Genomic DNA, 266,833 nt, shown 5'->3' with positions numbered 1-266,833 from the left:
GGATCGTTGGAATTGTATCCAAAGAGCCCAGAGCAACCTCCAAAGAAATTAAAGGTGAACTCCAAGGCCAAGGTACATCAGTGTCAGATGGCACCATTCGTCGTTGTTTGAGCCAAAGTGGACTTCATGGGAGACGACCAAGGAGGACACCACTGCTGAAAAAAACTCATAAAAAAGCCAGACTGGAATTTGCAAAAATGCATGTTGACAAGCCACAAAGCTTCTGAGAGAATGTCCTTTGGACAGATGAGACCAAACTGGAGCTTTTTGGTAAGGCACATCAACTCTATGTTCATAGACTCAAAAACCAAGCATACGAAGAAAAGAACACTGTCCCTACGGTGAAACATGGAGGAGGCTCAGTAATGTTTTGGGGCTGCTTTGCTGCATCTGGCACAGGGTGTCTTGAAAGTGTGCAAGGTACGATGAAATCTGGAGACTATCAAGGCATTCTGGAGAGAAATGTGCTGCCTTGTGTCAGAAAGCTTGGTCTCAGTCGCAGGTCATGGGTCTTCCAACAGGACAACGATCCAAAACACACAGCCAAAAACACCCAAGAATGGCTGAGAGAAAAGCGTTGGACTATTCTAAAGTGGCCTTCTATGAGCCCAGATCTGAATCCCATTGAACATATGTGGAAGGAGCTGAAACATGCCATTTGGAGAAGACACCCATCAAACCTGAGACAACTGGAGCTGTTTGCTCATGAGGAGTGGGCCAAAATACCTGTTGACAGCTGCAGAACGCTCATTGACAAATACAGAAATCGTTTAATTGCAGTGATTGCCTCAAAAGGTTGTGCAACAAAATATTAAGTTATGGGTACCATCATTTTTGTCCAGCCCTATTTCATTAGTTTGTTTTTTTAAATAATTATGTTAATCAACAATTCAAAAGTGATGGCTGATTTTGATTATTTAATTTTCAATAAATTTTTATTTATTGTTACTTTTGTGAGTTTCAAGTGATTTCAGTGAGAATTGTGGGTTTTTCCTTCTTTAACTGAGGGGTACCAACAATTTTGTCCACGTGTGTATCTTTTCCCATGCTCTCTCAGGCACTGCATGTGACATGAGTGGCTCTTTAGGATTCTCATTTTTGTGTGCATTGCATACAGTACACTGAGATACAACTTCCTCTATCTGTTTTGCCATACCTGGCCAGTACAGTATGTCATGGGCTCTCTCTTTACACTTAACTATACCCATGTGTGACTCGTGGATTTTTCTGAGCATTTCACTTCTCAGTGTGTTTGGAACGGCTAACCTTGAGTTCTTGAATATTAGTCCATCAGTATAACACAGTTCTTCTCTGAATGTCCAGTATTGTTTGATTTTGTCTGGAAGCAGTCTCTGTTTATCCGGCCATCCTTTCAGAATTGCATTCGCGACCAGTCCCAACTCTGCATCTTCTTCCGTGGCCTTTCTGAATTCCTGCAACTTTTCCTCTGATACTGGAAGTTGCTGGCTGACAAAGTTAACTTCCAGCTCGTCATCAAGAAGTTTCTCATTTTGTTCTTTCAGAAACTCTCTGCTTAGAGCATCAGCGATATGCATTTCCTTGCCTGGTTTGTATTTGACTTCAAGACTGTACTTTTGAAGCCTCAAGAGCATTCTTTGCAACCTGGCTGGGGCGCTGAGAAGTGACTTTTTAAATATCACTTCCAGTGGTTTATGATCACTTTCTACATGTACATGTCTTCCATATAGATACTGGTGAAACTTCTCACAGCCAAATACAATTGCAAGCAGCTCTTTCTCAATTTGTGCATAACGTTTTTGACAGTCGGTTAACGCTCTGGAGCCATATGCCACTGGATGTCCCTCTTGAAGTAGCACAGCTCCCAAACCCTCAGAACTCGCATCAACAGACAATGTTACTGGCTTGTCGACATCATAGTACTTGAGTACTGGTGCTCGCCTTACAAGAACTTTTAGTTTGTCAAAACTTTGTTGTTGTTCTGTCCCCCAGTGCCATTCTGCTTTTCCTTCCAGCTTCCTCAGAGGGGCACTGATATCCGAGAGGTTAGGGATGAACTTGGAGAGGTATTGAAGTAACCCAGTGAACCTCTGGAGCACAGCTTTATCTTCTGGTGCAGGCATGTCTTGAATCGCTCTGATCTTTTCAGGATCAGGCTTGAGTCCTTCCTCACTGAGCACATGTCCAATGTAAGCGATTTCAGTCATTCTTATTTTACACTTACTTTTGTTCAGTTTCAGATTAATGCTTCTGAGGCGATCTAGCAGTTGCCTCAAACAAATGTCATGCTGCTCTATGCTCTCTCCCCAAACTAGAATATCATCCATTACATTGACTACACCTTCTAGCCCTTCTAGGTGTCTGGCCATGCACCTCTGGAACACCTCTGGTGCTGATGATATACCAAATGGAAGCCTTTTAAATCGATATCTCCCAAACGGTGTATTGAAGGTACACAGTTGAGAGCTTTGTTCATCAAGTTGGATTTGCCAAAATCCATGATTTGCATCCAAAACTGAAAAGCATTTGGCATTTCAGCTACCACTTCTTCTATTGTACGTAGTGGGTGGTGTTCTCTCTTAATGGCTTTATTGAGGTCTTGTGGGTCAATACAGATCCGGACTTTGTTAGGTTTTGTTACAGTCACCATACTGTTTACCCAATCTGTAGGTTCAGTTTGTTTGGTTATCACCCCTAAACTTTCCATTCTCTTCAGTTCTGTCTCAATCTTGTCTTTTAGTGCGACAGGAACTTTCCTGGGTGCATGAACAACTGGAGTAACATCTGGATTCGTCTTGATGTGGTGCACTCCTGGTATGCAGCCTAATCCAGAGAACAAGTCCTCATATTCACTAAGAATGTCACTCTCTGTTTTAAGTACATGTAGTCTTTTGACAAGACCCATTTCTTCACATGACTGTCCTCCCAGGATTGCAGGTGCCTTGTTCTTTATTACTTCAAATTCCACATCATACTTGTTATCTTTGTACTGACAGGTCAGCATGATTCTTCCTTTAGCTTGAATTTTGTGACCTGCATATGCAACAAGCTTGGAATGTGATTTGCTCATCTTTTTGTCCAATCTCAGCTTTCTGAGGTCACTCACAGAAATGACGTTACAGTCAGGTCCTGTATCCAGCCTGAATTTCAAAACTTTCTGGTTGACAATCAGATTTTCTTGCCACTTTTCTTTCTTTGTATCCACAGTATTGATCTGTGAGACTGGGTTGTCATGTTTTTCTGCTCGGATTGAGCCAATAAAGAGTTCATCATCGGCCTCTGCTTTGTTTATCTGTTGCACTTTATGGTTATCTATGTGTCTTCTTGAATTACACATTTTTGCATAGTGATTCTTTCTGTGGCAGGCTTTGCACACTTGTCCGTAGGCAGGACATTTCCTTGGCTCATGTCTGTATCCACATCTGGTGCAGTTTCCTTGATTTCTCAAGGAAATTTCTTTCTTTGTACTCTGTGATGTGGCACCTTTAGCTTGCTGTCTGTCATGCTGTTTTTGCTTGGAGACTTTGTGAACCGGAACTTCAACCTCTTCATGTAGACTTTTGAGCTGAGTCTCAGATAGCTCACTGACTCTACAAATATCTATTGCTTTTTTCAGCGTGAGGTCAGGTTCTCTTAGAAGTCGTCCTCTAACTTGATCATTTGTGATGCCACACACGATCCGTTCCCGAATCAGGGAGTCTGCGAGATGCTCAAACTCACAGTCTCTTGCCTTATTCTTCAAATCTGTCACATATGCATCAATACCTTCAGACTTTCCTTATACTCGTGTGAAGAATAAATGTCTTAAATATGTTACATTTTTCCGTGGCTCACAATGTCGGCGAAACAGCTCTTTCAAAACGTCGTAGTCATCCACGTCTTCATCGAAGTCAAGCGTATTAAAAACTTTAATTGCTTCGTCCCCGGCCACGTGCAGAAATGTGGCTCTTTTCACTTTTCATTAACTCCACTGGCAACAAGAAAAAGTTCAAACCTCTGGATCCAGATCCTCCAATTTTCCGCTAGATTTCCTTCTAGACTTAGTGAGGTCGGGGGTTTCATCTGCTCCATGTCCTTTTCTCTGCCTCAACTTCTAGATTCATTCTGACACCATGTAGTATACGTTGTGTACGACGCCATGTCAGGTGATCAACAGGTCTCCTTTTATTCTGTGGTCTCACAACACAGTAACAACATGAACAAGCTACAGTGTCATCTAGGGGACAAACCGAATATTGCAGCTCTTATAATGAATACACTACAAAAACTATCCATAAATCATATTAAATACAGTTTAAATGAGGATATTAGACATACCAAACACACACAGCCTACAAATTCCTGTAGCTTTGCTCTGTAATCATCGTAAATACGTGCCTGATTGCATTACAAACTGCAAATATTGGCTCAGTCACAATTACTTGGTTGCAAGACATCCCCGAAGACAAACACTTCTTATCACCACAGACCCAAAGGTCATGTGTGCTTACACATCCTGACTCTTTAAAGCAGATATAAGTAGCTCTAGCAATTTTAACATCAGTCTTTGGCAGATTATTTTGGCTAAAGAGTTTTTAAAAATATTAAATTTTGATTAATTATGTTTCTAATGCAAGCTACATACACATCTGTGTTACTAACAGACTCTCAAAAGTTGCTTCTTGGTAGTACTTTTCTTGTGCAATTTCCCTGAAAGTAGCAGAACTACAATGTCACAACTTACCTCAGGGGCAGGATTCATTCTCACAGAGACAATTTTTTTGTTTGTTTGTCATGTGCTCGTACAGTATGTGTATTAAACGTAAAGTGGGCTGTGCAATAACAACAATACATGATACAAAAAGCTCCTTAAAACTAAAAAAAAGTCTTAAATAATGAGGAAGGAGACTGTGAAACTAAAGTACATCCTGTATTGTGCATGAGTTGTTTATGTTTATGCATACATCTATCGCACCTAACCCCGATTTCCTGCCCGGTGGATGGTGAGCCCACCGGGTGGCGACCCCGTGTTACTTTTTCAGGCTGTGCCCGACCAAGCCCCACGGGGCCCAAAGTCTCGGCCACCAGGTGCTCTGTGACGAGCTCCCCTCCAGACCAGGCTCCAGGGAGAGGCCTCGATTTCCCTAGTCTGGAAGAGGTAGCGGCTTTCGTCTCTGTCGTCAGGGTTTTCACAATCGCTCTTTGTCTGCTCCCTCACCTAGAACCAATTTCCCTTGGGAGACCCTACCAGAGGCTATTGCCCCGGACAACATAGTTAGGGTCCGAGCACCGAGGGTGCGAAGGACAGGCGGTGCCAGGGCACCGACTGTCCAAGGCACCAGCGGTGCCAAGGACCCTATTGAAACCCTAGGGTTTATTATTATTATTATTATTAGGGTCCGAGCACCGAGGGTGCGAAGGACAGGCGGTGCCAGGGCACCGACTGTCCAAGGCACCAGCGGTGCCAAGGACCCTATTGAAACCCTAGGGTTTATTATTAGGGTCCGAGCACCGAGGGTGCGAAGGACAGGCGGTGCCAGGGCACCGACTGTCCAAGGCACCAGCGGTGCCAAGGACCCTATTGAAACCCTAGGGTTTATTATTATTATTATTATTTTTTTTTTTTTTTTTTTTTTTTTTTTTTTCTCCCGTAAAGTAAATTGGCTTTTTGGCGGCCTTATCATACTCCAAAACGCGTGAAATTTGGCATGCACATCAGGACTGGCGAAAAATTTGATATTTTATGGGAGTTGCGCATGTGCGTGGCAAAATGGCTCTATAGCGCCACCTGCAAAGTTGAAAAAGTAGTCATTAGGCCAACTGCCACAATGTTTCATGTACAGCTACAATATTTGGTGGGCATATGCAGAACATCTGGACACACCAAAAAGTCAATTACAGCCACGCCCTAAACCCAACAGGAAGTCGGCCATCTTCAATTTGCTGTAAATTTTTCAAACTTAATCGCTCCTCGGGAAATGACTTGCCTTTTTGGCGGCCTTATCATGAACCAAAACGCGTGAAATTTGGCGTGCACATCAGGACTGGCGAAAAATTTGATATTTTATGGGAGTTGCGCATATGTGTGGAAAAATGGCTCTATAGCGCCACCTGCAAAATTGAAACAGTGGTCATTAGGCCAACTTCCACAATGTTTTATTTACAGCTACAATATTTGGTGGGCATATGCACCACATCAGGACACACCAAAAAGTCAATCACAGCCACACCCTAAACCCAACAGGAAGTCGGCCATCTTGAATTTGCTGTACATTTGTCAAAATTTATAGCTCCTAGTGGATAAGTCTGAGAGAACTGAAATTTGGCCAGTACATGCACCAGACCTTTCTGATGAAAAGTTATCAAAAACTCAACCAGAAGCCAAAAGGTGTGGCCATGGCGGAGCCTCAAACAACTGATCCTTCGCCATGAAACAGGAATTGGTGTCTAATTCTTCTCAACATGCTCCAATCTGCCTGAAACTTTACATGTATGATGACAGTCCTGTCCTGATGTCATCCACATAGGGATATTCATTGACAGTCATAGCGCCACCTTGTGGTTTCAGGAAATAGACATCTTTTACACTTTCATGCCCTATTGTTACCCGGTTGATCATATTCACTTCAAATGCAGTGACAACAGCCTAAACACATTGATGATGCATCCCAGTGAAAATGGTGACTTGTCATCAAAGGGCGTGTCTGTGGCGGCCAAACCAATTTCGATGTTTCGCCATGAAAATTTAACGATTCATATCTCAGCTGAACAACATCCTATCTGCCTCAGACTTCACATGCTGGATACCAGGTCCAGTCTGAACACATCCACACTCATAAATTTTGAAAAAGTCATAGCGCCACCTGTTGGTAATAGTAAGTTTAAGGCCTTATATTTTCAGGTGCAATGGCCCCAAACTTGGTGATATCATGCTGGAAATTGGTCAGTCGAGTCTTCACCTCTTGACAATCACACACTGTGAAGGGTGTGACAGTTCATGCAACGCTGTTGCCGTAGCAACCAAATATCGCCATGAAAAACAAAGCCCTTTCTGACAGGTTAGGAATACTCCAATGCTCACAAAAATTACCACACACATCACCATTGACCCAAGGAACAACACTGTATGCATCTCGGCACTGCACATGCTATAGCGCCCCCTACAGTATTTTTAACAAACAGCCCCCCCAGCACGTTTCACCTACATCCATGAAATTTGGGAGGCTTATAGAGCACATCAGGACGCACAAAAAAGCCTCTTGGAGCCATGTCCTAAACCCAACAGGAAGTCGGCCATCTTGGATTAATTGTGAGATTTTTGATGATTTTTCTCATTTTTGAGAGTTAATACCTCCTAGGGGATAATTCCAGGAGACCTGAAATTTTGTCAGTCCACACAGCAGGACTTGGTTTGGAAAAGTTATCAAAAGTTTAACCAGAAGCCAAATGGCGTGGCCATGGCGACCATTAGAGTTTTGATGCTTCGCCATGAAACAACAACTGCTGTATAACTCTCCTCTGCATGCTCCAATCTGCCTCAAACTTTCCATGTGTGATCACAATCCAATCCTGATCACATCTACAGGCCAACAGACACTCTCAGTTGCAGCGCCACCTTTTGGAGGGACAATAAATGCTGTATAACTGGCCTCTACATGATCAAATCAGCCTGAAACTTTTCATGAGTGATCAGAGTCCAGCCCTCATCACATCCACTGTTTGAAATACACTCTGAGTTACAGCGCCACCTGGTGGTGGATGGGCAGGAAATGCTGTATAACTAGTCTGAACATGCTCCAATCTGGCTGAAATTTTACGTGTGATTAAACTCTGGTCCAGATGTGATTCAGAGGCCAGCACACACTCTCAGTCACAGTGCCACCTGGTGGACGTGCATGGATTCGCCGACCAGCGTGGATGCGAGGACCCGTCCATCGCTGCTTGCAGCTTTAATTATTATTATTATTTTTTTTTTTTCTCCCGTAAAGTAAATTGGCTTTTTGGCGGCCTTATCATACTCCAAAACGCGTGAAATTTGGCATGCACATCAGGACTGGCGAAAAATTTGATATTTTATGGGAGTTGCGCATGTGTGTGGCAAAATGGCTCTATAGCGCCACCTGCAAACTTGAAAAAGTAGTCATTAGGCCAACTGCCACAATGTTTCATGTACAGCTACAATATTTGGTGGGCATATGCAGAACATCTGGACACACCAAAAAGTCAATTACAGCCACGCCCTAAACCCAACAGGAAGTCGGCCATCTTCAATTTGCTGTAAATTTTTCAAACTTAATCGCTCCTCGGGAAATGACTTGCCTTTTTGGCGGCCTTATCATGAACCAAAACGCGTGAAATTTGGCGTGCACATCAGGACTGGCGAAAAATTTGATATTTTATGGGAGTTGCGCATATGTGTGAAAAAATGGCTCTATAGCGCCACCTGCAAAATTGAAAAAGTGGTCATTAGGCCAACTTCCACAATGTTTTATTTACAGCTACAATATTTGGTGGGCATATGCACCACATCAGGACACACCAAAAAGTCAATCACAGCCACACCCTAAACCCAACAGGAAGTCGGCCATCTTGAATTTGCTGTACATTTGTCAAAATTTATAGCTCCTAGTGGATAAGTCTGAGAGAACTGAAATTTGGCCAGTACATGCACCAGACCTTTCTGATGAAAAGTTATCAAAAACTCAACCAGAAGCCAAAAGGTGTGGCCATGGCGGAGCCTCAAACAACTGATCCTTCGCCATGAAACAGGAAGTGGTGTCTAATTCTTCTCAACATGCTCCAATCTGCCTGAAACTTTACATGTATGATGACAGTCCTGTCCTGATGTCATCCACATAGGGATATTCATTGACAGTCATAGCGCCACCTTGTGGTTTCAGGAAATAGACATCTTTTACACTTTCATGCCCTATTGTTACCCGGTTGATCATATTCACTTCAAATGCAGTGACAACAGCCTAAACACATTGATGATGCATCCCAGTGAAAATGGTGACTTGTCATCAAAGGGCGTGTCTGTGGCGGCCAAACCAATTTCGATGTTTCGCCATGAAAATTTAACGATTCATATCTCAGCTGAACAACATCCTATCTGCCTCAGACTTCACATGCTGGATACCAGGTCCAGTCTGAACACATCCACACTCATAAATTTTGAAAAAGTCATAGCGCCACCTGTTGGTAATAGTAAGTTTAAGGCCTTATATTTTCAGGTACAATGGCCCCAAACTTGGTGATATCATGCTGGAAATTGGTCAGTCGAGTCTTCACCTCTCGACAATCACACACTGTGAAGGGTGTGACATTTCATGCAACGCTGTTGCCGTAGCAACCAAATATCGCCATGAAAAACAAAGCCCTTTCTGACAGGTTAGGAATACTCCAATGCTCACAAAAATTACCACACACATCACCATTGACCCAAGGAATGACACCGTATGCATCTCGGCACTGCACATGCTATAGCGCCCCCTACAGTATTTTTAACAAACAGCCCCCCCAGCACGTTTCACCTACATCCATGAAATTTGGGAGGCTTATAGAGCACATCAGGACGCACAAAAAAGCCTCTTGGAGCCATGTCCTAAACCCAACAGGAAGTCGGCCATCTTGGATTAATTGTGAGATTTTTGATGATTTTTCTCATTTTTGAGAGTTAATACCTCCTAGGGGAAAATTCCAGGAGACCTGAAATTTTGTCAGTCCACACAGCAGGACTTGGTGATGAAAAGTTATCAAAAGTTTAACCAGAAGCCAAATGGCGTGGCCATGGCGACCATTAGAGTTTCGATGCTTCGCCATGAAACAACAACTGCTGTATAACTCTCCTCTGCATGATCCAATCTGCCTCAAACTTTCCATGTGTGATCACAATCCAATCCTGATCACATCTACAGGCCAACAGACACTCTCAGTTGCAGCGCCACCTGTTGGAGGGACAATAAATGCTGTATAACTGGCCTCTACATGATCAAATCAGCCTGAAACTTTTCATGAGTGATCAGAGTCCAGCCCTCATCACATCCACTGTTTGAAATACACTCTGAGTTACAGCGCCACCTGGTGGTGGATGGGCAGGAAATGCTGTATAACTAGTCTGAACATGCTCCAATCTGGCTGAAATTTTACGCGTGATTAAACTCTGGTCCAGATGTGATTCAGAGGCCAGCACACACTCTCAGTCACAGCGCCACCTGGTGGACGTGCATGGATTCGCCGACCAGCGTGGATGCGAGGACCCGTCCATCGCTGCTTGCAGCTTTAATTATTATTATTTTTTTATTTATTTTTTTTTCTCCCGTAAAGTAAATTGGCTTTTTGGCGGCCTTATCATACTCCAAAACGCGTGAAATTTGGCGTGCACATCAGGACTGGCGAAAAATTTGATATTTTATGGGAGTTGCGCATGTGCGTGCCAAAATGGCTCTATAGCGCCACCTGCAAAGTTGAAAAAGTAGTCATTAGGCCAACTGCCACAATGTTTCATGTACAGCTACAATATTTGGTGGGCATATGCAGAACATCCGGACACACCAAAAAGTCAATTACAGCCACGCCCTAAACCCAACAGGAAGTCGGCCATCTTCAATTTGCTGTAAATTTTTCAAACTTAATCGCTCCTCGGGAAATGACTTGCCTTTTTGGCGGCCTTATCATGAACCAAAACGCGTGAAATTTGGCGTGCACATCAGGACTGGCGAAAAATTTGATATTTTATGGGAGTTGCGCATATGTGTGAAAAAATGGCTCTATAGCGCCACCTGCAAAATTGAAAAAGTGGTCATTAGGCCAACTTCCACAATGTTTTATTTACAGCTACAATATTTGGTGGGCATATGCACCACATCAGGACACACCAAAAAGTCAATCACAGCCACACCCTAAACCCAACAGGAAGTCGGCCATCTTGAATTTGCTGTACATTTGTCAAAATTTATAGCTCCTAGTGGATAAGTCTGAGAGAACTGAAATTTGGCCAGTACATGCACCAGACCTTTCTGATGAAAAGTTATCAAAAACTCAACCAGAAGCCAAAAGGTGTGGCCATGGCGGAGCCTCAAACAACTGATCCTTCGCCATGAAACAGGAAGTGGTGTCTAATTCTTCTCAACATGCTCCAATCTGCCTGAAACTTTACATGTATGATGACAGTCCTGTCCTGATGTCATCCACATAGGGATATTCATTGACAGTCATAGCGCCACCTTGTGGTTTCAGGAAATAGACATCTTTTACACTTTCATGCCCTATTGTTACCCGGTTGATCATATTCACTTCAAATGCAGTGACAACAGCCTAAACACATTGATGATGCATCCCAGTGAAAATGGTGGCTTGTCATCAAAGGGCGTGTCTGTGGCGGCCAAACCAATTTCGATGTTTCGCCATGAAAATTTAACGATTCATATCTCAGCTGAACAACATCCTATCTGCCTCAGACTTCACATGCTGGATACCAGGTCCAGTCTGAACACATCCACACTCATAAATTTTGGAAAAGTCATAGCGCCACCTGTTGGTAATAGTAAGTTTAAGGCCTTATATTTTCAGGTACAATGGCCCCAAACTTGGTGATATCATGCTGGAAATTGGTCAGTCGAGTCTTCACCTCTTGACAATCACACACTGTGAAGGGTGTGACATTTCATGCAACGCTGTTGCCGTAGCAACCAAATATCGCCATGAAAAACAAAGCCCTTTCTGACAGGTTAGGAATACTCCAATGCTCACAAAAATTACCACACACATCACCATTGACCCAAGGAACAACACTGTATGCATCTTGGCACTGCACATGCTATAGCGCCCCCTACAGTATTTTTAACAAACAGCCCCCCCAGCACGTTTCACCTACATCCATGAAATTTGGGAGGCTTGTGGAGCACATCAGGACGCACAAAAAGCCTCTTGGAGCCATGTCCTAAACCCAACAGGAAGTCGGCCATCTTGGATTAATTGTGAGATTTTTGATGATTTTTCTCATTTTTGAGAGTTAATACCTCCTTGGGGATAATTCCAGGAGACCTGAAATTTTGTCAGTCCACACAGCAGGACTTGGTGATGAAAAGTTATCAAAAGTTCAACCAGAAGCCAAATGGCGTGGCCATGGCGACCATTAGAGTTTTGATGCTTCGCCATGAAACAACAACTGCTGTATAACTCTCCTCTGCATGCTCCAATCTGCCTCAAACTTTCCATGTGTGATCAAAATCCAATCCTGATCACATCTACAGGCCAACAGACACTCTCAGTCGCAGCGCCACCTGTTGGACGGACAGTAAATGCTGTATAACTGGCCTCTACATGATCAAATCAGCCTGAAACTTTTCATGAGTGATCAGAGTCCAGCCCTCATCACATCCACTGTTTGAAATACACTCTGAGTTACAGCGCCACCTGGTGGATAGACAGGAAATGCTCTATAACTGCTCTGAACATGCTACAGTCTGGCTGAAATTTTACATGTATGATTGGACTCTGGTCCAGATGCGATTCAGAGGCCGACATACACTCTCAGTCGCAGCGCCACCTGGTGGTCGTGCGTGGATTCACCGACCAGCGTGGATGCGAGGACCCGTCCATCGCTGCTTGCAGCTTTAATTATTATTAGGGTCCGAGCACCGAGGGTGCGAAGGACAGGCGGTGCCAGGGCACCGACTGTCCAAGGCACCAGCGGTGCCAAGGACCCTATTGAAACCCTAGGGTTTATTATTATTATTATTATTAGGGTCCGAGCACCAACGGTGCCGAAGGACCCTATTGGAACCTTAGGGTTTTTTATTATTAGGGTCCGAGCACCGAGGTGCCGAGGACAGGCGGTGCAAGGGCACCGGCTGTCCAAGGCACCAACGGTGCCGTAGGACCCTATTGAAACCCTACGGTTTATTATTATTATTATTAGGGTCCGAGCACCAACGGTGCCGAAGGACCCTATTGGAACCTTAGGGTTTTTTATTATTATTATTATTATTATTATTATTCTGCCAAAACAACTGCATTTTTCAGGGCCTGAACATGCTCGAAAAGTCATGAAAATTTGCACACACATCAGAACTGGCGAAAAATTTCTTATTTTTTAGGGCATGTGGAGGTGTGTGGTAAAATGGCTCCATAGCGCCCCCTACAAAATTTTAAAAAGTGGTATTAGGCCAACTCGGAGGGAATTTGGCCGAGAGCTAAAAAATTTGGGAGGCATATGCAGCACATCAGGAAACACAAAAAAGTCAATCACAGCCATGCTCTACACCCAACAGGAAGTGCGCCATCATGCGTTAACTGTACAAAATCTGTCATGAACTCCTCCTAGGGGGAAAGTCTTAGCGATCTGAAATTTTGCCAGTACATACAGCCGGCCTTCCTGAGAAAAAGTTATTAAAATCTTCCTCCATAGTCAAAGGGTGTGGTCGTGGCGGCCTGTCGAAATTTGATCCTTCGCCATGAAACAGGAAATGCTGTGTAACTCTCCTGAACATGCTCCAATCTGAATGAAACTTTACATGTATGATCACAGACCTGCCTCGATGACATCCATACAGCAAGATTCATTCACAGTCACAGCGCCACCTTGTGGTATCAAGAATTTGACATTTTTTAGACTTTCATGTACTATTCTTAGCCTGTTGCTCAGATTCACCTCAGATGTTGTGACATTAGCCTGAACACATTGATGATGAAGCACAGAAAAAATGGTGACGTGTGATGAAAAGGCGTGTCTGTGGCGGGACGGCAAAGTTTGATGTTTCGCCATGAAAATTGAAGTGTTCATATCTCAGCTGCAAAGGATCCTATCTGCCCCAAACTTCATGTGCTGGACACCAGAACCAGTTTGAGGACATCCACACTGAAAAATTTAGAAAAAGTCATAGCGCCACCTCTTGGTAACAAGCAGTTTAGAAATTACATTTGCACACATCATTGCTCCAAACTTTGTCATATCATTCTGAAAATTGGTCAGCTGATTCTTCACCCCCAGACAATACCACAGTGTGAAGATTTTGATATTTGATAAAATGCTGTTGCCGTGGCAACGCGTTGTTTTTGTGACAAACAAAGTACTTTTTGACAGGCTTAGAATGTTCAACAGCTCACCAAAATTTACACACACATCACAGTCGTCTCAAGGAATAACACTGTATGCATCTCGACAGGGCATGTGCTATAGCGCCCCCTGCAGTATGTTTAATAAACAGCCCCGGCAGAATGTTTCACCGACATCCACAAAATTCGGGAGGCCTATAGAGCACACCAGGACACACAAAAAAGCCTCTTGGAGCCATCCCCTAAACTCAACAGGAAGTCCGCCATTTTGAATTAAGTGGATAAAATTTCTGTATTTTTTTCATTTTTGAGAGCGAACTCCTCCTCGGGGTTAAGGTCCAGAGAGCTGAAATTTTGCCAGGATATACAACACGAAGTTATGATCAAAAGTTATTAAAAGATTCTTGCAGAGTCAAAGGGTGTGGACATGGCGACCTCCAGAATTTTGATGGTTCGCCATGAAACATAAGTGCTACCTAACTATCCTCTGCATGCTCCAATCTACCTCAGAACTCACATGATTAAACACAGTCCTGTCCTGATCACATTTATTGGCCAAAATACATTCACAGCATGTTCCATAGCGCCCCCTACAGCATTTTTAAGAATAGCCTCCCCAGAGACTTTCACCAATGACTATGAAATTTGGCATGCATATGTAGCACATCCGTGCAAGCAAAAAAGTCTCTTGGAGTCATTCTCTAAACACAACAGAAAGTCAGCCATTTTGAATTAAATGTCAGATTTTTGGTGTTTTTGATCATTTTCAACAATTCATTTGTCACTGGCAATAACTCCAAAACACCTGAATTTGGGAAAATATATAAGAAACGCCTTCAGGTTGCATATTTGCGAAAATTGTTCACAAAACTCAAAGGGCATGGCCATGGCGGCCAACTGAACTTTAATGTTACGCCATGAAGCACGACGTCTTGTGTAAATCGCCTGTACATGCTGTAATCTACCTCAAACTTTACATGTTTGATCAGAGTCCAGTCCTGATGAGTTTCATAGACCACTATACAGTCACAGACATAGTGCCACCTGGTGGATGGACACAAAGTGCTGCAACAATAGTCTGTACATGCTCCAATCTGTCTGAAATTTGACCTGAGTGCTCAGAATCCAGTCCTCGTTACATCCATGAGCCTAAATACACTTTGTCGCAGCATTGCCTGGTGGACATGCCTGGGGTCGCCGACCAGCAAGGATGCGAGGACCCGTCCAACGCTGCTCGCAGCTTTAATTATTATTATTATTTGTCTCTCAGAACAATTGCATTTTTGAGGGCCTAAACATGCTCAAAAACTCATGAAAATTTGTACACACATCAGGACTGGTGAAAAATTTCATATTTTAAAGAAATTGTAGAGGTGTGTGGCAAAATGGCTCCATAGCGCCCCCGACACTTTCCCACGGCCATCATGTTTCACCTGCAGCTACCAAATTTGGTACACATATGCAGCACATCAGACTGAACAAAAAAGTCAGTGACAGCCATCTTCCAAACCCAACAGGAAGTGAGCTATTTTAAGTTGAATGTGAGATTTTGCCCATTTTTCATTTTTTTCCAGAGCGAACTCCTCCCAGGGGGAAACTCCAATTCGCCTCAAATTCAACCAGTACATACAGGAGGCCTTAATGAGCAAAAGTTATTAAAATCTTTTTCAAAAGTCAAAGGGCGTGTCCGTGGCGGTCTGTGGAATTTTGATCCTTCGCCATGAAATTTCAAGTTGTGTGTAAATGCCCTGAACATGCTCCAATCTGCCTGAAACTTTATATGTATGATCAGATTCCTGCCCTGATCACATCCATATGATGAAATCCATTCACAGTCAGAGCGCCACCTGCTGGCAACAGAAAATGTCATTTTTTACACTTTGATGTATTATTCTTTGTCTCTTGCTCAGATTCACCTCAAATGTGGTGAAATAAACCTTAACATGTTGATGATTATTCACAGTGAAAATGGTGACGTGTCATAAAAAGGTGTGTCTGTGGCGGCGCGGCGAATTTAGATGTCTCGCCATGACGACTAAAATGTTTATATCTCAGCAAATCCTAATCGTATCTGCCCCAAACTTCATGTGCTGGACACCATTCCCAGTGTGAGGTCATCCACGGTGAAAATTTTGGAAAAAGTCATAGCGCCACCTATTGGTAACAAGAAGTTTAGAAATTACATTTGCACACACCATTGCTCCAAACTTTTTCATATCATTCTGAAAATTGGTCAGCTGATTCTTCACCCCCAGACAATACTACAGTGTGAAGATTTTGATATTTGATGAAATGCTGTTGCCGTGCCAACGCGTTGTTTTTGTGACAAACAAAGTACTTTTTGACAGGCTTAGAATGTTCAACAGCTCACTAAAATTTACACACACATCACTGTCCCCTCAAGGAATAACACTGTATGCATCTCTGCAGGGCATGTGCTATAGCGCCCCCTACAGTATGTTAAATAAACAGCCCCGGCAGCATGTTTCACCTCCATCCACAAAATTTGGGAGGCCGATAGAGCACATCACGATGCACAAAAAAGCCTCTTGGAGCCATCCCCTAAACTCAACAGGAAGTCCGCCATTTTGAATTATGTGGATAAATTTTCTCTATTTTTTTCATTTTTGAGAGCGAACTCCTCCTAGGGGTTAACTCCCAGAGACCTCAAATTTTACCAGGGTATACAACACGATGTTATGATCAAAAGTTATTAAAAGATTCTTCCAGAGTCAAAGGGTGTGGACATGGCGACCTCCAGAATTTTGATGGTTCGCCATGAAACATCAAGTGGTATCTTACTATCCTCTGCATGCTCCAATCTACCTCAGACCTCACATGATTAAACACAGTCCTGTCCTGATCACATTTACAGGCCAAAATACATTCACAGCATGTGCCATAGCGCCCCCTAAAGCATTTAAAAATAGCCTCCACACAGACTTTCACCGATGACGATGAAATTTGGCATGCATATGTAGCACGTCAGTGCAAACAAAAATGTCTCTTGGAGTCATTCTCTAAACCCAACAGGAAGTTGGCCATTTTGAATTAAATGTCAGATTTTTGGTGTTTTTGATCATATTCAACAATTGATTTCTCACAGGCAATAGCTCCAAAACACATGAAATTGATACAATATATATTACACGCCTTCAGGTTGCATATTTGTGAAACTTGTTCACAAAACTCAAAGGGCGTGGCCATGGCGGCCAACTGAACTTTAATGTTATGACATGAAGCAGGACGTCTTGTGTAAATCCCCTGTACACGCTGCAATCCGCCTCAAACTTTACATGTTTGATCAGAGTCCAGTCCTGATGAGTTTCATAGACCAACATACAGTCACAGAGATAGCGCCACCTGGTGGATGGACACAAAGTGCTGCATAAATAACCTATACATGCTCAAATCTGCCTGAAATTTGACCTGTGTGCTCAGAATCCAGCCTTTGTGACATTCATGGGCCGAAATACACTCTCAGTCGTAGCATTGCCTGGTGGAAATGCTTGGGGTCGCCGACCAGCAAGTATGCGAGGACCCGTTCAACGCTGCTCGCAGCTTTAATTATTATTATTATTATTATTATTATTCTGCCAAAACAACTGCATTTTTCAGGGCCTGAACATGCTCGAAAAGTCACGAAAATTTGCACACACATCAGAACTGGCGAAAAATTTCATATTTTTTAGGGCATGTGGAGGTGTGTGGCAAAATGGCTCCATAGCGCCCCCTACAAAATTTTAAAAAGTGGTATTAGGCCAACTCGGAGGGAATTTGGCCGAGAGCTAAAAAATTTGGGAGGCATATGCAGCACATCAGGAAACACAAAAAAGTCAATCACAGCCATGCTCTACACCCAACAGGAAGTGCATCATCATGCGTTAACTGTACAAAATCTATGATGAACTCCTCCTAGGGGAAAAGTCTGAGCGATCTGAAATTTTGCCAGTACATTCAGCAGACCTTCCTGAGAAAAAGTTATTAAAATCTTCCTCCATAGTTAAAGGGTGTGGTCGTGGCGGCCTGTCGAAATTTGATCCTTCGCCATGAAACAGGAAATGCTGTCTAACTCTCCTGAACATGCTCCGATCTGAATGAAACTTTACATGTATGATCACAGACCTGCCTCGATGACATCCATACAGCAAGATTCATTCACAGTCACAGCGCCACCTTGTGGTATCAAGAATTTGACATTTTTTACACTTTCATGTACTATTCTTAGCCTGTTGCTCAGATTCACCTCAGATGTTGTGACATAAGCCTGAACACATTGATGATGAAGCACAGAAAAAATGGTGACGTGTGATGAAAAGGCGTGTCTGTGGCGGGACGGCAAAGTTTGATGTTTCGCCATGAAAATTGAAGTGTTCATATCTCAGCTGCAAAGGATCCTATCTGCCCCAAACTTCATGTGCTGGACACCAGAACCAGTTTGAGGACATCCACACTGAAAAATTTAGAAAAAGTCATAGCGCCACCTCTTGGTAACCAGAGGTTTAGAAATTACATTTGCACACATCATTGCTCCAAACTTTGTCATATCATTCTGAAAATTGGTCAGCTGATTCTTCACCCCCAGACAATACCACAGTGTGAAGATTTTGATATTTGATGAAATGCTGTTGCCGTGGCAACGCGTTGTTTTTGTGACAAACAAAGTACTTTTTGACAGGCTTAGAATGTTCAACAGCTCACCAAAATTTACACACACATCACAGTCGTCTCAAGGAATAACACTGTATGCATCTCTGCAGGGCATGTGCTATAGCGCCCCCTGCAGTATGTTTAATAAACAGCCCCGGCAGCATGTTTCACCTGCATCCACAAAATTTGGGAGGCCTATAGAGCACACCAGGACACACAAAAAAGCCTCTTGGAGCCATCCCCTAAACTCAACAGGAAGTCCGCCATTTTGAATTAAGTGGATAAAATTTCTGTATTTTTTTCATTTTTGAGAGCGAACTCCTCCTCGGGGTTAAGGTCTAGAGAGCTGAAATTTTGCCAGGATATACAACACGATGTTATGATCAAAAGTTATTAAAAGATTCTTGCAGAGTCAAAGGGTGTGGACATGGCGACCTCCAGAATTTTGATGGTTCGCCATGAAACATCAAGTGCTACCTAACTATCCTCTGCATGCTCCAATCTACCTCAGACCTCACATGATTAAACACAGTCCTGTCCTGATCACATTTATTGGCCAAAATACATTCACAGCATCTACCATAGCGCCCCCTAAAAGAATTTAAAAAATAGCCTCCACACAGACTTTCACCTATGACTATGAAATTTGGCATGCATATGTAGCACATCAGTGCAAGCAAAAAAGTCTCTTGGAGTCATTCTCTAAACACAACAGAAAGTCAGCCATTTTGAATTAAATGTCAGATTTTTGGTGTTTTTGGTCATTTTCAACAATTCATTTGTCACTGGCAATAACTCCAAAACACCTGAATTTGGGAAAATATATAAGAAACGCCTTCAGGTTGCATATTTGCGAAAATTGTTCACAAAACTCAAAGGGCGTGGCCATGGCGGGCAGCTGAACTTTAATGTTACGCCATGAAGCAGGACGTCTTGTGTAAATCCCCTGTACACGCTGCAATCCGCCTCAAACTTTACATGTTTGATCAGAGTCCAGTCCTGATGAGTTTCATAGACCAACATTCAGTCACAGAGATAGCGCCACCTGGTGGATGGACAGAAAGTGCTGCATAAATAGCCTGCACATGCTCCGATCTGCCTGAAATTTGACCTGTGTGCTCAGAATCCAGCCTTTGTGACATTTGTGGGCCTACATATACTCTCAGTCGTAGCATTGCCTGGTGGAAAGGCTTGGGGTCGCCGACCAGCAAGGATGCGAGGACCCGTTCAACGCTGCTCGCAGCTTTAATTTACTTTTTTTTTTCTTTTTTCTTTTTGTCTGCATATCCGTTCACAAATGACACCAACCACCCATGGTGTCATTGCTTAAGCTTCATGCAATTTTTTTTTCTTATTTGTGACTGTGACCATCACCTGCCCTCATGGCAAATTAACCTATCATGTTTATTTCAAGCTGTTTCCTACATTATGCCATTGAGGGCTGTGCACACCCAAGTGAAACATAAAGTAAACAGGACAGACAGAAAGGTGAGGCATAGACAGTGTTCTGAGAGAAAAGGTGCATTCTATTTATTTGTGCTCTTTAATTCACACCTTGAAACCAGTTACAAATCTAAGACCCTTCACAAACACCAGGTACGACAGAATCCCAACAGGCTCAATCATGAAGATATCAGGAGGCCACAGGAAGGATAGATGAAGCAGGGTGAGATCCACAGACACTAACCCAGCAGCCTCCACTGACTCAGCGACCGGAGGAACAAATTCTATTGAGTTTTGGTAGATGCCGGTGTGGTGGGTCTGGCATGCATGAAAACCTCCATCAAAAGGAGGGAACTGTCTCCTCCAGCCCAAAGAGGCCCACACCGCCCCCCTGCAGGTGCTACCGAGCGGAGAGCCAGCCCAGGAGCTCGGAGCGACCCCCCCCCCCCCCCCCGACACAGCCAGAGCCCCAAGGCCCGCAGCAGAACGGGCCATAGCAGACCCCCACGGCGCCCCACCGGCCCACAGCCCCACCTCCCCCATGACCACACAAAGCGGCCGCCCCCACGAAGAAAACACGACAGGCGGCCCAGCCCGACCGGGCGCCCAACCCAGACGGCTGCCAGGCCACCACCCGCGACGTTTTTAGTCGCAAATGGCGACCCTTCGACCGTCCAAACCGAGTGCCCGACCGAGCCGAACTGCCCACCACGCCCCCCCCCCACGGAAGCAGCCACCCCACACGACGCCACCAACAACCCCCCATGACCCCCGGCGCCCGCGGCCACCCGGCGACTGCCCAAACCGAGCGCCACCCGGGGGGCAAGGCCAACCACGTCGAGCCACAGGGGACAGCACCTAGAAAGTTAACCAAGCATGCAGTGACACCAAGCTAGCCATTCATGCATATAGACAGAGGATCCTAAGGAGTTGATGGCTGTAAGGTGTCCTTAATAACACAAAAAGTTTACAACAACATAACATGTGAGGGGGTTAACAGCAAAAGGGTGTTAGTAAAATAAAATACATAAACAGAACTAAAAGTGAACTTCATGTTGACATTGATGGTCATTCCAACCAGGAACAAAATAAAAGATAACCAATATGAAAAAAAACTTCCTGTTCACCTCTTAAAACCCAAAAACACACCACAGTAGCACCCTAAACTAAAACTACCAGTGGGTTCCCTGTTTTCCTTTCTGAGCAATTCAAAGGTCCCTCTCTATCTCCCCACACATCCACCAACCACTGGCTGAGAAATAACCACTTAAAGATGAAAAAAAAAACAACAAAAAACGCTGGCGAGGCTTTTTATAGCTCAAATTCTGAAAATTTCAGACCCCCACAACTCAAACTATTTGAGCTACAGGCCTACAATTTTGCATAGAAAGTACTTTTGTGACTATCTAATGGCATGCAAATTTAGGACTAATTTGAAAATGGTGCAGCAACACCCCCAAGGAATATCTGGTCATTTCACCTGGAATGACCCAGCTGCTGGTAAAGCTTTATACTACTGAGAAAGCAGTTTGGATCAAAGTTACATTACCGTTAATTAGTCATCAGAAAGCTTGCAGCTGAAGTGGGGCCTTTCTTTTATCTAATGGAAAAGAATCAAGCATCATACATTCCATAATGGTACGTACATAAACTTTAAAGGACCAGTGTGTAGGATTTACTGGCATCTTGTGGTGATGTTGCAGATTGCAAGCAACTAGACACCTGTCCCTTTCCAAGCCTGGCAGCTCAGCCCTGACTTCTTAAAGTTATGCTCCGATACACTGTATTCACAATTACTATTACTATTACTATTATTGTTTAACTGGCGTTTTCCGCTCTGTCACAGGCCTTTATTTTGAAATTGCGCTGTGCTTTTATTTTGAAAGGCAGAGACAGGAAGATCTCACCTGGTCAAAATTTCAATTGGAGTTATTCTAAAGGCTGTGTGAAGCTGAGAGGTTTAACTGATTTTCAGGCTGACATGCAGCCTGTGGAGGTATTGGGTGAGCGTTTCATTACAATAGGTGCCCTAATTAATCAAATAGGACAGTGTCTCTGTCTTTCTACATAAGCAAAGAAGTATAATGTTACATTTTTGGCAAAAACACAGATACACACGTGGACAAAATTGTTGGTACCCCTCAGTTAAAGAAGGAAAAACCCACAATTCTCACTGAAATCACTTGAAACTCACAAAAGTAACAATAAACAAAAATTTATTGAAAATTAAATAATCAAAATCAGCCATCACTTTTGAATTGTTGATTAACATAATTATTTAAAAAAACAAACTAATGAAATAGGGCTGGACAAAAATGATGGTACCCATAACTTAATATTTTGTTGCACAACCTTTTGAGGCAATCACTGCAATTAAACGATTTCTGTATTTGTCAATGAGCGTTCTGCAGCTGTCAACAGGTATTTTGGCCCACTCCTCATGAGCAAACAGCTCCAGTTGTCTCAGGTTTGATGGGTGTCTTCTCCAAATGGCATGTTTCAGCTCCTTCCACATATGTTCAATGGGATTCAGATCTGGGCTCATAGAAGGCCACTTTAGAATAGTCCAACGCTTTTCTCTCAGCCATTCTTGGGTGTTTTTGGCTGTGTGTTTTGGATCGTTGTCCTGTTGGAAGACCCATGACCTGCGACTGAGACCAAGCTTTCTGACACTAGGCAGCACATTTCTCTCCAGAATGCCTTGATAGTCTTCAGATTTCATCGTACCTTGCACACTTTCAAGACACCCTGTGCCAGATGCAGCAAAGCAGCCCCAAAACATTACTGAGCCTCCTCCATGTTTCACCGTAGGGACAGTGTTCTTTTCTTCGTATGCTTGGTTTTTGAGTCTATGAACATAGAGTTGATGTGCCTTACCAAAAAGCTCCAGTTTGGTCTCATCTGTCCAAAGGACATTCTCCCAGAAGCTTTGTGGCTTGTCAACATGCATTTTTGCAAATTCCAGTCTGGCTTTTTTATGAGTTTTTTTCAGCAGTGGTGTCCTCCTTGGTCGTCTCCCATGAAGTCCACTTTGGCTCAAACAACGACGAATGGTGCCATCTGACACTGATGTACCTTGGCCTTGGAGTTCACCTTTGATTTCTTTGGAGGTTGCTCTGGGCTCTTTGGATACAATTCCAACGATCCGTCTCTTCAATTTGTCATCAATTTTCCTCTTGCGGACACGTCCAGGGAGGTTGGCTACTGTCCCGTGGGTCTTGAACTTCTGAATAATATGAGCCACTGTTGTCACAGGAACTTCAAGCTGTTTAGAGATGGTCTTATAGCCTTTACCTTTAAGATGTTTGTCTAGAATTTTTTTTTCGGATGTCCTGGGACAATTCTCTCCTTCGCTTTCTGTTGTCCATGTTCAGTGTGGTACACACCTTTTCACCAAACAGCAGGGTGACTACTTGTCTCCCTTTAAATAGGCAGACTGACTGATTATGAGTTTGGAAACACCTGTGATGTCAATTAAATGACACACCTGAGTTAATCATGTCACTCTGGTCAAATAGTTTTCAATCTTTTATAGAGGTACCATCATTTTTGTCCAGGCCTGTTTCATTAGTTTTTTTAAATAATTATGTTAATCAACAATTCAAAAGTAATGGCTGTTTTTGATTATTTAATTTTCAATAAATTTTTATTGATTGTTACTTTTGTGAGTTTCAAGTGATTTCAGTGAGAATTGTGGGTTTTTCCTTCTTTAACTGAGGGGTACCAACAATTTTGTCCACGTGTGTACAATTTTGTTATTTTTGAAAATTTTACAATCAGTCATGAGCGTAGATTAAATTTGGCCCTTGTGAATTTTAAAGCACCAACTGGAGCCTTTTTGTCATCAATCTATTGTGGAAATATCTTTATTTCTGTAAAGGAAATGTACAATTATGATAACAGGTGACAGTTTAAAAAATAATGGAACTTACTGCAATATAAATGTCATTAAAATATATTTTTACAAGCTTATTAATATTTATCCACTTAAGACTGATATATTTCATGTTAATGAAGTCTCATCTTGCACACTCCTCACAGATCGACATCTACCAAATCCAAATTAGTCACCACACACCTGAATAATCACTTGCACTTACTGCTGTTAATGCAATGTGGATTTTTCAACTAGAGCAATTTTGATAATGAACAAACTGAGAAGTTTTAGCCCATCCATCTGTTTTCCTGTGTCACTATGACTCCAAGACAGTGGAAGTTTATGAACTCCTCTGGGATGCAAAGGTTGGAGATTGGTTGTGGAAACATTGCTTAGCAAATTTTAATTATTTGGGTTACAGTGACAAAGTTTAACTGGGAGGTTTTACAAAATTTTAGGTGTTGTAACAGTGAAACTACACCTTTCAGTCTCATGTTCATTTATTCTTTGGGTGCAATGTTCTGGTGCCATTCAGTCTGATCATTATTGTCAAGATTTGCCAAAAACTAAATAATCTACAAGTTTAAAGTTAATTGTAACAGTAACAATGCTTGGCTTTGCTCTTGCAAAGCAAAGCAGATGTTGTGACAGAGACATAGAATTAGGAATAAAGTGCAAACTGAATTTAGGGGAATTAAGACATGTCCAGTTTGCAAATATTCCAAAATGGAAATGAATGGAAAATAATAAATCACATCAGGTATCAGCAACAATATGACATTATAGATGGACAACAGAGCGTAAGAACTGGCAATGGACAAAAACATGATTTGTTTTTGACATTTTATACTGTATTTTCCATATTCTAATGTCATTTACAAATACTATACTTTAACAAATGTCTGTAACATTACAAATATGCAAAATTGCCATTCAAATCTGTAGATCTGAGTTTCCCATCGCTCCAGTAATGCAGCTTCAGTGAAAGTCTTTCTAAAAATTCTACTTTCCAGTGCATGTATTCAAAACACGTGATAATATATTCTGTTCATAATCAAAACTTCACGTTTTTGTCAACTCATTTTATTTTTTCCTCACAAAGTTTTTAGCAGCTTGCAACTCAACAGCTCATTCAACATCGTAACACTTTACAGACACATAAAACTGTGCTGGTTCATTTTTATCTCTGTATGTACACAAATCTATATCCATGTGCATATGACAGCGTATTTGTTCGGTCGTGTGCGTACAAGCTGCTGAGGAAGACATGCAGGATCGATCTGTGGGTGTGCAAAGTTCATCGCTGTGCAGTTCAGGGTTTTGTGATGTGGACTTCACTGGTGCCGCTGCCGTTGGTGGTCGTGGTGATGATGTACTGCGTGGTGGCTTGCTGATTGGCCGGCTGCTGCTCCAGATGTTCAGTGTGGGTCTGGGCTGTGCTCTGAGGAACAGCTTGCTTTGTCTCCAGCTCGCTCTGACCCTCGGAGATCACGTAGTGTGTCTGCACGGATGACAATGAGTCACACAATAAAAGCTTGTCATTTGTTGTTGTTTTTAAACTCTCTAGAATGTAACTCCCATCTGGCATCAATACGAGCAGGTTTGTGAAAGATGTGCATGCAGAGGAACAATAATTTATTTCTAAATTTTTACAAGTATGGGAAGAGCCGAAAACACATTTCACATGTGCTCGATGAGGCTCACGCGACGATTATTGTTCCCAAGTGGAAAGTTGTCTTGTACCTCACACAGCTGCGTATGTAGGTAAAGAATGCCGACAGATAGATGACGTAGAACAGACACATACACAGGATACAGAGAGATATGAAGGTAAAACACATTTAAAAGAATTTAGCAACACAAGATGAAAAGCCAAACCTGCAAAGGAAGCAACACCCACGCAGAAATTATCAAACAAGATTAGTAGTATTGCACTCTTCAACAGTTAGTGAGATAAAATAAACACCTGTATAGTATCATACAGTATTTTTAAAAACTGAACATCAGGTGATCAAAAGCGACAAACTTCTTAATTTGGCAAAAACTTAAAAGTTCGAGTTAGTATCCAGCTGGTACAAAATCAAAGAATTTAATAATTAAAAAATGCCGATCTTAATAAAGATGTTTGCTTTTATACTTGTCTCCTTGTTTTGTGTAAACACAGCCTGCAATTCCACCGTAAAGTCTCTGGATTTGCTCATGTGACCGTTGGTCATAGCTAAGTTAGTCATGGCTTCTTATTTACAGTAAAGAGCAGTTTTTTTTTTGTTTTTGGCAGAACCTTCTTGGTGCAAAGGGTTTATTTGTGGCAAACATTTTACCACAGCTTACAGAACATAGTAATTTCCATAAAATGTCTGGATTTTAAGCTTAGATTTGGTTAGGTTTCTTAACAGGACTGCGCTTCCTGGTTTCAGATGGTTCAAGGACCATCTGAAAGCTGAAAAGCGATTGATTCTTTCTGATAAATGGTGCAAGATGACATGTCTTTCAAACCCGCTACCAGGTTTTGTTATTCACAGTTTTAAAAACCTTCTGGTGTGCAGTAAGCCCTTTCCTTGATTATGAACTATTCAACGGAAAATGTATTTGCTGCAACAGGAACCAGACAAAATGTATTCCATGCAATATGTATGTAATCAAGCTGTTTATACGGAGATGTGGTGAGTAGCCATGTTTAGATTTTTTAAAACGTCTATGATCTTGGATCTGTAACAGGTTCCAGCTTAAGCCTCGACTGCAAGAACATGGGTGAAAAGCATGCATCAGACTGCATTCACTCACCGTTTTCACCTGGTTGCTGTTGACTCCAGATACAGGGGTGCTCGCTTCAGCTATCACATACTGTGCATGAGGTAGAGCCATCATCTGGATCTCAGATGCTGCAACAGTAGGAAGTTAAGCTTTGGACTGGTAATCGTGCATAATAAAGCCATCAAAACACTGGATAGTATGGGACTCACAGTAGCCTCGGTAGTTCCAGTTTCCAGGTATGTATGCGTGCTGCACGGTGCCCTGCGGCTGGGTGCTGCTCGTCTGGAGGGTGTGGCTCTGAGCTAAAGTGACGGGGGTCAGCTGGGCAGGACTCAGCTCCTGATTTGCCTGCTGCGATGTGGGGCTCAGAGGCTGACCGGTGACCTGAAAGATAAAGACAGGATGGTGGTCATCTTCTTCTTCTTCTTTTCCTTTCGGCTTTTCCCTTCAGGGGTCGCCACAGCAAATCAGTTGCCTCCATCTAACCCTGTCTTCTGCATCCTCTTCTCTCACACCAACTACCTTCATGTCCTCTTTAACCACAAAGGGTGGTTGTCATCTATTATCCCAGTTCATGTTTTGAAGGTTGGAGGAAATGTCTGACTTCCCGAACACACAATGAAATTTCTAAACTATTAACAGGTTCTTGAGATTCTTTGGACATAGAATAACATGACTTCTAAATTCCTAATCAACCCTCCTCAGAGTCTGCGTGCAAAGTGGGCTTACCTGGGCGGCTCCTTGTCCAGTGCCTGAGGGCTCGGAGACTTGGATGTGTTGTACCTGGATGGAGTGTTGACTGTAGCCATGGGGGTCATGCAGCTGACTCACATCTACGCTGGGGTGCTGGGAATGCGGGGAGGAAGCCTATGAAAGATGGAGAAAACATATAAGATCAATTATAAGCATTGTACTTGCCTAATTAATTTTCAAAATACAGCAGGAAATAAAGCACCGTGTACCTGCAGACAAACCCTCCAACCCAAAGCAGTAGTTTGCTAAAATGATCATAGCGGCTGCTCATTATTTTCAGTTCGAACTATAATCTCAAACACACATGAGCCTTGATTGCCAGTTTAAATGGACCAAGGGAAATTTAATTAGCAAATGAGAAGAAAAAACTTCTTCTTTCTTTTTACTACTATGGTTTATATGCCCATATGTTGAGTCCTGATGGGTGCACAGACTAGATTTGTGCTTGTATCCGGAAGCTCCCAGTCGCCAGGGTGTACGACTGTGACTGTGAAGGAGGATGTTTTTGCAGTCATTTTTTTAAACCCGCATAAACTAGACGACATGTTTAATCTTACCGGAGCTACCTGGACGACCTGCAGCTGGATGTGTTGTGGCTGGGACAGGGTGCCTCCTGCCTGAGAGACGGGGATGTACTGGATCCTCTGGTAGTCTCCCTGAGCTGTTCGGTAGTCTGTGGTCAGTGTTTGAGAGAGTTCCGTCATGGCCTGAGTCAGTAGATCAGTAGTCTGTGGAGAAAATAAATCACATGGTTAATTTAATTTACTGAAGTCGGAGTCACTTCTTTAAAAAAAAGATCCATTTAAGGTGTAGTCAAACTGCAGCACAAGCTTGTTTCTGCTACTACTGTATCCAGTTTTTCTGTAACATATTGACACCAATTTAATATTTTTTTGTTGTTATTCACTCACATTTACAAGAGATAGAGATAATGCCGAGGATGAGGTATTTTGTAATTACTATGAGGCGTTATTTCTAGGCATTTTCACTCTTTTTACGTGAAAAGGATGTCAAAATAGAGACGACAGGTGTCAGTTTATTGAAATATATTCTTTGCTATTACTGATTTTCCCTGACAGTAGTAATACATTTTGAAAAATCTGCGCTTTTTTCTTTTCTTACCACTACAGCCTCAGCCGTTGAACCGTCTGAACTGATGACTGCAGGAGCACTACTGATTACAGCCGTTGTCAGAGGAGTCTGGATGGTGTTGGCCATCTGGGCAAACTCTGGATGCTTCTTCCTGATGTGCTGCACCATTTTAGTCTGAGAATCAAGCACACAGAAAGTTTTTTATTGTAAATTGCTGCAAAAATGGTACTACAATCAATCTCTCGAAAAACCTTGGTTAATGGAGCTTCCTACTAACCTTGCTGCTGTACTGTTTGGCGCAGTGTGGGCAGCAGACTGGTGCAGTGGCGATGGTACCGGTCAGCTGGGTGTGTGTGCTCAACATGGGGTCGGGCTCACCAGGAGCAGCCGGACGCAACTTCCGGATGCTGGGAGGTAATTCTGCCCCGGGATGGTTCTTCAGTATGTGAGCTTTCCTCTTACTGGCGCTCTTATACACCTGCAGAGAGATCAGTTATTAGTTACTGTCGAACTGAACGCTCAGATCAGATGTTGCACAGTTGATTGGATTACAAATAAACAAATTAGTCTCGCCCAAAGCTCAGTGTGGGCAGACTGGGGAAGAACTAACCTTGTCACAGTACTGGCAGAAGTAGTCCCTGTTGGGTTTGATAATTGGCAGCGTGAGCTCAGGCACGTCATCGATACGCATCTCTGGATGACGCTTGGACAGATGGTTCACCTGTAACCACACAAATCAAGCTAAGTGTGCTGGAGTTCAATATCAAACTAAAAATCTGTCTGTGAGTTGCAGCTCACCAGCATTCCTCTGCGTCTGAATCCCATCATGCAAACTCTGCATTTGAACATGAAGCTCTCGAAGTCGGTGGTGGGGACCTTCAGTTTGAGTGTTTTGGAGCGGTGGATGCGGTCGGCCTTCTTGGCCTCTCTGTCGGGGTTGTGCATGCGCTGCATGTGCTCTCGCAGCTTATCTTTTCTCTGGATGTCACAGGAAAAGAAATGTCACATTTGAACGAACATATCTATAAACTAACACTGTAACCCAGTGCTCTCCCTGTTCATCTTACCTTGAATTGCTTGCCACACGTTGAACACAGGAAGTCCTTACGATCAGAGTGGCGCAACATGTGCAAACGAAGCTTGTCTGGTCGGCAAAAGGCCTTTTCACAGTCTGGGCACTGAAAGATCTTCTCTGAATGGAAGCACCGGACATGCTTCTTTACCTAAGGAAGAGAACATTTTGTATTTAGGAACTGAGGCTGTGGAGGAACTGCTTGGAGGTGGCCTTACAGCCTCTACCTTGTACATGTTTAATATACACACGTGGACAAAATTGTTGGTACCCCTCAGTTAAAGAAGGAAAAACCCACAATTATCACTGAAATCACTTGAAACTCACAAAAGTAACAATAAATAAAAATTTATTGAAAATTAAATAATCAAAAACAGCCATTACTTTTGAATTGTTGATTAACATAATTATTTAAAAAAACAAACTAATGAAACAGGCCTGGACAAAAATGATGGTACCTCTATAAAAGATTGAAAACTATTTGACCAGAGTGACATGATTAACTCAGGTGTGTCATTTAATTGACATCACAGGTGTTTCCAAACTCATAATCAGTCAGTCTGCCTATTTAAAGGGAGACAAGTAGTCACCCTGCTGTTTGGTGAAAAGGTGTGTACCACACTGAACATGGACAACAGAAAGCGAAGGAGAGAATTGTCCCAGGACATCCGAAAAAAAAATGATAGACAAACATCTTAAAGGTAAAGGCTATAAGACCATCTCTAAACAGCTTGAAGTTCCTGTGACAACAGTGGCTCATATTATTCAGAAGTTCAAGACCCACGGGACAGTAGCCAACCTCCCTGGACGTGGCCGCAAGAGGAAAATTGATGACAAATTGAAGAGACGGATCGTTGGAATTGTATCCAAAGAGCCCAGAGCAACCTCCAAAGAAATTAAAGGTGAACTCCAAGGCCAAGGTACATCAGTGTCAGATCGCACCATTCGTCGTTGTTTGAGCCAAAGTGGACTTCATGGGAGACGACCAAGGAGGACACCACTGCTGAAAAAACTCATAAAAAAGCCAGACTGGAATTTGCAAAAATGCATGTTGACAAGCCACAAAGCTTCTGGGAGAATGTCCTTTGGACAGATGAGACCAAACTGGAGCTTTTTGGTAAGGCACATCAACTCTATGTTGATAGACTCAAAAACCAAGCATACGAAGAAAAGAACACTGTCCCTACGGTGAAACATGGAGGAGGCTCAGTAATGTTTTGGGGCTGCTTTGCTGCATCTGGCACAGGGTGTCTTGAAAGTGTGCAAGGTACGATGAAATCTGAAGACTATCAAGGCATTCTGGAGAGAAATGTGCTGCCTAGTGTCAGAAAGCTTGGTCTCAGTCGCAGGTCATGGGTCTTCCAACAGGACAACGATCCAAAACACACAGCCAAAAACACCCAAGAATGGCTGAGAGAAAAGCGTTGGACTATTCTAAAGTGGCCTTCTATGAGCCCAGATCTGAATCCCATTGAACATATGTGGAAGGAGCTGAAACATGCCATTTGGAGAAGACACCCATCAAACCTGAGACAACTGGAGCTGTTTGCTCATGAGGAGTGGGCCAAAATACCTGTTGACAGCTGCAGAACGCTCATTGACAAATACAGAAATCGTTTAATTGCAGTGATTGCCTCAAAAGGTTGTGCAACAAAATATTAAGTTATGGGTACCATCATTTTTGTCCAGCCCTATTTCATTAGTTTGTTTTTTTAAATAATTATGTTAATCAACAATTCAAAAGTGATGGCTGATTTTGATTATTTAATTTTCAATAAATTTTTATTTATTGTTACTTTTGTGAGTTTCAAGTGATTTCAGTGAGAATTGTGGGTTTTTCCTTCTTTAACTGAGGGGTACCAACAATTTTGTCCACGTGTGTATATTTTTATTCTTGTCACCTTAGACACCTTTGGTTTTCAACAGGTTGAATGACTGACAGTAAGACCGAAGACACCTGAATATCAATTGAAGAAAATATCTGCAAATTAAATTTGTTAACTTCACCTCTAAGGAGTGCAAATTATTGTATTCAGACCTTTTGGATGATAATTGTACTAAAAGCATATATTTAAAGGCAAGTAGGCAAGTCTGCATGAGAAAAAATTTAAAGTTCACATTTATATCTACAAACTTTAAAGGAGCCACATGGGAAAGAAGAAAGTAGTCTAACCTGTCTGAAACCTAAACAGTGTGTAGCTGTCTCACAATGGACTATTTTTTTTAGCTGCAATATAAAATCCTGCACTTCTATGGAAAAAACACAACCATCGCTAGAAGAATTTTGGCTTTTTTTTTAAATGAGACATGAATTGATTTTAAAATTTCACTGCTTGTTTTTAAAGCCTTGAAGGGTCCATCCATCCATCCATTCTCTATACACCGCTTTATCCTCACTTGGGTCGCGGGGGGTGCTGGAGCCTATTCCAGCTGACTCGGGCGAAGGCAGGGGACACCCTGGACAGGTCGCCAGTCTGTCACAGGGCTACATATACAGACAAACAATCACACTCACATTCACACCTACGGGCAATTTAGAGTTATCAATTAACCTCAGCATATTTTTGGACTGTGGGAGGAAGCCGGAGTACCCAGAGAAAACCCACGCATGCACAGGGAGAACATGTAAACTCCATGCAGAAAGATCCCAGACCCAGGCCGGGACTTGAACCGGGGATCTTCTTGCTGCAAGGCGAAAGTGCTAACCACTACGACACTGTGCAGCCCGCCTTGAAGGGTTCCTCATGAAAATAAATGTATCCTGAGATCCACCCGCTGATCCATTCTGAAGGTTCCCAAGTCCTGTTGGGTCAGTATAGCTGACCAAACCTCCTCAGTTCAGGCTCCGAAACATCTTCAGTGTCCTCTTTTAAATCTCTTCTTAAAACTTAACTTTCTTGAAAAAGGTTGGCGAGGTTTACCTTTCATTCCTGCAGACATGTTTTGGGATTCACAGGAGTGAGGTGTCAAGGTGCAAACACTTTGTTTAATGTCAGAACTGTGTGACTGTGTGTTTGCTATCTAACTTGGAATTACAGTTTTTAAACAGCTTAAAGATTATCCACATTTCACAATTCCTCTAGTCTCTAACAAGCCTAGTTTAGCCTTTCTAAGATGGAAACTGTATTTGTTCTGCTAACCTGGATGAAGTCAGTGAACGTCTTCTTGCAGGACGGACAGGTGAAGCAACCGTCAATAGCGTGAACTCCCACGTGGTCTTTGAGCAGGTCCAGCCGTTCAAAGGTTTCTGGGCACAGGAGACAGGAGTAGGAGCGGTTCTCTGTGTGGAGCAGCAGATGGTCCTCCAGGGCGGAGTCACTCATGAAGCTCTTGCTGCAAATGTGGCAGGAGAAGGCGTAGGCGTCCCGACCGTGGACACGCAGGTGCTGTTCCAGCTTGTCTTTGTCCCGGAAGGCCTTTCCACAGTGGGTGCATTTAAAAGGACGGAAGCTCTTCCTGATGAAAAGATGCTGCAGTGCTGCATTCTGGGATGGAGAGAGAACAAGACAGATCTAATAGCAGAAAACCTCAACAATATTCTCTGACATGGATCTGCTGAGAAACACAGAAAGAGGCTGATTGATGCAACGGAGTGTGCAGGAGGGGAAATATTCTGAGATGTCACATGAACATTAGCACCATGGAAAATGACAAAGGGAATCTTTGAACCTCATGTTTTGTCTGCATTCCTTCAGATTCCACTTACCTGCACATCCATCTGCGAGGGAAGCACGTATTGAGGAAGAGAGACACACGCTTGTAAAGCAAAGTACGGCCACAGTGACACCAGATAAACTGAATCAAAGTGCTGCATTTCAGTAGACAGGAAGTCTCCAGTATTACCCGTATTCTTTTGGCACGGCGCATGTCCTGCGATGTGAGGTGGGCGTCTGATTGGCTGCTCTGTGCCGGGTCCTCCTTCAGTGGAGCAGGCAGGTCCGTGTTGGAGGGCGGCGTGACCGACTCTGGGACCGGCTCTCCAGCAGGAGGTATGAGCTGACCCTCTGGCTCGGTAATAGCCTCCCCCTCCACCTCCATCTCCACCACCTTCAGCCCGTTCTGAGCTGCCTCCACTCGCTCCTCCAGCGGCTTCTCCGTCAACTCCAGCATTTCCTGATTAAAAACATAATTGAAGATATTATATTGAGTGTTTTTTGTTGCTCTTTTATTAACATTAACCTTTTTCTATCATTAATTTGCTCTAAGATAACTACAGAAGTGCATTTTATATTTATTGTGTTGTCATTTTAGTGTTTCATTAATTTCATTATAGATTATTCTTACAGTTTGGTCTTAAAAGGTCTCAATCTCTTATTTCACTGCCTCTTAATGGATTAATCATCGTAGTGTGTATTGATGTGTCTCTTACTGTTGTTTTGTCTCCACTGGAGTCTACTGGTGGATCCAAACGTATGAATTTAGGAGGTCGTCCAGGTCTCCTTCCTGTACCGAATCGCTTCCTGCCTCTTCCTCGCCCCCGACCTCTGGATCTGGGTGAGGAGGGTCACAGTGAACAGGTCATATGAGCCACAATCTTAGAGAAATTATAGTAAAATTGTAGAGAAAAATGGTTTTACCTGGAAACAGAGTTTAACTTGTCGTCGTGCATGTTGAGATGTTGCTGCAGTTGTTCGGAGCTCACAAAGCGCCGGTTGCACTCATAACAGGGCCAGTTCTTCTCTTGTTCCCGGAGAACTAGAGAGGCAAAAGAAAGTCAGGACCAGGAAGTGTCAACACAGCAGTTTGTGATAGGACACACATGCCAACATAATCGGCAGGGCTGAGACGACACGTTTACAGTTTTTTTTTTAAAAACTCACCTTTTCTCTCTTCATCTGTAACATCGTGGATCTTTTGGTTTACAAACTCTGCATATGAAGCTGCGTACCAAACCTGCAAAAGGAAATTGCATCAAAAACACAAACCCCATTGGCTTTTTGTGACATCCTCTATTTTTGTAGCTCTAAATTGTACTCGAAAACACAAAACTACACCACACTTCACTGACCTTCAGCTCTTGCTTGGGCTGGATGTTCTTGATGGTTGTGTAGAATATCTCTGAGCCGTACTGATAGGCCACCAGGTTCTGCTCCAGGTGATTCTGAGCAGGTCTCACGAACATCATCCAGTTACAGCTGTCCTCGTCAGAAAGGTCGAACCACATGTCGTTGGACTTCTCTACATCCTTCTCTGTATCCAGCATGCACAGCTAAGAGAGAAGGAAAAAACAAACCAGGAATCCACTTAAAAAAAACAGCAGATGAGCTGCTCGTAGAAACATAAAAACCCCCTCATTACTTCATTCACAGTAATATATTGCCTTTGCTTGCTTCGTGACACCACTGCAACTGTTTGTAAAGTATCAGGTAACAGTTATGTGATTTCTGTCTTCCCTACAAAGCAGAAATGACAACAGAGACAGTTCGGATTCTGAGATTTCAGGTTTTTACATTCTATCACCAAGAAATATTCCCATCCAATATTCTGATTTTTTATTTAACTGACAGACGAAGATACAAAGTTTCATCCAAACTGGAACTTTCTGTGCTAAACAGAAGAAAATGGCAGAAGACGGTGCATTTTCCATCTTCTGCTATTCAGCATCAATGACATATTGTGGCTTTAAATTAAAATAAAAACTGCTTTAAAAACGCTCAAGTGAGAAAACAGATTAGTCCTGCACACTGTCGGCTTACTTTCAAATGGATGTAGTGGTCCTGCAGTTCACTCTGTGGAACCAGCGGCCCTTCCACAGGACCAAACTGTGTTCGCTTCGGGATGCGTCTCTTGGAGAAAACTCCACCCAGGAAGCGATCGATGTAGAGGACCAGAGGCAGACTGGCCCTCGCTTTGGACAACACCGGCCGGTTGGGGATGGGGTGCAGGAGGCCGTGTTTCAGACAGACTGAGGGGTTTGCGGCATTACACTCCTCGCACCCTGAGAGGCCACAAAAAGGACAAAGTTGTAAGTTGAAATCATCATTATAGATAAACAAAGCTATAAATGCTTCCACTGCTGCTTAGCTGTCAGTTTAGCTATACAGACAATATTTATGCCATGTGTTGTGTTCAACTTGACAATGGGACATTACGACTGTGATTTCCATGAGAAAGACTCTTTGCTTGGCACCCTGCTCTACATGAGTGACAGAATGTTGACAGGCGACTGTGGATTTCACTCACAGAGGCTGTGAGGGTTGAATGATTGAGGCTGACGTGGCTCCCAGTCATCCATCTCGGAGTCCTCATCCTCATCTTCATCTGAATCGTCGGTGGAGTCCGTGGCCCCGAGGGGACTGGTGGGAGGGTCGGCGATGTCAGCCATGGACGTGAGCGAGTTGGACACAGACAGCTGCTCCTGTTTGTGATGATGAGTCGGTGTTACCTCAGCTGCTCTCTTTATCTTAATGCAGACAACACTGACTAACTGACATCTTCACATGAGGCCTGTTCACACGTAGCAATGTAGGAAATATCAATATAAAGGAAAATTAATTATTGGACATCTTTAATCATTTATTTGGAATTTTAACAAATTCATTTTAGCTCTTTGGTGCACATAAAAACTGATTTTGCAGCTGTCTGAGCACAAATCTGACATGTTAATAAGCTGCGTTTCTGAGGGAGATTTGGTAATATCATGTTCCACATCCTATTACATGAACACTGTAAATATCTTGATGTAAATCTAATAAAGGCTGCCCCTTGTTAGACTACTAAGGTGCACAAAAAACTAAGTAAAAATGCTTTTGCTGGTGTGCTAATTAAAAAAGAAGGCACATAATTGTGTAAATAGCCATTTGTGCTTGTGTTTCCCTACTCTGTGCTAAAGTGTTAGAATAGAGAGCACAGAGATGCTGTTTACTTGTTTGGGAAGAGCTGCACACAAACACTGTGTCCTCACCTGGGGGACTGGCTCCAGGATCGCCTGCGGAGCGTCTGCCACATTACTGAGAACATGCAGGTTGGCAGCGTTCATGTTTTGCCCACTGGGCAGCAGAACTGTGACCTACAAAAGAGATTCAGTTGCTTCATGGTTCAGTAAAAACAGTGCGGCACACAGTGAGCTAGAGATGTGACAGTGCCTGGGAAACGTACCTGCTGAGTTGTACCGTCCTGCTGAATGTACGCCACTTGTGGCTGATCAGCAAACACAGTCTGAAATAAAAATGAAAACACTGTTGTTAGCATGTTTATTTTGTAGATAAGAAGCAAGAAAGTATTAAAGACAAAGATAAAGAGACTTTATTGTCATTGTGCAGAAACACAATGAAATTTGTCTGGAAGGACACAACAATTAGCAGCAGTCCAAATACGAATTAAAATAGATGAAAAATACTCTTACAAAATAAAAAGAAGAATCAAAGTACTATGTACAAACAAAGTAAAGTGGTCAGTGCTGATAAATTGGTCCAGTTTGGAAAGAATGACTCACTTAAAACAGTTTGTTTGCTGCCTGTATTTAACACTAAACCCCACCTGTCCATCAGGGCTCGTTGATCTAAGTATGAATGACATCTTAAAATGTCTGCTAACAATATCTCCCCTGTAAGTAGGACCCCTTCTTACCTGAGTGCCATCTGCAGGGTGTATGTAGACTAGTGTGTGCTCTGCAGACTCCACCGAGGTATACGAGTTCCCATCTGCTGTATAAACCACCTGCTGCTGTGCCCTGTCCGCCTGATCCCCACTGTACACTATCTGGGCCACAGTGCCGCCTTCAAAATGCACCTGCAACACAGAATGCAAAGCCTTTGAAACACCTGCAGAGTCATTAAGTACAATAACTTTTGTGGTTGAAGGCAGCAACCCTCTACCACCTAGGGTCAATGGACAGGAGTGAGCTTCCTGAGTGTGCACAAAAGACATTATTTCACGTTTCATCTCGTCTAGCAGCTCAGAGACAGTTTAAACAGGATGGTGGACCTGTGTGGCGTTGCTTGAATCATTGTTAACAGTCTGACTCCACACAGCAGAGGGTTCCTGCTTGGTCTCCATGGCAGCACAGTGCAGGCCTGTCGCCCACCACGTCACTGATCACTTCTCTCCTGAGACAACCAGGGAGCCTGCAATGCACACAGATAACAGGATTTGTGTTATTTTAATGATAACATGACGATGACAGCTCATACAAAAAGGGAAATTCAAAGGGCTGGATTTAGATTTTAACAGGATTTTGAGGCTGGAACTTGGCAGGTGGTTTGATGCATCATATTGAGAGCAACAATGAGAGTTTAAACAGATATTTTGTTGGAAATGTTTGAAGAAACTTATGAATGGATGCCTCTACTCTCACAGCTTTGTTAAATACTGGACTGGATGTGTAGAGGAGGCTGTTTAGCTGCAACAGTGAGGCACTGCAGCAGCCATATCTCAGCTTAGAGGCTCTGAATTCAACCCCATATGCCACCTGAGACACACATTTCGGATCTCCGGACAGCAGTTTCTCTTGGCTGACGGAACATGCAAGCCAAAATAAAGCAGCATGTCTCCGGGTGTGCAGAGCGGTCACACAAGACTCGCAGCGGGGGTACGAGGGAAAAGGCGCCTTGCTCCGGAGGCCGCCCCAGAAAACGGCGTCAATATACAACCGCATGTCGGTACAAAAGCCACGGTGAAAAATCACGACTCCGTGAACTCATTCAGAAATCTAGTTGGTATAATCAATAATAAATTTATTTCCCCCCCTATTTTAACCCCGCAGGTTCTCGGTCCCAACCGGACCATACCACAAAAACCAGCGCCGTAGAAACCCGGGCATTTACTGCACCGCAACATTAGCATTACGGACATATAGTCCCAAAGAGAGGCCGCACAGAGAGACAAACATAACTTGTCAGGCCGCATTACATGGACCGCATTTTGCTATTTTTAACAATAGTGGTTTTGAAGCGCTAAAGGCCCGAATTATTTGGGTAGACCCACCCGTCCCCCATTTCTAGTTGAGCCCAGCCCTTCAAGTCTACTGTGAACAAGGAAGAACGGGCTCCATTTTGGGTGGGACTAACAACAACGGCTACATCCGAAGAGACTTACTGAAAAACGTATATTTTTTACCGGTGCAAATGCGCTAAAACAACCCACACACTTAATTCACGTCAACAGAAAGACTTCGGAGCTGTCGAGCTTCAAAGCGGGTCGACTTTTAATGTCTGGTTTTCTTACATTTTGTGGAAAACGTACAAGTTGTTCTTACCTCAGAATGGTAGCTGCAGAGATGGCCGCATTGCATATATTTACATAATCTGCCTAGCGACACGCCAGAGCGTGGCCTCTGATTGGCTGTTACTTTCTTTTGAGTAGAAACAGCGATGGGTATTTTAAAACATTTTAACAAAACATTTAAAGTATTGGAAGGATTTCTACATCTTTGTGTAACGGCAAATATTTATTTTCTTATTATCAGTATTTATTTCTATATCTAACTTTTCAGTTTTAGCTTCTACAATTTCAGCCAATCACAAAAAAATGTAACCCGAGGTCATCCAATCAAATTAAACCTGTTGCTGAAAGAGTTTTTTCTAATCTAATTTGGGTATACTTCCTTCTACTTTGCAACAGCATTTTTACCACAAGTTTAGTTATTATATGCTGTAAAATATTTGATTTTAAAAAAATATGTATTTTATTTGCATAACTGAGTAAGTCTTGTAATGTATACTGCAAGCGCATATATGTACCTGCATACAAAAACTGTTAATAAATATATTGTTCAAAAAAAATTATTTATTCTACATAAATGGAAAAGGTAGTTTTACTGAAAAAATTGAGACCGTGCAGAAATATAATCTCAATTGTAGGTAGTTACTGCCCCCTGGTGGCTGTATAAAAAACTGCAACATGAAATTGGCTTTCAAAGCAGAAATTACAATTTTCTAATACTATTTACAGTGAGTAAATTCAAGCATCTAAACACAAATAATGAGGTAAAAATCGAAGTAAACTGTATAGTTGTTTCTGAAGGTGATTACTGTCTGTATTGATAAAGTTTTGATAAATGTGTTACGACATTTCCTCAATATGGCCACTAGAGGGAGCTAAACACCAATCATTCTACAGACAAGGTGGGTCAAAAGTCTTTAATTTACAGCACAAAATTCAGGTTAGAGCTTTTAATTTGTGTTTTTAACTATTAATGCTACAAGTAATCAAGAGCCAAAACTTTAATTAAAAGGCAATATAATGAATTTAAAAATTAATCTTAAGAAGATATTAAAATGGACATACTGGGTTCTCCAGGAAGAGTTCCAAATCTGAGTCAAGACATTGGAGCTGTTTATAAGACCCTGCTGGAAGATCTGACACTGTGATGAGGCGCACATGGAGTTAGAAAATCACAGATACTGTCAGGAGCCTGACAATCCAGTGCTTCAAAAACACGCAATAAAATGTTAAAATCAATTACCAGTGGAGTGCAGCCCAGATTGGGGTAGTATTGTCGCCTCTGGTGGAGCCTGTTCAAAGTCTGGCAGCAGTGTTTTGTATTAACTGCTGTCTCTGGAAGTTTTTACTCACTGATAGCAGAATAAAGTGCATGACAATGGTCAAATCAGGAGGAGATGAAAATACAGGTAAGCTTTTTGAAGTCTGCACACAAGATGAAGAACCTGATGCTAGTTAGCTCTGTCAACATGATGAAACATAGATTTTATGGTATTGTAGTTTTAATATTAGATGCTTCTTCAGTGTGCCCTCAATTCATAATGACGACGTGAAAGCATTTTTAGTTTGCAAAGTTATTAAAATCTTGAAAACTGAATTCTTTAATTCATAAAAATATTCAGAACCTTTTTGCTGTGGCACTTCAGGTGGTGATCAGGTGCATCTTATTTGCTTAAATTACCCTTGAAATGCGACTAGAACTTGACTGGATTCCAAATGTGACTAATTGAATTGGTTGGATCGCGTTCAGAAAGGCAAACATCTGTTTACATAAGCGCCCACCATCCACACTGCGTGCCAAGACTAAAAATACGCCATTAAGTCCAAGGATCTCTTTGCAGGGAAAGCTCTGAGTGTTCTTAGGAATACGGTGGGAAATAGTTTGGAACCATCTGGACTCTTTCTTCAGTTGGCTTTGCAGACAGACTTAGTAACCAATCAAGAGGACCTTTATTCAAGGAGGTGACCAAGAATCCAACAGTTCCTTTTACAGTTACACTTTGGCAGTCCATTTTGTCGAACATATTACTCCTACAGAATTTCAGAAGTCTTCTGCAGAGATGGAGAATCTGCTAAAAGTTAAACCATGTCAGTTTCGCCTCATCAATCAGGCCTTATTAGTAGAGCAGCTAGACCGAAGCACTCTCAGTGAAAGACTCATGACAGGCTGCTTTGGAAAGTGTCAAACTGAATTTGTGGGAAAAGATTCTCTGATTTCTGGAAACAAAATGGCTCTGTTCAGACAGAACTGCAAGAACTAGGTCTTTTTATCACCAAGCACTGCCCGTCTTTGGGCTAATACCATCCCAGGGTTCGGTGCATGGTGGTGGTATCATCATGCTATGGGGGTGTTTGTCAGCCGCAGGGAAAAAGACACTGTTCAACGATGAAAGAAAGGATGAATTCAGCAAAACACACAGAGTTTCAGTGAACCGAGACCTCAACAACAGTTCACCTTGAAGCACAACAATGAACTGAAGCTTCAGGACAAGTCTTTGACCGTCCTTGAGCAGCTCAGTCAAAGCTCAGAGTTAAAGCCACACAACATCTGTGGACAAACCTGAAGATTCCCAGCAGGGCTGAGAGGATCTGAAAAGGAAGAATTGGATAAACTGCCCAAGACCTGGTGTGAAAATCTTATAGAGATTCACACAAAAAGACTCTGAGCTGTAACTCCTGCAAAACTGGCTTCCACTAAGGACTGAATTAGGGGCCTGGAAACTTTAAAAATGACAAATTTCAGCTGTTTTTCAATACATTTCAATGAATTTGCACACATTTCTTAAAACAGATTGTTTAATTCATAGCTTAGAAAACTGAGAAACTGCTGCCAAACTTTTACAAAGTACTGAATTAAAGGCCTGGAAACCTTAAAATAAAAGATTTAATTAAGATTTAATTTCATTTTTAAATGAATTTGCACACATTTCCAGTAGCAGGTCTTTAATTATGTCATTAAGGGTGACAAAAATACAATTTTTTTTAAAATGTGAAATGTTGTTGACCTATATTGTGTCAAAGTGACTTCAAATTACTTACCTGTGAGTGAGTAGTTTCAGTGTTTTGGACTGTGTGATGAGGATGATTTTACAGCTACACAAAACTCTTTTGGGAGAAAAGTGAAACTGGTTACCTTGACATGAATTAAGTAATTAAAAATGAGCACCACATTCAGTCTAGTCAAAGAAAACTTTGACCGATTCTCAGTGGACTGCCGTTACCTGGGGAACTGGAAGAGAAATTAATTTCATGCTTTTTTTTCTTGAGGTGTCTTAACTGAGGTGTCCAGGGAACCAAACTGACACATCCCAAGATTAATCTAAACATATGCAAATCCAACTCATTCTAACAGCTTATGTTTACGAAATTAATACCCAGCCTGAGTATCCCGCCCGAAGCAAAAATCAAATTTACATGATTTTTTTTTTCAATAAGCCATCAGAGAGTAATTTGAATGATACTCTAAGAATAAAAAATCTAATCAGAAAAGGCTAATGATGTTTGTGTGTGTGGATAATTACCTAATTTATACAAGCAATTTAACCAAGAAATAGATTTTTTTTTCTTTAGTCCATCACATCCTTTGGAGACTTATAGAATACCCAACATCCATCTAGGATATATTTATGTAAATACAATAAAAGTGGATGGATTTCCATATATTTGCTTTTAAAAAGGGATTTTTTATATTCCGAATACTCTTTTCTTAATTAATACACAAAACAAGCAAGTTTATACTCTTTGGAAGCATTTGAACAGAGACTCTCAGTCAGAAACATAAAAATCTAGAGCCACATGTTGGCGTTTTACTTGTAATTTCTATATTTTTATATCATAATATTACAACTTTTTCATTCAAACTAACATTTATCACTACCTGTACATGTATCTATCTTTATATTTACATTTCTAGCTTTAATATTTCTATATTTAGTGTGTTTATGCCACTAATTCTGTTTATACTGTGACATACTTTATACACCACAATACATTTTTACTGCTTCTTTTGCACTTCTGGTTACATGTTAAACTGCATTTTGTACTTTAATAATTGCACTGTGTGCCAAAAATAACATTAAAACTGCCTCTAATAAGAATCAGAATGCTTGTCTTCATTCATACTCCTATTTTGTGTTGCTTTTGTCAAGCGTTGCACAACACAGGTGTCATTAATAAACGGAAATATTTCAAATACAGCCTGAAATGAATCACAGTGACACAAAGTGAGGCGTTAATCCTGCAGAAAAGTCACAAACAGGATCTCTCATTTATACGTTCACAGTTAAAGTCATAATAAGCAGCGAGGATTCACAGCTTTAAGCCGGTTGTATACCAATAAAACTAATTGGAATATAATGAGCCTGTCTGTGTGGCAGTGATTAAAGGCTCAGTATGCTGAGGAGCAGCTCAGCGCTACTGGAACGAGTATTCAGGTCCTTCACTGAAGTAAAAGTCGCAGTATCACACAGTAAAAGTGTACAGTCCTGGCATTTATACTTCATCTGTGGTGATTAGAAAGTTACGGAATATATGTAAAGGTGTTATGTTGATTAGGACTAAACAAAAGTTAACTGTACAGAGAAAAAAAGATTAGAAAGTAATGCGATTACTGACAAATTTAGTAAAAAATAGGTTGATTAGCATGATTTTAATAGATATTTTAAACCATAAGTGAATTCACTTAAGTTGTTTTGTTAAAATGTATTTTTTCTCAAGTGTATTTACATATTTCTAATTCAGATAATCAAAAAGTAATAAAATTACGCTAACATTATGATACTTAAATTAGGGAACTAACTTCATTTATCAACAAGTCATTAGTAATTGTATTAAAATACACATTTAAAATACCACTTTCTGCGTACTTCATGACAATTTTGATCTACCTCAGCTATAATATGTAAACTTCAGGGGAATACTGTACTTTTTACTTCACCACATTTATTTATTATATCAGCTAAACCTTCTAATTTTGCAGCTATTCCTAGAAAACACACAATAACATTAAATAATGAGATGCATTGTGATCAGCAAATGTGCTGAAAAGCTTCAAACTAACAATACCAGCTATATATGTGTGTTTTCTTTACACCTTACTGCACCAGTAGCAATAATAAAATAGTGAAATGTGATTATGTACCACAGAATATAGCAAATATTTCAAATTTTGATAGCATTTTCCCGCTTTTGGAACAGAAGTTTTACCTGGCAATTAGTATTTTTTCTCTGTTGCATCAAGGATTTAAATGTTTCTTTCACCACTGTGCTGGATTTAAAAAAGCATTAGTGCATGCTTGTATTCAGATTAAACACTCATATTAAGGCTACAAATCATGAGTAATGCTCAACTCATGCATGAGTCATGGTGTTTTTTTCCATGAATTAATTCAGGATGCATCATGAAGTCCTGTTGCTCAACATCAACACAGATCAAGTCACTTGATGTGATGAATTCACACTTAATACATCAATAGTTGAGTAATTGATAATTCACAGTCACTTCACACACGAGCTGATAACATAGGCGTAGTGGAAGGAACACAGAGGTTATGACACATTTCCAGCATAAAATAATGAAAAACTGCACCTTTCAAGAATGGCCTTTTATTGTGGGCAGTCTAAGGCACACCTGTGCACTAATCATGGTGTCTAATCAGCATCTTGATATGGCACACCTGTGAGGTGGGATGGATTATCTCAGCAAAGGAGAAGTGCTCACTATCACAGATTTAGACAGATTTGTGAACAATATTTGAGAGAAATGGTGATATTGTGTATGTGGAAAAAGTTTTAGATCTTTGAGTTCATCTCATCAAAAATGGGAGCAAAAACAAAAGTGTTGCATTTATATTTTTGCTGAGTGTAAATGCTAGATTAAGTGCCCGAGAGTTGTGCGTCAGTGTGTTTTTGGCCGCAGCGGGCCGCCTGGAGGCGCACTGCGCTGCGCTGCGCTCTGCCGTGGATCAGACCAACCAGAGGAGGGAGGAGGCAGCAGAGGCAGAGCAGCCACAGACACACAATCCACATTTCCAGAGGAGAGACCGACACTCTCAGTCCCTCCAACATTTTCTGTCGAGCTCGGGTAGCCAAACAAGCGGAGCAGGACGCGCTCTCCTCCCGGACAGATCCGAAGCGAAGACCCCCAGGACTTGTTTTGCTCTTCGTTCTCCCGGAGGTCACCTTACAAATATAGCTCACAGGATACAAGTTATTTACAGTAGCATAACCGGAGCTCCCTGGAAGATGGGTTCAGTCCCAGCGATATCTGTCCTCTTTTTGGGCATTGTGGTTCCTGCGCTGGCCGGCTACATTGAGGTATGTGTGTGTGTTTTTCTGATTTATTGTGCGCTATGTTGCTTGTGAGTCGGATCCAGTCAGGTTTTCTCATGCAGGAGAAAATCTTTTCGGCCCCATTATTGTGTCCTCTGTTCGCATGAGGCTCTCATGGCTGATCCTGACAGCGAATCCACTGTTTTATGGTAAAAATATTGATTGATATTTACACTTGTGCCAAGCAAGATCCCCACAAATGCTGATCAGTGCAGTTAAAACGCAAAAACACTTACGGGATTAGTGTTTTTGTATGTATTTTTTTATTATTATAGTTGGGACTGTGTTTCTTACATATTAGACCTGGTTAACTATTAATCAGCTGGCTTCCAGGTCAGTCTGCACCTCCTTCCACTGCACTGATTGCAGTTTGCTGGTGAGTTGAACAATGTGGAGCCAGATTGTCCTGGAAGGAGAATTATAGCAGGTTGTTTTTTTTTCTGCTGCAGAGATCAAACCAAAGACAACTGGCGCTTAGTCAGGCCTTTGGGGACACACAGGACCTCTGCAATGGATCACAAACAGTATGCACATCATTTATTCTAGCGCAGGACGAGGAAATCCTTTTAGGTGTTTCAGTCTTGTAGCTGTTCCCGTGTCAACAGGATGGACCCCCTGTTACAGTTGCTGCTGGCTGGACTCTTTAGGTGTCCTATTTTGTCTGCAAATCCACTTTTCAGTTGATTTCTTGGAGCCAAATGTAGGTCCAAACACACCCACTCACACACGTGCACGTTTAATACCTGCCTGATGTCCTATTTTCCTGCTGGCTCACCACTTATTGTCTCCGATGCCTGCAGTGTCAGACATGTGTGTCATCGGATAACAATGCACCCATTTTTTTTTCCAGAGCAAACACCAACCAGCCAACCAACCCACAACCCCCCTCAGAGGGTAAACACAAGTGTTCCTGCTCACCGCCATGACAAAACATTTTAACAAGACGTCTCCTCCTGGCACTGTTGTGTGAAAACTACTTATCAGGGAATGGGTTTTTCCTTCGCTTGCATTTGCGACACACACACACAAAAAGAGAAAAAAATCTCGGCCATTTTGAGGCAGTATTGGCTGGCATTGTGTTGGGGGGGAGAAATAATGGTTATTGTGTCCCCAACAGAAATCATTGCTGCTGCACCGTCCACAAAGACCCCGTTCCCCCCCCCCCCCTTCGGCAATGATTGCCTTCCCAACCGCACAGACGCACCGCTCGATACTGTACAGACTCTCCTGAGATGATAAATGGATGAAATCAATGAATTTTCCTGATCAGTCACCCAGGTTAAATTGAGAAATTCATGGCGGGCGCTTGCGCATCTTGACTGTAGGGGCGACCGCTGAGGATTCCTGGGGTTTGATCAATGGAGGCATCTCTCTTTGTTGGCTGCTTGTTCTGGATATTCATATCCAGACACACTGAGAGCAACATTACCTGCAGGTGAAATGGGAACACGATAAGAGCAGACCTGTCTTTGTTCAAAAACAGCGTCAGGTTACATTTTTAGGTAAAATACTACAGGTCCACGCTGGTTTATTGTGTCCAAGCACCAAATTCAACAGAAAACTGACCCAAACCTGAGCTGTTTGGCCTTTTCCTACATAATTGTGAATTTAAAAACCGACTGCCTGCTCTTGACCCTTGTGGTTGTTTGTCAGTGATGAGCAGCTTGAGGTGGATTCTGCTGACAGGGCGATTGATCTCAGAGCTTGAGTTTGAGTTTATGATCCAGTGAGAGCTTCGCAGAGAACTTCTCACCGTTGGATGGTTTGTTTCCTGTCGCCTTGCATTGTTCCTCATTTTCTGTTTGTTTGCCATCACCGAGGTGTCGCTGGAATAAAGCAGCTCTCTTGTTTTGTAGTTCCTCTTTTTTTTTTTTTTTTTTTAAAGCGTTTCGGGATTATCCAGCTACTTCAGCTGTGTAAACACTTTTGTTTTGTCAGATACCTGTGAGAGTGCCAGATTGTGAGCTTTTTGTTTCTTCAGCTGTGTTTCCCCCCCTCTGCTCTGTGTCACAGGCTTTACAGTTTGCACCGGCTTCAAAGGAGGTTTTGTCCCGCTGATTTCATATCCAGAAAACGACGACTTCGGGTTTATTCCGATTCCCCTCGCTCGTGGAGAATCTGGAGTGAGCAGCTGTGTCTTTTCTGGAGCTAATTTGGAAACGAGGCTAGAACCGCAGAGCAGGTTCACCCAGAGAATTGCATCACGCTGAGGCATTCGCTGATATGGCTCCCACTGGATTAATGGAATACAGAATATCTGGAACACTTGATGCATTCGGTACATTTTATTCTTTGCTGACTTAAGCAAGCAGAGATTATCACCACCATGACACACGGTGTAAAGTAACGGCGTTATGCAACACCACATGACATTTTTGTGCTCGTCATAAAATCCCCCCAAAAATGTTGGTGTTTTCCTTCCAGTTGGCCCGTAGCATTGAATATATCAGCATGTGTCTAAACTCAAGGCAAGACCCAGCTTGTGCAGCGTTAACGCATGCTGCTGGAGCTTCTTCGGCTTTATAGGCGAAGATGAAATGTCCAGGCGGGATCCAATCAAGAGAAGTGCACAAACAGACTGGATACTCGTGTACAGGGAGCAGATCTTTTCAGCATAACCAGAAAAAAAATAGAAAAATGGCTGTAGTGCTGTGCTTATTGCTCTGTGGTTGCAGTCCTCTTGCAGCAGCAGATTTCCTCTTATCATCCACAGTGTGTGTGCGTGCTTTAAGGCGGGCGTTGATGTTAAAGCGAGCTCCTGTGTGCTTTCATGTGTGTGTTTGTTCGGGGTTTGGGCTGATAGCGAACAATCGCATGTGAATGGCTTTTCCCCCCGCTCGGTTGTGATTGTCGAGGCGGGAAATGTGGACCCGTCCGTTAGCGGGGCTCAACCGTTCTCCATGAGGGCCTTTTGTGTGAGCCTGAATAGACGACTCAGGGCAGCCGTTGGCACACAGAAGTGATCGAGATACGGAGCTGTTGGTGAAAAGGAAGAAAAACAAACCAACAATCAGCAGCTCTTGCATTTGATAGGGATCTCTGAACACGTCGTTGCGGGTGGCAGCTAAAGCCTCCTGAAAGCTGTTTCCTTTCTCTCCTCTAAGCTGCACAGATCGCCTCCTTGACCTCCACGTTCTGCCATGTCAGTCAAGTTGAAGGCAGCTGAAGGCATGTGCGCCATCAGCAGAGTACCGGGCTCGCTCGCCCTTGAATTTGTAGATTAGTGCCTAAAACCTTTTGCTTTCAATTGTTGGGATGGCCCCGTATCCTGTGAATCCTCTTAGCGACAAGAAATACTGGGTGCTTATAGATCTGCAAAGGGAAAGGTACTAATCCCAGAGCCCTGCCCCAACACACTCTCACCCACTCACTCATTTCCACTCCCCTGCAGAGGCACACTAACTTCAAAGTGGCACTGAGCACAGTGAGTCACCTGTGTAATATCGGCGGTGTTCGCCCAACACTGAAGTCTGATCTGTGCTCTATGACTAACAGTAGGAAGGGATGTCTGATTGAATCTAAGCCTTTAATCTCAGTCCTTTCATTTCCTCAAAGATGCCTTCCTGCCACTCGTCTTCGTCTACAGTTTTTCTGTCTGCGTCTGTCTTTCCTTTCACCACCTTGGCTGTTTCTTCCTCCGAGCTCGTGCACGTCTCCTGGAGCGATTCCATCGACAGACACACTCTTGGCTCATCCCGAGGATTTAAATAGAGAGGCCTCATCAGGCGAGCCTTGTTCTCACGATGCCGGGCTTTGTCTCCCAGGCTCTGCGTGCGCTCTAATTATCCCAAGCAAGCCGAGTTGCCTCCTTTCTTATTTTATTTTTTAGCAACTGGAAGTGTGTGGTTTTGTGTGTGTGTGTTTGTGAATCCTCCTGCAGCTCGGCTCATCACATATTTAGTCAGTTCTTCTCGGTGAGATCCTGGAGCGGCAGGGACTTGGCACGGAGTGAGTGAGTTCAAATCGACACACCCATGACTGCACATCGCTTAAGTTGCATCAGGCCTCCCGCCATATGTAGGCCAATCTGCACAGCGGCGACAATCCCTCCTCATGTGCTCTTCTGCCAAGGTGAAACACACCTGAGCCTGCGCGAGTGTGTTTTTCGACGGCAGCTCGGCTCCGGCGCAGATGCACGAGGATTCCTTTTGTCGGTTCATATGCCAGAGTGCTCAGGAATGCATAGCCTGAAGTGCAGGAGCCTGGCTTTATTGTGCTGTGAGCGGCTCTCTTCCTGTGATAACGCTGGAAGTAACCGCACAGTGGCGAGTTTGGCACACAAACACGTCCCCTTTAATCCCGCTTCTTTAAAAGGGACGTTATATTTTAATGTATTTTTTGACAAAGAGAAGGCAGCCGACGTAGGTGGGTTAAACCCCGTCAACCCCCTTCTTGCGCTGAGTTTTGTGTGTCCCTGTGGCTCTGTGAGTCACTCTTTGCTGCTTGAGATTTTCTCCCCATGAATAAAATATCTGGTGTGCTATCTATGAGTTACAGTGCACTTGTATCTCTGCCTATGGCCCCGCCTGCCTCGTCCTCAACGTGAGGAGGACTCGGCCTGCTGTCCCCTCCTGGTCTTATTCAGGTGTGCAGCTCCTGTTTTATAAGATCAGTGAGTCATGCGCAGGCTTGGGTGAGGCCTTTGCACTGATTTGTCTGCTTTTCTTCTTTGCACAAAGTGGAATAAGATGGTGGCAGGCAGCTAAGAATCAAAGAGCCAGTTTAACTATGAGCCAGGCATTGTTTCCTGCTGTGTGCACCAGAAAATGTAAGAGCTTAAATCACACAAGGGATGCTGTCTTTTTCTGTTTTTTTTTAAACTCTTGTTTGAACCCATCTTCAACTGAATTTTGTAGTATTCAAATCAGACCCAGTTTTCCAAACTTCAGTTATAATTGATGTCTTTGTTTATTTGCTTCTTTATCTCTTTGTGAGCTTCAGTTTGTGCGGGGGTGTGACTGTCTGTCTCTTTGTGGGAATATTTGTGTCTCTTTCTGGATTATGTGTCTCCATCCTTATTTTCCCCAGGATGCTGCACACTGGGAGGCCGTATTTTGATGTTTTGTATCTTGGCGTCACATTGGGCACGCTTTGGGATGTTATTCAGGGCGAGCGCTGCCACTGTGCCTGCTCTTTTGTTGTTTTGCAGGGATTTGAAGCCCTGTTTGATCAGCTTCTTCTCTTAACTTATCTGCATGACCAGGTAGAAACGCAAATATAGCTGAAGGAGAATGGGGAAGGAGGTGGTGCTCTCGTCTTGATAAGCCGCCTGAATGACTGGCAGCCTGCCTCGCTGCCACAGTGCTCCGTTTTTGCTGCACATCCGCTGCCAGGGAAAACCGAACATGTTAGTTCCAGCTCCCTTCCTGGCTGTCTTCCTGCTCGCTGAGTTTCCCGTCTTTACCCCCGTTCCTCTAATGGAAATGGTATCATCCAGAATGGAACCAAGGGCAGCGTGGACTTAATCCTGTTTCTTTTTTTTCTTCCTTCATTTTTTAAAAGTTTATCCTCTTCTTCCCTCAGGAGAGTGGGGGAGGAGGAGGGGGGTGAAAATGTCAGGACGGTAAGAGATAGAAGCATTGCAGTGTAACTGTATACCCCCAGAGAGAGGCCTGTGCTGCTGCCGCCACCGCTGGTGCTCAAGTATGTGACGGCCCTGTTAGCAGCCTGTCTGATACAGCATTTTCTCAAGGAGAAGGTGGCCAAGGACAAACAGCAGCCCTGTAGGAGGATCCACATGGGAGACAGACAGAACGAGGGGAGGTTTCAGCCACAAAGGAGGGAACGGGAGAACCGAAAAAGCTGACATTCTGAAGCAGTTACAGAAAATGGATGAAAATTCCTCCTTTGAGTTTCCCCCCCTAATTATCTTTAAGCCTCTACCTTAGCGCACCGTAATTAATTCAATAAGAGGTGTTCATGCATGATGACGAGCTAAAGCCCGCAGCTCTTCTCGCTGCAGTCACAGTGGCAATAAAAGGAGGATGTTTGTGTGTTGTATAATTTAAGGAGCGGGCAGGACGTAAATGAGAGTTACCTCAGTCTAAAATAGAAAAGCCCAGGCGACAGAGAGGGGAAATTAATGTAGCGTGAATGCAAGCAGGAAATCTTGGGAAGTATAGGATACCGATAGACACACAAACAGAGGGAGACGTATATAATTTCGCCGAGAACATGTGACGCAACTCCCCATCCTGCCTCAGTCTGCTTTTCCCTTTATTTCCCCTGCATCAGCTTCCACAGTAGTTTTCAGGAGTACAGGTTTATTATGCAGAAACAATAACTGCAAGACTCCAGAGGACACAGCAGAGTTGTAGGGCTGCAAGGAAGGATTATTTTTACTATTGATTCATTTGTGCAATTATTTTTTTAATGAATTGATAGCTTCGCTATAACATCTTAAGCGTTTATCACAAAGACTTAGCGGCCAAAAGGATTTCTCCAGGCCGCTTGTTTTGCCAACTCAATCAGTTTACGATGACAGAAAACACAGAAAAGCAACAAATTCTCATATTTCTTTCTGAACCCCAAGTTTATTTTGCTCCTGTCACATTTTCCTCCACTGTGGGCTCCTTTATGAAGTTCTGCACCTATATGGAAACAGAACAACCATGATTATAATGTCGGAAACTCACAAATGTCTTTGGTGCAGTATGACAGTTTTGGCGCCATAAATCACGATCAAACAAGCAAATGGAAGTTGAATTTCTTTGATTATTGTACAAAAAATTAAAAAATATCAAATCAATGCATCCAACATTTTACAACAACCACAGCTGTTACCAGCAGTGAAAAAAATAGTAACTATATATACTACAGATATTTTGCTATTTGTACTCCTGTCTCCATGCTGCTCTTTGTAAACACATCATCCAAAAAATAACAGAATTTTTGTCACATGACTGCTGATCACAGCTGAGTCTCTAAATACTTCACCTTTGCACAGACAAGTGAAGAATTTTTTTTTTTTTTTTTACACAATCTGAATTGTGCATGCGGTTTAATTTTGGCAATTTTTAAAATTTAAAACGTGCAGAATAAGACAATTTAAACATCCTGATTTTAAATTTAGATTTGGTTAAAGTGACTGAATAGCTCGTCACAGATGAGTAGTTCAAGAAAGATCACAAATTGTGCTAGTTTTCTCTATTTTACAGTTTCTGGCTCTGATAAATGGTGTAATTTTTGCTGTTTTTACAATAAATTCAGGGTCTTTGAAGCCCACCAGCTGGTTTTGGGGTTCGGAGGGTTTTGTAGCTAAAAGCGCCAGATGTTGTCGTATTTTTCTTTGTTAAATGACCCATTTTCCAAAATGAACTACTAAATGGTAAAAGGTTGTATTTATATAGTGTTTTTTTTTTTTTATCCAAAGCGCTTTACATGATGCATCACATTCACCCATTCACACACACATTCACAGACTGATGGCGGGAGCTGCCATGCAAGGCGCTAACCACGACCCACCAGGAGCAATTAGGGGTTAGGTGTCTTGCTCAGGGACACCTCGACATGAGCACAACGGGCCAGGGGATCGAACCGCAACCCTCCGGTTGTGAGACGGCCACTCTACCCACTGAGCCATGCCACCCCCTACTAACTAACTACTAATTTTCTGTTGATCGACTAATCGGCAAATAGTTTCTGCGCTGGACAGTATTTTGTTTGTGTTGCTGCGTGCTCAAGGCCGGTTTTGTCGACAACATATTTGGCATTCTGCACCAGGCCTCCCTCCACCAGATCTGGCAGCAGCTGAGCTATGACCCTGATCGTATCCTTGTAGTATTTCTCTTATTAATTCTCTAACTAATGACCAGTAGAGGTTTCCATTATCTATCACAAGAAGTTATTATAAGCCTATTCTCACTTGAGCATTCACGGGAAATGACTCCTATAGCAACAATGACTGTGCTTCAAACCATGAGTTCAGAGTGCTGCTGCTGGATCACGAGATGAAGGACTGTGGTTTGACAGCACATGTAACTTTTTTTAATGTTACAGCCATTTCCATTTTACATAATAGTGCCCTGAAATGACACTTTTTTCATTACGGCTCTGCAGCTAATGAATGCTGCCGCCGCACACCTCTATCAGCCATTTTGATCTGAGATAAAAACCAATCAAGCACTCCAGAGAATTCCATTAGTTTGATGAGATATGAATATAGCTCAGAGCGCAAATCTGAAATAGTCTGCTGTTTTCAGACAAACCCATTAAAAGTCATTTGATCTTCCGTGGCTAATTATAGCGCCTTCTCAGCAGCTCGGACTCCACCTCTTCCATTCCCCACCTTCCCTCCAACCACTCCCTTTGTCACATCTCGTCCTCATGCTTCACACTCGCCGTCGCTGTTATCGAGGGAGCTTTGTCAGCCTCATGGTCGCTTGTCACTGCCCAGGAGCAGGAAGCCACCGAGGGGTCTGACCCGAGCTGTGCACCGCGGGGAGGAAACAGTAGGTGGTGGGAGCAAGGTCAGACAATTGACGAAATGCAAGTGTTAGAAGACGGGCTTAGAGATGGATGCTCCTGCTGTGAAGCCTGCGTCTTCTCCATAGAGACGTGACTGATTAGCTGTTGGCCTCAGCATGTCTCACTAGAGTTATATTCCTCTCTTGTCTGATTGAAATCCCTCCGCCCTCCACCCCTGCTGAGAGGCTGAGGGAGGGCAGAGTAGGGCTTAATGAAAGATAAGCATATCTACATTACATCCATCATGCTCCCCCTGGTAAAGATGGCCTCCTCTCGCATCGCCCCGAGCGTGGCAGGCTAATGCAGACATGTGGGCCGAGTCTCTGCTCCGCTGCTCGGCGTCTGCAGGGGAGGCGAAGGAGCACCGCAATCAGAGCGCAGATTCATTTTCAAATCAGCTTGGGTGGTCATGGGAGAGTGGCACCGCACGGCGGGGTGAGTCGAACCCCAACCTCAACTCGCTTCCAAAGAGGCAATCAGAGTCCAGAAAAAGATTGTAACACAACTTCAGTGAGATGGTGATGAAAAATGATTCCAATATGAAGATTTTAAACATTTAATATGGTTCCAAAAATGTGTTGGGCAAGTTGAAAATCCATTTTAACAAGACCTCCACTGGGCTTATAGTACATGTGCATTTGGAGAATGATGAAGGCTGACTCACAGCTAGCACCTCATTGAAGAAAGTGTTCCTGCGAGCAACATTCAGACTCACAACATTTTTGTGTTTTGCCCGATAATTGATGTAATGAGCAAAATTGTGACCGTGTTTTCTGCCCATTAGTTGGTTTTTTGTTGCAGTGAGACAAATGTGCTTTTTAATTTGTTAAACAACAAATGCGCAGAAGAAATACAAGTTTCTTGCCAAAAGCCCCAGGAAGATTTAGCAGATCAGTCTGCTGACGCATCAAAATTGCAACACTCTCAAATTCCCCCTGAATATTCTCGTCAGTGACATTCGGTGCTGCACTCTTATTGTTCATGAACCTTCAGAAAGTACAGCTGGGAATATTTTCAGGGGAAAACTACCTCTAAGAAACTTAATTTATACTGTGGTTCCTCAGGTGGAAAAGGATGCAAAAACATTAACTATGTATATGCAAATTATTGAAGATGAAATGCACCATGTTTGCACTGTTTGTAATGTGAACCTGAACATGCTAAGACATCCAGTGTGGCTTCGTGTTGTCGGATATTTTGGAAACGCTGCTCCATTGCCCTTGATCTCCTCCCTCCTCCTGCAGTTCTCTGGCTGCTCTCCTGCTCCGGCTCGGCCTCACCACAACTCATAGCTGCTTTGTAGCGACTCGATGTGATATTTCCATGTTGTCCTTGAAGCGGCTCGCTCTCAATGTCACCTCCCAGTGAGCACCATTTCCCCCCACAGGTCCGTCTGATTTAGACACACCGTTCTTCCTCCTGCACCTCACATTTTAAGGACAAATTGGCTATTTTATGTCTTACTTTTGCACACCGGAACAGTTTGTCCTTCCCTCACCTCCCTCTCCTCTCCGTTGTGCTACCTTTGCTATTACACCTCTCACCTCACGGCTGCTTTTTTCCTTCCTTTCTTTTTTCGCTGCCTCAGTTGCCCAATTTCTCTTCTGCTTGCTCAACAATTACGTGCTCATTAACTGAGGGAGTTCAGGCGGCTGAGAGAGACGTCAGTGACAGGGCTGGAGGCCTCGCCGAGGTGCCCTGTTACTGTGGTTCCTTTATTGACAAGCCTGCCTGTCTGCCAGCCCTGCCTGGTCCTGAAGCAGCCGTGTGGCGCTGCATGCTGATGAGCACCGAGTCATCCAGCAGGAAAATGAGAAAAAGCACGAGTGGGAGTGACGGGAAGGAAGGAAGGATGCAGCACTGTGTTTTCACTCAACTCGGAGGATATGAGAAGCAAGAGGGAGTGAAGTGAGCACAGGTCATTTCTCCCAAATCCCCTCTCCTCAGCATGAGAGATTAGGCGACTGTGCTCTCCGGCAGACGAGAGAGAGGCACACTCCTGTGTCTAATCCGCCTCTTTTAAACTGCTGAGAGTGCAGTACAAAGTGTTTGAGGGTGGGAGGAAGAGTCTGCCTCCACAAAAAGTGGCCTGTGAAAAACACAGGCACATAGTTCAAAACAAACTGATCCCGGTCTAACAATCTCCTAAGCTCCTAAATCTACCGTGCAGCCAGATATCGCTTCCTCTCCGGGGCTCCCTGTCTCAATCACATCACCTGAAATCCCACACGGCACCGAAATCAGAAACAACCCCCCCAAAACCCTCATTAACGCCTCTAATTTGGTGCACACGTGTCGCACAGACCTCCCACCCGGCACGGAGAGGCCTGTAATAAATAGGAAGGCAATGGCCAATTTAATCATGCTAATGTGTATGTTACGGCAGGAGCTGCATCGGCTATTTGATCTCTCACCGGAGAGCCGAATCTGCAAGAAGCGGAGAAACGAGGAAGGTAGTCAATTTTGTACAAAGTGATAAAGGCAGCAGCTCTGATTCCAATTGAAGAAGGAAACAGTGGAGATCATTAGGTGGTGTTGTGTTTTTTTGTTCCCTCTATAAAGGAAACTACAAAACAAGGTGTCAAGGCTAAGTGCATTGTTTGACTTAACGGTGAGGCTAGTTGTTCCGTCTATTTCGGTCGTAAACATCTGGCGCAGTGATGTCAAGAATGTAATCCGCTCCCGGCCACGTGGACCTTAAGCCCGGATAGAGAGGGCTGAGAGGGTCGACGGCTCACATGGCCACGAGAGCCAAGTGAGGCCGACCGCGAGAGACCAGGGCCAGGTGGGAGAGATCGATGTATATAGGTGGCCAAGGGGAGGAAGGTTCACAAAGAGTCATCCAGGGCGCTCAAAGGGAACCGAGATGAAAGGATTGAGGAGGGATTGCTCGCGCTGAGAGCTTTTAGTGGCCGAGAACAGGTGATTGAAGTGACAGGAAGGAACGCGCATGCTCACAAAACTCACCTGAAAATGGACCTCAATCATCACAGTCCTTGAGTCATTAAGAAAAAAAAAATGAAGCAATTATCGTCTTCCTGGTTGAAATAGCTTAAACCCCATCTCCTTATTTATGCAATCATGCACCTGCTTAGCTCTGCAACTAAACAACAAGCTGTGGGTAAAGCCCTCAGTGTAATTATCTCTTTATCGCTGCAGCGCACACTTATCACTTATTTCTCTTGCTGACTGGCTCTAATACCTGCCTCTCTGCACACAACGGCTCACACCACGCTTAGTATTTTGGGCTTGTTTTGTCCAATTTGCATGTGACACATTTGATGATAAACTCTCAAATTCAATTAGCCTTCTAATAAACCCCCTCCGTCAGAACTGCAGCTGTTGAATAGCAGCCAACAATTTATAGAGCCTATTTTTATTCCTCTTTTCAAAGCCGTGGTGACAGCTCATTGCCGTTTCTTTACGAGGCCACACAACAGATCAATTTTTCATGATGGACGATTATTAAGATAGTTCAGCGAGAGATGGATAGCAGAGTCCCATGCTCTAGTGCCTAATAGTGCCCTGAATCTGCCCTTCTTTGCCGCCATATTCTCTCCATGTATCTCCTGACAGCAGAGGCCTAACGAGGAAGCTGCACTTCCGCTCCCAAATTAGACCTCCCCGAGCAGAATCGAAACAAATTTGCTCTTTTGCCCTCCCATTTCTCCTGCTCCTTCCCAGTGAGAAACCAATCTGCTCCACATCTGCCTAATCTAAGCAGGTAGGCAGAGGGAAAACCAAAATGCAATATTATGATGGCTGTGGGTGACCCCTCAAGGCTGAGTGCGATAAGGCTGTAGAGGTGGAGTAATATTCCAGGGAGACGCACGCTGCCTGAAATCTGTGTCAAGAGGGGCCGCGGGGTGGGTAAGGAGGGAGAAAAGATGGCTCTTCAGTTCCCCTCCTGCTCTACGCTGGCAGCCGCTGCCCTCACAATAAAAGAATAATAAAGCAGGATGCAGAATGTCGACCGTCAGGCTCCGAGTCTGAACAGCAGCTCCGTGTCTGACGCCACGCTGATAGCAGCTGAGAGAAGGATGGCGAGACCGCATGTTGTTGACAGCGACGGGCGTCTGAGACAGAGTGTCAGAGGAAAGACTGAAGATTTAGATGTGCGGAAGCAAAGACCTTTGTCCTGTCATGTGAGAGGAGCTGCTTAGATATTCAGGTTGTTTTTCTTTCCTTGTGACTGACTTTGACCAACATTATGAACACACGACGAGCACTTCGCGTGAGCTTCTTTCTGCAAAAAACAGACACTCGCTTTTGAAAGTCATGTGAATATGAATCTCTGTGACGACTCCCAGAAAGATAAGATAAACTTTGTTTTTCCCCCAGCAGTTAGATACAGAGGAGGCTTGAGAAAAGCAGCACAAGAATTAGAAAAGTAGGTTCAAGGTACAGATTTAATAGACTGTTTGCACCTTTCACATGTGCTAATGAGGCATAGCACATATAAATATGGGTTAATTTACATATGAATATGTACTGGTGTGAAATGATGGATAATGTACTCAGTTGAAGGTGTATAGAATTGTACTTTCCTTGTCTAAAAAAATTCTAAAATTCAACAAAAAAATTCCCCAAATTTCTGAAAATTTGCATAATTTTCAGGAAGAAAATTCCAATAATTTCTTAAAAGTTTTATTTTTTAAAAATCCCCCAAATGTGGCAAGAAAATTCTTGTAAATATTTTCAAAAAATTAGTAAAAATCTTTCAAAAAAATCTTAAAAATATCTAAAGTGATTACATATATATCAGTAAAACTTCTAATATTTTCTTAAAGAACATTCACATAAAAATCAACCAAAATCCAGCAAATTTCGCTGGATCTTGGTTTTTTGTTTTTTTGTCAAAGTTCTTAAACATTTTTTAACATTTTTTTTCCACCAAAAAATTTTATAAATTTCCCAAAAAATGTTGAAAATGTGGACATCAGAAATTTTACTGTGAAAATATTTTTTTTTCTCACATTTTCAAACTTTAAAACGGGTCAATTTTAACCCATAGGACAACAGGAGGGTTAATGCAGAATGGCAGTGCTACATTTCAGTTATTGCAGTTTTAGAGCAAAATAGACCAGCGTTAACACAAAGAGTTTCACTTATTAGCTTAACAGTGCATCCATAGCGTGCAAAGACAAATTCTTTCTTTGTTTTAGAGCTCAAGAAATTATGGGTCACGTGTCATTTTTCAACTCGTGATCTTTTCTTAGACATCAGCTACAGTTATGTCTCCTTTTGGTTGTTTACTCCTACAGACTGATTTTGTCGATCGTGTTTTTGGGTGGGAAGCAAAGTGAGCTTTTTTTTGCTTCTGCACAACTTTTAGGGAGCCTGACTTTACTCCTGCATGAATAAATGCAGCCCAGTCGTTCATCTGAATGAGCTCAGTCCAGCGCGGCTCTTGCAAAAATAACACGAGAGTCACCGCGCGACTGCACGTCATGTGACCAGTGTGCAAAATAAGGTCACATTACTTTCTGCCAGCGACTTGCAAAATAGCACAAAGAATGATTAAAAATAATTGAAGCTCATAGTTGAATATTTTCACTTCTCAAACTTACAAATTGGATTTTATTTTAACACAGAACGCCCACTAGTTGATAAATGTGCCTTCAGACAACCGAGAAAGACCCTGATGGGCTACATTTCACAGCCAAAATCAAGTTTCTTGCCATAGATTTTTAATAAATCAAGCTACTCCCCGTATGAACACACTGTTCCAGTGACCCACTGCACATCAGAATCACTTTGAATACTTAATTTGCCCGTGAAAATAAATTAAATGCCACTCAGACAGGTTATTACAGTTTGTAATCTGTCTTCTGATAGAATTCTTCATTAAAGAGAATGGAGTACACTACCTTTAGATCTATTTTGCCGGTAAAATCCCCTCTGAGCTCTCAATGATAAAACCTCTTAAGATGAAATATGGTTCTAATTAGGATGGCAGCACTTGACAAAAAGATGAGCAAAAAAATAAAATAAATAATAGCGCGGCATTATCCTCGCTCGGTTTTTCAAGTGTTTATTTCCCTTCAGTGTGAATGAGCTCTATTGGATGGGGTTGAATCTGCAAGACAAGACCCCACCGGCCCACCAACTGGAGCCGCTTATAAATAGCCCAGACACACCTTCTCCCCAGTGAAAAGACCAGAAGAAAAAAGAAGTACTTTGCTCTAATTAACTGTGTTTTTCTCCTTTCTTGGCCCAGTATCGCTCCACTTGCCTGCATTTACATTTACATTTTACGTGGCAGGCTTTTAGCTGGATCTTGTGTCCACCCCCATTTAAAATAGCACACAGAATAATTACTAGGTGACTGTTTTGAGCAGCCTGCAGTGAGGTGACGGCGACAGAGGCCCAGCTTTATTCTTGTGATTATGCAGTGAACCAGGGGAGAGATGAAAGAAAATACAAGCTAAGGAGATGTCAGAGTTTTGTTTTTTGTTTTTTTGCGGGAGAGCAGTTTATAGCAAGCAGGGGAGGACAAAAAGGAGGCTGGACGGATATGATTGAGCAGAGAGACGCCGACATGAGGTCCATCTTGAAGGGATGCGTTTGCAGGCTTTAACGGAGGACGTGAAGTGACTGCGGAGGCCCGCTAACAGAGTCCCCGCTGCCCGACGGAGCTACACTCGCAAACGACGTTTTGCAATTTGACAATATGAATCAGGGAGCTGCAAAAAGGATGACAATGCCAAGTAAATCTTTGGAAGCGGCTGCTAAACACGCCGCCTGTGAGGGAATGAATGTGGCGCTGCATTCTGTGAAAAGTCAGACCGCCTGAGATCTCTGCGTGAAAAGTTGAATTCCAAAAGCAGACGGTGTTCACACACAATGGGAATCTGAGTACACAGTTGTGCAGTCGGTGACCACAAAAAGCAACAGGACAAATGCTTTGACTGACAGAACATACAGCGACTATAAAAAGGGTTCATCCGCCTGAGAAGCTTTCCCCTTTTACTGTTTTTCAATTTTGAATCATAGTCAATTTCATTTGGCTTTTTTGACAAGAAAACACAAACAAGGAATAGAAATTAATTCAAGTGAATGATTGCACTTTTTGTTTGCATTCATGTCGCCTCTGAATGCTGTTTGAAGTTAGATCAGCACATCCGAGTGTCTTTTCCCATAATAAAGATGAGGATGCTGCTTTAAAGCAAATTTATTTATTAACTAGCATTTACACTAGCAACTGTATTTAAAAAAGGAGCAACACATGCAGTAGTTCAAGACTCTGCCTGGTGAAAATGAAGTTAATATGTGCTTTTGGTTTTTTTTTTTTGTGCTCGAAGAGATATAATACATCAATTATAATATGGGTGTTCATTTCCACCACTGCAGTGCACCAATGCCAGTCTTAAAGTCACAGATTCAGACTTCTGGGACTTCATATGTAGCAAAAATAAGGAATCCAACTCGCGTGGACCTGTGTGATTGGATTATTCCACTATCAGAGTAGTTTGCAGTGTTTGAGTAGAGTCGTAGGTGAGCTGGTGTGTCCGAGCTGCACCTTCTAAAGAAAGCAACAGTGTAGAGTTCCGTCTGAAATGTTTTAATGCCGAAAAGGGCTATTTTCATGGGGGGAAAAAGTCTTAATATGTACTTTGATTCACAGAGGTGAGTTTTTAGGAGTTAAATCAGTAACCAGACTTTATTTATCAGTCAAAATTTGATTGTGTTGCTCTCAGTCCTTTCCCTTTTAACCGGCTTGTATAAAATTTCAGAAAGTGCAGCATTGTACACTGACTGTCCTGCAGATGCTGCTGTCAAATCTAGAGTTTTACTTGTGTAGAAATAGTAATTGGATGCTTTTATGCGAAGAGTCATGTAAGGCCACATGATTTTGGGTTTGAATGCAGGCAGCAACTTCCAGTTCTAAAAAATAAAAAGTAAAAACTGCAGTTCCTCCAATGGCCACTTGAGGCTGGTTGCAAAAACAAATCGATCCCCATAGACGTTCGTGTTAAAGTGGACAAATTTACAGCAGGAATAAACATGTTTACAGATTGGGAAAACAAATAGGTTTGGTCTCTGTGGCTGATTCACAGATTCATGATAGCTGCAAAGGGGGTGAATTTTTATTTATCTCACCTGTTTTAATTATATTAAGATTTAAAGTCAAGCATGGCTACCATCCACTCACCTCTGGCTCATTTTTGAACTAATCAAGATGGCGACAGTCGAAGCCACTAGACTGAGCTTCAGAACCGCTGCTCAGGAAACCTCTGGGCGACATCTTGGCAGATCTTTTCATCCTGTCAGAGCTTCAACGTGTGGACAGGAGCAGCTGTGGTTTGTGATTAGCAGATGACCTCTTCTACCTCGCGAAACTTGTCCCAGCACATCCTGTAAATGCTACCACGGGCTAGTGTTCACCCTCCCCGATCAGGACTCCTCCTCGGCTCCAGCTGTGACTTACTGTCTGGTAAATATTTCAGAAGAAAGCAGCAGCGGTTGGTGCAGTGTCTGCCTGTAATGGGGAGTGACATTGCTGAACACACTGATGCACACTGCCATGGCAATGGGGACAGTGGGTTGTGTTTTTTTTTTTTTTGTGGTTCAGGAGATACAGACATGGCTTTGTGTGCTGTATGTCTGCTATGTAAGTGAGCGTCGGGGGAAATGTGTGCAGACCTATAGAGCCGAGGGTCATTTTGCACACAAGGACACAGTGTTGCTGAATGCAGCAAACCGGGTCGAGCAGCTGTTATTGCGAGTATCGTCCTCTGAGCCTTCATCAGTATCGTCTCCGCCACACTGTCTCCTGCATACGACAGTCTCTCACAACCTCATTCCCTCTTTCTCCATTATTGTATTTCCCCTTCTTCTCTTTCCAACACCCCTCTCTTTTTTGATTTCCTCTCCTTCCTGTCCTGACAATCCATCTTCCTGCTTTCATCCCTGCTCCAAATCTGCCTCTTCCCCCTCTTCTTCTTTCTCTCTTTCTTTCTCTTTCCCTCTTTTCCCCCTCTGCTTCCCTTTTCTTCTGCAGCCTCAGTGTTCCTCTGTGTGAATAGCTGGGATGCTTTTGTAGATGGTTTCCATAGTGATGGGCCATTTGAACAAGTCGTCATTCACGTCTGTTTGCTGTAAGCTGGAGAGAGGCCATGTTATCTCCCCCCGACACACAGGCAGACCTGCGCAACTCAATCACCACAACATGTTAGCCTGCAGCCGACCGGAGTGCGCGTCTTTTTCAGACTTAATTACAAACATCTTCTCATCTCCCTCCACCGAGCATATCATCGGCCAGCGACGCTCGGCGAGATCAAGTCGCGGCTCAATAATAGCTGAAGTTCATTTCAAGGTGGAACATGTAGAATATTAACAGCGGTGCATAATTAGCACCAAACAGGATGTGGTTTAATTTGCAGCTGAAACAGAGCTCAGTCGGATTTACATTTACCTTTTTTACCGTTTCTAAAAGGCTCATTCTTGCTTAAGGACAAATAAACACATCAAAGTGCACACAAACATGGATTTAAACACAATCACAGGGGATGGTTTGTATATTTTGAGGTACATTATATTTTCCTTACCATTTTAAATGAATTTTTACATTCATGTTTATTATTATTTTGTATGTGTCAACATGGAGTTATGATCCCAGTAATTTCTCTTAATTTAATAACTCATAGAGATAGCTGAAGCGGCAATTAGCACATAAGCGTTAAGACTTTAACTGTCTGAAACTCAGCAGTTTCTGAGTGTTATTTTTTCACCTCTGGCATGTTTATACTGGCTGCGAGTTAATTTTTCACTGCAATATAAAGTCCTTCACCTTTACAGAAACTAGACTGGCTAAAAGCAGCAATAACTCAAAATATTTTAGTGAAATGTAGCAACTTTGCAGTGTCATATAGCGATCATAAAAACAAAAGATCAAAGTTACTTTTTTTGATTGTTTATTTTACAAAAAGAAATCAAAAACTGGAATCAATGTGTACAATATTTTTCCAGGTTCCTACAAGTGTTACTAATGCTAATCAAAAATATTTTGACTCTACATACTATAGAGATTTTGCTACTTACGATTTTGCTACTTACGGGCTGCGGTTCAGCTGAGTTCAGGTAAAAAAATAGCAGAATTTTTACAACTTGACTGTTAGTTGTAGCAAAGTCAGTCAAGGTTTATTGTTACGCTCAGGAGTGCCAAATTCTTTTGTTTTTTAAAGAATCTGATTAATGCAAACGGTTTATTTTTGACTAATTTTTGAATGACGCGTGAGATAAATAGATTTTGATGAATCACAATTATGAGCTCAGATTTGGCTTATTTTTGTCACCGATACATGCTTCAAAGACTGTCCGAATGTTGAAAATTTAATATTTTTTATGTTGTTGTAGTTTCTGCCTCAGATAACTGATGTAATTTTGGTGATTTTTTTTTTAAAAGAAAGATAACATGCCTAATGAACATGCAGGCTGGTTTTGTGGCTCAGAGGCTTAAAGTTAATGTCTCTAAGATGCACTCGCTCACTGATACTGACAGAAACGCTGCAGAAAATGCAGTTAAAATCAAATAATACCAAACTCAAAGTGAGTTATTGAAAAGGCGGCAGGCTAATCTAATAGCAGAGCACTGGCTTCATGAGTCAAACAGGTAGAAGTTTCCTTATTGAGTTTCGCTCAGATCCTGCATCACTCTGAACTCTCCTCAGTCAATCAAACTCCTTGTCCCTTCTGGATCGTTTTTCTTGGCTCGAGACATTAAAGGAAATATGGGGCACGGCTACGTTATGGTATTTCCAGCGTTCTGCACTTTGGAGCAGCTCCGCACAGTCTCCATAACAAAGGCATGTTCGATCAAGTAGAGGTTGGGCAGAAAAGGATTACGAAGAGGCTTACTGTCTGAAGCGGGGCTGGTACCACTGTCTCGTGCTGTGGGTGTTTCTGGGAGGTGTGACGGTGTTTTTCCGCTCCAATGTGACACCGTGGTGCAGGACGAACCCGGTCCAGTCCGGCTGTGAGTGACGGGAGGTTAATGAGCCATGCAGGGGTGACCGCTAGCGAACAGAAACATTATGTTCAGCTCTCTGCAGAGCATCTCACTGTAACCTCCAAGGCTCACAAACACTGACAGACACTCACAGGAACATAAAAACAATATTTAATACATGCTATTATTATTTTGTAAACATAAACATTGACTTACAATCCGAAAGAATTCTCCTATTTGATGCACTTCAATGTTAGTAGTAGTGGCAAAAACACAAACAGGAAATAGCACATTCAAATCCTTGAGACTTTCACCTGTTTCTGGCTGTTTTTATTCACTGTGGGCTCATTTTTCACTGCAATATAAAGCCCTGCACTTCTATGGAAACAGAACAAAAATAGCTTGAATTAGAGAAAGTTTAGAAATGTCTTCTTTGCAGTAGGACACAATTTTCAAACCATAAATCACAAGTAAGGGGAAAATTAAAGTTGAATTTATTTTATTATTTCGCAAAAATTATTGTGCGTGCCCACAGGTGTTACCAATACTGGCAAAAAAAAAAAGGTGACTCTACATACTATAGATATTTTACTACTTAGATTTTTAATTAGTTCCATGCTGCTTTGTGTGGACACAGTCATGACACTAAGGAATGCAGAATTTTTCGTCTTTTACAGAATCTGGTTACAGCAAATGGCTTATTTTTGTTTGTTTTTTTGAAGTGAAACATGCAGAAAAGGCTTCTGATAAAATACTACACTCAAGGACTGTCAAAAAGTAGAAAATCTGACATTTTAAAAATTTGTTCTATGATGTTTTGTGTAAACTCAGCCTGCAGTTCAGCCAAAATTAGTTTAAAAATGCCAAAATTTTTGTCATGTGACTGTTGGTCACACCTGAATCAGTTGTAGTTTTGTAGTTTCGCGAAGGAACGCAGAATTTTTAGTTTTTATAGAATCTGGTTACTGCAAATGACTTGTTTTCTGTCCATTTTTAAATATGAAACATGCTGAAAGAAGGGTTTCTGATAAAATACCACACTCAAGGACCATCAGAAAGTAGAAAATCTGACATTTAAAAAAACTGTTCCGTACTACTCTGTGTAAACTTAGCTTGCAGTTCTGCCGCATTCGCTTAAAAATACCAGAAATTTTGTCGTATTATTGTTGGTCACAGTTTGGTCAGTCACAGTGTTGTAGTCAGGCTAAAAAATGCTGAATTTTTGTTGTTTTTTTTTACAAAATGTGGTTACAGCAAATGGCTTATTTTTGTCCATTTTTGAGTGGATCATGCAGAAAAAAGTGTTTTATTGAGCTTAGATTTGATTATTTTTTTTCTGACATAATGGTATGTCACAGATGAATAGTTCAAGGAATATCAGAAACTAGAAAATCTGACATTTTAAAAAAGTTCTTTACTGCTCTGGACTAATGGTCGCAGACTAGTCAGTCAAGGCTTTGTAGTTACACTAAGAAATGGTGAACTGTTGTGTGTGTGTGTTTTTACAGAATCTGCTTGCTGCAAATGGTTTCTTTTTCCTCAAAATTTTAAAGATACACTCAGAATGAAATGATTTTGATAAAATATAACAATCCTAAGCCTATATTTGGGTCATAAATGCGAATTCATGACATGTTTTGTGCTGTTTATACATGTAAAAGCTGCATTCAAGAGAGAGCGAATGAATAGATTTACAAGAAACACATACGCACTTTCACCCAGATTTATCACTTTTACATGGAGGACTGACTGTCTAAGAGGAAGTTTCTAAGGGTGAGTGATGGTTCTTTTTTTGTAAGAGGAAGAGCACACAGAGTTTACATGGAACTGTAAATTTTTTGACTTCGGTTTTTGTCTGCAGGGGAGGGCAAGTGGCACTAACTGGAATCCAAACTGTGGGAACATTTTTTTGTGTTTTTTTTTTTTTTTTCTCACCGTGTGTTCGGAGCAGTGACTCATAGGGCAATTCCACAGTAGTCTCTGGACACTTCAGATGGTGAAGACAAAAGGCCATTTCACTCAGACAGAGGAGCTCATTTGCATTGCAGTGAGGGGTTGCCCTTTTGGATTCAGAGTCGAAGAACATGACACCTTTTTTTTTCTCTTGCATTATTCTGTTTTTACTGGCTACCCTTTTCCACGGTGGGCGGCGGTGGCGGAGGCGTTTGGTCGGTAGGAAAATGTCAGTGTCACTGTGTCGCTGAACGTCCTCCTTCCTCCTCATCGGTTATCTGCTGTTGCTGCTGAGCTGTTTGTGTTGTGATGGAGACTCGGTGGCTCGAGCTTCGGCCTTCCCACGGGCTTCCTGACAGCAGCATTTAGCTTGTATGTGCATATGGGCAGACTAATGGCATGTTGTGGCATGCAGTGGACAGAACAATAAAAATGGTGTTCTGAAAATTAGACATAAGCTTGTTTATATGGATCATAGATACAGCATAAGCATTGAGTGACCAGTAGGTTTCATTTTCTTGGCTATTTGTTCGGTTTTCTCTGATTCTGCTGAGACAATTAGTCTTTTATGATAAGTCACTACAAATAAAAGCGTATCAGTCTTGTAATCTATTATTTTAAAACATTTGTACTACCCCAAGGAACGGCAGAGTTATGTGACGATTGGCGTATGGTTGTCTGTCCATCTGTGCACAACATTATTCAAAAATGGACCAACAGATTTTGATGAAATGTTCAGTGAAGGTCAGAAATGACAAAAGGACCAAGTGATTAGATTTTACAGTGATGCAGCTTATAGTCTGGACACACAGATTTGTTAAGGATTTCTGTATCATGGCGAGATAGCAACACAGCGTCACTGTAACCATGACAACAAGTGAACACTGCATCATCTGCCTGCTGATGATCACATGATTGTGATCCTACTACAAAACCCCCGCTGCAGACTTATCAGGACTTATCTGTCAGAAAGGATAGATAGATAGATACTTTGTTAATCTCGTAGGAAATTCGATAAAAATTGTGAGGGTGTTTCTGAGTCCCATCAATTCTCACTGCTATGTATTTAGGTCACGCGATTCGGTATCCACACATAACATACACATGCATAACGCACACTTCGCTCAATGTAAGGTCATTTTGTTTGTTTGAAATGATACGACTGAGGAGCCTTGGCGGAGTACTGCGCTCTCTAAGTGCTTTTCTTGTTTGCCATTCTCTGGTTGCAGCCTCTCAAATAAGATGTTTTTTCTGCTTCTCTGAATGTTTAGCTGTTGATTAGGTGACGCAAGATATTAAGATGTAGAGCTGCGCAATATGTTAGTTTAGCATCGTGATGTGCACACGTGCAGTATTAACTCCAACACATCATGCTACAGCTTGATACAACAAGAAAACCTGCACGGTTCTCATTTTCCAATCACAAATCTGTCGGTTTGCAATAATTTACACCAATTTAGAAGTTTTTGGCTTCATGGAGTTTTTAAAACTTTTTTTGTGGAGTTTGTTGACATCCAAGGTCCACGTGTGCACAACAAAATGAGCGAGAAATACGCAAAAAAAACACAGAAAAAGTAGATTTAATTGCAAAAAGAAGTGTATGTTCATTTTTTAGCCACAGAAAGAAAAGGAAAATTGTTGCTAATAATTAGTTTGATCATTTAAACCAATACTGGATTCCACAATAAATAGATTTATTCAAGTCGCCTGCAAAAAATAATGCAGAAAAGCAAACATATAAGCTTTTTCTAGTATTGTGTAATCATAATAAGATGTTTCCTTCCACTAAGGGATAAATTTTGCCAATTCACACACTAAGCAATTATTCATTTCATTAAAAAGTAAATCGACACCGAAGATAATTGGTTCTCAAGTTGTTCCTACCTTCTTTTCTTAATCTCTGCCTTTTCTTGTGCACACATTTCCAGCTGTAATTCCCATAGCATGCGTCATTATGTCTTTTTCCTGTGATTCCCATCCAGCACCACTGCAGTCAGCTCACGTAAACATCGAAATCCGCCTGAATCTCAATAAGCAAAAACACAAAAAGAGGTTAAACGCTGATCCGTGTTTGAAATCGCTCTTGTCATAAAATACATCTTTGTCTACCGTGTGGATTCTTGTCCCGTCTGTTCCACTAGTGACACAGAATGAACCTGATGAAATGCTGCGTTCAGGAAAGTGGCTGTTTTTTCTTTAAGGTCACAGCTAAAATCGGGGTCTTTTCATGTCTTCTGAGCAAATATTTGCTGATCAGGGACTTAAAATGCTGCGTGCGTATGATTTAAAGGGGATTAAATATTATACATATGCCGTCCTACAGGGAGCAACAAACAAAAGCTGCAGTAAACAATGCAACACTAAGAGCTGCTCTCTAATGGCTTTAATAGAAACTAATGCAGAAATATAAATGCTTTGATTCCTCCCCTCCTCATATTAGCACAATAATTGCCGCTAGCCCTCCTCCTCGTAAACATCAACACTTTTTATTGCAAGCAATCAGAGACGGAAATCAATATTCACTTCATGTCCCGGTGCATCGTACATGCAGATCAGACTCCTGTACATGTGTGTGCGGCTTTCCCACCGCTGCATATCTTGTTTAAGTATTAAGTCACCACAGGGAAGGATTAGGTGGATTAATGATGCCGGGCATTTCTCTGCACGGTCACATGGACACTAAGCATTCTGGGAACCTACCTCAGTCTGCTTTTAAAAAAAGGGCCAGACAGCGAGGATGGCTTCACCATGCCGCTGCCAAAATTAGACCGGTTGCCACCGCTCAGATAGGCCTGCAAAGTTTATAGACTCTGTTGACACTGGAGCTGGATGCAGTGTGGCTGTTTTTATATGCAACCAGGACAGTGTTTGTCAGAAATGTCAGCCAGGCACCGCGTTTGTGAGACTTGTCTGGCCTCGGAGGGGTTTTGGGTTTGTTTTTGTGGCGAATTCAAAAATCTCCCACCTGTGTGTTTGTGTTGGAGGATCATCACCGAGGCTCTTGTGTATTCGTTTCCACTTTTCTCAGCGTCCTCTCGGTGTGTGTCCTGAGCTCACACACTGCCCCGAGTGGTCAACCTGAGACCACACACACACAGATTGGATTAGCTTCCCTGGATGCTGCCCAGATGCTGTGTGGTGGGTCATGTAATAACTGACCCAAACTGGTCCAGGAGGCTTTTTCTAAAACCTCATTAAGGAATACTAGCTTTTTTTTCTTTTCCTCTTTTTTTTTACAGCTAGTCTTAATTGGACTCTCCTCTGCTTCCTGCTGGTGTCTGCATACAATCAGTATTCTCCCTGCTTCATTTCCTGCCTTTCAGAATTTTCATAGGGAAAACCCATTTTCTGCCTTTTATTCTCAAAAATAAATGTGTTGCACCGACTCTAAAATTGCCCGAGCTACATAATCTATCGGGTGTTAATTTGGTTTCTGTGAATTGTGGTTATTTCATCGCACCTACGTTCTGCATTTTCATGGGGATGCATCCATTTCTCCTTGTTGTTGATCACCCAGAGCGAGAAATGCAAGTCCCAGCACAATAACGCTGCAAAAAAATGAGAATTTATTCGTCCATCTGTATCTTTTTAATTATTTTTTGGACGTATATAGCACTATAAAGCTTGTTAGAATGAAAAATAAGGGACATTTATAGAGCATGCATCACAAATAATGCATTGATGGACTAAATAAAGTAGATATGCACTCTAAAAGTAAACCTATTCTCAGGATTATTTAAAATTTAATGATTTAGATTAACCTTTTGCAAACATGTTGATAATTGATATTATCTTGTCTCAACTTAATATTGCATGTGATTTAAACTCAAAGTTGATTTAAAACTAAATTTAAGTAACTTAATGAAATTGGCTTGATAGTTTCATTTTTCTTCACCAGTCGCCTCCTCTGTCTCAACATGTCTGGACAATTTTAGATTAAGACTAGAAATTAAGAATACATTTCATTGTAGTTGAATAGCTAGTTCCTGTAACTCAAAACAGCTTGTTGGTTGAACATAATTTCATTAGAAATCATCATAGCTCCAAAAGATTGATGGAAATTATTGCATTATTTTGGCCTGTTAAGCCTAAACATTGTTTTCTTTAGAGTGTAGACAGTAAATTAAACCAGATACAGTAAATATTCTGTAACGTCACAAAATAACACTTTTTCAGTTTTTTCATCAAAATTATTGCATTAGATTTGTTTGTTGAGCTTAATTGGTTGTTTAGTATGTAGACGGTAAATTAAACCGTATATAGACAGTAAATGCTCTGTAACATTGCAAAATAGCGCAATTTTTCTGCTTTTTCCACCCCAAATGTTTCATTATTTTGACTTATTGAGCCCAAACATTGTATTTTTTTAGAGTGTAGACAGTAGCTTAAACTAGATATGGAGAGTAAATGCTCTATAATGTCACAAAACAATACAAATTTTTATTGTTTTCCACCACAAATGTTGGGTTAGTTTGTTGAGCCTAAACATTGGTTTTTAGTGTGTAGATGGTAACTTAAACCAGATATAGACAGTAAACGCTCTGTAACGGCACAAAGTCAAACAAATTTTCTGCTTTTTCCACCACAGATATTGTGTTGTTTTGGCCTGCTGAGCCCAAACATTGTTTTTAGAACGTAGATAGAAACTAGATATTGACAGTAAACACTACAAAATAAAACAAATTTTCAGCTTTTTCCTTCACAACTGTTGCGTTAGTTTTGTTTGCTGAGCCTAAACATTGATTTTTAGAGTCTTGACAGAAACTTAAACTGCATATAGAGAGTAAATGCTGTGTCACATCACAAAATAAGACAGTTATTCTACTTTTTCCACTACAGAGGCGAATAGATTCACCACTAATGTGTGCGCTCATCAGAAAACCACACTGATGGTATTTTCATCTGTTAGGAGGAATTAAAAAGGAGCGTTTGTTTGTGTGCGTGTCTGATGTTCCATGCGTTATTTCCCAACAAGTGCTGTCATGTCTTAGCTTGTTTTATGCGAATCTTGGCTCGGCGCACAGAGCAGGCCAATAAAACATGTTTGTGTGCTGGAGGCAGACTGGGAAGGCGGCAGCAGTGGCAGCATACTGGTGTGTGTTTGCAGCGAGGAGTGAAAACGAGCTAAACGATCCTCAGCCCACACAGCTTTTTCTTTCTTTTTTTTCATTATTTATTTTGACGAGCGTCTGTGGTGGCAGGCCTGTCTCTGCAGCCTCCATGCCGCCTCTCGCCTCGTTTCTTTATTGCATTAAAGCCTGCGTTCATTTGAGAAGGATACTTCCAAACCAGGACCGAAGCCAACCAGTGCACGTTTCCCGTCACTCCTGTCAATTTAACGTATTTGCCTGAGCTTTCGTCTGTCTCGCCCTCTTCCCAACTTCCACTCCTTCTCTCCTTCCCTTCTTTTGTCTCTGCCTACTCACCGCAGCAGGTGTTCACACTTACACATGAGATAACATCTCACGGTGAGTCAGTAACGAGAGATGAGGAGGCTCAGTGGCTTGTTAGGTGTGGCGGCTTGTCGTTATTTTCCAGAAAGTGAGCGTGTTATCGCAGCAACAGTCAACACCAGAATCAGAAATGATTCAATCTGGATCAAAATGAATCACCCAAAGGTTTATTTTAGTAGAAAAAAGCTTAATTACGCGTACAAATGCTCCAAAAAAGTCCGGCTTTCACCGATTTCTCTTCCCGTAACTCGTCAAGATGTTGTTGATGACTCAACCAAAAGTAAAAAATGTGATTACAGGTGTCGAAGCTAAACCAACCAGCCCATTCCTGCCTCATAAAACTGTTAATCGAAGTGTCGGTTTGCAACCACCATCATCAAACTCATCAAGCTGGTGACCCTCAGGGGGCTGCTGCCGCTGCCAATTTTGCGATCTTTGATTCATTCTGCTTTTGAACTTTAAAACAAAGTCGCTCTTGTCCCGGAATGAACTTCTGCCTCATGCGGAAGAAAATTACAGTCGATGTTATTTCATGTGACCTTTAAGCAGGAGTCAGATTACATTAAATCAAAGCAGAAATACAAACTCAAGTGGCCAGTGGTTCATCCGCAGCCAAGACTTACTTTTATTATTTCTCTTTTTTCTTCTTCTGATTCCATTTTGCTGCTCGACAGAACAAATCCATTTCAGGTGATGTAAAAAGAAGTCGCATCCACGTCAGATGTTGGCTCAATAAACATTCTGAATACCACAAAAAACTTAATTTTTGTGCTGCATATTTTAAGAACTGACATAATTATGTTGCATCAACTAAATGTTATGTGTGATTTCAACTCACTTTTTTGCACTAGTTGATTTAAAACTAGATTCAAGCAGAGGTAACTGAACTTTTCTTTTCCAGTTGTCTCTATCCTAACAAATCTGGACAATTGTAGATGGTTTAGACTAGAAATTGAAAATGTATTCATTAGTAGTTGAAAAGCTAATTCCTGTAACTTAAAATAACTTGTTAGCTGAACATATCACTAGAAATTGTCGTGACTCAAAAATATTGATGAAAATTGTTGCGTTATTTTGGCTTGTTAAGCCTAAAACATTGATTTATAAAGTGTAGATGGTAACATAATCCAGATATAGACAATAAATGATCTGTAACATCACAAAATAACACAATTTTTCCACTTTTTCAACCTCAACTGTTGCTTTAGTTACGTTTGTGGAGGCCAAACATTGCTTTTTTAGAAAGGCAGTAATTGAAACTAGATATGGAGAGTAAACACCACAAAATAACACACTTTTTCAGGTTTTGTACTATGAAGGCGGACAAATTTGCCTCCAATTTGTGTGTTTGCTCGTTAGAAAACCAGATTAATGGTGTATTCATGTGTTACGAGGGTAAAAAAGAGCTTCCATGAATCATTTTAGAAATACAAACTAAACTGGTCAGTTGTTTGAATTCATCCGCAGCCAATAGTTGCTTCTATTATTTCTCATTTTTCTTCTTCTGATTCCATTTTTCCGGCTGACGGAGCAAATCGATCGTAAAAAAAAAAAGAAAAAAAAAAAAGAAACTGAGACATCGACACTGCAGTTCTGTGGCGTCCAAGGCTGAGTCACATCCACGATAAAAATTCTGTCACTTTCGAGATGTTGTCTGGAGAACAAAGGCGACTTTTGTCTCCCGCGCTCGTGTGCACCTCCTGCTGAGGATGTCACCGTCAGCAGAACTCGCTGTCGGCTCCGTTTTCTCGTCCTTCTGCTTCAGGTAACGCTGACGAACAGACAGGGAGCACAAACAAGACAATCTTCCCCTGACCCGCTGCCCTTCCCTCCCTCAGGCCCTCTGCAGCTCCTCGTGCTCTCCGATGCCCCCTGTAGCATTTCTCTTTGTGCATGTCTGGCCCACAGCAGCTCTTTTCTCAACCAGTAAACAGGCATGACTGCAGATCAGCCGGTGTTACCCAGCTCCACTCTGCCTCGTAGAAGTTAAAAACAAAAAGAGGAGTCAAACGGGTGTCGGGACGCCCTGAACGCTTGTTTTTGCGGTCAGACCGTCATCGCCTCCCTAATGTGCTTCTTCTTCTCTCCGTTTCCTCCGAACCTCTGTGGAGATCTAACAAAGCAGCGAGAGGGAGGAGAGCAAACAGGAATGTTTGTCTGTGTGGAACCCATTAGCTGCTGCCTTTTCAGCCTGCATTCTCCCTGCAGTTCATCTCACAATAAGATGTTTGTATTTACACAACATATAGTAAATAATATACTTGTAACATAGCTAACAGAAGGACTCCATGAAGACTATTAAAAAAAACCCACCCAAAACAGAACAATTTGTCTGTACATCTCAAGTCAAAGTCAGCTTTATCGGTAACCCCGGTGCAAACATGCAAGGCACAGTAGAAAAAACAAAATGCAGTGCAGTAGATAGTACAGTAAAATACTGCCTGTCTGGTGTGCCAGGAGACAGATATTTACAGATAAGAGTACATTGTATTTACAGATGTAAAAGCAGTGCAGTATATTGTAATTGGTGCAAATCTGTGATAATAATGACACTTACAAGGTGCTTTTCAAGACACTCAGATGTCTTACGAAGCAGACAAGAACCATAAATAAAGCGGAACAAGCAGCATTTAAAAACATCTAACATCTAAACATCTAAAGAAATAATACTATAAAAATCCAGCTTATTTATTTTGCAGGATGGTCATAGGGAGTAGGGGTTGACTGATTATTGGAACCGTTATTCAGCATTTTTTTTAATTTATTTTTTTTACAGATGAATTTGATTTACAAATTTCCTACTTTGGCTCCGATGCAGCCATCTCACAGCCTGTATTCTCCCTCTTTTCACAATAAGATGTTTGCATTTACACAATATATAGTAAAAAATATAGTAAGACTGTATGAAGGCTAAACAAAGCAATTTGTCAATACAGCTATAATCCTAGTAATAGTAGCACTTATATAGTGCTTTCTAAGATGCTTCACAAAGAAGGCAAAAGTACAAAAACAAAAGATAAAGTGGAGAAAGAAGCATAAAGAAAACATTTAAATATCTAGAGAAGTAAAAAGAATAATGCAAAAATTCAGCTTATTTATTTTGTCTTTTTGTATCTTTAGGATTAGGGTTTGACTGATTAGCAATTTGACTGATTATAAAATCCAATATTCAGCATTTTTGTTCGTTTTCTTAACCGATTTCAGATAAAATAAGTAAACTTACAACAGTGTTGGCTCTGATACAACCATCTCTGTCAGTCTGTAGTCCCTGGCTGTGTTCCAGATCACTTTCTTTCTGCTTCAAGTTCATCCTCCAGCCGCCCTCACAAAGTACGGAGAGTTATTTGCAGTATTTATACAACTGACATGTACTACTTCATCATAATGTTGGGCTTTAAACTTTGTCTGTCACACTCGATAGTGCAAAACTAGCTGTCAACTGTTTTGCAATCCTGGCTGCTAAAACTTGTTTATTTTTATGCGAAATACCACAATATATTTGACATAACTGTGCAAAGGATTGTAGTTTAAAGTACTGCAAAACTTGACTACATGCAGTACAACATCCAGGTATTTTTGGAATACTGCATTCAACATACGATGTATTAAAACAAATAGAACTGAGTGTAATTCCTACGTGCATGCTAATGCATTTTGTGTTTATTTATGCACTGTACCATTATTGATTGCGCAAAAACAACAAATAAGTTCCATTTTGTTCTATTGAAACATGCCGAATCTTTATTCTCGCATATTATATAGTGTGTTAGCAGGAATATTGGAACGTAGTCCTGAAAGATGCCCCGCCCACAGTGCTGTCTGATTGGGTGCTCGTTGTCAACAGTATTAGCTAAATGTCAAAAAGTTCTCTTGTACTAAAACAAGTTTTGCGATAATATTTGTGCTATTCTGCACTTTGACACCAGTTTTTTCTCCAAATTGATATCACTTCTAATCATCAGTTCTCCATTTTTTTCCTTTATTACGAATAATCGCGACTGATATCGGCCCTAAAGAAACTATATTGGTCGACCCCCAGCATAAGAATAACTTCGTCTTCCTCCTGAAGCCTTTTTTTGTGTATTTTTTAAAATATAAAGCGAGTCAAACTGACTGTTTCAGTGAGAGATACTGTAGTTCTCTGCTGTCCTGTATATGCCTCAGTTGCTGCACCATTAAATTCCCACTCTTTGCTTTCTTTCCTTCTTTGATAACTGTGTTAATAACCTGAAATCTCGGCATCCAGCTTCCACCCATTCGAGATCAGCGTGCATTGTATTCTTTTATTGCTTTATGCCTGTGGTAGTGGTGCAGAGATGAGGACTGGAGCAGGACAAAGAGCTCATCCAGGACTCGGTAACGACGATCCAGGGTGCGCTTTCTCGTCTCTGTGAATGAACACTCGTCTGTGAGGTTCTCTGTATGCTTTATGATTATGCTCTCGTGCTGCTGAATGTATATATGCAAGCGTGGGTGGATTCAGTTTGTGCGTGTGTGTGTGCAGACTCAGCTCTGGCTGGCCCTACAGCTCATCACACGCTACAGCCAACTGCTGATTACACAGCACTTGTTTTGTCCTCGCTCTACTCTGTTCTGCAGCTATTGTCAGCCTGCACACGATTAGACCGAGAGCTTTGTCCGACACTCTGTTACTCAAGTCTTCCCTTTTCGGCCGTTTTGTCCCGCAAGAAAACACCTCTGTCCACGTCGCCTGAAGGTTTTCAGACACAGAAGACGGTTTGTCCGGCTCGCTCCCCAGATCCAAGGCCTGTTTACTCGGCCCGATGATGTTGTGACAATCAGGAGGGGATCAGTTCCGTTCCACTTCCCGTCAGGAGGCTCCCTGGTGTGTGCTTTGGGACGGTTTGGCATGCAGAGCTGCAACACCTCACTGATTAATTAGTCCCGCACAGTGACACCCCGAGCATCAGTCGAGCGTTAGCAGCCTGTGACTTACAGTCATTTGAAAGCCAACCATGTGAAAGCAGTGGTTTTGAATGTGTCCATTTTCTAAAGAGAGTGTTGTTTGGAGTGAAGTTGGGGCAGGGCCGGGCGCTGAAGCTTCCTGCTTGCATAGTTCAGTAAATACTGACAGAGAAGACGCAGATAACAGATTTCCTCTCGTGTTGGGATGGCGAGGAGGCAAACAAAGATGGGAAGAAAGAAATCCTACAGAAGTACTCAACAAATCCTGTGCTAACACTTGTTTCCACTACATTATACCTGATGTTGCTGCTGCTAGAAGGAATGCCGATTGTTTGCTTTGAGGAATAAATGATCTATCCGTTGTGGAAAGACTTTGGTCACAGGAGGTTCAGAAATCTGTGCCCTCCTCAGCAAGGAATGTCCTGCTTAGTGAGCCACGAGGGACTCCATTTTTTTTAAAAACTTTTTTCTCATGGAGCAAAACCTTGTACACTAATCCAATCAAACTTCTACTTATTTAACCCTGGTGTCGTCCTGCGGGTCAAAATGGACCCGTTTTAAAGTTTGAAAATGTGGGGGGGGGAAAAGATATTTTCACATTAAAACTTGTGGTGTCCATTTTTTCAACATTTTTGGGAAGTATTTGAAGGTTTCTTGGTGGGGAAAAAAAGAAATGTTAAAAATGTTTCTTTAAGAACCGAAGTCCAGCGAAATTCGCTGGACTTTGGTTGATTTTTATGTGAATGTTCTTAAAGAAAATATTAGAAGTTTTACTGATATATGTGTAATCACTTTAGATATTTTTGGGATTTTTTTGGAAGATTTTTATTCATTTCTTTTAAATATTTACAAGAATGTTCTTGCCACATTTGGGGGATTTTTGTTTTTTCAGTAAAACTTTTCAGGGAAACTTTTAAGGAATTATCGGAATTTTCCTATTGAAGGTTTGCAAATTTTCAGAAATTTGGGGAATTTTTTTGGATGAATTCTTAGATTTTTTTCAGACGAGGAAGCAATATTTTTCTCTGCCTTTAAATGAGGACAACAGGAGGCTTAAGCATTAACTCAGCCAAACATTCCTGAGGTGCCTTTAATTCGCCTCCAGTCCAAACTCCTCTGCTCCGAGTGCTGCAGCATCACCACATCTCTTATCTACTGCAGCACAAGCCGCTTTATGTGGTCAGACTTCTGAGTACAGAACTGTTTTTATGAGAAGGGCAAGCGATGCCGACAGTTTCTCAAGTCTGTCAGCCGGAATATTCCCTGGCTTTTACGAGCTCTGTAATAATCGAGTGCATCAACCCACGTTTCTGTCTCCTCCTCTGTCCTCCTGCAGGCGCTAGCAGCCAACGCCGGCACTGGGTTCGCCGTGGCCGAGCCGCAGGTGGCCATGTTCTGCGGAAAGCTCAACATGCACGTCAACATCCAGACCGGCCGCTGGGAGCCCGACCCATCCGGAACCAAGAGCTGCGTAGGAACCAAAGAGGGCGTGCTGCAGTACTGCCAGGAGGTAAGCCAATGAGACACAGATGGACTTCCATCCAGTCAGTCTAGAAGTGATGCAATTCAGGCCAAAAGGTCAGTCAGAAAAGAGCAGAGCTTGGTTTAGTTTTAACGCTCCGAGCCACAAAATCCACCCGCAGGATTGAAAGGCGTGTTGTCTTTTAAAAATTGGTAAATTTAAACCATTTATCAGAGCCAGAAACCGTAAAAATAGAGCGATTCTTGAGAGAAATTAACCAAATTTATGAGTACAATCGCAATATCTCATCACAGTCACTTTATTCTCTCTCTATATGTCATATAAAAATCTGCTAAAAATAAAACATTTGCTTTAACTAGATTCTATAAAAAGCAAATAATTCTGTATTCCTTGGCACAACTGAGAAGCCAGGAGTGACTCAGCTACTATCAACAATCAGCTGAGATATATTCATAGTGTTTTTAGTTAAGCTAGGTTAAATTGCAGGCAAGAGATGGAAAAAGAGGCCATTTTATAAAAAGTAAGTAAAATATCTAGAATATATAAAGCTACCGTGTTTTTTTAGTGTTAGAAAAATACTAGAAATACTGGAAAAAATTCTGATTCTTGTGGTTTTCAAATTTTGTAACACAAATAGTCAAAGAAATTAAACTTTTGTTTGTCTTTGTTTAATTATTTATGGTATTGTAGCATGTCATTTTACACAAAAGGCATTTCTGTGTTCTCACTACCTACAGTCATGGTCGTTTTGTTTCCATAGAAGTGCAGGACTTTATAATGCAGTGAGAAATGAGTCCAGACTGAGGAAAAACTGCTTGATGTTCAGAAAGTTAAAAGTAGATATGAATGTGCAACTTTATTTTTTTTTTGAAAATCATAATTTTATGGCATCTAGTTGAGTCTTATAGTTGAATTTCATTTTAGTCGCACTACTTTTCGAGTTAAACATGCTGATAGGAAGAATTAGAAATGTCATTTACTGAGAATTCAAAGAAGAGTTTGACATTTTCTGGAATCACACACGTTTACTGCCTTGCTGAAAGATGAGAAAATCCGAACCAATCTCATGTCGGTGCAATAAACAAAAAGCAATAAACTCAACAAGCATGATGTGATGTGTTGATTAGAGAACTTTAGCTTCAGCTGATGGGAATATTTTCCAGTCCGGTTGTTTATTTCCAATACAGAGCTTTCCAAAGTAAGCTCTGTATTTATCAGGTAGGCATTATAATTCTCATCTGACTTGTGGCAAGAAAATAAATCCGTTTAGTAGTAAGTTCAAAGTAAATCAATACAATAAAGTTATATTTGAAGCTTTGCAGAGGTATGTAGAGCCACAACAAATGAACTATTGAATAGCATCGGTCTGTTTGGAGTGATTGTTTGGAATCCCCACAATTCAAGGAGCAGTTTAAAGATACTAATACAAGGACAACAACGGCAGCAGCAGCCATTCTGCACGACACAACTTTAATTTATTGCCTTTTCTGTCGTCTTTATGGGCTCACGTTGAGTGCTGCAAAATATTTTCACAAACAAAATTCTTCCAGGCGTTTAGCCAAGGAGTCCTGCTCTTCAAATTTGAATATTTTTGTTTTTCTTTCCTCTTTTATGACACTAAATTGAATTTCTTCTGGGTTGTGGCCAAAACTAAGCATTTGAGGACACAATCATGAGCTTCAGGAAACTTTAATGGACATTTTTAACCATTTTTGTGCATTTTATAGACTGAAAAACTAAAAAGGAAAGCAATTAACAGATTGAAATATGTCAATATTTACTCTTGCAGAACTATTAGTTGGTGAAATTTAGTGTTAAGGACAGTTTTCTAGCTCTGTAGGCTGTGTAGCTGTGGGTTGTATTAAAGGGAGCTGGCTAGCAAGGTGGAAAAAGGCAATTTTCATTTCACTGTGATTTGTCATTAGAGAGGCTTTTGAGCTCGTCCTAACAGACACATATTATTTACAGTATAGTGGGTGGCATTTCAATTACCAGGCCCTGTGACTGTCATTTTCTCTGGCTGCCTTCTGAAATTAAGGACATGTTTTTTTTCCATGGCATGGATATCCTTGCTCTTATTTACTCGTTCCTCCTACTGTGTCTCCAAACCCAGGAGGCTGCTGGTAACACAGTCATGGTTTATTATGCAGCCGTCCAAAAGTGGGGGGAAAAGTAATTTAAAAAACAAAAGCAGGGCTGTAGGTTTTCAGTCTGCTATCCTCAAAAGCTTCAGTTGCATTTTTTTCCTGACATTTTGATGACATTTTGGGAAAAGAGTTGAGCAGATGGCATCTAGAGAGTATAAAGCGTGGATTAAAGCGATCCATTGAAGCTCCTCTTATCGCACCTTCTCGCACGCACAAAACTCCTCTCTCATTATTTGCATCTTCTTCTTCCCCCCCTCCTGTAGATGTACCCGGAGCTCCAAATCACCAACGTGGTGGAGGCCAATCAGCCGATTCGCATCGAGAACTGGTGCAAGAAGGAGAAGAAGGTGTGCAAAGGCCACGCACACATCGTGGTGCCTTACAAATGCTTAGGTAAGCTCTGAGTGGTTCAAGGTCCAGGGGAATCTACACGCGCACACTTAGATGGTTGTAAATGGCCCTTTGCGTCAGGTGATCCGCCAGTGCCAGAGAATGACTGGATTATGATGCATGAGCGCCACAGGCTGAGGTGACGTGGAGCGATATTGGAGTCTGATTCAGTTGACTAATTCTGGCCTTGAGCTGCAGATTGAGCAGATCCAGGCTGGATGGGGAGCTAATGTCTCTGAGAACGGATGGCTAAAGGAGAAGGGGGGGAGGCTATTATTGCTGGGGAGGCTTGTTGAGCAATAAAGCACAATCTTATTTCCCCCCTCAGACAGTGGCTATAAACTCACACAGACACACAGGGTCAGCAGGAGAGGGGGGTTCTTACGAGGAGGCCTCTGCTTTATTACTCCCCGTTTCTCCATCCGCCTGCGCTGTCATACACAACCCTCCGCCTCCTCCGTCTCCTGCAGCATCAGTGTAATCAGCAGTGGCAACATGGCTGTATTCTGCTTTATTAAATGTCAGATATAGCCTGGGAGTTTGTGGGCCACATGCCTCTCAGTCTGCGACTTACAGAGAAGAAAAACCTCAGCCGCTGCCTCTGAGGATTGCAGTAGCGGAGAGTCCCGAAACAAGGCTTCTCCCCGTGTTTGTCGGGGGGGGAAACATCTTCCTCCGTGCTGCAAGACACTTTCCGGCACCCTTCCTCTGTCCAAAAGCCTCTTGCTGATTGAGTTGTGCCGCTTTTTCTGGGATGAAAAAGCCATTAGCAGTTGCACTGGACTGTGAAATGGGCTACAATTCAAGAGCATTTTTGGCAGAGAGGAGGTTTGGAGGGGGGGAAATTCATGGGACGGCAAACACACAACAAGAGTGGCTACTTCTTGGTGGCTGAGATGGGAATACGGATGAGCGCAGGGTCTCCAATATCCCCCTCGATTCGCTCTCAACTTCCATCCAGGAGCCGTTTCTCTCTGCTGCCGTTTCCTCGCTGTGTGTCCAGCTGTTGCACCGATCAACAACCAAAACCGTCTCGTTACGATTCATTTGCACGGCCGCCGTGTAATTAAAACGGTCCCATTAGCTCTTTTTGGAATAATTAAGCAGCTTCGTTGCCTGTTCTTGCAGGTTTCATGTCTTGTGCCCCCCCCGTCAAATTACAGAGGCCTTCTCTGCCGCTCTGCTGGGTTTTGAACCGACAGACCAGAGGAGACAGATGGAGAACGAGAGGTAGACATAAGGAGCTGGCGAGTCACTGGGTTTCTGCTTAATTATGTAATGGAGCATGTTAGGGGGCTTCGTCGGAGGCCTCTGATCAGATGCTACACGCCTCTTTCGCCTCACCTCTCCGGTCCATTATTTGTCGGGTCTTTCTATCAGATCAGATACGATAACGAGCTCCTCTGAATTATTCATTGTTTGTGATGTTCGCGTAATGTTCCAGAGAAATGAACATCAGAGGTTCGGCCTCATATTCGTCAGCGTACTTTAATTATAGCTGAATCAAAAAAAAAATGAAATACTCCAAAGGGAGGTGGGCTATAGCTTGAAGGATATGATTAAAAGGACCAGACCAGCACCCATGTCAAGTTAATAGGTTTATATGAATAATGCAAGTGTGCTAAGGATGGATCTGGTTGTAAAAAGAAGGAGATGGGTTCTGCTGTATCCCATCTCGCCATGCGAAGGCTCACAGCCACAATCCCTCCATGTTTCCTGTCCCCAAACAATGGCTCCGCAAATGAATGAGATTTTTGTTCCATGGCACTCTAATCCCTGCAGCATGATGTCTTTGTCAAATAGCACAGGATTATTTTGGAGACTTTTTTTTTTCGTTATTATGTCTGGATCGGTGAGAACAGTCGGTGGCAGATGTGTGGCTGGAGCGTCTCTTACACAATCATTAAATTGTTGGGGGACAATTTGCTGGGACAACACGGGCTGCTGCAGCTTTCTGCAGAAACACGGCATGTGTGCAAAGACGGTGTTTTGTGCCGCGGGTAAACACGGATTTCACGAGGAGCTTTCAAACGACAAATTTGCATTTCACTCCTCGTTTATGAAACCCAAAACTTCTTTAACCACCTAAACTGCGAGCAGTTCCTGGGTATGTTTCATGCAACTCGACGCATTTTTCCCTCACTGTGGGCTAATTTTTTCACTGAAATATTAAATCCTGCGCTTTTATGGAGACAGAACAATCTCGGCTAGAAGTAGAGAGCACTCAGAAATGTCTTCTGTGCAGTATGACACAGTTAAAAAGGTGTAAATCTTAACATTGTGAATATTAATGATTTTGTTTTAGAAAAAAAACTCAAAAGTGGAATCAACAAGTGCATTAATTCTTTCGTGTTACCAATACTATAAAAAGCAGTGGCTCTGCGTACTATAGATGTTTTACTTTGTACTTGTTTCCTCTCTGCACTGCCTGCAGCTCAGCCGAGAGGTTTCTGAATTTTTAAGTTATTAATTATTTCATGGGTGCACAACTGAGAATTTTTTTTCAACAGAATCTAAATAGTCAGTGATATTTGTTTTGTGATTTATTTAAATTTTTTTGTGAAACGTAAGGGAATGAAGAGAATTTTGATGAAATATCACAATTTTAAATTTAGATTTGTTCGTTTTTTGACAAAACTGCAAGTCACAGATTGGTAGTTGGTTGGTATGTGGCCTCTACATAATAAAGATATTTTACTAGTTAGATTTTTAATTTATTTCTCCTCTCTGCTGTGTGAAAACACATCCTGCAGTTCAGCTGAAAAGTCTGTGACGAAGTCTTTGTCACGCCACTGCTGATCAAGCAGAGTCATTAAAGAGAGAATTGTTTTTTTCTAGAATGTTGTCAGAGCAAGTAGTATATTTTGGCAAATTTTTGAGCGTGACATGCAGAATACATTTTTTAAAATTAAATATCCTAATTTTAAACTTAAATTTGGTTAGGTTTTCTGACAAAACAGCATGTTACAGATGTTTCACCAAAGCACTGTTGAAACGTGGAAAATCGGATGATTCTGACTGTGATAAATGGTGTCATTTTGATGATATTTTTCAAGAAAACTTGCCAGATAGTTCAGATGGTTAAACTCTGTTGCTGTTTCTCATAATCTGCAGTGCACCTCATGGCTTACATGTTTTTCAGGATCATTAAGAGCTTCTCCTCTTTGACCTTTTACTTTATACATCATAGCCTTTTCAGGAACAAAGCATTTTAAGGTCCTCTTTTGGTGGGAAGGTAGATTTCCATAATTGCCCCCAATCATTTGTGGACGTGACACATGCTGAGCTCTTCCTGTTGACCAAGAACAAACAGTGACTCCTCCTCGTATCACCACAGTGATTGTAAATACACTGATAATGGTACAAACTCAGGCTTGTTTCAGAGCGCCACGCCTCTGGCTGTTTGCATTCCTTCACTTCTCCAGAAATGTTTTGCAATGACACATAAAATCTAAAAAAAAAAGAATGACGGCACTCCTTCCTCATGTGTGTGACAGTATTACAAGTTTAGCTCATGTGAAATGTTAAGTAATGGGAACACTTGAGCAACAACACAGTTTTGGTTTAGCCTCTGGTGGAAAACCAGGAACTTTTTCTGGATAAGTTCTGTGTGGAAAATCGGGAGCTAAATGCAAACGCTCTTTCCATTATGCAACATGAACCTCCAGTTATCTCCTGGCTTCAGACGTTTAATCTCGGTGGCAGATCAGGTTTCCTCCACTTCAAACGCACAATCCATGACGGAAATGAAAACAAAATGTTAGCCACGCTGCCAAAAATCAGAGCACAGGACTGGAACTGGGTAGAATATATCACACAATACAACAGCATGTGTGGTGTTAATGTTTTGTTTATTTTTACTCAAAGCAGGAAAAATTCACTGTTTTTAATCATTATCCCAGAAATGCTGATTCTCTACGTACAACCAATAATTTTCATCCATATGCTATTATATGTGTCTCATAATAACATATTAAAAGTGTACAAAACATGTTAATCTCTGTTTTCCGATATTATACTGATTACAAAAGAAATCCAAATAAATTGAGTGCATTGGTGTAGTAAAGTTGAGTGGACAAAACCGTTGTTCATGTTCTAGGTTTTGGGAGATTTTAGGCTCAGATTTAGTTTATTTTGCTGCCTGAATTGTGCGTCTTCGATGTCAGGCTAAAGCACTGTTGAAAAGTTGAAAATCTGATAAATTCTGTCTGTTTTTATAATTTCAGGATCTGATAAATTGTGTCGTTTTGGCTCTTTTTTTCCAAAAGAAAACATGTATTTTAACATTTTAGTGTGCTTTCGATTATATTTTCAGACATTCTATTCACTCCAAGACACTTGGAATGCCATAAATCCAAAAAAAGTGAATTTCTTTCATAAATTTTTCAAATTTCCAAATGCCCACAGCTGTTGCCAACACTGGAAATATGCCCAAAATATGTTAATCATGTATTTTCAGATATTAGACTGACTTAAAATAAAATCGAATTAAATTAAGTGTATCTATATAGCAAGTCGTAAATGACCAGAGTTCACCAAACTGCTGCTCCTGTTATAATTTTTTGGAGATTCAGCATAGTTTTCAGTCTGAATGGCACATAATAGAAGTTAGGCTAAAGCACAGTTGAAAAGTTGAAAATCCGACAAACTCTCTCCGTTTTTACAGTTTCTGACTACTATTTAAAAAAAACATGCATTTTAATCTTTTAGTGAGTTCTGGGTTGCATTGTCAGATATTATATTTACTTCAACAAAGTTGGAAAGCCATAAAATCATAAAAAAAAGTGGAATTTGTTTCATTCATTTTTAAATTTTTCCAAATGCCCACACCTGTTACTGACACTGAAAATCAAAATGGAGGCTCTAGATACTCTAGAAAGATAAAACCATATCCAACAAGAAAATCACTCAGAGCGCAGTACTCCAAGACTGCTCAGTCATATCAGATCCAACAGATGAAATCTTGAAAAAAATTGTGGCAGTAATCACATCACTATAGAATGTGGCCATTTAATATCGATGTACCCACAAACTAAATGACATGGGCTGAGCCCAGGTGTGTGTTATGTATGTGTACGTTATGTACGGACACTGAATCGCCTGACCTAAATATGTAGTGGACTGTGGGGATTGATGGGACTCTGAAACACCACAACAATTTAATCAATTGTTTCTTGCGTCATTTCTGATCAATAAGTCCTGATAAGTCCACCGTGGTCGTTTTGTAGTAAAATCACAATCATGTGATCATCAGCAGGCAGCTGACGTAGTGTTCACTTGTTGCCATAGTGACAAGTGCTGCGACCTTGCAATGATACAGAAATCTTTAACAAATCCACATCGCTGCCAAAATCTTATCAGTTAGTCCTTGTGTCATTTCTGACCTTCCCTGAAAATTTAATCCAAATCCATATGTTCGTTTTTGAGTAGTGTTGTGCACAGACAGACGGACAAATAAATGTATACTGATCGTCACATAACTCTGCTCTTCCTTTGTGGTGTAAAAAGCAAGACAGATGTGTAAAATGAGTATGTTTAAACTAAATAATGACATTAAAACACTAAAAAGCAAGACAAAACACAATAAGAACTTGTCCGCCTAAATTTTAAAATCTAATATTCAAATATTTAGACTATTAAGAGGCCTTATTTCAATTAATTCCTGCAGACTTCATCTGAAGAGCCCTTTAAACCAGATATTTGAAACTCTATTTACCATCTTCTGGTACTAAAGCTTCGTGGTTCTTTGCTTGCACAGTTTTCTACCCTTCATGTGCCTCACACGCCTGTGGTGTCTCCTCTCCAAGGATTCGACAGCGTTAGCGGGACAATCTGATAGAGGGAAGGTTAGAGGGAAGGTGGGGATGAATAGAGCAGGTGGAGGGGAGGTCACCGGCTACACAAACCGGTCTACACAACAGCACACAGAGCGGCGAGTGTGGCGCAGCTGCTCTCCAAACACCACCATCCATCACCCGCCGCAGGCTGCGTGAAACCCATTCCACCGGAGAAACCTCTGAGAGCAAGAGGACGAGACGGATAGAAATGAAATGAACAGAAAGTGAGTGGATGGCATCCGGTGTGCAGGATGTGGAGCTCATGTTGCTTTTTCTCGCTCACTTCCTGTTTTCCTGCATGCTGAGAGGAGGGAGGAGTCAGCAGAGTGTTAAAATAAATACATAGAGAAGCAATAAAACCGTGCAGAATGACGGTAAAGTGAGCAAATGTCACACATTCAGAAAAATATTATCAGCAACATCCACTCGAATACGAGACATAAAGGCACTCAACATGCAGAATGGCCACTTTCTGGTTTTATTATTATATGTTAAAGCATCATCTCGTCAAAATGAAGCTAATTTTAACTGCTTAATCGTATATTTATATGCGTGTGTGCTCAGAAACAACAGCTGTGAGATACATAAATAAAAGCTGCTCTGCAAAATGTGGTGCATTGGAGGTAGCAGAAGAAGTGTTTAGTCTTAAATCTGATGAATCCTGAGCAGTTTCTGGGTGTTTTTCCTCACCGTGGATTCATTTTTCACTGCAATATAAAGTCCTGCACCTCTACGGAAACACAACAACCAAGATTAGAAGGAGAGAGAACTCGGAAGTGTATTCAGTGCAGTTTGACACTGTTATAAATCATTAAATTAAAAAAAAAAACCAAAAGCTGCATTTGTTTACTTATTTCACCAAAACTGTATAAATGTGAAGTTTACATGTATACGTGTTTACAAATATACACAGCCTGCAGTTCAACCGAACTCAGTTTTTATATAAATCCAACGTTTTTCGTATGTGCTTGTTGGTCACAGCAAAGTTAGTAAAGATTTTTTTATTTATTGAATTATTATTATTATTATTATTATTATTATTTATTTTTTTCAGAATCTGTTTTCTGTAAATGGCTTGTTTTGTTGAATTTTTAAATGACTCCTGTATAGTAAAGTGATTTTGATGAACTATCGCGATGATAAATTTAGATCTGGTTAATTTTTATGACAGAAAATGGTCCGTCACAGATGAGTAGTTCAAGGACCACCGGAAAGTAGAAAATCTGATAGTTTTTTCTTGTTGTACAGTTTCTGCTTCAGATAAATGGTGTCAGTTTTGTTGTTTCTTTTTTTAAGTTCTTTGACGGAAACAGCACAACCATGACTAGAGGTAGAACAAACTCACAACAATATGACACAGTTATAACACCATAAATTATTAAACAAAGAAAAAAGAAAGGGAAATAAAAATTGAATTTATTTGATTATTTATTTTGAAGATAAAAAAAGAAGGAATCAACACGTACAACAAGCACCCAAAGCTGTTACCAACACTGAAAAAAATATGGTAACTCTACATATTATAGCTATTTTCTGACTTACATTTCAAAATGTATTTCTACCCATGTCTCCTCTCTGCTCTGTGCAAACACTGCCTGTACTTCAGCTGAAAACTCCCAGAATTTTTGCAACATCACAGTTGGTCACAGCAGAGTCATTAATGGCTTGAAAGTTGTGTCAAAAAATGCAGAATATTTAATTTTTTAATAAAATCTTGTTAGAGCACATTTTATTTTTTGGGAAATTTATAAACGAGACACATAGAATGAAGTAATTTTCAAGACATTTTATGATTTCAAAATTTTAAACTAAGACGAAATGGCTTGTTACAGATTAGTATTTTAGAAAAGTTGAAAATTTAGCTGTGATTTATCAGTGTCTGATGCTGATAAATGGCGTAATACTGGTGATTTTTTTTGTGGGGTTGGTGCTGAGAAGCAGAAAATTGTTTGTATTTTAAAGAATCTGGTTTGAGTAAAGCATGTTTCTGGGGAAAATATTTAAATGAGACCTGTAGAATAAAATGATTTTGATGAAATATCATGATTTTAAACTTGCATGTGGTTACATTTTCTGACAAAACAGGATGTCACAGATTAGAAGTTGAAAAACTGTGGGAGCATTTAATACCTTTTTGTGATTCTTTTGTGTCTGACATGGAAAAATTAAGTCAGTTTGGTGATTTTTTTGTTTTGTTTGTCGTTTTGGTTTTGTGATCAGAAAATATCAGTTTCCTAGAAACCAAGGGGAGTGTTTTGTAATTCGAAACCCAGTGTATTTTATTTAGAATCTTGTAAAACAGAAGAAGCAGTAATTGTTTGATTACCTGATTATCAACACTGTTTAATAATGCCGTGTTTGGATACCATAGGAACCTGTATTTCTGTACAGTACTTGTGTTAATGTACTTTTCAGCATTGTGCTGCAGACAGGCATCAGAGGGTGTGGGGGGGGGTCGGTTGTTACTGTACCTCCTGGGCGGAGATGAGAAGCAGCTGCTGAGTCCTCTTCTATTTCCAGCTCTCTCCTCTTCCTATCCTACCCTCTCATTTTCCAAAACACTGCTTTTTCGGCCCCGGCCTGCCTGCCTCGCCTCTGCTCCGGCGGCTCTGCCTCGGGCCGAGGTTAAGGCGGACCGCTAAATGAGCAGTTACAGGACAGCTCCCAGCCTCCGTCGAGAAAACCTCCAGACCCTCATTTGTGTGCTTCCAGTCCGCCCACTCTTCAGCGACTCTGATCTCAACCCGGGCTTTGCTCTAAACCTCCTTCTCATCCCTCCCTCTCTCCTTCTTTCTCTTCCCTCCGCCTGGCTTTTCCATCTGTTTCTGACTCTACCTGAGCACCTTGACGCTCTGCCAGCCTATCAGCGGCCGCCGTCCTTTTTAATCTCTCTCCTGACCCCTGCACCACATTCTTAGATGTTCAACTATTCACAAGATGCCTTGTCAAGCCATCCGTTTCCCCCCAGGTCTGCTTTCTGTCAACTCGCTCTGTGAATAACACATCCCCGAGTTGAATTCATCAAGCAAATGATATCATTGACTCACAGGAAGAGTCTGGACCACCTTAAAAGAGTCACAGTGTGAAACCTGATTTTCCCCACTGCCATTTTGATTGCAGGATTAAAGATGCAGCTATAGAAGAGAGATGAATCCCTTTTCAGCTTCAGCGCAGACAGATGTTCAAGTGTCAAATGCCCTCTCTGTTATACCACTGTAATGAAACGTAAAGGAGCAGGCAGCTATGAATTATTGAATCCTGCCTTTTTTTTTTAACTCATCTCATCTGCGATTCCTTTTCAGTCTCACCATGTGATTTATTGTTTCTAACTCTGGCTGTGTTTCTGAGCAGTGATATGGCTTTTTTCCCCCTTTTTTAGGGACAGATTGGTAGTGTGACTATGTGACTAACAGGCGTATTGTGATTTCTCTTTTTTTTCTTACAGTGGGTGAGTTTGTGAGTGACGTCCTTCTGGTTCCAGAAAAGTGCAAGTTCTTCCACAAGGAGCGTATGGACATGTGCGTCAGCCACCAGCAGTGGCACGGTGTGGCCAAAGAGGTAAGGAACAAGTTACTTCATAGGAAACAGTGGGAGGCCCTATCTCACAGATAGCAATAGTCTAAATCTGTCTTCTCCGTGTGTTTAATAGCCTGCAGTTCAGCTGAAAAGTTCCTGAATTTTTGTGGTATGATTTTTGGGTGCAGGTGAGTCACTCATGTCTTCACTGATGTGACAGAGAGAGCAGGATTTTCTTAAAAATATAACATGGTTAAGGCAAGTAGGGCAGATTTTTAAGTAAAATATCTACATTTTTATTACATTTCATTTTAGATTTGGTCCGTTTTTTTTTTTTGTTTGTTTTTGACAAAATGCCACAGATTAACAGTTCAGGGTGTATTTGATTTGGTTTAGGAGATATTTATTTCAAATATGTAAAGTGCCAACTACACTGCTTGCAGTTCAGCTGAAAAATTCCCAAATTTTTGTGGTTTGATTTTTTTGGTGCAGATGAGTCGCTAATGTCTTCACAGTTGTGCCAAAAAAAACAGAATTTATTAATTTTTTTTAATAATCTCTGGTTAAAGCAAGTGTTTTTTCAGAGGGGGAATTAAGTAAAATATGTACATTTTGATTAAATTTAATTTTAAACTTAGATTTGTTTAGATTTTTTAGACAAAATGTCACAGATGAGCAATTCAGGCTACGTGGGTCTACATAGTACAGATAATCTACTACACTGTCTGCAGTTGAGCTGAGTCACTAATGTCTCTACGGTTGTATTGAATGTTTTGTTTTTTACAGAATCTGCTCACTGCAAATGGTTCTTTTTTGGGGATAAGACAATTTTGCTGAGATTTTGAGACCAAGTGGCGCATCATAGATGTTCTGCTATTAAGTAATTACTTCAGAGAAAGCAGTTTGAGGCTGTATCTCAGCGACAGCAACACACTGCCTGCAGTTCAGTCGATAAGTTCCTGAATTTTTGTACCGTGATTGTTGGTCGCAGCTGAGTCACTCGTGTTGTGCCGAGCGTTTGTTTTTTTGTTTTTTGTTTCTTTTTACAGAATCTCCTCACTGCAAATGGTTTATTTTGGGAGACAGAGCAAGTTTTTAAGAGTTTGAGCTCAGATTCGGTTTGGTGTTCTGACCCAAATGGCACTTCATAGATGTTTGCTTTTAAAGAATTACTTCAGAGGAAAGGTTGGGAGGCTGTATCTCAGAAATAGCAGAGAAATGGAAAAAGAAAAGTCCTGTGGGAAGAGGAAGCGTCGAGCACCGGCTTAACTTTTTAGAAGTTAAACCGGCCAAATTTTTCAGTCCCTGCCACATTTTCATTACATTCCAGTCCTTCCTCTCTAATGTGTTTCCACCTGTCTGTGTGAGTCTCCGTGGTCCTCTGATCACAGGCTGACTGGGAGCCCTCACATTTCAGCTCCTAATCAGATTAGTGTTGTGGCTGTAATGCAGCTAATCCCCCCGGGCAGCTCCAGAGTCGGCCCCCGGGGGCCACTCTGACCACGACAGCGTCACACTCTTGTCACTTCCCGACTCTTACAGAGTTTCATCTGCAGCCGTCCAGAGGCAACGACAACCTGCAGTCGATAACAAATTTGTCACAGGCGAGCGGTAATAAATCTCAACCAGTGGGGAAAATCTGGGTAAAGAAAAATGATTCAGAAACAGTGTCTCTCCATCACCACCTGCCACTGAGACGTTCAGCTAATCCCCCGCTGCCACAGTGGAGTTTCTCAGCAGCCATCAATTAGACTGAACTCGCACTTGGTTCCTCCTCGCTGCTGTTTGAAGAACACGATTGGTGAAAAATCACTTAGAGGAGTTTCTGGAAGTGTGACGATTAATCATCCTACTCAGTGTGTGAGCAGAGACCCGACTCTGTGTTCTCTAGCTGGATAGACTTGTTACTTACTCACTAAGCTAAAAGTTTACTTCTCTGACTGGTTAAATGGAATAAGGCCGATTATAAACAAGGATTTCTTCTACTTTAAGATTTTGCCAGATATCACGTATGCACTGAACAGATTGCTCTTTATCTCAAAACTAAGATGCACATTTGATGCCATTTGATTTCATACACTACCGTTCAAGTTTGGGGTCGCTAAGACAAGTTCATGTTTTCCATGAAAACTCACACTTTTATTCATGTGCTAACATAACTGCACAAGGGTTTTCTAATCATCAATGAGCCTTTCAACACATTAGCTAACACAATGTAGCATTAGAACACGGGAGTGATGGTTGCTTGAAATGTTCCTCTGTACCTCCATGGAGATATTCCATTAAAAATCAGCTGTTTCCAGCTAGAATAGTCATTTACCATATTAGCAATGTCTAGGCTGGATTTATGATTAATTTAATGCTATCCTCACTGAAAAATTTGCTTTTTCTAAATATAAAGACATTTCTAAGAGACCCCAAACTTTTGAACACTTGTGTATATCCATTCATCCATTCTCTATACATATTCGGATACCAAATTAATATCCGGATAGTGCCGTAGGGAACGAATATTCGAATATTCGGGATATTCGGGTTCCGCCCTACATAAATCTTTATAAAAATGAAAAATAAAATGGAATTTCTTTGATTTGTTTTACAAAAATTTGTTTAACAATTAAATCAATATCTAAAGAGGTGTTACTAAAACAGGCTGTAATTATTTCAGTATTTCCATTTCATAACCTCTACAAACCATGTTTTTCACACATTAACTCTAGAAAGATGTTTCACCATGTTAAATGTATCTTACAACAACATGTCCCCTCTGTATCAGATTTTTGAGCCATTTTACAGATGAAATATGTTTTAGTGTCCTCTCAATGTCTCAGAATTTGTTTTTAAACGTGTCTCCTGTGCACCGAGCACTCTCTGGATTCTTAGTTTGGTTTTGGTAAACTTTGAATGAGCAAGAGTTAATATCAAATTTCACCTTATTGCTTGTTTGTTTTTGATATGGTTCATTCAAGGACCATAGGAAAATTAAGCGGTCAATGATCTTTTTATTTTACCAGTTTCTTGCTCTGATAAGTGGTGTAATTTTGACAATTTTTCAAGCCTAACGGTGGGTTGCAGCTACGTCAGTCATGGGTTCTGGGCTGTGCTAAGGATGGCAGAATTTTTTTATTTGTTACAGAATCTGGTGTGATTATTTATTTTTTTGTCATTATTGTTGGCGGCTTTTTCAGTGGAATTCAAAGGAATTTCTTTGAAACATCAAATTTCTAATTATTTCGAGTTGTTTTTTTTTTTTTGATGATTCATTCAAGGGATGTTGAAAATTCAATGGTTCTTCTGTTTTTAACAATCCCTGTCTCTGGTCAGTGGTGTTATTTTGGCAGTTGTTTTAAAATAAGTAATAATTGGCAGAATCTGGTGCGTTCTGTTTATTTTTGGTGACTCTTTGAAGTAGACATGTACAGTAAAGGGATTTTAAGCTTTTATTTGGTTAATTTTCCCAACTGAATGATTAGTTTCTTGCTGTTTTTGCAGCATCCTGGCTCTGATAACATAAAAACTTCAACGTATTTTGGTTGTATTTTTGATGCTTCATTCAAGGAAAGTTGAAAAGTTGCTCTTTCTGTTTGTTTTTTTTTTAAATCTTTTCTTGCTCTGATAAATGGAGTCATTTTGACCATTTTTTCAGAGACATCTTTTTGAATGAGAAAGGAAAAAAGGGATTTCTATTAAATATCAAATTCAAGTTATTTTTGAAATTCTCTGATCCTTTATTCAAGGAAAATTTAAAAGTTAGTGGTTCTTTCTGTTTTTGTATAATTCTTTACTCTGATAAGTGGTGTAATTTTGGCTATTGTTTCAAAGATAAAAGGCCTTATAAACTTCCTGGCAGGTTTCAGCAGATAATGGCTTCTCGTTTGCTCAGAAGTTGACAGAATCTGGTGCGTTCGGTTTAGTTTTGATGACTCTTTGAAGTAGACATGCAGAATAAAGTGATTTGAATTTGATATTTTGGTAATTTTCCTATCTGAATGATTAGTTTCTTGCTGTTTTTTGTAGTTTCCTGGCTATTGTTTTTAAAAATAACATGCCTTTCTGGCTGTTTCTTCAAAGAAAACATGCCTTTTAAACCCATCGGTGGCCTGGAGCTGAGCCAGTTATGGTTTCTCATTCAGCTGAAGTTGTCAGAATCTGGTGAATTCAGTTTATTTTTGGTGGCTTTTTGAAGTAAACGTGGAAAATAAAGTGATTTTCAGTTTGTATTTGATTCATTTTCCCAACTCGAATGATTAGTTTCTTGCTGTTTTTACAGTTACCTCACTCTGATAAATGGTGTAATTTCGAAAAGTTTTTAAAGGATTTCACCTCCACCAGCAGGTTTTTGGTGTTTAGAGGTTTAGTATTGCCCTGCCGGATAAAAAAAATGAACAGACCTCGCCCTGTCAAAGCTACAGTAGCAGAGAAACCACATCAGCAGCATCTGGAGCCCTGTGCTATTCCGTTTCATCAGCATCTCTTTGCTTTTACCCCTCAGGCCTGTTCCAAGAGCTCCATGGTGCTGCACAGCTACGGCATGCTGCTGCCCTGTGCCATCGACAAGTTCCACGGCACCGAGTACGTCTGCTGCCCGTCCTCTCGCACCGGGGAGTCCAACCCGCCGTCACTGCCCTCCCAGGAGGACGACGTGGACGAGGAGGTAGAGGACGAGGAGATTGACATGTTGGACATGGAGGACGAGGACCTCAAAGAGGAGAGGTGAGCAGAAATGATCCTGGCATGTTTTTTTTCTCTAAATATTGCAAGCGTAACATCCGCTCGGTTGCGAAGGGCAGGTATTACCGGCCATCTGGATGAATTAAAGTTCCATGACAGTGATCTATGGCAGCTGCTCTGCCTTGTTTGATAAATCACTCCTCTGCCTGGCTTCGCTCAGCGAGACTCCAGCTGACGAGCAGCCAACGCAGAAGGAGGAGCCGGTGGACGAGGACGAAGACGAGGAGGAGGAGGACGAGGAGGAGTACCACTACGTCTACGAGGACGAGGAGACAGACAAGGAAGACGAGGACGAGAAGAAAGAGAGCAGCAAAATGTTAGAGAGCCAGGACGAGGACAAGACTTTGCAAGAAGTGAAAGGTTTGTAGCAAGTTGTTCTGAATGATAACCCTCTCTGTCTGTCTCTGTTTAATTATTTGGCACTTTGCCTTCCTTTTAAATATAATCCAACCTTTTCAGTCTGTAATGAGATAAATGTGTGCATCAGCAGACACTGTGAGTTCTGCTTTATCAGAGTAAAAGGACAAATCATCCTGCACTAGAGGAGCTGCTGCAGCGTTGTCATTAATCATGTTTGTAGTCAGAGTGCTGGTAATGAGTGTGTCTGCTAGCTGCTTGTGATAGAGACTGGTATTCAGTGCTGCCCCTAGTGGCCGGATGATCTAACAGGCTGTCCCCCGGCAGCGGTGTGCACCCTGGAGGCTGAGACGGGCCCCTGTCGGGCCTCCATGCCCCGCTGGCACTTCGACATGAGCCAGAGGAAGTGCGTTCGCTTCGTTTACGGGGGCTGCGCCGGCAACCGCAACAATTTCGACTCAGAGGAGTACTGCATGGCCGTGTGCAGACGCCTGAGTAAGTCTTCACATGGCAGAGGCCGGTTTCAAACAGCCCTCTATCTCTCTATCTCTGTGTCTGTGACTCTCTGCTGAAAACACCGGAGGATAACGCAGGTTCAGTCTGTGGCTGATCTGTGAGCTGAACAGCTGTTCTGCCGTCTTCAGCTCCCACTAATTAAATCACTGTAGCTGTACCATGTCACCTCCACCAACAATCACAGCCACCAGATTCACTCAGAATCATCCGTTCTCCACCGAGACATGAAGTGCTGCTTCCATCTGATTAATTGATTGAACTGAAAAAAATTATCACCACCTCCAAATGCCGACGGCAACGTGCTCATCTTGCTGAATTGAACAAGTAAATATATTTAATTTAGAATAATTTAAAACAAAAAAAACAAAAACGTTGTGTTCGGGAAATGCGAGTCAGATTCAGTTTAATGTTTTTCTTACTTATTTAGATTGTTTCTAATTTATTTTGTGTCATTGGATTAATCAAGTAATAGTTTGAACATAACACTGAATAAAATGTCACCTTGCATTTAGTTTGTTGCTATTAAATTGGCTTTTTTTTAAATGACATAATATATCTCAGTGTTTAGAGTTTATAGCCTCACTGGTTCATTAACTTTTGATTAATTGTCAGCTAAAAATCAAACAGAATAAAATTAAGCTTTTATTAGCTTCTATTTGAGTAAAAAAGTACATAAACTAGTTTGATTTTAATGTGTGCGATTTACAAAACCTAGGGAAACTGTTAATGGAAAATAGACATTAAATGTTTTACTCATTTTTGAGCACATTTCTTGATTTGATTGTAATTTTGTCAATTTTAGGCTATATTTTCTTTAGGTAAATTTGTTGTATAGCTGCTGTTTTAACAAAGCACCAGTTATTTGAGAAACTTTTGTTCAGAGAAGACAGAAATCCTTCAGACTGTCCTTTCATTTACAATAAATTTTATTAGCTTGGACAATCCAAACTGAATCTCCATGTAATCTCCTATCTCCATGTTAGGAGATACAGGAGAATCAGTTTGGCATTGTGCGAATTGAATTGCGTTTCCCTCCCAGGAAAGTTTGGTACGACCAATCATAGCACGGGAGGTGGGAGTTAATGCTGCGTCATCTTCAGCGCCTGGATTACCCATAAAACACCTGCGCACCTCCCGTAACCAAAGACTGACTTGGTTTGGCTCTGATTTAAAGTTATTCCAAACACCGCTAATCGTTCGGAAGGAGTCTTTTGTTGCGTAGCCTTTTCAAAAATAAGTGTTGTACTTGAGAGTACCCCATGTATTCGCAGATTTTTGTGACAAGAACGGCAGTAATCATTCACCACGACGCTTTCTCGGCTGCATGCCGTTGTTTGGACTACATGGACTACAAGGTCGATTTGTTTGTGCTTCACATCCGTGTTACGCTGATTGGTTCTTTCTCGTTCAAGCTGCATTCGTTAGCCCCTCCTTTTTGAAATCGTCTCCTATCATCACAATGCCAGACTGCCTTTATTTGTGTTTATATTAATACATAAATAAAGTCAGTCTGGATTTTCCAGACAAAAATTTTATTGGAATTCCAACTTTTTAGACATTAGATATTCATGAGGTATAACTGAGGGACAAAGAAGATGCAAGACGGATGTAGTCATGAGTAAAATGTTATTATTGTCATTTTTGAAGAGATGATTTTTGATAAACTATTAATTTAGATTAATTTTAGATGTATATGGTTGCTATTTTCTGCCTCACTGTAGCAGCACATCCCAGACCATCCAGGTAATTCATTAGATGTGATACAAAGTAAAAATTAAAGTTTAGATTTAAGTAAATAATCCAAAATATAACAATCATACCTTTTCTTTATACTTCCTGTTTGGCTTCACCTGATGAAATGTTATTTAAATCAGTCTGACATGTTCTGTGTACCTCAGTTTTACCTGATACTGGACTTAAACTAAAAGTTTATAATCAGTAAAATGGCTTTGTGCAGGAGTTCTCTTCTGTCTTAACTATGGATATTTCCTCCTGCACACATGAGATTTTACAGTCTCTTTTTGTTAAAACATAATGTTTTGGCAGGAAAGAAAAATATGATTTTAGAAGCAAAACTTAGATACTTCTACCAAAAATATTCAGTATCCTGGATCTGAGACCTTCTAAGTAATATATGTGATGCAAAATTAAACTTAAGATTTTAGTAAATAATCCAAAATATCACACTCACACTCATACTTTCACATCTCCACACTTTTTCTTGCTGCTTTCATGGTCATTCATGTGCATGCGTATTGAAATAGTTTTAAAGTTTGCGGTCTTCTTGTTTTGCCTGTTTGTTGCCATTTGTTCATGTTTCTGTCTGTCTGTCTGCTCACGAAGCACCGCCACTATTTTTGATAGAAACCCACCGACACATGTCAGTAAGCATCTTTTTTGTTCTTTTGCACCTCGCAGTGATTCACTCTTCATCAGGTTAAACACAGTTCATGGCCACAACCGATTGGATTTTTCTTTTTTTTTCACTCAGAAAATAAAGACTTTTAGAGCTGAAGCGGTGAAGCTTAGAGAAGGAACTGTCAGGGGGGTTTATCTTTTAACCCGTGCCTTCGTATTTGTTTTTCGCTTTTTTGATGTTTGGGTGAAACGATGAGGTCCTCTTGTTGTTTGCGAGCCCGGAGCGTTGTTGTTTTGGCGAGTTGCAGCGATGCAGGCAGTGAGTCCTGCGTGACTGTATAGCGAAGAAAAAAAAAACCCCAGAACGGAGCCCTCTGGCCTCGCCTCAGATGACCCAGCTGTCAAACGCGGAGATATTTCCATTAGTGCTGGAGACGCGACCTGTCAGCAGAAAGCCGACGGGAAGATGAAAGGAATCCAAATGGAAAGACTGTCAGATTCTCTTAAATTTATCAGACTTACTAAGGGTGGAGGGACGCCAATGAGAGGAGTGCTTTCTGTGAGGATTTTGCTCCCAACTTCAGTCTGCATTCAACTCTTTTCCTCCCTTTGTGCGCAGTTGTGTGTCTTTGTCTCGCTGCCTACCTGTGTCTGCTTTGGATCTGTTTTCTGTTGCCGCTTTTTCTACGCAAACCCCCCGAACCTCACCGGCTGTTTGTTTGAAACTTTGCAGTCACGCCCCCGACTCCTCAGCCCGCCGACGACGTGGACATCTACTTCGAGACCCCCGCCGACGACAAGGAGCACAGTCGCTTCCAGAGAGCCAAAGAGCAGCTGGAGATCAGACACCGCAACCGCATGGAGAGGGTGAGTCGGGACACAGATTCCCTAATTAAAAGGATTAAAGCGTCTTACCGCTCGATTGCACCCACTTGTGAGATCAGGATAAGGTGACACTTTCCCTACCCGAGATGCTGCGGGACCACCTTGCATGCCCCTTCATTTCATGTGCCTCTTCCTGCAGGTAAGGAAAGAGTGGGAAGAGGCTGATCGCCAGGCTAAGAACCTGCCCAAGGCGGAGAGGCAGACATTGATCCAGGTAAGAAACTGATCCTTCCCCCCTGGGAGTCTCAGCCCCCTTTCGTCCCTTTGTTTGGATGAGATGTGACGGCTTACAGGCCCTCGGTCCCTCACTCCCTGCTCCATTAAAGATCCCTTTTCCCCGGCTGCTCTATCTTTATCACTCTAAGGCTAAATTGGGGCAGCGTCTGAATGGGGAGACTTCTAAAATGAGTCCCCAACTCCCTTGACAAGCCTGGAAGGCGACATGACTGAAACGGAGAGCTGCTTAGGAGAAGTTGAAAGAGCGCCTCGTGTATTTAGGCACATTTATATATAATTATGATTTTGTTTATAGCACTTCCAGGCCATGGTGGAGTCCCTGGAAGAGGAGGCAGCCAGCGAGAAGCAGCAGCTGGTGGAGACTCACCTCGCCCGAGTGGAGGCCATGCTGAACGACCGCCGCCGTCTGGCCCTGGAGAACTACCTGGCCGCCCTGCAGGCCGACCCCCCCAGGGTAAACCGGCATCTTTTTTTATCTCCATCTGTTTACAGATTCACACATAGAGTTCAGTCAGGCCACGCCGAGCTCCGCTCTGTGGCTGATCTCATCTCCTGTCAAAAGACCCTCTGCCAACTCGCCGTTCATCACGAGGAGAAAGGATTACTGCACCCAGAAAAACACACATCCCAAAAAATCCTCCACGAGCACAAAGTCAATCACATTTGAACCTGCAGCGATAATCCCTGTGTCATGTTTTTTTTTTTTTAATTCCTTTTATCTATTAGTCGTCTGATCCTTTCGCCACCGCACAGTTTGGCACTCGGTTGAAAGGTGCTGGTCGCCGCTCAAACCGCAGCTGTTGGATTTGCGTTCAAAAAAAGCCATTAATTAAATATTTTTCATTTTAAATTCAAATGTGGTAGCGTTACCTGGTTTTTGGAGAGCAGCAATTTTTTGTGTCTTTGCTTTTGTTACACCTCCAAAATTGCTAATTGCATCATCTCTGCTGTGGTTCTGTTTCAGTAAAAAGACTTTATGTTATGTTATATGCAGCCGATTTGAAAACAACATTCTTCCCTTACCTCTGCTCAGATAAAAGACAATCATTTCCACATTGTGTTTTTTGTTTTAAGTTGCACAAAGTGTGCTCATGTCTAACGAGAGGCTTCGGCCACATCCTCTCATCACTTTGAGGTTTATTACCTCAAATCAAACGAACCTGAAACTGACGAAATTTGATTCTTTTGACTGGAAAAATCTAAAGAAGACAAGAGCAATAAACATCGCAGATACCGTTAAAATCAGAAAGGAAATGGAATGAATTGATTGCACTTTAAAAAGGAAATTTCAGTTGTCTTGTTTGTACGCACACAAAACAGGAATGCTGCATTCATTAGAGGCCATTTTGCACCATCCAACTCGACTAATTGCCCCATTTTTTTCCCACTTTGCGCTCAATTTCAGCCCCACCGCATACTGCAGGCCCTGAGACGGTACGTTCGCGCCGAAAACAAGGACCGCCAGCACACCATCCGCCACTACCAGCACGTCCTCGCTGTGGATCCTGAGAAAGCAGCTCAGATGAAGTCACAGGTCGGTGCTTTTAGACTGAGTTGACTTTGCTGGCTGGAAGTAATGCCTTCATATTGTTTGTTTTGTTCAATCAACAGCCAAAAAACATGAAATCCACACCTTTTTGTCAGAAATAATGATGGTAAATCGATACAACTGATCATTTGCTCATGTAATGTTTCAGATCTGTGTGTTTCAGTTTGTTTAATTGGTGCCAGCCTGTATTTTAAGCTACCTGTGACAATTAAGACGTCCCACATTAGAGGCCGCGTCTGTAAAACACGAGCCACTTCCTCCTGTTCCTTCTCAGACAGGGAAGGGATAATGATGTCTCAGCCTGGCCCTCTCTGCCCTGTTTCTAAGTGTGTAGGAGGTAGAAAGAGTGCGAGTTGTCTCTGAGCTGAAGCCCAGGAGGAGCGAGGAGGCTCGTCTGGCGGAGGGGAGGGCGGGCGTTTCATTCACTTAAGCCTCAGCCGAAGATTAACATTGCCCAGGTCTTGTGTAACGCCGGACTCTGAGCCGCTGCACTGGGGATTTGGCTGGAAGCTCGGCTGTTAGATGTACTCGCCTGTGTGTGTCATTGCCCTTCGACACCATTTACAGTTATCCTCTACCATTACGGATAACACAGCAGATGGATGAAACAACACAGTGAAGGGTGGGAAGCAGGGGCTGGAGGGCTGCTATTTAGATAAATCGATGGATACTGGGAGGCGCTGGACCTCTGTGCTCAGCCATGAGTAGCCAATCTGTGCTGTTGTGCTCTCGCAGTGTTTACTTGCTCAGCTCCAATCACCGCAGCAAGTCTGCATTTTCATTCTCACTTTTTTGCGACTCCCCGTGCCTCAGCTGTCTGGCTCCGGCATGGTTGCTTGAAAATGGCTTTTTTTTTTCTCCCTCCCTGCACTGGGACATGTAATCTTTATAATGAAGATTGTTTGTCAGACAGGGACAGAAAGGTGCCACAGGGGCTGCAGCACATCTCTATAATGAGAAAAAGGTGCGTTATTGCCATCTGTTGCTGGCGCCGGTGCACTGCAGCCATGTGTTGTAAGATTAAAACAGTCAATCATCATAGTGGGAAATAAACACCAGTTACCTGCCAAGAGCCGGTCAGCTTTGTCAGTGGCGGCTTTTCAAATTCTGCCAGCCCATTTTTGGCAGCAGAAATGTGGAAATATTCCGTCTCTGTAAACATCGCACTGCCGGTAGAGATAGTGGAAGTGACCAGGAGTTGTTTTGGATCCGCAAAGTTTTCTATTTTTTTGCCGATCAAACAAGTCGTGCGACTGTGATACGGCGGTGATCATCGGGGCTGACAGGCAGTGGATCCTGTCAAGTCGGTTCAGAGCTTCAAGTCTGATTTGAATATTACATGCAGCAACTTGTTTTATGTGTGCATGTCGGCTGGCTGCGAGCGAGGCTGAGTTCATCTGGAGAAATATGCTCTCCTCCCTCCCTCTGAAAGCACATTTCTGTGACACCTCAGTTTAAATTTGTGAACATGAACAGCTCTCTCTAGTCGGCGCATTGATATTCTGGGCAGAGAACAGCCAGCTGACTGCCCTCAGAGTTGCACTGTATGCTGATTTATTCCATTTGGAGGAGATTTCAAGGCTGTTTCTTGATTTAAAAAAAAAAAACAACGAACAGATTTGTAGTTAAATCAAGGTTTTTACCAACATAACAAGATTTTCTTTGCTTCATCATCTCATCTTGTGTTGTCACCTACTTCTTTTTGGTTGGATTTTATCGTATTTTTCCTCCTGCCGCTTATTTCTATGAGTGAATTTTTGCATATGAAACTGCATTGCTGGGTTCTCTGCAAATATCAAAATCTCAAAATAGGACTGCAGTCAAGTCGATGACACAAGGTGACAAAACTTCACTAGTGGCTGTGAAAAAGAGGGATTTTCTGGTTCACTGATGTGAGATTTGGACTAATAGGTGGATATTCACACTGTTATTAATTGTAATTGGATCAACATTAATGTAATTTAAATTAATGGATTTGCTGAGCACCAAAAAATTGATCGACAACCATTTTACTGAGTGATTTAGCATTTATAGTTTATCTTAAAAGGCTTTTCAGCATTTCTTTGTCTCATAACTTGAATTCCACCTTTGGTTTTAGGGAGCTTTATGTTGGATTTGAATTATTAGAACAGTTTCGCCTTAAATAAACTAAAATCCGTGTGTTTTCCAGGTGATGACCCACCTGCGGGTGATCGAGGAGAGGATGAACCAGAGTCTGTCTCTGCTCTACAAAGTTCCTTATGTGGCTGAAGAGATTCAGGATGAAATCGGTGAGTCTTGTTCAGTCAAAGACCCCCAGGCAGCCTGGAAGGAGGGACCCTGCCGTGTAATAAGAATGAAGAGAAATGAAAACAGTGCTGGAATTCATATACGTGCCCGACAGACAGAGCCAAAGCGTCACATGTCTTGTGTCTTACGGCGATTTTTTTTTTTTTTTTGTCATACATCTGTTGCAAACTGAAAAAAACTCAAGGGAATGTATTACTTATCAGAGGCACAGAAACACTCATAGCTGCAGTTAGATCTAAACTGTATTTGGGATGTGTTCCTGCTCACTCAGGAAATGTCCAGTACATTTTAATATTATCTTTTGTTTCCTCTGCTTCATTAAAGGAACAATAGTTTGCAGCAAAGATTAAAGTGGAGCGGCTACAGTGACAGAACTGGGTCACAGCTTTCACCGAGCAGCGTTCTGCTGGGACGTGTGCACATTTATATGGAAAATAGCTCTCAGAAAAATACTAATTGGTACTTAGCAGAAATGGGAGCAGACTGTTGGCTAGAAAATGTTAAGAGTCATCGGTGAAGCTGTGTGTTGCTGCCTTGTCTCAGGTTGACAGGCATTAGTTAGCATGCAGAACGCCGCCTCACGCTCTGTCATTTGCCCTTTTCTGCAGACGAGCTGCTGCAGGAGCAGAAAGCTGACATGGACCAGTTCCTGTCGTCCATCTCCGAGTCGCAGTCGGACGTCACCGTGTCTTCGGAGGAGAGCGTGGAAGTCCCCATGTCCGAGGGCAAACCCTACCGGCCCATCCAGGTCACATCGCTGGGGTCCCGCTCAGAGCCAGAGGGTGAGCAGCTCCAGACACTGTCAGCAGCGAGAACAACACCGAGGCTGTGTGCTGAACAATAGGTCGCACACACAACTCTCTGTGAAGGACATTAGTGATGAATCATGCCAGAACTGTTGCACAGTGACAGAGAATAGGTTTACAATGTGCTTCTGCTGATGGAAATGTGCTGTGGAGCCCTGGGTTGGGACTTATCTGTGCCTGCACATTTCCCTGTGGCCTCGCCTTCAACACAGCACTACTGAAGTTCAGATAAAGGCACAAAGCCTCAGGCTTTGGTGCCGAGCTGGAGCCAGAAGCTTGGGGAAAAAATGAGCAGTTATGGCTCTATTCTTTGTCACATTTGTGCCAAACAAAAGACTGAATCCTCAAGGAGAAAAAAGTGATGGATGGAATGCTTCCAGCGAGATGGAAGGCAAATTACAAGTAAATCCCCAAAGGAACATTTCACATACATGCCAGCAGCCCAGAGGGCTTAGACACAGCTAGCCAATTCTGAAATGGCTCCCTTTTTAAGTTTGATTATCGCTCAAATTTATTTTCGTACTCTTCCCTGCTGAACTCTTTTCCTAATCAATTAACACAGCTTGATAATCCTGCCTTTTCTCTTCTTACTTAAGTTTTCTCTCTTCTCTCCTCCCCCTTTTTCTGATCTTCTTTTTTTGTTTTCAATCATTTCTAATGCCAAGGCGATCTATCAGACTCCCCACGTGCCTTCAAGAAAGGTTGGTGCCTCTGTTGCGTCTTGTTTTTCTGCCCTGCCATCTCCCAAACCATTCCATCTACTCTTTTGTTCCACTGTCCTCCTTTTCCTCTCCCTTTGGTACAGTTTCCTCTCTCTACCTTCCATTTCTGTTTTATCTGAAGCCATCTGTTATTTAATTTTCTCCTTTTTTTTGATGACTCGCATGGGCAGCGTTGTTAGATCTCAGCTGCTCTTATGGTTTCCATCATAGTAGGATTATGACCTCATGCTGAATAGCAGTCAGTAGCTTCCAGGTCTGGTAGAGATCGGTCACAGCCGACTCCGCTCTCAGAGACTCTCGAGTCGTGTGTTTGCTGTCATCCCGTCCTCAGTGCTTAATTATTCCACCGCCCATACTCTCATTCTCCTCATCACTCGCCCTCTTCCCGATAGGAGCCGCGAGATTTAGTGTCGCCATCTGAGGCTCGGTGTTTCCACTGCTGCCCACAGCTCTGCCTGAAGTGGCGCAATTAGTCCTCTGAGGCCGGAGACTGAGATGCTGTTACAGCTCCTGTTTGGTCTGATATGGCTTTAACCTCATTATCTTACTGAGTGAACACAGAGATCCCTGCCACTAATAGCTGAACCTAAATTAGCAAGAAAATCAGATTTTAACCCCCGAACCCAGCGAGCATTGAACACATCTGCTTGATTAATGACCTGAATGATTGCCGGTTGATTTTCTGTCAATTGGGAAATCAATTAATGTTCTAATAGTTTCAGAACCTACTCATGCTAATGACTGATCACATTGTTATCACGGCTGGCTGTGCCACTGTGTGCAGACTGCAGCGCCATCTGAAAACCTGCATCTCTGACGTCCCTTCTGCTGAGGGAGGCTCGTAAACGCACGTCATTGTTCCTCACTTAATCCAAAGACTATTGTGTTAATCTGAAGTGTCTGGCACTGACTGACGTGCAGCAGCAGAGGGTAATAAGCTGATGGTGAACGGTGCCCTCGCTGCCACGTTTGCCCTCTTTCCTCTACAGTATTTCATGGTGTAAGTAAATGTTTCAACCCTCTAAACACCAAAACATGCCTACAATTGTGAAAGGCATGAGAAAATCAACAAATTTACTGCATTTGTCAGAGCCACAAATTGCAAAAAATTAGAAAAAATCTTTGCGATGTGCTGTTCTGCAGGAAAAAAAATCACCAAATCGAAGCTCAAAATGACAATAATTCATCAAAATGGCTTTATTCTATATGTCTCATTTAAAAATTTGCCAAAAATTCATCTCACGCATTAGCCAGATTCCTTCAAAAACTAAAAATTTTGCTCTCCTCTACACATCTGAAAAGATATCAGTGACTCAAGTGCAACTTACAGTAATGTGACAAAAATCTGAGACTTTTTGGTTGAACTGCAGGTGGTGTTTACACAGAGCAGAGAGATAGGAAAACAATAATGTAAATAGATAATTTTAGCATGTAGAGGTACCATTTTTCCAGTATCTGCAACACCTGTGGGAAAAATAGTTTACACGTTGACTCCAGGATTTTCAATTATTTTACTAAAGAAATCCGACTTTAACTTTTACTTTCCTGATGCTTTGTATGTGTCATACTGCACCGGAGACATTTCGGAGTTCTCTCTATTTCTGGCCATGTTTGTGCTGTTTCCATAGAGATGCAGGACTATATATTGCAGGGGACAAAAGAACCCACATTCAGTAAAAATGTGACAGTAGCAAAGGGAAAAAAAGCTTAGAAACTGCCTGGGGTTCGGAGCGATAAGAGATCAGTCTGTTGTGCATGTTTTTTAAAGATTGTATAAGAAGACGCACAGTGATATGAGATGAGTGAGAGATACAAAAACACCAGGATTGTCATAATTGTAAAGTCATTTAGTGAGTGGATGCATGGAGCTGTGTGTTTACAGAGAAACCTCAGCTTTATGCAAAACAGCGCTTTGAGAGGGCCTTTGTGGATGCTCACAGTGCTCACGCTGTGCTGAATGGAAGAAAGGGCTTTGTTGTCACCAGTCAGCGGTGCAACAGTCGTGAGGAGAAGGGCTGGATGTCTGTGTGCAGCTGTCCACCACCAATACCACCATCCCCGTTCGTTTGTTTGTCTGTTTGCGTGTTTGTTTTCGCTAATCTGCCGTTATTGACAGCCGCTTCTTCACCTCCCGCAGGCTCCGCCATGTCCGGGTTGGACGGTCTGATCGGCGCGGAGGAGAGGATCATCAACAGCAAACCCAAGATCAGCGAAAACGTGGTAAGAGCTCCGTCCTCGGCTTCTGTCTGCGCCTCGAAGCTTTCGTGTCTCTGACTTTGCCCAACACGTGAACTGAGAGCAGCGTTGTTAAAGCAGAAGGCAGGGGAAAGAATTGGACAAAGATACCGACAGTTTAATTCCATCGCCGCGACCTCGGTTCGAGGCAATTGAGCTGATGATTGAAATTAATGAGTGCACGCAGCGCTTTCACATAGCTCTCTTAAGTTCAGCTTCTAATGAGACAGATTATTCCAGTAACTATGTTGTCATAGTTACAGCTATCTCACACTGGGCTATTTGCGTGTCTATGTTTGGCTTCTGCTGGCTGACCCTCATTCAGATCAACTCCACGCTTTGTTCAGCAGTCATCGCATGTTACTTTCCTTTAAACAAACACACACACCAGCCCTCTTCATGGATTTTACGCTGATGTTTGGCTGCTGAATGTGTGCCGTGCCTCGCCTGCTAATCCAACACCGAGCTCAGTGTTTGTGTGTGAATCATGCAAGTTTTCTTTTTTATTTTCGATGCATGTTTTCTCTTTATGCTGGTTTCTCTAAGATGGAGCAATCTGAGGTTTTAAAAATAGCACCTGAGACATTTGTCTGGTGAGACTCTGGACTGCTCTGTCTCGACAAACTGCAGATTGTTTTTTGTTTTTCTTTTTTTTTTGTTTCTGCCTCCTGAACACACCACTTCCACTCACAGTGCTCCAGATTAGAGCTCTCAGTAATGAGAGGCTGACAGTCTGTTTTGAAAGACTTGTTAACTGTGTGCCGAGAAGAAAAGTCTGTTGTTGATGCTTGCAAACCCCCCCTCCCTCTCTCCTTCCAAGACAGCTCCAAGTGTATCATCACCCAAACACAGATAATCCTTACAGTTTACTTCGCTGCACATTCACACCTTCTCGCCTCTCTCTCTCTCTTGCTTTTCCTTTCTCATATATATAAATCTTTCTATCACACACACATTCAATCGCACACACACACATTGTGGCGAGTGTAACCTGGGCTCCCCTGTCTGTGTTGACAGGTGATTGATGAGTCACTGGATGTTAAAGAAGTGGTTTACAGTGCAGAGAGAGTCAGCGTTATGCATGATGATGAGCTGGTGAGTATAGCGGCGCCCTCCACAGGGCTCTCTGGGGAACTGTAGTCATCAACAGTAGTGGGGAGAAGATTGAAAGAAGGAGGGAGAGTGGGAGTGTGTGCAAAGACACCAGTTCTGCAGCTGATAATTGTGCAAAAAAATTTTTAACAGAGAGTAAAAAAAAAAAAACAAGAAAAGAAAACCACCACGTCGGAACAGACCCCTAATCCCCCCTCTCTCTCTTGGTTTTTTAAAAGTTTTCTGTTCAGGCGAATCTATTTTCTGCATGGGTGCATGATTTGTTATGTGAATGTATGTGAATGTACACGTTGGAAATCTCGATCCATACGACGAATGTGACGCCACACAAACTGAGCGCGCTCAGTTTGTGTGCGAGAATGAGCCAGTGATGAGAAAACAGAAAGTCTCCAATGGCCGTCCACATATGATTAGTTTGCGTCATATGTGCCAGATTACATTGTGAAGACGGGTGTAGGTGACCGTGGTTGCGTGTATTTACACCCAATTGGCTAGATATTACACAATCCTCCACAAGGACACGTTGCATGAGAGTGTTCACACTGTTCACGAGCCAATCATGTCATACGGATCCTCTGCCAAAATGATGTCATCCCCGATTCTCTGCCTTTGTAACATAACATGAGAATTAAGAGTCAAATCTCCTCCAGTTAATTTATTTCCCGCATTCCAAAGCTTCTGCGAGGGAAGGTTAATCTGTAAAAGTGATTTTTTTTTTTTTTACAAAGAAAACGAGCAGAAGAATCTAATTACAGTCGTCTAAATGAGTTGTTGCTCTTGTTTATGCTTTAAAAGGAAATTCTCGTATGAGTCAGCCGCCGTGCTAATCTCATATCTTCCCATTATTGGTATTGATCATGATAACAATTTACTCAGCACCTCTGCTGCTGAGATTTGGAAAAATACAGATTCCAGCGAGAACTATTGATCACTCCGCATCGATTGGGGGAAGAAGTGCTTACAAAACTTTCCTGAAGAATCTCACATTAATAGCGATTATTGTGAGCAGCTCTCTTTGAGTAAACACTGATAGCAGAGTCGTGGGAATCTTTGTAGTTATTAAAAACGAACTGCACAGAGTGTTGGATCCAGCTCTGAATTGGTCTGTTTACAATAGTGTGAGGCTCACTCTTAATGCAGATTAAGTAGAAGTTAGTGAAGTACGAGGGTAGAAGTGTTCTGGCACTGGACTGAAGTAAAAGTACAGACACAGCAATGTAAGAGAGTACATAGCAGTAAAATGTCAAGGATAGAGCTAAAAAGTCCTGATTTGGTCCCTCTGACTGATGTGTTATTATAACTGGTGTCGTTACATATTAATGGTGAAGCCTCAGTGCGTCGGCAGCATGTTAATGTTGTAGCTGCTGCAGTTTCAACTACTTCATATCCAGTTTTATGTACAGAGAAAGGAGATGAATCTGAGGGCTCCGAATGCAATTACTGGGAGAAAAGACAGGAAAAACTAAGTTCTGATGCACAAATCGGTTGATAAATTTTGGATTTTTTCTCTAATCTGAAAGATATTGAATCATTTGTTACTGAAATTAAATCGTGAGAAGCTTAGAGGGAAAATCCATAATCGATGGAGCTGTTACCAACTCACAGACATCTGAAATGTGAACCCGGCTACACACTGCTTCTGAAAAAGTATCAAAATGTTGGAAACTGCTGGATTAGTCTTTAACAGTACGTTGTATTTTTAAGCTTGTCTTATTATCCAGTGTGTGAAGCTGTCAGATTAAAGTAGAGGAGTAGAAATCACAACATTTCCCTCTGAAATGTTGTGGGAAAAGCAGCTTAAAATAGAATTACTTGAGTAAAATACAAGTATCTCAAAACATTACTTGAGCATATGTACTTTCAACCACTGTAAAAGTGGAAAATAAAGTTAAAAAGGTGATAGTTAAGCAAAAACATGTTAATATTAATGATGTCATGATCAGTGGTGATGATAGAAGTTAGGAATATGAGAATAAAATGGTGACAAATGCTGGAATTTCCTTTAAAACTTTACGTCCATGTTCAGATGACTGTACGGGAGCTTTAACAATCTGAGTGTTTATTCAGCGTAACAATAAGGCAGTCAAGGCAAACTATCCCAAGTGTACAATGTCTTGGTTATTACAGCATAAACAGCTTTATTGTGTCGTTCGTTGGTCAGCTGTGTCTGCGTGTGTCGTCTCCTCACTGCTCTTTACCCCCCGTCAGGAGTCCTACCGGCCCCTAGGAGAGGACTTCAGCTTCGGCAGCAGCGCTCTGATTGGCCTGCTGGTGATCGCGGTGGCCATAGCAACGGTGATCGTGATCAGCCTGGTGCTGCTGAGGAAAAGGCAATACGGCACCATCAGCCACGGCATCGTGGAGGTGAGACGCCGACGGCAAACTGCTGGAACATTTAATAGATCGGCTGGACACATAGCGCAGATATGTGTGACTCCATATATTCTGGTCAAAAAGAACATTTCAGAGCTCCACATTTCATTTTTCAAAGACAAATTAAGTCACTTGTCCTCATTCATGTGTATGGAGGTTCTCAGTATAGACATTTAGAACTCACATTGTGGATATCTGAGGCTGAACTAGGAGTAGTTTTTGTTTTAGTTTCAGATATAAACCAGCAACACAACCAGCAACACTAAGACAACCTGCAACACAATCAGCAACACAACCAGCAACATTCTCTGACATAGTGTGGAACTTCATCTGTAGCCGTATATTCTGGTGATTATTTTGGTGGTCATTTTACCACTCTTTCTAGTAAATTTCAACCTCAAGTTTCTAAAGAATGAAGCTTTCAATCTCCACACACTCTTTGCTTTTAACTCTTCCTATTTCACAGCATTTCCTGTTTGACTTGAAGGGTTAAAGTGCAGAAAAAATCTTTGAGCTGTTCAACTGCTGATAAATATTTAACTTAATCCACTCCCTGATCGGGTGTGTTTGTTGAGGACAAAGATCAGAGTGACCAGAACTTGGACACTCCTTTGACCAGTGACTATAAAAAGCCTTAAAATGGAGCTTTGTTCAGATTACAAGAGAAAAACTAAAACACTCTGGTGGTTGCTGGATGAAGTCCACCATTTGTCGGAAATAGTTTTAAAGAAAAGACCAACAAGGTGATTTTGTCTCCTAAAATGTCCACTAGCTTCCTTCAGGAAAAGTTGGTCAACATTTCTCAAACCTCATCAACTCTCTGGGACTCTTTACTGATCTATAATTCTACTTTTTATCTGCCCGTATTCATTTCAAATTTAGTCATACTTGATTGTTTCACGATGGCCATTCTGCTGCGGAGAGACTGTGTGCTGGAATAACAAATATCTACCTCTCTATGTTAAAAATCTGGATAGAATTTATTGTTTTGACTAGTCAGAATGAAGTTATAGATTAAACATTCAGTGTCAAAAGTCAAAATGATTTTGTTGATATCTGTAATTTTAATTCTGGATAGTACCTAAGCTATTAAACATTAAAATTGTCTTAGATAAACCACCTGTTATTTAGAGGAGAGGCTTTAAACCACCAACACCTGTTTTCTTACCAAATTAATCAATCAGACTTTATTTTTATGAAGCACTTTTCATACGAATGAAATGCAACACTACGTGCTTTACAGACGAAAGGAATAAAAGAGCAATAAAATCATACAAATAAGCCCAAACATCATGTTATAAATGAAAGACTCGCTATCGTAAATGACACATGCAATGAGGAAACACTAGATGAAATAAAATAAAATAAAATAAAATTGATAAAAATTCAATTAAATAAAATAGAACAAAATAAAAATAAAATAAGACAAAAATAAAATAAATGAAATAAAATAAGCTAACATAAAAATGAAGTAAAATAAATTAATCAAATATATAATATTAAAATATAATTAGATAGGTAGGTGAAGGGTAAAAATAAAAGTCAAAATTCATAAAATCAGAACAAGAGAATAATAAGAAAATACTATAAATTATACAAACTCCCAACGTCATGTTACTAATGAAGGACTAAAAAACAGAGATTGAAGAACTGAGGAAATGTTATTCTAAACAAATAACACATTCAATGAGGATTTCACCAGATCAAATAAAATGAATTAAAATATGATAAAATCATTAAAATAAGATTAAATAAATAGGATCAAATAAAATATGTTAAAATATAAAAATAAAATAGGATAAAATTAATCTGTAAAAAAGCATAAAAAGGAATAAATGAAATAAAAAAATAAAATATGTATTATTACAATACAGATCGGTGACGGGCAAAGTAGAAGTCAAAAATGACAAAATTAAAGATAAATAAAAGTGAAATGACAAACTACACATTCAATAGAATGAATAAAAAATATGTAAATAAATGAATAAATATAGAAATCAATAAATAAAATTAGCACTAAGAAGAGCAATAAATAAACAAAATCCATCAAATCTATTATTAACTGCTGCACCCCTCATTAGAAGTGTCAGATTTATTTTAAATCATAATATGTAAATAGCCAGCATAAGTAAATGCAAAGCAAGTTAGAGCCTGGTCTCTGTAGCGTTTGCGTACGAAACAAGCGGCCGAGATCACTTTTTATTCTTCATTTTCGCAGGTCGACCCGATGCTGACACCAGAAGAACGACACCTGAACAAGATGCAGAACCACGGCTACGAGAACCCCACCTACAAATACCTGGAGCAGATGCAGATCTAACCGGAGCCTACAGGGAGGGGGCGCTGTGGAGTCAGACCGAAGGGGAACATACTACTGACCAATAACACATGATGCTATTGTTAAAGAAAAAAAAGAATCATTTGCATACATCCAAAACTCCATTTACTGGTTTGTTCGAAACAATCCTTAAATAATGCTACTACTTCTACTACTGCTACTATTGTACTATAGAGCTCTTTTTGATCATGTTTCTTTTGAGAAGGTGATGTATCTGCCAATTTGCATTCATGGAAAAATGTGATTCTGCAGATTTATCTGTAATTATCAATACAGCTATCTCAGATCAAGATGTATAACATTTCTTCAGACTTTTATTGGGTTTTTTTTGTATGTTTTTTTTTGGAAAGCAAATCAAACGAAATTTTGAATTTCCCTTGACACTACACTTTTTGTTTCCCATCACGCGAGTGTCATATTTAATGCTGATGGTTTTCTCAAAAAGAAAATTGGTGTTTTAATTTCTCCTCTCAATAGATTGCTTGTATATGAAGGTTCTTTGTACCGATTAAAAAACAAACAAATGTTCAGTGAAACGACAAATGAGGCAAAAAAGGAAAAAAACAAACAAACAACGAAATCCTGACTTATTTACTTTCTGTTCTTTGTTATGATAACAGACAAAATATACATATACGATTTAAATATATATATATAAGAGTAGATGTTTTTATTCCACCTTTTTTTGCCAGGGAAGATTGTTGGTTTGGGGTTCTTTAGCTGTCGGACAGATGTGCACAGGCCCTCCCAGCTCAAACACGACACACGAAAACCTACTCTGAACCCTCAATAAGTGAATGTGATGCTATATCCCCTGTTACACACACACACAAACACAACCTTTTTATCAGTAGGGAAGCTGTATAAAACCAGTAGATTAAATAATACCTATTGACGTGTGTTACATAGTTGAATGTATCGTGGAAGCTTTTCTTTCCATGCTATGTATCTGGCAGGTTCCCTTGAGGCTTCGACGGTCGTTGAAGTGTGTTTTTTTTTTTTGGGGGGGGGGTTTGTTGATATTTTTTTTGCACAAATTACCTGCAGCAAAAAGAAACGTAGCAGTAAATTAACATGGGATGATGCACACACACACACGTTACAGCTGCTTTTTTTTTAGCTGGTCAGAGAGTGCAGATGTAGCAAAGCAGGGCCGGCCCGGAGGCACGAATTAAGAGCCGATTCTGAGGTCACTAGAAACCCAAATATGCCGCATTTGAAGATCGGAACAGGTAATTTTGGTCAGTAATGAAACTATTCCTGGGATTGCTGGGAACTGTGACAAATTTTCCATGCGGATTTGGACAGAAAACCTCGAGCCGGCCCTGGATCAAAGCCACCCGAAGACACTTTGCAGCTGGAGGGCTGTGCAGGCAGACAGAGACACACAGAAAGACAAGGCTTGGAGAGCTGGTTTCTGCATAAAAAATTAGCAAAACTTGTGTATTTTTACAGGTAGAGAACGACACAAACAAGTAAACTGAGTCCTAGAATCCCCCTTTTCTCTCTCTCTCTCTATCTTAGTATCGTCTTTGTATGCCTGTATAGTTGATGTTGCAATCATGGCTTTTTTCCAGAGGATTACCTGTGGTGTGCATTGTTCTTATATGAAATGATATGATATATATTTTTAAGTTTGTTTTCTTGTTTTCTATTTTTTTCTCTTCCTGTGACAGTATCTCTGTATGTGACTGTCTCACTATGCACCCAAACAGCTTCGATCTTGTAACTGCCTGCTTGATTGTGGGAGGGGAACTAATATAATATACATATTAGTGATTTAAAACATTTGATTGACACCAGTGGAAACAGATTTATGGTTACAAGGGGGATACACATCAATAAACTCACAACTTACAGATGGATGTGTCGGTTTTTTAATGGATGGATGGATATTTTTACCTTTATTATTAATTATTAAGTTGCCATTAATAGTATATAATAGGGCTTCAACGGACAATTATTTTATTCCCAGTTAAGAGGAAATACTCCTTAGAATCTAAGGAAAAAATAGAATGAGGAGAGAACAAAAATAGATAAAGCCTCCATGACTGGAAAGGTGTTTATTATATTTTATTTGGTCTATCATACATTAATGAAAATTGACAGAATAATGACTGAGAATATTTTATTTAATCATCAAAAATAATAAAACTTGTAATAAGGAAAGAGAATTGACTTCTAGTGACTAATCAAGATGGGAAGTTTCATTGTGATGTGCTAGTTACATTTTTTTGTACCTGAAAATAGCGTATTTAAAAAATATATATTTAGTGGTCCATTAAAAATTAATGTAGTTTCACTAAACGTGTTTTTTTTGTTTGTTTTGTCAAACTCTAAGACGGAAATTTCCACGTCTGCCGTACTTAGTCACAACAAACTTTAACTTTCCATTTAGATTTCCACCAATGTCTGGAAGTTTGTTTTGTTTTTTACAGAGGAGTTTGTTGAAAATCATCCTCAGCCTAATTTATAGAATATTTGATTTCGAAAACACATCACAAAAATATTTTTTGTTTATTTTTTTCATGCTGTCATAAGCTATAGGAAATAATTTTAATTAAAACCATAAAAATTTAAGATTAATAAAGTCTGTCTAAGTGTAAGTCTAAAAAGCTTGTAATATTTTTCACTTTTCATGCAATGAGTGGATTTTTTTCACACTATTCTAATTTTGTGAGATCCACTGGAATATGTATTTTAGAAAGTTCACTTCCTTAGAAAAGAAAATGATTTTTAATAACTATTAAAATAGTCATTTTCTATTTCTAACAGGGCAAGTTTCACTGTGACATCTGGTGATTTTGATTTTTTTTTGTTTACTAGTAAATAGGAGTTTCAATTAAAATGTGTGTAACTTTACAAAGCAAGTGAGTTTCTGCTCAAACTCATTCACAGTATTGTTTAATTTTTCGAGTAATAAAAAGAGATATTCAAAAACTACACTGTAAAAACCTTCGTAACAAGAAGTTTTGGACCTGTCTTTATTAAATTTTCAGAGGTATGCTCTGCAAGTTAATGTAAATTAGTGCATTTCTAGCTGGATAACATCACATTTGCACATTCAGCCATAAAATTTCAGAAAACCTCCTATACAAATGAAAGTTTTTCTGGTATAAGTAAGCAACAGGGGAGTTTCATACAAAAATATCCTCCTTACTGTCTTCTCAATCCTGAGGTGTTTTGTGCAGTTGAGAGTTAAGAATCAAAACATATTTAATGTAATAACCAGTAAATACTTGGGTAACTTACAAACGTAGAATGTCATGAGAAAGGTATTTCATCACTACATTTATTTCATTTAATAATCTGGTAAACTTTCATATAGTTGATATTCATTACACTTAGTGTGAAATATTTCAAGCCTTTTTTTGTTTTTATTTTGATGATTATGGCTTAAAACCTAAAATCCAGTGTCTCAAGGTTTCCTAAAAGTGATCACATAAAGATTTATAATCTAGAATTGTCCAGCTTCACAAATAAAACAAAAAAGGCTTGACATGCTTGATCTGATGAGTCTAGAATACATTCAATTTTTCAGTTTTTTCACAATATTCTGATTTGTTTTAGATGCATTAGTGCCTGTGTTTAGAAATTTCATTAGAAAACGTGGCTTTTATTGAAAAAAATACTAAATTTCTAATTAGGATTTTTCCACTCTACATTATGTAAGGCATGTGTGTTGATTAAATAACAATTTAATTACACTTTTTAGGGATGTTTGTACAGATTGTCCTGTTTTTTGTGCAGAATAAATAGTCCCACATAGTTATAGTTCACCTGTCTTCAGTGGATTGAGACACAATATACAAAACGGAAATGTTGATTCGTTTAATCGCCACTTCATGTGTTTTGGGGAAGACCGAGTTTTGTCAACATGAAACTTATGGCTCATTACACAGATAGCATAAAAAACATGGAGTTGAGTCAACACAGATGAGTCATCTTAGTTCAGGTCCCTGACGTCACATGACTGATACTAAAAATATTGCACATGAAACTGTCATGGAACCAACACTGGGCTAGATAAAACCACTTTTTCTATTTTAATTCTGCTAAAAAGTGTGAGCAGAATAAGAAGTAAGTTGGTGTAAATGGGTGGTTTTACCCAGAATCCAACATTCTGCTGCTGCTCTCACCTGTGCGGGTAAACAGGAAGCTCACAGGTGCGCAGGTGGGCGGAGCCTCGCCCTCAGAAACCCGAACCTCCCGGAAAAAGACGTTCTAGTCCTGCGTTTCTGCTTCTCCCTCCGTCGGAGTCACACGCATTCCGGTCAGGAGGCATTTGTGAGCATCTCGGCTTTTTTTTAAAAGACTTTTTCTTTCCGAAGAGTTTCTTTTTTATCGCTCGCAGGTGGATTTTTGATTTATTTATTGTGACAAGGACGCACCTCCGGCCTGCAACTTCACCTCGGAAGGATCCTGTGGTGCGTTCAGGGAAATTAACCAGGAGAGGGGAAGTGGATCAGGTGGTTGTATTTTATCTTTAACCCGGATTCCTGATGGATTACATGAACAGTGGACTCAGATACGCCCCAAAGCAGGTGAGATGGAGGATTTTATTCTGGTTAAATGTTTCTGACATCGTTGCGTAAATGTGGGTTAGAAAGTGTTACAGGTGAATGAGCACACACACACACACACACACACACACACACACACACACACACACACACACAGAGTGAGACAGGTGTTCTGAGTTTTCATTCCACACATACGTTCAAGTGACTGCTGACAGGTTTGTGTCTGTCTGCAGCCTCGGTATCTGCTTTGTTCCTCTTATCACCATCACTCTGCTTTGCCCAAAGACAAACAAGTGAAGCAGAAATCCAGCACTCATTTCTCTGCCAAGCGTCTGGTTGTGTTCAGATTAGAAGCTGATTTTGGCACTTTTCGGCTAAACTTTTACACCCTCGTGCCTGTTTTTGAGGCTGCAGTTTCCAGGATTTGTTATCTGCATCCAGACATGTTAAATGGAGTGACAGGATGGGTAGAGATTCACTGATTTTTTTTAATTCAAAGTTGATTTTCTTCCCTTTTACTTGCAGAAAATGTAAAATAATGCTTCAGAATCTTTTCTAATGTGGATGTCTGACATGAAAACATAAACGTAGCTCCGCAGAAAACATACTGACGTCTGAATTCCTCCAGTTCCCTCCACCTTGTTGCAACTTGTTCCCTTCCTTCTCTTATGTACAAGTAACATTCAGTAGAAATTACGCCACAGCATCCCAGTGTGGGGATAAAAACGAGGCGTTTTGTCAAAGAAAATCGCCCTTCAGCCTCAGAAGATTTGACCTCCAGTTGCATAACCGAGCAGATGTGAGGAGGAAAGTTGTTTTTCTGTGTATTTTTTGGTGAAAACGTAATGTCACTTTTGAGAATATTATCTTTACAGTTCAAGAATAACCAGTAAATAAGCCTGTATAATAGATTTTTTATCTTTAAAATGCTGATTAAACCATGTAGAAAAATTTCTTCACTTCTTGGCTTCACAAAAAGTGAATATTATTTGGATTATTTGCTGCAGAGAAAACTTTGTGTTGTTAATAAGTAGACATGTTTTCTTTCTGTCATAATTTAGACTGTCATTTTTTATTTTAGAAACATCTCAGGCAGCAAATGCTTGTAATAAACCCAGAAAAACTGAAAGGAGCATCTGTTGTGCACCAGCAGTTATGCTTAAGCTCATGTTTTTTCATTATCAGTTCATCTAAATTGGTGCTTTAAAAAACATTTAAAAGCAAGACAGAGAGGTAAAAAAAAAAAGAAGATTTTACTTAAATAGAGTGTCTTCTTTAAGACAAGTGGAAATAAATACCCATTTAGGTGTTTATGTATTACATTGTGTCTATTTTACATAAACAAAGAATGACAGATTGGCAGAAAAATATATTTTTTAGCAGCAAACAGTGGTTTTCAATAAAAATTGTTTGTAATTTTACAAAACAAGCAAGTATTTTTCCCAATCTCTGAGCCCGAAATCTACACTTCAGTGATTTATTATGAAGATTTATACGACATTTTATTCCTTAAAACATTAGGTAATTAATTTGTTTCAGGCTGTTGTTGATATTTTCTGATTCCTTCATCAATACAAAGAGATATTCAAAATTTACCCTTTAGAAATTTTGGACATGTTTTTATCACATAAGCTCTGAAAATAATAATTTTGATATGACAAATGTAAAAATGGTGCATCTTCATGTGCACTTGTGAGTAAAGTGTGGTTCAGTGTTGTCATTCAGTATCTGGGTTAAACAAGCAGAAAGACATTTGGTTAACAAAGCATCTCATGCTGTAAAAGTTACAGGTGATGTTTTCCTCGTGCAAAGTTAATATTTCTGAAAGCTTTGTAGAGCAGTGAAGTTCCTAAATGCCACCCTTCGCTGCCTCATAGAAACTTGTTGTGTGTGTTGGTGGTTTTTTTTCTGCTCCCAGCAGGTTTGACTGGATTTTACAGGGTGAAACCTTTGTCCTTCCTCCCCCTCCTCTCACAGGTAACCACAGGGACGTGACTCATGACTAAAGTTTCCTTCCAGATCGCTACGAGACACTGAAACTTCTGTTCTTTTACGAGCAGATCTTTAATGACATTTTCTGCAGTTAATTTTGAGCAGATTCCCACAGGATTCGGCATTATGTCACGTTTCAGAAGAATGTCGCACACTTCCCGCGTTTGTAGGTCACCGCAGGCTTCGACATTCCTGAAACGCACAAGTATCTACCTGCAGCCCGCCGCCTCTTAGCTCCAGCTGATTATCTGCAGACAGAAACTTTTAATCTCCTTCTGAAAAACACAAACAAAATTAACTTTGTCAATAAAGGAGCAGTTGTGTCCTCAGATGCTGTCATCCTCTTTAGTTGGAAGTTGTGGCCTCAGCTCGAGTCAGGCCTTCAGTTTTATGTATTTCACTCTTTTTTTATTTATATTTTCATCTTCCAGGATAAAGACTGGGACACTTCAGTCCAGTTCCTGCCGGCGTCGGACAACAAAAAGCTCGAGAAGAAGAAAGGTCCGGGAAAAGTCGGGGCAGTGATCGGTGTGGTGATCTTTGCTGCTGTTGTGTCACTAATGACCGGACTGCTGGTCTGGCATTTCCACTGTAAGTAGCTCAGTTATGTTCACAACATAGCACATGCTCAGTGAATAAATAAATATGAAGTAATGTCACAAAGGCAAAACAAAAAGAAAGCAATGGTGTAGAAGATTCAGAGAACTTTATTTGTCCCCAGGGGGCAAATATAAAGGAATGTGGAGCAGGCAGTGCAACAATAATGTAAGAGAGAGAGTAGAAATGAAAGACATCGAACATAAATAAAACAAATGGGGATAAATGTATATACAAGTGTAGTACACGTAAGATAATAAGAATAAAAAGTGGAATGAAAATAAAATAAAAATCTACAGCTTAGTAACATATTAGTGCAAATAAGGACGAACAATGTACACAGGTGCAAACTGGCAATGAGGTAGATGCATTAGATAAATTACAGAATGCTCTACTAAGTCTCTTTTAGTGGTCACAGACAAGCACTCTGTGGATATGTCCACTACCGTTCTAAAGTTTGGGCTCACCCAGACAATTTCATGTTTTCCATGAAAACTCACACTTTTATTCTTGTGCTAACATAACTGCACAAGGGTTTTCTAATCATCAATGAGCCTTTCAACACCATTAGCTAACTCAATGTAGCATTAGAACACAGGAGTGATGGTTGCTGGAAATGTTCCTCTGTACCCCTATGGAGATATTCCAAAATCAGCCTTTTCCAGCTGGAATAGTCATTTATAAAAAGTGACAAAAATAAGTTGAAAAAGGCAAAATGAGATGAAAAACCACAGCGGTACCAGTTTACAGAACAGAAAATCAAGTAAACTGAACTGTGATGCAGTAAATTCAGTTTTGTCTGTGTGATTCCTAAAGTCCGTAAAGATATCCGGGTGAAGAGGATGTACAGCGGCTCCATGCGGATCACCAACCAGGTGTTCAACGACGCCTATGAGAACACCAACAGCTCCGAGTTCAAGGCTCTGGCCAAGCAGATCACTGCTCAGGTGAGTCAGCAGCTCAGGTTTCCTCCGACGTTTGTTTTTTTCTGTGTTTTCAAGCAGCTTCTCTCATGTCCTGCTGTGATTTTTCTCTCGTCTCTTTCAGCTTAAAGGCGTCTATTCCAAAAGTCCACAGCTGGCCAAATACTATGTCGGTTCTACTATTCAGGCTTTCAGGTAAAGCAGTGAAATCAGAGCTTTTTATTCCTTTTTATTGTTACTTTTAGCAAAGACGAGTGGTTGTTTCTGGTTTGAATACCTCAATAGCACAAACATTTAAAACCCATTTTACTGCTAAATTTGACTTTCTGTTGTTAAAATAGGAAGATTTTGAATGCAAGTGTTCACTTTTACCATTCCAGTTCATCTTGTTTTATCAGGGTAGAATATAAAGGCAGTAATAATAAAAATCAAGCACAAAAGTTATTAAAAACTTAAATTATTGTAGCTGCTTTAGTCGACTGAGGCTGTTTTTGATGTGGCTGTACATTAGATCCAATAGCACGAACATTTAAAACACATTTTATTGCCAAATTCCATTCATGCATTTAAAACAGCAAGATTTTGAATACCAGTGTTTTTATTTGTATTTATGCCGTAAAAATTATGTGATTCAGCAACATTTGTTGTATAAGGATAGAATATATCAGATAATCAACACAAAGATGATTTGATAAATAAAAATCACACAAAAGCTATTAAAACTTAAATTATTGTAGCTGCTTTAGACGTCGAAGACTGTTTTTTACAGTTGACAGTTTACAGTTTTTAAATTTCCCTTTTTTTCTTATTTCTACCAAGAACAGGTTGGTGTTTTTGATGTGGAAGGCAATTTAGATCCAACAGCACAAACATTTAAAACACATTTTACTACTAAATTGTCTCACTGTTGTTAAAATAGAAACATTTTCTTTTTCTGTGCCCGAAAAGTTTTGCAGAATTTTAGTTCATTTTGTTGTATGAGGATGAAATGTAAATGCTAAAGACACATTTGAAGTAGAAAAATAAGATAATCAGCATACTAAGACCATTTTTGTAGCTGCCAGTTTAGAGTGTTAAACATAAAAACAATTCAATGTTTAATTATTACTTCTGCAAAGCATGAGAGATTGTTTTTGGTGTGGATGTATCCTGGATCTAATAGCACAACCATTCAAAACGCATTGTACTGCTAGATTAAAATTTCCTGTTGTTAAAATGTGTTTTAAACATTTTTTTTGTTTATTTTGATGCCCTAAAAGTTATGTGACTTTGTTGTATCAGGATGCAATGTCAAAAAAATCAACTTAAGGATTAATTATTACATAAAAAATACAAAAAATAAACTTCCGAAACACCTAAATTACTGGAGCTGCTTTATTAAAACAAAGCAGTAAATTGTAAAACCAATAAATTCTTTAAACCCCACATGTATTTGTCTGAACTTGTTCTCAACACAGTGACGTTGTGTTTTATGCTGTTTTTTCCTTTTTTCTTTGCTCCCAGTGAAGGCAGCGTCATCGCCTACTACCTGTCTGAGTTCAACGTTCCCGCCGGACAGGAAGCAGCCGTCGACAAAATCATGTCTACGATGGACAAGCTGGTGGACAAACAGCAGCGATCCCCGACGAGGACCGGAAACGCTCTGGTGTTTGCAGACGTCGTGTCTTCAGGTAGAGGCCGTTGAATCTCAGTCATGCTGTTTGGTTTTGCTTTAATCAGATTTTGAGCATTTGTGAGCATTTCTTTTGCTCGTCCTCATTTTCACCACGTCTCTGTTTCATCTCGCAGCACTCGATGTTCGCTTGTTTTCAACATCGTTCAACAGTAAGTGCTCAGTTTGCTTGTTTGGAATTCATATTTCTACTCAAAAATGTAGAAATTTTAATATATTCTTCAGAAAATAGTCTCCTAAGTGGCATGATAACTGTGCAGTCTAGTATTTTATGTGTTGCCCTCCAGCTCCAAGCAGTTTCTGGGCCTTTTTTTTGTTTTTGCTCCTGTCACATTTTTACTCACTCTGAATTCAATTTTAACTGCAAAATGTATCTACGTACTATGGATTTCAACGCCAGCCTGCGGTTTAGTGGAAAAGTCCATGAATTTCTGCCATATAACAGCTGGTTGCTGTGGAGTCATTTATATCTTCACAGTTGCATTGAGGACCACAAAATTTTTCGTTTTTTGTAGAATCTATTCACTTCAAATGGCCAATTTTTTAATGAGGCATGCAGAGTAAAATTATATTGTGGAATAAACTGATTTTGAGCTCACATTTGGTTGCGTTTTCCAATATCATCGCATCACGGACGAGTAGGTAAAGACTTTTAGAAGTTGATAATTGGACGATTCTGCTTGTTTTTGCAGTTTCTAGCTCAGATAGTTGTTGTAATTTTGCCATTATTTAAAGATAACAAGGCTTTTGAACCTGCTGGCAGATTTTGGAGCTCAGAGGGTTAATGAGAAAGAATTTAGTTAGCTTTTTTAATTTCACCACATTTATAAAATTGAAAAAATGCCCATAATTGTAAGTGGATAGTATGGTGTAACTGCATTAAATGGAGCACATGAAGGTCCAGCAGCTTAATGACACACTTTCTGCAGGTTTTTCCTTTAATTTGTCAGCAGTTTGTGTCTGCCAACATGTGTGACGGTGATGCTAAATTCCACTGAACGTCGCTGTTTCTGTCTTAGAGTACCTCAGGTTTGCAGAGCACACAAGGACCAACCACATCGGTCAGATCCAGTCCCCTGGGTTCCCCAACAGTCCGTATGACCCCAGCACCTTCATCCAGTGGCAGCTGAGGGCCGACCCCGAATACGTCATCAAGCTCGACTTCGACTCCATGAACCTGGAGGAGAACTGCATGAGCGACTTTGTGAAGATCTACGACTCTCTAGTGGCCATCGAGGACCGAGTCATGGAAGAGTGAGTTTGAAGCATCGGTTCAGAGCTCTGTGCATGATCCAGATTTGGATTCGTCTTGCATGTAAGGCCCTCTGCTGGTCAGATGCTGTGATTCTGATATGTAGAGCTGCAGTTGAGCAACACTGTCTGGATTAAACCTGATCCAGAATGAAAGCACTTAATCCAAACCTGGAGGTGGCTGAGCTGAAAACATGAGAACAAGTCGCCAGAAAGCTTTCATGCATGTTTAATGAAGTTATTAGTGGCATTCTTGCCCTAAAGACATAAATCACTCAGTGAAAATCAGGAAATACAACCGCCAAACACTAAAGTAAGACATTAAAAAGTGAGCCTTTCTTTATTAAGTATGGGTTTAGCAGGATGCTCAAATGTGCTAATTTTATTGTTTTTTTAAGGTATAAAATGAAAGGTAAAAGTGGATTGACATTTGAAGTAAAGCTCCTTTTTAGGTCATTTTGCTGCAGGGGTTATATTTAGTTGTTTTCACTCCAAAAAATCTGAAAATTTTATTATTTTCTGTCTAAAAGTTTTGCACACATGTGGCTAAAATTGACAGCACATGATGAGGGGAGTTGATCAGTAAAGTATGATGTTTTTTGTGTGGGACAAAGTTAAAAATTAGATTCAGTCACTATTTTTATTCTTGATTCAATAAGGAAAACTCGATCTTGCTCAAAATTGTTTTTGTAAAGATGCAAGTTAAATAAATAAAACTGCATCACATCAGCGACATGAGAAAGGCTGCTGAATATACAGTTTGTTCAGAAATGTCATCCTGTTATACAAGTCATTAAACAGTGGATAAAGTGAGTTTCTGTCGTCTGTTTTCTCCAGGTTGTGTGGATGTTACTCCCCCAGCGAACCGCTCACCTTCCTGTCGTCTGGCAACGTCATGCTGGTGACGATGGCCACGAACGAAAAACAGAACTACCCCGGATTTCGAGCTAAAGTTTCACAAGTCCGGCGGGGAAGTAAAGGTAGGAAATAATGTTCAGATTTATTTTTTTGCTTCAATATAAAGTCCTGAACCTCTATGGAAACAGAACAACCGTCACTAGAAGTAGAGAGAACTCAGAAATGTTTTTTTTTTTTTGCAATTATAAAGCACTAAAACAGAAAAAAAAAATTTAAAACTAAAGTTGAATTAATTTTATTCCTTATTTTGCAGAATTTCAGAAAAAAAATATAATCCACATACACAATATTTTCACAGATGTTACCAACACTGGAGAAAATTGAGCCTCTGCTTGCTATAGACATTTTAAATTTGTTTCCATATTAAACACTCAATTAAGCTCAGTTTATCCAGAAATCCTAGAATTTTTTTCACATAACTGTTGGTTGCAGCTGAGTCACTAATGGCTTCACAGTTGTGTTGAGGAGTGCAGAATTTTTTATGTTTTACTAAATCTTTTTAAAGAAATTTTCTAATTTTTAAATGAGGCATCAGGGAAAAAAATGATTTTCATGAAATAGCCATACATATCTGCTCTGTGTAAACGCTTTCCTGCATTCCAGCTGAAAAATCTCAGAATTTTTGTAATTTAATTGTTTGTCTCAACTGAGTCACGAATGGCTTTTTAATTTAGCAGAAGAGCACAGAATTTTTAGGTTTTTGTAGAATCTAGTTAGAGCAAACGGTTAAGTTGTAATGACTCTTTAAACTACAAGTATTCTACATGTCATTTAAAAATTCATTACAACTAAACCGCAAGTTTTTTGATTCAATATTTCCGTTAAAAGCTAAGATTTGTGCATTGTAAAGTTAAAACCTGACATTTCTTTCAGTCTTTACAGTTTTTGCCTTTGATAAGTGCTTTAATTTTGCTGATTTTTTTTAAAGATATCATGTATTTTAAACATATATAATTTTTCATTTTTGAACAGGGATGACATGCGGTGGCCAGCTGATGGGCGAAAATGGCACCTTCACTTCTCCAAACTTCCCAAATTACTTTCCTCCCTTAACGTCGTGTCAGTGGTCGATCCAGGTGAGATGTCAGCTCCTAATCAAACACATTTCAGGCATATTTCTGCTCTCTGATGGTTCTCATGTAGTTGTAACCTGTCTCTTTTAAACATTAAGGTTCCTGCTGGTAAGGTGGTGAAGGTGACGTTCAAAAAGTTCCTCCTGTCCGAGCCCGGGCAGGAAAACAGAAAGGACTGTCGCAAAGATTACGTGGAAGTCAACGGAAAGAAGTGAGTTCATGTTTGCTCATTTCAATAAAGAAACACAGACAGAGATCACCGAGCAGAGCCGATGTAAGCTTGTATATCTCATCCTCAGGTTTTGTGGAGAACAACCCGACGGAACAGTGACAGTAACCAGCAACGACAACAAAATGAACGTGATGTTCTACTCCGACGCCTCCTACGTGGACCGCGGGTTCGATGCTCAGTTTGAGGCCATCGACGTCAAAGACCGTGAGAGACTCAGGTTCTTTCTGATTATTTCCAAACATCAGAAATGTGTTTGTCATGCTAATTCCGTTGTCACCTACAGCTTGCCCAAAGCAGTTCCAGTGCAGGAATCAGCGCTGCATTAAAAATGAGCTCAAGTGTGACGGCTGGAATGACTGTGGAGACATGTCTGATGAGCTGAACTGCAGTAAGTAATATTTATTTACATCAAACTCAGACTTTTATTTTTAACCCTCTGAACTCCAAAAATCCACATCAGGGTTTAAAGGAATGTTATCTTTTAAAAACAGCCCAAATTGCCGCATTTATCAGAGCTAGAAACTGAAAAAATACAATGAATAATTACATTTTTAATTTCCCAACTGTCCTTGAACTGCACATCTAGAATGTGTTTTTCTGGCCGGAAACATTGCAAAGTCTTCGCATAAAATCATTTGTCAAAAATAAGCCATTTGTACTGGCTATATTTGATAAAAAACAAAAAAAATCTGCATTTCTCAGCACATAAACGAAGCCATTTATGATTCAGATGTGACCAGCAGTTTTCTGTCAAAAATTCAGGGATTTTTCAGCTGGACTGCAAGCTGTGTTTACAGGTATGGAAGCAAATTAAAGATGTAAATAAACACTAAGTAAACACAATTTTATCCAGTATTGGTAGCACTTTCATGGTAACATAAGTATTCAAAGAAATTCACAAAATTATACAAATAATCCAAAATACTGGGATTTTTTTAACGGAACTGCAGGCTGTCTTTACAAGTATAGAAACATATTTAAAATGTCAATAGTTGAATATCTGTAATGTCATGAAGCCAATGTTCATACTATATTTATACTAATAATACTTTCAGTGATAACACTTCATAAGTGTTGTACACATTGATTCCATTCCATTATTTTTTGTAAGTTTTGTAACATAAACATTTAAAGAAATTTTAATATATATATATATATCAATATTCCAAAATTGTGAGCCTTTTCAGCTGAATTGGGCTGAACTGCAGTTAGTGTTTCCTCAGAGCAGACGCAGATAGGAAGCAAGTACAGAAACAAGATAAAAATAGGTAAATATTAATAATAATTTATTAAAATAAATAGTAAAATATTAGTGGAATGTATAGTCACCGTTTTTTTCCAGCATTGGCAGCACCTGTCAGCACTCAGAAAAATATTATTCTACGTTTTTGCAATTTTTTTGAAAAAACATCAGTATAGAAATTCAACTTTTGGTGTCCTTTTTTGTGATTTATAGCAGTATGTCTGTGTTTTACTGTACAAAAGATATTTCTGAGTTCTCTCTACTTCTAGTCATGGTTTTTCTGTTTCCATAGAGATGCAGGACTTTCTAAAAATTGCCCACTGCTTGGAGTTCAGAGATTTAACCACTTTTTAAATCACTGTTCTTTTCTTTACAAGGAGTTAGACCTGTAATAATCAGACTTTTAAAAACTATTTTCCCTCCAGAGTGCAGGGATAAAGATATCAACTGTAAGAATGGATTGTGTAAGCCGCGGTTCTGGCTGTGTGACGGCGTGGACGACTGCGGAGACCGAACAGACGAGATGAACTGTGAGGCTCGTTAACTCTGATGAATTTTGCTGCATTTACTTTATCATGTTTGCTTCTCTAACCTGTTTTTTTTTTTCTTCTTCAGGTGGGTGTGGATCTGAAGAGTTCACGTGTAAGAATGACAAATGTATTCCCGCGAAGAAGAAGTGCGACGGCAGGGTCGACTGTGAGGATCAATCAGATGAGCTCAACTGTGGAGGAAGTAAGACTGGATTTCTGCTAAACTGCACAAATTATTTCAGCTTGAAATATTCAGATTTCTCTCAAAGCAAGCAGAATAAGTTGCCAGTAGAGTTTAGCAACTCCATCTGAAGGCTAAATTGAAATTGCTGCAAGCTGTTGCAAGCAGTTTACGAAGCCTGTGTCCTCAGCGTTCTTCTTTATGGTAGTGAAACTTGGACTACCTACCGCAAGCAAGAACACCGCCTGAATGCCTTCCATTTCAGATGCCTCCGTTTCATCCTTGGCATATCATGGAAGGACCGGGTACCAAACACAGATGTACTCACGATGACTGGCAGTGTGGACATGTACACCATCATCTGTGTCAGTCGACTACGCTGGGCAGGCCATGTACACCGCATGGATAAAGACCGTCTTCCCAGCCAGATCATGTATGGGGAACTGGCACTTGCTCCTCGCCCACAAGGAAGACCAAAGCTGCGATACAGGGATGTTCTCAAACGTGACCTTGTTGCCTTCAACATCCCAACACACACCTGGGAAGCTGCTGCCTCAGACTGAGACATTTGGAGGCAAATCATCAAACATGGGACCCACATAGCATCTAACCGTTACATCTCCTTTTGCGAAGAGCGGCGTGCGAAGAAGTCGTCGACTCCATCGTCGTCTATGACGGGATAGGCCAATGATGATGATACTTTATCATGTTTGCTTCTCTAACCTGTTTTTTTTTCTTCTTCAGGTAGGTGTGGATCTGCAGAGTTCACGTGTAAGAATGGCAAATGTATTCCCGGGAAGAAGAAGTGCGACGGCAGGGTCGACTGTGAGGATCAATCAGATGAGCTCGACTGTGGAGGAAGTAAGACTGGATTTCTGCTAAACTGCACAAATTATTTCAGCTTGAAATATTCAGATTTCTCTCAAAGCAAGCAGAATAAGTTGCCAGTAGAGTTTAGCAACTCCATCTGAAGGCTAAATTGAAATTGCTGCAAGCTGTTGCAAGCAGTTTAGAGGGTATAATTTATTTTCTAGAAATTAATTAGGAAGTCACAATGTGCAAAAAGAAAGGAAGGTGGTGACTTGTGGTAAAAAATGCAGCAAAAATCCACCAAATCTGAGGCTCCTTCAAGCCTTTTACCTTCTATTAGACATTTTATTTTTTTAAATTATGTGATACATTTATTGCTTTGGTTGATCTTTTCAGCCTTAATCAGTTTTAGTTCATAACAGGAAGGAAAAATGGTAGCAGCTGAGTTTAACGAAAATGCATGTAGCAGCTTTGGCCGAGATATATGGTATAGAGCTTCAAACAATGATGTAAATTGACTTAAATTCATGATTTGAACACAAACATGACTCTAAATGAATCCTAACGTGTCTGAAAGGGCAGCGCAACATTGTTATGGCAAAAATATGAAATATGTGGTTGTTGTAGTTATTTAGCCAACAAGAAGTCCAAAAACAATTCTTTTCTCATCAAAATGTAGCTTTTTCTCCTCAATTAAACCACATTAAACAGTATTTTGTTCTTGCAACCTCATATTTAATGTTGAAATCAGTCTTTTTTTTTTTTTCTCCATGCTGCAGCGATTCATGCAGGTTTTGCTGCTTTAAATGTAATAATTATTCTCCTCCTCCGTCCTCAGGCTCTGGTGTGAGCTGCACTGACCTCACGTTCAGATGTAAGAACAACAAATGCATCAGTAAAGTGAACCCGGAGTGTGACGGCGTGCAGGACTGCGAGGACGGATCGGACGAGGAAAACTGCGGTACGTCACAAACGGAAAGCTAGGATCAGATTGGAAAAAGTAGTCATTATCTCGATCTGAAACAGCTGTGAACTTCCACCCGCTTCAGGCACTAAAACAAGCAGCGACAAGCCAAACCTGTGACTCTTTCATTGTTTACTGCAGACTGCGGGAGGAGCATGTTCAAGTCGTCGCGTATCGTGGGCGGTCAGGACGTGCTGGAAGGAGAGTTTCCCTGGCAGGTCAGCCTCCACGTTAAGAACTTCGGCCACGTGTGTGGAGCGACCGTCATCAGTCCCAAATGGATCGTCACCGCTGCCCACTGCGTGCAGGACGACGGCAGAACGAGGTAGAAACTCCTTTTTTTCCCCTGCTATTCTCACTGTTTTGTCTTTTTGTCGTCATAATGATCATATTTACTCAAAATATCCAAGTCTAACTCAGATGATTTCCTGAGATCCTTTTATATCGTGTATTTAGCAGATGTTCTTTTCCAAATGAATGGAAATGAGTGCAGCAGTAGAATCATATTACAGTCCTTTGTTAATGTGGGTTTCAAACGTGAATTCCTATTAGAGTGGGATAGAGACATAAAAAAGGCATAAATGAGCACTGAAGAAGGCACAAGCTGACACGTTTGTTTATGTCTCTAGTCCCCTAAAATAGAAGCTTTTTACTTTTGTATCCTGTTTTCTGTTTCTGCACCTGGATTTATTTTAATTCCTCCACCTTCCTTTATCATTATAGAGAGGGACACCAGCAGCGTTTCTGTTAATTCTCTACTTGCTCTATCAATGTAGTTTAATCCTCTGAACCCCAAGCAGTTTCTGGATGATTTTGTTCTTTTCATATTTTCCTTTATTACTACATTATGAAGTCCTGCACCTCTATGGAAACAGCACAGTTATGGCTAGAAGGATAGAGAACTCAGAAATATTATTTTGTATTGCAAAATAACACAGTTGTAAAGCCCTAAAACATAAAAATGAGTAACAAAGTTTGAATTATTTTGACTTCTTCTTTTGCAGAATTTGAGAGAAAAAAAACACGAAATCCACATGTATAATATTTTCACAGGACACTGGAATTTTTTTTTACCTCCTCTACTTAATATAGATGTTTGTAATTTGTTTCCATACTTGTTCACTCTGAATAAACACTCACCTCAGCTCAGTTTATCAGAAATCTCAGAATTTTTGTCACGTAGCTGTTAGTCACTAATGGCTTCACGGTTGCATCAAAGAGTGCAGAATTTTTTGTTTTTTACAGAATCTTTTTAAATTAATATTAAAATCAGTTTTTTAAATGAGGCATGAGGACTAAAATGATCTGCACTTTTTGCAGTGTGATATTGTTTGAATGCCAAAAATCAAAAAAGAAAGAAAAATGAAAAGTTGAGTTTCTTTATTTTACAAAAAATAGAAAATCATATAATTAGAATTATTTAACATTTTCCTAAGTGCCCACAGATGTAATTAGTACTCGGGTAAAAAGTTGTGACTCTACATGCTATAGATAGTTTAGTGTCCATACATGTCTCCTTTCTGTTCTGTGTTAAACACTGCCTGCACGTCAGCTGAAAACTGCCTGAATTTTTGTCACATGACTGTTCTAAGTCATCTAAGTCACTGAAAGCTTCACGGTTGTGTTGAGAAGCTCAAAATGTTTTACTTTCTACAGTCTATTTTTGGTGATTTTTTTTTTTTAAACAGAGTAAAGTGATTTCAGTGAAATACTGACACAATGTATTGCAGGTGATTAGTTCAAGTCCCGTCTGAAAGTTAAATATGAACCGATTCTTTCTCTTTTTCAAGTTTAATTATGTTTTTTTTCTTCTTTTAACACGCCTTCCTTTTAGGAGTTCAAGAGTTAATGCTTTTCAAATTATTTTAAAGTAATACTTAGATAAAAAACAGTACACTCCAAATTCTGAACAAGCACGCACCTCAAATGTTTTATCCTTTGCTTTGTCCTCAAAGCCTTGAACAATGTTAAATACAGTTAAATGTAGTGTTTAGACACGTGGTGCAGAACCTGCTGGTGTTGTTCTCTAATAAAAGAAACATGAAGCTGCTGAAAAACAGTTCAGTAGTTTGGTAACTCGTCATGTGTAACATGAAGCCTCTGTTTTTACTCACAACACGATACTTGCACGTGTGCGTGAATAATTTAAAAATGAAACATGAAACCCTTCCAGGTCCTCAGTGCAGGTTTCAGATCATGTTTTCTTTGCTAATACAGTAACAAAAATTAAAGGTGTCATAAATAAGATCCTATTATTTTAGGTCTTTATATTTAACATAGTGCATTTTATTGTAGGTTCATATTTATGGATTTGAACTTTAGAGTCGGACAATAATCGTAACCTTTAATAACTCCTTTTTAACCTTCAGTTACTAATATAATCCTTGTGCTACTCAGTGTGGCTGTTAATTCTAGACTCAGAATAAACTTTGTGTTGTGTTTTGTCGTGTGTTTCCTCAGATACTCGCAGCCGAGCACCTGGGAAGCTTATCTGGGTCTTCACACCCAAAAGAAGCTCGGAAGTCACGTCGTCAAGAGGAACGTGAAGCAGGTCATCCCCCACCCGAACTACAACGACTTCACGTTCGACAACGACATCGCCCTCATGGAGCTGGACAGTCCCGTCACCTACTCCGACTACATCAAGCCCATCTGCCTGCCGGCCGCGCAGCACAGCTTCCCCCCTGGAAACACTGTATGGGTCACCGGGTGGGGCGCCACTCGAGAGGGAGGTGAGTGAAAACAGGAGACTGTCTCACTTCTAGCGACTACACACGTGGACAAAATTGTTGGTACCCCTCAGTTAAAGAAGGAAAAACCCACAATTCTCACTGAAATCACTTGAAACTCACAAAAGTAACAATAAATAAAAATTTATTGAAAATTAAATAATCAAAATCAGCCATCACTTTTGAATTGTTGATTAACATAATTATTTAAAAAAAACAAACTAATGAAATAGGGCTGGACAAAAATGATGGTACCCATAACTTAATATTTTGTTGCACAACCTTTTGAGGCAATCACTGCAATTAAACGATTTCTGTATTTGTCAATGAGCGTTCTGCAGCTGTCAACAGGTATTTTGGCCCACTCCTCATGAGCAAACAGCTCCAGTTGTCTCAGGTTTGATGGGTGTCTTCTCCAAATGGCATGTTTCAGCTCCTTCCACATATGTTCAATGGGATTCAGATCTGGGCTCATAGAAGGCCACTTTAGAATAGTCCAACGCTTTTCTCTCAGCCATTCTTGGGTGTTTTTGGCTGTGTGTTTTGGATCGTTGTCCTGTTGGAAGACCCATGACCTGCGACTGAGACCAAGCTTTCTGACACTAGGCAGCACATTTCTCTCCAGAATGCCTTGATAGTCTTCAGATTTCATCGTACCTTGCACACTTTCAAGACACCCTGTGCCAGATGCAGCAAAGCAGCCCCAAAACATTACTGAGCCTCCTCCATGTTTCACCGTAGGGACAGTGTTCTTTTCTTCGTATGCTTGGTTTTTGAGTCTATGAACATAGAGTTGATGTGCCTTACCAAAAAGCTCCAGTTTGGTCTCATCTGTCCAAAGGACATTCTCCCAGAAGCTTTGTGGCTTGTCAACATGCATTTTGCAAATTCCAGTCTCGCTTTTTTATGAGTTTTTTCAGCAGTGGTGTCCTCCTTGGTCGTCTCCCGTGAAGTCCACTTTGGCTCAAACAACGACGAATGGTGCGATCTGACACTGATGTACCTTGGCCTTGGAGTTCACCTTTAATTTCTTTGGAGGTTGCTCTGGGCTCTTTGGATACAATTCCAACGATCCGTCTCTTCAATTTGTCATCAATTTTCCTCTTGCGGCCACGTCCAGGGAGGTTGGCTACTGTCCCGTGGGTCTTGAACTTCTGAATAATATGAGCCACTGTTGTCACAGGAACTTCAAGCTGTTTAGAGATGGTCTTATAGCCTTTACCTTTAAGATGTTTGTCTATCATTTTTTTTCGGATGTCCTGGGACAATTCTCTCCTTCGCTTTCTGTTGTCCGTGTTCAGTGTGGTACACACCTTTTCACCAAACAGCAGGGTGACTACTTGTCTCCCTTTAAATAGGCAGACTGACTGATTATGAGTTTGGAAACACCTGTGATGTCAATTAAATGACACACCTGAGTTAATCATGTCACTCTGGTCAAATAGTTTTCAATCTTTTATAGAGGTACCATCATTTTTGTCCAGGCCCGTTTCATTAGTTTGTTTTTTTAAATAATTATGTTAATCAACAATTCAAAAGTAATGGCTGTTTTTGATTATTTAATTTTCAATAAATTTTTATTTATTGTTACTTTTGTGAGTTTCAAGTGATTTCAGTGAGAATTGTGGGTTTTTCCTTCTTTAACTGAGGGGTACCAACAATTTTGTCCACGTGTGTAAAACTGAAAGGATCTTTAATCAAAGCTGAGGCCAAAATGGTTAAATGTAGAACCACCCGTCACTGAGCAATGGATCGACATTATCCATGATGGAAAAGTTGACATTTTTGTGCAAAAAGAAAAGTTTTATCAGGTCTGGACGAAATAGACTGAGATGTAAAACCCATAAGGAACGAGCAATTACAGACAACCAGCTTTTCTTTTGACTCGTTTTTGGGGTTTTTTGTTAATTAATGAAGTAAAGATAATTATAGAGACTAAGCTGCTCCGTTCTGCTGTTTCTATGCAATAACAAAAGAATGATTTTTAATATGTGTATACATATATATATATATATATATATATATATATATATAAATATTAGAAAAGCAGTAAGTTAACCCTTTACGCTTCAGTGCGTCGTAGGTGTACCGCCGGCGGTACACCTACTAATTTGCATAGGAATTTCAAGAATGTCCGACGGCTGCAAACGCGATTATACAAACACTATACACCGTTGGAAAGCTTAGATTCTCATGAATCCGCCGGTATAAACCACTTTCAGATGTGATTACCACAGCGGGTGAGAAAAACACATTTGTCCGACAAAAACGAATATTCATCCATCCGTTCTCTATACACGGCTTCAACGCACACAGCGCGACTCACATTTCCGGGTTCATTATTACACACAGAAAAAAAGATTCCACAAAAAACGGCCATAATCCAACCTTTTACATCCAGATGACACAAGCCAGTAAACTATTTTATCCAAAACATGTCCTGAAGTCGGTATAAAATCCACGAATCGGTCGTTTTCAAGGAAATGCACCTCGCGTTGCGCGTCCAATATTCCCCGTATTTTTCGTAATTTTTTTAATTTAAAAATAGAATATTAGCGATTTTTTTGTACTGAAAACGGCTGGAATTGACTGAAGCTTAAAGGGTTAAGTAACTTGCTTTTTAAATTATTTTTTAAAGAAATGCTGAGCCCATGGTTTGAGTTTGAATATTAAGTCTAGATATTAGCAGAAATTAATTAAAATACAACAAGCAAAGACAGACTATAGGTTACACTTTCAGTGCACTGTAATTAGTTTATTTATTAATTGTTTGACTTTGTTTTACTCCGATTTATTCAGGGTTATCCGAATGGAAACAGCACAGCCATTGCTAGAAGTAGAGAGAATTTAAGAATATTGTCTGTGCAGTTTGACACATTTATAATGGCACAAAAAACAATAGTGTAATTATTTTTATGATTATTTCTATGATTATTTCTTTTACATAATTAAAAATATCTGGAATCAACATGCAGCTACAACATATTTCCAATAGCAGAGCAGTGTTTCCAGTGGTGGCCCCTCTACGTACTATTTACATGTTATTTTACTAACTTTTCTATTTTTATTTGTTGCTTTGCTTGTCTCCTCTCTGCTCTGAGTAAACAGCTTGAAGTTCAGCTGAAAAGTGTCTCAATTTTGGTTACATGACTGTTGGTTACAGCTGAGTCACTAAGAGCTCCACAGTTCAACTGAGAGGTGCAGAATTTTAGTTTTTCGCAGAATCTATTCAGAGAAAATAGCCAAATTTTAAAGTCCTAGGCATGTGGAATAAAATGTTAATAATAATGATTGAATCTTAGAATTAGCAACACATCACAGATGAGGTGTTAAGGACCTGAAAAATGGATAAATCTGCCTGTTTTTGTATTTTCTCACTCTGATAAATGGTGTCATTTTGACTTTTTTGAAAGATAACATACTTTTCAAACAAACTGGAACTTTTAGGGCATTTAGAGGCTTAATTAGAAAGAGTTTAGTGCGCATAATTAGTTTCACCACATTTAGAAAGTTTATAAAATCAACTAAACAGGGATTTTTTTTATTGATCACAGCTGGGTCAGTCATGGTGTCTCAGTTATGTAGACGAGTACAAAATCTAATGTTTTTTAACAGTATTATGTTTGAGAAAGCAGTTTGCTTACAGCGAATGTGAAAATCAGATGTGATTTTGATGAAATGTGAAAATTTTATTCTTAGATTTGATGAATTTCCTGGCACAACTGTAGATCGTAGATGACACAGTATTTGAACTGAAGTTTTAAAGTGATCATAGCTGGCTTTGGTGGTCGCTTTGTGGTTTTGTTGCTAATACACACTGAACAACTTTTCACTGGACCTGCCACTAATTAAATAGTTTTGATGCCACTTAAAGCTCCATTTGAGTCCAACTTGATGACGTGACATGTAGACCTACAGATAAATGTGACGCTGATCTCCACTGTGTTTGTGTTTGTCGTTCAGGATTTGCAGCGAGCGTTCTCCAGAAGGCTCAGGTCCGAATCATCAACTGGAAGACGTGTGACTCGTTAATGGGAGGACAACTCACGTCTCGGATGTTGTGCGCCGGAGTGCTGACTGGAGGAGTCGATGCTTGTCAGGTAATTAATCTAAATAATCTTTCTTTCTTTCTTTCTTTCTTTCTTTCTTTCTTTCTTTCTTCAGTCTGAAAAACAAGGATGTTCTAAGATCAAGAGCACAAGCAACTGGCCACTCCTGTGTAAATTTGGCATTAATCTTTGAAATAAAAATAAGTAAATACACATAGTCCAAAGTCTGAATGTCATTAAAGAAACATGCACTTAAGAGCAGCTGTGGAAGGTAAGATGAGATCTTAGAGGCCAACAAACTTTAAAAACTTACAAAATTGCCCATTAATGGGGCAGGAAGGAAATGCAAAACAGCTCCTGTATTACTGACAGAGTCTACATGGAGAAGTTTTTATATCAGATCTGCCACTGCATTTGGAAAGTCAGAGTCTGAAATTTAAAAAAAAAAAGGCATCTGGACAAGCGGATAAGTGCTGTGGCTGGATGATATTTCAACTGAGCTCTCTGACCATAATCGTCGAATGTATGTTTGTGGAAAACATTTGTAACATTTGAGGACAACAAACCTTCCATCCGAGAAGTATGGAGGTGGAAATATGCTGCACAAGGATTCAGCTAAAGATCTCCACATTCTGGATGTGACTGTTTTACATTTTGTCACAAAAGGGAAACTAAAAAGAGGCAACAGGACAGAAATGCAAAGCAGACGTCAGAATCCACCATGAACTAATTTAAGAAACAGATGCTGAAGCTGTTAAAGTGATGCATTTTTGAAAATCTGTGGAGAGATCTGAAACATGTTACGTGTTCAAGTCGGCTGTAAACATCTCAAGATCATCAAGATAAGAATCTTGTTTGCCAGCTGCCAAACAGGATATTTGAGTATTAGGGCTGTAACTAGGAACGATTTGTATTGTCAGTTAATTTCTTGGTTATTTTTTTGATTAGTCATTTGGTGTTTCTCAAAGTCCAAGCTGCATGTTTTGTCCATAACTCTAAGACGTTCAGTTTTTCTTAGATAAGGAAAGAAACCAGAAAATATTTACAGTTAAGAAGCTGGAATCACAAAATTTAGACTTGTTTTTCTTCATTTAAATCAATTTGTTTATTGTTATAATAGTTGGTAATTCATTTGTTGAAAACTACAAAATTTTTTATGTAGTGTTAGAGTTATTGTTGTGTTATTGTGAAATTAAAATTAACAAAGGTTTAACTTTTGTTTTAACGTCTTGTTGCATGGGTTTTTATTATTTTTACCTAAAAAATCAGCGAACTCTGTAATTTGCCAGAGGTGTCCAGATCTTTACGTCCAAATCTTTTTTTTTTTTTTTTTAACTAGCAAATTAGGTAGAAATTGAACTGCTGTCAATCCTACTGCATTGATAAGATTGTTTAGCTTGTTCAGAATGACACCAGAACAGCTGCTAGCTCGTAGATTTTTTTCTTACAGCTCAGTTGAAAACATGACCAAAAAAAAGCATTTCTAATTAGAAATGGACAAATGACAGACACGATTCTGTAAAACACATTGAAGAAAGCTGCAGAGAGACAGGAAAATTAGTGCAAATGATAAATAATGCCAAACACTGCCCTCTATTCTAACACGTTCTTGTGCATTTGTTTTCAGGGAGACTCCGGCGGTCCTCTGTCCAGCCCGTCCGGCAGTCGTATGTTCCTGGCAGGAGTGGTCAGCTGGGGTGACGGCTGCGCTCGCAGAAACAAACCAGGCATCTACACGACGGTCACAAAATTCCGTGCCTGGATCACACAAAAGACAGGAGTTTAGGAGTCCGCTGAGAAATGGTCCAACGAGGCCACAGACATAAACCTAATCAGGAACTGACGACCAGCGGTCCTCCTCCCAGTGGAGAAACGCACTGTCTGCTTGAAGAGCACATTTTAGATCCACTGTGATTTTTATTCTTTTTTCAAAATTCATGACGGGGTTGCTGAAATGTTTTATTTTGTAAATAAATGTTTTATTTTTGTGTGTTTTGTTTTGTTGTGATGGAGAACAATGTTATATGCTGCACAGGAAATGGACTCCAGGCGTGATTGTTACACATGTACATGTATGAAATGTGCCTCCTTGTACTCTGGCATTGTGTGTTTTATTAGGAGCCGTCTCAAGAATCTTTCACCCCTGTGCCTTGTTGTTTTGTATTTTATAAATTAAAAAGCTAAATGACAGAAAGCTCTTTCCGTCTTACCTCCTATGGATTGGTGTCTAAGTCCAGCCGAAATCCCTGAAAATGAGTGGTGCGATTGTTCACTTGCATTGCCCTCCTCATTATGGTTGCCACTTCTTTTTAACAGATGTGAACTGCTCTTCTCTTTGTACGAAACAGTGAAATACTGGTTTTATTAGCATTTTATCTGTCACGTTAAACATGTTCGTATGACCTCTTTTCTTTCTGGCACAATCTTAGTAGAGTTTATCCAATTTAATCGGTCTTAAATGTGTAAATGTGTGTTTTATAGCAGATGTTTTTAAATAAAATATTTCTATTGTAGCCTCTAGTGTATACATCTATATCTTTTGTTTTGACTGAATGGATGACATCCTCGATGAACCACTTCCTGTTTAGCTTTTACTTGCAGAAGGACAGACCATCTGTTTCAGCAGTTCATTATTCTCTGTGTGTAATGGGTGTTGGTGAAATAAACTGAACTAAAAGTGAACTTCACGTTGACATTGATGGGCATTCCAACCAGGAACAAAGTAAAAGATCATCAATACGAAAAAAAATCTCTTCCTGTTCTTCTCTTAAAATCCAAGAACACACCACAGTAGCACCCTAAACTAAAACTACCAATGGGTTCCCTGTTTTCCTTCCTGAACAATTCAAAGGTCCCTCTCTATCTCCCCACACATCCACCAACCACTGGAACACATCTCCAAAGTTCTGCTGAAGCTCAGCTTCCCCTCAGAAGAAGTGCCACCTGATGAAGGAGCCTGTTGAGAGGCAGCTGGCATCATGATTGGACTGTACTTTGGTCTGATGCAATCCAGCTTCAGCTCCAGAGACGTCAGGCGGGACGAGTCAGCGTAGGCCGGGTGGACGAAGCCATGGAGCTGAGTACAATCCAGAAAACACCAGAGGAGGAGAGCAGTGGCCCAGGGCCAGAACAAACAGAGCAGCATAGTATGTTTCTGAGAAAACATCATAGTTAGCATTTGGGATGAATGAATGTCGTCATATATTGTACAAATAACAAGTCAAAGGAAAGAGACATACATTGCAGAGTTGTAGTAATTGTGGGCTGACTGATTTACTGATTATCAGTATTTGATTTTTTACTGATTTACGGTAATAAATACATTTAAAAATGGCGCTACTTTGACTCTGAACCTTTATCTAGCTGTGGTCACTCTGTCTTCTGGAGTGATTTGATTGGTTATACGTCACGAATAAAACTCCTTAAACTTAACATCTGTAAACAAAACAAAAACGTATCAACAAAGTTTTCTGTGAAAGTTTTTGTTCTTCGAAGTTTAACTCCAAGATTTTAAATACTTTCATTTACTGCAAATGAATATCTCCTCCAAATGTCTCACTAATAATCATTATCAGCCTTAAAAACCCACAAAACACCCCTCTATACTCGACCACACTTAGTACAGTCCGGTTCCCCCTTCTATAAATATGCTTGGAATCTTCCACTTCCCGTTTGTCAAAGTAGCCTTCTACCTGGACAGGTTTTGTTGGAGCTCATGCAACAAACATTTTGGATAACTGCACTTTAATATGCATGGATGACACTGAATTGGAGTCTGTTTTAATGAGACTGAGTTCAGATGTGTAGCTCAGCCATTAAATAGGAAATTATTTCTCAGAATTCATAGAGAAAAGTCTGAAATGTTTGCTAGGTTAGCGTCCCACATGTTCTTTGGCTCAACTAAAGCTAACTCTCTCCAACTTCTGGATCTCTTGAGTTGCTTGCTGTCAAAATATCTTGCTAGAGGTGCTGAAGCTCAGAAAGTCTGAGATGTTTGTTCAAAATAAGCTCATTCTCAAGTCTTATCTGAACTGTCCTCTTTTGTTTGAACTTTCCCTAAACTTAAGAGTTAATGACAGAGCAGCACATCCAGACTCAGTCTCATTTATGCAGAGATTAAACTTCAGTGTCATTCATTGATGTTAAAGTGCAGTTTTTCAGAGGTTTGTTGCTCATGCTCCCGACCAAACCAGTCCAGGTGGACGATAATGTGAAGAGAAGCTCCAGAGGATGAATATCACACATTTACGTTGGAAATAAATGTCCTTTAATTTGACAATGTCATGCAAAAGCTGAATTTCCCTTTAATGATGTTCAAATCTTTGAGTGTTTTGTTGATGATGGTTTCTAAATGTTTTCTGGCACTCGGCCCCAAAGATTAAAACCTTCTACGGCTCTCAAGCTGGCTTATTCCATCCCAAAACACCAAATATTCAGGAAGGTGGTTGCAGTACCATCTTCAATTTTACTGTGGGTGCTGGTGGTGAAAGACCATGATAAAAAAAAGCTTTGTGTGCAAAATTACAGGATTATACTCCCAATAATTTTTGAGTTATGGCATTTTCAAATTTTAATAATTTAGGCCTAAATGCCCTCCCCCCAATCCTCACCTGGAATTTTTAGGTTTTAAAATGCTTATATCTCTGCTTCTGGGTATCACAGAGACTTGAAAATTTTTTTCTCCAAGCTCCCTTCATGTTGGTGATGTCCTATAAACAACACACACACTCAGGAGAAGTCTCTACAGAGCAGGGGGGCTTGCCCAAAATGTATAAATTATTTGTAAAAACCACTCGCGAGTAGGGTTAAGGGTGTTAAAAATGCTAGAAATCTTACAGATTAATGTCTTAGCACCATTTAGTATTGCTCTAGACCAGACTGGCTTATAACTTATACAGGGGGAGCCCTCTAAGCACATTGTTGAGAGAGATATGGACTGCTGAACATTGCCCCCCATGAAAAGTGCCTAATTTTCAAGGACCCTGAAGTCAATGTAGCACAGGTGGTAGAGATCTGCAAATTTGCACAGAAACTCATCTATCCTCTTACTATAGCCATGCAAAGTCCCAACTTCTAGCCATCACTGCATCATGCTCAATTTTACTCTCAAACTAGGCCATTTTTGGTAGTCACAAATCTGAACGTTACCTGTTATGCATATATAGTATGCATATTTATGCTGGTGTTTACAACTGGAGTTGGAAAAATAACGTCCACATTTTTTAGATAACTTGCAAGGGCTGAATTGTGCCCACTGAACTTCTGAATTTAATAGAATAAACATACATACTACATACTAAAAAGACGTTAGTCAAGCACAGAAGAACTACAAATCTACAATTAGTTTATTCTAATGCTAGTCTACATTCTATTGCCCATCACCACAGACAATTCAAGAATCCAGCATCATGATCATCACTGGAACATGTATATTAATAGTCAGGCATGTCAGTAATATAAACTTTAAGTCCTTGGTACTAAGGTTCAGCCTTCCTCTTACTTGTGAGCTTGAGCACATCCAGATCTGAAAAAAACAAGTCTTTGAAAGACACATACTCTAATGGTAAAATGTTTTAATGTGATTTTCATATCAATCATAAATACAGTGCTCAAAAAAATTAAAGGAACACGTTTTAATCTAAGTATTGCATCAAATCAGTGAAACATGTGGGATACTGATCTGGGCGTGGTTCTGCCCTCTACTGAGGACTCGTCTAGTTTAACAATCTGTTATCAGTCAGAACCCTGGCAAACTTATTTTCATCAGTTTTTTAGTGGAAGTCACAAATAAAGGAGCTCTTGGTTTTTACTGGCATTACTGAGTCAAAAGGTGCAGTTTCAACACAGATACGTTCACATGCATTCACAAACCTCTCACCACTCAAACACCCACAGAGAGGCGGCCGGCCGGGCCGAGGCTCAGCGGCGTCCTCAGACCCACAAGCTGGTGAACTTGTTGGTCCGGTTTGAAGGCCTCCATGTGGTCCAGTAGAAGTCCATGTGGTCGGTGTCGGTTTTGAACCGCAGCAGCAGGTGGACCGGCTCGTCCTCGTAGGACTCCTCCTGTAGCCTTGAGGGGACCACAGGAACATTCAGTAACTGTTGGACTTCTTCCTGTCAGGCTCATGATAGAACAGCTCTGAAGTATCTTGTACTTGTCTTATCTGGAACAATCTAACAGCCTAAACTGTAAACAGTGGTGTAAAGAAGCAAACATACAGGCATAGATTGGGACTCAAACTAGATTTATTTTAGAAAACAAATCAACTTGGAGGCATTTGTTCACACATGTGGCTGAATAGGAGGCCGTCCAATCAGGTTAGAGGTCTTCACTCTGTAGGTTGTTTGGTGAGACTCTTGGACCTCCATCAGCTGATGTGGAAGTTTGATGGTCTTCCTCTCTAGTGGCAGATGATCCATCCATGAATTCAGCAGCTACAGACTGAAATGAAGCTCATGCTGCCGTTATTGAATTCCTGTTCCAGATCAGATGTTCAGAGCTCACCTTGAATGCATGCCGTCTGCTGTTTGCTAGTTTTTCTCATTGTCATCTTCAATACAGTCTTTTTCCTCATGTCAGGATGTGGTAAGACTCTTTCTCATTCGCTCCAGAAAAACTGGTGACTGCTTCAGCATAACAAACGCTCAATCAATACAGAGATTCTATTTCCAATCAAGACTAGAATAAAAATTAGAATGTTATGAGGTTACTAATGCAACTAAATCCTTTCAGATGGAAGGATTTACTTCTAAGTTCAATTTAAAGAGCACATTGCATTCACAAAGACAAACAGTGATACCTTCATAGCAACATTTAATAGACCTAAAACTTCCCTGTTTGCTCATTGGTGGAGTTTGTTACTGAGCATCTGAACCTTAAATCCAGTCAGAGGACCATCTACATTCAGAGAACTTCAAGACCTTCCAATCGGCTTGACCAGATGAGGCATCAACTCCCTCTGAACATCTGGATGACAGGAGAAAAGACAGAAATCAAACACAGATCACACAAATACAATTTATTCACTTTCATCATTTAATAAAAGTAGCATAAACTTTATTAAAACTGGGCAACATTGGTAATGAAAGTAAATGTTTTTATCTCATGTTTAAGTTAAATTTAAAGTCAATTTTAATGACAATTTATCCTGAGAGGAATGAGAATGGAGCTTTTCTTTCCTTTTTAGAATATTTCCTCAAAATATTCTGTTTATTATTGGCTTTAGAAACACTTTTCTTTATTTTTAGATACCTTAGACTGATGCACTTTGCTGGTTTGCAGATAATTTCATGTACAATGACAATAAAAATCTTCTATTATAACATATTTTGCTAAAACAAGAACTGCAAACCTTCTCAACCATCTCTCAGTCTGCAAAATTCCAGCTGCAACAAAGAATTATCTGATGAAGTTATTGATTATTATCTTTATTGAACCAGCCCTGGAATTAATAAAAATCTGTATATGGATATGATTTTCTCTGATGGGACCACTATGGAAGCTGTAGTAATTATTAACTATCCTTTGAAGGGAAAGATCGGGTCTTCATTCAGGTGGATAAAAAAATGCTCTCCCTTTAAAAACAAAACACTTCATAGAACAAAGTAAATCTCTTCTGCTCTGCACACATGCAACACTTTTGTATAACTCTGATGTCAGAGTAAAGGCAGACAGATCCACCCATCAGCCACAACATTTTGACCACAGCTGAAAACAACAACATCCATCATCTTGTTCTAATGCAACGTTCTGCTGTAAACCTTGACGTTCACGTGGATGTTTGACATGTACCACCACCTAAACACTGCAGGACAAACAACCCCCCAGTCTCCATGGCAACAGCAGTCCTTGATGCCAGCTGCCACCCTTAGCAGGACAAACTAAAGCTGTTCAGGAGTGGTCCATTATTATTAAAACATTATTAAAACATTTGATAAAAGAATTAACATGGCAAATTCCCAAAAGACTTGTTTCTGTTTCACCAATACCTGAAAGAAAACATTATCACAATGAATGGCTGCAAATCACTATGAAAGCCAAAAACCGATCCTGAATAATTTTCATCGCCACACAAATTGACAAGAAAAGAAAAGTACTAAATTGAAATAATGAGCAACCATTAACAATTAAGGAACATAACCTTTTTTTCTGGTTTCCCCAAATTGAGGGATGGTACAGCCCTGGCCTGAGAAGCTTGTGTTGCGCATGTTTTGAGAGGATGAAGTCCTCTATATATAGCTATATATATACGTCATTGGTTCCATCCCGGCACAAATACAAATCAGTACCGGATGATTTTTAAGGACGGAACGGAAGCGGTCCCGCCGTATTATTGTTCCCTCGTCTTTGAAGCAGCTGCAGTGAATTTCTTCGGTTTCATTCGCTAATTTCTTTTTCTTGCAGTCGTAAAAAACTGGTGTGCAGCTGTAGCAGTTTACAACGATATTTTGAACTTCAGTTATGTCCATTTTAAACACAGATTATAAAACGTCGGGGTTTAAAATGGACCTTTTAGCTGCTCTGTAGTTCATTCAGTGTAAATATAACAAGTGTGCTGAGCTGCTACATGTGTAAAGTCGTCTACATGTTCATTTTATTTATTTGCAGTGAATTAAATTGACTCCAGTTTGGTGTTTGAGGAGGTAAATATGGATTCGGACAGGAGGAGAGACGGCCGGAGCTGGGACTGGGACAGTCCTCAATGCCGAGCCCAGCTGGATGAGATCTTTTTCCGTGAGCAGGACTACATCCAGGCCGGCAGCCCGGAGCACAAGGAGTTCTGGGCTTTCTTCGACCGCTTCCAGAGGTTCAAAACCAAGAGGGACATGACTGGTCTTGGAGCTAGCCGAGGAGAGGACAGAGAAGACCGAGGCAGGTCCGGTTCGGGAGAGGTGGATCTTGGCCTACCTAGAGACTACGATGCTCGCTACCGGATCAACGTGTCCGTGTGCAGCAGAGACATCGAGGATCGTTTGGGGAAGTCAGAGCACCGGAGCCGGCAGAGATCCTCCGGACTAGGGTCCCAGCAGGTCTCAGACTGCCGCCTGGCTCTGCTGCACTTCCTGGACTTCAGCCAGAGACAGAGTTTCGGTAAACTGGCCAAACTGCGGCGGGAGCAGAAGAACCTTCCCATCTTTCAGTACCGGGACCGGATCGTGGAGCTGGTGAGGCGGCACCCGGTGGTGGTCGTGGCTGGAGACACGGGCTGTGGAAAGTCCACCCAGGTTCCTCAGTATCTTCTGTCAGCTGGGTTCAGCCAGATCGCCTGCACTCAGCCTCGGAGGATCGCCTGTATATCGCTGGCAAAGAGAGTCAGCTTCGAGAGTCTGAATCAGTACGGCTCAAAGGTTTGTCATGGACCATCAGATACAGAATGTGACCTTTGAGATGTGGAAACACCAACCAAAGCTTCAACCAACACATCTAGAAGTACACAGTCATTGACACCAGCTATTTAGTCAAATGTCCAAAAATTAATCACTTGCAGTTTTTCCTCATTGATGGATGAGATCACACAGAACTTTTTTTATCCTCAAAAGAAATTCTTGTGTTTCTTGATTGGTCAGAATAAAGGTATAATAAATTGAGAACAAATGTAATGCCAAAAGAACTGCAGTAAAATAGAAGTATGATATGTCAAGGTCAGTAAATTTAAAATATAAATAGAATATGAAAGTGAGAAGTAATACTAGCAATAACTATGATGTAATAAAGTAATACTGTACATTATAATGAAATGTTGCACAGGAAGGTTGACATTTTGTGAGTAATAATAAAATAATGCACAATATAATGTAATATTACACAGGGAAATTGACAAATCGCACATAATACTTACATTAATATTGCACATAATATTGAGAGAAAATATTTCAAATGATACTGATATTATTGCTCAGTGTTCAGGTGCAATTCAACTGTATATTTTGATAGCAACTGGTAGAAAAGTGCACCGATTTTGTTCTGTGTTGCACTTTGGTGGTCTCAGTCTGAGGTTGAAGGTGTTTTTTTCTCAGCATCCACCAAACACTCCAGCTCAACTCTCAAGACCAAACCAGTTTTCCTGATGAGCTTGTTGGGTATGCTAGCATCGACTGCCTTCATAATGCTGCCCCAGCATATCACACCATAGGAGCTGATGCTGGCTTTAGTTTTCAGTTAATTCCAAATTTAAAATACATGTTTAACATTCAGTAGCAGCACAGATGTTTCTCATTGAGCTGCTGGTCGGACAAAGCAAGTAAACACCAAGTAGGAAATGTGAACGCATTTCCTACTCTCTAGTAATATGTAAAGAGCTAAAACCAGGGAATGAAGCTAGAAGAAGAAGGCTCAGAGCTCACAAAATGCCATCCTCGTTTCCAGGTGGGGTACCAGATTCGCTTCGAGACCACTCGGACTACAGCCACCAAACTGCTGTTCCTGACCGAGGGGCTGCTGCTCAGACAGATCCAGCAGGACAAGACGCTGGCTCAGTACCAGGTGGTGATTGTGGACGAGGTTCACGAGAGACACCTCCACTGTGACTTCCTCCTGGGCGTCCTGCGCTCGCTGCTGGCCGACCGCCCGGACCTGCGTCTCATCCTCATGTCAGCCACCATCAACATCAAACTCTTCTCCCACTATTTCAGCAGCGCTCCTGTGCTGCAGGTTCCAGGCAGGTTGTTTCCTATTCAGGTGAGCAGAGGGCAACGGTAAACGAGATGTAAACGGTCGTGTCACTAGAAAAGAGAGGATTTTGTATTTGGAGGTACGCGTGCTAAAAGACATGTACTGAATGTGTGTGAAAAACAATTACTGAGCCACAACAGGGTTTCTGCAGGGCATTAAAAAGCATTAACAGTCATTAAATTGATTTTGCGAAAATTAAGGCCTTAAATGGCATTAAAAATAATAAATGTGATTCTCAGTGGTATTAAAAAGTTGTTTTGCCATTTTCAAGAAAAATATTTGATAATAATTATAGACTGCGATTCATCAGATATGTGCATCTGCATAAACATGCAGAAGCATTGCTCCGGCTGGTTGGGTACAATTTCCAAAAACTGTATGTTTGGAAAGTGGAGGAGAACTGAGAAATGGGGAAATGCAAATTCCAGCAAAAATGTCAAGAAAACGTGGAATTCAGCCTGTGGGTGGTCAGGGGTGGTTTCCGGATTCAGAAATAGTGAAATGAAGAGACAGTTTTCATATAAAAATCATCTTTTACAAAAAACCAAACCCATGTAATTTGTTGAGTTCACGGTCACGGCATTAAAATATTTACAGTATAGCATTACAATGGCATTAAAAAGCATTACATTTGACTGACTGATTTCTGCAGAAACCCTGACCACCTGGGACTTTAGTGGAAAAAAACGTTAATGCAAAAGAAACTTCCGAAAGTCACAAATGCAGCCACTTGATTTCAACAACAGAATAAAAAAAGAAGGGTGGTTCGGTAGGGGGTCGGTAGGGGGACCAGTACTTACTGGTCAGATAGTTGCTTTTTATGTATACAAAAGGGACAAAAAATACCAATTAGTGTAAAATATTTAAGGATTAGAGACTTTTTGGTGTTTAATTACTGTTTCTCATTAATTAAAATGTGAATTTAGTATATTATTGGTAGCAAAGTGGTTGGTTTTCAATTATGAAAAACATCAATTCTGCAAATTACAATCCAGAAATGCAGTTTTTAGAGTTTTTTTTCTTTGGGCTTTTTCTAAGGATTTGGGCGTTAATTTCTTTTAAAAACTGTCCCTAGCTTATTTTTCCTTGCCCTACTTTAAGGTGATTTACCAGCCGATTCCACCCGAGGAGCAGTCCTCCCGTTCAGAGAAACTGGATCCCAGGCCGTACCTGCGCATCCTGCAGGGCATCGACCAGCGTTACCCCCCAGAGGAACGTGGCGACCTGCTCCTCTTCCTCAGCGGTGTGGCCGAGATCTCCACCGTCCAGGAGGCCTGTCAGGTCTACGCCACGCACACGCGTCGCTGGATAGTTTTACCGCTGCACAGCACCCTCTCGCTTGTCCAGCAGGATAAGGCACAGACACCATTGATTGGATTAGTTTGCAATATTTAAATCTGACATGTTGTTGTGATTTATTAGCTCTTAATTCTCTGTTATCATTTTGTTCTCCAGGTGTTTGATATTGCTCCTCCTGGAGTGAGAAAGTGCATCATCTCTACCAATATTGCTGAGACTTCAGTTACGATAGATGGAGTGCGCTTTGTTGTTGATTCAGGTATGAAACTCGAAGAACATTTTTAGTTGTAGATCGTTTGCAAACTTAAATTTGTGCAGCCAAGCTTGGTTTAACATCATACATCTTCATTTTAAACCTTGATATGATCTCAAAAGTTCAAATAATAATGAGGAATCTGTAATGGTAGACCAGCAACCATAAATAGGAATTGTTTTGCCGTTTGTTTCTTTTATAGGAAAGGTGAAGGAAATGAGTTTTGACCCGAAGGCCAAGATGCAACGTCTGCAGGAGTTCTGGATCAGCCGAGCCAGCTCCGAGCAGAGGAAAGGTCGAGCTGGTCGCACAGGTCCTGGAGTGTGTTACCGCCTCTACGCCGAGTCGGACTACGACGCCTTCGCACCTTATCCTGTCCCTGAAATCCACAGAGTGGCTCTGGACTCCCTCATTCTCCAGGTGGTAACAAGCTGCAGTTTGTCTTTTAATTTTCTTCAGTTTTCCACAAAGTGAGATTCTAACTTTAGTCATGCCTCTTTGTTCCTGCAGATGAAGAGCATGGGTCTTGGAGATCCGCTGTCTTTTGTCTTTATTGATCCCCCTCCAACTGCTAGTATCCAGACTGCGGTTGTGTATCTGAAAGACCAGGGGGCGCTAGACGCTTGTGGTGAACTGACCTCTATTGGTAGTTTGTTGGCACAGCTGCCTGTTGATGTGGTCATAGGTAAGATTCCCGAAGCCAAACTCATGCTGTGTTTGCTACTTAGCGTTTTCCCCCCAATTATTATAGTTTACGTTGCATAAAGCAACAAGGCAGCATCAAATCTCTTTCACTAGAGGTAATTTTGCAGTGGTTTCCCAGTGACATCCTGATGCATCTGTGTTTACTCAGCAGCTAGGTTTAGCTTAAGTGTGTGTGTTTGTGTTGATTCAGGGAAGATGCTGGTTCTGGGCTCTTTGTTCAACCTGGTGGAGCCGGTGTTGACAGTAGCAGCAGCCCTCAGCGTTCAGTCGCCTTTCCTTCGCAGCTCACAACAAAACCCAGACTGTGCCACCGCCCGCCAGCCCCTGCACAGCAACCAGGGAGACCCCTTCACGCTGCTCAACACCTTCAACGCCTGGGTGGAGGTCAGGAAGAGGAACATCAGTGACATTGTGGCATTTTAGATCTACGTTGGTCTTCACCGGATGTAAAGCTGTTGATTTTTGGCTCAACAGGTGAAGGGAGAAAGAGGCGGGGGCTCGAGGAAGTGGTGCAGGAGGAGAGGCCTGGAGGAGCAGCGACTCTATGAGATGGTCAACCTACGCAGACAGTTCAAGGCAAGCTCCTGGAAGAGCAGTTAACCTTTAGTTTTATAGGGAGGGAACACTGTTTCTCATGGTGAGATTCTTCTCTGGTTAATAGGATTTGCTGAAGAGCCACGGCCTGCTGGAATCAGAGGACAGCGCTCCCTCTGGTGGAGACCGAGGGCAGCGCAGGGAGAGGCTGACCGAGAGGAGAAAGCTGCATCAGCTGAAGAGGGATCACGAGCAGCAGGAGGGCAGCAAACGTAAAGTCCTGAGGCTGGACGAGGGCCAGGACGGAGAGTTCTCGTCAGGATCAGACACCGAGGAAGTTGGCCGAGGAAAGAAGGACAAGAAGGAATCAGGACAGAACATGGACATACAGGTGAACTCAGCAAAACAAGCAAAGCAGTTTGCACAAAGCAGCCATAAACCTCCTTTAAAAATGTGAAAGAAGTAGTGAATAAAAACTGAAAGTTCAGTAAATGCTGTGAGCACAAATAAATGAAAATTGCACAGAATTTAAACCCTTTTCACTCAGTTTTGATGGAAATTCCGTTGAATGAATGTGGTTTAAAAGCAGAAATTTAAAATAAATTACTAGATCTGCCTTATAGTCTTGTTTTTTATGTAACTTTTTACATCATCTCCTCTCTGATATCTTTGTACACTCGCATCTGAGAGCCATAATTGACATCCTGGGGGAAGTGTGGGACCAGTAGCAGTAATCAAAGTTGAAGCTCATGTTGTCTTTGGCCTGCTTGGGATTGATGATGATGATGATGATGGTGTTTCCAGACACTGAGTTGAGGGGAAGTTCAAAATTCAATTGGCAAGTCCTGCTTTTTTAGATATTTGTGTCAGATGTAACTTGCAGAAATACCTAGATAAGAGGGATGTTTGGTGAGTTTTGAGAAAGTGAAACAACATTAACATGATACTATCTTCATACAAAGGGAAGCACATATGGTGTTCAGGTTAGTCATTTTCATCAAGGTGGAGATGTTTTGCATCTGAGCTGGAAAAAGTCTGGCTCTGAGTGATCGTTCTGTTCTGCTGTTTGGTCTCCAACAGGAGGTGAAGTTCAAGTTGCGTCACAACGTGTCGCAGCTGCAGGAGGCGGTCAGCGTCAGTCAGGACTTGTCGTCCCGTCAGCAGGCTTTGCTTAAGCTGCTGCTTTGCCGAGGCCTCTACCCTCAGCTGGCACTGCCCGATGAGCACAACTCCACCCGCAAAGACTCGGAGCAGGTCAGACCTCCTGCTGCACCAAACCTTCCTGTATAAGTTCTAGTCGCAGCATTTAGGACAGAGCGTCAGAAAATCTATCGTTTGTATTGTGATTAAAGGGGGAAATATTTACTTCTGCTTTGTGATTTTTGCCTTGTGCAGGTTTTTCACACAAAGAATAAGCAGGGAGTGGTCATCCACCCGACCAGTGTGTTCGCCAGTGACCCAGAGGTTTTACATGTTCCTGAGGGTGACAACGGAGAAATGGGTAAACCTCTGAAACAACTCCTTTAGAAATACTGTATGTCAATTTGAACAGATAATTCATAAATTACTTAGTTATAAAAATTAAGCCATTGTCAAGACTAAGTTTGTCTTCACTGGTGTGACTGATTGATATTATGTGAATATGATAAAAGACAAAAAAGAGAAACGTACAGCAGCCAGAATAGCACAAAAGCAGGAAACCTTTACTTCCAGTTTCTACCAACAAAAACAGAAAATGAACAACAGCAACATACTGACCATGACAAGACACATAGATGTTGAATCATGATTGTGAAACAGTTGCTGTTCATTTAACAAAGTCATTCCTTTAAATTACGTTGAGACATAAAAGTTATATTTATGGATCGACCTTTATGACACTTTTCGACTCATCAGTTCAATGATTCTACATAATTGGTAAAATATAACCTTAATTCTCAATTTAAAATCAAGCAGAAATGTCTTTAAGTTACCTTTTCAATCCAAAAACCTATCTGTTGCAGTGATCTCATTTATTAATCATCTTTTTCTTTTCTTTAATTTCCATTTAATTTTACTACAGCCTGTTTGTTTTATTTAAAAAAAACAAACAGTAGTCATGGTTCTTTTCAGCAGTGATTTTAAAGTAAAGCAGACCTATTCCTCTGCCTGCTGCTCCACTGATCAAACCTTTTTTGGTTTACTCTTTATTCTCTTGTCTTTCTTCATTCACTCTTCTTACTGCACATCTCGTCCATCTCTCCCTCTTTGTTTCTGTTTCTGTCCACAGGGCCTGATAGGAAGGACAGCAGCAAACACCAGCTGCTGGCCTTCGTCACTCTGCTGGAGACCAACAAGCCGTATTTGTCCAACTGTGTGCGAGTTCCCGCGCTGCAGGTTAGGACCAGATGTGGGATGTCCCTGTTCCCATCCAGTGCTTTTTATTTTACTATTAAGAGATTTTGCACTATACATAAAATTTGTGTGATATAAGTATTTATACTCATGGAAGAATCTATGCAATATAGTTGTTTTTCAATATATAGATTTGTGCAGTATTGTTATTTTGCACATCCACATGAATCCGTGCAACACCTGAATTCCCACATATACACACGTGGACAAAATTGTTGGTACCCCTCAGTTAAAGAAGGAAAAACCCACAATTCTCACTGAAATCACTTGAAACTCACAAAAGTAACAATAAATAAAAAATTATTGAAAATTAAATAATCAAAATCAGCCATCACTTTTGAATTGTTGATTAACATAATTATTTTAAAAAACAAACTAATGAAATAGGGCTGGACAAAAATGATGGTACCCATAACTTAATATTTTGTTGCACAACCTTTTGAGGCAATCACTGCAATTAAACGATTTCTGTATTTGTCAATGAGCGTTCTGCAGCTGTCAACAGGTATTTTGGCCCACTCCTCATGAGCAAACAGCTCCAGTTGTCTCAGGTTTGATGGGTGTCTTCTCCAAATGGCATGTTTCAGCTCCTTCCACATATGTTCAATGGGATTCAGATCTGGGCTCATAGAAGGCCACTTTAGAATAGTCCAACGCTTTTCTCTCAGCCATTCTTGGGTGTTTTTGGCTGTGTGTTTTGGATCGTTGTCCTGTTGGAAGACCCATGACCTGCGACCGAGACCAAGCTTTCTGACACTAGGCAGCACATTTCTCTCCAGAATGCCTTGATAGTCTTCAGATTTCATCGTACCTTGCACACTTTCAAGACACCCTGTGCCAGATGCAGCAAAGCAGCCCCAAAACATTACTGAGCCTCCTCCATGTTTCACCGTAGGGACAGTGTTCTTTTCTTCGTATGCTTGGTTTTTGAGTCTATGAACATAGAGTTGATGTGCCTTACCAAAAAGCTCCAGTTTGGTCTCATCTGTCCAAAGGACATTCTCCCAGAAGCTTTGTGGCTTGTCAACATGCATTTTTGCAAATTCCAGTCTGGCTTTTTTATGAGTTTTTTTCAGCAGTGGTGTCCTCCTTGGTCGTCTCCCATGAAGTCCACTTTGGCTCAAACAACGACGAATGGTGCGATCTGACACTGATGTACCTTGGCCTTGGAGTTCACCTTTAATTTCTTTGGAGGTTGCTCTGGGCTCTTTGGATACAATTCCAACGATCCGTCTCTTCAATTTGTCATCAATTTTCCTCTTGCGGCCACGTCCAGGGAGGTTGGCTACTGTCCCGTGGGTCTTGAACTTCTGAATAATATGAGCCACTGTTGTCACAGGAACTTCAAGCTGTTTAGAGATGGTCTTATAGCCTTTACCTTTAAGATGTTTGTCTATCATTTTTTTTCGGATGTCCTGGGACAATTCTCTCCTTCGCTTTCTGTTGTCCATGTTCAGTGTGGTACACACCTTTTCACCAAACAGCAGGGTGACTACTTGTCTCCCTTTAAATAGGCAGACTGACTGATTATGAGTTTGGAAACACCTGTGATGTCAATTAAATGACACACCTGAGTTAATCATGTCACTCTGGTCAAATAGTTTTCAATCTTTTATAGAGGTACCATCATTTTTGTCCAGGCCTGTTTCATTAGTTTGTTTTTTTTAAATAATTATGTTAATCAACAATTCAAAAGTAATGGCTGTTTTTGATTATTTAATTTTCAATAAATTTTTATTTATTGTTACTTTTGTGAGTTTCAAGTGATTTCAGTGAGAATTGTGGGTTTTTCCTTCTTTAACTGAGGGGTACCAACAATTTTGTCCACGTGTGTAGAAGAATCTGTATCTTATTGACTGTACTTATGTATGTTTCTTGTTTATTTTATTTTCCACTCATGTTCTCCTTTGCTGATATAATGGGGGAAATTTGCAAAATGTGGGATTAATCAAGGCTTATTTTATCTTAAACGTCTGCATGTCTTCAAATCCTCTTTCATGCTAAAGTTCTGTATTAAGTTAACCCTCCTGTTGTCTTCATTTACAGGCACCAAAAAATATTGTTTCTTTGCCTGAAAAAAATCCAAAAATTCTGCCAGAAAATTCACCAAATTTCAGAAAATTTGCAAAACCTTCAGGAAGAAAATTCCAATAATTCCTTAAAAGCTTTATTTAAAAAAATACCCCAAATTTGGCAAGAAAATTCCTGTAAATATTTTCAAAAAATGAGTAAAAATCTTCCAAAAAAATATCCAAAGTGATTACATATATATCAGTAAAACTGCTAATATGTTCTTTAAGAACATTCACAAAAAAACCGACTAAAATCCAGCGAAATTCACTGCATTGTTGTTGATTTTTTGTGAATGTTCTTTAGAAACATTGTCTCTTTAACATTTCTTTTTTCCCACAAAAACTTTTTCAAAAATGTTGAAAATGTGGACATCAGAAGTTTCACTGTGGAAATGTATTTATTTTTTCCAAATTTTCAAACTTTAAAACGGGTTTGACCCGCAGGATGACACGAGGGTTAAAGCAGCAAAACATTATGATGGTAAACACGTATGATGCAGTTTCAAATTATTAATTCCAAATAAGACAAAACCCACATTACAATACTTTGCATTCTTATTGATACATCGATGCCAAGAAATACTCTTTAAATGAATTTCAGGGTTTCCTGCTTTTATACTGGTATGCTCTTTGAGTACATACAGAAGTTAGTTTTTTTTTTAAGTTTAATAACTACATTTCTAATTTCTAAAAACTGTCTATGATTTTGAGGATATGTTCTAGTCTGTTCACCGTTTTTAGTTTTTAACTATTTTAACCAATTACCACAGTGTGCAAAACAGTTTATACTCACTTTCATCCAGATTTTAATGTTTCCACCCCTCCATTAGTTGTATTTTCTGCTGCAAAAAGACAGTTTTCACAATAAGGACAAGCAGGACTTTTCAGAATGTGATTCATGTAATTGCTCATTAGGAAAATAACCATGTGGGAAGGCTTTCTTTTCCTTTGTTATGAATGGTGTTATGGTCTCACACTTGCAAAAAGTTCTCTTGGGTGTGTGGACTGTATTTCTTCAATAGTGAAGAAATATAATCTAAAGCAAATGTTATTAGCAAGAATCACTTTAGTCTAAAGAAAGGAAGATCCTGCACACTTGAGAGGAATTGAAAAGTTAGTATGATCCATGCATTGAGTAAGAGTAGTGTGCGGGATCTTCTTTTTATGCAACTGAAGCTATACCTTTCAACACTTTGCATGTGAGACAGTTGGATGCATGAATATCTCTTTACAAAACTATCAACAAGCACAGAAGTAGTGTTGGATGATTAGAGGAGTGACTGACATCTGGCTCTGCTGCTGAAACTTTAACATCAAATCAGCTTCATACTGTGTCACAAACAAGATGCAAATAGAGTGGAATTCATGTATTTCTTTCACTGTGTTTTGTAACTTCTGGTCTGGTCAGTTAGCACAGTAACATTGTTAATTTATTCATTAATTCTCACCAGGCTCTGCTGCTGGTGGCGAACTCCGTGGACACCAACGCTGACTGCACGCGGCTGGTGGTGGACGGCTGGCTGGAGCTGGAGCTGAGGGAGGCGGAGGAGGCGCTGAAGGTCCTGTCCACAGCCCTGAGCCTCAGGGCCGAGTGGGAGCGCCTCCTGCTGGCCCAGCTGGGGCAGAGCTCAGCCCAGGGGGTGTCCCGCAGGGTCATGGAGAAGCTGAGCGAAGGCCTGGTCCGCTTCCTGCTCTACACTGAGGTACTGACGCTGGATGCTAACAGTGAAATCCACCTCTCCTTTGGCACAGTAATTGTGACTTTATATACAAAATAAATGCCCAGGAAACATGTCGGCAAGAAGAACAAAATCAAAACATTAATCTTCTGCAGATTATGTTGCTTTTAGGCATTATAAAGCAAGATTTGAAGGCAAATCAATTCAGAAATCTTGAATATGTATACACTACCGTTCAAAAGTTTGAGGTCACCTAGATAGTTCCATATTTTCCATGAAAACTCACACTTTTATCCATGTGCTAACATAACTGCACAAGGGTTTTCTAATCGATAGTTGCTAGAGGTACGGACCATAGACTCTATATATAGTGGACGTAGCATCTGGCTCCAGAATTGAAGCCAACCCGGAAGTGTCAAAAACTTGCAATATCACGCCGTCCGCTAGGGTTGGCTCCAAGAAGCTTTTTCTCCATAGACCCCAATTCATTTTTGGAGAAAATAAAATTTGATAGACTGATGTTCTACAGCTCAGGATTTTTTTCCCGTTAGTTTTCATGGTCAAAATGAGAGATCAGGTGGCCGATCTTAAAATAAATCATTACTGAATTTTAAATAAATCGTTGAAGTTGGCGGAGCCAGAGAGCGTGGCTATACTTGATAGACAGCAACAGAAGCCTCTGCGGTAAAATGTGGGCGGGATAAGAGAGTCCTCAGCCAATCCTGCCCCAAGTTGCTCTCCGGTCCAGTCTGTTTGATGACGCTTTTTACGTCACTGGCTCCAAAAAATCCAAAACGGCGACAAGGAAGTAGCAAAATCCGGGCTTCATTTTCTCGGCGTTGAAACCAACGGGTGACGTCACGGTTAGTTTACGCCTGGTACGGACCCATACTTTCCATTTGCCAATCAGATACGCGAGATCTGGTCACGTGACTCCCGGTAGACGCTGGAGGTACGGACCCGTAGCATCGGTACTGGAGGTACTGACCCTAACACTAAGCCTAACCTTAACCTTTGCTTACCTTTCAACAGTTTGCAGTAGTTAGCAGGCTACTGGTACGGGTCCGTATCTGTAGACACTACCTTTCTAATCACCAATTAGCCTTTCAACACCATTAGCTAACACAATGTAGCATTTGAACACAGGAGTGACGGTTGCTGGAAATGTTCCTCTGTACCCCTATGGAGATATTCCATAAAAAAAATCAGACGTTTCCAGCTAGAATAGTTATTTACCACATTAGCAATGTCTAGATTGTATTTACCATTCATTTAATGTTATTCTCATTGGAAAAAAATGCTTTTCTTTCAAAAATAAGGACATTTCTAAGTGGCCGCAGACTGTTGAACAGTAGTGTATATTGTTTTTCTGTTTACTTCTCAGGTCACTCAGTTTTTTTACAATCTTCTGCAGATTATGCTGCTGTTTTACATTACAAAGCAAGATTTCGAAGGCAAATCAAGTCTAAAGTCTTCAATATATATTGTTTTTTTCTGCTTACTTATTACCTTCCCTCTCAGGTCACCTACAGTCTACGACGACTGGCAGCTTTCCAGGCCCAGAACCTCTACGTTGGTCCTCAGTCTGAATCCGAGTCGTCTCACACTGAAGCTCCAGATCTGAGTCTGCTGTTTCCAGGAGCCGAGGCCAAACCGGACCCCATCAAAGGAGGCCTGTGTGTCACCAGCTTCTTCACCTACAACTGCCTGGCCGTAAGTCATCTTTAAATAAAGAGAAAATAAATGCTTCAGCTGTTAGTTCAAGATCCACTCTGATGGAAGTTTTTTGCCCCGCTAACACGACACACATGGTGTTTCTTATCTGTTGGTAGATACATCACAAATGAAAGAAAGCAGTATTGCACTCATGAAGAAATAGAGTCTACAGATGACAAATTCAAAAACGCAGCTAAACTTTCAGGGTTTCATGCTTAACAAACTTAAGCAGCCAGTTCTGTTAGCTTTCTGTATCATTCTTCTTCTTCAGACCATTTCTGGTTTGAACATGTGTGGCTGAATCACTCCAATATTACTTCTTGCCATTACGTCGTTTTTAGTGTTGGATCAGAGCTGTAGGTGAGCTGGTGTGCTCGAGCTGCAGCAGGCAAGGACTTCATACGTTCACAAAATCTAAAGAAGGGGTGTAGAGTTACATGTAAGCCATTTTAAAAGCTGGAAGAGAATGTGTTTGTGGAGAAAAGCTTAGAAATATTTTAGCTTAGTGAGTTTTTAGGGGTTCAAACAACAACTAGAAAGGGACTTTAAGTTTAGCTATTTAACTCCCATCATGTTCACTTAGCAGAAAATGTGGGAACTCACAGTCCATACATTTATTATTTAATGTGCTTCACCAGATTTGAAACTCACTTGCCCCTATTATCAAATAAACACAGAAATTCCATCTTTTCTGAGGTGGTGCTGGTGACGTGTTTTTTTTTTTATGTTTAACACTGTAGGTTAAATCTTAAAGTTGTCACAGATGACAAACAGGGAATTAATGAAGATTTAAACACTACACTAGATGGATACAGACACTAGGTTAGATCTTAGAGTTACCTCAATAATTGAGAAAAACTGTTTTAACACATGAAGGGTGGTAATACATGAATGTAATGTAGTTCACAATTAAACCAAAACAGAAAAAGATATCTTGGTAGATGATAAAATAACTGCTAAGTAGTTTTCTTTTGAGTTTTATATCTCAAATCTTTTTTTGTACTGAATGACTATATATCCTTTTGGAATTCATCAGCTTCCGGTCTTAAATGTGTCAGACTTAGAATAAACTCCACACCTGACAAACACGTAACTGTCTTTGACTTTTGTATTTCGCCTCTGTGATTTGCAGGATTCAAAGGATCTCTACAGCGAGTGTTTACGTACTTTCTGGACGTGTCCTAACTGTGGCCTCTACATGCCGCTGACTCCGCTGGAGCGAATGCATCACGAAGCTTCCTGCAGGCCACCTGGGGAACAGCAGCAGGAAGAAGGTCAGAAATTCCATGTGTTGATATTTATTGCTTTAACACATGCAGCAGCCGACTAGATATCCGGTCATTCTGAAAGAATTTGGACTAATTGTGTTTTTTTTGTGTTTTAGAGCCAGAAGATAAAAAGCCCGGCTCCTCCTCGGTGTCCAGTCTTACCAGAGTTTATCACTGTGACGTCTGTAACAAAGATCTGAACCTCACCTCCACTGAGATCCTCAAACATAAAAGGCAGCACATGTATTCCGCCACTTAACTAAAGACTGCAGATAGTTTTCATGCAATATTTGTGTCCCTTCTTCTTCCCTTTTTGTACTTGAAGATGATTATTAAAGTGCTGCTGCTTCCCTCTACTGGTCACTGGATGTAAGTCCAATACTAGATATCCACATTTGTAAAATTCTACAAAATGTGCTATGTTTTTTTTTTTTTTTCAAAGGCAAGAAATAGATAAGAACACATTTATCGACTGAATGTCTTTTTTGATTCCTTAGATATTACTGTGGAAAACTTAAAGAATACAACTTTCAAGCAGTGTTCAGGGAAAGGCACGGTGAGTTAAGGACACGCACATGTGAGAGAGAAGAAAACACCGATTTAAAATATAGAGTGAGGGTTTAATAATGATACAAACCCACGATATGTAACACCTCAAAGCAGCACATTGGCACAAAGTCAGAAGTAAGACAGCACAGAAGATAAAAACCTGTCTCAAAAAATAAAGAATCAGAATAAATATCTCAATAAATAAATAAACAGGTAATATCTCATTAATTACTTTGAAACTAATAAATACGTACATTTGAAAATATGCACATTGGCAGAAATCAATAACCAAAAAAGTAAATAGTACTTAATACAGAGTTACTTAGAAATCATAAGTTATTGATTACTCAAATCAAAAGGCACATTTATTAAGATGTAAGAATGGGGCCTGCAGTTGTGATCGCATGACTGTCAGTACTGTACTCTAACACCATTTCTGAACCAGAAGTAGCAAACTGTGTGCAATGGCTTTACTAGTTCTGTATGTCTGCACCATCAAGTGAACTTGTGTGTCTCGTGTGTGTGTGTGCTGGACAAAGGGGTTAATTTAGGATCAGGGAATGGCAGTCTAGTGACCGACTGTGTTTCCTGCAGCTCTGACAGGATGTCTTGGGGTTTTTTTTTCCTTCTTTTTTGTGTGAAGTGGACCGACACTGTTGGCAGGCTGGCCTTGTAGTGAAGACGACGTCCCGTAAACCGAGAGGTCGAGGGTTGTGTTCGTCAGCAGTTGTGTGTCCTGACTCTGAAACCTGCTGCCTGTTCACTCGCTTTAAGTCACTTTGGATAGAAAGTTCTTGGCTAAACCTAAAATGTAAATAATATAGTGAAGCTTCTGAAAGGTTCATTCTGCCATAATTTAAGGTCCACCAGGTCATCCTCGATTAGAGACGTGAAACTAGAGCATATTCAGTCTTTACATGTCCGAACTTACATTTTAAACAAGAATACTGTTGGATTTAAAAGCAAAACCACCCCCAAAGATTCCGTTACACTTTTAAGATGTCGTCTTTCTGTGATGCTCGATGCATTTCATGAGTTATTCTGCGATATTTCTGAATTTGTTTTTATTTCTCAGCGATTCATGTTAGCTTGCATAATTGATGTCAGAAAACCAGCATCTCATATTGAAAAAGGCATTAATAAGAATTGAAAGGATATTAGATATCCAGTCAACAAATGTGAAGCTAAATTTTTCTTGCATTTTGGATGCAAGCGACTTTCTGTAGGAGGACCTGATGATTCTGACTTTCTCGTAATTTTTATCTCCTTGCAATGTGAAGCACAAAGTGGAGGAAAACAGAAGATTTTTGAAAAATATCCTGATTTCTAGAATCTTTTTTAATCTAACTCTGCCCGGTTATTTGCTAGAAGTAAAAATAAATGATATCATCAATCAGCAAAATAAACAAATGCAAAGTGCATCACCAGAGGCATTTTAAAAACACATCTCGGGGAAAATTTATCTTTAATCCAGGCTTACAAAAGCCTTCTTCAGACACTATTGAGCATCCTCAGCACCCTGGTTGGAATCAACACTTGTAGGATTGTTTCTGACTCTCACACAAACCTCAGATTTCTACGAGGCAGCGGGAGAGTTGGAATAATAGCGTTAGGGCAGGACTTCAAATAGCAGCTTATTTGACTTCATAATTAAAGCAACATTCAGCAAACACGTCTGCCACTGTGGTCCGACAAAGACCTCCCTTCATTCATCTTTTTCAAGTTAATGTGCCTCTTTTCTTATCACAGGGTCAACAGCACACACGTTTAATCGTCACACCTGCGAGCTACGTGCTGCTGCTCTAAGAACAAGCTTGTGTTCCTGTTTAGCTTTTTACGCTTGATATCGAACACAATAACGCACGACTATTCAGTTCCAGCAGCAACGCTTTTCCATTTCCACTTTCCTAACGTGAGCAAACTGGTACAAAAATACTCTTTCCATACATTGTTCATTGCACTTCATTTTTTTGGTGGCGTCTCATTCAGAGGCCGAGACGCGTCAACAGATTGGTTAGCGTGGGGACCTGTGGTGTTTTTCTTTGGGGAGTGTACAGCGGTTGTGTACATTAGGTAGAATAGACTCGCTCAGAGGCCTCAGTTGTAAGCACCTTGACTGATTCAACAAGTACAGTGGTGGGATGTGAGGTTTTCTATGATTAATATTAAAAATACATGGGAAGATGGAAAAAAAATTATGTGCAAAGTGAGGGTGGTTTAATGTTCGACACACGCTCATTTTTTCTCATCAGAAAACAAAAAGTAACTGTGTGTTTGGTTTACAAAGGACCGTTATGAATCACATTATGACTTAAGTCTTTGTGGTTGTCATTGCAACTTCCCTTAACGATAATTGTCTCTTTGCATTTGACAACCTCCCCCCCCCACTGTGGTCTACGACTTGAACCAAAAGACAACACCAGCGGTCTCAGATGCTCAGGCTTTCTTGACGACAGCACGGACACATTGTGCTCACCCACCTCCTATTTTCCTTCCTTAACCGAGATTTGAGTAACATCTGAGGTAAAATTAGAGGTAAAGGGTGACATCTGTTCATCTGACTGACAAACAGGCCAACGTGAAACAAAGAACTTCCCCAAGATCTCATGTTTGTGAGTACGTGAATGTGTGTGCCATTTGGGGATTCTGTCAATATGTTTTACATTTATTAAAATATACCAATTAAAATTATAACAATCATATATATAAACATCTTTTGTTTTTTGAGATTTTCTTCCTAAATTAAAAAAAACCCAAAACAAAACAAAAACAAACGGACATTTGAAACAGTGTACACATCATTGTTGCCTCTGCCACCCTCTTTCTGTGATAAAGTCACTAACAGCTGACTGCAGATCAGCCGTCCTTCAGTAAATCCACTATGAAGGCTCCAGATGACTCCCACAGAGCCTGGTCTGAGTGCAGAGCACCATCAGCAGGCATGGACCAGTGAGGAAGGCCCCAGGTTGAAAAGAGAAAGAGCTGAATGCAGTGGAAGGCTGTGGGGCTTTGGAGGACCACGTCGGAGGTCTGGGTCTTCTAAGGGCCACCTCCTGCATCCCTACAGATGCTCCCCTCCTCTCGACACCCAGAACCCCCTCGGGTCCAGGGAACCCCCTCCCTCCCGCCCCTAGCCTGGCCTCATCGGACCGCTTTGTGCTTTCCCCCACAGCAGCCACACCTTTCCCCACATCGCAGGCAGGCGCGCAAAGGCAGGTAGCAGCACATGCAGGGCACGAAGAGTGACAGGGCCAGGAGGGCCAACCAGCGGGCACAGCAGAGGGGGTGCGGGTGGCCCCCCATCGAGTCATCGCATGAACAAGGCTCCCAGAACTCGCCCTCGGAGTCCGACATGCAGTGGTAGAGCAGACTCTCTGCGCACCACACACAGGTCCACTGGCGGAGGCAGTGCAGGGCCGGGTCGGGGGCGTCTCTGCAGCGGCCCCGCCCGTTCTCCGAAGCGCTGAAAACTGAGCGGCAGTAAATGCAGCGGGAGGAGCATGACGAGGAGGCCTGAGGGCAGGGGCTGTCGTCGTCGGGGGAGATCACCCCGGGGTCGCCGCTGCTGCTGGCCCCTCCTCCTCTCTTACGAGTCCGCGAGCGGGGCGTGGCCAGCGAGGCGTGGATGCAGCAGGGAGAAGGCGAGCCTTTGCCCGTCTCCTGGGGTGAACCAGCACCTGAGGACACGCCTGACACAGCATTGGGCATCGACATACAGGTGGGCGACGACGAGGACAGGCGCTGGGAGGCTTTGCTGTCCAGGCTCACGGTCACGTCGCAGCCCGCCGTCCCCACCCCCGCCAGCTCCTTCTCAAAGCGAACCACGCACAGCTCCGACTTGTCCGCAAGGCTCCCTCCGCCGCCGACCACCACGCCACCCGTCAGCCCCCCAACCATAGTCCTCGTGGCACCCGCCCGCCTGTAGTCCCCGTAGCCTCGAGAACCCCACAGGTCTTTGCAAGGGTCCACACTGCGCAGGTCTCCCTCCTCCAGCAGCGAAATGGTGGGCGAGAGGGGGGACAGAGGGGACGAGGCCGGGGGACCCACCGGAGGAGTAGGTGGGGCGGGAGGTGGCGGCGGAGGGGCCGGGGGATTCAACACGGTCGTCATTTGCGAGAGCTGGTGCTGTCCTGGCCTGGTGTGTATCTGTGGAGAGGGTGTAGGATTACACAGTGAGTCAGGAACAGTGTGTTCTGTGGCAGCAGTTATACAAGGTTTTCATCCCAAGGAGGAGCCCAAGAACCCCAAATCTGCTAAAATGCCTCTGAATGGGATGTCAGTGGATCATTTTGATTTCACTTCATGCAGAATAAAGAATATCTGCTGCAGATGTGGACTTAAGGGTGGAAAAATCTGCCAAATGGTCAACCTTCCATGTGTTTTCACTGCTCTTCTGTCAAATTATGAACCTGACCCCCAGTTGTGTACCTGAGCCAGTTTTATAAAGCTCTCATTAAGAACTATTCCTTTATAGCAATCATTATCGGAGCACAAAAATGCAAGAAGAGATAAACAAACTGAAGACTGTGGTGTCTGTTCTCTTTATCAAAGCGAGGCATCAGTTAGAGCCCAACAGGTAGACTGTGTGTCAACTGATACGAAAACTTTTCTTTTACAAGACATGATGCAGAAATGTCGAAATGTCGTCATCACATGTATAATTTACAACACTCTCAGCACTGTCTGCAGCACATGTAGCACAAAATGTATCACAGCTGAGCAGATGGTGGTACAGAGTCAAGTATGTACCTAAGCCAGTCCCTCGACCTCTCATTAATAACTATCCTTCATAGCAATCATTATTAGAACACAGAAATGCAAGAAGAGAGAAATAAATTGAAAATGGCGGCAGCTGGTCAAGTTATCAAAGTGAGGAATCAATCAAACTTTCCTTTTAGAGAACATGATGGAGAAAAAGGCACTTGGGGTCATTTTAAAATGCTTAGTTTTCAGCACTCTCAGCACTGCTTGCAGCACATGTAGCAGAGAACGTATCACAGCTGAGCAGATGGTGGTGCAGAGACGAGTTTCTAGGCCTCTCTTTAATTACTCCTCTTCATAGCAATTATTATTAGAGAAAGAGAAAAAGCACCCAGTGATGTGGAGTCAAGAAACAACCTCAAGAAATATCATTTTCACTGTAACGCTAACATACTGTGTGCAGAATATCGACCCACATATCAATATCGGAAACAGCATTGGCACAAAAATCCTGTATCAGTCAGGCTCTGGTATCAATGATGGATGCAGTTCTAGTTGTTGTGCTACCTGAGCAGGCGTCTGCGTGGTGACAGCATGGCTGGATCCAAAACTAAACTCTTCCGGCCGCACGAAGCAGGTGGACGACGACTCGCTCGTCACTATGGTGATGGGTTTGGGAAGCATCTCCTTTCTGCTGTTGGACGATGACTCGCTACCTGTATGGGACTGGCAGAGGTTGCACGTCACCCCACGAGTTAAAAACAAAAACACCTACACTAAGAGATGCAGCAGACAGGAAACAGCTCAGATGCTCACAGCTTGTCCATCGTCCTCTGTGTCGGCCTCTTCTGGCGTGGACGACGAGGGCGAGTCAGAGCCTTGATGACAGGAAAACAAGGAATTTAGAGCCAATTCAAACACCGCAAAGCAACTTTTTACATGTGGTGTGTGTATGTGCACCTCTGTCGAGCTTGTCTATGACAGTCTGAAGCCCTTTCTCAAAGGAGATGGCGTCGGCAGGACTCTGGAATGTAAGGCCAAACTTTCGATCCTCTACTCGCCAGTGATGGAAGATGGGGTTCACCTTGTTGTACACTAACCCCCTTTGCACTGCACACTCCAACACCGGCTACACACACACAAACAGCAAGAGGACAAGTTATTTCACCAGCCAACATCTCCTGAAATCATGCTAACCCCCCACCAGTCCCCCTTATGACATGACAACTACAGTCTTTAGGTGGTGTTGGCGAGCAACGTGGCACCAAAGACAGCCATAACACACGCACACACTCACTGCTCGGTCTCGCAGCCGCTCTCCACGGATGATGTACTCTCTCCGCCCCCTGCCGTCGTGACTCCGCCCCTTACATATGACCACATCACTGAAGCCGCCACCTCCAAGGGGCACCCAACCGCCACTGGAGTCATCACGTGTCATCACCACGGCACGAACACGCACACTGTCAGGCGGGGGGAGAGACCAGCAGACATTTAAACACTGGCCAGCATGCATGCACTGATGCGTAATGTAAAAAAAACCCGCAACAACAACAACAACAACAAAAAAAACAGTTTCCACAGTGAGGATTGCATGTGAGGCCGAAATGAAAACCACACAAAGAAGCACAGAACCGGCGAGCTCAGGCCTGAAGGCTCAAAGGCGCATCACACACTAGACGGCAAAGGCAATTTCTCACGTGATGGAGGTAAATCTGGCTTTAAGGCGTACGGAATGGGTCCGATTTGGCGATATTTACGCATAGGAGCGTTTGCGCACAACCTAAGGAATATGGAGCAAATTGGCCGAAAGAAAACCAACACTGAGGAGGAGAGAAATGGCCAAATAGGAGGAGGGAGGGAGGAAGAATGAGTGTTTCCCACATAGACGTATCAATGAACGCACCCATTCGCCATCAGAGGCCCGGCATTCTTGCAAAGGAAAAAACAAAAAAAAAACAAGCTGCCCTCGCCGATCGGCTGAATAATTCAGCACCGCAGTTCGGCATGTGCATGTAACGCATGCGTCTTTTCCCCTTTTTGTGCGCGTTATATATTCCCAAAGCACAGTGAATTTTAATTGTTTGCAATTGTTTTTCTCAGACGCTGCTTCTCTCCATTCCGCCCCTGCTGCACGCACTCATTAACACACCCCGATATTATGTTATATTTTTTATGAATGGGACGGAGCGGGGCTGGATTCGACATCGCACTGCGCGTTATGGCGATATTTCTCCGGAACGGAAAAAACAAAACGCATCAGGGGCCTAAATACAATGCAAATCGCGTGTGAGGAGAGAGAAGAGAGGAGGGAAAAAAGGGGAAAGGAGATTTAAAAAAAAGAGGAACGTGTGGGTGAGAGGATGGAGAGGAAACGAGAGATGGGGGGAGGGGGCCCGATTAGAAAAGGGAAGAAGGAGAGGAGGGGTGAGGATGAGGGAGAGCGAGGGAGAGAGAGAAAAATCACATTTCATTCATAAAGTTTGGCTTTAAAAATCATAATGAAACCCCGAGACACGTTGATAAAAATCACAACGCCTCCATCCCTCCCTCGTTTTACTGTAGCCATGTCTTGAATGACGAGATGGTGGCCCCAAACTCGCCATATTTCGCCTTTTTTCCCCCTCCTTCTCTCCTCCCCATACATTTTACACACCGGCTGATTTCGTGATTGTCTTTACCAATCGCCAAAGCACGCATTTGGAATTGTTGCATCGCTTCTGGTGTTTGTTTCATATTGTTATTTCCTCAATCCGTTGCCGCGTTATCTTGTGTGCCAGTCATGTTAATAGAAGGGAAAAAAAGCAAGCGCAGGTCCACATGTAGGTAGATTTACATTTATCACACATTGGATATATAATCGGAAACGGGGTGTATGCTGTTGATTCAAGACGACGTAATGGTGTTTTTATTATCCCTGCTAAATTGTAGAGCAGCGACTGTGAGAACAGTGCATGGATTTGGTGGAACACTGATGGTGGTGGCGTTTCCTTTCTACCCATTTCCCCCCCTGTTGTTGTTGCTGGCGGATGGCTGAATATATAAGTGCAATGTTAAAAATGAAAATGTAAGGACTTACTCGCCCTCCATGGCTCGGTGTTGCCCGCCGCTTGCAGCAGCCCACCCCAGGGTCTCCTCTCTCTCTCTCTCTCTCTCTCTCTCTCTCTCTCTCTCTCTTTTTATCCTCCTTTCAGGAAACACTCAGACTCACTCACATTCTCCCTCTATCTGCTCTCATTTTCCTAATCTTTCTTTCTCTCTTCCTCCCTCTCTCGCCCTCTCTCTCTCTCTCTCCACCTTGATGTCGTTTCGGTGTATCAGGATAGGCTTGAGGTTGCAGCAGCCATTTTCCGCTGGCAGCATCCTCCCTCTCTCTCTCTCTCTCCCTCCCTCCCTCCCTCCCTCTCCTCTCTCTCAAATCACTCCCTCTCTCCTTCCTTCTCTCCCTCTACCTGCCCTGTGCCAGCACATCCGCACTAATCATTGACAGCATCGCAGGCTGATGTGGGCTGTGTTTTTTTCTTTCCTTCCTTTTTTTCTCTTTTTGCCAGTGAAGAACCATGTGTACCATTTCATATTATTGACAATGAGTTTGCTGATATGTGCAGCAGTGACGTGGCTGCTTACATGAAAAGCCGGGCAAACTATCAATGACCTCTGCTTGATCCTTACCCACAATAAGGAGACAAATAAATTCGTTAGAGGCAATAAAACTAAACAAAAAATAAATACAAGGGGACTTCATTTCACATTTACGAGCATTTGTGTTTCATTAAACCTCAAAAACACAGGTCTGGTACATTACTTAGTCCCTATGCTTACTTTATTTGCTGTATAACAGTGTATTTTAGGAACAAAATACACAAAAGTTCAAGTGCTGCTGGTGATTGCAGCCACAGAGGGTTCAGCACCATGGACAGCAACAGCCTCAACAAGTGTTAAATTTGGTGCTTAACACTGTTTCTGCAGCACTATAGCATTAATTATTTAGTTCTTACCTTTTATAACACTCAGAAATATACAAACTTGGTGTTTACACATTGCAAAAACGATGCTGTTTGTTGCGGATGTGTTGTTAGGATCTTGAAAAGCTAAAATTTTCAGTCAAGTGCTGAAAATTTTTGATTTTAATTAAGTCACTTTCAAAAAAGAAGCAAATTCTACTTTTAGAGTCTAGTTTTGATATTACTATCTTTAAAAATGTTTATTTCTGATTTTTCAATTGTTTGCATATTTAGTATAAGTGTATCGTTAATTATTTTTTAAAATTCTTTTCTTATTCTGTTTATATGGTTTTTGACTTCTATCTTTCTATCTATATATATTTTCTATTTTATAAATTTCATATGGTGCATCCTCAGCTTCTCAAACCCTGTGTTGTTGAGTCCTTCCTTTATAATGTGATTTGGGGGTTGTTTGTATTGTTTCATTGCATTTAGTATCTAATCTGTAAAGCATTTTTGCTACATTTCACTTGTATGTATGAAAAGTACCAAAAATAAATACACAAAAAATGTTGAAAAGAATTTGAGAAGTTGGCATTTTAATGATTAGCATTCAATGCATTTTGATGGGGGAAAAAAAGATGATTTCTTTAGACAGTTGAGCTTTGTCTAAGCAATGCAGCATGGAGGCTCCTGTAATTTTAGCTGGAAGTTTTTCAGTAATTGTTTTTAAGGCAATTGGTAACAATTACGGGCTGGTATTAAAGGAGCCTGTATGCATTTAAGTTTTTGAACCATTGGATTTTATGATTTCATTTATTTGTTTTGCAATATTTCTGAAAACAAAGAGGAACAAAGACTAATCAACAGTGACATACCAGAGAAGTTTCAGATACAGGTCCGACTCTGCACATCCTGCACTGTAGATCCTGGAAAGCAATAAATTCACAAGACAAATTCCATTTACACGGATCAACAAGCTAGCACAGTTTGATCTGTTTGCTTCATTCAATCTTGATGTTAAAGATAAGTTATGTAAACTACTAAAATATGCTAGTTCAATTGCAAAGTCATACAGCTTTTACATTCATACCACTGTGGAAGGTGTTATTTTTCAGCACCAACGACAGCAGCTTAATTAAGGCATATACAAACAGCTGCTTGGGGATGTTTCTGTCTATTCCTGTCACTTAACAGTTCGGGATCAAGATAAAATATTGTTTTGTAATACATGATATCATCACATAAAGAAAGCAAAAAGAATATTTGTTTAATTCAAAACCATTTATTTATATAAAAACTAATACTAGTAGCTCAGTGATACTGATTTCCAAAAGTTAACAGACGACTTGTGAGTGAACAGATTTTTTTGGCCTTTTTTATGAAACAAAACTAGAAAAGTACACTATTATTTGGATAGGTTGTGGAAAAAAATATCAAAAATATAAAGTAATAATGGAACATGATGGAATCATGTGACATTTTAATTTTCTCCCCCCCAAAAATAAAATGCAGCTCTGCAATTTGAAATATTACACTTTGCCATCATGCAATTTGGATCATATTTTGACTAATTGTTCAGCCCTTGGCCGGAATTTGTAATATAAAATATAGAACATTAGGGTCACATACATGTTCACAGATATTGTCCACATATCCGAAAAGACTTCGTCATCACATGTCCAGTCAGAAACAAATATTACTAGGCATTTTTACGCAAAAAGACCACCTTTTTTGTGTATGTGTCAGTTACCTTGAAGTAATTTGATTATATAAAGCTTTAAAATAGTTCTTACCACACATTTCACACATTGTTACACAATTTGTTTGTTTATCTGATGTCTGCAGATGTAACAGTAACCAGGTAATTAGCCAAATAAGCAATAAATGTAGCTTGAGCGGCTAGTTTCGCCGAACGTTAGCAAACAAGTTAATACACGCCAACACTAACAACTCAACTGAATATAGCTAGCTTAACATTACCTCATCAATAAACAAGCTAATACAAGCTACCTCACCTAAATTGAGCTAACTTCACATTATCTAATCAAGCTAATGCACGCCAAAACTAGCTACCTCTAATGAAATTAGCTAGCTTAACATTATTTAATGAAGTTTGCTAACTTAACATTACCTCGTCAATAAACAAGCTAATACAAGGTAACGCTAGCTACCTTAACTCTAATTAGCTAACTTAACGTTACCTCGTCAATGAACAAGCTAAGACCGGCTACCTCAACTGAATTGTGCTAGTTTCACTTTATCTAGTTACCTCTAATTAAATTAGCTAGCTTAACATAATTTAATCAATAAACAAGCTAATGCAAGCTAACGCTAGCTACCTTAACTGAAATTAGCCATCTTAACATTACTTAATAAATAAATAAGCTAATACAAGCTAACCTCACCTAAGGTTAGCTAGCTTAACAGTACTTAGTCAATAAACGAGCTAACATGAGTGTACGATTCTTTAGTTACAGCATCTAAGAAAAAGTTTATTTACTATTTTAATTTCAGTGAGCAGCCTAGCACAAACAAGTTACTGCACTAGCTTAGTTTATCTAATAAGAAATATTTTACTTACATTTGCACCATCAATCTGAGGCTCCAGTAATACACACATGGACAAAATTGTTGGTACCCCTCAGTTAAAGAAGGAAAAACCCACAATTCTCACTGAAATCACTTGAAACTCACAAAAGTAACAATAAATAAAAATTTATTGAAAATTAAATAATCAAAAACAGCCATTACTTTTGAATTGTTGATTAACATAATTATTTAAAAAAACAAACTAATGAAACAGGCCTGGACAAAAATGATGGTACCTCTATAAAAGATTGAAAACTATTTGACCAGAGTGACATGATTAACTCAGGTGTGTCATTTAATTGACATCACAGGTGTTTCCAAACTCATAATCAGTCAGTCTGCCTATTTAAAGGGAGACAAGTAGTCACCCTGCTGTTTGGTGAAAAGGTGTGTACCACACTGAACATGGACAACAGAAAGCGAAGGAGAGAATTGTCCCAAGACATTCGAAAAAAAATGATAGACAAACATCTTAAAGGTAAAGGCTATAAGACCATCTCTAAACAGCTTGAAGTTCCTGTGACAACAGTGGCTCATATTATTCAGAAGTTCAAGACCCACGGGACAGTAGCCAACCTCCCTGGACGTGGCCGCAAGAGGAAAATTGATGACAAATTGAAGAGACGGATCGTTGGAATTGTATCCAAAGAGCCCAGAGCAACCTCCAAAGAAATTAAAGGTGAACTCCAAGGCCAAGGTACATCAGTGTCAGATCGCACCATTCGTCATTGTTTGAGCCAAAGTGGACTTCATGGGAGACGACCAAGGAGGACACCACTGCTGAAAAAACTCATAAAAAAGCCAGACTGGAATTTGCAAAAATGCATGTTGACAAGCCACAAAGCTTCTGGGAGAATGTCCTTTGGACAGATGAGACCAAACTGGAGCTTTTTGGTAAGGCACATCAACTCTATGTTCATAGACTCAAAAACCAAGCATACGAAGAAAAGAACACTGTCCCTATGGTGAAACATGGAGGAGGCTCAGTAATGTTTTGGGGCTGCTTTGCTGCATCTGGCACAGGGTGTCTTGAAAGTGTGCAAGGTACGATGAAATCTGAAGACTATCAAGGCATTCTGGAGAGAAATGTGCTGCCTCGTGTCAGAAAGCTTGGTCTCAGTCGCAGGTCATGGGTCTTCCAACAGGACAACGATCCAAAACACACAGCCAAAAACACCCAAGAATGGCTGAGAGAAAAGCGTTGGACTATTCTAAAGTGGCCTTCTATGAGCCCAGATCTGAATCCCATTGAACATATGTGGAAGGAGCTGAAACATGCCATTTGGAGAAGACACCCATCAAACCTGAGACAACTGGAGCTGTTTGCTCATGAGGAGTGGGCCAAAATACCTGTTGACAGCTGCAGAACGCTCACTGACAAATACAGAAATCGTTTAATTGCAGTGATTGCCTCAAAAGGTTGTGCAACAAAATATTAAGTTATGGGTACCATCATTTTTGTCCAGCCCTATTTCATTAGTTTGTTTTTTTAAATAATTATGTTAATCAACAATTCAAAAGTGATGGCTGATTTTGATTATTTAATTTTCAATAAATTTTTATTTATTGTTACTTTTGTGAGTTTCAAGTGATTTCAGTGAGAATTGTGGGTTTTTCCTTCTTTAACTGAGGGGTACCAACAATTTTGTCCACGTGTGTAGGTGTAGTGATCCATGAAAGATTGTTAGCTCTTTAAAATGTCCCATAATTCCGTATGACCCAAAATATCACATTTTCACATAAGTTCTAAGAGTAGATTAAAAATGGGGGGGGGGGGGGGGGGGGGGCGATATATTATAACGAGTCATTATCAGGGTTCTCGCCAGGATTTTTTTTCAGCGTAACGGCAGGTCCTCCTGCACGCGCGCGTGCAATAGACGGGAACGGGTAAATCGACAGGAAAGTACGGCTGAGGTGGGGAGACATAAATTAACCTAGATAGGCACCCAGTTGATAAAAACAAACGCACATGGCGTTATCTGTCAAAATAACAGCGCAGTGGCCCTAATCACAGTGTTAACCCTTCCTGTTCGGCCCCCGACCGTGGTCAGGAAGCCCGGGGTTAACCCCCTTCACTTCCTCAGCAGCCGTAGAGGCAAAGACACAGGAGCCCAGCCGTATCGAAGAACACTGCAGCCTTTATTGTCTATAAACAATGGCTGAACCGCACAGTACCGCCAACCCAGCAAATAGACACCTTCTCTCCTCCTCCGACTCCACCGACTGCCCGTTTGTCTCACTCGCTCTCCCCCTCCCTCCCACTCCCTCCCACCCACACACGCTGCTCTCTCCCCCACTCTCATGAGGGAGCCACACACTCTCATAACAACAGCGTAATCTTTGAAATGCGCTGGCGTAGCGGCCCTAATCACAGCGTAATCTTTTAAACTGAGCGTAACGGGCCGTTAAGACTGCGTAACGGCCCGTTAGACAGTGTAACGGGCCGTTATGCTGAAATACGCTGGCGAGAACCCTGATTATCCTATATTACAAATCTGGAAGTGTACATGAATGTGAACCTGCAGGGATAGCCGTTAACGTGAAGAGAAATTAGATTCAGGTGTTTTCATTCAGTGAGATGATAATCAGGTGTGCATGGGTGGCTCCTTTTAATGTAAGAACAGGAATTTATCGATGTCTGATCTTAAAAAAACACTTGAAGGAGATTCATTAAGACCTCAGAAAAAAGTTACTGATGCTCCTGTGTGGAAAGTAATTACAAAACTACTTCATAAGAGTTCAATTTCCACAAACCTGCTGTCAGATAAATCATTTTAACCCCCATTTCATAGGTACAGAAGACAGTTGCATGAAATCTGAAGGCCTGAAAAACACATCTGACCTGTAAAACTTCTACAACATCAATTTGATATCCTCCACAGGTATCATGCCTTGAATATCAGCCTAATATCATAAGTAGGTAAAAAGTAGGTAAAAATGAACCTACCTTTCATACACTTTAACTTGTGTTGACCAACTACCTATTACAAACTGTGATATCAGCCTTGAGTTTATCCAAAATGCATTGAATAAAGCTTCCACTGCTGAATTATCTGAAAACACAGCACATTCAGGGTGTGTTTTGTGTCAGACACTAAACCATATTTTGGCATTAGTTTGGGACATCTGGAGTGGATGAAAAATGTATTTGGTTGCTGCTTTTAACAAAGCAAAAACATGTTTTTAAACACTAAAATTTCACATTTATCTCCTGTACTTATGTTATGAGGGCTCAAAAATGCTGGAAACAATTATTCATGTGAAGGTGAAGTTTTAACTAAATATAGAAAGTTATTGTACCAAAAAAAATCTGATCCTGAGGGGTCGGGTGGGAGGCACCGATTATGTTCATGGATATTCACAATACTCACAAGGATGCACCACTTCTTGTTCTTGTTGCTTCCTTAAAAAATGAACAAAACATTTACAAAGCCATGAACATTTTACCAGATACCAGACTCTGGAAAACTTGCATTATTTTGCGTCTTACAGCACACATGGCTCAAACACTACGGAGCAAAACACAACCGTCAAGTATTGGGAAAACATCTACCGTCCAGTCACCTGAACATTCAACACAAATATATTGGAAAAACAGTGTTTAAACTGCACTGCCGACATGATTTAAGTGCAACATCACTATTACAACAAGGCCAAAACAGAAAGTAGCCATGCTGACGCTGCCAAAATGAGACAGAAACTGGCAAAGAAATTAGGAAACAAGGTTCAACCAGGAGATGGCACTAAGAGGAACAAATTGTGACACCAGCAGGAGAGTCCACAGCAGCCAAGTCACACTGCTGAAAAACCCGCATGAAAGTCTGAAATGAAAACCACATTATGAACAGGAAAAATGCTCAGGTTAAAACAGTAAATCAGGACTCAGACATCATCCCTGCCGTAACTCCTGTCCCAGGTTTGCAGCCAAACATCCAGAACTGATCGTGGCATTTTGTTTTATTTTGTTTGGCCCATCACTTCAACTGATTGATGGATGCCCAAACTACTACTGAAAGAGACGTAGGAGAAGTAAACGGATTCTTACCAGTGAAAGAAGACATTCAATCTACTGGCTACAACAGCTGCAACAGTTGCTCAATTACTTGTCAATAAATAAATCATTTGCCAATCATTTTAATTGTTGATTAATCAGTTTGAGTAACTTTTTAATAAAAAAAGAAGAAAATCTGACATTCAAGCCTCTTAAAATTGAATGATTTTTGGTTCATTTCTTCCTTTTTGATAGTAGATTAAAGCGCTATATAAATACAACCATATGGTAAATTAAACAACTTTGTGTTGTGGACTAAACAAGACATTTGTCATCTTGAAGTTTCGGAAACACTGATCAAAATGAACTAATTGCAAATAATTGTTACTTGTAGCACTATAGATGCCTAAACATTTTGCAGATTGTGAAGCTGCTGCGAATGACTTGCCTCCTGGGAAAGTCACAAACAGAGTAAAAGAACAAAAACTGAAACGCTAAGTCGTTCAAAAACTTTATTTTCTGGATCATTTATTGCAGACAAAGATTTGCATTGTAAGATCAACTGGATTACAAACCATCTAATGAGGAAGAGACATTACTCTTTAGAAAACACAAACTTCGATGGCAAATCTTTCGATTGCGGATACAAGGCAAGGGCAATGAATGTCTGAGAGTTCGACTAAGAAGAAAACTTTGTGTATAAAAAAAAAAAGGTTGAGGTGTGCTGACAGTTGTGTGACACCGAAAGCCAGAGTCACAGAGTGGTGATTTTAATGAGCTCTGTTGTAGTTGTAAACGAACAAAGGCCCAAGGTTTCTAAATGAAGTAGCGGAACATGGAATTCCTGTTTTTCCATCACTACCTGGGAATGATGCATAAAAAGTTGAATTTGAATGTAGAACAGATAGCATCTTGGATAAAATAATGAACTATTAAACCCTCAAATATCTTCCATAAAAGACAGATAATCTGATACTGTGACACTTTGTGTTTTGTTCCCATCTATTAAAACAAAAGCACAGGAGGACCTGCAGATGGATTCATGAAAACAGGAAAAGTAAACGTTGATTGATTTTTAAGGTATGGGCAACAAATCAACCACTCTGTGAATAAATGAAGTCATATCCCTTAGTGAAACTGCATCTGAGTTGACTGGATGTACACTGGATCGGTGGCGTGTTTGTCTGAGTGTGTCTGTACATGGCTGAGAGTGTTCCTGGGGGCGGATTACACAATCATTTCCAGCTGTCGTGCGTATTCGATGACCTGTTGTGCCAGCTCCGTGGAGGGGATGGTCACCTCTTCTGTCCGCTGCTGCTGACTGGTGAAAGAGTAATAGCCGTCTGTGCTCAAACTCCATCCCCTCTGAAATGACAAAAAAAATGAACAGTGAGTGTTTGGATGCAAGAATGTAGGAGGGAATTTATTGCAATTTTAGAGTAACTTGTTAAACAACTAATAAAACTCAGTGGAAGACGCTGTCTTACACTGGGGTTGGCCTTTATTAGAACAAACTATTCTTCATGTCACATTTTTCAGTTCCATCTGTGCAAGTCAAATTATGATGAAAGATGTCTAATTACAACAACAGCTTCAAAGTGAAATGCTTCTAGAAATGTACAGATTTATAGTTTACATAAATGTTTTAGGCACCAGTCCTTATAAAAGCTTTTTTTCTCTCAGGTAACTGTTTTTCCTGGATCAAAAGGGGCCTTTTAGGAGATGACCACACAGAGTCAGTACTATGAGTCCACATATAGTAAAGGCAATGAGTCTGTGTTGCTATATTTGAGAGATTCATGCATTTTTCTTTTTAATTTTGAACATTTTATGCACAAATGTATAGCAGGCTTGAGTAAATTAAACTGTAATTAACAAAACTGGTATAAGTAAATCCCTTAAATGCTCAATTCTGATCATTTTGCCACTGGTTATTTTCTAGATCCTGGATAAATACCACCCAAAAGAGAAGATGTCTCTACACTACATCCAAAAATATCCAAAAAAGGATATATTTTAAAAACGTGTAATTACTGAAAGAATCAATTGTTCACATTACGTACCTTCTTGGCATAGTCTGTCATCTTTTTTGGGGAACTGAAGAACAGCACACGGGTAGCTTCACTGAACTGGATCTGCTCATATGCTTTCTCTATGCAACCTGCGATCTCGTCACTGCAAGAGATAAAGTTCCAGTTTTAGCTTCATCTTCGAAAAAAAAACCCCAAAAACAACAAAAACACTTTCTTCCTGACAAATGAAAATAACTGGGAAAGTGATGCTGCTTTTGTAGAGTCAACTTAGCCACTTAGGGGGGAAAAGCAAGGTTGTGTTTAAATTGTCAATCATACACCAGTGTTTCCTATGGTAAAAGTACTATACAAGCCACACATTAAAACCATAACACGTCTGTAGCGATGCAACAGTAAAAACTGATGCTTCCTTGCTTGAATTCATGTAACATATGGAGAGATTTTAACAGGCATGGTTGCAGTTCTTGTCCTTACCGAATTGTGTCAAGCAGGATATCTATAAAAAAGGTGTAGCTCTCAGCAGGGATGTTGCCTTTGGCGAGGAATACCTTGTTGTAGCTTCCCTCCATCAAGTACTGGAACAGCCAGGAGAGAATTTAAATCATTTAGGTCTTATTTACATTGATGCTACCATTGGTGCAGTGCTACTATTTTTAACAGAAAATTCCACAGAGCGAAGCATGAATGTGAGGAATACTTTTGATCAATGGTACTGACCAATTACTCCTTTCTAGGGCTGGCCCGAATAGTGGTTTCTGCTCTCCAGATATTCGGGCCCTATTAAAGACGAATATCCGAATATTTGTTCCAGCCCGTAGCGTCCAACGGGGGGGAATGTGGCGGAGACGGCCTGAATATTTGTCTGGTCTCCCGGACCGAATATTCGGATACCAAAATTAATATCCGGATACCGTCGTAGCGAACGAATATTCGGATATTCGGGTCCAGCCCTACTCATTTCTACCTTTGAAATAACAGTTAGTGAGAACAACCTATCACAGATAACACTCCTATCTATCTCCGGCTAAAAACTAAAAACTAAATAAAACCATTGTGTGAAGCTTGTAGATTTTCTAGGAATCAGATGTTACAATGCAAAGAAATGCTTGCATATATCAGTCAAACTTAACCAGCTACTGACATTTATCTATTTGAGTATATTAACACTAAGAAATGCAATTTTAAAGAATCAATGAAAAAACAGTCTGAATTTTAGGTAATGTGTTGCTAGCCTTCCACTAATACCAGTAGAGTTCGTGCAGAAATTAACTTAGTAATTCTGAAACTCAGATTATTAATTTAAGTGAAACAGTTAGGTGATTTGAAGGGAAAATTATTAACTGGAAAAACAAATGTCTAAATTTTCCCTTTAACACGTTTTTTGTAGAAAAGTAATGCAACATAAAATCCTAAATGTGTGCTTTGTATGAGTAAATCACAACACCTGCTCTAAGGACACCGGGTGTCTGATGTATACGTTGGTTTGAATGTCTCGTGCGCTCAATCTCTCAAGTTCTGTGTGAAACTCAGACACACGGTTCTGTGAGAGCAGGAAGAGCAAGTTCAGTCCAAGTAACTGGTGCATGTAAGCAGCTTCAGGCAGTTCATCCCTAAATGACAAATGCAACAAAAGAGCCATGTCAGAAAAACCAAGCAAGTATTGTTTAACAGACTCTGCACATGCAAGGGAAATATCAGACATTACTTGTAATCAAAGTAGTAACACTTCAGCTGCGCCATGTATCTCTCAAAGGATGGGATGTCCTTCTTCAGGATACTCCACAAGGCTCCAATTTCAAGGACATCACCTGTAAAACGGACACAAGTTTGCCTTCAGTAGAGATATCACTTTGATTAGTGGCTTACTACCTTGTCACTCACGGTTAACATAGATGTCAGCTTAATTTCATTGTACTCACGAGCTAAAATGAGCTGCTGCTTGGTGAGCGCAGACCCAGTGGTAGGTAAAAAGTTCAGCTCCAGTAATGAAATCTGTAAAAACAAGGTTGTGGTTATTTTCCCAAAAAGTTTTGAAATTGTGTGTTGATTGAGTTATGCTCAATTCTCATGTTAATTGAACATTATGGCACTATTCCATAATTACAGAAGCAACCCAAAGAGTTAGAAGATTAAACTAAGATTATGAACCGAGTTGTAACTAGGCCCTGGGCGACAAAACGACGGCAATATTTACCAGCAATAGACACTACATCTACAGCAATGCGAAAATTGTTTGATAGAATGTTTCCGAGTTTAACATAATTTGCTTGTCTAAACAAATATAAATCATCTTCCCACCCTGACTCATAAGTTCACATTTTTTCTTGACAATGAAGCCAATTTGACCCCCATTGGCTGCAACGCATATCTCCAAAAGAACGCTAGTTTACAGTAACCACAGATTATAAGTGGAATTAGTTTTACAGTATAAAAAACAAACACCCACAGCCCTGATTTGCCCGCCACCTCCACCTAAGAAAATCACTCCTGGCAGACAGCTCCAGAGGTGGATGGACTTGACATAGAGCTGCACACAGAGGCCAGTGGAGTCTTACACCTGGCTGCCCTCTATTTGCCTCCAGGTGCTACTTGCTTTCTTTATTAGCTGAGTATCAAAGTGAGAAATTTCCTTTTGCCATAATTAGTTTAATGTATGTATTAATTAATTAATTTATTTATCAGTTTGCATTAACACTATTTGCCTAGACAAATAGGCTAAAATGGGCATATTCAAAATAACCTCCTTTTCTTCTGGTCTTTATTATAATTAAGTCATTATAAAACCTCAATAATTCTCGATATCGACTGAACTGACAATTTCAACATGACTAATCTCTATTAATAACTAACGCTTGCGTTACGTCTTTGTGACATTGAAAAGAAAAGGGAGCTCATCAATTAACTTCTGTTTAAATGTTTGTTATGGATGTCATTTCCAGGTTAAACTTGTCGGACAGTAAATAAAGCTAACGAACACTACGTTGACGTTAGCAACAATGACTTGTTTCCTTTCTGACGTGACAGTGATTCAAAAATAATTTCACTGGCTTATCATCTAAACACTCACATATCGTTAGCGAATGGGAATTCTGTGACATCACCTTAAATTAATGTCACTGTCGATGTCTAAAGTCTCTCAGATGTTGACAAAAACTCTAAAAACACCGTTAGCCTAGCTAGCATAAGTTAGCAAGCTTAGCTCCGTTTGCTAACAGCGCTTACGTTTCCAAACAATTCCGGGTTCCACTCCTACAATGAAAAACAGACAAATAAATGTGCGAGTCTACCTTAAGTTTGCTAAGAAGCTCTCCACATTTGCTCAGGTTTGGGTTTTTCTTGTTCCATTCTGCTTTGAGAGTCTCATACAGACCCGCAGTCTCTTTCAACGCCATGGTGATTCTGCAAAATGTACGACACCGGCCGCCGTAATACGACTGTCGTAAAACACTCGCGTACCGATTGACTGCTTCCTCCTGAGATCAGACCGTTGATCAAGATGGCGGCGTTCAACGCAGAGCGTTGGCTAAATGACTTACCAAATCATGCCATTTTCAATATTATACGAGACAAGCTGGATTCGGAGACCAACTCGAATGAGAGAGGGGTCGCTAAAAATCTCACGTTTTGTTTGGGAGGGGATTTCTTCGTGTGGGACGACGCGGACCGCCTGTTTTACACGACCAACCTGCGACAGTTGAACTCGGACGAGGATCCGGGCAGCGGGAAGTACCAGACGCTGCTGTGCATCAACCCTCCGCTCTTCGAGGTGTGCCAGGTGTTGGTGAGTCCCACGCAGCACCACGTCGCGCTGGTCGGGCAGCGGGGCGTCTCGGTACTGGAGCTGCCTCAGCGCTGGGGCAAGAGGTCCGAGTTCGAGGGCGGACGGGACAAAATCAACTGCAAAACCATCCCGGTGGCGGAGCGCTTCTTCACCAGCTCACCTTCCGTGAGTCTGCGACAGGCGGCGTGGTACCCCAGCGAGACCGACGAGCCCCACCTGGTGCTGCTCACATCCGACAACACCATCAGGTTTTACGGCTTGAAGTCGCCCCAGACGCCGGCCAAAGCCCTGTCGGTGTCGCAGTCGGAGGATGACAGCAGTGTCCACCCTCCAGTCCGCTCTTATGCTGCATCTCTGGGGGAGATCGCAGTGGCGTTTGATTTTGGGCCGATTTCGTCCCCTCCTCGACAGGTGGCATCACAGCGCTCCAAAGAGCAGCTGTCCTACCCTCTGTATATCCTCTACGAGAACGGGGAGACCTATGTGAGCTACACGAGCCAGACAAGCGGTGTGAGTGTGAGTAAACCTGTTGGACCCCTCCCCATGTACCCAGCAGCTGAGGATAACTACGGCTACGATGCTTGTGCCATCCTGTGCCTGCCTTGTGTTCCCAGCATCCTGGTCATCGCCACGGAAACAGGCACCCTGTATCACTGTGTGGTGCTGGAGTCCGAAGAGGAGGAAGAGTCGGGGGCTGTGGAGAAGTGGATCCGAGGCACCGAGGCGGTTCCAGCTCTGTATGTGTTTGAGTGCGTGGAGCTGGAGCTCACGCTCAAAGTGGCCACTGGAGAGGACGAGGAGCCTCAGGAGTTTGATTTCACGTGCCCGATCAGACTGCACAGAGACCCGCTGTGTCTGCAGAGGTATCACTGCACCCATGAGGCGGGAGTGCACAGCGTGGGATTAATCTGGGTCAACAAGCTGCAGAAGTTCCTCCAGTCCAGTGAGGAGGATAAGGACAGTCTCCAGGAGCTGGCTGCTGAGAAGAGATGCATCGTAGAGCACATCCTTTGTACCAGACCGCTCCTAACCAGTCAGTCAGCTCCAGTTCGAGGCTTTTTGATCGTGTCTGACCTCTCCTTGGGTGCCACCATGATCTGCATCACCAACACCTACGAGTGCATCCTCCTGCCCCTGCTGAGCTCCATTCGCCCTCCCTCTCCTCCTCTGCTCTGCTCCCATCCAGGCCCCGGTTCGGCCAGCTCCCCTCTTCGCGGGCTGGCCGACGACTCCTTCGAGCAGCACATCCGCAACATCCTGGCACGCAGCTCCACCAATCCTCTTGTACTGAAAGGAGGGGACAAGGACACATCGCCGCCACCTCCGGAGTGTCTGCAGCTTCTCAGCAGAGCCACGCAGGTCTTCAGGGAGGAGTACATTCTCAAGCAGGACATGGCCCGGGAAGAGCTGCAAAGAAGGGTGAAGCTCCTGACCGGTCAGAAGGAGAAGCAGCTGGAGGAGATGACTCTGTGCAGGGAGGACAGGAAGAGCTTGAGAGAGGCGGCGGAGAGGTTGGCCGATAAGTACGAAGATGCAAAGTATCGGCAGGAGACCATCATGAACAGGGTCAAAAAAGTGCTGTGCAGCCTGCAGAGTCAGCTACCCATCCTGTCGAACAGCGAAAAGGATATGAAAAAGGAGCTGCAGACCATTAGCGACCAACTCAAACACCTGGACAACTGCATCAGACAGGTGAACATGAAGATGGACTACCAGAAGACGCAGGTGGACAAAGATCTGCCCGCTTCCAGGACAACAGTTTCCCTCAACGCCCACCAGAAGAAGGTCGTTCAGGACGTCCTCAGAGAACAGGGACAGCAAATCGGTGACATGATGAAGCAGATCAAGGACATCAAAAACCATTTCAGCTTCTAAGCACAGCAGAAATCACTAAAATGTCAGATCAGATCATTTTCTGAATGCAGTCAGTTATGAAATGTTCATTTTTGTGACATTTAAGGAGAAGCTGTAATGAATGTGCCATGTGTGGACTTGGGAGTTTGGTTCCAAAGATATTTTTATACACAACAGTATAAGTTTATCTTTGATACGACATGTTGTATGTTTCTTAGTAGTAACACAACAGGTTTGCCTTCAATATGTTGCATATTTTGTTTCTCCAAAATTTCTAAATGTTAAGGTTTGAGTCAAAATATGCCATGTATCTATATCTAAAATGTGGAATAATCTGAGCTAAACTTAGCTTACCAACTTATTTTCAGTGTGGTTTGCTCACTTTTTGTACAAATAATAAACATGAAAGTTCTGTAACTGTTTTTTCTCATTTGTGACTGATATATCATGGTGCATTTTAAACATACTGGCCTAAAAAAATACACTAAAAGCAAAGATTAGAGGATAGGTTAATGGTATTTTCCTGATAGTGTTTTCACTTATTTGTCTCTGAATCGATACTGGTCTGACAGAAAATACCTCCTAATGCAACTTCTAAATAACTGTCTTTATATTCATATGTGTGTGTTTATAAATGCAGTTTAAAATTAAGCTGTAGAGTTGGCTGACTTGTGGCGGAAAGATTAATTACAGGAAATGATAACTTTCCACATACAGCACAGAGGTTCACTTCTTTCCAGGTCTGTACATGTATTTTCATGCTGCTTGCCTCCAGCCTGCCATCTACAGTTGGATCCTGCATTATACAGTCAGATTTGCCAGGAATCCTGCATCCACCAGATGTCACCCCTTCTCCAGAGCTGATGGCCTCAGTCTTTCTCCCACCACAGGTCTCCTAGTGAGGAATTCCCCACATAAACAGCCGGTGACGTATAAGGAGACCCTGGTTTTGTTGAGTAAGCTCCATTGTTGGGGGATCTCTCATGTCGGCGGGGGTCATCTGCTGTAAATCCGGCCTGCTTGCAAATTTCCCCTTGTTGCTTTGGCAGCACTGTATAGCAACAAATATTTGAGATGGTTTATGACTCAGCATAGCCTAATTATGTAACAAGCTGGCCATTATTCAAACTGCCATGGGGATTTTTTATTCTACTCTCTAAAATGACACGGCGAGCAGTTATTATAACATACAGGAAGGCAGGACAACGTCATGTGAAGTCAGAAAGCTTATTTTAGTGAATTTTGTCACCTCAGTTGACCTTTTTCACACATTGCCTCCCTCATTCTGCCTCAAATGCTCAGGAGAGGGTGTGGTGTGCTGCAGGTTTTGCTCAGGAACGCTCCAAATAGGGGGATGTTGTTAAAAGTCTTTCAAAAAGGTACAGTGTTCAGATCCTGAGGAAACTTAGCGGACCCTAGGAAAGGGGTTATTAATAACTCCTGGGCCGGCCCACCACATTCTTCACATGTGAGTCACTGTAAGCCAGAGAGCAGAGGGAGGAAAGGGCCGGATTGCCTCTGTTTCTCATTTGTGTTTCTTTCCATGGAGGAGTGGAACGAGGAGGCGGAGAGGCCACCCCTTCTTCTAGGGAAGCCTTGAAAAGCCTCATGAGAAAGGCACACGGCTCTACACGGGACATACATGTTTGTGCTACAGTTTACAGCAAAACCAAACGAGAAGCAGAGGCAGGCTGGTGAAAAAAATGTGAATGTGGAACTAAACTGGAATGAGGTGGTACAAAAAAGACTCTTTAACTGAGCGTGTGTGAGCGAGGCAGAGAAAATGCTTCAGATTGTGGGAATGAGAGGGGAGAGAGCCTCGGAAAATGGTGGTATGGAGGACTTGGCAGGGGAGAGAGTGAGTCACTGTTTATCTGCTCCGTCACTGAGAGACCGAGTGAGCTTTGGCAGAAAAGAAAATCTTGTAGAATGCCCTCAGAGCTGAAGTGTTGCATTATGTGCTGTATGTTTGCTTGTAGGCATTTTATTAGTAAAAAAAAAAGGTCACTAAAGTCATGAGACACAGTCATTGGAGTTTTATTTGGTTACATAAAAGTTAACATAAGAACAGTTGGTGGAGCTGTGTACAGTAGTCAGTAATATATCAGTCATTCAGCCTAGATGAAAAGTTCTCAGGTCTCAGCATTTAATGTTCTTTTATGCAACTGAGGTTTATTCTCCTGCACATACAAAACAACAGCAACAATTACAAAAATAATATATAAAGTCGGCACAAAAACGTGGCGTTTATAGCGTCAAAAGTGAAATGCGCTCAGGTTATGACATTTGTGCTGCTACTTTAAGTGGAAAATGCTATAAACAAATACTTTGAGCAAAAATACACACATTTCTAGATGACACCCTCACCGAAAATCCAACAAATCAGCTCCATGGCACTAGTCTCCAAAGGAATGTTTTAATACAGGATGGTTTTGCTCTGTATTCTCTCAAATACACACTGAATACTGCTTGCTTAGAGGGCCCCGGCCTTAATTTTTGCTTCTTCTAAGCAAACACAAGTAGATATATTTCTTAATGCTCATCATAGTAAAGCAAACTTTGAGGTGCAAAAAGGAAAAAGAAGCAACCAGACCCGTGTGAATTTTAATACACATTTGCAGCAAGCCCTTGTTATAGTCTCAAATGCATGACTTACACTTAAATACAGTATGTTCCATTGTGCAAGACTAAAATCAGTCTCAGAGGAAGAGTTGTACATATCGCATACAACATTTGGACGTGGGTCTGGGGAGGGAAATAAGAGCAAATGCAAACAGTAGCATAAGTGTGGCAGCCTGTAGAGAAGGAGAATCTCTCTCAGCTGTGACATGTCTATGCATCAGAGCCCTTCTGTCTGCGTTTGGACGGTGGGATCAGGCGGTTTGGCAGCTCAGGCGGTAGACCGTGACCCTCCAGCTTCACCTCAATCAGGTGGCTGGCCAGGGCGAACTCTTCATCATCCAGCATGCCGTCGCGGTCCACGTCGGACAGCTTCCAGATGCGGCCCAGCACAGAGTTGGGCAGGCGGGAGCTCACCATCCAGTCCTTGGCCTTGGTGCCGCTCAGTTTCCCCTCGTTCGGAGCGAGGTTGTAGAAGATTTCGTCGTACTTGGGCTTGTCTTTGGTCACCACCCAATCCAGCTCCTCTTCGCAATTCTCTCCATTCTGCTCGGCGAAGGGGTCGCCCTCTGTGAACGGTCCGGCTCGGGTTCCCATGAAGGCGCCGCCCTGAACGCCGGGTTGCTCTCCAGCCTCCAGCTCCTCTTGCCTCAGGAGGGGCATCAGTTTGGCGATGTCGGCAGACAGCAGCTCATCCAGGGCCGCCATCAGATTCGGCTTCAGGGTTTTGAACTTGGTGAAATCATGAACCATCAGTTGTTCCTTAAAAAGGGGGGAATAGCAATGATTTAAGATGCAATGTAGCTTTCAAGTAGTAGTAGTACTTAAATTTTATATAGGTGAAGAGACTTCTTCATGTAAGTGTTTCCCAGATGTGCCTCAGACTTACCTGCATCTTAGCACAGTCTGGAAAGTCTCCAGCAGAGATGTTGTGCTGGAGCTGGATCTTGGAGAAAATAACTGGCAGCTGGTAGATCAGATTCTTCTTTTTATTGTCCTTCCTGAACACAGAAGGCATCTCCTGCTTCAGATAGCTGATGATGTGGGCGTGGACCTTGGATTAAGACAAGCATAGCAAAGGTTTTCAGTAATCATTTAACGAGCACATATGGAGATGCCAAAAATGCTCTCAGTCACTCACCCTGACCAGACGTGCCCTCTTGACCAGGTCATTGAGTTTGCGTAAAGCTGCATTGCGAGGGAGGTTCTGAATGTCAGCGAACAGATCCTCCTCCTCCAGCTCAAACAGCTTACGGTTATCTGTCACCAGCAGCGGCTCTGACCAGAAGGATCCAATGTAGACTCGCAGAACCTCCGGGGTGCCGAACACCTTCCCCAGGGACCACATCAGGGCGCCGTAGACCCTCATCAGCTGCTGGGTTCCCACCATGTCGGCCTTGTTGAGCACTACTCGCAGCTTGTCCTCGTTGCCCTTCAGGGCTCCGATGGCCTCAGAGAACTCGTCCGATATCTCCAGTTTGTGGGCGTCAAACAGCAGGATGATGCGGTCGACGCGTTCAGCAAACCAACGCAGCACAGCCGGGAAGTCGTAGCCTGCATGAGCAGAAAAGATGGAATAAATAAGACATTCATAAAACTACATGTACATTAAGTTAAAAAAGGTGCAGGAGAGGGGAGAAGGTCGACACAGACACAAACCCCTCACGCCTCTTTTCGGTATCTGTCAAATCCCCAATAGCTGCACTTTTAGACACCAAGGCTTCACTTTGTGCAAGTAAAAACAATCCTTCGACTCCATGTACAAAATATACAAATCTACAAGTCCAACAAGTTTAATTTTTAGAGATTTCTTCATCTGATTCAACATGATCATACTAAAAGAGTCAGCCCACCAAAATTACAAAACAAGACATATTTTCTCACATCATCTTATGGTACAGCCACATGGATAGTTTTGTTTTTCAGATAGACATAACTGAATTTTCCTTGACTGGACTACTGTTTGTGGTGCAGCTGAAAACACCAGTAATGCTGTCATTTCAGAATTACAGAATGTCCCTGTCACTCTCTCGCCAGAAGAACCAGGTTGGATTATTCAGAGAAACTTGGACACTGTTCTTGGAAAGACGCTCGAATTTTGAAAATGTAATTTTTAATTTCCGCGAGCACCACAGAACAACATTCCATTCACCTCCATTGTGTTGGGGTGGAGGAGAACATTTTGGCAATGAATATTCCAAAACCTCAGCTGACAAAAGCAAAAACTATCCACATTGCTAGATAGCAGAACTGCTAAGCGAGGAAATGTGTTTCTCATAATTTGGATGTCCTGAACCTTTTTACTTGTTAGTTGCGCATGCAGATTGATTGGGATAATGGGTTACTTGGAGCATGGGTAGATAAGAAATTTAGAAAAAAAAATGATGTTAGATGATGATTTCTCAACAGTGCGTTCTTCCAGATGTGCTGACAGAATTTCTGTCTGTGTTGTCTCTGGTTTGGATTATGATTTTATGGCTGCTGAGATGTTTTTTGTTTTTTTTTACCCCGTTGCAAAGAGTTATTGTGACAGAGCAAATCGGTCCCATGAGTTAGCCAGGCGTGCCAAGGAGATGAGTTTTGTGAGCTGATGATCGGGGATGTGTGTCTCTGCAGGCCCCTCTTGCCCTCTCCTTACCTTTGTTACTTCGCTCACCTCGGCTCACTCTCTGTTTGGCCCCGGACAGGATCCCCGGTGTGTCAATAATACTGATGCTCTCCAGGACCTGGTTGGGCATCTGGGCGCACTGGAATCTGGGATATTCATATTAAAGTTGATAAGACAGAAGCTGATGAATGTGGAGTTTGTTTGAAATGCTGTCAAAGTAAATGGAAAGAGCATGAATGATGTAGAAATGGTCAACTCTTATCAAAACAGCCAGTGATCTGACAAGCAGATTGGAAGCAACCCTGTCCTCATATCCAGTCCCTCCCACTACAGGCCATTGTGTAGAAGCATTGCTCTGGGCTTCCTGAAGGAAAATGACCACTACTGCCAGAATCAAACAATAAGTCCTGCTAACGATGTGTGGCTTAGAACAACAACACCACTTCCTGTAGCTTAAGAGCTTAACGAGACCACCGGTGCCCAGAACAGGAAGGCAAAGCAACAGCACAGACGCAAATACGTTCACAAACACGCCCTGCCGAGGGACCCCGCTGGAAAACTTACATCAGAGCTTCACGTTGGAGCTCCATTAACAGGAGCACTGCATGTTCCTGCCATGCTTTCTAGCAGCTGACAAAACTGTAAAACCCAGGACCTCTTTCTTGGTGGAAAAACATACTGAGAAATCTGGCAGTTTAGACAGTAAACAAGGGAGGAAAGAACTTCAGGTTTCTCTCACAGTTCCCCTGACCTTCTAAAAAATCTGTGATTTCATTTATTTGTCTTTGCCCAGATAGGTTTCAGAGCCCTCTGACCTCGTCTTTGAACTTGCGTACATTGCAGTTCCTGCCTGAGTACATCAGCTTTCATCGCCCTGTCAGTGATATCGCTTCCTTTCTCCGGTTTTTCCTCAAATAAGGCAAGTGCCTCCTTGCTCTGAAATTTGGCACGAGCTCTTGAAATTCCAAAGAGCTAGAACATTTTCTGCAAACTTTCTGCTCTTCTTTCTCATGTTTTCCCTCGTTGGGTTCTCTCATAGTCCATCCATTTCACACTGATATCTAACTGGCTCCCTCAGTGGAAACTTTACACAACACCTCTGTGAAGAACGTCCCAGCTCTCACCTGTTGAGGAAGGTGTTTCCAAATGGGTTGAGTTTACGGAAAGGCTTGTTGGGGTCTACGATAAGGGCATTCCCTGGGATGACTCCCTCCACCTCCCCGTGCATGATGGCAGTGAAGCAGTCGGTGGTGGGTTCAGGACCCACCCTGCTCCCTGGAATATCCTGCTCCAGCAGATACCTGTCACATACAGCTTGTGATTCAGTAACTGACTTAGATAAACAATAAATTTATCAATCACACACAATTTCACAAATGTATGGCACAGAGATAAGTCATCTTACTTGATGAATGTTGTCTTTCCAGTGGAGTACTGTCCCACCACCAGCACCATGGGCTTGTTGTCAAAGTCTGCATCCTCCAGACTGGGAGAGTGGAAATCATGGAACCCATAATACTGCTCCAGAGGCAGCAGCTTCTTGCGATAAAGGGACTTCAGCCCTTCTGTCACAGTGCGGATCACCTCAGGCGCCTTCTTCACATTTTTCCGCCCCCAGCGTGACATGTTGATTGGTTAATAAGATGATCGGGAGCTTCTTGGAGAAATCAGAGTCAGAGTTATGTCTGTAGCTTGGAGCTGTATTTCCTGTGGCGGAACCTTGGAAAATCTTCAGATGTTTCCTGTATTTGTGTGAACGCTGCTCACTTGTCCTTGAACCCTGCACAGCACACGCTGAGGGGACCGATATGGCTGATGTTTCGTTTGAAGTCGTGGGTTTCTCCTGTGAAAACAGGCGCCACACTGACAACCCTTTAACCCCTGGAGTGTGGACAGAAAAAGAGACAAACAGAATAAAAGAGATTAATCCACATGGCAAAGGGAATCTGTGTGTTCTTGCAGCTGTTGATCAAAGTTTGACACAATCTAGAGTGAGGATGTGGAATCTGAGGCAAGCTTCAGCCCACAAGGCGTCTGCCAAGCATTGTCAGTGCATGCCTGGAAAAAGTTGGTGTTCAGCTGGAAAACTTGCACACCCAACCCAGTGTCGTGATTTGCTAAGGCACAGCTCATTTCTTTACAGTGAAATGCGTAAGACATCCTTTTTTTCCTCTGCAGTTCCTCTCAGCAGAACATGAATTACGTGCATGGAAGGAAAAGTTTTCTGAAACACAATTAACCCCTGAGTAATAATCTTTAGCTTCACATAAACAGAAACACTGGATTAGGAATCTAAGGCAGAGCTCATTATAGAAACAGTCTGACACATATGTAGAAGGTAAGACACGTGTCAGCAGACGTTAAATCATCTGTGGAGAGCTTCTCTTACAAATCTGATTTAAATTAAGACTTAAAAAAAAGTCTGCCCAGAGGAGAGTAAGCAGCACAGTCCTGACATGTCACAAGACCAGTGTGGAAAGAGTTCTTGTCAAAATGGCGATCTCTGGAGATCTAAAGGAGACACATTAAATTTGTGATTACATCCAAAAATACTGAGTCAGGCAAGGAGCTGCAGGAGTAAAAGATGATTGATGTGTTTCCAGTGAGGGGGAAAAAAGGTCTTGGATCAGTTTCTAAAGTTAAACGCTGGTGGAAAATGCCTTGTGGGGTTTGCGCACCACAATTGCAACACAGTTTTGAACTTGAAACAAGGACACTAGCTGTGTAGGCTGCAGTAGCAACAAGTATCAGGGGAGGAAAACTCAAATGTCCACATCAAGAAATAGAAAAGCACTTAGAGAAAGTTTCAGGGTGTAAATTGTGATCTTTGCACTCATCAAATATCACATTTTCTTCTGAAACCAAAGTCACAAATAGAGATTCTTTCATGAAGAAGCTCTAATTGACTTAAGTTAAAACACAAGATGATCATCGTAGTCGTAAGATTCAAAAAGGAGTATTTACCAAGTTATTATGGAGACGTCTTCGGGAACCTTGATCCGTCTTCCCTCCAATCTTGCCCTCTGGAGTCTGGAAAATATTTTGGCTTAAGGAGACAAACAGTCTCTTGGAGGAGCTGCAGCTACATGTATGGGTGTACCTCTGACAGCAAAAAGAAACCTTGAGTGGAGCTTCAGTGCAGCCAGATTACAGTGGATCGCTCTTCTCCTGGAGTTTAATGTATCTCAGATGAGCTGCAGACCTGGCAGGGCTCCTTCACACAGAGAACACAACACTCAGACGCACCACACTCAGGCAAATTTTTTCTCTCCCCTTGCTTGTCCAAGTTTAACACACCTCCTCTTCCAGGGATGCCTGGCAGTACTGTGGGCAGCTCGAACACTCAGCTCAGGGCAGGGATGAGCCGAGCTGTGGCCAGAGGGCGTGGACCTGGAGGAGGGTTGTGAATAAATAATTTGGGTGGAGTTGTTTTTTCTTTTTAAATTTTTTTGTTAACATGACATAACCTCCCAGAGTCCTTATGCATATTTCCAGTAATATCCGCAACCTCATGCTGCACTCCTCCACGTTTTACGGTTCTTTTTTATCAACTCGGCTTAAAGCAACATGTACATTTACAGATGTGACAGATTTTCCTCTCATCACTATAAAAACTCTCTTGCTCCTCCCAAACTCTATGAACCCTCCAGGCCATGAAGCACACAAACCAGCCCAGTGATTCCACTTCCATGCACCACCTGCTGGCTGTCTGATAGAGAACACACCCCACCGCCATTACAGCCAGCCTCTCCTGGCTATCACACAGCGCTCCTCGGTCATCCTTAGTCATCCAAAGGAATGCAAGCTCAGGAATGACTCTATAAACTGCTGGAAAAAATGACAAGACCACCTGCTATGTTTCATAAAAGAAGCAAGGTTTAATTTACAGTTTTACTAAATGTACATTTCTTTTTAAAAAGTGTCATTATACACAATAAATACAATACAAAATTAATCTGTAATACTATACTTCAAATTCTCTTACGGTCTTTTTTTTTTCTTTTTCTTACATTATTATTGTTCCTTTTTTTTCCATTTCAATGCTTGTGCTGTGTTTGTGTTTGAATTGTCCACCAGGCCTAGAAAAAAGGAAACACATGGGAGGCAGGGATACCACGGTAGAGAGATGAAACGACAGAAACTATGTTAAAACTGGCCTGACCCCTGCTGACTGAAATGCATAATGTCTGAACCTGGCATCAGATGCAGAACGGGGGGGCAGATTTGTGTTTCAGTGGATGTGTGGCTTACAAACAAGAAACCTGGAAAATCATCAGACATAAGAGGCAGAAAAGAACTGAATTACAAGTTTGTCTATACCGAGACAGTGCATGATACTAAAGTATCTAAGTGTAGTCAAAAAGAAAACAAGTTTTCAAACTAGTTTGTCAACATCATTTACTCAAAAATGCAATAGATGTCTGTATGAAATTCAGGAGGTTGCGACAACTCTTACTTCGCCAACTGAAGAATAACAATTGTTGCCTTGACACCAGTGTAACCGAGTTCATGGGTTTACAGACTACATAAAGAAGTTTATGCTTGATAAAGACGTGGACTGCATTATTTTAGCGTGTGCTGTTTGCATCTGTAGGGCAGCATTATCTTAGTGATAAGATAATCAAACATGGTAGGTACAGGAACACACTGTATGCATTTTGACCTTTTACAGTACAACACTGTTGTATCCTGCTTTGCCATTCTGTTGTAACAGTAGCTGACTGTTGAACTGTTTAAAGCTGCCAGACGCTCATTAGGACACCGTGTGAACCAGAAGATGAGCAGCTGTGGATAGAAATCGCTGCTCAGGCCACAAGAAAGGAATGTATAAATACGAGATGAGAAGAAGAGCCCAAAAGTGAAAAAGAACGACAGAATTAGAGAACAACAGCCTCTGACAATTTCATCTGGTTACTCAAGTCTGGCTAACAGAACACATACAATATGCCAGACATCTTCAAGTCTGCAATTCACCGTTTTACCTTTGACCCCGCTTACGCCACCACGGGGTTACCTCAGACTGTAAATGACAAAGAAATGTCTGGACAATTCAAATGGACAAACAAAGCCAATGCAGCTTGGCAGAGTAGTACAGTGATACTGTTTTCACAGTGCCCCCTTCCCCTGCCTCCTAAACTGTCTCATTTCCCCTTCATCAGTCCGGCCTAAGGCTGAGGGGCTGTTATCTACTTTGAGTCTGGGGCACCAGGCTGCCATTGTGGCCACGGCCACCGACCTGAGGGTGCTGGGCCAAGGAGGAGGACGAAGAAGCTGAGGAGGGGGGTGGGATTGAAGGTCTGTGGGATGAGGCTGCCGAGCCCCCTGGGCGCTGACTTTGGTGTTGGTGGGTCCTGCTGTTGCCCCCTTTAATATGGTGCCCGCGGGCGGAGGGCTCCTGCTGCAGGTTCAGGATGCTGTCAATGGCGCACTGCAGGTGCTCGTTCAGAGAGTCGTCCGGAGGGCTGCCGCTGGAGAAGCTGGCGTTATCCATGTCAGGGGAGTCTGACTTGCAGCGTTTGGCAGGAAGCAAAGAGTCTCGTGTGAAGGACTCAGGAGAGGGAGGCCCAGGGGCATGCTGGTCCATTCTGAATGTCCCTCCAGCCCTGTGTCTGTTTTTTCCACTTAACCTCTTGTATTTACTTACATCTGTCTCTTGGTCTGTGTGCTCTTCTCCTCTCTCTTTTGCCCCTTCCCTGTCCAGAAGCTGTGGAAGATGATGGTGCTGCGTGGATTTGATACCACGACTGAACACCTCATCCATTTCGTCCAGCCCCTGCATTGCACTCCCCAAGCGGCCAGCGTCGTGGCTCGACTCTGTGTGAGTGTGTAAGGCCTCCCTGTCTCTTTTCTCGACCTTCACACTGGCTATCACTGTCCGCTCTGAGGGGGGAGTTGAGGCCTCGTGCCTGGGGGGTGAAGGCGTGGTTCTGGGGTACGACAAATTTTCGTCTCCTCCACCTGGGACACCAGGTCTGACCCGGGGACTAATGTTTTCCCGGTAGGTTTTTCTAAGGGGGAGGCGGCAGGTTGTCTGTGAGGAAGTGGCAGTGGAGGCGGGGTTGTGTTTGGCCCCGCCCATGTTGTGGTGATCCAACGTCCCGTTCATTTGAGTGGAGGATGAGGAGGTGGACGAAGACCAGGTGTGAGAGGAAGAGGTGGAGGAAGACGGGGCTGCAGCGGGGGGAGTGGTACCTCTCAGCGGTGGGTTACACTGAGTGGTTGATATGGTGATGGACAGGCCAGAAGAAGCTGTGCAAACGGGGGACTGAGTTCTAACTGCAGCAGGAGGAGTTGATAAGGGGTGGGACTTTGCATGCGGCACAGCAGCTTCAGGCTGAGTCTGAGGCTGGGATGTGGACTGAGGTTGAGGTGTGTGCACTGGGTCTAAGGCAGTGTTGTGGACCACCTTACCGAACCCCGTTTGATCCTGCTTGATCTTCAGCTTCAAGCCAATTCTCCTCCGAGCCTCGTAGGTCTTGATAGGAGGTTTGCTGGTTCGCTGGGGGAGAGCGTCGTCGTCATCGGCTGCTTGGGAGTTTACTGACGAGGAGGAAAAAGAGGATGACGATGCTGCCGCCGGTGCACGACTGAAGGAGGAACTCTGGGCGGCGGGTTCAGCCACCGGTTTGCTCGCTGCAGGTGGAGGTGGTGGACAACTGGTGGACCAGGATACGGACGCACCACCTCCACCCTGCTTTATGACCAGTTTGGTCGGGGGAAAGGGGAATAGGAAGGGGCTGCAGGAGGAGCTGGAACAGGAGCAGGAGCTGGAGATGGAGCAGGAGCTGGAGGAGGAGCTGGAGGAGGAGCTGGAGCAGGTGGAGGGTTTGGGGCAACGTTCGGCAAAGGAGCAGGGGCAGGGGTAGGAGCAGGAGCAGGAGCAGGAGCAGCAGGTGTTGGAGCAGCAGCAGCAGTTGATACAGCTCCACTCAATGAAGTGGACTCAGTAGACGATGAGTTCTGTTGGGATGAAACTACGCTCTCCAGCATCCGCACATTTGCCACAAACTCTTCTGGAAGTAAATAAACAGAATGATGTCATTAGAGTTTATCTAATATAGACCTTAACAACAAAACCATGTGGAAGAACAGACAGCAGTAGGGTACCTGGTCTCTCCTTGGCCAAAATCCTGTCCTGGCTCAACGCGATCTTCTCCTCTTGAATGAACATCCGGTCGATCATCACCATCTCTGCCGAGGGGCCCAGTCTCTGCTCAGGTTCAAATGCCAAAAGCCATCAATTCGAAATCAATTCGGGACAAAGGGGACAACGAAAAGGCAGTGAAAATGCTGTTTTATAAACTTACTTTGGACTCTGTAAAAAGCAGGTAACGATATTTATCCAGCATGGCCTGGGTCCTCTTCAGCAGCTGGCAGGAGACCTTCTCAAATTCATCATCCACTGCGTACGAGAAAACCAAAACGTTCTAGAAGATCCAGAGCTGTATACTAAATGGTTTTTCGGCAATAGCAGATGATACGCAGTTCGTTACCTCTTTGATAATCTTGAGAAGAGTTGGCAGTTCCCTGGTAGAGATGGTAAGGCAGCAGTCTGTGCAGCGTGTCCTCAAAAGAGCGGAAAGGAGCACTGTAGTTTGGGTGAAGCACTGAACCCTGATGTTTCCTTAGCTGTTCTAGCATCCTACAGCGAGACACGTATAAAGAAATACTGTTCACAAATATGGTGTGATAAGACACTTTAAAACAAGACCTGAAAACACCCACGGTACATACCTGGCTTCTTTACTGGGCTCTGCACTGAAAGGCATTTTCATTGTTGTTGTCTGTGATGTAAGAAAAAAAAGCAAACCAGGGATTAAAACCTTCAGGCCGTAGCTTAAATATTCAAGGCAGTTATTATATTTTTGCCTCAAAGTAGTAACTTTACCTGAGTTTGTACTGGAGCTGGGGGCTGTGGAGCAGGCATTTGAGTCAGACTAGGTCCCAACACCTGTATCTGCATCCCACCTTTCCCCAGAGTCATCCCTCCAACTGAGCTGATCACTCCTGGCTTTGGCTGAACCTGTTGAGGCGGGAAATGAGAAAGAAATTCCACTTCAGAAACCAAAACAACACATGAAATGAACACAGTTTGAGGTGAATGGTGGGAAACGGTGAACAATCACTACACATGTCCTCAGAAGAATAGTCTCTGTAGTGTTAGCTACCTGTGCAGGCGGGGTAAGGCTGGCAGGAGTGACAGTCTGATTCACCATTGCTCCAGATGGCCCTTGGGCTCCTGAGAATACCTGTAAGTCACTTGATGCTAAGATAAGAGAGAAAAACATCATTATACAGGGAAATACTTCAAGGCGAGTTCAGGTTAGTGCTGTTTTGTGCAGTCTCTGGCATCTAACCTGTAGCAGGAGTTTTAACAAGCACTGATGTCGGCGGCAGCATTGAGGGAAGCTGAGCGGCTGTACCAGTGCTGGCGGATGATGTGATCACCACTTTATCAACAGGCACATCTTGCTGGGAACTAAACTGACTGGCGGCTTGAGGTTGAGGTTGAGGCTGAGTGGACTGCTTGGCCTGCAGCATGATGTTCTGCTGGACCTGAAAACACATCAGGACAGACGGTAAAGGGACAAATACGTAGTTAATTACTAATACAATCAACAGCTGGATATGTTGCATTTCACACAAACTTTCAATAACAGTGCAAAAACGAGAAATACATTCACATATTTCAAGCTATGGGATTTTTTTTCTGTCTTTTCAATACAATTAACTACTCTGAACACTGTGAAAATTGACAACCACATACATACATCATAAGTATTATAGTCTACAGCAGTACCGACTTTACAGGATTTTAAATAGGACACTACATTTCACAGCATCCCTTTACTGGCATGTTTCTCAGCTACATGAGTGGGAAAGACTGACACATAAAGTCAAAACACACAAGACGTTTTTGCAAGTTTAGCAAGACTTTTCACTGTTTTGCATGTATGTGGTGAACTGGGAAAGTACCTGGTGCAGCTTCTCCAGCAGCTGCTTCTGCTGAAGTGAGGGCTGAGTGATGGATGACAGAGTCTGAATTTGCGCTAAAACTAGATGCAGGTGATGTTGCTGCTCTGACGTCAAACCCTGGACGGGAACCTGGGTTTTCACGACAGCGGTAGCACAAGTGCTGACGGGGGGCGCGGTGAACTGGTGCTGTGCAGGTGGTGCAGAGGGAGGCTTGGGTGACTGTGACACAGGAGGCATGTCTTGCTGATAGGGGGCGGGCTGAGACGCCGGCCGAGGCTGAGGCTGCAGCTGAACTTGGATGTGTGCCTGCTGGGGTGGCGTCTGCTGTGCCTGGGCTTGTGGAGCTGACTGGGGGGACTCTGCGATTTGATTATGGACTATAAAGAGCGGAGGGTGAGATGAGGGTGTGCAGGAGCGAGAGGGAGTTTGAGACTGCGGCTGAGGCTGGGAAGGAGGACGCGACTGCTGTTGGTGGTGCGGTGACTGGATCTGCTGGCTCAGAGTGAGAGGAGACTGGGAAGGCTGGGGACTCTCTGCCACCGGGGGGCAGCGGCATGAGTGGTCAAGGCCGGTGAGGGGGACATGCTCTGGATCTTCAGAGGCTGCTGATGTCCACTGGAGGGTACCTGAAGAGGTGCAAATCACAATGTATTGATATATTTTTTATCAGATTCAAGAACGCAAAGGAAAAACACAGGACATTAAGCACAAAAATGACGGACGTTAAAAGTTCTGCATGCACACCGTCTGTAGTAAATATGATTCTAATACACGATTCAAGATTTGACACAAAATAGGGCTGGGCAATAAGGTTTTATCACAATCTTAATCAGAATACCTTTATGACATTAATATTTATTATTATATGCCATAAGTAAGCTTGAAAATAATTTGAATTATTACATTTTGGTTGAAATCGGTAACAGGCAAAAGAGAAAAATGATACTATCAGAATACAATCACACTTACTGAACCGAAAAATCAAATAAAAGATAGACAACAAATAATATAATCATCACCCAGCCCCAGTTTACACAAACGCACGTCAAACAACGGCAAACAATACAAAAGCAAAGTGTTAGACTTTAAACATCTAGAAGGCGCTGAGGTAAAAGTAGTAGAAGCCCATTACATTTTTTCTAGCGACTGAGGAGGATTACACATAAATAAAGGCAGCAATGATCATTTGGCGAGCCATAAAGAAAAACTGTCGACAAAAGCAAGAAGTCAAGATCTGCGGGCCTGTGATGGCAAATTAGAAGGTGATCTGAGGACTTCAGGGACGAGGGTCAGGGAGTATGTCATTTGGGTTGGGGGTCATTGCACTGATCAGACTAGGGATAACAAGGGAGGGTGGCACCTTAAACACACTAAATGAGAAGTGCAGGATGGAGAGGAGTGAATTGATTCATTGGTCATTAATGCAGCAAGTGAAGGTGAACTTATTGAGCAGTGTTAGTGAAGAGGTGAACCAAATGCTCAGCACCTTGGTAGCTCTTCTACTAAGCATGAAAACGCTTGGTTAAATACTGTTACAACATACACAGAATGGATGAAAACAATCCAATTATTACAGACAGAGCTGGCACTTGATGCAAGTCCCAATTTCATGGAGGTGCATTAAGCAAAGTATTAAAACACCACAGTGGCTGACACAGTTATGGACAACGGGAAGGATCATGCTTCTACATGGAACAAAGCGATGTAAGACACACTGAAGCTGCAAGCGAAAGAATCCTTTTTGCACTTAGTAATTGCACAGCATCGGTGAGAGACATGGAAGCAATGACTAATGCAGCAGAGCGGTACAGAGCAGTGATGGGGAAAGGTAAGATAACCTAACGTTGTTGTGGCGGCAGCAGCAGCAACAAGTGGGTGGGGCTCAACATAAAGGGGCATTTCTACCTGCTTTACCACTGCTGCCATGTGGGAGGGGCCAGGGGAAGGACTGTGGCTCTGACCCACCCAAGAGTCAGTTAATTGGCTGTCATGGACAGCAGGGGCCGGAGTAGTGCTGCTGTTGCTGCTGACGATTACAGATGCCGGTACGCCCACAGAGGGGGTTGACTCATTCTCTGTTTGGTGGTGCTGCTCCTGATAGGAGTACATTTACCATTTCAGGATGAGGAAAGGAAGGAGGAAGGGGATTGGAGGGAAGGGGGAGTAAAATAGTAAACCAATGAGGTCAAACCAAGACATCACTCCGTGCATGTTATTCATTTTAAAGACAACGTTAACTGTACACAAGTAAACGTGCAGGGAGCAGAACACTGACCTGTTGCAGGAACATCTGAAGAGACTCCTGGCTCAGGATCATGCTGGAGCCCTGGTTGGTGAACAGTAACCTCCCCGGACTTTGCTGAGCCTGAGGGGGGACCAGCCCCACAGCTGTGACAGAGGAAGAGGTGGACACAGACATGGACGGAGAAGAGGAGGATACTGTGGTAGCGGTGGACACAGAGGAAGCCGGTTGCATGGCCAGGATAGAGGACTGTGGTACAAGCTGCTGAGTGGGATGAGCAGCCTGGTCTGTGGAGCTTCCCAGCACAGTAACACACTCTCCAGGCTGGCCTTGAGCCATGGTTGCTGCTCCTGTGCTGCTGGGGACTCCACCTGGCTGCGGCTGCAGGGCTGGCTGAAGGCTGACTGCGGGGCTCAGTCCCTCCACCTGACTCAACATGGTCAGGGAGTTTTGAATCGGCATGCCCTGGATCACTGTTTGGGCATGTCCTGAGACAGTGTGGGTCTGTGTCTGAGTCTGACTCTGAGCCAGTGAGACAGGCATCTGAAAGAGGGTAGGTGTGCCCATCTGACCAGGCTGGAGCTGAATGGGTCCAGAGATGATGTGAGCAGGCCCAGGATGGCCCTGTGAGGTCAACACCTGACCCAAGTTGATGTTCTGGTTTGCAGTTAAAATCTGGTTTGCTATGAGCTGTCCACCAGGACCCTGACTAGTTATGATGTGGCTCCCAGCGTGCTGCGTCAGGATCTGCCCACCTGGCTGTATCTGTGGCAGCAGAAACTGGTGGTTCTGACCTTGCAGAACAGTCTGAGAGGGAATAACGATGCTGCTAGGTTGGTTTAACAAGTGTACACTGAGGGGCTTTCCAGATGGTTGTGCTGCTTGTTGCTTGAACAGGGTTTGTTGAAACTGAGGGCCTTGTGTTGTGGCTTGAGTACTCAGAACAACGTTGGAGCCTGGCTTTCCTGTCAGGAAGGCTACATTCTGAGCAGCAGAAACTGGAAGTTGCTGCAGCCCAAGAGCCTTGTGGGCATCGTTCTGCAGGGCCTGGGGTGCTGGCTGTGGCTGTGGCTGCTGCTGTTTGAAGAGCTTCGGTTGGATGGTTCCCCCTTGAGGAGGTTTAGGCTGAATAGGTGTTGGTGTGCGCTGGATGATCACGTTCTGCATGATTTGGCCTTGAGTTTGAGTCTGGGGTCCTATTCCTGAACTTAGTTGGGTGCTGCCAAAGCCCACAAGTCCAGCAGGAGCAGTCATTGTACCACCACTGCTACTGTTTGTGCTGCTGACACAAACAGCCGGTCCATTTAAAGCTGGAGATCCCAAAGTGGCTTTGTTACCTTGGATCAGAAGTCCACCTCCTGAGCCTCCAAGCCCTGCCTGAGAACCACCACCTGATACCTCTGGCCCAGACTGGTGCAGCTGGTAACCACCCATGGCTTTAGCCAGGATTGGCTGCCCAGACTGATTGATAGTCATGACTGTAGGTTGACCTACAACCTGAATCTGTCCGATACCCAAATGTCCAGACTGGCTCCCATTAGAAAGCGCTTGGAGACTCGAAATGGGTTGAAGTGTCACATTTCCCAGGCCCACAGGCTGCATAAATGGCTGAACACTAATGGCCTTATTCATGACCTGGGGTTGGAGCTGAAGGCCCTGCTGAGCGAGCACCGAGCCCAGCATGTCAGCTGTGGCATTGGGAGGAGTAGCGGTGGTGCTCGGAGCCGACCCAGGGAAAATTGTTGCTGCTCCCCCAACGCCAATGCCTACACCAACAGCTGCGCCTCCAGCCCCGGAGAGGCTGGCATCAGGCAGCGTCTGAACCACCTGTGTAAGGCCTGAAATTCCAAAGGAGCCCAGGTCCAGCTCAGCCTCTGCCTCCTGTAAGCTTTGCTCTGTGATGTTGGCCTCGGCCAAGCTCTGCTGCAGGATGTCACATGGCTCGTGATTTGTCCCAATGCCATTGCTCCCACCTTCTCCACCTGGGGATCCTCCCAGGATGTCATCATCCTCCAGGAAGTCCAGGTCAACACTGACTCTAGGCAGGCCTGCTGACTCACTGGCCGACAACTGGACCGGAGGCTGGACCTCCGGAACATGGCCCTACGACGAAAGGGAGCAAAAGAAACAAGTGAAACCAGGTGATGCATGAATTCTGATGACTAGCTGTAGTGGCAAGGAGAGCAACCGAGTTAGCACAGATATGCAGACATTAAAACCCCACTGAAACATCTTGTCGATTCGCAGCAAATCAAAGCTTGTGTAGATATGTTAGTGGAAAGGGAGGGTATTAGGACATGCATGCTACATAGATGGATAGAAAACAGAGGGAAGAGGATTGGGGGATTTTACTCACCCCAGTGGCAGAGAAGAATGAGCTGGAGGGGTCACTCGAACCATCCAAAAGGTCGTCAGTGTCCAACTACAGACACACCCACCCAGGATAGGACAGACAGAAACCAAAGGCACCCAAACCCGCAGGCAAAAGTCACCAGGACAGAGAAACATACAGACCATCAAACAGAGGAGGGCAAGGAAAGGACAGAACACAGTCCAGAGAACCAAGATTGTAAAGAACCAGTTAAAAAAAAAAAAAGGTAAATGACAGAGGGGCAAGGATTAACGTAGAGTTGGGAAGCGTTAGTATTAGCATTTTTCTTTTTGTGAATTAGCCTAATAAAAAGGGAAGGCAGGCTGAAGCCACAAGTAGTGCAATCAAAAAGCAACCATTAAGCAGAGAAAGCAGTAAAAAAATAAATAAGTGAAAGCAGTGAAGGATGCAGCAGGGTTCAGGGTGAATTAACGAGTAATCTCAAAGTGACCCAAGTACAGAGTCACGCAACCTCGAACTGATGCAAGCGCCAACTAAAATACACACAATTAAGACTCCTCATCACATCAATTACACACTCCCATTTTGTAACTAGAAATCACAAGCCTAACAAATGTGACTTCTTTAATTTTTTTTCCCCCTCTCATACTCACATGGGTCTCAGATCCATGAAGAAAGTCATTAAGAGCTTCTGGGTCACTGCAGGAGGAAACAATGTGATTCAAATTGGTACAAAACAAGACAACAGAGTTGACTGTTAAACGTTTGCTTTAATATTAAACTAATCTTTCAACGTGTCAGCGTCGACTTACCAAATTACATCTAGAAGGCACCTGCCGTCTTCATCATCCATGACAACTGTTAAAGACGAAAAGGATTTTTAAAGACCAGCATTACTTTGTTGAATCATAGACGTACTAGTCATAATAAAATCACTGTAAGCAAGAAATTTACTCCTCCCACAAATAAGTAATGGTTTCAAGCATGTATGCAGTTACGTTTTTATTATATGGTTACTATAATACCACATTATGAGATTTTTTTTTCAGCTCCAAATTTACAGTGAGGCTGATTTATAGTATTTTGACAGGGTGCTTGCCACATCTGGCATCTCAGTGTGACAAGGACTACTGTCATGTGGTTATACGCTATTAATGTTCATTTTGAAGTCAGATATTTAAATTACACATGTTGGATTCTTTCAGCAAAGCTCTGCACGGTATCATTAGCACATATTTTAAGATTAGATGGTCCTTACGGGAAATTCACATCAATCTACTACACAAGAGGCAGATATATTCTTAGTATCTTTCTTTCTGATTTCTGCACTTAACTTTTGCATTAGAAAGACAAAGTTATGTTTAAAAAGCTCTGATTAAGTGGGGGACATGATTTGTTTACAACATAAGTGCTTTAAACCGAGCATAAAAAAAACATCAATTACTAGCTGTCCTTTTAAATCCCATCACATATAGATATTTGTTTAAATTGTAGCTCTTCTTGCTTGTCTATGACGTTCTAGTTTCAAGCAATCAACAACAACAGCGAGCAGCTCTTAATCTTATTATCCCTGTGATTTTCACATTGAAATTGTGAGTAATTGTGAGTATTACATCACCTTTTGCCTTCAGGCATCTCTGAATCGTGGCAGAATAGAACAATCACAAAAGCAACCTTCCACAACTGTATTCACACTCAAATTTATATATCTGAGTCATTTAACTTTGGAAAATAAAAGTTCGCATTTTAACACAGTTGCCAGTTCTCCTCCCCAGCTGCAACCTGTCATGTTTTCACACAAATTCTCAAAAAACAAGAAACCCCGAAGCGGAAAGTAAACCCATCAAGAGATAATGCAAAAGTTAAATTTCCTAAACACCGAGAAACAGCGGATGGTGATGGACAACAAATTGAAAACGCGCGGTTTTCGCTCCGCCGGGAAACATTTCGAGTGCGGAGGCTTCTCTCTGAATCCACCGCAAGTCACAACTGTGCACTTCACTTCAGGTAAAAACCAGAACAACAAAACACCACATTTTTCCACATTACGATGTTATGAAGGCACCGTATCTCCAGCGGAGGCTCTGAAAAGGCAGCGGATCGGAGCCATTGCTCGTCGGAGCAGAGCCAGTGCGCAGGATATGAATGGAGACACTGCAAGCGGGCTGCTACATGCTAGCTGGTGTTTTCAAAGAGCAGTTCATGCATATTTTGTTAATTCCTCACAACACGCCGCATTTAACAGCGACACTGTTTTACTTAAGGCTCTAATTTAACAAAACGTTTCCTTTTTAAATCCCCGCTTTGCCTCTGTTTCGCAGTCATTTTGATGCATCTGGGTTGACTTTCGGTTAGCCTAGCGAGCTAACCCTGGCTTAAGCCAAGCAGCTATCAACAATATTGAGACGTACAGGCTAGCCTGAGCCTTTGACATTCAAAACAAACCACGAGTGTCACAGTTTTAACACTCGTACTGTTCAGCGGCACTTCGATTCAACCGAGACAAAGCGGCATTGTTTGTTCAGAAGTGTGAACGCAATTGCGCAGCTAGCTATCTCTCCTTGCAAGCAAAATATGAGTTAATGTTGGAATACTCTTGGATGGGGGGGTATGCTTGGTAATTCGGTGGAAAATGAGCATGTTTGCCGGGTCGTGCAGCAGCGTGGCGCTCCGATTGCGGTAGCTGTGCAGTTGCGGCTTCCCTGCAGTTCGCGAATATTGCAGCCTCAGTTACGGTTATTGGGATTTATAGAGAAAATGCCTACATTTAACAAACTCACCCGAGACGATGGAGGTGCAGCAGCGCGGGGTCTCCAGGACAGCCTCGCACGGGCTGCTGTACAGGACCCAGCTACAGGCAGGAAACAGGAGGCCGCCGCTTGCGCCTGAATGAAATCCCCGCCTCCTCTGTCCGTCAGCCCGTCCATGTATCTGGCTGTGCGCTTCGTTCACACAGCAGGTCGGCGGTGTCGTTGGGCCTGGGAGTCCGAATCTGTAGCCCGTAATATTTCACAAATAGCCCCATATCTCAACAATATTTTTTGTTTGTTTGATTGTCTTAGTTTTGCCTTAGAAAACACTCTAATCTCATAATAACTTGGTTGATGCTAGAGGTTGATGCTAATAACTTAGTACAGAAATTCCAAAATCAAGATGTTTTATATGTTGCACAACATATTTTCTAATACACAAGTAACAATAAAAGCCATGATAATAAACAAGTTGCCCTCCACTTCCATCCCCCACAATAAACAAACAAATAAATAAAATGAAACCGAAACAAACGTTAAAAATGAGTTCTTTAAAGGGGGTGACAGTGAGTAAGTGTGTTAATTGGGAGACTTATGAGGAAAAATACAATATGAGATCATGGAGTTATTTTCTCAAGGAAAATGCTCTCCCATAAAGATGAACAAAGATATTTAACTTATTTGACTTGTGTAATAGACTTACTTGCAATACATAGTTTTTTGTCTGTTCTTGCTTGTTAGTGACCTTGCTCATTTTTAAATAGCTTGAAAATCATTTTTATCAGATGCTAAATATTAAAAGAAATTTATCTGAACAATGCCTCTGTCGTGTTTATAAAAATTAAATGATGCAAACTTTTTTCTACTGTTTACATAACAGTATATTATTGAGGGTTATACCAGATATTTTTGTTAGAATATGTGAAAGCATAAAGGTAGGACATGTGAGGGATTCAATAATTACGCTGTCATTAGACACAGTGCCATACCAGGCAATGGGAAAAAGGGAGAGAGAGAAAAAGGCTCACTGGCTGACATTGTGTTAAACTGATAAACTAATAAGTAGGGCTAAATTACTGATGTGGCCAGAACTTAAATATCAATGATAGTAAAGTTCTTCTAGTGCAGTTATAATTTCTCTAACTGTGACTGTTCTTGAAGACATTTCACCCCTCACTAAAGAGGCTTACTCAGTTCTAAAAGACTAATGGAGAGTTTTGGATTCATGTTGTCACCCTCAGGCCCATTAGTAATCCAGAGCTCACATGCCTCAAGGTGTAAATGATTCTGAAACCAGTCAGCCCAACAGTAATGACAGTAGTTGTGGAGCTGCCAGTTTACACATCAATGGATACGAAGCTGCCAGGTCAGGAGTGACTCAAGTTGTTAATGATGATGAAACTTTCTGGAGAGACCTCAACATTGTATAAGAAACTGGTGCCACATACCTCCTGATCTGTTTCGAGATGGCTGTTCCACTAGATGAATTCCTTCTCTCCTCTCAAACCATCTGTCTGCTCCATCGAGAACTGAAATTTGCATGTCCATCAAGTGTTGTCCCCTCCCTCCTTTCAGATGCAGATGGACTGCTGAAGTCTTGGTCTCTGAGGAAGCTTGCTTCTCCTGTCTTTGAGCCCATAGCGGAGAACACTGGTCAAAATTAAAATGTTTATGATCTTTGTTATTATTTGCTGTTGAAAACTAGATAATGATGGTTTATTATTGTCGAATATAAATAATTGTGTCCATGTAGTCCATGTGTCCCCTTAAAGCTGTCAACATATTTTCCTACTTTTTTCCACATAAACAATAACTATTATAGTAAATGGTGGGACTGGTCTACACATAACAAGATAAGCATTGAATCCTGATTTAAAGACTCGCTCAACACTAAGCATGCTTACCCTTGTCCAAACATAACCCTTCAAAGTTCAGGGAAGTAGCTATTGTTATGTTATGGGAGAAGCTGAAAGTTGAGCAGCGCAAAGCTACACAACCAGCAGAGATGCTACTCATTTAACAACACAGTTCTTACTCAATATGCAAAAGTGGAAAAAGATAAATGCTTTGTGATTGGCAACATTTTTTCTCAAAGCAATTTAACCACAAACCAGACTTAAAACAACCGTTAGAGAGACAATTCATGAGACCAATAAAAAAGACAGCATTTTCTCACAGAGTTCTTGTCAAAGCATATCATCCTCTCTGAACAAGCATCAAATATGATGATGATGATGATGTGCCATTTGTGGCGATGCTTTGCTGATCAGCACCGGAGACAACATATTCAATGTTCAATGGTATATACTGTAAATACATTATTTTGAGCCATTTAAGAGAAAGTGTCCTGTTTAGGCACAACGGGACTTTTAACTTTGCAATTTACTGCTCTCTTTCGGATGTGAAAATGGCAGAATATTTGGCAAAGTTCTACATAAAATGGTTGAAAATGGGATAATGATGGTTTTTTAATGTCAAAACCTGTTTTTGGTTCTAAATGTCGCAAATGTAAATATCAGAAAACAGTTAATTGAAACAATTTGGAAAGCGAGAACAAAAGAAACGTATTCCACATCAAGGTGGCCTAACAAATTGAACAAAATTATTCCACAATGTGAGTAAATTTACATTACCTACATAATCAAATGAAAGCTTTGCAATCATTGCAGTTATTCTGAACTGCACTTTTTAAGGCATTTAAGAACAAGGTCATGGGTGTAAAGACTAACCCTGACATCCGAAAGTAATGAATCTTTGCACAGGCTGCAAAGAAATGCATGTGGTGAACGTGATTAAATGCTTGTGACTCTAATTTGTCAAACACCCACATGAAAAGGTTTTCATATTCACACTGACACAAGGCATGTTCCATGAAGACGTGTGAACTCAAAACACACTAAAGGAAGCTCTCTAGCATGAAAGATGCTGACGAAATATAAGTTAAGTTTTTGTTTGATCGTTTTAAACATGTAAGTGTCACAATGTTGTCTGAATGCACTACATCACTGTGGACTGAAGGAGTATGCAAGGCTCAGACACAATTTCCAAAACTGAGAAAGATTAATTTACTGCAGCAGAATTAAAAACCATTCCGGAAATAGAAAAAAAGATTGCTTGCTCTCTTTGTACAGCTGTCTTTACATGATTTATTTAGGGTTTATTCAGGTAAATACAGATCTATAAGTGTAATAAAACAGCTAAGATAATATTCAGTACACATTTTCATCAGATGAAAAAAAATATTCTCATTGTTCATTCTCATCAATGGATGTGATCTACAGTTCCACAGTTTCACTTAGCAGATACTTTTATCCAAAGTGATGTATACATCTGAGAGTAGATGTAACACAAGCAATGATATAGTCTGGAAAAAACAACCTGGATCAGTCCCATAAAACAAGTCCAATAGGACCCATAGACTGTATATATAATGGACGTAGCATCTGGGCTCCAGAATTGAAGCAAACCCGGAAGTGTCAAAAAACTTGCAATATCACGCCGTCCGCTAGGGTTGGCTCCAAAAAGCTTTTTCTCCATAGACCCCAATTCATTTTTGGAAAAAATAAAATTTGATAGACTGATGTTCTACAGCTCAGGATTTTTTTCCCGTTAGTTTTCATGGTCAAAATGAGAGATCAGGTGGCCAATCTTAAAATAAATCAATACTGAATTTTAAATAAATCGTTAAAGTTGGTGGAGCCAGGGGGCGTGGCTATACTTGATAGACAGCAACAGAAGCCTCTGCGGTAAAATGTGGGCGGGATAAGAGAGTCCTCAGCCAATCCTGCCCCTAGTTGCTCTCCGGTCCAGTCTGTTTGATGACGCTTTTTACGTCACTGGCTCCAAAAATCTAAAACGGCGACCAGGAAGTAGCAAAATCCGGGCTTCATTTTCTCGGCGTTGAAACCAGCGGTGACATCACGGTTACTTTACGCCTGATAGGACCTTGGTGTCTACAGGCAGTGCAGACATAATAATGTTTTATTTATTTATTTATTTATTACTTTTCAGTCTGTCAAGTGTGAAGATGTTCAATGACAAGCTGGGTATTTAGTCTCTGATCATGGTTTCATTTGACTTTTTTATGGCTCATCAGTTTGTAATAAGATGCCTTCACGTGTCGTCATGCATTCTGTAACGGTTGTTATAATTAAGTATTTGTTGTTTGGCAGTGCATTAAATTATTCTTTTTTGAATCTGATGATCTCTTATACACTTTAAATATGTTTAAAAAGCGAACAAAAACACTCCGACATATTTTGCGGAGGATGGTAATGTTTGGGGATTATCTTTTCTTTTCTTTCTTTTTTTTTTACAAGGCGCTCCTGAACGCAGCAGCAGTGTTTCTGCTCCTGTGTCACGTGACGGAGGAGCTGGTACTTTGCGGCTGCTGATGTGACACCGCGAGCTGCAACTGCTGCCGTTAGCTAGCACTGGTTAGCAGTCTTTTTTGCTGTCTTTTCGCATTTTACTCGCTCTGCCTCGAAATCAAGACAAGTGACACTAAAATGGACAACAGCGGGAAAGACAAGGAGGCGACGGCTCTAATGGCCGAGGCCGAGAAGAAGATGAAGTCGTCCCAGTCGTTTTTCGGTGCGCTGTTTGGGTGAGTATGCTAACGTCAACTTGCTGTTTAGCCTGTCAAGCTTAAAAAAAAGGGCCAACTATGCGGAAGGTGGTTAGCAGAGCAGTTAGCGCATCTGAAATCAGCTAAATATAAACATAATCTAACTTCGCTGCACACTGGGCTGCTTTTTATTCAACGTTAGCTTGTCGTGCTCAATTTTATGTGTGTGCTGTTAAGCTAAACGTAGCATTATCCTCCCTCAGAATACACACCTATAAACAAGCGTAAAATATGACTGTAAAGCAGCAGCAAACTGTGTTTAACTACTCGGTGTCAAATGTTGTAATGTCTATTTGAAGATGAATAACGTTTCAGGTCAGATTAGGTTGCGAATTGTGCAACATTTCAAGCCACCTAATGTGTTGCCTCTGGCTGGAGTTGTGGCATTTTAGCGCCATCTATTGGGGAAACGACGCAAAGTCACGGAGCGTAAGTCACATGTCACTCCCATTTGTTTACAGTGGCAGAATGGAGGGGATTTAATGTCTGGTTTCAACACACTTAGCAAGACAGCATGTCAGATTAGCTTCCACCAGCAAGTGGAGCTGGGCACGAGTGTAACAAGCGCCAGGTTAAATTATTCAGCTCAGTGTTTACTTGCATCGGAACTATGTATGCCCAGAGGCTACAGGTTGTGTGTTTAAACAACTGCCAGATGAGTGTGAAATGCTGTAGTGGTTTGTGCTAAAGCTCAAAGATGTAGCTGGATCTGAGTAATTGAGTTTAAATCATTATAGCAATATTTCTGACAATTATTGGTGCAATGTTAGGGCTGAAAGGTTTTGGTATAATGTCTAATTGTAATTCTTCTAATAAACATTGCAATTCATGATATAAGCTTTACTTCATTATGTTACTGTGCCATATATTTAAAACGTGTGGATCATTGCCGCAAAAGACGCCATAAAAATATTCACTCCACCTTATTCTAATGCAAGGATGAAAACTTAAAAATCTAAACTGCTTCAAGTGTGTCTTGTATTTTACAAGATCATGCAGGAAGCTTTATCTGTGTTAAATATAGAATAAGGATAATGAAATATGCATTTACAATAAAAAATAGTAGGGTGTTTCTGTTAACAGTCTCTGACATTGAATCAGCATCAGTTTTCTGTTGTTTTACGTAGGTTTTACATGTGAGGAATGTGTTTTGGTACAAAACTGTCAACACAAACGCGTAGAAAATGACTCAAGAATGATACACAATAAAAATAAACACAAATGTTGCAAGACAGTGTTGCAAGTCATCCATGACTCAAGAGCCGCATCCAAATATTGTGCATTTTGTAATCAAGTTAAATAAAGTAATAATAAGAAGAACTAAACCCTGAGTCAGATGTGCTGCAGAATTCTTACCTTTGCCATTTGGTTATTGTATTGTTTCTTATTCTGATTTCATAAACTGTGTTTACTGCAAAACCTACTCACAACAACTTGAAAGAAGTTATCAAAATGTAACTTTTTAGCTTATTAAAATTTGCAGAATTGTTGACATTTTTGTAATACACTTTCTCATTGTGGTAGTTTCATCATAATAGTATTCACCTGAACATAAGGTAATGAATTGTTGTCCAGCTCAGTGTTCTGTGTTAAATTGTATGAATGTCTGAGCTTTTTTTTTTTTTAAACTAACAAAAGGAAACAGGACAACCTAGTTATTGATTTGATATTTATCAATTCTAGTTTAACCAAACACATGCGCTGTCACACAGGGGTTCCTCCAAGATGGAAGAGGCCTGTGACCTGTATGTGAGGGCAGCCAACATGTACAAAATGGCCAAAAACTGGTGTGGTAAGATAATAATTGCAGATTAACTGCACAAGTTTAACCACCGTCACTTTCCTTGTTTATGTTTCTAAAGACTTTAAGTGCTCTAACATCCAACATTCTCTTTTTCAGCTGCAGGAAATGCGTTCTCCCAGGCCGCTCACCTTCACCTGCAGATGCAAAGCAAACACGACGCAGCAACTAACTTCATAGATGCAGGAAATGCCTTCAAAAAAGCAGATCCACAAGGTAATCACTGGTCAACCCCTCAGGGTATCCAACTGTTGGAGCTCACATGAATTTGCTGTTTTACAAGCAACTGAGCCAGTTCAAGGGGATGTGTACTATTTTTATTAACTGAAATTAAAGAAAGAAAGGTTCGGAAATATTGTCACAAATTTATCTTCCAAGCATCCTGGAGAACTTGCCTCAGTTCTTCTGTAGATTCAGGCTCTCTCAGTTGTTTCTCTCTTTTCTGAGCTGAATTTCAGATCAGGGCTGTAATCGTAAGCATGCCATCTGTTGCAGAACTCCTTGTTCTTTTTGTTACAAATACTTCTTTCTGACTCTGGCTGCATGTTTGGGCTCAGTGCCACGTTGAACAATGAATCTGGGTCCAATCTGATGTACTGCACAATGGATAAGAATCTAAACCTCTAAAATACCTTAAAATTGTGCACCATACTGCACACAAATCCTTTTTTATCTGATGCTGTTAAGAGGTTCCTGGCAAGGAACTTTAGCAGCATTTTTCATGGCTCTTTTCACAGGACAGTTAGGAATTAGGAATATGGACAAATGCACTTCAGAAAGATTTAAATAAATAATTGAGCATTGTTGAATTAACTGTCACATTTTTATACTTATAGCTTTATTGGAGTCAAATTTTATTCTTGTTTTCTTGATATTGTAACATGAGTTCAGAAAAAAAAGCAGTGAAATGTTTTAAAAATGGGGTTTAATATTAACATTTTTCTCAACAGAGGCCATAAACTGCCTAAACCGAGCTATCGAGATTTACACCGACATGGTGAGTGTCTGACCAGGGAACTCTTCATAGTTTGTTTAAAATATTGAGTTTTAACGAGCTTTTTATGGTTTGCATCTGACATGGAGTGCCCCTTTTTTTAAATCATTTTTTATTTAGGGGCGATTCACCATCGCAGCCAAACACCATATCACAATTGCTGAAATATATGAGACGGAGCTGGTGGACATTGACAAGGTGAGATGAAAAAACATTTTAATTCAAGGGAAGATTTCACAATCAGAAACCTTTATTGTCATTATAAGCTCTGCTAATAACAAACTTAGGAATATTGATGTTCTTGTTACGCAGAGAACAAAAATATTAAAAACACAAAACCACATGACATTGACAGCTATTAATAAAAATGTCATATAAATACTAAATTTAAGGCTGCAGAGATAAGACACTGTAAGTCACATAACTGTAATTACCAGCATGAGACATGGTATTGCACAGCAGTCTATGATTAATAAATTTTGTTTCATTTATTTTCCAGGCCATTGCTCATTATGAACAGGCAGCAGATTATTACAAAGGTGAAGAATCCACAAGGTGAGTATTTCAAATTAGCGATATTTCTTTTAATTTGTTCCTGATTAATGCAGCTTCTTTCAATCGTGCATCTTTGTTTTAGAATTGTGCTGTTGTGTTACCTGCTGGTGATTGGGCTTAATACGTGTGCGACTGATTTTCCTTTTCAGTTCAGCAAACAAGTGCCTTCTAAAAGTAGCAACCTACGCAGCTCAGCTGGAGCAGTACCCGAAAGCTATCGAGATCTACGAACAGGTGAGATGATGCTCAGCAACGTGTTATCAGTGGCTCCAGGCTCTGTAGCACCCAAACAAACGAGACCTGCGCTTTGTAATTTCAGGTTGGGACCCACGCGATGGACAGTACGCTCCTGAAATACAGTGCCAAGGATCACTTCTTCAAGGCAGCGCTCTGTCACTTCTGTGTAGACATGCTGAACGCAAAAGTAAGCAGTGACACTGAACTCATGTTTATGCACAGCTAGCGTAACACACGTCACTGTTTTAACGTTCATCCTGTTGTCACCCAGCTTGCTGTACAGAAGTATGAAGAAATGTTCCCGGCCTTTTCAGACTCTAGAGAGTGCAAGCTGTTGAAGGTAGGCCTTGGTGTTATTTTGGTTCTAAAATCCTTAAAAAATAACATTCATCAGTCCTCCAGACATGGAGAGAAGAGGTTGATGGAGAGCAATCTGATTTAACAGATTGCTTAACTTAACCTTTGAACTGTAGAACTACTGCAGCTTTTTCTCTCCAGTTAGAACTCTTGATGACAGGTTCATCTGTTACTAGTTGAAAACAGTTAGATTAGTTTGATTTGTGCCCCTCATTAACACTGACAGTCATTATAAGGACTAGTCAGCTTAGAAGAGTTAATAAGATGAACTTTATTGATCCCACAGTGGGGAAAGTTCACTGTTACATGAGTACAATGGCAGATTAAGATTATACTCAGTACAAAAATTACAGAGAAAAATGAGATTGCAACAAAATGCATTTACAAGTTTTTCATTTTAAATGTGGGGACTACTAGAAGATGTTTACATGCTTTAATATTCAAAAACACATTCTTTTTCTCATACTGATGGAGTACCTTTCCTCACTCTCTGTAGAACGCTCCCCACTTTTAGCATCTTCTTCGTAAACGTCGCCTTCCTGAAAAGCCGTCTGCACTGTTGATCGGCTGGTTTGACGGAATTGAGGCAACATGATTTACATTCTGTCACCTCAGATCTATGAGTACAGCGATGTAGCTCTCGAACAGGGGTCGGCAACCCGCGGCTCCGGAGCCGCATGCGGCTCTTTCAGCCCTCTGTCGTGGCTCCCTGTAACTTTGGAAAATACATTATTCTGCCTTTCAGGTGCGTTTCAATGCATTTTAATATAGAGAATTTTATTGTGAAATTACCGCTCTTACTCTGACGTGTCACTCCACCGGATGTGCTGTGCCTGTGCATGAGAGCGCAAAGCTGATGCAAAAAGAGAACACGGAGCTTCCGATTCCCACACGTTTCATGTCTTTTTTTAAATTTTACTCCTGGAGAAGCAACGCCTGTAGTTTCACATCGTTTTGTACTCAAGAATGGCAAGCCTGTATATTAAAGCTCCACTCCAAGAAAGATACGTCTTTGAGTCAAAAGTACTCATGATAGGGTAATACACGCTACTCGCAAGAACACGGCTCGATGTCACATCCAGGCAGCAGGTCAGAGTCAGAGGAGTGTCGTCTTGGAAAAATAGGTCAGCGACTTACCGGAGAAAAGTTATTAGCTTAAGATAAATAGATTTTACAAGTTAAATAGACATTCGCAAAATATTGATTTCCAGCTAACATTATGTAACATATGAGGTCCAGGAGCAAAAATGACATTAACCAAGTAAGATACATATTAGTGGAAGGACACAATTAAAAATGGATCTATCTAATTAGAGGCTTTGTAATTAAGTAATCGCGACTGATTAACAAGGGCATAGAGGTATAAAAAAACGATATATGCAGTGTTGTCTTCATTTTAAATGCCAAAAGGATTTTGCGGCTCCCGGTGTTTTCTTTTCTGTGGGAAACGGGTCGAAATGGCTCTTTGAGTGTTAAAGGTTGCCGACCCCTGCTCTAGAAGAAGCAGCTCAAGCAAGGAAATGGTACAAACTGCTGGTGAAACTAGCAGGCATTATGCAAATATGTTACACAGAGGCAGAGTTAAGTAACTGAAGAAAAGTCTGGATGTTAAATTAGACATTTCAGGCAGGTAAAGAGTATGCAGTATTTTCTGCAGGAGAGAATAACTCACTCTGGTGTGAACTTTGGACTTTGCAAGTTTACAGAAGAAAGGGCAAAACCCATAAAGCATATTATGGGCTCTTTACAATGTAATGTTAGCAAAATTCAGGAAGTAAAGGCAGGTTAATATGTAAAAACTTTTTATGAGTCACACAGCACTGTAGACCTGCTATTTGCATGTCTGCTGTGTCAATAAAAGTTTTTTTTTTTATCTTTGTTTGTGCATTTTCGGCATTGATATAAAAAATGTTCTGTTTTTATCTGACTAGAAACTCCTCGACGCCTATGAAGAACAGAACGTGGATGCTTATACTGATTCGGTGAGTGGACTGATATTTTTTGGCGCGCAGCTCAGAAATGCAGCATCTGAGTGTGACGGTAAAATGATCGTGTGTTAAAAGTTGACAGATCAGTAAAACAATAAAAGCTGAGTAAATAAAGTTAAATATTAACTGGTGTAACTGGAGTATTTAAACAGCTCCTCACCAAAGTCTTGTCTTTTTTCCAAGTTTTAGGAACAAGAAATAACAGCTTGACTTGTAGTTGATCAGTTGGAATCAGATCCCCTTAGAAGCCCTCTATATTCTGCTTACTATACCAAAATAAAGTTTTGTATCATTCATTGAGTTTTATCATTTATTTAGTACAGAAAGGTCAGATTTTGCTTGGACAACAAACTTGTCACATCCCAAAAATAATGTAGAAATTATAAATATACTTTATTTTGTCTTACTAGACATTATGTAAGACAGGAATGCTGGCAGAAAGCTGTTTAGTGTGCGTTAATGTATTTATTTTACTGATCAATGCAGCTGATTATTTCTAACAGCCACTTCCACAGTACAACTATTAATCTTCATGTTTTCAAACATGATATTGTATTGAAGTGCATGTAGGTCTGACTCTGTCTCATAATGAAGGAAATCACTTTCATTTGCAGCCAAATCAAAGTGAAACTAAAGTTACTGATTGAATATTCTCTGTAATCAATACTAATAATCAGTTTTCTTATTTGGGTTCTATCAGCTGAAGTACCAGCAGTTTAAAGAAATGAAACATTAAAACATTTTTATGTGATTTCTGCATCACCAACTAAATACATGTGGGGTTCCCATGGCTTTGAGTTTTACTTGAATACTGTACTATATATGTACAATACACCACAGATGTGTTCTACCAGGATGGTTATTTCTGTTGCCAAGCGCGCTCACTTCCGTTTTTGATGCTGTAACGCACACGGCCAGCACTTAATCTGAATACTTGATTAATCGACAGAATACTTGACTATTAACCCTTTAAGCTTCAGTGTACCGCCGGCGGTACACCTACTAATTTGCATAGGAATTTCAGGAATGTCCGACGGGTGTAAACACGATTATACAAACACTATACGCCGATGGAAAGCTTAGATTCTCATGAATCCGCCGGTATAAACCACTTTCAGATGCGATTACCACAGCGGGTGAGAAAAGCACATTTGTCCGACAAAAACAAATATTCATCCATCCGTTCTCTATACACGGCTTCAACGCACACAGCGCGACTCACATTTCCGGGTTCATTATTACACACAAAAAAAAGATTCCACAAAAAACGGCCATAATCCAACCTTTTACATCAGATGACACAAGCCAGTAAACTATTTTGTCCAAAACATGTCCTGAAGTCGGTATAAAATCCCCGAATCGGTCGTTTTCAAGGAAATGCACCTCCCGATGCGCGTCCAATATTCCCTGTATTTTTCGTAATTTTTTTATTTAAAAATAGAATATTAGCGATTTTTTGTACTGAAAACGGCTGGAATTGACTGAAGCTTAAAGGGTTAAAATAATCGATAGGTGCAACCCTAATGTCCTTATGAGACAAGACATTGGTCAGAGACTGTAGATGTTCAGTGTTCTGTAGTGTACCAGTTAGACTGTGTCACTTTGGATTTCTGTGTATCTGAAACACTAATTTCTACTTGTCAGGCAGGTTTCTGATTGTTTTGTAGCAAAAAACTACAACTTTCACTTTGCATTTTTATATTTTTTTTCCTAACTTTTGAGGTGATTGTTTGTTGTATTTGCAGGTGAAGGAATTCGACACCATTTCTCGGTTGGACCAGTGGCTCACCACCATGCTTCTCCGCATCAAGAAAACCATACAAGATGACGAGAGCGACCTTCGCTGACTCGCCTCCCAGTTTGTCGTCGACCCCTCGGAAACCGACTTGCATCCTTCTTTTTGCCTCGAGCCTCTCACTTCCATTCTAGCGGCGTTCTTAATTTTTCCAGCCCTTAGCCCTTATATTCACAGATACTGCGTTTCTTTCCTGCCATCTGCAGTATTTTCCTCGCCTTTTAATCTGCTCGACACAGTTCTGTAAACATTTTGACCTTTATAGGTATGAACACTATTTTCCTGAGTGCACTCTGCACACCGTATGTTAGTTGTGTACTGTTATGATTCAGGTATTGGCCCAGTATTAGTTAATGTATTCATAATTGGGCTGAAATACCAAACTGCTCATACCAGCACATTTATATTATAATATTTTATTTTCATTGTTATAAAATGGATGAGAGGATGCCGGCTTACTAACCCAAAATATATTTTCCAAAATGTGCTTCAGATTAAACTAACCAAAACGCCAAGATTGATTAAAGCACTCACATGGGTTTTTTGGTTATTTGAAGTGCTCCAGTATCCTGTCGGTCGTATCAGGACACCTCTAATTAAACAGCTTCATCTCTCCGAGCAGAGAGGCCAAGAGTTTCTGAGGTTATTCCACAGCTAATGCTCCCTCTGCCTTACACTGCGAAGTTCTCAGGATGTGAACAGCTAGATTTGATGAAGATTTCAACTAAAATAATGCTTTTATAAGCGTTGGGAATTGATATAATCATTGCTTTTGTCACTTCCATTTAAAGTGCTTTTATTCCAGAAAAAAAGGTGAAAGATTCCCGTCACCTTTGTGAACATTTGCATGGTTTGGTATGGATGGGAAACTGAGAAAAGCCGTTTTTCCGCTGTATAGGAGTGTGTTATTTGTTGTTACTGTCTGATTTTTTGTCATTATTATCATGAGTAACCAGGCTGATTAAAAAAACAATCTATTTTTTTAAAGCCTGCAAGAGATGCAATACATGGAAGAAGAAGAAAAAAAGAGCTTTACTGATCTGAACACTGTGCTCATGTCTCCCCTCCTGGTGATTCTGTCAGCAGACAACTGCTCTTAAATAATTTGTGATGTTTCCTGTCAAACGTTTGAATAAACCTGTATGAGAATAGCATTGTGGGCGTGGCCTCCGCTCTGCTGTGTGAACCGATCACATGATCTCTGCACCTGCATGTGCACGCAGCGCTCCCTCTGTGCCTCTAAAGAAAACGTGGTGTTTGTTGGAAAGCTAAATGACGCGGTTTTCTGCACCTGTTCATCTGCTGCTTGGACCCGGAGAGTGGAACAAATTATTTTCTGTCGCTTTAGATACGAGCTGCTCCGGAGCGCCTCCATTGCTTTAGTAAGTATTTGATGATCAATTTCCTCTTTTTTGACTTTGCCAAAGGTGCCGCTTAGGTGTGTTGGTTATTTTGCAATGACTCCGTAAAACGTCTTTTGAAAGAGTGATTTTCTTCTGTTTCTGTTGTGAGCATTTAGCTCAGGTGTGTTCTTCATTTAAACTGTTTAATCAGCGGAGCCCCTCGGGACGTTTGTCGCTTCTTATTTGTTTCTCAGTCACTTTGTCTTTAATTAAACACTGGAGAGCTGCGGGCTGCCTTTAGAAAACCGCATCACCTGCGGCTGGCCTATTTTCCCTTTTAAACTAAACTAACAGATCTGCAATGAAACGTCAGCATCTGCACTGAAAGCGAAAAATGTTTTTAGAATTGACCGCAACAGGATGTAACTCTACTATGTTTGATTTAATTCTACTAGAAGAGGAAGAAATAGTCGGATTTCGTACTAAAGAAATTTATTTAAAAAACAAGCAAACTATTATTTAAAGGTGTAAAAACGATTGAATATTTGTTAGTTATAATCACGACTGATCTTACCTTAAACATTTATTCTGTCAAAGTGGAAATGATATACAGTAGATATATCATACTTTGATTATTTTTTTAACTACATTTAAATGTACGCTTAAGTAAAAGCACAAACGAACTGACAAAAAGTACTTAAAATGCACAATGGCAGGTTTAGCATTAGTAGACATTTTACATGGAGATACTTTAATCTTACACCGTTTAACAGCAAAATAAACAAAGATAAGAATGGAATACGGAAGTTAAACTGGTCTAACAGACAGTGATGATCATTTTTAAAAGCCCTCTTACAGTTCATTATATGGAGAAGAATGAATTTCTTTTAAGATTTCTTCTTTAAAAACAAGCAAACAGGTTTTTAAAGGTGTAAAACTGATCGAATATTTGGTAGTTTTGATCAGGACTGATTTTAGCTTAAACTTTCACTCTGTCAAAGTGAAAAAATATGTAGATATATTTTTTATTTGTTTCGAAGGAACTCTGTGTTACTTTTCTATTTTTTTGAAATGACATCAAACAGATATGTTTATTTTCTGTTGTTTACTAAGATGTGTCTTACAGTGTAGTGAGTCATATTTCAGAATATTTCCACAAGAAGAGGACGCAAGAGTCAGATTTTGTACTGAAGTAAGAGTACTACAGTGGTTAAATACTCAGTTTCAAGTAGAAACAAGCATTTAAATGTATACTTCAGTAAAAGTACAAAAGTATTGGCATCAAATCATTCTTCAAGAAAATTAATATTGCTGCTAATCATTGACATAATCTATATTTTTAAAATCTAAAACACATTTCCTTACAATTTACTATATGGAAGAAGAATTCTTAATTTAATAATAATACATCAATGGCACAATGTAAACTGACTTTTAAAGGGTTGAAATCCTGAATTTCAATGAATATAAGTATGATCAGGAATGATGCAGGTTTAAAAATGTACTCATCAAAAGAGGAAAATATTATCAAGTTATAATTTTATCATCAAGGTTCAAGGAATCTTTATTGTCCCCGTGGGGCAATTCACTCTACAGCCAGCAGACCAAAAGTCAACCACAATCGCGGAGTACCAGTGGCATAAAGCATAGACAACAATAAAATGGATGAACAGATTAACTCCAGTAGTAGTTATTATGGTTAATATTTGACAGAAGAGGAAGAAACAGTCACGTTTTGTAGTTAAATAAAAGGGCCACAGTGATTAAATACTCAGTTACAAGTAAAAGGAATGCATTTTAATGTATGCTTAAGTAAAAGAATAAAAATGTTGGCATCAAAGTACCAAAAATAGGAGCACTCATAATGCAGAATGGCATATTCCACAATACTAAACATTTTACATGGACTATATGTTCACACATGAAGGGTGAAGGTGAAGGGTTTAGTTCAGGCAACTGGACTTAATCTTGGATGAGAGGCGAAACGTCTTCAAGATCACAAGATTAAGTCCAGTTGCCTGAACTAAACCCTTCACCTACAGTGATTAAATACTCAGTTTCAAGTTAAAAAAAAGCATTTAAATGTATACTTCAGTAAAATTATTGGCATCAAAACATTCTTCAAGTACTACAAATAAAGGTAGTCCACAGACTATGGCGTCAGCAGACATTTTATACACAGACCATATGTTAACACATGAGATGCATGAAAATTAATATTGCTGCTAATCATTGACATAATCTATATTTTTAAAATCTAAAACACGTTTCCTTACAATTTACTATATGGAAGAAGAATTCTTCATTTCACAATACATCAATGGCACAATGTAAACTGACTTTTAAAGGGTTGAAATCCTGAAGTGTCTAAGTAAGTATGATCAGGAATGATGCAGGTTTAAAAATGCACTGATCGAAAGAGGAAAATATTATCGAGTTATAATTTTATTATCAAGGTTCAAGGAATCTTTATTGTCCCCGTGGGGCAATTCACTCTACAGCCAGCAGAACAAAAGTCAACCACAATCGCGGAGTACCAGTGGCATAAAGCATAGACAACAATAAAATGGATGAACAGATTAACTCCAGTAGTAGTTATTATGGTTAATATTTGACAGAAGAGGAAGAAACAGTCACGTTTTGTAGTTAAATAAAAGGGCCACAGTGATTAAATACTCAGTTTCAAGTTAAAAAAAAGCATTTAAATGTATACTTCAGTAAAATTATTGGCATCAAAACATTCTTCAAGTACTACAAATAAAGGTAGTCCACAGACTATGGCGTCCGCAGACATTTTATACACAGACCATATGTTAACACATGAGATGCATGAAAATTAATATTGCTGCTAATCATTGACATAATCTATATTTTTAAAATCTAAAACACGTTTCCTTACAATTTACTATATGGAAGAAGAATTCTTCATTTCACAATACATCAATGGCACAATGGTTGAAATCCTGAAGTGTCTAGTAAGTATGATCAGGAATGATGCAGGTTTAAAAATGCACTGATCGAAAGAGGAAAATATTATCGAGTTATAATTTTATCATCAAGGTTCAAGGAATCTTTATTGTCCCCGAGGGGCAATTCACTCTACAGCCAGCAGAACAGAAGTCAACCATAATTGCAGAGTACCAGTGGCATAAAGCATAGACAACAATAAAATGGATGAACAGATTAACTCCAGTAGTAGTTATTATGGTGGATAATTGACAGAAGAGGAAGAAACAGTCACGTTTTGTAGTTAAATAAAAGTGCCACAGTGACTAAATACTCAGTTACAAGTAAAAGGAATGCATTTTAATGTATGCTTAAGTAAAAGCATAAAAATATTGGCATCAAAGTACCAAAAATAGGAGCACTCATAATGCAGAATGGCATATTCCACTATACTAAACATTTTACATGGACTATATGTTCACACGAGATTCTACTGTAGTTTATTGTGTTGAAAATAATTCATATTTAATGTTTTCTTCTTTAAAAAAAAACCAAACAGGCCTTTAAAAAGTAAAAATCCAGAGTGAATGTCTTGTAATTATGATCAGGACTGATGTTGGTTTAAAAATGTACTAAGTGAAAGTCAAAAGTAATATTCATATATAATATTTTTATGCTGCATAATTATCTTTAAAGATATCTGTAGCTTTAAGATTGGCACCTAAGGGTTATGCTAGTTTATTAAGTTGTGCGGTATACTTTGGTAAGTCATATTTTTCAGAGTAATTCCACCAGATATGGAAGAAATACTCAGATATTGTACTTAAATGAAAGTACTAACTACCACAGTGTAGAAATACTGTTACTAGTCATACATAAACAATTATATTTATGAGAGTATTTGCTTATAAATGGACTTAAAGTAGCAAAAGTAAAATTACTACCAGTGAAGAAAGTCAGATTTCATAATCACATTTCATTGGATTGTAATTATTGGTGGATTAATGCGTTCATCACTTTAATATTGAAGCTGGTAAAAGCAACTTATCTTTCTTATATAGTATAATCTGCTGTGAATTTCCCTTCAGGGATCGTTAGAGGTTATCATAATCTATGATATTACATCATAATTCATTCATTAACTATATTTTGTATTGTTAAATAACTCAAACAAATTGTGACATAGAAAGTATAATATTTGCCTCTGAATTGTCGTGGAGTACAAGTATATGGAAGCAGAAAGTGGAAAAGTACAAGTAACTTCACATTACTCCCATAATATAATAGGTCTGTTATTTCAGGAGGTTTAAATAATTGTCAATATCACATAAAAGACTTATGTCATGAACAGAATACATCCACACATATGTAGCAGCACAATCGGTCATAGCTGCTTGTCTAGTTCTGCCATGTGGGTGTTAATTAAAGAAGATTATTCAAATAAAAACTGTGACATTAATGTTAAAGGAGCAGAATATGAAGCCAAGTATGATTTAATATGAACTGATTTTGGAATCAGGGTGTTTTGGTCAAAAAGCAGTTGCCATTATGTCTTTCGGTGTATTTGACAGTTAAACAGAACTATGTTGCTGTAGAACTGAAGAAGCCTCTTGGATGAGAGGTGAAACGTCTTCAAGGAACTTTCTTAGTGGACTGATTTACTTTGGATAACATGTTGCTGTATGATTCACAGTATTCCTGTGTTGAGGCTGATTTTCATCCTGCTCTCCTGTCACGTCTGTTTTTGTTTTTTTTTAACTCTCTTGGCAGCTACATCCAGTCTGTCACCTGCTGCCAGAGTCTGTGTAACCGGAGGCCACACATTCACCATCTCCCCTGAAAGATGATCCACTTCTAGAGCGACTCACCGCACAGCTTGGTTTACTTACTTCGAGCCAATGAGACGCATTAAAACCATCAGCGCTGTGATTCTTCTCGTCTCTTTAATTCTGGTCTTCTTCTACTCGTCGCTGCACCTGGAGTCCGCCTACGGTCACCAGGCTGGCCTGGAGGACGTCCTGAGGCAGCACAGCCTCGAGGTCCACGACAGCGATGTGAAAATCCAACCCCCCACCCAGGAGGCCTCCACCACGCCTCAGCCCAAGCTGAACGCCACCATTTCCAACAACCTCAGAAAGGCCATCCCTCAGAACGGAGCGTACTGGAACCGCCTGCTGTATTCGGCCCTGAGGAGCGTGGAAAATGCCGAAAACCACATCAGAGGTAACTCCAGTTGGTCTGGCTGCAGAGAGACGAGTCAGGAGCTTCTGCAAACCAACATACAGGACTTCACCACCTACCCGGTGCTGTTTCAGACTTTTTTGCAGGGAATGAAGTGCAAGTCTCCTCCGGTCCTCATTGACCAACCCAGCTGCAACAATACCTTCCTCCTTTTGGCCATCAAGTCGACTCCCGAGCACTTTGAGCAGAGGCAGGCGGTGCGGGAGACGTGGGGCCGTGAAGGGATGTATCCGGGCGGACTGAGAGTTCGCTTGGTGTTCCTCTTGGGTAGCTCCCCTCCGGAAGACCCCGACTTCACCCCGTTGGTGGCCCTTGAAGCCAAACACTACGGAGACATGCTGCAGTGGGACTTCCGCGAATCCCTCTTTAACCTGACGCTCAAAATGAACGTGCTCCTCCAGTGGGCTCCCAAAAGCTGCCATCACGCTTCCTTCATCTTCAGCGGGGATGACGACGTATTCGTCAACACTCCTGCTTTGCTCAGGTACCTGCAGTCTCTGGGGGCTTCGAAAGCTTCTCGGTTGTATGTCGGGCATGTCATAAGCTCAGCGAGCCCCCACAGAGACCCTAAAAACAAATACTTCATTCCCCTGAGCTTCTACGACGGCCCATACCCTGCTTACGCTGGCGGAGGCGGCTTCGTTTTCTCCGGAGATTTGCTGCAACCGCTGCATTCAGTCTTACGCCTCGTCCCTTTCTTTCCCATCGACGACGTCTACATTGCGATGTGCTTTAAGGCTTTAGGAGTTTCTCCCGAGGCCCACGCAGGATTTAAGACCTTTGACGTCAAGGAGCAGGATCGGGAGAACCTGTGTGTGCACAAAGATCACCTTCTGATTCACCGGCGCTCCCCACAGCAGATGAAGAAGCTGTGGAAGGGCATCCACAGCCCCTTCTTGACTTGTTGAACACAAGGAGCAACAAAAAAAAAGACATTAAATGCTTAGTTCAGTAGCATGTCAAAGCCTGATTAATGTCTTTTTCACTGTTGTGTAAAAGGAGGAGTCATAATGGAGGGTTTTTGACCATCTACTGTAGAGCAACGGGGCTATTATGGCCCCTGCTGCATGAAATGGGCTACTGGGACTGTGTCACAGGGCATTTCCCAGTAAAGTACTGGCATCTTTTTCCCTGTGTATCCTGTAATATGATAACTTAAAGGAATCTAGTTCAGGCATGCATACTGGATAGCAGAACAGCTCAGGAAGAATATACATTGAAGACAGCAGATTTTGGACCTTGATTGCCAGTTTGGAGAAGGTAAGATAGTGGATGTAATAAACTATAATATGTTGTGTTCTGGTACATTTCTTGTATAGTCTGGGATAGTGCATGCTATGAGACAGTGTAAAATTAGTGGCCTACATCAAAATTTCACTATGCTGGTTCATTTTCCATCCAAGTATGTGTGGGGCTATTCTGGCCCTAACCCTTGCATTGATTATGAGCCTGTAGTTTATTTATTATGTTTCCCATTTAAAAACTGTTTATATTATTAAATGGTGCTGTTGAGGTGCATTGTGTACCATTCTATCATGATTTTGTGCATATTAACCAGTACAACCAGTACAAATATCATATGACAGAAAAAGGGGGCCAGAATAGCCCCATGTTGCCCTATATTTTATGGAGTGAAATACAGAAAATTGTGTTAGCTCCACCAGCTTTACCAGGACTGGGTATCTTAATAGCAAAAAAAAGTTGAACCTTGATTAAAAACATTTAAAAGGTCACAATATCACTTCAAAATCAATTATAGTACTACTTAGATATGTCCTTCGTTTTACTTTCCATTCTATCGTTGAATTTAAAATGAAAATTAACAAAGCCGATGAAAGTTCCACAGTTTATTTTCCACAAAACGCCAACTCTAATATAAACTAGACAAGTATACAGCTGTGGGAGTTAGAGTGATGTGTAACAGCAGAACAGCATACCAACCCCTCTAAAATTTGGGTTTGTACACTACAAAAAACAGTAAAATAGGAAAGTGTCCCAACAGAAGTTAAACCAGTCACCTCAATGATGCACAAGGAAACCTGTTAAATGCCATAATCACAGAAAAGGAGAACAAACACAACCGTTTATTGCTCGATTTGCCTGGTTATTTTGTACGAATAATGCATTCAAACTAGAAACACCGGAGTCGCTGGACATAATGAGACAAAGGAGCGACTTTAGATTTTATTGAGGAGCTTCACTGACAGTAAATCTATTAACTTAAGGCACCAAACCCAGAGGCATGAACAATTTCTGATAGCATAATCTTTTTTCTGTTGTGAAGTCAGAAATATCCAAACTACATTTTGTCAGTACAGTAGAAGGTGTGCAACAGTGCATCTCCCAGTCTCATTGCCACCCACTCCCTTGTTTGTTCACCAAATCGCAGCCGGTTCCGCCCCATCAGTGTTGATATTTGTCATACAGGTCGAGTGGGTAGTGCTCTTTGTACTGCTGTACGTGTCTCCACAGGGATTCCCTCTGCTTTTCCAGGTTGGGTGTCATCTCCTGGTACACGTCGGTGAACAGCAGCTCGGGGTTGGGCTTCAGCCGCTTCTCGGCCCTCTCGAACGCCTCCATCACCGTCTTGCGGGATTGTTTCCTCCAGCTCCTCTCGTCGTCCTCGCTCCACCAGCCGCGGGCCGTCATGTAGTGTCTCAGCCTGGAGATGGGGTGGTCCTGCTTGTCCCAGTAGTTCACCTCGTCCACCGAGCGGTAAGCCGAGCTGTCGTCGCTGGTGCTGTGGTGGCCGATTCTGGAGGACGGAAAGAATTAGTAAGGCATCGTTTTACTCAAATCCTGCCACACAGTTACCTCAATGACTGACTAGGATGGTGAGCTGTTAGTCTAGAAGTTGCTTCATGTGTCACTCATCCACCAACCTGTAGGTCATGGCCTCAATGAGGAAAGGCTGGTTCTCTGCTACAGCCCTGCGTCTTGCCTCCTTTGTAGCGTTGTACACGGCAAACACGTCGTTTCCATCCACACGTATCGACAACATGCCGTAACCGGGACCACGAGCGGCTGTGAAAGCAAGCAAACGAAAGTTATAGCGGCTGTGGATCTCAAATCACACGTAACTGAAAACCAAACTCAGGCTTACCGATGCCGTCTCCCCTGTACTGCTCATTGGTGGGGGTGGAGATGGCGTAGCCATTGTTGCGACAGAAGAATATCAGCGGGCACTCGAGGGTGGCGGAGAAGTTGAGCCCGGCGTGCGCGTCCCCTTCGCTGGCCGCGCCCTCTCCGAAATAACAGATCACAGCGCGGTTCTCGTTTTCTCTCTTCAACGCATATGCAGCTCCAGCAGCTGAAACAAACCGAAGCGTGAATATGTAGCTACAGGCATATGTATGCGCTGGTAGGCTGATGAACAGGTGTGCTGCTCACCTTGGGGAAGCTGCGTGGCCAGAGGAGAAGAGATGGTGACGAAGTTTAGATCTCTGGAGCCATAGTGGACGGGCATCTGGCGGCCCTTCCCGAGGTCGTCGGCGTTGGCGTAACACTGAGCCATGAAGAGATCCAGGGGGAAACCACGGTACATCAGCACTCCTGCAGGCCAACGCAGGAATTATTAAAACAGTTACTCCCAAGAAAAGGACAGAAAAGGGTCAACTGATGGTTTTAGACTCAATGTGCATCGCAGTGGGTATATGAAGAGGGCTCCAAAAGACATAGACGGTGAAAAAGCAGTGAGAGGGAGTAAAGAGGGTGAGGTGGCAGTTACGTCCGCTTATGGAGAATGTTTAGGAGGCTGTACAGTGGCAGGAAAGTGTACGAGGGGTGACTGCTGTGGCTTGATAGACTTGCTTGGCCTGTTTTACACGTTATTTCCACATTGGCTTTGTGTTTGTATATGAATCAATCAATCAATCAATCAATCAATCAAATTTTATTTATAAAACACCTTCCAACTGCCAAAAGGAACACAAGGCGCTTAACAGAGTAAAATAAAAAAGTAAAGGCATTTTAAGAAACACACAGTTCTAAAAGGAGCTAAGTGTCAAATGCTACACGGAACAAGTGCGTTTTCAGACAACATTTAAAAACATTTAGTTCAGAAATGGACTGTAAGTGCGATGGAAGAGAGTTCCAAAGCTTAGGGCCAAGAACGGCAAAAGAGCGGTCAACAAACTTTCGATATCTTGCCCTCTGGACAACCAAGGAGGTGTGGCTCGATGAACGGAAAGTCCTGGCAGGTTGGTAAATTGCCAACAGTTCTGAGATGTAGGTGGTGGCACGCCCCTTTATGGCCATAAACACCAACAATAGGACCTTGTACTGGACTCTAAAGCACACCGGAATGAACCAGAACTCCCTCTGTTAGCTCTAATGTATTCACAAAACTTCGCTTCTGAATTTTTTTCCAGTGCAGAATTTGACTCGACTATGTTGAAAAATGATTAACTTAAAACTGGACGGTACAAACTGATAACATTTGATTAGTCTCTCTTGTACAGCGGCGAAGTTTCCATCCATTTGTAATAAAAAAAACATTTCTTTGCATTATAAACCAGGAGGCAAAGTCTATATATTGTACAAATTTATGGATATAAAGCAAAAACTATGTGAAAATGAGGTGCAAGTCATCTTTCAGAAACAAAACAAATACAGACAATATACGATTAAAATTTTAATTAATGTGTCATTATTCTGTGCAGCACACTTGCATGTTTTTGGAGTGCTGTGTTCAACTCATCTATTTCTATCCTGTATTTTAAAGAACATTTGCTGCTGATACACAAATAAAAATCTGACTTAATTATTTTTTCCAAATGCAAACCAGTGAAGTGAGTCACTGATTGAATGAGGCGTTGTTTACCTCAAACATAATCGTGTAATTATTGTGCATCAAAGCAAGCACCATTGTACCTGTGGAGATAAAACTGCCTAACAAGCTTGATGCAGAGCTTTAGTGCTCAACATGTCACTGATCTTCTTATAATGTGCGTTTAAAACAGCTATTTGATGGTAACTACTAAAAAAGAGCAATTCAGTAAAATGCTTTGGTCATTATCTAAATGTTTGTATATATTTCTCAGAGAATCTAAATCAGAGAAAAACACCAAATTACATGCAGTTGGACCCTTACCAGCTTCTCTGTATTGACCAAAAACCAGGTCATTTGGGTCGAGAGCAGCAGCACTTCCAACATGAGTCCCCTCCTCTCCATAGTTGGTCATATAGAAGGAGATCCGACCCTGCAAAACAAACAAAAAAAGATTATTACTCCTTTATGTCTCTCCTCAGCAGTTCAACCAGGAACTGTAGGAGGAAAAAAACATACCTGTCTCTGAGACTCATAAAGAATGCGGTCCATTGTGTTCAGTAGAGTCATCTTCTGATAAAAGTTCAGAACTGTCTCTTTGGAGAGCTGAGCAGGGATGAAACACAAAATAAATTAACTTTAACCCCCTAAAATGTGTTGGGAGATGAATTCATAGCGGTGCTTTTATTAACCAGGAGCTCAGGCAGGATGGCTGTACCTGGGGGTCTTCAGAGGGGTTTACGATCTTGCCCTGCCTGTCCATCACTCTGTAAATCGGGATCCCAGAGATGACATTGGGCTGAATGAACTCCAGATGATCCACAAACTCTGCTGAGGCTCCAGGAAACTGGGGCTTTTCCAGAGATGAGTCAAAGGGCTGCTGCTGGTGCACGGCCTGAAAGATTGAATGCGAGCATTATTTATTAATAATGTCACTGTGGCTTTGGCAAAGGAAGGCTCTCTCTACAATAGACGCCACAAAGGAGGATTCATCTTTCTCTTAATAATGACATCCATAGAAAAAACTCTAAAGCTGCTCGGCTGAGACTGAATGAGACATGTGAGATCGTATTACAAAAAGGGGGTTTACATGTCCCGTTTTAAAAACCTAAAACAACAGTTCAGATTGGGATAAATCACAGAAGACTGACATAATTTAGCTTTAAACTTGATGATGGAATAAACTGTAATTTTCAAGAATACACAACTCCACATCTTCATAATGATAATATGTCATTTGGCTGTTAGAGTACACAAACTGAATGTATTGTTCTTTACTAACAGCAAATAGGTTATGGTGTGGTCTAGCAATGGTCAGTGTGATTTTAGAAAATACTATCATCTTTAAAAACTTAACAAGCAGCTCATCAAAACTTCTGGCAAGTATCAATGTCTTTGTTATATTTTGGAGGTCATTTCTGGAGGCCAGAACAATATCTAATTGTTTATTTTTTTTAAAACAGATATTTCAGTTTCATTAATTCCGATAAAATTGTATTTCTTGTAGCACCAATTCACAAAATACAAAGTTTGTTTTGGATTCCCTTTGTGAAAGCACTTTGCTCCTGTAAAGTCATGCTTCATGTTAATATTCACTGTGCAATAGATTTATATGTGATAAAACATTATTAAATGAGATACTATCAAAAGTGCAACCGTTGCACAAGGAGAACAACATGAAGTTGTAAAACCACCAACATAACAGCTGTACACAGTGTCATAAATTAATAATATATCCTAATTTGCAGCCCTTTGAGTTTCTAATTTCGTTCTCTCAAATTAGGGTTGAACAACATGCAATACAAAAAATAAATAATAGTGCGAGTACTTTGATCGCAATAGGAGTCTCAGTTGTAGTGGAAATTGTAATTTTGCATGTCTTTTTACACTAAAACAAACATAAAAATTATGTGATTTTTTTTTCCTGGGATCTGCACCAAACAACTGTTTCATTACACTTGAAAAATATGATTTATGGGCATCTTTGCAGCTTGGAATGCTTTATTTATAAACTCCATCAAAAAACATACAGCTCCTGCAACATGGATATTGCACGTATCATAAATTGGAGTTTCTGCAATTCGGCAGCCGTTTTAAAATTACTGATTAACTGTTTATCTGTCACTTTTGTAATTTTCTAGTTTAATCTGGATCCACTTCAACACCCTCAATAACAGAGAGATTTCAGTTTGCATGTTGGAAAATTAGTTTTTACAGCTTAGAAATGGTGCACAGGTTCAATTATAACTTTCAGAGGTAGTCCTACATGTGACACTGATAAAACTGCTCTCATGCTCCGCTAGAAGAAAATGTGAATATACAGAGTGACGTTATTTACACGAGTTGCCTTTTTTACCTGCACACTTATAAGATGCATTTTAGTCACACACACACACCTGGCAGGCAGACTGCACACAAGGGGACGAAAGTCAAAAAAAGAAAAATACTGTTTTATTTAAGTTGGAACAAGAAATAACTGTTCCGATGTTTCTTTTCCCCACATTACATTCATTTGATTAAAATTTTATGATATTTCCTTAAAAGTTTCACTCTGGAGATTTCCTCTTAACGCCCCTCTGGCTGACCAATAGGAAGGAAGCTAGATATACCTTTAGCCGGCCGGGAAGGCTAGCTGCTCCGGCTTCAGAATCAAAACAACAAACAAAAGGTTCTCCGTAGCCAGGCAAGCTGCTAATTAAACTAATCAAACTAATTAAACACACATTATTGGTAATATATGTCACAGTCAGTTTAAGTTGACACAGCTGCGTTGGAGAATCGATTTAAAATCAACGCTACGTCAGTTTCTGCAAGGTTGTTAGCTAAGCTAGCCGGCTAACAGGTTATCGCGATAACTCAAGATGTCAACGCGTTCTTGTGAATCTTTCATGGACTGCAACACTTGACTCTTAACCAAAACAGAGCATTTTTAAATCTTGAAGCACACATTTATCCCTCTTTTGCGTAATAACCTAACACGGCAAGTTTTGATATCATTCCTGGATGTGTTTTGCTGTTTTCCAGGCCACAATCAGACCACTTAACCTCCGTAGCATTGACTGGCTAAAGCGACCTTTCGTGTTATTTCTCCGTTTTTATCAACAGTGTTTTGACTTACAGTGACTCTGAAGGTTCTGTGTTGAAGCAGCCTCGATGCTTTTCTTCCTGCCGTTTGGCGAACAGCATGGAAACAGAGTCCATACATTTTTCTCATACTGCTCACAGCCGCCATATGGACTCTCCGCAGTCGTCTGATTGAACCGTCAATGCAAGCAAATCGGATGCGGTACCCTGTGCAGTAAACCGTGCCCCAGCTGTGTGACGGGACGAATTAAAAACAACAGATAGATCTCTCCTGCTCCCATCCACTGTCACACTATGCAGGCCGAAAAAGATATCCAGGAACAGCAGAGTCAAGTCAGCCAGGATGACAACAACATCCAGTCAGAGCTTCAAATTAAAACGCAACAATTTCAACTTTAAAAATCCCAGATTGTGCCTCTTTTCACCAAAAGCATATGTCGGATTTTTTTTCAGTTCAGAAAACTGCAAAGATGGACTGTTTCACATAATATCTAGTTTTAACCATGTTCTGAAAAGGCTTTTTCAGTGTCTGTAGCTTTAAATGTAGCTGAATTGCTGCTATTCCCGCCCCCTTCAGGAAGAAGACCCTCTCTGTAGCCACATTCCAAATCACATAATTTTTCTTTTTGGTTTAAGTATATACCGCAGCTGCCCTTTGTAAATACAAGCTATTTATTCAGTATGCAAAGAACAACAACTTCAACTGTAATGGTCCCACGTGTGCCCCTTTTCACTAAAATTTACCAAACATATTTCAGATTTTTTTTTCAGCTCAGAATACTGAAAACATGAAATATTTCACCACAATATCTGGTTTTAACCCTGTTCTAAAAAGGCTGTTTCAGTGTCTGCTTTAAATGTAGCTGAGTTGCTGCTATCTTCAGGAAGAAGACTCTCTCTGTAGCCACATTCTGAATCACATATTTGTTTTTGCTTTTAGTATATACAGAACATAAGTAATACACAACATCAAAAGATAAGAAACGAAAAGAAATGAGACAAAAATCATTATAAAAATGTTTTAATGTTTTCATCAAGGTTAGCTGAAGTCAAAATCTGACTCTGAATTATCCAAGACTATGCAAATGACGTGTTTTTCCCCCAGAGGTTTTATGATGCTGAAATATTAACATTGATTTCTACAAAGTCCAACCCTAACCCTGACCCTCTACACTACATCTTTGTCTTCAGTTCAATTTCCATTTGTAATAAGTTTTTGCTGTTTATGTATTAATGTTATTGTAGCAAATACAAAAAAAAACATGAAGACCAATTCACATTGTTTTTCCAGACAGAATTAGAAACAGTTCCATCAGTTTCTGTGACCCTCAACAACAATTCAATTCTGCACTAAAACAAAACAACAATAATTAATGACAAGTAGACATAAGGATGTTTAATTCACTGTACTTCTAAAATGCTGAGAATGATGTATAAAACAATGTAAACAAAACACCCTAAAGATAAAATAACAAACCAGTAGGTTAAAAAACAATCTTACAAACTAGAAATATTTCACACAACCAGAAACAAAGTGTTTGGTACAGTGGACGAGTGAAGATGCTGTTAATAAAGTAGTATTAGTAATAATAATAATAATAATTATTATTATCTACAATATAAATAATTAGCCTCAGTTTGTACCTGTCTAAAGGTTTATCACATTTAAACCAATTTCACTTTTAATAGATATTTTATTTCTGTTCTGATTGTTTGTTTTTGCCTTTTCTAATGTAATCTGAACAGACATTGACTAAAATGTATACAGAATGTAGATTTCATCCTTGTCAGACATTATATATGAACTTTAATGAAACTGAAAACGTTGTACTTCAGAACGCAGACACAGAGATGAAAATTAATTAACTGGCATCAAATTTGATTGAAAGAAAATGAAAGATGTGATTATCAAGAACACATTCCACTGTTAAAGTGTGATGATAAATTGTTGTAAATTCGTGATTTTTATTTTGGAGGTGAGAGTTGGGACATTGAACTAACTTCCTGAACATCACAATGAAATCTCAGTTTGACAGACTTTGATCTCAATACTTTTGGGATCACTAAAATATGTGATTTCAAAGTATGGGAAGAGTTTCTCAGTGAAAGTTTCTCTGTGAGTGTAGATGTGAGTCATGTCTTCAGGGTCGTAGAAGGAAACCTCTCCTCTGTCATAGTCCAGCTGGACTCTGATCCTCTGAAAACTCTTCTCCACTGCCACAGTCTGACCAAGACAATCAGTGTATTTTCCCTTGAAATACTTTAAACGCCAGATTCCATTTTCTGGTAAAGCAGGACAATCTCTTTTCCTTTCAATTGATTCCTTAGTTACACCCAGAAACCAGCTAGAATGATCTCCCACTTCCACGTCCCAGCTGTGTTTCCCTGAGCTGAAGCCCTCAGAGCCCATAACAATGTTATATTTAATGAATCTCTCTGGATTGTCAGGAAGCTCCTGCTTTGTGCCTCTACCTCTCACACTGGTCAGATCATCAGACAAATAAAGATGGGGGTGTGCAGTGTTTGGATCCAGAATGACAGGACTAAAGTGGACCTTCCCCTTTATCTTCTCCCAGACTCTGAAGGACAGGTTGCCCAGATGTTTGGCCACATCTATCAGTGCTCCTGAGAGCAGCTGTGGATCTGACAGTGAGCTCTGGGCTCTGGCTCTGGTCTGAGTGTCTTCATAACCGCTGAGGAACGGCACATTGTGTTTCTGCAGCTCTTGTTTAACAACAGAGATGCTGTCTGACAGAGAAGAGAGCTGCTCCTGAATCCTCTTCACCTCTCTGTCGATAGTCTTCCCCTTCTGCTGCTCTTCCTCCCTCAGAGCTGCCAGTCTGGACTCCTCTTCCTCTTTCAGGAACTGGTAAAGCTTGGTAAATTCTGCTCTGATCTGCCTCTCTGTGGACAACAGCTGCTTCTTGGAGTGTTGAATAATTTTATTGTATGTTTCCTCCACTTGTTTGCATTTGTCCCTCTTGTCCTGCAGAGACTTTAGGTCAGATTTCAGCTGGTCCTTCAGGTGACTCACTGCCTCTTCTATGGGAACCACTTTGTGACTCTGGTGGAGGGAACACTCACAGACAGCACACACAAGCCTCTGCTCGTCCTCACAGAATAATTTAGTCTCTTCCTGGTGTTTGCTACACACCACCTCCACGTTAATCTCAGATGATCCAGCTTTCTGTCTCCCAGCAAAAGAGTCAGCCAGTTCCTTCAGTGCAAAGTTCACAGCCAGATCTGTTTTTGAGGATTCTCTTTTACAGATGGGACAGTTTTTGTTTTTAGATTGTTCCCAGAATGTTTGCAAACAGCTTGAACAGAAGCTGTGGTTGCAGCTTAGAGACACAGGATCTCTGAAAGTCTCTGAGCAGACGTGGCAACTCAGGTAGTTTTCTAGAAGTCTCTCAGCCATTTGTTTTCAAATTGTTCTTAAATGAAGGACTCACCAAATGTATTTTCCCTGCAGCTTGCCTCATACATTCCTCCAAGTCAGCGTTGTTTAGTTACAGGAATCACACCCTTTATAATGGCATCCTGGCTTCAGCACAGTCAGATTTGTCAGTGATATTCATAACTTGCTTTCTGCGTCATCATCCACACCTTTCATTGGTTACTTATTAATAACAAAGATCTGATGCTGATTATCTTTGGACTTTGCTTGACAACTTTTGTCATCCTACACCAGCCTGGAAAACTCTTAACAGTCACTGGTGCATTGCAGAGAGCAATACAGTTCTCACATACCTCCCTATGTGTTGAGTTTTTTGTCATAGTTTTCATAATAAAAACTACTGCATAATGTCAGCAATTCACAAAACTAAAATGTATTTTTCCTGATATATTTTCACGAACACATTAAAAACTACTGTATGTACTAAACTGTGCTGCAATCTGCCACTGTGTACTTTTTTTCTTGTCAGATCCTGTTAAAATATAATTTAATCAAGCCATACACTGTACTTGAAGAAGAGACAGTGCCATTATATATCTATATATGTACACCCCCTGTCAAAGGTTTTAGGACACTTTCTCATTCAAATAAAGTAGAACCTGTCCTATACAACTTTTGACAGGGGGTGTAGCTACCAAATTTGGTACACATATGCAGCACATCAGGCTGAACAAAAAAGTCAGTGACAGCCACATTCCAAACCCAACAGGAAGTGAGCTATTTTGCGTTGAATGTCAGATTTTGCCCATTTTTCATTTTTTTCTAGAACGAACTCCTCCTAGGTGGAAACTCCAATTCACCTCAAATTCGGTCAGTACATACAGGAGGCCTTAATGATCCAAAGTTATTAAATCTTTTTTCCAAAGTCAAAGGGCGTGTCCGTGGCGGCCTCTGGAATTTTGATCCTTCACCATGAAATTTCAAATGCTGTGTAAATGCCCTGAACATGCTCCAATCTGCCTGAAACTTTACATGTATGATCAGAGTCCTGCCCTGATCACATCCATATGATGAAATACACCCCATGTCAAAAGTTGTAGGACAGGTTCTACTTTTTTTGAATGAGAAAGTGTCCTAAAACTTTTGACAGGGGTTGTATATATAGTATAATTAAAGTACAATATCCTTATTCAAATATCATGTAAAACAAATAAATGAATTTTAAGAGTATTTCTTTTAAAATGAATGACTAAACTGGTTTCTGTTGTAGGAAACACTGACAACATCATGGTTACTGATGACAAGTGTAGGAGACAGAGTGAGGTGCACTGTCTGAGTGTGTGTGTGTGTGTGTTCTTGTACTTGCTCCATTGTGAGAACCATTTTCTGCATTTAACTATCAAAGTGAGGACATTTTTACAAAGTGAGGACATTTTGGCCTGTCCTCACTTTGAAACAGCCATGTTTGAGGGTGAAGACTTGTTTTTAGAGAACAGGTATGAATTGAGGTTTGGTTAGGGTTAAGGTAAGGATTAGGGTTAGGCAATCAGTTGTGATGGTTAAGGTTAGGGTAAGGCTCTAGGAAATGCATTACGCCTATGGATGTCCTCACTAAGATAGAAGTACAAACGTGTGTGTGTGTGTGTGTGTGTGTGTGTGTGTGTGTGTGTGTGTGTGTGTGTGTGTGTGTGTGTTGCAGAGGCGGTGTTTCACTTAGAGTGGGCGTGTGCACGTGTGAGAGGTTGTGCGTAAAGGTGCGCGCACCTATGGCACAGAGGGAGAGTCAGGGTCGGGCATAGCCGTATTTTTTGTTGACCGCGTTTCATTTTTCCATACCCAATTTTTACAGTTTAGTTATATGGTTTTTCATGTTACGTTGTTCATACTGCTGTGCTCTGACAGCTCTGTCTTTTTGTCCTGCAATAAATGCACCAAAATATATCTGAGGATCTGAGCGTGTTTGTGCCCATAAAACTTCTTGCGCGTCGCAAAGGTACGAACCCAGGACCCGACCTCACACTCTCAGCCATGGACATATATAAAGAGTAGACTCCGCATCGACCGCTACTGTCAGTATTTTGTTTATATATGTATATATAGCGTAATCATATATTGTCTCTTCAAATTATTAAAATAATTGACTTTACTGCCATTATCTGCTTCGCTAACATATATTAGTGTGTATGTGTGTTTACAGTGTTTGCAAAATACCTGTCTAAAGTCGAGCTTAATATCAGAATATTCTATTACCTATTATTATTATTACTATTATTCCCGCTATGAATATTAAAATACGCCGAACCATTTGTCCTGTATCATAGTTACATGTATGACGTTTGCAGTAAAAAAAATAAAAATAAAAAACGCGTGAAAATCAGTTTAATATTCACAGTTAAGCTGGATTAAATGCGCGGTCAAACAGCGCTGAGTGGAGCGGGTGACCGGACCAAGATGGCGGCCGTATTTCTCGCTGCGCAGCACCTCGAGCGGTGTCTACTCTTTATTATGTTTATGCTCTCAGCGGCTACGAGGCTTGGTAAGGGGAAGCCGCAACAACAAGCAAAGGAATTGAGTGTTGTATTTTGAAGAGCATACATATAGGAAAAAAACTGTTAAAAAAACAAGGTCTTATTCATCAACTTGTGCAACAAAAAATACCATACAAAAATGTCAGAAAGTGGGAGAAATAAAGAGACCAGACTGAGCAAATCTCTGGTTCCTGATTGTGATATTCACAAGTAAAAAGCCCAGTAATCAAATTACAGTAACGTTGTATTTAAAATAGTAACATTTTTTTCTAGAAATATGAATTAAAAAATTTAGCGAGCTGATGCCATAAAACTACGCTCTGTATAAAATTTTTAAAATGAGATTCGCCGATAAAAAACAAAACACATGAAGAAGAAAATCGCCTGCAAAATAGATTACGTCATCTGGCTGCGACAGACGGCGTCCTCTCCGTGTAGCAGCATGATGGAGGTTAGCGGGTCTTCAAATGTTTGTCTCAGAGAGTTTGGATGTGAACAGAGTTTACTGTCTCGACCTGACGGCTCTTCGTCCTTCGTACAAGGTAACAATGGAAACACAAACAGTTAAATTCCGTATGTATTTGCGTTTTGGATTCTAAATGTACGTTAGGACAGACTGCCCGTTTCCTCATTTTACTCGTGAGGCTGCAGTCTTCGTTAATGTGAGAGGAATTTCAGGGAATATGTGAAGCTGAGGGTGTTTTTTTTATATAAAGCTAGAAGAAAAGGGAGCAAATATACACTGATGAGATTTAACGTGGCAGCATTTAGTTGTTATTTAAAAAAATCATTTTACTGCACAAAAAGTAATCTAAGTTAAATACACGTGGATTGCTCTAAAATTACCAATTGCACCTTATGCTCAAAAATTGTAGCAAATGCCTAATTTGAGGCCACAGATATTAGGTCTACCCAGTGCCAAAACAAAACGCAGCGACATAAAATAATTAAAAATAAATGTAATTAACCAGTTTTGTCAATTAGGGGTTCACTTACCCAATAGCAGCAAAATGCATATTTTTTTGTTACAGTATAGTATTTTTTTTTTTTTTTGCTTACAGTCATGCATAGTCACCTCCCAAACTCCCTTTCTGACCAAGAAAAAGTCATGCGGATATAGTACAAATACATCAGCTTTTGCAGTTGTTTGGTTTTACTACTAGGTTAACTGTCCTCAAAGTATTTATTTTCTCTGTGACACCCATCATTTTGTGAAAGCCTTTAAGTGTTTTCTCCTGCATAGTGAGTGATAAGGAGCTGAAAGCTAATAGGCCTACATCCTACATGGTGAGAATTTAGAGCAGCACTGATGGAATGTTGCTGTTTTCCAATAAATCCTTCATTAAGGATTTATGGGATCATGCAGCACATAACCTTTGATCAAACCTCGACTTTCAGTATTATGAGAAGGATAGAGAGCTGTTGTTCATGTGCTGCAGTCATTTTTCTGCGGGATGCCCTATACAACACCATTTTCATTGCTGCTAATTAAGCTGTTAATATTTGCAACCTGTTTTACAGGAAGTCTAATCTCCACAAAAGCACACTGTGGTATCTGTTAACCCTTAACTTTAATCATTCTGTCTTGAATGATTTAACATCACTACATTTATTGGTTTCTGTCTTCTTTTCCAGCTCCGATGATTCATCTGTGGTTTTGACATTTCTCCCTTCTAGATATCTGTTTTTCTGCTATTGTCTATATTCTGTTGTGCTCAGTGGTACACATGATTACCTCCAGGATCAATAGTGTGTTATTGCTGAATAATGACACCTTTTGTTTTTATCTGAAGGTGACACCAGTGTGATGGCTGGAGTGTACGGACCAGCAGAGGTCAAAGTCAGCAAGGAAATCTATGACCGGGCAGTTCTGGAGGTGCTGATACAGCCCAAAGTAGGACTGCCAAGTAAGTTGTGAACTAAGGGGGAAAAAATCTCTTACTATGCAGCTTTAGTTAATTTCTTTACTGGGTTTTTAATGTGCTATGGGAACTTGTACCATTCTTGTTGTCAGAAGTATGACTATTTAAGGCATTTATATAAGAAACTAAGTAGAAAGGATAAAAATGAAACTAATAAGTCTGACCTTTATGTAGAAGTATTTTCTTCAGATTTATAAGTTTCTTTAGTGGAAATGAAGCGTTACGTTGAGGTTTTGGGAGGCTGTTAAAGTGTTAAAACTATACCACAGCTCACCACAAGGTGGAACAGCTGAGCCATTTCAGTTGCAGTTTCTTTCTTTTCTAGGTGTGCGAGAGCGATCACAGGAGCAGTGTGTGCGAGAAACCTGCGAGGCCTCTCTGCTCTTGTCTCTTCATCCTCGTTCGTCGCTCACTCTAATTCTGCAAGTGCTGCATGATGATGGTTCGGTATCCTTCATTGAAACTCCCTGACGCTGTTGATGTGCTTTGAAATGGTGTTTTATTACCGGGCGAGTGTTCTTCCTTTACGTGCCCCTCAGCTCTTGTCCTGCTGTTTGAATGCTGCCTGCATGGCTCTTATGGATGCAGGGCTGCCTATGAGTTGCCTCTTCTGTGGAGTTACCTGTGCCATCACCGCAGAGGGTGAAATCATCACAGACCCCACTGCAGCTCAGGAGAAGGTAAACGTGAGACTCGTGCTGTGCAGCGTAGAAAAAAAGAGCAGCTGATAGATCGATTGTCAGATTTCCTGAAAAGCACTCAGAAAAATGTCAATAAATCAGACAAAACCACTGATTTATATTTCTCACGCAGCCCCTTACTGGAATGAGAGATGTGAGTTATGTATTTATTCATACCAGCAAGATCATCAGTTTTATTGAGGACAGATCATGAGTATACTCTACACTGATCAGACATAGCATTATGACCACCTGCCTAATATTGTGTTGGCCCCTTTTATGCTGCTAAAACTCCTCTGACTCAGTGGGGCATGGACACAGGATCTCTGGAGATGTCCTGTAGCAGTGAATTCTGTGGGTTGCAGGGTGGGATTTACCGAGGTCAGGCTTATCCTGGCACATCCCATAGAAGCTCAATAAGATTTGGATCTGGAGAGAGTGGAACCTGAGTGAACACCTTAGCTCTGTCAAATCAAATCAAACTTTATTTATAAAGCACTTTTCATACAAAAAAAAGCAGCGCAAAGTGCTGTACAACATTTAAAAACATTAAAACGTCGTGTTCCCTGGGTCACTCCTGACCAGTTTTTGCAGTGCGTCGGGGTTCATTGTCCTACTGAGGGTGGAAACTGGCATTAAGGACTACTGTTGCCATGGGGGGTTGGGGGTTGCAGTGTTTAAGTGGGTGGTACATGTCAAACATCCACATGAATGTCAGCACTCAAGGTTTCCCAGCAGAACGTTACATTGCAACAAGATGATTCATGTTATTCACTTCACCCATCAGTGGTTGATCTATATTTGTAGATTTGAACCTGATTTTAGCCGGTCTCCTGTGAAATGAGCTGTACTTGTGTACCAAATGGTTCACTTTGTGCAGGTTATGACGGTACAGCCTCTGAATCATTCCTCCGTTCAGCTAGAAAGCTGTAGATGTCACACTGTTTGACCCACTGAACCTCAAGCGGTTTCTCAGCATTTTTTTTCATATTTTTACTCACTCTGGCCTCATTTTCACTGCAACATAACAATCTCCCTCCTCCACGGAAACAGCACAACTAGAAGTAGAGAGAGCTCAAAATCACCCTCTGTGCTGTGTGACGCAGTTATAATGCATATAATTGTAATAAAAGAGGAAAAAAGGAGAATTTCTTTAATAATTTTTTTTACAATAAAATTAGTAACCTGGAATCAACATGTAGAAATTTTTCCAGCTGCCCAAAAGTGTTACCAACACTAGAATAAAGTAACTTTACATGCTATAGGTATTTTGCTTTTTACATTTTTGCTGTTACTTTTGTCTGCTCTGTATAAACACTGCCTGCAGTTCAACTCAGTTCAGTCAAAAAGTCCCAGAATTTTTGTCCTGTGACCGTCAGTTGCAGCTGAGTCACTCATGACTTCATGGTTTTTCCAAGAGGCCTATAATTTTTTCCTATTTAGAGAATCTGGTATTTGCTTTATTTCAGTTGATTTTTAAAATAAGAATGAAGTGCTTTTCGTGAAATGCTAAGCTCTGATTTGACTACATTTCCAGACAGAACTACGTGTCACAGATGAGTAGTTCAAGGACCATGGAAATGTTGAAAATCTGATGATTCAGGCCTGTTTTTTGGGACATGTAAAATCTGTTCAGGGAAATATTTAACTAGACTTTCACTTGTATGACTTTGCTTTGGCCATGTAGCCTTTAACAAGAATTATTTGTCCTTTTACTGCTGCCAGCGCTATAAAAATCCTCACTGAGGTTTGCTGATTTATTTTCGTCTTGTCGCTTTTTAAAGGAAAGTCGAGCTTTGATGACGTTTGCGATTGACAGCACTGAGCGCAAAGTGATGATGTCATCGACCAAAGGATCATTTTCAGTTCACGAGGTAAGAAAAACACATGAACATTACTGTCAAAATGAACTTTGTGATTCTGCTGATGTGTGAAAATCAGATCTGTTGTGACACTGAGAACAGCTGATTTCTTGTGTTGTTTGTCAGTGATTAGTTTCAGAACTATCTGTAGTGCAGTTGTAGACATTTCGTATTGTGGCTGATGTTTAACTTCCTGCTTTTCTTCTCCTTCCACAGCTGCAGCAGTGTATAGCAGTGAGTCAGAAAGCATCAGAGAAGATCTTCCAGTTCTACAGAGACTCCGTCAAGAGGCGATACTCCAAAACTCACTGATGAAGAAAGAAGCAGGTTTTTTTTTTTTAAACACAAAACAAAGCATACAAATACTAATGTTGTAATAAAATATTTAGAAACCACTCTGGGCTGCTGTGCTGTGCTTGCGACACCAGATTGAGTTTGAAATGAAACGGGCAAAGACAGATGTCAAACAAGTGCATTTATTGGGATTCATTGATTTTTCCTTCACTTTAATATTTACATGTAATACAAGGATGTGACCTGGGAAAGAACAGAATATTTCTTATACTAATAAATCCCGTTTTCTGCAACCTTTAACCTTTTATAAATTGTCTACTTTAGTGTCCAGTCATGGCACAAAGTCCGATCATTAAACTTTCCGTATAAATCACTTAATCGTCAGCTGTAACAACAAAAGGTCTTTTTTTATTCTTCGACGTAGATGTCCGGTGGAGACAGACGATGGTTGAGGATTGTCAGAGGTGTTTGAGGACAGTCGGTGCAGCGGAATCACATCACATGAACGGTGATCGCTGACAAGGGTAGACAACACTGAGATACCAGAGGTGTGTCTACAAATACCACTTATAGTGACTGTAATCTATTACCAGCTCAGTCTTGATACAACACTGGGATCGCAGGAGACAAAGTGTTTCATTTGAGTCACTTGTAGTTCACCTTAGGACTCTAAAAAACTATACATCTAAATAGAAAATGTTCACCTTACAGTCGCTTTTTTCTTAACATCTATTCAGAGTTCTTCCCATGTTGGCTCTTTATTAATGGCACAGTTAAGCTCAAACCAATATGGCTAAAGGTTTTTTCATTTTTCAAAGCTGTTCTTGCAAAAAACTTTTTTGGATTGAACGAAGGAAATGACCAAAGCTTGGAGCAGGTTTGTGATCGACAAACTCGCCATGCAGGTTTCTGTTAAATGGAGATGCTGCTGACTCATGCATCACATGGCCAAGCAATCAGACTATTTTTTGTCTTGCTGTTTTTATTTTTAAACATAGAAGTAGACATCTTTTTTTATTGTTTCTGAAGCTCTCCAGCTTTATGAAACAGCAGAATGTGTGTTTGGGTTGCTTCTATTAATGGAATCGCTCATAAAAGGCTCATCCTCAGAGCTTCTTCCATATTTTTTTGGCACTTTTCCTCACAGGTCTGCACCTTCCTGTCATCATTTCCTCACACTGTATATATAGACGCTTTATTTCTATATCTGTTTCTCGCAACGATCCAGCGTTTCTTTTAAGATTCTCCTTTTTATTCTCTTATATAATGGCACTCTGTGTATTTTTTCTAGCTTTTTTTGTGTGTATTTGAATGTAAAGATTCGACTTGGCATAAAGAAAGCAGCGACAGTCCTTTTCTGCAGGTAAACAATGAGTGACAGTGAAATCAGGATTATTGAGTGCAGTGGAATTCTGACATTTTCTGATGAAGCTCTGAGGCTCTAAAACCGCCGCCAGCTTTCACCCCTCCGGCGACAGTGGCCCTCCCACGGTGAAGTCCATCAGGATTTCTCTGCAGCCACGTCCTTGCTGTGACCTTCTCATAAATCTGCAGACTCCATCTCCTCTCCCTCCACTTCTTTCTTCTTGTTATTCATCGTTTGGATGGGTGATATCTACAGCGCTGTGGACACATCTGTTGTTTTTTTGTCTTTAATGCTAAACGTGACGAGGACCACAGCACACAATTTAAAAAGAAAGTCCTCAGATGACGAAATAAAGCACAATTACAGACAGAATCTTCTAAATGACATGAGATTTTACACTCATTTGAGCTGAATTATGTCCAAATCCAATTAGAAGTGATGGTGATTTAGACTTTTCCAGCTCGGTGTGGATGAAACATGACTCCTGGCAAGTTGACGGACAAAAGACTCTGGTTATTTTTTTACATTTACAGGTGATATGTTGGCATGTGTTGCTATTTGTGAAATGTGCGAGAGGTCTGTCTTTACATTTTTTTTGTGCGAGACGGGAGCTTTTACGGCGGCTTCGCGGACAGGTAGGAGATCAATGCGGCGATGGCACAGATGTAGGTGATGATTCCGAACACGATGGAGAGCACTGAGAGCCACAGAGCCTGGCGGGATGCTGCGTTGGCCCCTTGAAAATCCCCCTGAGCCGACGCCTTGTTGGTCTGAGAAACGGGAGGCGAGAGGACAGTGAGATAAGGATTAGTGAGGAAGGGGAGAGAGGGGAAAAAAACGGGAGAGAAGGGCATTTGTCATCATTTGTCAATGTCCTCGCCGGCCTACGCTTTCCTCTCCCGCTCATTCCAATCACATGCTAAGCCCATATTACGCTTTGTCTCTGAAACACACCCAGCGTTTGTGGCTTGTTCATCACTTTCTCCTCCTCTTTTCTCTCCTGCCTACAGTCCTTGCCTTTGACTCTGACCCCTGTTTAAGGCAGCACTCAACAATATTGGAAATCTATCACCTTGAGGTTTCTTGTTATGACTCTAATTAAACCTTAACGAAGCCCATTGATCTGATCAAAAGGCCCTTGCAGCTTGCTGCCAGTTAGCTTTGTAAAAGTGTTAATGGGATTTTTAAATTTATTTCTTTATTTTTTGTGCCGCTGCGCTGCTGGAAGGATGCCGACATAAAACAAGGGCCTCTGGAAACTACAGATAGAGGCGTTGGTGGCCTTTTTCTGCTGTTAATGGTAACAGTAATAGTGACTGATGAGAGGCTACACTAAACATCTCAGCTCTGAAATGATGATTTCAGCATTATTTAGCACTATATCTAATAAATGCATAAATATATTGCAATTTAGTACAGTATATCTATGGATTTATTAGTATATTCTGTAATTTGGTACACTATATACTACTGAATGATAATATATCTATGAATTTATTACAATATATCTATGAATTACAGTATATTTATAGGTAGACTGTACTTTTTGGAGTATATACTGTAATTTATTAGGATATACTGTACCAAATTACAATATATGCTAATAAATTCCGAGATATACTGTAATTAATTACAGTATATACTAATAAATTACAGTATATCTATGAATTTACTAGTATATACTATAGTTAATTAGTATAAACTGCAATTTATTAGTTTACACTGTACCAAATTACAATGTATACTAATAAATATTTATATGCTGACAAATTCATAGATATACTGTAATTTATTAGGATATATTTTAATTTGGTGCATTATATACTTATAAATTACAGTATATACTAATATTTTACAGTATATGTATGAATTTATTAGCATATATTGTAATTTGGTATAGTGTATGCTGATATAATACAGTATATCTATTGGCATATACTGTAATTTATAAGTAAATAGTGTACCAAATGACTTTATATCTGAATTTAATAATGTATACTGTAATTTATTAGTATATACAGAAATTTAATAGTTTGCAATGTACCAAATTACAATGTATACTAATAAATTCATATATATACTGTAATAAATTATAGTATTTACAAAAAAATACAATATATCAAAGAATTTATTTGTATATATTGTAATTTTGTACATTGTGAACTAATAAATTGCTGTATATACTAATAAATTACAGTATATCTATTGGTATATACTATAATGTATTAGTATATACTGTAATTTATAAGTATATAATGCACAAAATCACAGTATATCTATGAATTATTAGTATATACTATAATGTATTGGTAGACACAGCAATTTATTAGTTTACACTGTACCAAATTGCAATATATACTAATAAGTTTACAGATACACTGTAATAAATTATAGTATATATTGATAAATTGCAATACATTTGTTAGTATATACTATAATTTATTATTATATATTGTAATTGTGCTGTCTTTAAGGTTAAATAATTAAGTTGAAAATTGATTTGTTGGGTTTTAAAAAACAGCGTTAGAGTGAGCACTCTTTGTTTTGGTTTGGTGTCAGAAATGACGGCAGTGTGAGCGCTCTCACCGCTTCACCGCTCTGACCTATCTTTGAAGTTGTCACGTGTCTCTTGCTAACTTCGTCTCTCGTGGAGTGGCGAAAGCTGCAACAGACACAGCTAACCTTTGTTGCTAATGTTTTACCACGCTTCTGCCCTGGAAATTATTTGTCTGTGAGTAAAACGTGTACATAAGCATCAACTGCCATGTTAGAAGTTTGTTGTTATAATTTGTCACGTAGATAAACTGTGTCAGTTGTATGTCAGCGAACGCTTTGCAATCGCTTTTGTGTGTAATACGTACTGTGTTCATGAATATAAAAGTGCCTGTATACTGATTTATTTTATTTTCTCTGTGTCGTTTCAGTTTTATAAAAACTGTTGGTCAAAGTCCAAGTTCAAGTAAAGCACAGAAAAGCAAGCCCTGTGTGATTATTTGAAGACTAAATGCTAGCTAGCTGTCTCGCTGCGCACTAGAGCACGCGCTGTAAGGGTAGCATAGTAATGAATAAGTATATAATGTATCAAAGTACAGTACACACTAATAAATTGCAATATATCTTGGAATTTATTAGAATATACTATAATTTATTAGTCAACAGTGCAATTTTTTGTATATACTGCACAAAATTATGAGATATTTTAATAAATTCATAGATATACTGTAATAAATTACAGTATATCTATAAATTCATTAATATATATTGTAATTTATTACAGTGTATCTATGAATTTCTGTATATAATAATTTACAGTCTATTAGTATATACTATAATTTGTATATAATGTAATTTATAAATATATAATGTACTAAATAACAGTATATACTAGTAAATTACATTATATCTATAAATGTATTTGTATGTACTATAATTTATCAGTATATACATAATTTATTACAGTATATCGATTAATTTATTAGTATATATTGTTATTACGTACATATTGTGTGCAGCTAGAGGACAGAGAGACGGTTATGCTGGTAGATGCTGACACAGTGTTTAACAGTAGCAACATGTCTGTGGGTGTATTGATTCTGAATTGATTGATTTTTCAGCGTGGCGACTCCTCGCTATAGGAGCATACAGGACACATACAGCACATGAATAATGTATTTTGTTATGTCAGGTTCACTGTACTTCCATTTCTGTGGTGTATTTGGGTTTTTATAACAATGAAATGTACAGAATTTATTTCAACAGTCCCATCTTGTCCCTAGAAAGTCAGCAAATATTAAATAGCATACATTAGCTAGGATTGGAAATATGATTATTAAAGGACTTATGATAGTATAGATATAGTAGAAAGAGCTTCTAGTAATAATTGGCTCTTTATTATTGTTGTAATTGTTGGTGATGAACAATATCTGCCATGTTAGCTGGTTGTTTTCATCAGCATGCAGGTGTAAACACAAAATTAGTTACTGGATAAGGAAAAATTGACACAAACTTTGTGTTTTTATTTGCTTAGATTGTTTCTTCTGAAATACTGATTTGGGTCTACAGCCTGTCAGCCTCTACAGAGGGAGATTATTCCTTGTTGGAGCTGTTTTTTATAAAGACATGCTTATTTTATCAAAACAATAGCGCGAAGATGATATATAATAGAGTTTTTGCATTTTCATTAATATCAAGCAGTCTGAAATATGGTGCAAAAGAGTGAGATTTGGCATTTTAAAAAGCCACGTGGCATAATTTTTTAAAAATAAATAATCCTGCAAATGTACATGTAATCCTCCCTGTTTCAACCCTGCTCCATGATGTCTTCACTTGCACAGCACTCAGGACCTGTTGTTAGTCTGCACACACACCGCAGAGGGTAAGAAATCACCCTCAGCTGTGCACTACGGTGCCAGCTTGTATCTCGTCAGCTCAGGACTGTGCATGCGTGTGTGTGTGTGTGTGTGTTTGTGTACCTTCTGTGAAAGGTAGAAGGCAGCGATGCCCAGGGGCCAGAAGCAGCAGAGCATGGAGAAAAAGGCCAGACCCAAGTAGTCCTGAGGGATCATCAGAGGAAAGTTGCTCTCGCTGTCTGTATCGCTGAAGTCATCGATGGATGAGTCCTGGGATTCGAGCAGAGTACACTTCGGTTAAGTTCAGGTTTGATGTTCTGATAACTCATGTTTAAAAAGAAATACCTCTAATGGTGCACATTTGGTTTAGTCTGCACACATTTACAGATATTTGGCTTCACAACACATCAACGTAGACTCATTTAATTTTTCAGCAACACTTACCAAATTTTATCACATTTTTCCATAAAAAAAATCCTCCATTACTCTGGATAATCTCCAAAACATACTAAGAACAGTTTTTACAGGGGTTATTTCTACATTTTAAGATTTGTAGTTTATCCGTTAAACCGCAGACAGAAGCATATATGTACACTACTGTTCAAAGGTTTGGGGTCATCCAGGCAATTCCATGTTTTCCATGAAAACACACTTTTATTCATGTGTTAACATAACTGCACAAGAGTTTTCTAATCATCAGTGAGCCTTTCAACACCATTAGCTAACACAATGTAGCATTAGAACACAGGAGTGATGGTTGCTGGAAATGTTCCTCTGTATCCCTATGGAGGTATTCCATTAAACATTTCCAGCTAGAACAGTCATTTACCACATTAACACTGTCTAGACTGCATTTATCATTCATTTAATGCTATCTTCATCAAAAAAATGATTTTCTTTCAAAAAATAAGGACATTTCTCAGTGACCCCAAACTTTTGAACAGTAGTGTCCATATACCAGAATATATTGTGATTTATTTCAGTGTAATGTTTAAATGCCTTGAGACCAACACACCAAGTTTGCTTCAGCTTTCTGGCAGCCCATTACTCTTGATTTTAGAGGTGCAACTTACAGCTGTGGATTTCTGTTTTTTTTGTTTTGTTTTGGTTTACTGAATTGCGGCTTAAACCTCTAAACTCCAGGTGCATGTTTTGTTTTTTTTTTAAAGCCAAAATTACACCATTTATCAGAGCCAGAAACTGCTAAAACAGAAGGAATTATCAGATTTTCAATTTTCCAGTGGTCTTTGAACTACTGTTAACTTTGACCAAATCTTAGCTTAAAACTTCGCATCAAACTTTATTCTACTTGTCTCATTTTAAAAAAAAATGAGCAAAAAGAAATCAGTTGCACTACACAGATTCTGTAAACAACTAAAAATTCCTGGCTCCTTCATGCAACTTTGAAGCCATTAGTGATTCAGCTACGACCAACAGTCACGTGACAAAAATTCAGGGACTGATTGGTTGAACTGGGCTGAACTGCAGGCTGTGTATAGACAAAGCAGATAGGAGACAAACTACAAGCATAAGTTGTGAAATATCTTTTTTTTTTTCAGTATTAGTAACGCTTCTAAGCACTTGGAAAATGTTGTAGCTGTTGATTCCAGGTTTTCAAATTTTTTGTGTAATCAATAATCAAAGAAATCTAAGTTTAATTTTCTTCCTTTATTATGATTTATGGCATTATAAATGTGTCAAACTGCAACACAAACAGATTTTTAATTTTTTTTTCTCTGCTTCTAGTTCTGGTTGTTCTGTTTCTATAGAGGTGCCAGGCTTTTTGTTGAATTGAAAAACGAGCCCACTGTGAGTAAAAATGTAACAGGAGCAAATTAAAAAAAACCTCGGGGAAGTAAAACCAAACCTATGCTCAAAAGCTTGATACCATTTTAAGGATAAGCGAGAACCCTTTAGACTCGATGCTCAGTCATTTCCTCTGAGTATGTGATGTGTTATTAATTTTAAAAGTTGCATTAAACACACAAAGACAATCTGCTCCAACGCTAAGTCTCTGTTTATGGGAGCATGAAAAATATGCTTTTTTGCTACGTTATGTTCACGTCCTCGGCAACAACTGGAGAAACTTTGCTGGTGCCTGAAAGATAATGTGACTGAATGGGGTTAGTCGGGATGTTCAGTGGCTTCACTGACCGCAGGCACTTCATGACTCATGCATCTTTCTGAAACAGCTGCATATTCAATCTGACTTCCTCTCTCACCACGACCCTGTCATATTACTCCGCTCGCTTTTATTTGTGCATGAAATAGTTATACATTCCCCGGAGATGCTTCCGTTACATTTTGCTCCAAACACCAGCAGCCTCATGAAAAGCTTCAGTCTCTCTCTGCGTTAAAGAAAATCTGAAGCATTTTAAAGAATATTTCAAAAGGTTAACTCATAGTTTCTGATGACTGTAAGAAGAAGCTCTTATAATGTTGCTTTTTTTATCGACATAAAGCTGTTTTATGATCAATTTAGCCAGTAAGAATGGGACACTCCTGAGGTCATTTCTCCTCCTCTGACGTAACATTAATCTATTGAATTCATCATGAAGCAGCCAATGAGTTTTTTGGGGTGTTTCTAAGCACATGTAAAGTGAAACAAGGGATGAGATGTCGTGTTGTGGCTCTTGGAGGTCACTGCAAGGTTTTTATTCCCACCGGTCCCAGCCTCTGCATCGCTGCACTACTGCCAGCATTCAAAATGAGCTGAGAGGAAAAAAGAAGTTTTCTCATTCTTCTTTTTGTCCTTGGGAGGCAAACTCTTAAGCCAAACTTTGCGGCCGCAGCAACAGCAGCCAGCAGCTGTTTATTTTAATGCTGCCTGTTTGTCCACTCGCTCGAGTTCTTAATCAAAGTCATAAAACAGCCTTCAGCCTTTCAGTTCACAGCGGCTAAGTGGAGCTTCTCATTTCACCTTGCTGCGAGACTTTTCTCAACTATTTAAGCAACCGGAAGTTACTTATTTGTGATTTTTGCAGCTTGTATATGAACTCTTTCGTAGAAGTCTTACTGATTATTTACATTTTACTTTGGCTTTGCTCAGTGATCTATTAAATAAAACTGCAGTCCTCCATCGTTACTGTAGAGCAGCTTTATGAAATCTGGCCTTCATTCAATTGTTGCCTCCACTAAATCACGTCTATTTTAAGTTCCTCTTCGGTTCCCAGAATCTGTCTCTTGCCTTTAATGTAAAACTCATCCGAGCAACAAAAAGGATGAGGTAAAAATGAGGTAAATCAGGACAATCTGATCTGATCATTTATAAAGAGACATGAAATGATAATCAATAAGGTCGGTGATTCCTGAGCTCAGCTTGTGACGTGGGTTCATCTGATTGTTTTTATTTTCGTTAAATTGAAATGCCGGCAGGTATCTTAACCTTTTTAACCCCAGATGTATGTTTTACTTGAAATTACACAATTCACCAACTATAAACTTTAAAATAAACTGAAGAAAGGTCAGATTTCCAACTTTCTAACAGTCTTTGAACTAATCATCTGTGTTGTCCTGCTGGGCTCTTCTGCACAACTTTGTAGCTATTATTGGCTATGTTTATATGCAGTCAAAAACCCTTTCTTAACCGGAATATTAGCAATAACCTGGTTGTGTACGGCCATGTAAACACCCACAAAAACCCGAATATGCTCATATTCCGTTTATTAAAAACCCAAATAAGACCCCTGGGTTCCCCCTTTTCTAACCCGAATATCTCGTCATATAAACGCGCATCGGAATATTCCCATAGAAAGAAACATTAATTTGCGTTCTGCGCATGTTTCATCTGAAAGAAATCTTGGTCTTTTGAGTACGGCAACTACTTGTATGCCGCGTCTGGCGCACGACCCACCGGAAATACACAAGGAGAGGTAAACAGACATGGCGAAACCCACTCACAGCGCCACACAGCATCAGCACAGCAACACACAACAGGAGTAACTCTGTCTGTTTAGGCATGTAAACGGGTTATTCCAAATGTTTCAGAAACCGGAATATTGACCTTAACCCGAATATTAATGGCATATAAACGTAGTCATTGACTCAGCTGTGACCAACTGTCATGTAACAAAAATTATTTGATTTTTGTGGCTGAACTGGGTTGAACTGCAGACAGTGTAGATCATGGGACAATATACTTTGTCTGTTTTATATCTTAGAGTTTTAGTTGTTTGGCCAAAACAAATATTTTTTTGTTATTTTTGACACTTAAAAGACTGAAAAACTGAATAATTGAGAAGTTCTCTGTTTTATATCTTTGAGTTTGGGCTGTTAGTTGGACAAAACAAACATTTTTCACTATTTGTGATGCTTAAAAATTGAATAATTAAGAAGATAATCCAAAGTTTCAGCCCTATTTATGTGTTATTTGTCCTTCCATTTGAACATTTGCGAGGGGATGAGTTGCTGGAAACTGCTTTTCTAACAGCTACTCGTTTGTTCTGAAGGAATTCTGGATTAAAAATACAGAAGAAAACATTTTCTCAGTATCATGTCAGTGTGAGGTCTTACGTCAGAGTCAGGGAGCAGGTCGTCCTCGTCGTCCATGCTGTAGGAAACGCTGTGGAAGTCCTGCGCCTCGGCCAGCAGCTTCCTCTCCAGCGTCGATCCGGGCCGAATGTCCACAAAGGTGGTCTCCAGGTAGTCTTTGCTGAGCAGGGAGTCCGCGGGGCCCCAGATGGGGGCCGCTGGGTAATAGGACTCCAGAGTGCGAGGTAGGGAGCAGGGGTCCAGGAGCTGCTGCTGCTGGAGCTCAGGAGGATGTCCACAGTAGCTCCTCCATGCTAACGGAGGATACGCTCTGTCCTCCTCACACTTCACCAGGATGCCCTTGAACAGCCCACCGGGGGCCTGTCCAGTCCCGGGTCCCAGCCCCGGCCCTGGCCCCGGCCCCGAAGCCCGGTTGTTGTTGGGGCTTTCCCCCAGCAGAGGGTGCTCCAGCTCATCTAGATTCTCCATCCCTCTCTTTGAGCAGCAACCACTCAAGAGGCCACCACATCAACAACCAAATGTAATCTACAAATCGGTGGGCAGAGCGTCTCGCTGAAGAGTGTCCGACGGGTTTAGGCAAAGGCAGCTGCTTTGCCGGCTTTAGTGTTTCTGTGATAATCCATCTCTAATCCTATTCTTTAATTTTACTCTTATTACAGGGCTTGGTCCAGAGGCCAGCAGCACGCTCCAGATTTATGATAGCGTGGAAAACCCAGTGGTATTCTGTTTACTACGACATGTGGGGCTGCAGATGCTTTGGATAATTCAAGATTCCCTTTTCCTCGTGTGTCAGAAGCAATTTTTTCAGGGCTTGACGGTTCAGGCTTTGTCCCATCTCTTCCATTTCACATGATTGAGTGTGTCAGTGTTCACCAATTTGCTGCTTTTGCTCTCATACAATATGGAAATGTCAGTTCTGATGATGAGGGATGTTGATCACCTCAGACAGGCTAATGAAAACACTGGGCAACAGGATTTCAGCAGGGCGGGAAAAAAAGTCTGTGGCAATAAAATACTAAGTCTTAATCTAAGCACAGTGACTCGGTATTAATGTGAAAGCTTCAGACGTCAATCTCTCCTTTCAGCTGCCCGGGGTGGAAACGTGCAAAGACTTGACGAATGATTGTAACAAGCTGTCGTGACATGCAGCCCGAAAGACTCTAAAAAACAGCCTCCAAAAAGGGCCTTTGGATGACTGGGCTGACACGCGGCCGGGCGTTTTCAAAACTTGACTATACACAACCTTCCGGCAGCCGTCAAACTAGTGGCGCAATGAACGGATTGGGGCCATATTTGAGGGCAGTTAATCTGTAAAAGCAATGAGGCTCCAGAAATAGAATCCTACGGTGCAGGTCAGCGGGCCTGCCAACATGCCTGCTCCTCTGTTGTTGCTGCAGGAAGCGATAATGAAAAAATCAAAGTCCTCCGGTGATGATTTATGGGAGCGGGTTTGCTGCGTGGTGTGGCAGCGCTCCACCGGGACATGTAATTTTAATGCGGCTCCGTCCACCTTAAGAGGGTTTCATTCAGGACAAGACGAGCAGCCGGGCGACTCTGTCCGATGAGGACGAGGAGGTCTGTTAAAGAGAAGAACAAGGTCACACAGGATACTCAGACTCTCTGCACACAGCGTCCTGTTTCTTCTCGGTCTGGACTCACATTACTTTGGCCAACTCTGATCTCACATCACATCACACGAGATGCAACCAACCGGTGTGGACCTTTGTCACAGTGTCACTGTCCTTTGGAACAACATGTTCTGTCCTCCTGAGGTCCTGACAGGACGACGGTGGCCACTCAGATTAATATCACAAAATCAGTGGACAGAAATAGTTTTTAGAGAAAGCTCAGAACGTACAGAGAGGAAAGTGCATTGTTTTTGTTTATTCTATTTCTGCCACCCACGTGAAAAATCTCTCTCTCTGTTTGTGTGAGTCTGTGGGCCTCGATCGATTTAGTTAATAAGCTCACAGTAGAGTAGCAGATTAGTGTGATTTGAAAGGCTGCCTATGGAGATTACCCTCCCTAAGTGCACCTGGTAGAAAATACAAAAAGGTCACGCTGGACGCTGCGTCTCTTGCGGGGATTGTTAGATTTGTTTAGCGAATGAGCTTCATGCTAAAATTAACCCAAACATTAAAATAACTTTAATCACAAATAAGTTCTCAGCATGAAGAAGTGAAGGAAAGTGATGAATTTAAATAAAAAGTACAGAAACGTCCATGTTTGCTGCACTTTTACTACAAAGTAAATCTTAACAATACAATGCAACACTTTAAACTGCAATACTCAAGCTCAGCATCACAGTTTTTCCTAAACAGATTCAGACTTAATTTTCTGTCCCTACAGTTCTGCAAAACAACCTGAGAATTAATGACACACAAAGTTTAGGAATCCACTCTGCAGCCAGGGAATCAATGCATGCATTTCTTTGATGTTCTAGTTGCTTATAAGTTGAAAGAGCTTGAGGTTTACAGATTAATATTAGTGAGTGTTGATAGTTTTCAACAGGCAGGTTACTTTTGAAATTGTACATTTTCCTCTCCACATTGGTCACACAAAGCTAACTTCTCAGATTTTTCCACTGCATGTTTTAGGAAACCTTCTGTCACCTCAAAGAGTCTCATTTTAATTCAAACGTAGCTGATTTCACCGCACGCCCGCCTTCATTTAGCTGGATTTATGCGTTTTTGTTAGAGCTACACAATCATATTGATTCCACTGGAGTGGCACGGGCTAATAGTATTCACCTGGTGTTTATGAGTCAAATTTATGTCCATTCATTGGTTTATTTTGCAGCGACTCTGCTCACTGATCAGCAGAGAGAAAAGCTGTAAATGTTATCCTGAAAGAACAACTTCGATCTGTTCAGCGGCTACAAAAAGCTGCCCAAAAATAGACAGAATAAAACTGTATATCATGAATAAGAACAACTGAGTGATCATTTCAGCTGTATTAAAACCGGTACTCACAGAGCAGACAGAAGGAGACTCAGTAAAATATCAATGCTGTCTGTCTCAGTGCTTGGCTTTAATGTACTTTTTTGCGTTTACTAAATGAAACAGGATGAAGGAGAAGAGTTTTAGTGCAGATGGAGATCTTTAGAGTGGATCCACATCATTCTAACAAGTAAATTACACCCAGCTTTGTATAATTTAGTGTATGTGTTTGGTGTTGTGTTGACATATTTAACGTACCTTGGGCAGGACAGAATAATGAATTGATTTTGAGTCCCATCAATTTCCGCCGTCCGCTACATATTTCGGTCACGTGATCTGATATCAGTACATAACGTACACATGCATAACACACGCCTGTGCTCAGCGCAAGGTCATTTTTTATCTAAGATTGAATGATACAACTGAGCAGCCTTGGCCGAGTACTGCGCTCTCTGAGTGATTTTCTTGTTTATTTATGTTCTACATATGTTTGACTGAAAGAGAACGTTTCAGCATTTATAATTTAGTGCTGATTGGTGATTATATGTGACGTGTAACCGATCAAACAGAGCTGTGGGTGGGACATTACAAGACATCTCAGAGCAAAAATAGCAGAGATTAAAATGGATTTATTCTACCAGGAATCTGTTAAAAAACACAACAATCATGCTAAATGCTGAATATCAGATCTGATAACTGACCAGGCTGAATTGGTAGATCCCTAAGCATGACATTAAAAAATGATGAATCAAATCACAATTGCAATTAGATACTTTCTCCTTAATTTTTCAGCCCTAACTTTGGGTACAACCTACTAATTAATTCATGCTGGAAGAGCCCGCATAACTTAGAAAATGGATACGTAGCTGACAACTAAACTCTGTCAAACACGAACTGTACGTATGAGTGTCTATCAGCACTTTACTCACTGTTACTTCAATAGAATCTGGAAATATCTTCATTTCTCTGCATTTTCTTCTTAAATGCACACACTATGTACATATGTTTTCATACACCTGAACTTGTACGTGCATTTTGCACCACTTTAAGCATTTACATATTCGTAAATGCTCAGTAATGTGCCATATCAGGAGGTTCAACATCAGATGTACTGTATTTATAGTGTTTTTAATACACCTAATAAGCTATCCATACAACTGTAAGCTAGAACACTGTTTTCAGTGGCTACACTTGTACATATTTTTTACTATATTTTATGTTTTCCGCATTTGTTAGTTTCGTTTTCATTTAAATAATAACAAAAATAATCTCTACTTGTGTGAATGCATTGACTAGTCTATTTAATTGTGTTCTATTCTGACCATCCAGTAGGATGCACATGACACTTTATGTCACCTAAATGGTTAAAATTAGACTCAAACACACAACTAGCTTCATGTATTCCACACTGAGAATGCAAGAAGACATTTTTAAAAAAGTCTTTGTATTGTGTTTTCAGAGTCTTTTCATTCTCTGGAAGATAATGAATTGTCATTTCAACGCACTGCATAATATCTCATCAGTAAGTATTCATTGTGCATGGCAGAGCGCTTCACAGGCTCGAGATCGATTCAATGAGTCGCTGCACGCTTCGCCGCACCACAGAATTTAAAAAAATAAAATAAAAATGGGTGTTTTGGGGCTGGTGTGGCTCTGAGGGCTCCATTTTCTGCTGCCTTATGGAGGGCTAGTACCTCTTCTACCCAACAAGCTGAGTGATTGTTGAACACGGTGACGTCAGCGCTGCCTCGCTCTCACAAACACACATCTGGACATATGGTTCACGCTGCACACACTCCTATTTGTAGCACTTTGCCAGCCTCTTCTCTCTTGTGCCCCCTCTCAATCGCTGCAGCTTCATTCCAGGAGAGATGCACTCAGCTTTATTACACCCCCTCCCTCCTCCACCTCTGCCCATCCACCATAAAAAGACTTCTGTCAGCTGTATTATAAGCCTGCCTCCTTTTTATTTTTTTCTGATTCTGCAATGCTCATAAAACATCCAGTCAGGTACAGGGAAGGTTGCAAGGACGCCGCTGCAAATCACCGCCGACACTTTTACAAGAGATCCTCTCTTCTGTCTGCTTTTTAAGTCGGCCGTTTTGTCATACACAACCGCACATCCACTCCATTACTTCTATCCCTTCTGCTTTGATCTGACTCCTTTTCCCCTCTCATAATCCAACCAACACTTTCTGCAAACCCACTGTACAAAACTTGTCCCTTTTGGTACCGATCTCCACAAGAAAAAGACGTGGAAATGTGCAGCCGGAGTGAAACTGTTGCCGCTGACTCTTGCACTGATTTTCAGCAACTCTGCAGTCTTTTTTGACACTGTGACTCTCAGCACACATGCAGACACAGAAGTAATGGCTGTAATATTTCAGCTGATACAGATCAAGGAGATGCAGATACACTCACAGAGGAGAAACTGCCCAGTGGCTGAAGGAAATTGGAGCTGTAAGCGCCTTCAGGCTCTAATAAAAAAAAAAAAAAAAAAGACATCTTGAAGAACAGCGATGTCAGGCTGATAAGACCAGAGCAGGCTTTGAGATATGCCAAACAAAAAAATCAGCAAAAAAACAACAACCAAGTGGTGGTTAAATGGCCCTATAGATTTCATTTCCAAACCCCTTTTCTCTCTCTCTCTCTCTCTTCCTTGATGTGTGTGGAGTGACTGACAAGAGCAGAGGAAACTGAAGAGAAAAGATAAGCACAAAAAAAAAAACAGGCAGGAACGTGGAGAGCGTTGCACAGCTCGCGAAGCTCAAAGTAACACCATGTTCCTATGGAAACACATTCACCGTGGAGTGAAGTGCTCACTGCAGGATAAATGAAGCAGAGGCTAATTTGCCATTTCAGTACTGTTCCTTTGCTTGGCTTGATAATAACTGGATGGGATAATTCCAGCATTGCTGCGCTTTCCAGTAAGGATGTTTCTGTCATTTCAGACTGCAAAGGATAGATAATTTCCACAGAATTACGCTATAATAACAAATGAGTGCAGTCATGCCAAAGCGCTGGGTTTACTTGAACCCAACTGTGCAGAATGTGTGTATGACAGTGTGAGCTCATTAATCAGTCCACAGCGCGCCCTGCTTTAACCCCGGACACAAACACACAAGCACACAGACACACACACACAGTCATATCATCTCCCTCACAAACAGACATCCTTTGCAGCTTTGCATCATTTTGTCCCCGCCGACAACAAACCAACCAACCCTCGGAAACGTCCATGCACAGCCTCCCACATGTTCACGGGCATCTTACACACAACTGAATCTTTCCCTTTCGGACACACACACACACAATTTGTACAGCTGGTGCTTGTGTGCAGTGAGGCCCAAGGAACAAGAAGTTACCCATCTGCAATATGTTGCACATTGCGTCTCTGCAGAGAGTGTGGTGTGATGTAGACGGTGTTCTGTTATGAGGATCTGTGGTCATCGTGGGACACCGAGGCTGGACATGTCTCTCAGTGTTCTCTCGTTTGTGTAGTCATGTGTGTGTGTTCTTGTCTCCTGTGGTTTTTGCAGCTATTGCTTTCCTCTGTTCTCCAGGGTTTACATGCATGAATGTGAGCTATTTGTTTTTAGGTGTTATGGGGTCGACCGATTGTTGGATCTGGTATGTGTCGTTTTCACAATTATGGGTACTGTTTTTCTGTTTTTAACAAGTTTCTGTTATTAAATTAACTCAAAAATGTGATAGTTGGGTTCTGTTGCACCCGGCTCGGCCTGTAATTCACTCTGTTACCTCAACAGCATCATTATTTGATTGGTTATATGTCATGAGTAACAGTGTGTCAACATTTTTTTTCAAATTTTGACGTTCTCTTTTGGTTAAACATTTAGAAAGCATAAATAAGCAGGAACATTTTAATGATATTTTGTGGTGGCATTGTAGTTATTGAAAGCCTTCATTTACGTTCAGCCTTATTTTGAACACAAATTCACCTTTCTGTCTTGTCTCCATTCCAGCTGCTTCTAAGTTTAGACACATCCTTTGCTAGACAGCAACAACATGTAACCGTTTTCTTTCATCTTTATGTGAACTTTCGGACTTTCTGCCAGCGCCTTCACCATGTCAAGAAACCTCTTCTTAGAGAAACATTTCCTCTGCCGCTGAAATGGTTACAAAATAAAAGCCCGTAGCATTAAAAATACACCTTCAAAATAAAAGCCTGGAGGAAACGGTCATTTTAACACTAGCAAAACAAAGGCTTTCCAAAATTGATGAACTGATCAACAGACCTTTATAAGAGTAATTTACGCGTAATTTGGTATAAATACATAACATGCACATGCATAACACATGTATGTGCTCAGCACAAGGTCATTTTTATTAAAGATTTCATCCATTGGAAATTATATGTCAGCTGAGCAGCCTTGGTGGAGTACTGCACTCTTTTGCTTTTCTTATGTTGTGTCAAGTGCTGCATAACAAAATGTGAATTGAAAACAGTTTCTGCATTTATTGTGCAAGTATTTATCAGTAATACAGTGAAACCGAGAGGAAATGTGAATATTCACTTTGCAAGTTGATTTTGGTGTGCGCCCCTAAATTTTCTGCTTGCGCTCCTAAAATTTTAAGTTAGGGGCCACTGTGGTCCTAGGAAAAAAGTTAGTCTGGAGCCCTGCCTCCAATTGTTATTTTAAGTAGTATTTTAAGGGTACCATCACTGCATCCTGAGCTAAGTACCACCAGAAGTACAAACAAGATTAAGTGTTTTTCCCTCCCAATAGAACAATAATACAGTTGAGTCAGACCATTCTACACAGCACTATAGCAGTACTAGAGAACAGTCTCCTATACAAAACAACAATTTTGCAAAAAGTAAATTGAAATGACTTTGTTTTTTGGCGGTTGTCACCACTGATCAATGACAGTTTCAGCAGTGATGCCTGTAAGCAGAGGTGTTAAAGTCTGCAAAATATCAACAGAGTGGTTCCAAATATGTGTTCTCATCTGCCTGATTTCTAAAAACTACATCAGTATCAACTCTAAGAGACTCCTAAGATGTTCTTTGTTAAATACTTTTTACTATTTGAGATAAGGTTGCTTGTTTGTGCCCACTATACACCAATACATTACATACAGGCATGTCCTGCACATTTTAAATTGACAGCAATCTCTTAACTGAAACTCTTTTTAAAATAAATTTCTCTATTTTTTGTGCTGGTCATGGTATCATTCTAAAATCTGATGATTTGACTTTGCAATAAAGTACCAAATTTAAGGATTCAAGGATATTTATTGTCATTGCATTTCTGCAATGAAATGTTGTTGGCATATATATATATATACAAAAAAACAACTGTGATGATTAGATAGAAAATATATCTCCAGTTTCAAACTTATGCCTATAACTCTTATTGAAAATACCAAAAAAGAAACCTAAAATTAGCTGAAATTATCAATACTACTACTGAAGATTCCTTTTTGTTGTCACTTTGAACACCCTGTCAAAAATATGTAAAATAAATAAAAAACTCAGTCATGTCACCCCATTCTTACTTCTCTCAGCCTAAAGAGCACTTTGGATGTACATCTCCTTCAAAGTGGTCTTTTGTGGAAATTTTATGAAAGATTTTTATTACAAAAATGATAATAAACTCATAAATCTCCTAAGGTAAAATGGTGGCCAACACTAGCCAGTTATAGTTTGAATCAATCAGTCCCATTGTAGTTGGATATATTTGCAAAAACAGTGTAAATTTGCTTGACAGGCTCGATGCAAAGGCTGCACAGATGCCATGTAGGCTGTCAGTGTTTCAGTCTAATGACCTGTACGTGCCTCGGTGTGTGTGTTCATCTGTGTGTGTAATGGTGTGTTTACTAGCTTTAATCTCAATGCGGTGACAAAAACCCTTCTGCACATGTTGCAGGAATCCACCTTCAATGTGTGGACAAAACACGCTGAAATCTTGGGCTGACTTTGGTTCGGTTAAACTCGCCGGACGTGCAGCAGTTAAGATTAAGGTCAAGCGAAGCCTTCAGGGAACAAATATGAGTCAACGCAACGTCCTCACAAGCGACCAAACAAGTGTGTGTTGCAGTAATGAGCCGGACGAGGTAATTAGCTTCTTGCAGATCTTTACATGAGCGCTGCTGTACTACATGGGCTCATCATCACAGACTGTGTGCGCCCCACAGCCCACCGCCAGCAGAGAAAAGCCCTGCTCTTAATTAGGACCGCTGGCATGCAAAACACCCTGCGTGTCCTTTGAAAGCTTTTGGACTGCCTTTTGTCAGGCTGTCCCCTACACACATTTCACATTTAACACTTGAAGCCATCTGCCAAGCCAGATTCAGGGCTCAGGAACACTTTCTACCTGAGTAAAATGTTTTTAAAAAATGTGCAAAAGGACATGTCTTTGTCAGATTTTTTTTTTGTGCTGTGGCGGTGTATCACTGCACACCAGGCTTGTTGTACAGCAGTAAATAGCAATGCAAATGTAAACAATGGAGCAGAGCTGTGTGTGTTTGTACAGGAGGGGGTTTGCTCTGCTGCTGCTGCTGCTGCTGCTGCTGGCTTCCACTCCAATCTATTGTATATTTTCATAAGAAAAAAAAAGCTGCTAGAAAACAAATTGTCAGGAGAATGAAAAATGAAGTGCATCCACTCCTGTGGTGTAATAATGCAGGAAGAAAACATACAGATATCAGAAGGAAATAGTTATTAAGTCGCAATTCACTAGCACAAACACAAATGAAAAATGTAGCTGTTGTCGCAAATGCATTAAAAGTCACACTTGAATAGTTGTTATTAAAGATATGACGCTTTTATTTTGGTAAACGCAAAGCTTTCATGTCAAATTTAAATAGATTTTTTCGTCTATATATTATACATAAGATTTCTAAATGTTGTTTTGCAAAGATGGGGATGGATGCAATGGAACAATAACAAAGAAAAGCACCAACATTTTTCTGTTTTATGCAGTGATAAATTCTCAAATAAACCAAGCAAATACCAGCACCAAAGCTTTTGTTTCGTTCTATCTTGCAAGAAAACGAGCCAAAAGTAGCCCAGAAACAGTTTTTCTTAATATTTTCCTCACCTTCTCTCCTCTGCTCCGTCCTGTCCTGTCCTGTCCTCGGGATTGATTCCTCCCACAACAAAACAATGTGAATCCAGAGTCCCAGTTTTTAACCATCCGCTCGGATCCTCTGCGCTGTTTTGGCTGCTTCACGCGTGGGAGTGCACAGAAGGTGTGCACATATGTGTGGATTTTGGGGTAAATATTAGTGTGTGCTGCAAGTGTCTGTGTGGGATGTGGAGTTGCTGAGTGGAAGCCAAACTTCAGCTGCTCTGATGTGGATTCATGCAGATGCGCCTCCTCACACCTGAGCATCCAGGCAGCAGGAACGCCTCGTCAGAGACTCTCCATCCCCCCTGAGCTCCATCTTCTCCCGCATCCTCGGTCCTTCCTTCCTCCTCCTACTCTCTCTCTCTCTCTCTCTCTCTCTCTCTCTCTCTCTCTCTCTCTCTCTCTCTCTCTCTGGAGAAGGTCTCTCTTTAATCCTTGCTGCGGTTTCACAGTGTCAACTTTCTTCTGCCTCCCTCAGCTTTTCTCTGACTTTCCAATTAGAAGCTCTCCCCCTCTCCTCTCTCTCTCCTCCTCACCCCTCTCTCTCTGTCTTCTCCTTTTTGTCTCCCCTCTGCTCTGCTGCTGCTGCTGCCTTATTATGGCGGAACAACCTGGGTCCTAAAGCCCGTCGTCGCACCGCCTGGCCAGGCTGGATTTCAATTACTACTCTGAGGTCCTCTTAAGGATAGAAATAACGAGCAAAGTGAGGACATTTTGCCTTTTCTTACTTCTTTAAGAGGATTAGCGGGTCAGGGCTCGATTTTGGGTTGGAATTAGGATTGGGGTTAAGACGGGGGATCTGGCAGGGAGGTTTAAGGTTAGCCCCAGCTGCACGAATGCATGTTTTGTTTGGGATGCCAGTTGATCTGAGGATTCTGGACAAGCTGCAAATACAATATCCTGAGGCAAGGTGCAAGCATGAGATGGAAAATCTCATGGAGGCTGCTGCATGTAGCAAAGTGGACAGAGGCGGCAATCAAAACAGAACCAGGGGGTGGGGGGTTGGCGATTATGCTGGAGCAATTTCTTCTCTCTCTCCCCCCCTCCTCTCTCTCTCTCCCTGAATGTATGTGGAGGCAGTGAGATGCCCCCCAGCAAAGATGACTCCACTTTGACTCAGCCCTTTCATGTCCGCCTCACCCTGTGACCCACTTTAGGCCGACTAACGTTACGATCCGCACTCGGGCTCAAGATGCCAGAAACAATCGTCTCTGCTCAGGGCTCCTGCTCATTTCGCCTCTTCCAGAGGAGGATAAAGCTCAGGCATCTCTGGACACCAGCAATCAATGAAATCCACAGGGCTTACGCTGAGTATTTAATGAGGTGCACTGCTCTTAGCCAGAATCCCCCTCCCCCAGAAACGGTTTAACCTTTTGGCTGTTTTTTTTCTGTTTTTGTTCTTGTTGTTTTGGTTCTTTCCAGCCGGTCAGCACATCCGCAAAAAGCTGCCTATCTGATGCTCCATTTGTCTTTGGCTGTCAGAGTGACAGTCCATCATGAAGCACAGATCAATATGCTCTCCTTAGTCTGAGCACATCCTCCCCACCATCACTCTATTTTCCTGCTCCCACTTTCCCTCCTCCGTCACCTTTCTCCATCTTCAGCTCTCTGTTTTATATATTAGCCGGGATATGCAGAGTAAAGGACAGAGGGGAGGGATGGGTGGATAGATCTGGTGGGAGGAGTGAAATGAGGGCACTAACGATATTGGGTGAAACCGATGTGATGATATCGATCTTACAGTATAATCAGCAGTATTGTCTACCTCTGATATGATGGAGGTTTGACCGCAGCCTGTAAAATGTGCAGTGAAATGTCAATGTCATGGCTTCAGCGTTGCTTCAAGGTATAATTTGAAATGCAGTTTTCTGTGTGTTGACAAACTGGATTGGAAACTGTCGGCGCAAATGATCAGATATCAGAGACATTTAAGCCTGAAAACATCTCTATTAGCATTTCCTGCACTCACATGCTGTTTATTTGTGGATGTAGAAAATATGTTGTCTGGTGAGAGTAAAGAAAGGACTACAAAGGGGTTCGTATTTACAAATTCTGAACATTTCACCTAAGATTTGAACCAAATGAAGACATACAAGAACAACCAGTTTCACATTTTGCAAATGGGCAACACAACAAGCATTTTAAACAACGTGAAATGCGTGCAAACACACAAAAATAGTCGGAAGCAGGTGAGCACGTGAGCCAGGTTGTTTGAAGCCAAGATGCACAGTTTTCTTGCAACAGTAAATTTAAAAATGGATGAAGTTTAGATCATTTTTTCCCTCTGTTTCCCCTTCACAAATGTTTCTGTAATTCTTGTTTTCATCATGCATTCGCCTTTCTACTATTGGTTGTCTGTCCGCCCTATTAAAGGGCTTCAAACATACTCATAAAACTGGACTTACATCCTGTATCAACAGCTTTTCTGGCTTTTATTGAGACTTTTTTTTACAGAATTGTGTCTCTTGTTGTTCCCATTAAGATCCATTTTAACAGCCCAACCACCACCATTCAACCACATTTAACCAAATAACTGTGGCTAACAAATCAAAGATTTAATATAATTGTAAATGCATCTGTTTTTTGCATTTTCTGCAGCACAGAATGGTCACTTGATTAGTTTATTTCTGCAACGTGCTTTAAAACAACCAAAGTTGTGAACCTGTTAACAGTCTCACAGCAACAAATACAAGTGTGAAAAGAGATCAGTTTGTAAAAGAATAAAATTATGTGAAAAAAACCCAAACAAAGCTGAACAGGATAATAAGCTACAAGATCAAAGTTTAAGATAAAATACTAAAAAGAAGGAGCATTAAGATGTATGAAAAGCCAACAAACACATGCACATCCTGGGATTTTTCTTAAGAATATCAGTGAAGGAGGAACTTTTTAGTGGAAGAGGAAGGTTATTCCAATGTTTTAAAGCTCAATCGCTCACCAGCCTCAATCATATTATCATGTCAAAGGGGGAAAAAACACTCTGGCTCGTTTGTATTTCTTTAAACCGATTATAATCTTCTAAGCCAAGGATGCAGCAACAGTGTCCCTTTAAAACAGTGATGGGGGAATTGTTTTGGTAGATTATTTGCATGCAGGAAAGTTAGCACTGTCACTGAACAGCTAATTCTCCTGAAAACCTACCACGGCTGCCTTAGTGGTTGATGTAAACTTTCAGCAAAACTTGAAACTTCAGAGTGGTAGCTTGCTTTCTGTGGATTGTTGTTGTTGTTTTCTGTAAATTGAATTTTGAACAAGGAGATAGCAAATTGCGTAAAATTGTCTTAATTGTCTTAAAATCTAACTGCAGCCTACATTGCATATAATAAATCACCTATTTGCATGTTTTTACGAGTTAAACTGGGTGTTATTACAAAACTGACCCAAAATCTTCATCCAAAAGAAAGAAAGAAAGAAAAGACTGAGATTTCTCATAGGTGGAAGTAATGAACAGAAGACTTTTGACACAAGTGTCTTACATGTATTATATGTCAGAGTTTCTGCAGAAATCAGCCAGACAAATGTAATGCTTTTTAATGCCATTTTAATGGTATACTGTAACAATTTTAATGCCACGACCGCAATCTCAACAAATTACACGGGTTTGGGTTTTTTTTGTAAAAGATGATTTTTATATGAAAACTGTCCTTACATTTCACTATTTCTGAATCCAGAAACTACCCATGACCACCCATGGGCTGTAGTTTTTCTCTAAAAATCCACATTTTCTAGCCGTTTTTGCTGGAATTTGCATTTCCCCATTTCTCAGCTCTCCTCCACCTGGTCCAGCCTGCCCGCCACTTTAAAAACATGCAGTTTTTGGCAATTGTACCCGACCGGCTGGAACAATTATCGCAATGCTTCGTCATGTTTCCGCAGATGCACATATCTGACGAATCCATCCATCCATCCATTTTCTATACACTGCTTTATCCTCACTAGGGTCACGGGGGGTGCTGGAGCCTATCCCAGCTGACTCAGGTGAAGGCAGGGGACACCCTGGACAGGTCGCCAGTCTGTCTCAGGGCTACATATACAGACAAACAATCACACTCACATTCACACCTACGGACAATTTAGAGTTATCAATTAACCTCAGCATATTTTTGGACTGTGGGAGGAAGCCGGAGTACCCGGAGAAAACCCACGCATGCACAGGGAGAACATGCAAACTTATCTGACGAATCGCAGTCGATAATTATATATTATTAATGTCAAATATTTTTCTTGAAAACTGCAGAAAGAATTTTTAATGCCATTGACAATCAAATTTAATGCTTTTTAATGCCCTGCAGAAACCCTGTATGTAATTTAAACTGCATTATCAACATTTAAAAAGGCAACTTTAGCAACTTTAATCAGTTAAATGTTGCATAAAAAGCTTATTATACTGTAGATGTGTTTTCATGCTCTTCTTCATGTTGGACCTGCCTGCAGAAGCAAATGATTAAAGTGGAGACTATTTGGCACGCAGCGATGTGCCAGAAAAAAAAAAAAAAGAATTAACAAGCCACTATGCCTCTCCAATGTGAGTAATGATCTGAGCCCAGCCAACCTGATTAAAACTCGTCTGGCTCTGCTGTCACCACCATCCACCTCAACTTTCACCTCGTGACTCCTCATGTATGTGTGTGTGAATTGTGCTTCCAGTTAAGGGTGTGGAGGGACGTGTCGCTGAGGCTCTTATCTCCTCACCTGTCAGTCATTTTCAACAAGCTGATTTGAGAATAATGAGCTTGAGACGACTTCCAGGTGAAAGAGGCTGCGACCACCTTATCACGCAACAGCATGTCTGCATGAACACGGCAGAGTTTTCATCAGTATCTGTGTCATCTAACTGCAAATGAACTGCAATTATTAGGAAAAAAGGCTGCAGGTTAATAGAGAACGGCTTGATATTTTAAGTAAGCTTGTGTTTTGTTTTTTTTTTGCCTTCAGGAGCGCTGTGGCAGCAACATCTCTACATGGTCGGCCACTTCAGCAAACCGTGTGGGGGAGGATAAAGGGGGGAGAGAGGGGGTGAGTGTAGTATTAGCAGAAAGCCTGAGGTGGTAAGAAGCACAATAGGGAAAACACTGCTAATCTAATAGTCTCTGAAGAGAGCAAACAAAATCACTTTGGAGGTTGAAAAACATAATTACTGCTGG

The 266,833-nt window shown here is 41.1% G+C and overlaps 15 protein-coding genes and 2 long non-coding RNA genes across 24 annotated transcripts; 7 read left to right on the top strand and 10 right to left on the bottom strand.

Moving 5' to 3' along the window:
• Positions 1-5,566: 5,566 nt before the first annotated feature.
• On the bottom strand, positions 5,567-10,616 carry LOC127536677 (uncharacterized). The gene is made up of 2 exons (XR_007945774.1): positions 10,417-10,616; positions 5,567-5,746 (listed from the first exon to the last, which is right to left on the bottom strand). It is a non-coding gene; the product is annotated as an uncharacterized LOC127536677 (long non-coding RNA).
• A 14,196-nt stretch (positions 10,617-24,812) lies between these two features.
• On the bottom strand, positions 24,813-38,902 carry prdm10 (PR domain containing 10). Of its 3 annotated transcripts, none has more exons than XM_022221071.2 (24): positions 38,854-38,902; positions 37,584-37,723; positions 37,227-37,388; positions 36,756-36,815; positions 36,562-36,666; positions 35,841-36,015; positions 35,354-35,595; positions 34,666-34,866; positions 34,478-34,550; positions 34,235-34,352; positions 34,027-34,147; positions 33,501-33,770; positions 33,364-33,375; positions 32,798-33,142; positions 29,653-29,808; positions 29,384-29,563; positions 29,196-29,306; positions 28,863-29,063; positions 28,616-28,759; positions 28,051-28,221; positions 27,470-27,607; positions 26,950-27,124; positions 26,771-26,868; positions 24,813-25,487 (listed from the first exon to the last, which is right to left on the bottom strand). In XM_022221071.2, the coding sequence occupies exons 2-24, from the start codon at positions 37,653-37,655 to the stop codon at positions 25,299-25,301; spliced, it is 3,519 nt and encodes a 1,172-aa protein (XP_022076763.2). In that variant the 5' UTR covers positions 37,656-37,723; positions 38,854-38,902; the 3' UTR covers positions 24,813-25,298. The 3 variants fall into 3 exon arrangements, with proteins under 3 accessions (XP_022076763.2, XP_022076762.2, XP_051813636.1); XM_022221070.2 differs by lacking the exon at positions 38,854-38,902 and adding an exon at positions 38,079-38,492; XM_051957676.1 differs by lacking the exons at positions 33,364-33,375; positions 38,854-38,902 and adding an exon at positions 38,079-38,492.
• Positions 38,903-44,789: 5,887 nt separating this feature from the next.
• Positions 44,790-114,639, top strand: aplp2 (amyloid beta (A4) precursor-like protein 2). 5 transcript variants are annotated; one of them, XM_051957752.1, is made up of 18 exons: positions 44,793-45,134; positions 78,235-78,408; positions 80,792-80,921; positions 90,201-90,313; positions 94,764-94,984; positions 95,163-95,362; positions 95,687-95,854; positions 98,967-99,100; positions 99,258-99,332; positions 99,651-99,809; positions 100,761-100,889; positions 103,075-103,174; positions 103,802-103,975; positions 104,665-104,700; positions 106,859-106,941; positions 107,974-108,051; positions 110,278-110,433; positions 112,661-114,639. In XM_051957752.1, the coding sequence occupies exons 1-18, from the start codon at positions 45,063-45,065 to the stop codon at positions 112,760-112,762; spliced, it is 2,304 nt and encodes a 767-aa protein (XP_051813712.1). In that variant the 5' UTR covers positions 44,793-45,062; the 3' UTR covers positions 112,763-114,639. The 5 variants fall into 5 exon arrangements, with proteins under 5 accessions (XP_051813715.1, XP_051813716.1, XP_051813713.1 ...); XM_051957756.1 differs by lacking the exon at positions 95,687-95,854 and having other exon boundaries at positions 44,792-45,134; XM_051957753.1 differs by lacking the exon at positions 104,665-104,700 and having other exon boundaries at positions 44,792-45,134.
• Positions 114,640-116,969: 2,330 nt separating this feature from the next.
• st14a (ST14 transmembrane serine protease matriptase a) lies at positions 116,970-138,980 on the top strand. The gene is made up of 20 exons (XM_051958120.1): positions 116,970-117,324; positions 119,727-119,886; positions 120,709-120,839; positions 120,940-121,010; positions 122,319-122,485; positions 122,604-122,639; positions 123,507-123,741; positions 124,576-124,718; positions 125,629-125,732; positions 125,828-125,940; positions 126,029-126,165; positions 126,245-126,349; positions 127,630-127,734; positions 127,820-127,936; positions 128,660-128,776; positions 129,564-129,686; positions 129,831-130,014; positions 132,150-132,421; positions 136,382-136,518; positions 138,095-138,980. Exons 1-20 carry the CDS (start codon positions 117,283-117,285, stop codon positions 138,251-138,253), a joined length of 2,658 nt encoding a protein of 885 aa, XP_051814080.1. The 5' UTR covers positions 116,970-117,282; the 3' UTR covers positions 138,254-138,980.
• Positions 138,981-142,695: 3,715 nt separating this feature from the next.
• Positions 142,696-144,765, bottom strand: LOC127536718 (uncharacterized). Its single transcript, XR_007945836.1, has 2 exons — positions 144,609-144,765; positions 142,696-143,434 (listed from the first exon to the last, which is right to left on the bottom strand). It is a non-coding gene; the product is annotated as an uncharacterized LOC127536718 (long non-coding RNA).
• A 51-nt stretch (positions 144,766-144,816) lies between these two features.
• dhx34 (DEAH (Asp-Glu-Ala-His) box polypeptide 34) lies at positions 144,817-159,415 on the top strand. Its single transcript, XM_022204205.2, has 16 exons — positions 144,817-145,815; positions 146,834-147,145; positions 148,241-148,495; positions 148,595-148,697; positions 148,894-149,111; positions 149,202-149,376; positions 149,587-149,780; positions 149,871-149,972; positions 150,058-150,321; positions 151,011-151,184; positions 151,326-151,431; positions 152,200-152,306; positions 155,848-156,099; positions 157,597-157,788; positions 158,924-159,065; positions 159,176-159,415. The coding sequence occupies exons 1-16, from the start codon at positions 145,117-145,119 to the stop codon at positions 159,316-159,318; spliced, it is 3,438 nt and encodes a 1,145-aa protein (XP_022059897.2). The 5' UTR covers positions 144,817-145,116; the 3' UTR covers positions 159,319-159,415.
• Positions 159,416-159,658: 243 nt separating this feature from the next.
• On the bottom strand, positions 159,659-167,683 carry spred3 (sprouty related EVH1 domain containing 3). The gene is made up of 6 exons (XM_022204207.2): positions 167,389-167,683; positions 165,607-165,772; positions 165,270-165,438; positions 165,126-165,187; positions 164,877-165,035; positions 159,659-163,754 (listed from the first exon to the last, which is right to left on the bottom strand). The coding sequence occupies exons 1-6, from the start codon at positions 167,397-167,399 to the stop codon at positions 162,750-162,752; spliced, it is 1,572 nt and encodes a 523-aa protein (XP_022059899.1). The 5' UTR covers positions 167,400-167,683; the 3' UTR covers positions 159,659-162,749.
• A 7,651-nt stretch (positions 167,684-175,334) lies between these two features.
• psmd8 (proteasome 26S subunit, non-ATPase 8) lies at positions 175,335-180,314 on the bottom strand. The gene is made up of 7 exons (XM_022204204.2): positions 180,157-180,314; positions 178,789-178,861; positions 178,575-178,677; positions 178,314-178,479; positions 177,344-177,444; positions 176,900-177,011; positions 175,335-176,201 (listed from the first exon to the last, which is right to left on the bottom strand). The coding sequence occupies exons 1-7, from the start codon at positions 180,259-180,261 to the stop codon at positions 176,064-176,066; spliced, it is 798 nt and encodes a 265-aa protein (XP_022059896.2). The 5' UTR covers positions 180,262-180,314; the 3' UTR covers positions 175,335-176,063.
• Positions 180,315-180,334: 20 nt separating this feature from the next.
• nup88 (nucleoporin 88) lies at positions 180,335-182,921 on the top strand. The gene has a single exon (XM_022204203.2). It carries the CDS (start codon positions 180,366-180,368, stop codon positions 182,523-182,525), a length of 2,160 nt encoding a protein of 719 aa, XP_022059895.1. The 5' UTR covers positions 180,335-180,365; the 3' UTR covers positions 182,526-182,921.
• A 1,604-nt stretch (positions 182,922-184,525) lies between these two features.
• On the bottom strand, positions 184,526-191,097 carry ehd2b (EH-domain containing 2b). 2 transcript variants are annotated; one of them, XM_022204201.2, is made up of 7 exons: positions 190,696-191,097; positions 189,137-189,612; positions 188,856-189,032; positions 187,762-187,877; positions 186,265-186,677; positions 186,013-186,177; positions 184,526-185,885 (listed from the first exon to the last, which is right to left on the bottom strand). In XM_022204201.2, the coding sequence occupies exons 2-7, from the start codon at positions 189,355-189,357 to the stop codon at positions 185,337-185,339; spliced, it is 1,641 nt and encodes a 546-aa protein (XP_022059893.1). In that variant the 5' UTR covers positions 189,358-189,612; positions 190,696-191,097; the 3' UTR covers positions 184,526-185,336. The 2 variants fall into 2 exon arrangements, with proteins under 2 accessions (XP_022059893.1, XP_022059894.1); XM_022204202.2 differs by having other exon boundaries at positions 187,780-187,877.
• A 488-nt stretch (positions 191,098-191,585) lies between these two features.
• bicra (BRD4 interacting chromatin remodeling complex associated protein) lies at positions 191,586-204,168 on the bottom strand. Its single transcript, XM_022204197.2, is given in 17 exon segments — positions 191,586-194,463; positions 194,466-194,744; positions 194,839-194,944; positions 195,039-195,133; positions 195,225-195,373; positions 195,466-195,515; positions 195,620-195,754; positions 195,900-195,997; positions 196,089-196,287; positions 196,708-197,258; positions 197,261-197,333; positions 198,613-198,801; positions 198,983-201,052; positions 201,306-201,371; positions 201,935-201,980; positions 202,094-202,139; positions 204,062-204,168. Coding segments are annotated over 16 exon segments (5,697 nt in total). The 5' UTR covers positions 202,135-202,139; positions 204,062-204,168; the 3' UTR covers positions 191,586-192,913.
• A 4,224-nt stretch (positions 204,169-208,392) lies between these two features.
• On the top strand, positions 208,393-217,539 carry napab (N-ethylmaleimide-sensitive factor attachment protein, alpha b). The gene is made up of 11 exons (XM_022204196.2): positions 208,393-208,637; positions 210,371-210,450; positions 210,559-210,675; positions 211,410-211,456; positions 211,574-211,651; positions 211,953-212,008; positions 212,158-212,242; positions 212,328-212,432; positions 212,517-212,585; positions 214,534-214,584; positions 216,336-217,539. The coding sequence occupies exons 1-11, from the start codon at positions 208,540-208,542 to the stop codon at positions 216,435-216,437; spliced, it is 888 nt and encodes a 295-aa protein (XP_022059888.1). The 5' UTR covers positions 208,393-208,539; the 3' UTR covers positions 216,438-217,539.
• Positions 217,540-217,633: 94 nt separating this feature from the next.
• Positions 217,634-224,672, top strand: b3gnt2l (UDP-GlcNAc:betaGal beta-1,3-N-acetylglucosaminyltransferase 2, like). The gene is made up of 2 exons (XM_022204195.2): positions 217,634-217,767; positions 222,445-224,672. Exon 2 carries the CDS (start codon positions 222,573-222,575, stop codon positions 223,821-223,823), a length of 1,251 nt encoding a protein of 416 aa, XP_022059887.2. The 5' UTR covers positions 217,634-217,767; positions 222,445-222,572; the 3' UTR covers positions 223,824-224,672.
• Positions 224,673-224,747: 75 nt separating this feature from the next.
• On the bottom strand, positions 224,748-231,125 carry bckdha (branched chain keto acid dehydrogenase E1 subunit alpha). The gene is made up of 8 exons (XM_022204193.2): positions 230,802-231,125; positions 228,402-228,578; positions 228,203-228,289; positions 228,008-228,116; positions 226,306-226,467; positions 226,019-226,225; positions 225,798-225,939; positions 224,748-225,670 (listed from the first exon to the last, which is right to left on the bottom strand). Exons 1-8 carry the CDS (start codon positions 230,913-230,915, stop codon positions 225,319-225,321), a joined length of 1,350 nt encoding a protein of 449 aa, XP_022059885.1. The 5' UTR covers positions 230,916-231,125; the 3' UTR covers positions 224,748-225,318.
• A 1,359-nt stretch (positions 231,126-232,484) lies between these two features.
• LOC110957966 (zinc-binding protein A33-like) lies at positions 232,485-234,651 on the bottom strand. The gene has a single exon (XM_022204222.2). It carries the CDS (start codon positions 234,183-234,185, stop codon positions 232,779-232,781), a length of 1,407 nt encoding a protein of 468 aa, XP_022059914.1. The 5' UTR covers positions 234,186-234,651; the 3' UTR covers positions 232,485-232,778.
• Positions 234,652-237,100: 2,449 nt separating this feature from the next.
• exosc5 (exosome component 5) lies at positions 237,101-241,551 on the top strand. The gene is made up of 6 exons (XM_022204192.2): positions 237,101-237,234; positions 238,486-238,599; positions 238,940-239,061; positions 239,154-239,294; positions 241,079-241,168; positions 241,373-241,551. The coding sequence occupies exons 1-6, from the start codon at positions 237,135-237,137 to the stop codon at positions 241,466-241,468; spliced, it is 663 nt and encodes a 220-aa protein (XP_022059884.2). The 5' UTR covers positions 237,101-237,134; the 3' UTR covers positions 241,469-241,551.
• Positions 241,552-241,618: 67 nt separating this feature from the next.
• On the bottom strand, positions 241,619-262,270 carry tmem91 (transmembrane protein 91). Its single transcript, XM_022204190.2, has 4 exons — positions 261,660-262,270; positions 251,678-253,233; positions 247,289-247,435; positions 241,619-243,586 (listed from the first exon to the last, which is right to left on the bottom strand). The coding sequence occupies exons 2-4, from the start codon at positions 252,122-252,124 to the stop codon at positions 243,431-243,433; spliced, it is 750 nt and encodes a 249-aa protein (XP_022059882.1). The 5' UTR covers positions 252,125-253,233; positions 261,660-262,270; the 3' UTR covers positions 241,619-243,430.
• Between the last annotated feature and the right edge of the window lie 4,563 nt (positions 262,271-266,833).

Source organism: Acanthochromis polyacanthus, chromosome 13, assembly GCF_021347895.1.
Source record: "Acanthochromis polyacanthus isolate Apoly-LR-REF ecotype Palm Island chromosome 13, KAUST_Apoly_ChrSc, whole genome shotgun sequence".
In the NCBI taxonomy this organism is placed as follows: domain Eukaryota; kingdom Metazoa; phylum Chordata; class Actinopteri; family Pomacentridae; genus Acanthochromis; species Acanthochromis polyacanthus.
Note: the sequence above shows the minus strand (reverse complement) of the source record. Positions and strands in the feature narration are given on the sequence as shown.

Bases quoted from the DNA above. Each gene is read 5' to 3' on its own strand.
- ehd2b (XM_022204201.2), bottom strand. From the start codon at position 189,357: ATGTCACGCTGGGGGCGGAAAAATGTGAAGAAGGCGCCTGAGGTGATC. The intron at 186,678-187,761 runs GTAAGGAGAGGG...CTGCTCATGCAG, and splicing joins AGGTGAGCGAAGTAACAAAG to GCTACGACTTCCCGGCTGTG. The intron at 185,886-186,012 runs GTAAGTCTGAGG...CCCCTTTTTAAG, and splicing joins CAGACTGTGCTAAGATGCAG to GAACAACTGATGGTTCATGA.
- LOC110957966 (XM_022204222.2), bottom strand. From the start codon at position 234,185: ATGGCTGAGAGACTTCTAGAAAACTACCTGAGTTGCCACGTCTGCTCA.
- psmd8 (XM_022204204.2), bottom strand. From the start codon at position 180,261: ATGGCGTTGAAAGAGACTGCGGGTCTGTATGAGACTCTCAAAGCAGAA. The intron at 178,678-178,788 runs GTGAGTACAATG...TCCGTTTTACAG, and splicing joins GCAGCAGCTCATTTTAGCTC to GTGATGTCCTTGAAATTGGA. The intron at 176,202-176,899 runs GTACGTAATGTG...TTGTCATTTCAG, and splicing joins TGACAGACTATGCCAAGAAG to AGGGGATGGAGTTTGAGCAC.
- exosc5 (XM_022204192.2), top strand. From the start codon at position 237,135: ATGATGGAGGTTAGCGGGTCTTCAAATGTTTGTCTCAGAGAGTTTGGA. The intron at 239,062-239,153 runs GTATCCTTCATT...CGTGCCCCTCAG, and splicing joins TGCTGCATGATGATGGTTCG to CTCTTGTCCTGCTGTTTGAA. The intron at 241,169-241,372 runs GTAAGAAAAACA...CTCCTTCCACAG, and splicing joins GATCATTTTCAGTTCACGAG to CTGCAGCAGTGTATAGCAGT.
- spred3 (XM_022204207.2), bottom strand. The intron at 165,188-165,269 runs GTGCACATACAC...CCTGTCATCAAG, and splicing joins CATAGACAAGCTCGACAGAG to GCTCTGACTCGCCCTCGTCG. The intron at 163,755-164,876 runs GTAGCACAACAA...CCCTCTCCACAG, and splicing joins CCACGCAGACGCCTGCTCAG to ATACACACCAGGCCAGGACA.
- b3gnt2l (XM_022204195.2), top strand. From the start codon at position 222,573: ATGAGACGCATTAAAACCATCAGCGCTGTGATTCTTCTCGTCTCTTTA.
- bckdha (XM_022204193.2), bottom strand. From the start codon at position 230,915: ATGGCGGCTGTGAGCAGTATGAGAAAAATGTATGGACTCTGTTTCCAT. The intron at 226,468-228,007 runs GTAAGGGTCCAA...GTTGGCCTGCAG, and splicing joins TGGTCAATACAGAGAAGCTG to GAGTGCTGATGTACCGTGGT. The intron at 225,671-225,797 runs GTTGGTGGATGA...TCCGTCCTCCAG, and splicing joins ATTGAGGCCATGACCTACAG to AATCGGCCACCACAGCACCA.
- prdm10 (XM_022221071.2), bottom strand. From the start codon at position 37,655: ATGGAGACCAAGCAGGAACCCTCTGCTGTGTGGAGTCAGACTGTTAAC. The intron at 28,222-28,615 runs GTAAGAAAAGAA...TTTTCTCCACAG, and splicing joins CAACGGCTGAGGCTGTAGTG to ACTACTGATCTACTGACTCA. The intron at 27,125-27,469 runs GTAAGCCCACTT...TTTATCTTTCAG, and splicing joins CTGGACAAGGAGCCGCCCAG to GTCACCGGTCAGCCTCTGAG.
- tmem91 (XM_022204190.2), bottom strand. From the start codon at position 252,124: ATGGAGAATCTAGATGAGCTGGAGCACCCTCTGCTGGGGGAAAGCCCC. The intron at 247,436-251,677 runs GTAAGACCTCAC...CTCGAATCCCAG, and splicing joins ACCTGCTCCCTGACTCTGAC to GACTCATCCATCGATGACTT. The intron at 243,587-247,288 runs GTACACAAACAC...CCCGTTTCTCAG, and splicing joins CCTTCTACCTTTCACAGAAG to ACCAACAAGGCGTCGGCTCA.
- napab (XM_022204196.2), top strand. From the start codon at position 208,540: ATGGACAACAGCGGGAAAGACAAGGAGGCGACGGCTCTAATGGCCGAG. The intron at 211,652-211,952 runs GTGAGATGAAAA...TTTATTTTCCAG, and splicing joins AGCTGGTGGACATTGACAAG to GCCATTGCTCATTATGAACA. The intron at 214,585-216,335 runs GTGAGTGGACTG...TTGTATTTGCAG, and splicing joins TGGATGCTTATACTGATTCG to GTGAAGGAATTCGACACCAT.
- nup88 (XM_022204203.2), top strand. From the start codon at position 180,366: ATGGCGGCGTTCAACGCAGAGCGTTGGCTAAATGACTTACCAAATCAT.
- dhx34 (XM_022204205.2), top strand. From the start codon at position 145,117: ATGGATTCGGACAGGAGGAGAGACGGCCGGAGCTGGGACTGGGACAGT. The intron at 152,307-155,847 runs GTTAGGACCAGA...AATTCTCACCAG, and splicing joins TGCGAGTTCCCGCGCTGCAG to GCTCTGCTGCTGGTGGCGAA. The intron at 157,789-158,923 runs GTAAGTCATCTT...TGTGATTTGCAG, and splicing joins TCACCTACAACTGCCTGGCC to GATTCAAAGGATCTCTACAG.
- st14a (XM_051958120.1), top strand. From the start codon at position 117,283: ATGGATTACATGAACAGTGGACTCAGATACGCCCCAAAGCAG. The intron at 119,887-120,708 runs GTAAGTAGCTCA...TGATTCCTAAAG, and splicing joins GCTGGTCTGGCATTTCCACT to TCCGTAAAGATATCCGGGTG. The intron at 126,350-127,629 runs GTAAGTAATATT...TTTTCCCTCCAG, and splicing joins GTCTGATGAGCTGAACTGCA to AGTGCAGGGATAAAGATATC.
- aplp2 (XM_051957752.1), top strand. From the start codon at position 45,063: ATGGGTTCAGTCCCAGCGATATCTGTCCTCTTTTTGGGCATTGTGGTT. The intron at 99,101-99,257 runs GTGAGTCGGGAC...CTCTTCCTGCAG, and splicing joins ACCGCAACCGCATGGAGAGG to GTAAGGAAAGAGTGGGAAGA. The intron at 99,333-99,650 runs GTAAGAAACTGA...TTTTGTTTATAG, and splicing joins AGAGGCAGACATTGATCCAG to CACTTCCAGGCCATGGTGGA.